At 40.4% G+C, this 278,599-nt stretch overlaps 4 protein-coding genes across 11 annotated transcripts in view; 1 reads left to right on the top strand and 3 right to left on the bottom strand.

Annotated features, from left to right (window-relative positions):
• LOC122562573 (coronin-1C) overlaps positions 1-64,540 on the bottom strand; it is a 177,839-nt gene extending 113,299 nt beyond the window's left edge. The window contains exons 1-2 of one of the 3 annotated variants that reach the window (XM_087999951.1): positions 64,458-64,540; positions 61,726-64,094 (exon numbers count right to left, since the gene is read on the bottom strand). In XM_087999951.1, coding sequence (XP_087856077.1) covers positions 61,726-64,087 — 2,362 coding nt within the window. In that variant the 5' untranslated portion in view covers positions 64,088-64,094; positions 64,458-64,540. Of the gene's footprint in view, positions 1-41,897; positions 42,030-61,725; positions 64,155-64,457 lie in introns of those variants that run through there. The other 2 variants (XM_043715528.2, XM_043715529.2) reach the window with 2 other exon arrangements.
• Positions 64,541-83,698: 19,158 nt separating this feature from the next.
• LOC122562571 (protein phosphatase Slingshot homolog 1-like) lies at positions 83,699-202,269 on the bottom strand. 6 transcript variants are annotated; one of them, XM_087999950.1, is made up of 16 exons: positions 202,114-202,269; positions 167,408-167,448; positions 149,740-149,840; positions 146,712-146,776; positions 145,768-145,889; positions 145,089-145,157; positions 140,809-140,874; positions 131,707-131,901; positions 130,365-130,458; positions 126,209-126,337; positions 100,415-100,461; positions 99,673-99,819; positions 94,594-94,794; positions 88,616-89,324; positions 87,508-87,579; positions 83,699-84,388 (listed from the first exon to the last, which is right to left on the bottom strand). In XM_087999950.1, exons 1-16 carry the CDS (start codon positions 202,174-202,176, stop codon positions 84,314-84,316), a joined length of 2,196 nt encoding a protein of 731 aa, XP_087856076.1. In that variant the 5' UTR covers positions 202,177-202,269; the 3' UTR covers positions 83,699-84,313. The 6 variants fall into 6 exon arrangements, with proteins under 6 accessions (XP_087856076.1, XP_043571457.1, XP_043571458.1 ...); XM_043715522.2 differs by having other exon boundaries at positions 83,699-87,579; positions 202,114-202,268; XM_043715523.2 differs by lacking the exon at positions 140,809-140,874 and having other exon boundaries at positions 83,699-87,579.
• A 111-nt stretch (positions 202,270-202,380) lies between these two features.
• LOC122562572 (D-amino-acid oxidase) lies at positions 202,381-228,424 on the top strand. Its single transcript, XM_043715527.2, has 11 exons — positions 202,381-202,516; positions 206,947-207,164; positions 209,234-209,348; positions 209,887-209,963; positions 211,240-211,305; positions 213,084-213,138; positions 213,278-213,379; positions 214,202-214,284; positions 219,548-219,665; positions 219,787-219,885; positions 225,047-228,424. The coding sequence occupies exons 2-11, from the start codon at positions 206,971-206,973 to the stop codon at positions 225,170-225,172; spliced, it is 1,035 nt and encodes a 344-aa protein (XP_043571462.1). The 5' UTR covers positions 202,381-202,516; positions 206,947-206,970; the 3' UTR covers positions 225,173-228,424.
• A 7,508-nt stretch (positions 228,425-235,932) lies between these two features.
• Positions 235,933-268,504, bottom strand: svopa (SV2 related protein a). The gene is made up of 16 exons (XM_043715256.2): positions 267,994-268,504; positions 259,929-260,089; positions 258,857-258,942; positions 256,611-256,709; positions 256,412-256,483; positions 254,960-255,084; positions 254,802-254,865; positions 253,948-254,073; positions 251,467-251,595; positions 246,791-246,864; positions 245,693-245,769; positions 244,378-244,485; positions 243,518-243,629; positions 238,860-238,941; positions 237,360-237,449; positions 235,933-236,139 (listed from the first exon to the last, which is right to left on the bottom strand). Exons 1-16 carry the CDS (start codon positions 268,026-268,028, stop codon positions 235,948-235,950), a joined length of 1,632 nt encoding a protein of 543 aa, XP_043571191.2. The 5' UTR covers positions 268,029-268,504; the 3' UTR covers positions 235,933-235,947.
• Between the last annotated feature and the right edge of the window lie 10,095 nt (positions 268,505-278,599).

Here is a 278,599-nt window from a genome sequence, read left to right as displayed (position 1 = left end):
GTGTGCGAGAGAGAGAGTGTGCGAGAGAGAGAGTGTGCGAGAGAGAGAGTGTGCGAGAGAGAGAGTGTGCGAGAGAGAGAGTGTGCGAGAGAGTGTGCGAGAGAGAGAGTGTGCGAGAGAGAGAGTGTGCGAGAGAGAGAGTGTGCGAGAGAGAGAGTGTGCGAGAGAGAGAGTGTGCGAGAGAGAGAGTGTGCGAGAGAGAGAGTGTGCGAGAGAGAGAGAGTGCGAGAGAGAGAGAGTGCGAGAGAGAGAGAGTGCGAGAGAGAGAGTGTGCGAGAGAGAGAGTGTGCGAGAGAGAGAGTGTGCGAGAGAGAGAGTGTGCGAGAGAGAGAGAGTGCGAGAGAGAGAGAGTGCGAGAGAGAGAGAGTGCGAGAGAGAGAGAGTGCGAGAGAGAGAGAGTGCGAGAGAGAGAGAGTGCGAGAGAGAGAGAGTGCGAGAGAGAGAGAGTGCGAGAGAGAGAGAGTGCGAGAGAGAGAGAGTGCGAGAGAGAGAGCGCGAGCGCGTGAGAGAGAGCGCGAGCGCGTGAGAGAGAGCGCGAGCGCGTGAGAGAGAGCGCGAGCGCGTGAGAGAGAGCGCGAGCGCGTGAGAGAGAGCGCGTGAGAGAGAGAGCGAGCGCGTGAGAGAGAGCGCGAGCGCGAGAGAGAGAGCGCGAGCGCGTGAGAGAGAGCGCGAGCGCGTGAGAGAGAGCGCGAGCGCGTGAGAGAGAGCGCGAGCGCGTGAGAGAGAGCGCGAGCGCGTGAGAGAGAGCGCGAGCGCGTGAGAGAGAGCGCGAGCGCGTGAGAGAGAGCGCGAGCGCGTGAGAGAGAGCGAGAGCGAGAGCGCGAGCGCGTGAGAGCGAGCGCGTGAGAGCGAGCGCGTGAGAGCGAGCGCGTGAGAGCGAGCGCGTGAGAGCGAGCGCGTGAGAGCGAGCGCGTGAGAGCGAGCGCGTGAGAGCGAGCGCGTGAGAGCGAGCGCGTGAGAGCGAGCGCGTGAGAGCGAGCGCGTGAGAGCGAGCGCGTGAGAGAGAGCGCGTGAGAGAGAGCGCGTGAGAGAGAGCGCGTGAGAGAGAGCGAGAGAGAGAGAGAGAGAGAGAGAGTGAGAGAGAGTGAGAGAGAGTGAGAGAGAGTGAGAGAGAGTGAGAGAGAGAGAGAGAGACACAGACAGACAGAGCGAGACAGAGAGGGAGAGAATGAAGAGAAGTGAGACGACAAGACCCTTGCTTCCCACACAATGTCGGCTCATGTGGGAGCTCGGCTCAGAATCCCGACAGTGTGGAAACAAGCCGTTAGGCTCAAAACGTTCACACCGACCTTCTGACCAGTAACCCATCCAGACCCATTCCCCTACATTTCCCCTGACTAATGCACCTAACTACATACCCCGAATGGTACGGGCAATTTAGCATGGCCAATTCATCTAACCTGCACATCTTTGGACTGTGGGAGGAAACTGCAGCACCCGGAGGAAATCCACATAGACATACAAACAGGCACCCAAGGCTAGAATCAAACCCAGGTCCCTGGTGCTGTAAGGCAGCAGTGCTAACCACTGAGCCAGCCTCAATTCAAGAAGTCAAGTGGTCAGCAGTTCACCAAGAATCAGATAGGACAAGGCAGCTGTTGACAGAGCACGAAGAATTTGGAAATGGCCAATCCACAAGGGAATACCTGAAGAGCTGTGGTTTAATATTGGAGTTGAGAGTTAAATTATGAGGACAGGTTGGATAAATTTGGATTGTATTCTTGAGTTTAGAAGACTATTAAAAGAATTTAAGTCGGTTTAAGGATTTAATGAGAGTGGATAAAATAACGCAATCTGAGGAAATTCTGAATGAGCTAGCTCAACCATAAAGTTTGAGGCAGATTACACGGGCAATCACATCAAGGAGAAGAAAAAAAAACTGGGAGTTCTGTTCCACAAGACTTTGGATACTGCGAAATAAATTTTTCAAGACCAAGTTCAATTGATCTTTTGCGAGGGAAGGTTACCAATAAAATGGATAATAGCCAGATAAAAAGTACACTGAGGTATGGATCAATCATCAACTTGCTTTGACAATGAAATCCTTGAGTTTCCTATGTGACCTCAAGGTGAAGTTTTGTTATTCAAAAATTCTCATTTATGATATTTACATCCTTGGGACATCTCAAAGCACCCATAGCCAATTAATTTAACAAAAGAAAAGATGGCAGTGAATTTTGTAAATGGACCAGCTTGAGGTAAAGTCTTAAACTTGACTGAGTGGACAGTCCAGCAGGAAACAGTAATACAAAAGATGCAGAGAGTATGACTTCATCTATACAATCACTGAGGACCAATTAGTCCATTTATAATTGGCAGAGATCTGCATCGAAATGTAAAGTGCTTTAATGATTAGGAGTGGATTTGAGAATGTTGAAGTCTGGCCTCAGTGATTTGCCTGCAAAAACTGTTTTTTCCAAACTGGAAAAGAATTGATTATGTTTTCTTCCTTCCCTCAAACACCCACATCCTCCAAGAACTATTTTAAGACCGAGAGCTGCAGTGTTGAGCTAAAGCACACAGTGGCTCCTCATTCCAGAGGAAACACATCCTGCAAGGGAATTAAAATGCAGGAACAGTCAACTCGAATGTTTGGGTCCAGCATTTCTTTCTCTCAAAACGTTCAAACATAATATTTCCCGAACATGATAGTAAAATGACTTGCATGATCAAGTGACTGGAGATAAACAGCTTAGTGATATTCTGCAAGTATAGATAAAGGAGAACAAAGTTGTGATATGTATTATGGTTAATATACCTTTAAGAGGCATGTTTATTTTACTAGTGCATCAGAGCATGAGACTTCAGAGTATAAAACTCTCATAACCCATCTTACTTCTGATTACCTGAAACATGACACCCTCCGGTTGTAATAACAGTTTATAACATTAGCTGAGACACCAAGGAATGCACTGTTTGTACACAAGTTAGTTGAGGTGAACAATATGGAAGGCTTGGTCACCTGCTGTAATTTGCTTTTCACTTGATGACTCTGAACCTCATTGTGCTTGCATTTATACACCTTATAAACAGCTTTGTTTGCTGCTCGTGTTGTGCCATCTTGTTGGTCACTGTCATTTTGTCCTAGGGTCTGGCATGATATTTGGAACCAGATTTCCTGCCCATGCATATTTAATGTCCCTTGTTGCTGCATGCTTTTACATATACCAGGAAGAGGTCAGTGTTTTTCTGATTGGGTGCAACAGCTGCATCTATTGCAGAGTTTCTTGATTTGGTGCGCCTTGTTGATTGTAGCAATATGCTAAAAATATGCTTCAGACAATTATGGCTTCATGCCTTTATCTATCTTTAAGTAATGTGTCAGTGATACAGCCCTTTTTAGATGCCAAAAAACCCTTCTTAAAAGCTTCAATAGGTGGAGCCAATGACTTTTAATTTCAAAAATTTATTTTATTCATAAAATATCTTTATATACATAGTGCCACAAGAGAGTTCTGTTCTGTAAAGTGTTTATATACAGAGAACAAACAAATCCAAGGCATTTCTTACTTATTCCACACTATATTTATGTACATTTGAGGCACAGGTAACTGAATAGACCCCATTGTATTTTGGCCAAAAGACCTCACTGGCAGTGGTCTTTCCCCACTGCCTCTTAACAGCAGCTGCCCTATTGCAGTTAGCCTCTCTGACAATTTTGCTTTGGAAAAGTCATACATGCCCTTTGCTGCAGTGTCTTCTGATAGGGACACACGACTCAGGGTTACTGTCTGGCTGACATACATTGGAGTTGAAAATTAGTTGTTAATCCTTGAATTAATTCTTACCCACAGCTTGTCTTCAAAATTCTTTCCAGATCTTGTGATTATGATCACCCATAGGAAGACCACATGCGTTAATTCTGTGAAGCTCTTTGTTGCAAATGACAAAGCAAGATTTTTAGAGCTGTTTTCTCAAGATCATCTATTCCTTGATGTGTAAAGTAGAATTGTTTAACTGTTTACAATTAAGTAAATAGATAACCAATGAGATTCTGCCATCTTAAGATGTTGAACTGTATCATAAGTCCCTAATCTGATTACAACCGGGGAAAGCTTGCTGTGCACTAATTGGATCCTGCATTTCTTAGTGAACAATATGATCACACTTCAAAAGTTGACTGAAAAGTGCTGTACCACGTCTTGAGGTCATGAAGGGAGCAGGCTGCAATTCTGTGGAAACAATATGCCACTGACGTACACTGCAAGTGGTCTAAAACCAAATCGATTACTTAAACCTGGATTGAACTACTAAAGATAAACTACTAAAATCAAAAGTAACCTGTTAATTAGTTTAATTGCATTAAAACACACAGCTTGGATACCCTCCATATCAACAGTCTACTGTATTTGTTACCACTCACTTTCTCCAAGATTTTCCTGTCTCTTTACATTTTCGACAATTATCTCCTTCACTTGGATATCAGCCTTAATTGAGCAATTAGCCTCAACAATTCAACTGTTCACAAGTGACTCAATATTTCTTCAAAATAAACATTTCTGAAATGATGATCTATGGGTGGGTGATGCTCACAGTTGTTGCAAATGTACAAATGCAAGATCCCTCTAATACAATATTGTCTCAAAGTCAAAGCAGAAAGACACCCAGCAGTTTATCATGCTTTAAGTTTAAATAATATCTTTACAATATCTGACACAAAGTCTTATTTCTCTGCCAAATAAAGAGAAGGCGAGCCAGACAGAGGACTAGCACGAGCCAGGCACACAGTACTTGTGACAAAACAATTGGGTGGGGTGAAATAAAGTATACGTGGAACACACCTGAACATATGAACTGTGTAAATGCACCTGGATGATTCAATTGATCACAGCACTCCAATTAGAGAAGCACTGAATAACAGGGATCTTATTATGTAATCATCTCAAAGACAGGCTAAGAAAACTGGACAAAGACGAGGTCGGACATAAATCCACTTAAGCTACCTTTATTTACATGGAAATAGGAACACAGGAGTAGGCCTTTCAGCCCTCCAGGCATATCATGGCTGATCTGAATATCCCTCGTCAGGTCCACCCCCCCCCCCCCACCAACCCAACCTCCACTCCCGGCACCCTCCCCTGCAACCACAAGAAATGCAAAACTTGCGCCCACACCTCCCCCCTTACTTCCCTCCAAGGCCCCAAGGGACACTTCCATCTCCGCCACAAATTCACCTGCACCTCCACACACATCATCTATTGCATCCGCTGCACCCGATGTGGCCTCCTCTATATTGGGGAGACAGGCCGCCTACTTGCGGAACGGTTCAGAGAACACCTCTGGGACATCCGGACCAACCAACCCAACCACCCCGTGGCCCAACACTTCAACTCCCCCTCCCACTCCACCAAGGACATGCAGGTCCTTTGACTCCTCCATCGCCAGACCATGGCAACACGACGGTTGGAAGAAGAGCGCCTCATCTTCTGCCTGGGAACCCTCCAACCACAAGGGATGAACTCGGATTTCTCCAGTTTCCTCATTTCCCCTCCCCCCACCTAGTCTCAGTCAAATCCCTCGAACTCAGCACCGCCTTTCTAACCTGCAATCTTCTTCTTGACCTCTCCACCCCTACCCCAGTCTGACCGATCACCCTCACCTTGACCTCTTTCCACCTATCGCAATTCCAACGCCCCTCCCCCAAGTCCCTCCTCCCTACCTTTTATCTTAGCCTGCTGGACACACTTTCCTCATTCCTGAAGAAGGGCTTATGCCCGAAACGTCGATTCTCCTGTTCCTTGGATGCTGCCTGACCTGCTGCGCTTTTCCAGCAACACATTTTCAGCTCGGATCTGAATATTAACTCAATTTAACTTTGCTCCATATTGTCAGCTGCCTTTAACGCAGGAAACATTTCCCAGTTTTGTGCATTTTTAAGTGGCCAAGCATTTAAATTGTCTGTGGAGTGTTCATTATCATGACTGATCAGATCTGATCTTGTTCCCAAATGTTCTAGCTCAAATCTGGATTGTGTTCCCTTGTTCTGAATTCACCCATCCAAAAAAAATAGAGTATCTCTGTCTATTTCACTGAATCCCTTTCTTAATTTAAAGACCTTAATTAAAATCAACTTTCTCGTCTCAAGGGAATACAAGGCACACAAATACTGAAAGATAATTTCCTCCCTGTTGTAGTCTAGCTTCCCTTGGGATAATGCCCAATACTGCATCTGCCTTTTTTTAAATAGTTGTTTGCTAGTTTTGTGACTTATATACATTAAATCTCATATCACTTTGGTCCTACACAGTTTAGAGCCTCTCTATTACAAAGGTAATCCTGTTTTGTCTCCAATTCAATATGCATAATATTACATTTCAGTATTTTCTGTAGTTTTATCCCCTTATCTAGGTCACTTTGTAATTTTCTCCAAATTGTACAATTACCTACACCTCCAAAGTCTCATTTGCTAACTTAGATTTGCAACTTTATACTTCTTCATCCAAATCATTATGTATACAAATTAGAAGGAGGCTGCTCAGCCCTTCAGATCTGCTCTGCTATTTAAAATGAACATGGCTCATGATAAGTTATCCCTTCACCCCCTCCCCCCCAATAACCTTTCACTCTATTGCTCATCAAGAATCTACTTTCACCTTACAAATATTCAAAGTCTCTCCTTCCCTCACCTTTGGAGGAACAGTGTTCCAAAACTGGAGAAAAAAAATTCTCCTCTTCTGGTTACGAAGTCATAGAGATGCACAGCACAGAAACAGACCCTTCGGTCCAACCCGTCCATGCCGACCGGATATCCCAACCTAATCTAGTCCCCTCATTTGCCAGCACTTGGCCCATATCCCTCTCAACCTTGCCTATTCATATATCCATCCAGATGCCTTTTAAATGTTGCAATTGTACCAGCCTCCACCATTTCCTCTGGCACCTCATTCCATACACGTACCACCCTCTGTGTGAAAAAGTTGCCCCTTGGGTCCCTTGTATACGTTTCCCCTCTCACCTTAAACCTATGCCCTCTAGTTCTGGACTTATCGACCCCAGGGAAAAAACTGTCTATTATATCCTATCCATGCCTCTCATGATTTTATGAACCTCTATAAGGTCACCCCTCAGCCGCTGATGCTCCAGGGAAAAACAGCCCCAGCATATTCAGCCTCTCCCTATAGCTCAAACCCTCCAACCCTGGCAACATCCTTATGAATCTTTTCAGAACCCTTTCAAGTTTCACAACATCTTTCCAATAGGAAGGAGACCAGAATTGCACGCAATATTCCAAAAGTGGCCTAAGCAATGTCCTGTACAGCCGCAACACAACCGCCCAACTCCTGTGCTCAATACACTGACCAATAAAGGGAGGCATACCAAATGCTGCCTTCACTATCCTATCTACTTGTCACTCTGCTTTCAAGAAGCTATGATCCTGCACTCCAAGGTCTCTTTGTTCAGCAACACTCCCTATGACCTTACCATTTAGCGTATAAGTCCTGCTTTCTCAAAATGCAGCACCTCACATTTATCTGAATTAAACTCCATCTGCCACTTCTCAGCCCATTGGTCTATCTGATCAAGATCCTATTTTAATCTGAGGTAACCTTCTTCACTGTCCATTACACCTCCAATTTTGATGTCAAAGTTAGAACTGTGAAGCAGATAAAAAGTTAAGCCCCAGAACATGGTCACACCAGTATCCAGTTGATGTAGCCCTGTTCTCCCACCTCCCAAGCAACTACCAACTCGTGTTAAAATTTTAGGAGAAAGTGAGGTCTGCAGATGCTGGAGATCAGAGCTGAAAATGTGTTGCTGGAAAAGCGCAGCAGGTCAGGCAGCATCCAAGGTGCAGGAGAATCGACGTTTCGGGCATAAGCCCTTCTTCAGGCTTCTGAAGAAGGGCTTATACCCGAAACGTCGATTCTCCTGCTCCGTGTTAATGTTTTACCCCAGCTCTGTCAAACCAAGAGTGCACAATTATTTCACAGTGACCATCATGACTAAACTTACAATCAAAATCAATATAAATGCTCAAAAAGAAATGCTATTCTTCATAATCTCAATTGGATTCTTACTCAATCTAATGTTATTCAATGACAACCTCTCTCCTACAGCTAAAGGTTTGGCTGTAGGCATATGTCAGATCTTTGAAGACCAGCTTGAATTACACATAACAAGGTAAAAGCCTGCCAGGACAATAGTTTGAGTTTGGAGGAAATCGAAAAATGTCCTTTTTTCCAAAGAATTCATTCACAAGATATGGACATCTTCAGCTAGGCCAGCATTCTTTGCCCATCCTTAACTGCACAGATGGCAGCTCAAAGTCAATCATTTTGCTTTTTATAAGGAATCACATATAGAGCCAGACCAGGTAAAGATGTCAGTTTCCTTCCCTAAAGGGCATTTACTGAACCAGACAGGTTTTTCTTTTGACAATGGTTTCATGATCATAAGACTCTCAATTTCATTTTTTTTTGAAAAATTAAATTCAAATTCCACCATATCACATGGTGGGATTTGAACCTGGGTCCCCAGAACACTACCTGGGTCACTGGATTATTAATCTAGCAATAATACCACAGGCTATCCATTGGCTCCATGAGGTTATATACTTTGGCAGGAAGAACAGAGAAGCCAAATAGCATCTAATTGGAGAAAGACTTCCAGAACAGGGGGATTTGGAAGTCCTTGTTCATGAGTCGCAAAGAGCTAGCACCCAGGTTCAAGAGGTAATCGGGAAGGCAAATAGAATATTGGCTTTTCTTTTGAATGGAAATGGAATAGTTAACATTAGGGGAACTTTGCCAAATCTGTACAAGGCACTAGTCAGGCCACAGTTGGAATACTGTAAACATTTTTGAGCCCCCTGTCAAAGGAAAGACATATTGATATTGGAGATAATCGAAAGGTGGTTCACCAGGCTGAAATCCAGTATGGAGGGACCAGCTTGGGAGGTTAAGTGAATTAGGCCTGTATTCATTGGAATATAGAAGAACGAAAGACAACCTTATTGAAATATTAGGTTCTTAAAAGAACTTAAAGTAGGTTCAGAGAGGTTGTTTTCCCTGTGGGAGAGTCTAGGACCACAGGGCATAAGTTCAGAAGAAGGGATCACACATTTAAAGTCAGAGAGGAGGAACTTCTTTAAGATTACAAATCTGTAGAATTCTGTACCTCAGGAGTGCTGTTGAAGTTGGTTCATTAAGTGTATTCAAGGCTGCAATATTTATTCAGCAAAGAAGCCAGAGACAGTGGTAGACGCAAGTACAATTACAACATTTAAAAGACATTTGGACAAGTATATGGATAGGAAAGGTCGAGAGAGACTTGGATCAAATGCAGACAAATGGGAGTGGTTCAGTTTAGGAAATTTGGTCAGCATCGACAGATTGCGCCAAAGGGCCTGTTTCTGTGCTGTATACCTCTATGACTATCATCAGGTATGAAGTGCTTAAGAGAAATGAGTACTTTGATAACCATTGTATATCTTTAAAGACAATGCTACTCTTTGGGCTTTAAAGTAAAAAAATGTTTTTCCAACCCCTTTAATAAACAGATCACAAAGCATGACAATTCATTCAACTTCCCAAGCCATGCCAGAAGATTAACAAATTATTCTGAAACCAGTATCACAGCTCTTTCCAACTCACACCAACCCCATGACAAGGTTAGGGAGCAAAAGCTTGGATAAGAGATTAAATTTGATAGCTCTTTCAAAAAGGCATGATACAAGATTCTACTCCAAATGCTTAGAGCTTGACTGGGAGCCTTGGGAGAAAGAAAAGAACAGCATGCGTGAAAGAAGAAATAGTTTGTGACAAATTTGGAGCTGATAGGATACCCTAGGGTAACCTACAATGATATCCTTCATCGCTGTGTAACACTGCTATTTGCAGATGACTTGCTTTTCCAATCACTCTAAAGGATATGCAGTAACAAAAAATTAAAATAGTGGATACATCTAACAACCTCATTCAGGTGTGGCTTGCATCGGTAAACACCCCAACATTCCAAGCATTCCAAACACACAAATCAGAGAACCTCTACAGTGTGGAAACGTGCCATTATGACTACGCTTAAAAAAAAATTTCAAGTTCTTATAATGAAATCAAATCTTTTCACCTTAGCTGCCTCTTTGGATGACAGCAAGATCATCTTTTAAGATTCATTTTGAATTTTTAACCTAATACTTGTAATTATAAAATTCTAGGGAAGGGGGCAAAAGGAAAGCAAGCTTATTTAATTCAATAAATTTCAAAAAGGTTTAAAAAGAAGCTCCTGGCAACTATGGTATTTCTATAAACCCAACTTAAGATCGATAAGCTTAGTGAATTTCACAAGAAAATAGAGGGCTAACAATTACATAAACCCCAGGGTTGAACCCCAGGGTTCATGGAGATGATTATTTCAGCAGAAACATGTCAAAAAAATCACAGCACACAAATCATTCAGAAAATACCAACCAATACATATCCCATTAAGATGGGCAGAACCAGACCCGAAACAAATCTATATTCGAACATTCAGGAAGGCAAGGATCAATACAGGCTCAAATAACTTATCCCCTGCCCCAAGTCAAATGGATGTATCAATACTCATTAACCCACAAGATTTGGCTGAAAATAACAAATTATTGGAAACCTATTTGAGCAACACCTGCAGGAGAAAAGGCTATTGAGAATTTTTTTTTAATAAGTACTGTATATGCTCCAAGGACATACTCAAAGTGAATATGTGAAATCAGTTCAGAACTCAGGATTTGTTTAATGATTGATGTAATTGGCTGACTAGTGCAGAACTGACAGGGATCTGATTGCTAGGAGAAAGAGAGGATTGCAGATGCTGGAGATAAGTGTGGTGTGAAAAACATATCTGGTCAGGCAGCATCAGAGGAGGAGCATCAACGTTTCGGGCATAAGCCCATCAGGAAATGAGCCTCATTTTCCAGCACCACATTCTTGACAGAGATCTGATTGCAGCAATTTGCTTCAGCCAATCTAACTCACTCATTGTTTCAAGCTTTAATTTTTTTTTGTGCTGGAATCAAACTCAAGAGGTCTTCAATTTGTCCAGCTGACCACTGTAACCCAGAACATAAACCATCCGGATAGGGCATGTGGAATAATGTGAAGAACCTGATAGAAGATCTCCAATCTAAACTAGTCAAAATCTTCTATCACAGGAATGAATATTGTACTGTTGTGCAGTGTTACCAAACTAACTCATTTCTGTTATGTTTTATTTGTGCATCAATGCTGCAGTAGTCCGCCTCACACTCAAACACTGCTTGACGCTTCTCAAGATTTTAGCCCCCATCATGAATAAACAGTTAAATGTGTTTAATAACATTCCTGATGAGCACCTTAGACCCTTGTAACTATTCATGTGCTTTATGCATGCAGGTTGAAACTGTTGAGATTAAAAGTGATGAGTCTTTGTCACAATTCCTTTTTTCAGCAATACTGAAATAGTTCTGTGTCGTCCCATTCCCCATCTTGTGAAATGGCTTTATATAAATGAATGCTTTTCCACCTTGTTAACCCACTTCTCTTGCCTCCAGCATCATTGTTTACTGCAAGTTCTTATCTGATCCGAGTAATGCTCGCTGAATCTTTTGTTTCACAAAACTTAACTCTTTCCCTACCTACTCATACCTTACACACTTTCTCATTTTTCTGCCGAATGACCATCAGCTATCTCAACTACTTCAACCTTCCTGCTTTTTACTCAAAAGAACAGTATTTATTTTTTCCCTTTTGGGTTTATATTCTACTCTTTTTGTTTGTATTTGCTTTCATACCATTTCAACAGAACATTCCAGATTCTACTGCACTGTGTAAAGTAAAATATCACATGTTCTCTTGTTCTTTTGCCAGTTATTTTAAATTTATATCTGCCTTCCAATTGAAACAGTCTTTCTTCATTCCATTAAAAGTTCTTTATAATTTTGAACTAAATCTTTTTTTAACCTTCTCTGCCCTAAGGGGAATGACCTCCGTTCCCTCAGACAGTAATTTATCAAGGTTTTTGCATCATTTCTTTGCCTTTTACTGATTATAAAATTTATAAAACTTAGGATTCCACTTGCTTTTATTTAAAAATAGCAATACTAACCCGTTGTATCACCTATGAATTACTTTTGGAATACCTGGTCTTCTAAACACCCATGTTTTCTTTTAAATAATAACCAAAATTTATCTTCAAGAAATATCATTAGCCAAAGCATGCAAAGATGTCTTGAAAGGTCTGTCCTGGATTTGCTGGGAAGTGACATGACAGCTCAATTATAAACATCTTCCAAACAAGCATCACTTGAGATGATCCATTATTCCCCTTGAAATGCTGAATTTCAACTGCAAGATCTTACTAAAAAACCTCAAAGAATGATGTACAGCTTTAGTGAGCATCAATATGCAATCATCAGCTCCAGTGCCTGATATGTCTCATTGAATGGCTGTAAATTTGTAATCCATTTCAAAACTTTCACCTACAAAGGTCAATAGTGACTAATAGTGTAAAGGTCTAAGATGGAAACAGAGAGAAAGCTGCAGTAAAATGGCAAGGTCTGTGGTCAGATCCAACTATAAGGGTAAAATCCAAGGCATTAATTTCAAGAGAACCTCCAGGCTGATACAAATTCAACTCATTGCCAGCTTTCTAATTCCTTTGAAATATGCAGTATTTGCAAATTTATTCTTCTCTGTAAGGCATGTCAAGACCAGGTTCAACTGTAAGAATTAGGTGAAAGAGGTTTATGTCAAATTTCTACTGCTTCCAGTGCAAGCAATACTTCCACTGTGCCAAGTTCAAGGGTGCTTGGATTCCATTCAGTTTACTCTGCAAGACAATGTCCACTGGCAACACTAGCAACGCTTCCTTGAGCTAATTGTTAAATAAGGCCCCACCCTCCCCAATCTCCAGCCCTCCAACACTCTATTCCCAATTTGGCCTCTTGCACATCCGTGTGAAGATAGGAAAGAGATTTATGTTTTATGAAGAGATTGAACTTCAACTAATGGTATATGGATCTTGGTCTATTTTTGTTAAAGGGTTTAAATTGTGTGTGTGTGGGTTAGATAGGAGAGATAAAACATTGAATGTCATGAGCTGGTTTTGGAGTTAAAATGATCAAGGAGTGAATTTAACTCAGAAAAACATATTGGAAAGGTTCAGTCCACTTTCCTTTGAACTGCCTAGAAACCAGATACAAGTATATAGCTTCTCCTAGTAAGAAGATTGTTCAAAGTATTTAAAGGAATAAGTTACCTCAGGGAAAGTTTTTGTTTTGCTGTGTTTTGAACTCTTTCAACTTGTGTTATAATTAGATAGCTTTGTTTGGTTTATTTTATTTGTACGTAATGTACAATAAATTTCTGTTTTACTATTAAACAGAAACCTGCAGCCTTGTGTGCTTATGCCCATGAAAGACCACCATGTTAAATAAAAATACCTATTAAGCAAAATGTCATTCTGAGGTCTGACTTGTCTAGTAGTAATATCAATGATGATCATAACACTGGACTGTCATCTCTCCACTTCCCACTAGAGATCATTCCCTAAACACCCCAACTTTCTATCTTTCTTCACTGTCAACTTTAGATGTTCCTTGAAACTCTGACCAAGTTTTTCATCATCAATCTTAATAGCTCATACAATTTGATACAAAAGTTTGTTCAATTATACTTGTGATGCTACCCTTAGGGTAGTTTACTACCATTGTTTCCACCCTTAGATTGTGATTAATTGGCTGATCTCACCATGTTCCCTCACTGTGCACCTCTGAAGGTTGATCTCACCACCTCACTGCAAGCACGTTGATCATTAGCCTCTTCAAAACTTCTACTTGTGAAAGTCACACATTTAAAGAAAAGTGCATGCTTTTACTAGGCTTTGTCACCTTGTTGCATTGCGTTTCAGTTTGGTCAAAGTGAACTATCTTTACGGGATTGAAAATCAAAACATCTGGTTATAATCCAACAGGTTCATTTGGAAGCACTAGCTTTCAGAGCGCTGCTCCTTCATCAAAATACTAACATAACTGAAGCAAATTCAAAAAAAGCTCCATGCTCGAGAAAAAACATGTCTTTGTTGCATTGCGCAGAAATAATCTTGATTTCCTCTTTTTGTCACGTACCACTGTATAATCCACTAGAAAGTATTAGCGAGTACAGTTTTGAACTTCTCATATAATAAAAGTCATTGTTCAGAGTCTAAACTCAACTGGAGCAAGAGCCCTTTGGCACAGTTTATTTAAATCCTTAACTGACAAACTTGATGCTACCTGTTGTGAACTAGTCCTCCATTCTAATGCAAGGTGGTTAAGTTGATGGAAGATCCTGCAAAGACTTTTAGATCTGATGTCTGAAATCACTTCTTAAATCAAAGAATGAAATGTGCAGTGATTTGTCAGACAATGTGGTTGCTTAACTTCAAGTTTCTTGCAGACAGTGTCGAAACTGAATGAGCTAAACTTTGAACCACAGGAAAGGACAGGCAATTTAGTACACATGATCAGTCAGTGCTGTGAAAGCATTCAAACTGAAACTGGATCAGCAGTCCTCCCAATTAATAAATAAAAACAGTGTAACACTTCCAAAGTCCAGAGAAAATACGAGATAAAAGTCAAAATGGCTCCACCCAGAAAACTTCTGTGCAAACCTGGGGAAGTTAGCATGAGAATTCAACAGGTGATTTCAGGGATTAGATCAGATGACATTTTCCCAAATGAAGACGCTCAAATCCAACAATCAAACCTGCATCACAGATAGCCACTGGACTGTATACAACTAGCAGTGTCAAAACTACAACCCAGATTTCAATGCACCAGCAGATGATATACAGGCACAGGTGTCATATTTGAGACTTGGAAGTAGACCAGAAAATTAGTATTTATAATACTTAGCTTCAGATTTTTATGCAGTTAAACAGTTATATTGTATTTTCTTAAGGACAGATTTTGTGCTATGTTTAAATTCAAAAAGTAACCTTGTGCTGAAAGATTTGAGACCACTAGTTTACTATGTTAAAGGTGCTGTGTGATTGCATTTTTAAATGTTTATTTACACATGTTGTATTTGACTTTTACCTGGCTATTTTCTCCAACAGCAGATTATCCATTCTCTTCTAATGAAGACCAGAAATCTAGATGTAATTGAATGTGACATGGCTAAATTGATAAATAGACCTTGTGAGCTACAGACTTCAACTAGTGAATAACTAAGCTGTGTGCGCCAGGACAGTGAGAAGGTTTCACCTCATCGGAGATGAATTCCCTCAGAAGTAACTGGGCCTCAGCACCCTGCATTTGAGTAATGGATGCTGGGTAACGGTTACGATTTGTGCCCTGTTCGAGATCTGACAATGATATTCAATGGAGCAGATTAGGCTCCTTTGTAATGCCTTACACAGCAGAATAGCCTGTTAAAACTCAATCAATGCTCACTAATGCTTTTGACAAAGTACTGGACAATGTCTCAGGAAGGAGTCAATACCTGCAGGAAGGGGAGGCAAGACAGAAACATTAATGAGAAATCATAAAACAGTGATCAAAGCTGTCAGTTAGTCCAGGGTCTGATATTATATGCCAGCGGTTTGAAATAGCTAAAGTGCTCTCATTAACCCAAGGTCCCTGGTGCGATATCAAAGCCACTTGGTTAATATGAATTTGACTGCATGAACAACAGTCTTTTTTCCACTGGACAGAAAAAACAGAATATTGCTGTGCAATTACATTATTTTGAGGATGAGATTGTGAATGGGGTCACAGCTTTTAATACAAGAGGAAAAGCTATTAAAAATTAAAAAGGCATATCAAAAGATTAAGCTATATATATTGTAGTTTTTTTAAAAAAAAACACTTCAGAAGCCTATAGTACTGATGTTTAGATTTTCATTTAAGACATTAATTGTTCCACTGCAAAGCCTATTTGCAAGACTAACGCCTCCAAATCTGATATCAACTAACACAGCACAGTTTTGAAAATTTTGGGAGAGGGGTTAGATGGTAAGAAAGACCGGGTCAAATGAAATCTTCTTTCCTGCACACTTGTAGCTTCACAAACTCTGCCAACAATAGTGGGGGAAAAAAGCTACCCTGCAGAATCCCAAGTAAGAGGCTGAAGTTCAAGCAACATAGAAATATACAGCCAACTACTTGAAGCCCCAAATTTAACTCAAAGGCATTTTTTACTTGTATTTTTAATATACATTTCTCATGTTGCAGCTCTAACTTTAGATTAGATTAGATTACTTTACAGTGTGGAAACAGGCCCTTCGGCCCAACAAATCCACACCAACCCGCCGAAGCGAAAACCACCCATACCCTTACATTTACCCTTTACCTAACACTATGGGCAATTTAGCATGGCCAATTCACCTGACCTGCACATCTTTGGACTGTGGGAGGAAACCGGAGCACCCGGAGGAAACCCACGCAGACACGGGGAGAATGTGCAAACTCCACACAGTCAGTCGCCTGAGGCGGGAATTGAACCCGGGTCTCTGGCGCTGCGAGGCAGCAGTGCTAACCACTGTGCCACCGTGCCGCCCACTTCTTCATCAATTGTAGAAAAAGTCAGTTGCATTCAATCCAAATCCACAATTCAACAAAAACCTAGCCCCTGAAAGTGATGGCACAGATATGACCAAATGTTGGACCTGACTTGATATTACAAGTTACCCATTTTATCTGACAACTGGACAGGTGCAACAGCAGGAAGTAGAACTCAACCTTTTAGAAGCAAATGCCATGTTCTAACCATGAATTTCTGGTAACTAATACTACAGTCGGTTCTGCTATAATGCGTAATTCTTCAACACGACTGAAGAATTTACACCATAATTTATAGAATGTGAACTTTTCTTACTTGTATTGACTGTAACGTGATTCCAGCCCAATTAATTTTAATGCGCGACTATTGCACACTTGTCTTATAATGCGAGATCGCATGAGAACAGAACTATCATATTTTCTCAGAATCAACTGTATGTCATCTGGGCCTAACTCCCCCCACAAATTGAAACATGAAATCGCTGTCGAATATATCAAAGCCCTTCATTAACTTGATTTCAGGTCACTCCTCAACCATCTCTTTTCTAGAGAAGACAGCCTCTGTTCAATCATCTTCAGCGGTTTTGATACTGATTACATTAAATAAAGTCTGTGGAGAATTAGCATGCTTTAAACAAGACTGGTGCAATTAAATTCCACGTTCCAGTGTCATAAATATTTGGAATATCTTGATCTCCAAGGAGTGGCCTTGTGACAAGGGAATCAAAAACCAGGGATCATAATCTGAGTATATGGGGTAGGCAATTTCACCCAAAGGTGGTGATCCCATGGAATACTCTACTACAGAATATGGTTGACACCATAACACAATGTCTTCAACTAGACAGATAAAGTTCTTTGGGCTAATAGGGATCAAATGATCTAGCAGGATGAAAGGGCTGAATGGCCTACTGCTGTCCCTATTTTCTAAGGAAACTAATCTAGGGATTCACTGCATAATGTCGCTGGACCATCTAAGCAAGTTAGGATGGAGACTCAGTTCCTTACCTTCTTCACAGGAGAACAATGTCTCCTTCATAACTTCGCCTTGAATGTCAAGTTATTTTGCAATAGAGCTAGTACAGGCAAGCAAGACACTACAACAGTGCTCTCTCCATTTCCCCCACCCCCATCCCTGACAAAACCACAGCCAAACCTAAATATTTGCAGCATTCAAAAATTACAGCAAGGCTTGTCAAGACAGATAAGGCAAATAGAATTTCTTGCTGACAGGTCTTGAAGCACACGGACCCACTTTACAACCAGTCAGATAGCATGAAAAGATTGTTCAATATTTCCCTACATTTGTTCACATAGTTGCCAATACAAGTGAATTCATACCTGCTTCAAACCAAAAACTGAACATTAGAAAAGTTGTAGATTGCATCTAAACTTTTTATGCAATCTTTTGGACCTTGTTTTGCTCTAGGCTTAGAAAACATGAAAACATTGATGAGGAACTTCAATCCATAAATCCTTGTTCAAAATTCACAAAGATTGACTATTAAATCAAGGAGCATTTTACAATCTGATTCTCACCCAACATTTACACAAACATGGCTTCCAGCAATGGCCCATTTACAGCAAACGCCATTAATAATGTTGCCTCCACTCCTTGACAGCTGCTCAGCTTGTAGCTTTAGTAGCTTCAGACTATTACAAATTAATAGACTGCTGTTCACTTGAAAGCACCCAGTATGCTCAACACCTGGAGATGTGACATAAACCATTTTGGACATGGAATGGACAGAGGAAAAATTTACAGTCACAAACCAGGTTTACTTCACAAATATAGCAAAATATATTAAAAAGATGACTTCCTCCACACTCTCTTGAAAGGAATTAGAGATACCAAGATAAAACAAATGACCAAATAACCTGGAATAGTCACTTCCTTGACATAATTTGCTCAAACTATGTTGCTCCAGAAGCAGAATTTGCCAACTTCTGTTAGACCCAATCCATGCCATTTTGTTCAGTGGCAGTTCTGAACAGGGAAGCAAGCAAGGAGAAAGGTTAAGGCATGAGCTTCTATTCAATTGCCTAAATCACCTTGGATATGGTGCATGGTGGGTGGGGCCTCAAACATTTACCCTCTGCAACCCCATTTCAAGGCGTGAAAGTTGGCACAACCTCTGAGAACAGAGAATGCGTGTCCAGCTGTTATAACTTGGTCAATGCTCCATAGCAGTCATTGATGCCTCACAGCTTGCAATACCGAAAGTTCAGATCACTTTCGGGGAGTTCAAATCCAGCCATGGTACGTGAATTTGAATTTAATACTAAAAAAAGTAATGAAAAGTCTCATGGTTACCATGAAACCATCATTAATTGTCAGGGAAAGACCCATCTGGTTTACTTATGTCCTTTAGGGAAGGAAACTGCCATCCTTATCCAGTCTGACCCGTGACTCCCAACATCAGCCACGTGGTTGACTCTTAACTGCCTCCTCAGCAATGAGGCATGGGCAATAAAAGTGCTGGCCCAGCCAACGATGCCCACATCCTGCGAAGAAGTTAAAAAACTTGTCTCAACTGCCACTTTGGGAAACAGTTGTAGACAGAAGACCAGCATGGAAAAATCCATTAGGTAAAAACAATGACTGCAGATGCTGGAAACCAGATTCTGGATTAGTGGTGCTGGAAGAGCACAGCAATTCAAGCAGCATCCGAGGAGCTTCAAAATCGACGTTTCGGGCAAAAGCCCTTCATCAGGAATAAAGGCAGTGAGCCTGAAGCGTGGAGAGATAAGCTAGAGGAGGGTGGGGGTGGGGAGAAAGTAGCATAGAGTACAATGGGTGAGTGGGGGAGGGGATGAAGGTGATAGGTCAGGGAGGAGAGGGTGGAGAGGATAGATGGAAAAGGAGATAGGCAGGTAGGACAAGTCCGGACAAATCATGGGGACAGTGCTGAGCTGGAAGTTTAGAACCATGGTGAGGTGGGGGAAGGGGAAATGAGGAAACTGTTGAAGTCCACATTGATGCCCTGGGTTGAAGTGTTCCGAGGCGGAAGATGAGGCGTTCTTCCTCCAGGCGTCTGGTGGTGAGGGAGCAGCGGTGAAGGAGACCCAGGACCTCCATGTCCTCGGCAGAGTGGGAGGGGGAGTTGAAATGTTGGGCAGTGTGGTTGATTGGTGCGGGTGTCCCAGAGATGTTCCCTAAAGCGCTCTGCTAGAAGGCGCCCAGTCTCCCCAATGTAGAGGAGACCGCATTGGGAGCGACGGATACAATAAATGATATTAGTGCATGTGCAAGTAAAACTTTGATGGATGTGGAAGACTCCTTTAGGGCCTTGGATAGAGGTGAGGGAGGAGGTGTGGGCACAGGTTTTACAGTTCCTGCGGTGGCAGGGGAAATTGCCAGGATGGGAGGGTGGGTTGTAGGGGGGCGTGGACCTGACCAGGTAGTCACGGAGGGAACGGTCTTTGCAGAAGGCGGAAAGGGGTGGGGAGGGAAATATATCCCTGGTGGTGGGGTCTGTTTGGAGGTGGCGGAAATGTCAGCGGATGATTTGGTTTATGCGAAGGTTAGTAGGGTGGAAGGTGAGCACCAGGGGCGTTCTGTCCTTGTTACGGTTGGAGGGGTGAGGTCTGAGGGCGGAGGTGCGGGATGTAGACGAGATGCGTTGGAGGGCATCTTTAACCACGTGGGAAGAGAAATTGCGGTCTCTAAAGGAGGAGGCCATCTGGTGTGTTCTGTGGTGGAACTGGTCCTCCTGGGAGCAGATGCGGCGGAGGCGGAGGAATTGGGAATACGGGATGGCATTTTTGCAAGAGGTAGTGTGGGAAGAGGTGTAATCCAGGTAGCTGTGGGAGTCGGTGGGTTTGTAAAAAAATGTCAGTGTCAAGTCGGTCATCATTAATGGAGATGGAGAGATCCAGGAAGGGGAGGGAGGTGTCAGAGTCGATTTCGAAGCTCCTTGGATGCTGCCTGAACTGCTGTGCTCTTCCAGCACCACTAATCCTGGAAAAATCCATTGTAAATTCACAGTTGTTTGTTTTCAGATACATTTTCATATTGTGAATGTACTAAACATTTTGCATTCACATTTGTAACAGGAATGCTACCAGTATTAAAGTACATTCAAACCTGCATAAACAACTCCCACTTATGTCAAAATCAAGGTGCCACAGGTTCAATTCCTATTCTGAGTTAAATTCTGTAACGGTGATTTATCCACAGAATTCCTCAGTCACGACCAGCTTCCTCAACCACTTCAATTAAAAAGGTGAAAGAATGTGGACATCAGCTGGGGACCAGATCAAGTTGGCTGCAATTCCAATCTGAAGCTCATGGCTGAGGATGAACCAAAGACCAAGTACTTAATGGAATTAACATTATGCTACTCACAAAGCAATTTGCAGTTCAACTTAAAGAAAAGGTGAAAATTGGGAAGAGGAAATAACATCTTCTGTAAAAGCAGGCTGAAAAGATGTCCAGCATTGTTTTGCAAATGAGAGATCTGAAGTTCAGTGAAGTGCTGGTATTTAAGTGGGTCATTAAAACAGATTTTGTTGCGCCATTACCAATGACAAGGTTAGTACAAGCATTAAGGAGTAAACCCTTTCAATTCAGTCTATTTTTATTCATACAAGGGACATGGACATTCCAACAAGGCCTGCATCTATTCTACATTCCCAACTGCTTTTGACAAGATGAACCAGTGCAGTCTGTGGTAAAGTACTCTGACATTGCTGTTAGGTTGGAAACAACGATTTACAGAAGTGATGCATTGAGCATAGGGAGTCACTGTAATTCTGTGACAGATGAACAGGACTCCATGCAGAGAAGTAGATAAGTTGGAATTCGATTTGTGACAGTGGGGTGGGAGTGGGGGCCAAAATGAGGATTCAAGCAAAGAGGGAGGGAGAATAGGGACAAAAGCAGTGAGGTGTTTCAGTGGCAGAGGTGAGTAAACCATACAGGTTCAGAGTCCTCCTTGGGATTGATAAAGGCAGAGATTTCACATGGTCTAGGTGAGCCTCAACAAGTGGCCACAGAGGAATGGAAGCAGTGGCAAGGAAGTTCGGAGCAACAATTAAAACACAATTTTCTCAGTGAGATGATGGAGAACCCCCTCCCACCCAAAGAACTGAATCAACAGGCTGAATTATCTCCTACATCTGCTTCACACAACTCGAATTGCTGTAGGAACCACAGGAGCTTATCTAAAGATAAAAGATTGCATGAAGATTCTGTACCAGATGTGGAGAAAGAGCATGTACAGGAAGCAGACAGAATAAAGAGCTGACCATCTTCAATGCTCATACCAATCAGCCACAAATTAATTATTTTTCAAATCTTTCCACTTGCTCTGAAGCATAGACTCAATGAAAGATCAGATCGCAAAACAAAGCTAAAACTTTAGAAAATCCAATTACCATTCCACTAAAGACCACTAAAACATTGAGTGAAATCCAAAGCAATCTAAAAGCATACCAATCTTGACCAGTTAGCCCAGCGACATAATCATTGTACCACTGCACACGTTATCCTCCCCAGTCCTTCTCTGCTTCAAGATATTTCTACATCCACAGATACCTATGGCACCTTTGCTTCCCTTCCATGTGTAGCCATGCATTTATCAGTATTGAATTTCATCTGTTGTTATTCTGCTCATTTACAAACTTCACACAATACCAAAAATTCTCTTGAAAAGTTTGCATCTCAAACAGAAATACTGCCAGTGCTTTGCCCAGAATAAGTCACAAACTACCAAAGACTGTTGGAAGAAACAGTTGAAATGCTAATGTATCAGAACTTTCTCCATATGTCACTGCATCACATGCTTGGCCAAGAAACAAATTACACCCAAATGACTCATTGGAAACTGCATCATTGGGTATGGAGTGACTGCTCATGAATAAATCTAGCTTAACTTCAATTTCTCCACCTCCTTAAAAAATCTCTCCCAGCCATTTCTCTTTAAAACACTCTCCTTTTCCCAATTCAAGATTCCTCTTCCTCTACCTATACAGCCAGTCTTTCAATCTCCAAACCATTTTGCTATTCTATCCCCTTGTCTCAACAGCTCGGATTATGCTTTTTTTTGTCTTTGACACTTTCACCTGGCATTATGCATCTAAAGCATTCAAAACTCTTTATACCCTTATAAAATGGGCATTGTTGTTTGGGCTAGCATTTAGTGCTTATCCTTCATTGTTCAGGGTGAACTGCCTTCCCTAAAAGGACACTTGCGAACCTAGTGACGTTTGAATGACAATTTACATGGCTGCCACTGGACTAGCTTTGATTTAATTCCAGATGTTAATTGAATTCAAATGGCACCACAGTGGGATTCAAACTCATGTCTAGAACATTAGCCTCGGGTTCCAGATTACTAACCCAGTGACATTAACATGATGCCACCACAGTCTCCAGACAGGAAATACAAAGACAAGTTTTTTAAAAATTCATATGTTGCCACCACAGCTGATACAATCAGCATTTAATACCAATCTTTAATTGGCCGCAGGGATGGAGAACTGCCTTCGTGGAAGTCTGCAACCACAGGGTGCAAGTACAACTTTATAGCTGTTAGGTCCGGATTTCCAAGATTGTCAATGATTAAGGAATGATGATGGATTTCCAAGGCAGGATGATGTCTAACTTAAAGGAACCTGCAGATGTTAGCGTTTCCATGTGTCTGATGCCTTTGGCCTACCAGGATGCAATAATTTCAGGATCGGAAGAGGTTATGAAAAAATGCATTAGCAATGGCTGGAACTTCTAGATGAAACATACTTCAATAGTATGCCAGTAGTGGAGAGAATTAATGGTTAATATTCTAGATGGATCCTCATTAATCCAAGGAAGTCAATAGCATTTTATCATATTCCTAATACATGGATAGTGGAGGGTGTCTGGAAGTTAGGGGTATTACTTGTGACAGAATTCCAACCTTATTCTGATAGAAAATACTATCTGGTGAATGGCAATTCACAGGATATTAATGACAAGGGATTCAGTGATAGTAATGCCAACTTTAAGAAAAAGGAAACCTTTGGTAGGTTTGTGAACACTATTTGCCTTTTAACAGCTCAAGCCCAGATTTTTGTTCAGACATGTTGCATGCAGGCATAGACAACTATATAATCAATTGTGACACAAACAAAACATCATTCAATCATCAGTGAATGGGACCTTAGAATAGAGGGGAGGTTGTTGAAGCAGTTGAAAACGTTTGGGCCTAGAAATCAGAAAAATTGCTCCAATGTCCTACAGCTGAAATGATTGGATTTTGAAGACTACAAATATTGATGCATACAAGTTATTTCCTTTCTTTTTAAACATTTCTCACTGTCTGATTTATACTATGATACACTGACGATAGCATGAGCACATTTCAAAAGTATATTGACATAATGACAATGCAATATACATGACAACCCATTTTGATGCTGTTAAGCAGCCAATGGCTCAGACACTAAAAGAACTGAAATTAAAAAGACAATGAAAGACTGAATGTCTACATTTGTTAATTCAACTCAGTTGTTGGATAGGTTTCGCAATAATTCACGTCACTGATACTCACCACAAAAACAGTAGGAAGGTTTGAACAGATTTTAACGGATATAATTTCAAGACAACACATGCAATCATGAAAGTTAGTGCATTTGAACTACTTACTTACACAGGCATAAAATTGATTTGCAAAACTATTATACAATTCCAATTCATAATTTGCATAAGGTCTATGCTTACAAACAAGTAATTTGAAACTCAAGTTCCGCTTGAGATGTTTTGATCCAAACCACTTCTATTAGTAAATCTGCACAGCCGACAAAAAGAAAACACCATTGTCACTTTTCAATCATGATGAATTATTATTTTATGTTACAAGTGGAATCCAAACCCCTCCTTAATACATGCAATGGCAAAGCAGCCATTTCATGGCATCCCCTGGGGAAGAAAAGGGCAGAAAATGGCAGCACTGTAGCTTAGAATGCTTTTCCTTCTAATGAAAGAAAGGGTAATAGAATACAGTTTCATACCAGTATGATGTCTTAATTGTGTCCTAACAGGAGAGGCTGCTCTCCAGGAGGGAAATCTCGCACTTTCCTACATATGGTGAATCAGATCCGTAACAGCAGGGTCAAAAATCTCAGTGCAGTCTAGAAGTGCACAGATGGAGATGTCAGGTAAGAGAAGGTCTGAGCTCACCTGCAACAATCCCTTTGTGAAACCCCTCCGATTCAGTTGAATACACCCGCCAGCATCTGCTACCAAAGATCAGCAGCAAAGTATCAGAGTGAAGCCACCTCAGCAGAAAGTTGTTGCTTTTAATCAAAGAGATGGGAGAGGATTGATTAGAAAAAATGGGGAGGGAGAGAGGCTAAAATCATTTTCACCAGCAATCCTCCACTGGATTACATCAAACTACATTTCTAGGGTAGCTGCGTAAATATTCACCTAAATCACGGAATGTTGGTTAAAACTACAGGATTTTGCTATACCCAAGCCAAAATAAATCATGGCTTGGAAAACAGTGCACAAAGACATCCAGCTGCAAGCTAGAAGGCAATAAATTGTCACTTTTGAGAAAGGAAAAGGTGAACAGTGAGTATTATCCTGAAGAAATGAGGTGCAATTTAAAAGCAGGGAGAGCAACACAATCTTAATATAAATGTAGCGTTTGCAACTCCACCAAACTGGGAGAAAGTCAAGATTGCAGATGCTGGAGATTAGAGCCAGAGGTGTGGTGCTGGAAATGCACAGCAGGTCAGGCAGCATCCAAGCAGAAGAATCGACATTTCGGGCATAAGCCCTTCATCAGGATTGTGATTCCTAATGAAGGGCTTATGCCGAAACGTCGATTCTCCTGCTCCTGGGATGCTGCCTGACCTGCTGTGTTTTTCCAGCAACATACTCTCAACTCAGACCTCCTCCCATCCCCTAAATCGCTAATTTGATTTTCAGATGCAACACCTGATAACTTAATACTTAAAATTAGGATTCTTCAAGTTACTTTAGAATGGGATTTTAAGATCTTTCTTTGTAGAAGGGATCCAACTTCTTTTAAAAAAATGTAATGCTATTATCTGACCAACAAGGCATAGGATACATGAAAGAAAATTGTATACAACTACACGGCATAGGTTCTTGACAGCAGGATACTAATATTGTGGGAGCAAATTACTGCAGAATTTGTACTGAAAACAAATGTTGAAGACCACAGTGAATCAGATAGTATGCATGGAGAGAGCACAAGCTAAAGTTGAGTCTTGATGTCTCTTCACGTCAAGTCTGATGAAGAATTATATAGACTTGAAATGTTAGCTTGCTGTCTCTCAGTGGATGTTGTGATCCGCTATGATCTCCAGGATTAGTTATTTTCAGTACTATAGTGGTACTGCTGGTTCAGGAATAAGGACACTCACCCTGCACCACAATAGCCCTAAAAGAGATATTTTAAATCAGTATATTCAGGACTTGTTGTCACCCAAGTCTGGAGTAGGTGGTTCCCTAATCAAAAAAATTCTGGTGTAAGGGAAGGCATCTAGCAAAGAAGCAACACTATCACCGTGCCACTAAAGCCTGTAATAAACTTGAGCCATTCCTCCTCCAACCCAACACGTAGCCTCAAGCCCCAAAAGCACACAAATACCAAATTCTCCATGCAGAATTGGGAGGAGGGTTGGCACAGCAATAATAAACCTTAAAATAACTTCCACGAATGTGATTTACATGATGCACAAAATGAAGACACCCAGTTTGCATCCTAGGGGGAAAGACCTGTAATTTTGGAAGGTCAGATCAGAGAAATGCTATGTTTCCAAACCTTTGAATTCAAGAGACCAATGGAATAGAATATGAAAGTGTTTACTCACTCTGGTGAGTTACTTATATTAAAGACCAATGTGAAGAAAACAAGCATCTTTGCCCAAAACTCCACTGTAGCAAATGGAGTTAGAACAATTTCTATCAAAGCTCACAGACCGTTAAGCAAATTCTGCTGTAGAGATATTACTTCACAAGCACAAATCTCTGCCATCCAAATAGATGATAAACAACATACAGAACGCTTGTGCTGTTACACTGACTTGTAGAGTGTTTTTTTGAGAATTAGGAAAATCGTCTGGTATCACAATAGTAGCATGTTTGCTGCTGCTCAAACTATAGCGTCAGCACTTAAGTTCATTTCATATTCATGCAAATATAAACACATGTATGTGCATGGTGGGGGAAAAGGGGGCTTTTGAAAGAACAAAAAAGGCCACAACATATTTCAAATGTTTACTGATTTTAATAATTGCCAAACAAATGACCCCAAAATGTTGAAACCACTAGTCCTGCATCAACATGCTCTTCAGTTCAAAAATAAGGTGAGTATCTCAATACTCACAGGTACACCTTGCTGAAATCCCAAAAAGGTCAATGGCTTTGTGCGTGGAGAATCATGTCTCACAAACTTGATTGAGTTGCTTTGAAGAAGTAACAATGAGGATTGATGAAGGCAGAGTGGTGGACGTGAGCTATATGGACTTCAGTAAGGTATTCAACAAGGTTCTCCATGGATGACTAGTTAGCAAGGTTAGACCTCATGGAATACAGGGAGAACTAGCCATTTGGATATAGAACTGGCTTGAAGGTAGAAGACCTAGGATGGTGGTGGAAGTTTGCTTTTCAGACTAGAGGAAGTTTGCTTTTCTAGTCTCCTTCCTATTGGAAGGATGTTGCGAAACTTGAAAGGGTTCAGAAAAGACTTAAGGATGTTGTCAAGGTCCAAGGATTTGAGCTACAGGGAAAGGCTGATTGGCTGGGACTGTTTTCCCTGAAGTATCAGAGAGGTGACCTTATATAGGTTTATGAAATCATGACAGGCATGGGGTAGGATAAATAGACAAAGACTTTTCCCTGGATGGGGGGTGTCCAGAACAAGAGGGCATAGGTTTAGGGTGAGAGGGGAAAGATATAAAAGAGACCTAAGTGGCAACGTTTTCAATGCAGAGGGTGGTACAACGCTGCCAGAGGAAGTGGTGGAGGTTGGTAAAATTACATTTAAAAAGCATCTGGATGGGTATATGAATAGGAAGGGTTTAGAGGGATACAGGCCAGGTGCTGGCAAATGGGACTCGATTTGGTTGGAATATCTGGTTTGCATGGACGAGTTGGACCGATGAGATTTGCTTCTGTACATCTGCATGATTCTATGACCATCATGTCAGCCTATCTATTGAGGAGAAAGTGAGGACTGCAAATGCTGGAGATCAAAGTTGGAAAAGCACAGTCGGTCAGGCAGCATCCAATGTGCTCTTCATCAAGAATGAAGAGTTCATACTCGAAACATCGTCTCTCCTGCTACTCAGATACTGCCTGACCGGCTGTGCTTTCCAGCATCACACTTACCTATTGAGAAGAAATAAGCAAAAACTAATACCCAGTGTGAAGAAGGAGCCTGTAGCATAACAAATCCTGAATGATGGGACAGCAAAATGTACATATTTAATAAAAAGCAAAAAAAACTGCCAATGCTGTATATTAGAGACAAATTAGAAATTGAGAAAAAGCTCAGCCTGTCTGGCAGCATCCGTGGACAGAAATCAGAATTAACATTTCGGGTCAACTGATTTCTCTCCACAAGCACTGCCAGACCTGCTGAGCTTTTCCAGCATTTGTTTTTGTTACATACACAAATTGAAAAGATTTACACTCATGAATAACTAGTGTAAATTTAGATTAGATTCCCTACAGTATGGAAACAGGCCCTTTGGCCCAATAAGTCTACACCACCCCTGTGAAGAGTTACCCACCCTATATTTATCCCTGACTAATGCACCTAACACTATGGGCAATTTAGCAATTCACCTGACCTGGAAATCTTTGGATTGTGGGAGGAAACCAGAACACCCAGAGGAAACCCATGCAGACACACAGAATGTGCAAACTCCACACAAATAGTCGCCCGAGGTGGGAACTGAACCTAGTCCCTGGCGCTGCGAGGCAGCAGTGCCAACCACTGAGCCACTGTGCCGCCCCATTTAGTTTTTTGCAGGCACCCATGGAGCCTTTAACGCCTAGGTCCAGTGGGGGAAAAAAATATGCTGAAAGCAACATGATCAAAGGCTGTATCAAGGCAGAGGAAAATTGCACTGAAATATTGCATCTCATTAAAATTGCTCAACAGAAGAGTTAACGCAGCTTAGATGTTTAAAGACAAACTAAAACAGTCAAACTTTGCAGGCTGAAATGTCATGTTTCACAAAAAAAATTGTTCAAAGCCATGTGAACATGAAGATGCCACATCACCACAGACTAAGGATATAGAAGCAACAAGACCTAACAATGTTCAAAAAAATCAGCCTCATTCCTGTTCCTCCCTCTTCCTGACCTTTGCTGACTGAAGTTAGTTGGTAATATTCCAGTAGTTTCATCCATTTCCCCTCAAGGAGCAGCTGACTTCAGCAATCCCTTGCTGGTTCAGTCAGAAAGTTTTGCTCCAAAACCATTACAAAATCAACAGCCTTGGCATCCAATCAGCTTATCTATCCATGCACCATGACCTAAATAAAGCTCTTCAAAGTAACAAGGAAAGATAAAGAGCTGCAATAGATATCTCGTGTATTCAAAAGAATAGAGCTTGGTGGGACAGCAAGAGGCTCAATGATTACTTTAACAATTATTGCTGGCATCTAGTTCTTGTTGCTTTTCTATCCCCACCCAAAACATACGCAAGGAAGAAAAATTTCAACCACTCAATGGCATTCGTGGATCTCAGCCACAGCAACCATTTCAAAACTGCAGCGGTTATCCCCAATCCAAACGAATAGCACAGAAAATGACAGAGCCCATCACACTTGTCCCTTGAGAGAGGTTGTCCAGAAGAATATACAATGCCTGTGGCCTCACCAATTAAGACGACAGCTGAGGCACTGAATTGAAAAGCAGACGCAGAATAAAATCTGTCTGACCATTCAGCAATTACTAACACTGGGTGCAGGAAGATTTGGTGCAAATATGCATAATGTTATTTCTGTACACGCAAGACCACAATTTTGCTTGTTAAAAGTATGACCAAGCCAACAAACAAGATGCCTTGATACTTTGCAACTGAAGGTACTAAAAACAAAGTATACATCAGTGTCAGAAGCCATATATTTGTATTGCTTTAAGCAACAGATAAGCTTTTCAATCGCAGAAAAAAAGCATTTTCCTTTTTTTGTTCTGACAAGGGCAGAGCGGGGGCGTTGTCTTTGAAGAGACAGACGATGGAAGCACTATACTTCGTGTCACTTTTGTAATCCAAACCTCAGTAAATGCATCCTCATTCAGGACCTTAGGTTGGAGCTCATATGATTAGTCTCACACCGGGAACTAGCAGCACTGTCGTAGTTAGGGAAGAATGAATGGGGCACATAGAAATAAACTGCTTTTCTTTTTAAATAATGAATCAAAAGGTGAAATATTTCAAGAAGCTACTAGCATTACTAAACATTAGAGTCCATCTTTAAGTACAATCTGACACAAATCTACAGGGTTTAACTACACAGCTCACTCCCAAAAATTACAACCCATTTGCAGGTAAAGGTGGTCCACTGGGCAGTCTTAATTGATCCAATCAAAATTCCTGCATCTTACCACAGCAGCACCCAGTTCTGCTGAAGATTGTACATTCACAATTTGATAGATTGATGATGGTAAACAATTCCTTAAGATCAATTCTAAATTTCTCTCTTATTAGTTTGAAGCCACGTCACCCTGTTCTATAATAAAAGTATTAATTCAGGCTTTTTCTCAATTAAGCAACTTGCAGTTATATAGCACCGTTAAAAGTGAGCATCCCACAGGAGTACAAAGAATAAAATGTGGCACAAAGTGATATTATAAGTGATACAGGCTTGATCAAGGATTTAAGATTCATCCTGAAAAAGGACGAGGAGAAGTTACAGAGGTTTAGGGAAGGAATTCCAGAGCATTGGGCCATGGCAGTTGATGCCACAGCTTTCAACTGTGGGGCAATTAAATATGGAGATACCCAAGAGACCTCGACTATAGTGCAGACGTTTCTTACTCTAATCTATAGTGTATACTTTTTTTCTGTGATCTCTCTCTTTTCCTGGCTCAGAAACGGAAGTATCTCCAGTCTTCCATCATAACAGGCCCAGCACTCGGGGTCAGCTTCATGGACTTCCTCTGCACTGTCTTCAGTTTTGCTGGAGTTTCACTGACTTTAAACTGAACCCTATATATGAGGGGCAGAGTAATCAGTGCATTAGATAGTTTGAGTATCACAATACTGATTGTGCAGCCCTGCTAATGCAGTTTAACCATCTACTGCATTTGTTAATTTATAGTCTGCATTAACTGATCATGTTGAACGCAGATGAGACCTAGGTGTTTTCCAGCTTTATCCATAACCATTCAACACATTTCATGAAATGTGCACTGCCCATTTTTCCTCCCCACACACTGCATTTGTTACTTGTCAGCATTGATGTTCACTTGGTCAGTCTATCTCCTGTAATGCCATTTCCTCCACATGTATAAGGTCATCTCAGAAGCACACAACAGCTTATCCTTAGCATTCAATTGATCGCTTGTCTTCATACTATCCTTCAGGTGTGTGGTCAATTTCCACTAGCATGCAAAATCAATGTGTCAACTCCCTAAGCTCCATAAAGACAATGTTTGGTGAACACGTCAGAGCTTGTTGCACCACATTAACGGAAATACCAAAGCTATTCTGGCAAAGTCAAGAAACAGGGTCAGCAGCAGATGGTGACAGATGTGGAGCATCTTAGCAATTGACAGGTTATGGGGTTTACAACTTTTGATGAAAACAGAATGGTATAACGCAAATGATAGACAAGTGTCAAACAAGCACTTTGCAGTATGAGAAGGTTAAGGAGTGGAATTTCTAATGAATTGAACTGGATGTCTTTTATTATAAAAGATATTCAGGTTCATCAATAATTCACATGGGGCAGGGAGGGCGAAATGATAAAGTGAGAAAAATAGAAGCACAGCATACCCTGCTGAAAACCACCTGCTAGTGAGCTGGGATCCCAACGTGCGGAAGATACAAAACCTTTAAATTAGCGCATCAGCGCACAACACAAAGCAAACAATAGCTTTGGGAGGGCTCTTGTGGCGCATGTGGTCCCTATTTCTGGGCCTGAAATCTGCAATGGAGGTGTTATATCAAACCAAATGACATTAGTGCACAAGCATGCAAATTTGCCCAAGTCTGAAGAACTTTCCAACAGCCAAATTCAGTACAGGATGCAGTCAGAAACTAATGGATAATTTATTTACTACTTCCTGACTGTGCTGGTGAGTCAACTGCAACAAAGTCCACTTTTCTAGCAGGATGATTCACTTCAATTGCAATTATGAAAACTTCAACAAGACAACATAACACCAAAGTCACGAGGAAATGTCTCAGATTTGATATGCAGCTGGTTAGCAGTTCAGACTCCGTGCTAACCCCTCATCATTACCAGTGGAGTATTGAAAAAAGTCAAGTTTTTCTATTGTCAATTGCTACCCAATGCCCCTCTAGAATTTATGGGTGGCACAGTGGTTAGCACTGCTGCCTCACAGCACCAGAGACCTGGGTTCAATTCCCGCCTCAGGCAACTGTCTGTGTGGAGTTTGCACATTCTCCCCGTATCTGTGTGGGTTTCCTCCGGGTGCTCCGGTTTCCTCCCACAGTCCAAAAATGTGCAGGTTAGGTGAACTGGCCATGCTAAATTGCCCGTAGTGTTAGGTGAAGGGGTAAATATAGGGGAATGGGTCTGGGCGGGTTACTCTTCGGAGGGTCAGTGTGGACTTGTTGGGCCGAAGGACCTGTTTCCACACTAAGTAATCTAATCTAATCTAATTCTCTCAAAAATCATTTTGCCAATGTCCAAAATGAAAACAAAGGCAGAGAACAGAACCATATACAACTGAGATCTCTTCACCATGTGGTAAAAAGCCCACTATAATTCAATATCACATAAAAGAGGATATATATGGTGGTCACTACTCAAGGAAAGATATCAACACATTAGCATCTTTAAGAACATAAGATTTTATTTCTCTCAAGTTAATTAGCCATCACACTATTCCAGTTGACTCAATACTTCCTTAGTGAGCAACTACTAACCTCAACTAATTCACAAGCTTAATGACTGCGACTTCACTAGGGCGGGGACTGTGGAAAAACACCGGCTCGTTGCACTGAAATAAAATGAGGACTCTGGAAAAACAAAACTGTCCTCCTGCCTTCTGCAATCAACCTCCACCATAAAGCGAAAAAAACTGAACACACCCTAATCAGACTCCCTGGTAAAAGTTAAAACTACCATAACTGTGGCATGCAATAACAGATGTATATCATTGTTTCAGGAAAAACCATAAGCAAAATAGAAAGCGAAGTTGGAAGAGCTAGCTAGGGCAAACTGGGGGAGACACTCAATACCGGTGTTGTGCCATGAAAAACAATAGGGTAGGCAGCCAGTGAACCTGAGTTACCTGCTACTGGCTAAATAAGGATTTGAGAAGAACTCCCTGCCCATTGTGTATGGCCTGATCTATTGGACAGGTATCTTTGTTTATTGCTTTTGGATATCATGGCTACGAGTCTTCACATTGTTACACCAAACTAAACCAGCAGCCTTTTACACCTACAACTAGCATAAAATGTTAAAGGGTGTGTAGCTGATCAAAGTCTGACAGGAGCAAGCTAATAGGTCTATATAAAATTGGGTGTATTTATAACACAAACATCCAAACACATAAAAGGGTAAGAAGTAGCACAATGAATGTTAAGTCTACATTACCCAGATGTCTCTTTTAGAGATTTCGTTTTAAGTTGATCACACTCATTTCAGTCCAAAATGGTTTACTACATATCTTTAAAGTGACTACTTATTCTGGAGACTGTGGTCATCAGGAACATCCATTCTGCATTTATTCCATGTACAGGGGAACCTCAATTACCTGAACTTGATGGGCAGGCACTATTTTGTTCGGATAATCAATTATTCAGTTAATCGATCAAATGCTTCTCCTCTGGGCCTCAGAGCTTTTAAAGTCTGCTCCCCATTCAGGAGACGAGCAGCAGCGCATGCCCCCGTGCAACACAGCCCCGCTCCCTGTTCCCGTGCAACACGCCACTGCCCCGTGCAACACGCTCCCCCGCCCCGCTTCCGTGCAACATGACCCCCGTGCAACACGCCCCTGCCGCCACCCCCACTCCCCTGCAACCACACCTCTGCCCCCACTCCCGCAACACGCTCCTGCCCCCACCCCCGCAACACGCCCCCATGCAACATGCTCCTGCCCCCACCCCCGCGCAACAAGCTCCCGCCCTCTCGCAACATGCCCCTGCCCCACCCAACACACACCTGCTCCTGTCCCCGCCCCCACACAACACACTCCTGCCACCGCGCAACACGCTCGTGTCCCCGCCACCGCGCAACACGCCCGTGTCCCCGCCACCGCGCAACACGCCCGTGTCCCCGCCACCGCGCAACACGCCCGTGTCCCCGCCACCGCGCAACACGCCCGTGTCCCCGCCACCGCGCAACACGCCCGTGTCCCCGCCACCGCGCAACACGCCCGTGTCCCCGCCACCGCGCAACACGCCCGTGTCCCCGCCACCGCGCAACACGCCCGTGCCCCTGCCCAACGCACCCCTGCCCCCCGCAACACGCCCCTGCCCCCACACCCACTCCCGTGCAAAATCCCCCTGCCCCCCCAACACGCCCCTGCCCCCACCCCGCTCCCGTGCAACACGCCCCTGCCCCCACACCCACTCCCCTGCAACCACACCTCTGCCCCCACTCCCGCAACACGCTCCTGCCCCCACCCCCCGCGCAACAAGCTCCCGCCCTCTCGCAACATGCCCCTGCCCCACCCAACACACACCTGCTCCTGTCCCCGCCCCCACACAACACACTCCTGCCACCGCGCAACACGCTCGTGTCCCCGCCACCGCGCAACACGCCCGTGTCCCCGCCACCGCGCAACACGCCCGTGTCCCCGCCACCGCGCAACACGCCCGTGCCCCTGCCCAACACACCCCTGCCCCCCGCAACACGCCCCTGCCCCCACACCCACTCCCGTGCAAAATCCCCCTGCCCCCCCAACACGCCCCTGCCCCCACCCCGCTCCCATGCAACACGCCCCTGCCCCCACACCCACTCCCGTGCAAAATCCCCCTGCCCCCACCCCGCTCCCATGCAACGCGCCCCTGCCCCCACACCCGCTCCCGTGCAACCCCCCCCCTGCCCCCACACCCGCTCCCTGCTCCCATGCGACACCCTACACTACTTCAAATAATAATGTCGGACCTTTAAGACACCCCAGAGGATAGGTGGGGCCTTGGTTTAATCTGAACGATGTGAAGTATCACATCTCAGTAATCCACTCAAGCAGTAGCGTAGAACATTACAGCATAGTTCAGGCCCTTCGGCCCTCGATGTTGCGCTGACTTGTCATAACAATCTGAAGCCCATCTAACCTACACTATTCCATATGCTTGTCCAATGACGACTTAATGAAGCCTGCATTTAGAGGTCAAATCTTGAACCTGAACCTGAACCTAAAACTGCCTGCCACAAACACTACCACTGAGATGAGCCTATGATATCCAGTATACTGAACATGTTTGTCCACCTTTAATAAGTTGCACTAGCTGGCCCAATTCCCAAATTTTAGCTGGTTTTCCTGCTTCTTGGCCTAATGTTTTTAAACAATTGATTCTTTTTAAGATTTTTTTTAAAAAAAAGACCATCACACTACACTGGTACCTCCACCAATCACTCTTTGGACTCAGGATTGCTGTTTATCACTCCTCCATGATATACCAGTTACTATCCTCCCACCATCTAGACTTCTCCCCGTGAAAACCACTGACTTCACTTTCATTTGAAACCACTTCAACCACCACTTAAAATTTTCATCCTTTCCATCAGTTGCTCATTTTAAAGCAACTGCTCAGATGTTGGACTTCTTATTTAAGGAATGACGCATACGTATTGAAGGCCGTTCCATGGGGGTTATTAGATTTATACCTGAAGTGAATGGGTTGTCTTATTAGAAAAGGTTAGACAAACTTGAATTGTTTCCACTGGAGGTAAGAGAAAGGGGTGCCCTAATTGAAGCATATAAAATCCTGAATGATCTTGATAAGGTGGATGCAGAAATGCAATTTCTTCTTACAACTGTTTTATAATTATGGATCACACTTTTAGGACTGAGATGAAGAGAATTTGAGGACTGAAACACTTTGGAACTCTAAGTTGCCACAGAAGGCAGTGAAGAGCTGAAAATGTGTTGCTGGAAAAGCGCAGCAGGTCAGGCAGCATCAAGGGAACAGGAGAATCGACGTTTCGGGCATAAGCCCTTCTTCAGGAAAGAAGGGCTTATGCCCGAAACGTCGATTCTCCTGTTCCCTGGATGCTGCCTGACCTGCTGCGCTTTTCCAGCAACACATTTTCAGCTCTGATCTCCAGCATTTGCAGACCTCACTTTCTCCTCACAGAAGGCAGTGAATGCAGGGCATTGGAAAGTTAAGACTGAGGTAGGTCTTAACCAAGGAAATAGAAGGTTGTTTCGAGGAGATGGTAATGTGGAATTCAAAACATAAATAGGTCAATATGATTTTACGGAATGGCAGAGGGGGCTGTCAGGGTCCAGTGACCCACTTGTGTCCCTAATCTTATACTTTTATATTTCTTTTACACCAAATATAATTTAAAAATTTTAAATTAAAATAAAAAACAATAAGAATGAGAAGAGCAAATGAGAAGAGTGAAGTATTTATGAGCAATGGGAGAGGCTGAATGTCAATTTTGTATTGGATAATGCATTCTCTGCCCATGTGCTACAAAGCTCCCAAAGAAGCAGTTGCACCACGTGTTTATATCACTGAATCACTTACCCTGAAAGCAATTAAGTCACCAGCAGCAATACTGAAGAAAATGCTTTCAAGTCATGTTATCCCCCAACCAATCCCCCCCCAAACAAAACCACTTCAAGCATGATTCTCGCCCAAAGTGCTTCGGCAACCTACAAACTGAATTAGAGAAACAAGGTAGTAGCTACAGACACCAGTTTCATTGTGTCAGCTGCAGCACAACTAGTAACTGCAGTTGCAGTAAGGGCCTGTAAACATTCAAACTCAGAACAAAGGCCTAATCTTGTCACTTCAATAGGTTTTTCCCCGTTTTGAGTATCTCCGAAAGACTGAGCTCCAAAGCAAATCTAGACTTGCTGAAGGCAAGGCAAATCACTCAGTGCAAATGCAGAATACAAGTTATGCCAAATGTCCATATTTTAAGCCTTGGAAAAGAAATGGGTGGGATCAGTGCCAAAATTTTTAATCTCTCATTTTGGCAGTGCTTTGAATGTTCACTGAAAACAAAATACTTCAGTTAAAGAAAATGCACATTCCCTTCTCCAGCCAGCCTGAGGTAAGATACTCATGGTATTAATGATCCAGTACAACAAAAAAAAAGTTGCTCGGGTGTATAGGAGTTGGGAGGTCACATTGTGGCGATACAGGACATTGTTAGGCCACATTTGGAATATTGCGTGCAATTCTGGTCTCCTTCCTATCAGGAACATGCTATGAAACTTGGAAGGGTTCAGAAAAGAGTTGGAGGATTTCAGCTATAAGGAAAGGCTGAGGCTGTTTTCCCTGGAGCGTAGGAAGCTGAGGGTTGACCTTATAGAGGATTATGAAATCATGAGGGGCATGGATAGGATAAATAGACAAGGTATTTTCCCTGCAGTGGTGAAGAGTCCAAAACTAGAGGTTTAGGGTGAGAAGGGAAAGATACAAAAGGTCCCTAAGGGACAACTTTTTCATGCAGAGAGAGTGCATGTATGGAATGAGCTGCCAGAGGAAGTGGTGAAGACTGGTACAATTACAGCATTTAAAAGGCATCTGGATGGGTATATGAATAGGAAGGGTTGAGAGAGATATGGGCCAAATGAGACTAGATTAGGTTCGGCTATCTGGTCAGCACGGATGAGTTGGACCGAAGGGTTTGTTTCCACGCTGTACATCTCTATGACTGCTTTTCTGAAGATGTCCTTCCAATCAGCAAGTGTGAGCCTGAGCTTCCAGTTGCTTGCCATTTTAATCCTGTCTCCACCCCATTCTGATCTCAGCCTCCTACATACTGTTCCACTTAGAAACTGTTAAATCTCAAACTCATCCAGGTTTGATGAATTGGGAATTGATTGAAAATATTAAAATCCACCTTTCCCTTATACCACCTGCCCAGAGTATTTTCAGCACTTTGTTAATTTTAAATTTTTCCCTTTAGCTCTCTCCTAATCATCAGTTTGCTGCAGTTTTCAGTTTCTACTAAAATTGTATGCCTTTTAGAACTGAATTCCTTTAGGTCAAAGTCAGCAGTGCCTTCAGACATACTCAAATCCCATGCCAGCACTGGCAATTGAGCCTTCAGCTGGCTAAGCTCTGGAATTCCCTCCCTAAAACACTCACCTATTTTAAGACAGTCATTCAAATTTACTCCAACCATGTTTTGGGTCATCTGTCCTAACATCACTATATGATTTAGATTAGATTATGTTCAATATTACTCCTGTGAAGTGGTCTGGGATGTTTCCTACTTTAATTTGCAGTGAAAAGTGTATTTCTTGTTTGACAAAGCCCCTCAAAACTCCATCGCTGAAGTTGCTCTTAGCTCAGTGAAAGCACGTTGGGCTTACAGAGCCGAGAATGGACAACAATAGATCAAGAACAGCAGCTTAACACCACCATCACAAGAACAATTAAGGATAGGCAATAAATGATACCCAGTCAGCTCAGCTGGATGGACAGTTGGTTTGCAACGCAGAGTGATGCTAGAAACACTTCAATTCCCACACCAACTTCACCCCTTGCCTGTGGTGTGGTGACCGAGATTCAACTCTCTTCAATGAGAGAGCAACTGTATGATCTGCTAGGACAATGGCAATGTCACACATTTTACATGTTATATGGCAAAAGTATTATTTCAATACTTGTAAAGTTCTCAGGTCATTCTGAAATAAGGAAATTTGCCATGTCATTGCAAGCTTTCAAGAAAGATGGACTGTCTGTCCATCCTCAATCACATTTCCCCAATTGACTCGAAATTCAATTCACCAAGTAAAACAAAGTTATATCTAAAATTACGTCAGCTTTCTGAGGTTATGGAATTTCACCCTATTATAGAAAGTAAGCAGTTTTTGACTGTACAGCAAAAAAATATGCAACTGTGGGAATTTTAGTTATGCTTTTGAACTCCACTTTTTCCTGACATAACTTCCTTAACAGCTTAGGAAACCACATGTTAAAGCTACAATCAAAGACAACATCAAACTGGTTATACATTGAGCAGCACTGCTTCGAAGCCACTACCCCCTCAAAAATGCAAGGACTGCAAATATTAGAATGCTTTAATTTAAAAAAAATGAATATTGGGAATTAAAGAAAGCAACCATGTAATTGCTATTCCACGTAGTTCAAAACTAAATTTAAATCACACTGCACAGACTACAGCAAGAAACACAAATCAAAACTCAGGAATCAGTTATAATTTATCCTTCGCTGCAGTGAATAAGGATAGTTGTAATGCTTTATTAAATTAAAATACTTAGTCATTTCTGCAGTCTAACAATGAAGCTCATTCTGTCCTATGAGTCAGTGATTTAACTGGTAAATTAAAGCCACTTTTAAAAGGACAACAGAAAAAGACAATTCTTATGCTAATATGCAGCAGTTTTGTCCATGTCAACGTGACTGCAGAGTTCTTTAGGCTTTTCAGTTGAGCTGCTGCTTAGTGAAGAAAGGGGGGCTAATGGAAACACTGGACATTCTTAGCAGCTCAGAATAGTACACTCATTTGGCAATTGCTGAATAATGTACAATTTTAGAAAGGGAAACAACGAAAAATATTCATTTCTATTTTCTAACTTAAAGCTACTTAACTGAGTATTTTATATTTGAGGCTTTAGTTAAGTTGAGTTTCTTTTCTGAAAAAGATTGTCAGGTAAATAAACAGTTAAAAGGGCACCTTCAAATCAAATGAAGTGTCCCAAAGAGCTTTCCAAGAGAGAGAAGGAAGTGGGACATATACAAAGAAAGCGGGTAGCTGAAAGTACAAACAGATTTACAAGCAATTTGTGGCACAGCTAGGTAAAGCAGTAGGTTTCAGGAGAGAATGCAGATGCAGCGAGCAGCACAATGTTATGAGCTCTACATCATTTGGTTTATTAGTGGCAAAGTAGACAAGACAAACAGCATAACCGTACTGTTGGGTTGCAAGGTTAGACAGAATTTCTTAAGTCCAGAAAGGAAGGACATAAAGGACTGAAAATGAAGGCAAGAATTTTCAAATCAACAGTGGTGACTGGGTTTGAAATGCAGAAGAAATTTGGCAAATAAAATGGGACAGTCAGGACCCTACACTGTAGACACTGCAAGAGGTCCAAGGAAGAGGTTTAAAACAAGACCACTGAAGCACCAATAATATTAATATTATTGACCATATAATATTAATTCAGCTTTTGCTGAAGCTCAGTAATTCTAAACCAATTTTTTTTCCTCAACCCCCTCTAACCTACAGCAAATGAAAATAGCTTTATTAATGAGAAAAATTCACATCAATTGGATTTCATAGTATTTAAATAGAGTATTTTTTTAAAAATCAAATCACTTTAATGTATACATACCATGTAATCTAATAAAACTTTTAAACAAGACTACAATCTCACTTTTTAAAAATTCATCAAGGGGATGTGGGAATTGCTCGCTAGGCTAGCACTTATTGCCCACCCCTAATTGCCCAGAGGGCAGTTAAGAGTCAACATCGCTGTGGGTCTGGCATCACATGTTAGCTAGACCAGGTAAGGATGTCAGTTTCCTTCCCTAAAGGGTATTAGTGAATCAGGTGGACTTTTCCTGATAAGTCGATTCATGGTCATCATTAGACTCCTAACTCCAGATTTTTATTGAATTCAAATTCCACCATCTGCCATTGCAGGATTCAAACCCAGGTACCAAGAACATTACCTGGGTCTCTGGAGCAAGAGCCCAGTGATAATACCACCAAACCATCACCCCCCACCTCCTTCAGATGATTTCTGCAAAGGCATATCTCAAGATGTTTGCGGTATCATCTGGGCTCCTGAAAAACTCACTCTATCCCATCACCTTCTATTTATTACAGCCTTAATTCCTGTAAAGTGCTTTGAACTCTAAAGAATATAAGCCCTTTTGGAATTTCTTATTAGCAATTTAGCCAGCCAAAATATCACTTACTCAAATTATCAGGAAAACTGATGGAGAGAAATAAAATCAGACCAGCTATCATACATCCTGAACACTAAACAATCCTATATTTATTTTACAGTATTTTGGAGATAAATTGGTCTGATCTGTTGATCTCAGCATTTAGCACAAAGAGGCTTGAAAACCACAGAAGTTGAAACACAGCACAACAGACCATTTATATAATGTTATTTGCCCTCTTAGAAACTCAAACATATTGGTTGCCAATTTCACAATAGGAATGATGACCAACTACAATCAGAATCTTGCAAGTTAAGAAGCACACCACTGCAGTTACTTAAACTGTTCCGATGTTTCAACTTAGGGCGAAGAACAGCTACTCATCACCATCCTCCAGATTTGTTCCTTTCAATTATACTTAATGTATAGATTTAGGTTAACCAGGTTTTACCGTATAAAAGATTAGCAATCACCCCCTGACAACACAAGCAAACTATGACTATGTTTGGCCATTCCCCAAAGCCATAGATCAATGATACAAAACACACAAAAAGTGAACTTGGGCATTAGCACCGAATATCCATAACTTATCAAAATAAAAACAAACATTTCGTTAAAGACGACTTGCACAAAGTTATGTTTGCCAGAGAAAACCTGTGCTTCTCGACATCAAGTCACAATTCGTTAAAAGAAATATCCAAACTGCATATTAACACCAAACTTAGATAGCTGTGAATGCAGATCTTGTAAAAGTGCTGCCGCCTCAATCTTCAACAGGAAGAAGTCTTAAATTCGTGTTTTAATCACTGCACGCCCTGGTGCCGAACACAACTCGACCGGCCACGCCAAACTGCTAGCATTATTCCCTATCAACGTGCACAACCACTCAGAAACGTCTTGATCATTCATCCACCCATCCTCGCCAAAACAAACACACGCTGCAAACAGCAGGAAGGCTGCAACATGCCCAAGATGGATAACTGAAGGGAAGCCTCAGCTGAGCAGCCCCTGGATGCCACTCATTCATTGTCTCTGCATCGCTCTCCTGGTCCCCTCAGTAACTATGCCAACTACCAGGCGCCAACGACAGACCCAGACAATCATAACTATCACCAGCTCCTCCCTCCACCAGGCCAGAGGGGGGGTATAATTTTAACTCTCTCCTCCCAGTTGTCGCTCTTACTTACCTCGAGTCTTGAGTTTATTTTTTTTTCAGTCCCCAGTACGTTGCTCACTCTGTAACCGGCTTCGAGCGCTCCCTGTCCTCACTCACCGCCACCGGAAGCAACGCCTTGACTGAGCGCGCCTGCGCCGACTCGAGCCCCGCCCTCCCTCCGATTGACAGCCCCGGGGAACCAATCGCGGACTTCCTTCTCATCAGCTTCCGGGTGTCCAAATAAGGAGGTGCTGCATCCCTCCCAGTTGTCTATGCCCGGAAGGGTGCTGCCCACCGCCCCCCTCCAGAACACCCTGCCACCCCCATTACCATCAAACACAAAGTGTGCTTTATAAATAAAATAAAAGGTGCCCAATGAATTTTGTCATTGTTCTTTCATTGAGTACTGTATCAGATTTGCCAGCGAAGTAGCTGTTCCCTAATTGCTCTTGAGAAGGTGGGCGATAAAACCCGAGTCCATGAGGGTGCAAGGAATTCCACAGTACAGCGGGGAAGGGACACTGCAGGATTTTGACCCAGCTTTAAGTGTTCTGAAAGAGAGTCACACCAGACTTGTAACGTTATCACTGATTTTCTCTCTCCATGGATGCAACCAGAGCTGCTGAGTTTCTCCAGCATTCTGTGTGTATTTGCGAACAGTTTCAAGTTAGATTGGTGCTTGGCTTGGAGGGGAACTTACAAGGTGGTGATAGTGAAATACGAACTAACAAGCAGCCAAGCCACCAATCAAAATTGAATAACTGTTACTGCTCCCGGTGCGCTGTATGAACCTACTGCCCTGGCCACATTCGCTAGTTGTGCACTGATCAAAAATAGCCACGTTTTCTGCAGGCCCACCTCAGCTAGAGTGACGACTCCATTTCTGCAGCGAATTAATTTTACCATGGGATGATGGACTGGTGGTCACCGTTCAATAATCAAAATATATAGATGAGACCAGGTGATGCCACTGCCATTTTTTGCAACTTCTGCGTTTCCCTCCCCCCACCAAATCTTCCTCCCGCGGAATAGCCCAGTATTACCAAGGGATGATTCCATAGGTGTCCTCGAGTACTGCCATTACCTAGACCTACAAGTGAAGGATAGATAATGCTGACAGGCTGGTTGCCAGGTTGTATTCCTGCAGGTTTGATCATGTAACATTTTGCCACAGCTTGCAAATTTATTACAATTACGCTGCCTGCCAGTTACATTGAGAGGGATTTGATCAGCTCAGTTGGACATCATTTCTGGTTCCAGGGTTCTTGGATTGATGGTCTTATTCACAAACCTTTCAAAAGTCAGCTCCTATTAAATTGCACCTGGATTACATCATTCAGTTTCACGTACTATTCCTCAGGAAGGAAAGGAATAGTTTTTTAATCTTAAGTGGGGAGCAGAGTGGCTTTACACCAGAACTAAAAGGGGTTAAGTTATTAGGGTAGGTTGTGTGGACTCAGCTCCTGCTCCCTTTAGTAGGGGAATCCGGAATGGGGCCATAAGCTTAATTTTGGAGCTTAGCTGCTCAGAGGTGATACAAAGCATATCTCTCACACAACATCCAGGAAATCTGCCATTGTCTTCCCAAAAATCTATGGAGGTAGGGCTATTTGAAACTTCAACACTGAGACTGATGTTTTTGTTAGACAAAGTTGTTAAGGTTTCAAAACCAAGTGAGGGAGATGCTGTTAAAATACAGACTGATCTAAATGAAATTATGTAAGGCAGTGTCCCTTGTTTTACTCGGCCATTCAGCCCCATGTGCCCCACTTACCATTTAGATCAACTAGGTAAAAACAAGGACTGCAGATGCTGGAAACCAGAATCTAGATTAAAGTGGTGCTGGAAAAGCACAGCAGGTCAGGAAGCATCCGAGGAGCAGGAAAATCAACGTTTTGGGCAACAGCCCTTCATCAGGTATCTTATTCCTGATGAATAGCTTTTGCCTGAAACGTCGATTTTCCTGCTCCTCGGATGCTGCCTGACCTGCTGTGCTTTTCCAGCACCACTCTAATCTAGACTCTGGTTTCCAGCATCTGCAGTCCTTGTTTTTACCTAGTTGATCTAAATGGTAAGTGGGGCACATGGGGCTGAATGGCCGAGTAAAACAAGGGATACTGCCTTACATAATTTCATCTTGAACTGTAGTGGGCAGAAAAAAATTAAAATAACAGAACAAGAACACCAGCAAGACCCATGCAAAACATTTCTTTAAGTCCCTGTACCTACATCTGAAAGTCTAAAGTGAACACTGTATCCCCTACTTATGTTCTGTCCACGAATCACTTTGAACATTGAACATAAACTAAACCTCAAACTTGTGCTTCTTATAGATTCAACTTTCCAATGTTCAGATACACAATAAATTCCAGCAGACTGCCCATTCTGTACATTCTTCTGTCTGACTGAAAAGCCACCTCTTCCAGGGAGCCAATTAAAACATGAACTTGCTGTCATTGGCAAACCCTTTCAACAATCATAATCCACCAACAAAAACATCATTGTCTTTGTGAAGGGGCGGAGAGTGTGTGGGGTTTTTTTCTGCCTTGTTTCTTGTTTTAAAAAGCCTTTTCAGCCAATTGCTGGACAACAGGATATATGTTAAAGGACATTTAGAGGATCAGTGTGCTGTGTGATAGTGCAAACTTGCCTCTCTTTGGAGCGCTGTATGTGCAATAGCCCCTGGGAGATCAATCTTGAAGGGCCATTGACCTAGAACATTGACTGTGTTTCTCACTCAACAGATCTTGCCAGTTGAATTAAGTATTTGCAGCACTTTGTGAGATGAATTCTTGATTCTGGCTGAGGCATGGCAGAGTCAGAAATTCTAACTATTTGAGTGAAGACCATTACAAATAAGCTTAATTCTGACCTCACCTAACAACTATACAAACCTTTCTCATGGCACTGAGCAGAAAAAGGGACTGGTAATCCAGGCTGATCACTCTCTCCCAGAACTAAGTACACAAAACTTACCTAACCACTATGAGACAGGATGAGATCTATTATATCTACAGTTATTATGTTGTTGTAAACAGCCAGGAACTAACTGTATGTGATCTAGTGTGAGCACATTCATGGCAGCACTGGAGTATCAGTTTTTGGGTAACACATTGATGGTCTAAGCAGTGTTCTGTCCAGGCAGGCACAGCACCTATGTACAGACAAAGAACTCACATCTTTCCAAGTCTAAAGTGACTACTTCAAACAACTGGGCACCAAAACACAACCAGAGCACACATTTACACACCAGGATATCACATCTGAAACATGATATACCACTCAATACCATCAGGCATGTATCATCTGGACAAAGCAGGAGAGCTACTTAAGAAGTTGGTTTGCTTTTTTTTTTGAGAGTGTACAGTCCTAAAGTTATAGGCCAAGAAGCAGAGGAGGATTTATTGACAGCAAAACAGTTGAGGTTTTGGAACATCATTGTGTGGGGTCAAATTGAATTTCATAGTTCAAATGAACGTCAACTAGCATTGATGGATTGGACAGTACAATCAGAAAACAATCACCTAGACTTTGCTGCAATGTGGTCTGTGAGCTGGTCTTTGCCCTCAATCTTCACCTCACAAATGTTTACAAAGCAACCTTCTGGAAGTGAGAGTTGTTAACAGCATGGCAAGGACAACAACTACATCAGGGAGGAGAAAGTAAGGACTGCAGATGCTGGAGATCAGAGCTGAAAAATGTGTTGCTGGAAAAGCGCAGCAGGTCAGGCAGCAACCAAGGAGCAGGAGAATTGATGTTTCGGGCATAAGCCCTTCTTCAGGAAGGCTACATCAGGGTCCTTGGTAAATGACAGGACAAATATTCTGTCTCTTTTACTCATTAAATTTAAGGATTAAGACTGAAGCAAAAAAGTCAAAGAAGAAAATAGGTTCAGCTAGAGTCAAATCAAATCCAGACCAAGAATTAAACAGAGAAAAGGGAAGCGTAGATGAAGAAATAAAATAAAATTGGGAAGTGTCAGAAAAACAATTCAGTTTTTCCATTTTGAGAATTTCATTAAAGATAATGAAGAACGAGACTCCACAGTTTAAATTGTTTTCTTCTTGGGAAGGAGAGGTTGATTGACATTGCAGGACTCTAACTTAAAAAGCACCAGTCCTTAACTTTCTTCTACAGGTTTAACTCATAGCTAATGCAGAAATCAGTATTTTCATGAAACCCATAGGGCATGTTGAAGGAGAGCTGCCTGTTTCTGATGAGGCTAACAGAGTGATGCAAATTATCCAGTGACTTGTGGCAATTTGCAATTCAAGGGAGTACCTACTCACAACAAGTTGCTGAAAGATTACTGTTAAACACCCCAATACTCTTGGCAACTATCAGATGTGGTATCTGAACTGGCATGAGCCTCCAGCTTTAAGGCTTGTACCAGTTTTAACGGTTGTACTTTAAATCCATTCAGACTCCAGAAATATAATTTGGGATTTAGCACCTAAATCAATCCACAAGACTGGCATCCACAATTAAATTACTAAATTATTAAAAATATCAATATGGTCAGCACTGTGATAATAGATAGTGACTATTGATATCAACAATAAGGTCAAATAAGTAAACATAGCCACTCAAGAAAGGAATGTTTCGTAATGGCATCAACCGCTGAACAGGCATCGTGCTTAGTAATTCAGTAACAGAGAACAGTTTGAGTTCTAAGACTGAGAGTTTGCTATGTGTGATGCGAGAGGAGTTGAAGAGCAACTTAAATTACATTGTTAGCACCTGATAACAGAAATTGTTGTATCACTATATTTCAAAATGGATTGCATGAGTGGATACACACAAAGTGGTTCGGTTGACAAAGGATACATCATCCAACAGAAAGGCCCAGATTTAAATGCCATTCTGTAAAGAATTAGTTGAAGAGACAAAGGGTTGCTACCCTTGGGCTTAATGCTCTGAGACTTAATAAAGGAAACCAATAATGACTCTCCCTTTTGGATGTGATCCATCTCCACTTTGATAAACAGTGTATTTGTGAGGAGATTAGAATGAGAGCAGGCTCATCATAATTGTGATGGGTCCTGTTTCTCCTGAATGATTTAGAAAGAGACTTTGCAGGAGGGAGAAGCAATGGAGGGTTGCAGATACCCACTGACATTCAAATGATGGAGCACCTGCAGAGCAGAAGCAGAAAAAATGTTTTAAAAAGCATCATACTCACTTGGCTGGTGAGAAAAAGAACCATGCAATATAGCTGAAGCCTTATGGACCAGAACATTTCAATTCAATATCTGTACTAAGTTGATGCCAGATTGGACAGCAATTTGGGAATTACATTTGGCAGAGGGAACTAACCAATATTCCAACATCTGAGCACACTCCACAGGGAACTGCTTGTAAGTGAATATCAACTCAGGTCAGCTGTGACAGCCTTTTTAATGATACTGCTCACTCATAATGATCACTCAGATGATGCAAAGGCAGGCTGATGTCCTTCTGGAGCAATATTCCAACAACAGGAGATCTTCCAGGAGAAGAAACTAGTAACTAGGAATCACAATTTCAAAATTGTCAGCAAGAGAGACAGGAGTATATTGAGGAGAAACTTCTTTTCTCAGAGGGTTGTTAGGATTTGGGATACACTGTCTGGGAGAGTGCTGGAGGCAGACACCATACAAGGTCTCAAAAGAGAGCCAGATACAAGGTTATGGAGATAGGGCTGGGGAATTGCATTAGCTGGATAGCTCTTTCCAGAGGCAGTATAGACATGATGGGCTGAATGTCCATCCTCTGTACTGTAACATTTTATAATTCTAAGAAGGAAGCACTTGACAAACAAAATCTCAATGAAATTGTTTGTGGGCGGCACGGTGGCACAGTGCCTCAGACCCGGGTTCAATTCCCGCCTCAGGCGACTGACTGTGTGGAGTTTGCACGTTCTCCCCGTGTCTGCGTGGGTTTCCTCCGGGTGCTCCGGTTTCCCCCCACAGTCCAAAGATGTGCAGGTCAGGTGAATTGGCCATGCTAAATTGCTCGTAGTGTTAGGTAAGGGGTAAATGTAGGGCTACGGGTGGGTTGCGCTTCGGCGGGGCAGTGTGGACTTGTTGAGCCGAAGGGCCTGTTTCCACACTGTAATGTAATGCAATCTAATCTAATACCTTGTTATGTGAAAGTCAAAATGCTTGATTTTTTAATAAAAAATTGACAAACCATTAGATTAATCTTGTAATTTCTAACGTCAGTTCACAACCTGTATATCTCAAGTTTATCAAAAATGTCTGATCCTTACATGGCATTTCCGAGTAAGGAATGTTGTATCAAATAGCAAGACTGACAGATCAATAACACACTTTTAAACCATACTAATCTGGCTCAAGATTGTTAGGCAGCAGTGACACCAAAAGCATAAAACAAAATTAATGGGTGAGATGTTCCAAAATATTTCACAAGGGAAGAACAGACTTTTAAATAGTTAATTGTTTGGATATTGGTGATGCTAGAAAGTGATAATTATTGCCCATTCTTATTTACCCAGGGGCAACGCAGTAGCTCAGTGATTAGCACTGCTGCCTCACAGCACCAGGGACTCCTGGTTTGATTCCATCCTTGGGTGACTATATGGAGTTTGCACATCTCCCTCTTGTCTGTGTGGGTTTCTTCCCCGGTGCTCTGGTTTCCTCCCACAGTCCAAAAATGTGCAGTTGGGTGCTTTAGCCATGCTAAAAATTGTCCTATGATGTGCAGGTTAGGTGAGTTAAAATCCCATGTAGGGTTACGCAGCTGAGGTGGGGGGGTGTGGGATGCTTTTCAGCGATTCAGTGCAGACTGAATTGCTATTGGCATTAGTCAAATATATGGTATCTCCACTATGATTAAAACCAATGGGTCAAAACTGAATATTACATTTTATGTACAAGAAAATTAATTGCCACACAGAACTATGAAAAATATTTTTTCAGACATATGACAGTATTTGTGAAGAAATCCAGTTGGTCAGATTTAGCATTATTACAGCTGTGCAGGTATTTGGGTTGCAGTAAGTGATGTGATCACAGCGTGTAATGCTTAGTTCATTGACGGTATTAACCTTTCAGAAACAGATTCCAGCGCAAAATAAAACATTTCCAGAGAGGAACGATGAATAAGCCTCTCAGCTGGACATTTTCAGGCAGCTTTGTTTCCAAGAACAGTCATGGTTCACATACTGTGCGACTTGAAAAGCCATTTTGGTCACTAAATATACATCATCAGTAGCACAGCTTTAATCTTATATTTTGGTGAATAAAGTTAGATTTCTCCAATGATCAGATAGTAAATGTAGCATTGCCACAGCTCACTGGGGTAGCATGCTGGAAATCAAGCCTAACTATTCTCAGAGTTATCACAAAAGTTAAAGATTCTTAAAATTACACAGGATTCCCCAATTTACCTGACTTCCTGACCCAAGTACACAGAATGGACCAGACTTCTGCAATTAGGTAAAAACAAGGACTGCAGATGCTGGAAACAAGATTCTAGATTAGAGTGGCGCTGGAAAAGCACAGCAGTTCAGGCAGCATCTGAGGAGCGGGAATTCTCTCCACCCTGCAGGCACTCTGCCTCTATTCCTGATGAAGAGCTTTTGCCCGAAACGTCGATTTTCCTGCTCCTCGGATGCTGCCTGAACTGCTGTGCTTTTCCAGCACCACTCTAATCCAGACTTCTGCAATTACCAAGAATGACTATTTATTGCAAATAAATAGACTTTTAGCTGCAGGTAAACAAATCTGAACCATCGACCATAACTCTGTTAATTAAAATTCTAACCTCTGATCAATGTCCCCTCCACACACACATACAGGCAGACACAAAACAAAATGGATGTGATAGGCAGAGGGAAAGACTAGAAAGATAGTTCAATGATCTCCAAACATGGTTTACTGAGATAATCATTTTTGCTTATTAGAATTCAGCTTCTTGATATCCCTTCTCTAAATACACTTATTTGACTACAGGGGGCACACAGTGACTGATTCACATGTATAAAATTCTCTGACTTATCAATTAAGAGGTTGCACTTTTAAGTTAGAAATGAGGAGGAATTTATTCTCTTAGAGGGTCGGGAATCAGTGGAATTCTTTACCACAGAGGGCTGTCAAGGCTGGGTCGTTAAGAATATTCAAGGCTGAGGTAGTCAGATTTTCAATCAGTAACCAACAGTTATGGGAAAAATGCACAAGAGTTTGGTTAAGGATTATCAAATCAACCATCAACTCTTTGTTTGGCAGAGCAGACTCAATGGATTGAATGGCCTACTTTTGCTCCTATGTGTTATGGTCTTAATTAAAAATCATGGCTTACAGCACCTGGAAAAGGGAAATAAACTGGCTATCTTCAGGCTTGAGATGCTTTTTACTGCAGAACAAAAAATCATTCCTTATCTTCCTGAGGTTCAATAGTTTCTGCCGAAACATTCACACCCCTAAGTTGTTCAGCAATCTGGGAACCAACCGCAAACACAACTGGTAGACAGAAGGCCTACAATTATAACATTTAAAACACATGTGGATAGGCACATGAATAGGAAAGGCTTAAAGGAATCTGGGTCAAATGCAAGAAAATGGGACTAGACCAGTTTAGGGTGCCTGTTCGTTGTGGACAAGTTGGACCGAAGGGCCTGTTTCTGTGCTGTATGACTCTACAACTTCATAAGTGGTGACTAGTCTACAGACCAATCAGCTGCTAGTTGCCAACGATTCATACGTACCTCTTGGCTCCAGCTTGTCTGCAAACTAAGTTTCCAATACCTCCACAAGCATCTGTGTAAATAGCACTTACAATGAGTGCCAGGTTACTTGCTTGTTAAAAAAAAAACATGCAGTAATCCTTGGATTTTAAAACAGATGTTTTTCTCCATTTACTCCACAATCAAAAACTTAGAAAAATAATAAGATATGGTCTTTATAGCACAGAAAATCCCATTCAATGCCTTGTATGTGTGTGAATGTCAGTTAAGAACTGGAAAAGGGCGGGCTTCAATATCCTTAAAGGTGATTTATGCTAAAATGTTTACTTCTTTTGCAAACAAGAGAATAAGGTACAAGACAGTTGTTGATGCTTCAGAATCACACCTAGTCTGAGAGAGTGTCTGTTCAAGAAGGTGCAATTTTAAAAGACTGTTTAAAGTGGCATAGCCTTTTGTAAACCATTTTTTTAAACAGATTCAACAGTGTAAACCCAACTTCTTCTCATAAAGTCATTATATTACTTAATTTATAGTCAAGTAAGTTCTCACCTCCTGACAGTACTCTTTTAAGCTGAAATGCCTTTATGCAGAGCGTTAGCACAAAATGTCATAAACTTACAGTTATGTAAAAGCATCTAATCATGGACTAAATGTGTGGCACCTCATATGTGATAGTGGAATGCACATATTGATTTGGACTTTCTCTTCTCTCCCACTCATACTCAAATTTCTGATTCTTGTTAACAACATAGGCTACAGAGCAAGATTTACAGAAGACTTTCCTCAATTCAACGAAAAATCAATCAAACAATGTCATGCAGTAGTATGAAAGGAAAAACATATTTACATGTTAAGTTTCTCACAGTCAGTGCTAATTATATCAATTTCCTACTAGTGGCAGAGGGCCACAGTGACACAGTCTTCATTATCTCCAGCATGTCCCAAAGCAGATATTTTTATAAGGAAATTATACAGCATGTGGAGGGCATCAATATGAACTGAAACTGCAACCTCACTATTTATACACAACCTCACCAAACCCTTTCCAAATTGAGAAACAAAGTAATGTGCCTAGTCTCTGTAATGGTTAAAAAATGTTGGAAAGGTGACAGGACAATGGAGGAGGAATGAACAGACAGCACTGAGCTTCGAAATGAATAAAGGAACATATATTTTTAAAAATTTCTCAAAGTCTCGAAGTGCTTAATAGCCATTGCTCTTGATAATGAGGGACAACACAACAACCAATTGGTATAGCAAGGCCGTGAAAATCACAGTCAGATAAATGAGCAGACCATAAACACTGATCTTATGAAAAACGGTTGAACAGGTTAGGTCAACACAGAGTGGTGTTTCAAACAATGAGAACCTACATCATTGAAGCATTTAAGATCCTGAGGGGTTTTATTAGGGTAGACTCAGGGAATGTGAATCCTGTTGAAAGACACAGTTTAAGGACAACAGAACTCCCTTAAAATGGAGAAAAGGAGAAATATTTATCTTTCAGTCTGTGGAGTTCTCTTGCTCAGGCAGGGTCACTGAATTTCACAGTCACAGGATTGGTACAGCACAGCAGAATGCCGTTTGACCCATTGTTCCTGCACTGGCGGGTGAATTGATTCAAGACTGAGTTAGATTTTTGATAGACAAGAGAGTCAAAGGTAATGGGGAGGGGTGGAGGGGACTAGCAAATAGGAAAGGGGTGTTCAGATCAGTCATTATCTTATTAAATGATCAAACAGCCTCAAAAAGTTGAATGGCCTACTCCTGCTCCTATATCCTAAATTCCTATAATCTATTTTAGTGATAGTGGTCAAGGTGCCAGGGGAACTCCTCTGCAGTTCCTGAAATATTACCAAGGGATGGGATTCTTTGTGTCTATCTGAGAGGAAAGACAGGACTTCAAGCTAATATCTCGCCTGAAAAATTGCTACCCAAACATTAAGCCTTAAAGCTACGGCCTTCTGTCTTAATTACTTCACTGAGTTGAGGAAAACATTTTTCTATAACTCTATACAATTACAATATTTAAAAGACATTTGGACAGGTATGCAGTAGGAAATGTTTCAAAGAATATGGACCAAATGCTGGCAAATTAAACTAGTTCAGTTTAGGAAACCTGATTGGAATGGATGAGTTGGACTGAATGGTCTGTTTCCATGCCAAATGTCTCTATAACCCGAAGTGCCTATATTAAAAGGAGAATGCACGACATGGAGAGGAATACCATCATTTGGTTTATATCAATAGGACTATATCAGCTGACATGATTAAGCCTCACTCAGCCTCAGTAAGTGAGGCTGACATGATTAAGCCTCACTTACAGACCAGGATGGTATCAGGTCCAGTTTAAGGTCTGTACTGGATTTGTGATCTCTATTGGAAGGATGGCAGGGTGATCCAGTTACTACTCTAGGTTGAGGGTTGGAGACATGAAGCCAGGGTTCTCAGTCCTGGTCAGTATTCAGCAAGTAGTGAGTGAGTAAGTATTCATTACACTTTCTGCATCATACATGTGCTCAAATTCTTCCTTTTCATCAGCCCAAGTACAATTTCCCAAGATCAAGCCCCTGCAGGTTACATAAACAATGGGGCACCTTTGTACACCTGCATCAAATTGAAGTCAAATAGCATTACTTAAAGTCCGACAGCCTGATTAATCACCTGTAAAATAAGGAGATGGACAGCTAATAAACAAGTATTTAAACGAATGGAGTACATTATTGGAAGTTACTGAAATATTTGACCAATATCATTTTGGTATTTTGCTGGGTAATGTTTCAGGAAACACCCAGTACATGTTACAACCTGGTCTTGTAATCTCCACTACATTGAAAATATGTGTTATAACAAGCTTCTGAGTTCTGTCATTTTTATTTGCCTTGCCAATTTTGGTTTGGTGCCACTATACTGTTCGTAGGCAATGGATTCCTTTGACTAAATTGCATTGTTCTTGTTTCCCTGTTATTGAATTCCTCCTGTCTTCACCCCTTCTGATCTCAGTCCTCTCCTCCAGCCCTACAACTCTCCTAGAACTTTGCCCTCTCTGATTCCAGCCTCTTGCAATATCTCAAATTTTAATCACTCCACCACTGACTGCTGACAGTTCAGGAATTCCTTTCTTTACATCGCATTCTCTCTCTCTCTCTCTCTCAATATCTCCTCCTCCTCCTCTATGGCACACCTTAATTCTTACCTCTCTGACGAAGCCTTTGATCATCATTACTGACATCTCCTTATATGGTCAGGCATCAAATTTTGTTTCAGGATGCTTCCATGCAGTACTTTATGGTATTTTACTGAATTTTAAATGCTAGATAAATGCAAATTATTGTTACCGGAGCAGACAGTAGTAAAAATCCCTATTCCCCCACCCCAGTTCCCTGAGGCAATTAAAAATGTCATTATTATCACCACTATCTTCACCAGGACCAGCTAGTGCAGCACACATCAGGAATTTCTCATCTGTATGACTCACTTGCACATTGCGCCATCAAAGGGCCTCAGTCCCATTTGGAATTAATTTTTAAACCAGTTATACACAATCAGAATTGCAATGACACCACCATCTATCTGACAAGGTCAGAGCCAGTACTGTAGATTTTTCAGAATTACAGAATAATTGTGCAGGTTCGTTAAGTTGAGTGAATACCTTCAGTAAGATTTTAATCTCGAGCGGCAAGTAAGTGTGATTTTAACAGTGAACCATGGCCCCCATGGCAAATCATGTACATTCATACAAACTGTACAAAAACGGTCTGCAATCATTGTACATATTCCAGTTCTTGGACAAAGTTATTCGATTTGGCTCACAAGTCCAGTCATTTTTACAGCCTGGTACTTTTCTCCTCTTCAAGCATAGAGTCTGCTTTCACCATTCTTTCAGGCTGGGCATTACATATCATGACAACTTGTTGCGTAATAGGTTTTCCCCCCTCTCTCTTCCAATTTTTTTTAATAACTACAGTACATTGAAATCCTGTTCTCTGAAAGCTACAGTGAGGATGCTTGAATCATGGTCAAGAACTAATCCGTTAGCATTTCTCTAGGCTGTTGCCAGGTATTACTCACCCGGCTCCACAAACACCTTAGGAAAGACCTCAAATTAAGGACTACTGGCTGATCTGTTCAGTCCCTGGGGAAAGTGAGACTGACATGTGCCATGCATTCGCTACTCACTGCCTAATAAAGTTCCATTTGAGGTATTGCAAGAGGTATTGGACAGTTTCTCCTCTGGTTTGCTCAATTAAACAGCCAGCACAATTGTAATAATTATATATCTAACTGCACCATTATAAATATCAACAACTGGCATTAAATCAGAGTGCAAACTGCTATAGTTTTTAAAATATGAATGGCTTGATTTCAGAATCTATATTCTGTAAAATCAAAAGCACAGAGTGAAATAATATACAAAAAAAATCACTCGTATTGCAACAACCCTGTTCTGAAAGCATAGCACCACCTGCAGGTAAATACCAATGAATATGAAATAAAACTCTCCCAGTTCATAATGTTCCTCAAGTTCGGGTAATCTATTGATCCACTTGAATAACATCTATGACCAGAGTGTGGGCAGGCAGCCACGAGTGTTTATATTGTTTATTGTAAATTACAAAATTATAGTAATTGGAAAATGCTTCATTTGAAATCCCAACCATAAATGGGGGACATATTAGAAAAACTGTATCAAAGGTTGATGCTGAAATTTTATAAACCTAAAAATAACGGATGAACAAAACTTTTGCTCACAACAGTATCAACAGGTATTATTGCTCTGAACCAATCTGATTGTTGCACATTCCAGTCTAACTCAATTATGCTCCAATCACTGTCCATATGCACACACTTACCAGTACGTCAGATAATAGTCACAAGAATCTAATATTTCCTCTAATTTGCTCAAGGATTAAGTTAAATACTTGTGTGTATATATAGTAACCTCATTAGCAAAATCCGTTGTGATATCCTGACCCATGTGCTTTATGCTAGCTGGTTGTTTGGGTCATTCTGCTCTGAAGTTCTATGCAGAGACCAATAGACACTGTTGGAAAGAGTGATTCGCAACCATAGTGCTTAAATTGTGTTGGAGCATGCAATGTTCATAATAGCCAGACTCAGAGAATCAAGACATCGACAGAGCAGAATGTTGCAACTTGCAACTCTGAGCATATGTCAACTAAACAGGGTACCAAAAATGAAATGTAGTGAAGACCGTATCAGGCAAAGTGACCACAAACCACAGTAACCAGAGTCTGTATATTAATGAGGTGAAGGTAGCCAAGTTCACAGACCTCAACAGTTCAGTTCTATTTTGATTAAAATAAAGCTAATGCTTTTCTGACCTCCAAAGAGTTATTTCAAAATAGTAAGAATGTTTTAAGTGTCTACAATTTCCTTTCTTTTGCCATTCAATTAGTAGTTTTAATGTAATTTTATATGTTTATTTGGCAGTTTTAACAATAATACAGTTCAGAAACAAGATGTTGAATTTGTCCCTATTAATAACTGGCGATAATCCTTAGTGAGGTGAGAAGGAAGACAATGGAGTGCATTCAGTGTTATACTTACTGAAAGGCCTTGTCCATCCTTTATGACAAGACTGATTAATCCTGCCTCTCAGTTAGACAAGCCCATAGTTCTACACTGTTAAAGATCAATCGACTTGCCTAATTTACTAATGCAACTAGAAGAATCAACCGGGGCTGACACTCAGTGATAAAAAGCCCTGCAAGTCAATGTTTTATCAGGTTAAGTGGTTTTATCTGAATAAACTTTGAAATTTGAACAATGCTCTGTTTGTATATGGAGGACAAGTACTTTCATGGGCTTAGGTCAGTGGGTTGCCCAATGGCAAATAGTGTGCACTCCATATTAGGAAAATAGGTACCCTGTGAGGAATGTTCCTGTAGTAGTGGGGTGACTTGATTTCTGGCTGGACCTCCAATGAGAAACTCACTCTGCATCTTCTGAGGAATACCCACTACATCTTCTACTAACCAGACTCTTCCAAGGCCACTGGTATGGCCTTTGTTCAGAATTAGATTCCCGTGGGTGCACACCCCTCCCACCCAATGGCATCTTAAATACACAATCTCAGAAAAGGGGGAGAGATGAAGAGGAATTTCTTCTTTTAGAGGGTAGTGAATCTGTGGGAGTCTTTACTGCACAGGGCTTTTGACTCTGGGTCATTAGGTATATTAGTGGCTGAGATAAACAGATTTTTAATCAGTAAGGGTATGAAGGGTTATGGGGAAAAGGCAGGAATGTGGGGTTGAGGATTATCAGATTCATCACGATCTCATGCATAATGGAGCAGACTCATTGGGCTGAATGGCCTACTTCTGCTGCTATCATCCTTTTAAGTTGCTATTATCAGACTCCCCAATTGTCAAAGAGTCATAGGGATGAACAGCATGGAAATAGACCCTTCGGTCCAACCCGTCCATACCGACCAAATCTGGTTCAATGCAAGGAAAGGAAAATACATGTTTATGCTGGCCATGGTAATTTGGGCAATTTAACTGTGAGACAGTGCATCCTGTTGTGAACAATAAGAATTATGAGCAAAGTTGTAGCTCAGAATAGAAGGGTCAGTAGCAACGTGAATGGATAATTGGCTGTATGACAGGAAACAGTAATGGTTAATGGATGTTTTTCAGGCTAGGGAGGTTAGCAGTGGATTTCTGTACTGGTCAGTGTTAGGATCCTTGCTTTTCTTGATGTGTATTAATGATCTAGACCTTGGTGTACACAGTACAATTTCAAAATTTGTCAAAGAGCTTTCTTCAAAATGATTACTTTTTTTCAACCTTTCAAGAGGTTGCTCATTTTCTAAACTTCACTGTGGACTGAGACAAAGAGAGTTACACACAGAGTCTCTAACTTGATTTTAACAAAAATGAGCTGCTCAGTTTTTGAAAAATCTTAATATTTGAAAGTACTGCAGCAGATCTCCAATGGCATTGCTCGCTGGATTTTTAGTTGTTTTTGGATGAGAAAATCATGTGAGGATCCTGGTTGATTACATTAAATACTGTCTCTGGAGAGCAAAAAATGCATATCAAATTTAATCTGTTACAGATTAATAATTCAAAACCAAAATGAGCTGCTACTGGTCTGTAAACAATCATCTGTCACATCTTTCCTCTTACGTATTATTGCGAACGCCATGAGGGAATGTAAACCAAAACATCCAAATTTATAACATGGCCCAAATGAAAAAAAAACTTTGTAACTTTAGTACAAATCAGAACTGATACAGATTAAATATGAATTAGCAATCAAATTATACATTAATAAAAGGTCAATTTCACCCGAAGCAACAAACTTTCCTTTCTGTATTACTTGTATGCTAAAGACCGTGACACACAGTTTCTCTATTTTTAAATATAGCTTTTGAAATTTGAGGCTGTGTCCATGTAACTGATTGCATTTTAATGCATGGTAGTTTTTATTTACAAAATCTGAGTACACCCGCCACTGCCTCTCTTTAGCCTAAAGATGCTGAAGTCCATTATAGTGCTCCCAAGTGACAGTCCAACTTTCAGCAGCACCACCTCCAGGCAACAACAATGATTAGACAGAGCTTGGATATTGTGTGATTTTTAACTAGATAGAGCTCGGATGAGACTGGTCGAGAACTTAGTATTGTGACAAAAGAGTTAGATTTTTAAAGAGTGGCAAAGGAGCTGAACTCATCCTATTTAATGTCAGTAATGCAGTCAATAAGTTATATGAAATTCCTCTATCTGTCCTTACGTTTAATATTCCTCATCCTATTACATTTTGAAAACTAATGACACATGAATGCATCAATTTTTAAAATATTATTCCCTTTTAACCCTTAAGTATCATGCAAATAGAAACAAACAGAACCTACTGAACAATTGCTGGCATCTGAACCACCAAAAGTATCAACATTGCTTGAATTTGAAAAAAAAATAGTAACAAATAGTGTTTAAGCAGGTACATAGTGTCTCTACAGTGCAAACCTTCCATCAAAGGCAACTCAGAAAATCATTCCTACAATAGAGTATGTTATGATTATCACCAACTGCAATACAATCCCATTTGTATAAAAAAACCCTTCAATCTTCTGATTGAAAAACGTGGCCCAGTTTGTCCGTTGGGAGTGGAAAGCAGACGTCAGAACTCTCCTCAGTTTTACAGACCAATACTCTATTGGCACACGTGATATTTATGTAAAACATTGTAGGTTGTGGATACATTGTGGTTACAGGTCTTGTTATAAGATCCTGTGCAAATCTCCGACTGCATTTCTACTTAAGTGTAGCCTTTAGATTCATTGCTGTTCAGTAAATGGGGTGTATAGAGCTTTTCAGCAGGGTAAGGATGTCTGCTTATTAGCCCTCTTATCGTGGGCACTCTTAAGAGCACCAACAGTAATTCCACAGACTCCCCCTCAGCCCGTGCTGTTCCCCCTTCTCCAATGAAAAAAATTCACCCAGTTAACTCCTTTAGTATCAGTAATTCCCTGTATACCTAAAGCTTCAAAACAAATTCTAGAAAATCTGCCAAATAGTCCAAGTCAACAATATTTGCATGACTTTTTATAAAACCAAACAGACAGATTCCAGCAGTCCTGAATACTTGAAGGTATCACTAAGGTGCTTGGAATTGCTCAGCCTGACCTGTGCCACCATGTACAAAGTCACAGGATTCCAAACCGATTGCTGAAATTAAAATTCCACCTTGTTCTCACAGAAAAGGAAGTGTGCAGTAGAACCAGGTTCAATCTAGGCATTCAATAGGAATTTGGATTTGTGGAAAGGGAGAACGTGCAGGGCTACAGGTAGAAGGCAAGGGGAATGGAACTTGGTGCATTTCTCAATTGGACAGTCGATTGATAGGTTGAATGGTCTCCTTCGGCACTGCAACAGTTCTGTGATCCAGTAAAATTGGTCAGTTGGATTAGGGCAGGAGATGCTGGGGAACATTTCCTGCAGGGTTAGTGACCTATCCCCTTCACTGTGGCAGTGAACACCCAGCACCAAATTAACTGTGAGCTAAATAATGTCTGGCCTCTGATGCATCTGGTTGGATTCTTCCTTTATGAACCCTTGACTCAATTTTCCTTTTATAACATATTTTAAAAGACCTTTGAAATTTCCTGAATGTTTAATGTTCCTTCATTGTAGTTCCAATAATCCTCCTAGTTGTTACTCCCTCTCTTAACTTTCTCTTAGGGAACTGACTGGATACATGAAAGCCACAGCAGGTTGATCCCTAAACTGACAACAGTGGCAACAGAGTAGAACTTGAGAGTATGAAGTAAGGCAGAAAGATTACAAGAAATGTGAGTAACGTGTTCCAATGTAAAATCTGAATATGAATGTATATGAATAACAACTATGTGAATACATAACACATTGATGCAATTTGTGGCTGAGATTTTAAAGGTTGAACCTTTGTTACCTGAAATGGGCAATAATGAGCTGAACCAATCAATCAATCAACCCTTGCTTGAAAAGGTTTCTCAACATCAATGTCACTTTTTGCTAAAATCATGATTTAATTCAAAGTAGTACTCCATCTGACATATTTCCTCTCACTTTTCTGATGTTAGGGCTGAAGAGCCTGAGTTTTTCTAATATTTCCTGTTAGTAGTCACTCGCATTAGGGAATAATTTTACAAGATTCCTGTGCCCATGTGCAATTTGAATAGTTCATTTCTCGACACAGTACATCAGTAAGTTTTCATTCATTCCATGCTTCCAGAATTTAGTCAGTTATCACACATTCAATTGGGATGTTCCTGATGTGTCAGTACACTCTCTAAAGTTGATCAACAAACCTACTACTTAATCAAAACTCTCTGTCATTCATACCCTACCCTGGTGGGCGGCACAGTGGCACAGTGGTTAGCACTGCAGCCTCACAGTGCCAGAGATCCGGGTTCAATTCCCGCCTCAGGCGACTGTGTGGAGTTTGCACATTCTCCCCGTGACTGCGTGGGTTTCCTCCGGGTGCTCCGGTTTCCTCCCACAATCCAAAAATGTGCAGGTTAGGTGAATTGGCCACGCTAAATTGCCCGTAGTGTTAGGTAAGGGGTAAATGTAGGAGAATGGGTCTGGGCGGGTTACGCTTCAGCAGGTCGGTGTGGACTTGTTGGGCCGAAGGGCCTGTTTCCACACTGTAGGTAATCTAATCTAATCTTAACATCCTGTGTATTCACACATGCACTCCACAATTTTTAAATTTACTATTTAAAAATACTTCACTCAATGGGCCTCTTCTGCTGTAGAATGTTCTGGGAAGAGGGGGGCTGACATAAAACATCCCATTCTTCCTGCCCCAATCCCTAATGAAGCACCCCACTACCCACATCCCCGCACCCCAACTTCACTGCCCCTGCCACCAACAAACCCCAATCCCCACGGGAAAGAATAAAAACGTTGGACAAAAACAGAAGTGGTCACATGATGGGAGTCCCTTCCTCAATCAAATAGGTTTCAATTAACATTTGAAGAATGTGGCCCATTGTTGACACTACGTCTCTCACATCCTCCCCTCCAGATCACCACAATCACCCACTGGCCATTGTGCTCTCTCTCTTCTGCCACACTCTTGACTTTTTTTAAATTTTTAGAATACATTCAGTCAGAGTCATGGAGATGTACAGCACGGAAACAGACCCTTCGGTCAAACTCATCCATGCCTATCAAACTCATCCATGCCCTCTGAACCTTTCCTATTCATATACCCATCCACATGCCTTTTAAATGTTGCAATTGGACCAACCTTCACCACTTCCTCTGGCAGCTCATTCCATACATGCACAACTCTGTGTGAAAAGGTTGCCCCTTAGGTCCCTTTTATATCTTTTCCCCCTCACCTTAAACCAATGCTCTAAAGCTTTGGACTCCCTACCCTGGAGAAAAGAACTTGGGCATTCACCCTTTCCATGCTCCTCATGATTTTAAGTCAGTCTGTAAGGACACCCCTGCCTTGAATTCCGACTGTGCAAAGGTGTGGCTGGGCCAATGCAGCATTGTTCTAAACCACTTCTCAGGCCCTAAGTGGATTAGCTCTCCCACTGTTGGTATCCATACAGACTGTCAACATATCAACATCATGGCAAAGGACTCCCATGCTGATCCTTTGGTACAAAGCATCAATTGTCTACGCAATTTTTAGAAGAAAATTTTACCACGTTTCTTCGGGACATCTGGCATCTTCTCCTTTTTCCTGTCTTTTCTCTCAAATGCCTTTTTGATATTGGAGACATTAATGACCTCCTCAGACTCTCTCTCGTCCAAATGTTCTGCCATCTTGGATATCTGCTTTGCTGGTTCCTCAAAGTTTGCAGATGTCACATTATGTTCTGACAACATGTGCGTTACAGAGGCATCAATGGAGGTTTGAGTCTCAAGGGCTGACCCTGTGCCTCCAGATAAGATGCTATGCACCCTTCCTTGCCCACCCATCACTGCGCAGTAGTCAGTAGCTCTTTTGCCTGGTTCAGATGCACTGATGGGTCCCTGCTCCAGGTTTTGACCGAACTCCACCTCACTGCTACCTTTTTGGGAAGATGATTCGGCAACATCAACTTGATAATGCCCATTTCCTGGTCTGCTTGTTGGAGTTTTGTACTGTCCACCGTCTTTTGAACTTTCATTAACTTCCCAAACCTGCTCCTTTTGTGAAGTTCCATTAGCTGTGCTAGTTTGGTCACCGTGAACAAAACTATGTTTCTGGATTTGAGTCATGTGATCAAATTGAGAGTCTTCAGTCTTATAAGAGTCAATGTCCTTCACATCAAGTTTCTTTTCCTGCACACTTTGTACCAATTCATTGGATTTACTAAGTCGGTCTGCTTGCTGAGACAGATTGTCCTGTTCACTGCTCTCAGTATTACAAGGTGGACACAGCTCTTTGATATTTATATTAAAGTTAATTTCTCCACTACAGAGAGTTTGGGTTTTATTTACTTTCTGTCTAGCCAGTCCAAAATGGTTCAATTCAGATTTATCTGTATTCTCCAGAAGTTGAGGAGAAGAAGCATCTCTTCCATCCTGATCAATTTTGCTGCAGTTCTCATGCTTTGCAGCTTGCTCCCGATTATTGCTCTCTCCACAATCGATGAGACAAAATGCATTGGGTTGAACTTTGGTATTAAATAAGTCTGCCTCTGTGAATGGTGCACTTTGGTTTAACCAACTGCCACCCAGTTTGGTCTCCTCAACTGGGCTGAAGTTCCAACTAGCACAAGTATTCAAAGTTTGATTGGACTGACTGACTTGTTCACTGACCAAAGCATGATTGGAACCTTTATCGTTTATTTGTATCTCCTCCCCAGTGATGGAAGGGCTGAACCTCCTCTCAGCATCACCTTCTAGTGCAACATCTCCATGGTCTTCAGGGGACATCACTTTCTTCAGCAGAAATTTATCCATTTGTAGAGTTTGGTTACATTCGTCATCTTCTGGATTTAGATTACCGTAATCAGTTGAACCACATTGATCCCCGTGTGGGAACAAGTTGTTCACACTTGCATCTCCAGAAGATGATGCAGGCAGATCTGATGAGCTGCTTGCTTCACTGAGTTGGCTCAGTTGTTGATCTGGTTTACTTATGTATAGCTCAGTCTGAGAGAGGAAACGCTTCAAGCTTCGCTCACTCCCACATATCTTGACTTCAGTGACATTATGATCACCCAGACTTTCTCCTGTGGTTTGCTGACACAAATCAGCTATTGTGTTTTCAGTTTCTTCACCTTTGATACTTTGTTTTTCTGCTTCCTTCTCGCTGTGCCTCTCTGCTGAGAGGATCTGATTAAAGGCCATCTCAAATCGACTTCCCACTAATTCACCTACTGATCCTACAGTGTCTTGTTGTTCAAATACAAGAAGGCTTGGAGTAATCTCACCTTCCTGGGTGTACTGTCCTCCAGGTGATCCTGTGTTTTGGATCTTGATAGTTTTTTCCTGTAGCTGTACCTCATTCAGTGGTTTTTCCTGAAACATTTGCTCACTGGGTTCTGGAACTGCTTCTGTGACTTTCTCAAACTCCTTGTTGCTCACCTTTTCTGATCCACCTTCATCCTGCTGAACAGCCAGTGGGTGATTTCTCGGCCATCCGCTTTCCTGCTGTTGCCAAGTCGGCTGACTTTCCACAACTGCTTTGCATGTTGGAACAATGCACCCATTTTCCATTCTCCGTTTATTTTTAGTTTCAGCTTCCATTCCGTCACAAATAGCAAAAGCTTCCTCTACAGCACTATCATTTTCTGTACCCCTCTCAATGTTTACTGTTGGAGAATCTAGTTTCTGAGCAGAATTATCCTCATCCATTCTCTCTGTATGAGGCTGCCCCTCAGCCTCGTTTTCCTGATGCTTCACTCTATGTTCAGGGAGTGAAGTGCCTGTGACACCGAGCTGTGCAGTACAGTACAAAGAAGCAACAGACTCCACTTTGTTCAAGTTCACTTCAATATTTGTACCTCTGGCTGGGTTATCGTCTAGCTTTTCCTGGGTTTCTTCAATGTCTTCAAGGCTTTTCATTTGTTCCATTTTAACACTTGATTAATGAGAGAAAATATCATATGAGTTATTCCACAAAGCAGAGCTTGTTTAACAGACAACCAACCTCCACTGAATGTGCACCAGCTACTGTCCTTTTAAAGCCATGTAGTTGGATACTTTGCCATAAGGGCTCATCCCTTTCCTACTAGGGTGATGTAATGAACTAGATTAAGCAGAAATTTAAACAAGGGACAGCTGATTGGCTGAATTTAACAGACTTGAGTAACGCAGCATAATTTATGCCAAGAAAATCCACTGCAGCAACAACAATTAAACCAGAAATAAAGTCCACTCATGAGATATACACACTTCACTGTGACCCAGGTTTGTTTACTATTCTTTGGTCATTAATTCCTACCTTTTTTCACAACTGCAGGTAAACTAAAAGCTGGTTTTGTCCAGAATTCGCACATAGAGCAGCTGAGCTGAAAGCTCTGGAAAACTGAAAGGCTGTGGCACAATCGCTTATCTTAATCCCTGACCTCTGGTTTACATACCAACACACATAAAGGTTTGCATTGTAGCCCCTGCATCTGCTCATTGGTTAAAGCTGTGGCCTTTGAAGAGATAAGATTTAAATTATTGACATTGGGTCTTTGCTATGCAACGGAGTAATATCATGTTGGTTTGACAAACACAGTGCTCTAGCTTTCAAGTCCAGTCAGACCCCATTGTGTCCCATCTCGCTTTCCCCATTGCCCAGCAAACCTTCTCCCACAAAACATCATTCAGAATTAAGCCTTGACAGATTCATTTGACGACACATTCAAAAAATCTGATTGCCTCTGTAAGTAATTATGCTGCACAAACATAGGAATCAGGAGTAGGAATAGGCCATTCAATCCTTTTGGGCTGGTCCACCATTTACTTAGGTAATGGCCGCATAGATAGCAAACAATGTGGCCTACACTTTGGCAGATAAATAGTCCAGGTATTAAGAACATGTGTCTCCTCTCCTCCAACATCTTGATAGTAGGCATTCTGACAGATCTGATGATTCACAAAGTGGTTCATCATGCATACCTTACAGCACACATCTGTAGAATATTTCATCTAAGTGCCCTGCAGCAACCTCACCCTGAGGGAACTGGCACCTGGGCCATTCTTAATTCACTGCCTGCAAGCCATCTGTGGCTCTTAAATCACCAAGATAGACAAGCAGGAGGCTGGCAGAACAGAGTATACCAGGCAGCATGAGGAGGTGGAGAAATCATGTTTCAGGTGTAACCCTTCTTCAGTTATACCCGAAACAGTGACTTCTCCACCTCCTCCTCATGCTGCCTGGCTTGCTGTGTTCTTCCAGCCACCTGATTGTCTATCTTGGATTCCAGTTTCTGGATCAGTGGTGCTGGAAGAGCACAGCAATTCAGGCAGCATCCGAGGACAGGCAAAATCGACGTTTCGGGCAAAAGCCCTTCATCAGGAATAAAGGCAGAGAGCCTGAAGCGTGGAGAGATAAGCTAGAGGAGGGTGGGGGTGGGGAGAGAGTGGCATAGAGTACAATAGGTCAGTGGGGAAGGAGATGAAGGTGATAGGTCAGGAGGAGAGGGTGGAGTGGATAGGTGGAAAAGGAGCTGGGCAGGTCGGACAAGTCCGGACAGGTCAGGGGATCGAGTTGCTGGAGGTTAGAAGCTAGGATGAGGTGGGGGAAGGGGAAATGAGGAAACTGTTGAAATCCATATTGATGCCCTGGGGTTGAAGTGTTCCGAGGCGGAAGATGAGGCGTTCTTCCTCCAGGCGTCTGGTGGTGAGGGAGCGGCGGTGGAGGAGACCCAGGACCTCCATATCCTCGGCAGAGTGGAAGGGGGAGTTGAAATGTTGAGCCACTGGGCGATTTGGTTGATTGGTGCGGGTGTCTCGGAGATGTTCCCTAAAGCGCTCTGCTAGGAGGCGCCCAGTCTCCCCAATGTAGAGGAGACCGCATCGGGAGCAACGGATACAATAGATGATATTAGTGGATGTGCAGGTAAAACTTTGATGGATGTGGAAAGCTCCTTTGGGGCCTTGGATAGAGGTGAGGGAGGAGGTGTGGGCGCAGGTTTTACAGTTCCTGCGGTGGCAGGGGAAAGTGCCAGGATGGGAGGGTGAGTCATAGGGGGGCGTGGACCTGACCAGGTAGTCACGGAGGGAACGGTCTTTGCGGAAGGCGGAGAGGGAAATATATCCCTGGTGGTGGGGTCTGTTTGGAGGTGGCGGAAATGTCGGCGGATGATTTGGTTTATTCCAGCGTCTACAGTTTTTTTGCCTCTACCTAAATCACCATTTCAGGTCCTCCCTCTGCACTGCCTTTCACAGTTCACAGAGGGCCCCTAACTCAGCTGGTGTTCAGTGAGAGAGATTGGAACATTGTTTCTTCATCTTCAGTGTTGTCCACTTGAACATCATAATCCCTCATTAGTTCTTGACACATTAGTAGTTCTTGGTTACTTAAAAGGAGAAAAAAAAAGGGTAGTTTTGTGGTCAGGGAAGGCATAGGTAGAGAAGCAAAAGCAATAGAAACAAAACCTTTAACGTTTGTACATCAGAAGACATTGTAGGATGAGAGGAGTTAGGATGTCAGAAGCTAGATTAGGTAGGATTACGTATTCATTTTAATTGATTTCAGCCCTGCTGCTGACCAGGGCCTCAATCACAGTTCATTTTGCTATTAAACGCGTTTTGTCAATGCCAGTTCACTGTAATGCAATTGACAAATTGGGGGTGCTGTTTCTAAAGTGTGAAATTTAAAAATGTGCGTTGACTGTAACGCAACTGTAACACACCAACTCTTTAAATGCTGTTTCTAAAGTGCAGTTTTTCTAACACGGAGGGTTATAGAAAAAGATTATGGAAGAACTGACTGTATAGTCATTTCAACTATGGCCAGGACCATTTCTTGTATGGGGGAGAAGGCATTGCAGTCATACCTGGCTTTTAGAGTTAGGTGGAGCTCCTTGTGATTTAAGCCAACTTGTCCTGCAAGAGCGAAACGTGTACCAGCGAGCATGGCGCAATCTGTTTTGTTGATGTGCCTGCCATAGCTGACGAGCTGGCAGTGTGTGCAAACAGGAAATTGGTACTGTTCATGTCAAGCCACCTATTCATGTGCGAAGATCAAGTGAGACTATGAACACGAGGCACAAATCATGTTTGAATGAGACTGTTGATGGAGGAGTAGAAAGGGATGGTGATTGGAGCAGTGTGTGAGGTTTGTGGTTCATTTATAAAACATGACATTTGAAGATGCAATTACAGACCTTGATCACTCATGTGAAGACATTAGACTTCTTCCTACATGGAGCCCACCTCTTCAGAGCAAGATTGCTTGCATTGACAGTGGTGGATCTCTGGTGCCAATGCCTTTACAGTGTCTGTCTGGAGTTTCTCTTTCTCCCTGTGTTTAGAGAACATAATTCCTCCTGTCCACCAGAGTGGCATCAGAGAACTTTGAAACTTGCTCTCTGCCCTAGTGGGTTTATAGAGACAGGAGGAACAATATTATGGAGGAATTTTAAAACAGGGATGAGGATTTTAAAATTGAGGTGGTGTCAGATGAGCAGCCTGTGAAGATCCTGAGCATTGAATGGTGGTGAGTCAAATTTTGAGAAAGTTAGAGTCCAAGCATCAGAGTTTTGGTTGATCACAAATTGAAACCAGCAAGGGTAGCAGTGAAATAATCAACATTAGAGGTAACAAAGATATGGAAGAGGATTTCAGCAGCAGATGAGCCAAGGCAGGTTCAGAGTTGAACAATGCAAAGATGATGGAAGTCTCATATTATTTGATTATAGTTCATAATTTCCATTTATTGAATGGAAAAAAGATTTTCACTAACAATGCTCCAATGGGCAGTTAATGGATTAAACACCACAATGACTAGACCTTTAATTTGAATTAGCCTTTACTGTTATATGCATTCGAATGAGTGGTGAAAAGTTTGTAATGTTGTCACTGGAGCTATCTTAGGTAGAGGATACCTAGGTACAGAATACTTAAATACGTCTCAAGCCTGTAACACATTCATAAACAAAGTTCAGCATAAGAAAAAAGATTAGTTTCCTTTTTAAAAAACACTCGAACTTCAGTCTGTTCACCAAGTCCTTGCCAGCTGTCAGACCTCCTGGACGAAGTCTCTTGAATACACTGGGCTTCAAACCTCAAGGCCTTGCTTCCAGGACTCTCCACTCCCATGCCGGTCTGGCCCAGGACTTGCCTCCAACACTCCCCGTCCCTGTACTGGCCTGGTCTGGGACTCACCAACCCTACGTGGCCTGGTCTGGGGCATGCTTCCGGGAATACCTCTGCAGCCCACAATTTCTGTTTCCTCCATTTCGCCTCCAGTAAGTTAAAGTTAAAAGTTTGAAAAAAAGAGCATCTTACTCTGCTGCCATCTTGAACATGTTTGTGTGTTTGGGAAGAACATTGTACAAAATACTACACCTAGAAATCTGAATTAAGACATAATTGCATTTATTTCTGCTGCAACGTTTAAGGGAGTATTTCCTGCACAGATATAGTGTCTCGTGCTAGCTGTCTTTATTAAAAGTTGGCTTGACACCAACCAACAGGAAAGTAAAAGTTAATCATTTTATATTTGTACAGTCCTTAACCAGTTGCACATTCTGGAATCCAGTCTAACCATCAAGACCAACTGCCCCCTCTATAAAACATCCTTTTGAGAATTTGAAAAAGAAAAATAATCAGGAAATTTTCTCGAATGAACTCAGAAACAATAAAGAACTGTTTTATATTTGTGTAAAAAAATCAACAAGTTACTCTAAATAAAGTATTTAAGAAAAATATTCATTACCTTATATAGCCTTCAAAACAATGTTCCTGAGAGTAAGAGTCCATTAGGCACAAACTAAATTATCCATCTTGTATCCGAACTCACTGTACTAAACCTTAATCTGTTAAGGGTTAAAATTGCATTCAAAAATTTTAATTGACCAAATTATTTTGTTTATAGTCATAGTCTTATTTATTATGGATTGCAGTGTATAAATTGGTGTTGTGTGGGGTTGGGTTTACCCCTTCTGTCGAGGCAGCCATTTGTCTTTCAACACTGCTGGATGCCTATTTCAACCCAATCAGATTGTGTGCAAGACATGAAGGGGCAGACAGTTCCTGTTTAAATTTTCTGTAATTAAGAAATTGGCAAAAATTCCATTCTGCTGCCAACTGGAAAGGCATCAGGATTATTTGCATAAACAGCAGCAAACACTGTATGGGTAGTGTGCATGTGTAGAGAAAGTAAAGGCTGCAGATGCTGGAGATCAGAGTCAAAAAATGTGGTGCTGAAAAAGCACATCCGGTCAGGCAGCATCTGAGGAGAAGATGAGTCGACATTTCGAGCATAAGCTCTTCATCAGGAATGTGTGTGTGTTTGTGTGTAGTGGGGTGGCGCGTAGCCAAGGAGGCTGAGAGATAAATGAGAGGGGGCTAAGGGTTAGCTAGCTGGGAATGCTATAGGCAGGTAAAGGTGGGGAATGATGGTGATAGGTCAGAGCGGAGGGTGGAGTGGATAGGTGGGAAGGAAGATGGATGGATAGGACAGTTCAAGAGGGCAGTGCCGAGTTGGAGGGTTCGATCTGTGATAAAGTGGGGGGGGGGGGGGGGGGGGGGGGAAGGGAGGTGGGGAAACTGGTGATATCGGCATTGATGCTGTGTGGTTTGAGGATCCCAAGGTGGAAGATGAGGTGTTCTTCCTACAGGCGTTGGAGGCGGCCCAGGACTTGCATATCCTTGGCAGAATGGGAGGGGGAGTTGAAGTATTGGGCCACAAGGTGATGGGGCTGTTTAGTGCATGTGTCTCAGAAACGTTCTCTGAAATATTCGGCAAGTTGGCGTCCTGTCTTCCCAATGTAGAGGAGACCACATCGAGAGCAACGGACACAATAGATGACACAGTAGTGTGGAAGTGCAGGAAAATCTCTGTCAGATGTGAAAGGATCCTTTGGGGCTTGCATGGAGGTGAGATGGGGAGGTGTGGACGCAGGTTTTACACCTTTTGTGGTGGCAAAGTAAAGTGCTGGGTTGGTGGGGGGCCCTGGACAATGAAGGAGTCACGGAGGGAATGGTCTCTGTGGAACACGGACAGGGGTGGAGAGAGAAATATATCTCTGGTGGTGGAGTTTGTTTGAAGGTTGCGGAAATGACGGAGGATGATGCTCGGGCTGCCATTTCCACCACCTTCAGACAGACCCCACCACCAGAGATATATTTCCCACCCCACCCCTGTGTTCTGCAGAGACCATTCCCTCTGCAACTTCCTTATTAGGTCCACACCCCCCACAACCTATGTTCCACTCCCTGCACTTTCCCTTGCCACCGCAAGTGGTCTAAAACCTGCACTCACACCTCTCTTCTCACCTCCATCCAAAGCCCCAAAGGACCCTTCCATATCAGACAGAGATTTTCCTGCAGCTGCACAGCCAAATTCTAGCCCTCTGACACCTGGAGGAAGAACGCCTCATCTTCAGCCTTGGGATCCTCTAACCCCATGGGATCAATGTCGATTTCACCAGTTTCATCATCTCCCCTCTCCCCACCTTATCCCAGATCCAACCCTCCAACTCAGCACTGCCCTCTTGAACTGTCCTACCTGTCCATCTTCCTTCCCAACTATCTGCTCCACGCTCTCACCATCAGTCCCCACCTTCATCTACCTATTGCATTCCCAGCTAGCTTCCCCCAGCCCAACCCCCTCCCATTTATCTCTCAGCCCCCTTGGCTTTCCGCACCCCCTCCCCGCCCCCACATTCCTGATGAAGAGCTGATGGTCGAGACATTGACTCTCCCGCTCCTTGGATGCTGCCTGACCAGCTGTGCTTTTCCAACACCACACTTTTTGCCAGTGTGCATAATGTGCCCTTCCAGTCAGCAGCTGAACAGTGAACAATGCAGGCAATATAAAGTCAGGCAAACTGAATTCAAATCCTGTGATTTAAACTCCCCCCTCGGCAAGAATTGTTAATACTAATTGTTCTGTCTCTATCATTGGAGGCCAGTTAGCACAAGTGATTAAACCTGGTATTATCACAAGCTGGTTGCACAGGAAGAGGCAGGTCTCAATGATATTTCCTGTCCGAGTCAGAACTTCCAGGTTTAAACCCCACCCCAGGACTTAATGGTCACGGTAGGTGTATTCATAACACAGCCAAAGAAGCTGAGTATCAACTTGTAAATTCTTCCAACATTTCACCAATTGCAGACAGTAACACCATAAGACATAGGAGCAGAAATTAAGCCATTCAGTCCAACGAGTCTACTCCGTCTTTCAATTATGGCTCATAAGTTTCTCAACCCCATTCTCCCAATAACCTTTACAATCAACCCTTTACAAACAAGAACCTATTTATCTCTGTCTTAAATATACTCAATGACCTAGACTCTACAGCTTTTTGTAACAGTGAATTCCATAGATCGAAAGAGCAAGAGGGATTCTGATCAACCATATGGTGGGGAAAAAAATTGGTGCTTCTACCATCACTATCCATAGCTCCAAACTACAAAATGCAGGTAAAATGCACCACAATGACTTGCAATTCCTGACAGAATATAACACACTGCCATCAAGTGTGGGAGAAGAGCTTCTCACTGCTACTTCTAAGCTCCAATGTTGTTTTTTGCTCTCTGCAAAGACTGTACAAATGATTTAGAACATTTGATGTACTTATGGATGATTTTATGAAAAGTATATTTTTGAAATTAAAAAATATCTTTGTGTACAAGCAATAGTGCAATTCAAATCCTGACACATTTGCTACAGTGTTGAAATATTTATTCCTTCCCCAATGCCAGTCAAATGATCTTACATGGAAATAATTCAGAAGGAAACTTGCATAGCCTCCAGCTACAAGCCAATGTAAACTACATATGCAAATATTTCTGTATGACTCACTCTGATAGGCTCAAATCAGAGAATGTTAACTCCTAGATTAATAACTGTTGGTTCCACGTTCCTTTGATGGCAGAACAACAGGTAATTTGCCTGCTGTTTTATCCATGTCTGACTGCACACAATTTCATTACATTACACTTTTACATTCATTCATATAGCTTTTCTCTCCTATTCCCCCTTTGTGAAGAATCCTGAGTGTTAACACTCTGCAGCAAGTAATCCACTGAAAGGTTACTGCACTCTGAAGTTTCCATGGCAGCAGCAGTTTAAACAAATACAACACAATCAGGAAACAACTGAAAAAAAAATACTGCACTGGTAAAGTGTTTGTTGAGTGATGCTGACATTAGCTCAACTGACTGAAATCAGACATTGTTTTTCCATTTGTGTTTGGTTTGCAAGATCTATGGAATAATTTTGATTAAACTTGTATAAATTAGGATCGGTTCCTTTCACAAGAGGAGCAAGTGGGTTCATGCATTGTTCCTGTAACAGCAATGCAAATTTATGTACTTCAACAGATACACGGTAGCCCACGAAATTCCATACGGGTCCAGAATTTCTGTCTCCTGATAAAACCTAATTTCTAGTCCAGAAGATTGGGAGATGATCAAACACTGAGTATAATACAGCTATCAATTTTTTTCATTTTACATACTAAAAGAATCACAGCATACGGGGAAAGTGAAGTTAAAGTAGATCAATGTGATCATATTAAATGGCAGAGCAAGTTCAAAGAGATGAAAGATCTAATTCTGCACCTATTTAGTCGTAGAGATGTACAGCACAAAAACAGACCGTTTGGTCCAACTTGTCCATGCTGACCAGATATCCTAACTAATCTAGTCCCATTTGCTAGCACTTGGCCCATATCCCTCCAAACCCTTTGTATTCAAATACCCATCCAGATGCCTTTTAAAAGTTGTAATTGTACCAGCCTCTGGCAGCTCATTCCATAGACGCACCACCTTTTGCGTGAAAAAGTTGCCCCTTAGGTCATTTTTATATCTTGCCCTCTCACCCTAAACTTATGCCCTCTCATTCTGGATTCCCCCTCCCCAGGGAAAATATTTACCCTGTCCATGCTCCTCATGATTTGATAAACCTCTATAACGTCACCCCACAGCCTCCGACACTCTAGGGAAAACAGCCCCAGCGTATTCAGCCTCTCACTTTAGCTCAAACTGTCCAATCCTGGCAACATCCTTCTAAATCTTTTCTAACGCTCTTTTTCTTTTTAATTCTAATGTTCTTTTTTAGTAATCTTTTTGCTGGTCAGAAACGTTACCTGCCTTCTTAAAGAAAAATTGAACCACCATGCTTAGTGTTATCTGTTTTCATTTCAGATGTCCGGCACTTGCAGAGCACTGATATTGAGGAACAGAAGTCTTCCCAATTCCTTGCTCTCTTCATCAAAAAATATCAAGCCATTCCAACAAATTATACATAGCAATGACAGGTAGCTGCAGCTTCTTGTGTTCTATCCTACCAATTGTAATTACTGTCGGCATTGGAAGCTGAGTTTGGAATTGTCTTCCAAGTGAGTAGAGAAGACTGGGTCATTGAATAGGAGTTAAACATATTTTGATTAATGAAGTAATCAATGGTTATGGAGACAGGAAGGAAATGGAGGTGAAGCTACATCATTCATCAATCTATCAAGTGGCAGAGATGATTGAAGTAATCAAATATCTTCGTCTTCCTTCAATTTCTTACATTATGCCCAATCCAACCAGCCACCAGGTCAATTCAAAGAGGTGGTCATAGTAAACCAAATGGCATAACTTCCTTTCAGTTGTGGTGTATACCCAGTGACAGCATAGCCTCAGCTCATTCCTTCCCACAAAACTCAAAAAAATGTTAGCATTTACTTGAAACGACACACTATTAGCATGATATTGCTCAAACAGGGAGGGAGGAAGAAGGAAGGCGGGCATAGCCCAGTTAGCCTAATTTCTGCCAATGGGAAAATGCTGGTGAGCATTATTAAGGAAGAAACAACAGGACATTTAGAATAGCTTAACACAATCAAACAGCTAACATGGTTATGTGAAAGGGAAATTTGAGTTCTTCAGGACATAACAGGTTGATGAAAGGGAAATGGGTAGATGTAGTGCATTTAGATTTTCAAAAGGCATTCAACAAAATGCCACATAAAAGGCCTATTACACAATAATTGCTCGCGTATTGATAGTAATGGATTAACATAGATTGAGAATTAGTTAACACAAAGAAGATAGAAAATCAGGAGCAATGGTGTTTTCAAGATGCAATTATGGAGCTGCAATTATTTACTATTTGTATGAATGGCTTGGTGGATAGGGACGTAGTCTGGTGTACCTTGTGGAAACTACCCAATTTTCATTGCATTGATTTACAAAACATTGGACCATTGTCTCTACCAGGTTCAAACAGAGGACATAAGTTGAGTACACAGTCTTGTAACATTACAGGTATTTCTATATTATAGTGCCCATAGGGGTACAAATGACAAAGTATCAAATTCTATTTGTCACAAAATGTTTATATGAGTCTTTTTTAGAGTCACTTAAAGGCTGAATTGCATGGCTATGCAAGTGAGAAGACCTTTATCTTATACTCTAGCTGATTGCCTATATTATCACATGATGAATAAAGACCAAGAGAAGTATCCACGTCAAGAAGCATTAGTGAAGGAAGAGGGGTAAGTGATAAGGAGAGCAATGAATGGAAGTAAAATGTAGTAACTCATTTCTGGTGGTATTCCTGACCAATAAGGAAGACAATAGCCTTATAGGTAAGAAAGTGGAATTAAGGACACAATCAGATCAGTAACAGTTGTATTAAATGGTAAAGCAGGCTTGAGGTGCAAATGAACTACCTCTGCTCCTAATTCATACGTTCATCTAAGATGAGTGGGGTAAGGAACAAAACGAAAGTAAGTGGAAGGCAGGGTGGGAAAGAGGAAAGCAAAAAAAAAGGACAGCACAAGAGTTAGGGGAAGGAGCAAGTTAAAGATGGAGAGGCTAAGTATGAGGAATAGAGGAATGAAAAGAAGGAGGGATTACATTGGAGAAGTAGATAAGGGGAAGAAAGTGAAAAGCATGCATGGAGAGAGAAAGGGATGGATGATGGTGGAAAGCATAAGTAGGAACAAGAAGAGGGTTGATAGAAAGAGAGAAATGGAATGAAGGAGAGAATAAAAGGTGAGGAAGCAGCAATTAGGGGAGGTAATGGCCCAGCAGTATTATCTATTCATCCAGAAACACAAATACTGTTCTGGGGACCCAGGTTTGAATTTCGTCATGGAAGATAGTTTAATTTAAGTTAAATAAAAATCTGGAAATAAGAGTTTGATGATGACCATGAATCCACTGTTGATGGTCAGGAAAAACCCATCTGGTTCACTAATATCTTTTAGGGAAGGAAATTGCCATCCATACCTGGTCTAGCCTACATGTGACTCCAGACACAGTAACGTGGTTGACTCTCAACAGCCTCTAGGCAATTAGAGATGTGCACTAAACGTTGGCTTAGCCAGTGATGCCCTCATCCAGTGAATTAATTTTTAAAAAAGGAAGATATAGAGGAAAGCAAGTAGGAGGGAAGAGAAAGTGAAGAGAAAGATGATGATGGAGAAGACGAGGTGGTTGGAGAGAAGACACTTGGAGAATGGAAGAGTGCAAATGGATCTGTGATAGGGGCAGGGAGAGCAAGACCTAGTAGGTTGCACTGATGATTTGAGCTGGGAGTGGAAAAGTAAAGTCAGCGAGTCAGAGCTATACAACATGGAAACAGACCTCACAGCCTACGCCAACCGGGTTTCCTAAACTGAAGTAGTCTTATTAGCTGTATTTAGCCCATATCCTCTAAACCTTTCTTATCTATGTACCTGTCTCAATGTCTCTAAATGTTGTAATTGTACTCACCTCTACCACTTCCTCTAGCAGCTCATACCATATACATACCACCCTGTGTGTGAAAAAGTTGCCCCTCAGATCGCTTTTAATTCTTTCCTCTTTCACCTTAAACCTATGCCCTCTAGTTTTGGACTCCCCTACTCTGGTGATAAAACCTGAACTATCCACCTTATCTCTGCCCCTCATAGTTTTATAAACCTCTATAAAGGTCACCTCTCAGTCTCTGACATTCCAGGAAGAAAATTGTCTCAGCCTGTCAGAAATTGCCATGACAGCAATTTGATGATTTACTACCAATGACTTCATGATCCAATAGCCCAATACATATCCTTTGCAGTTATGATGACATAATGTAAGTCTGAAAATCACAGTCATGATACCATAAATAAGTGAAATATAGGTAAATGTTGACATGACATTTGCCCAATGGAGACTGAATAACAATAAACAATCCACTTGAAATTAGATCCATTTCTTCAAATAAGAGTACTGAATGAGCAAAAAGGCTACATTCCAAACTTTTTAAGCATCAATTGAAAATAGAATACTTCTTCACAGATCAACATAGATGCCTAACCAAAAGCAATCAAATACTAATTCTTCAATGAAGCATGAATGATCAAGTTCTCAGCGTCTTATACAGCCTTATAAAGGAATGATGTGGATGTGCTGGTGTTTGACTGGGTTGGACATGTATGCTCAAACAGTCAGGAAATGTGTGAACGCCAGAGTAATCAGGCACATGCAAAAGGTAGTGGAAAACGCTTGATCAAAACGTAATGCCATCCATGCTCTCAAGAATAATCACAGTATTGTCATCAAATCAGCAGACAAAGGAGGAGCTGTTGTCATGCAGAATAGTTTGGACAACTGCAAGGAAGTGTATCGACAACTAAACAACCAGGAACACTACAGGCAACTACCTGCCAATCCGACCAAAGAACACATCCGTGAACTCAACAAACTGACCAAGAACTTTTTCCAGTCCTTCAGAATACCATACGCACTCTCATCCTGTGTACTTCTCACATAGCGGATTTCTACTGCCTTCCAAAAGATACACAAAGTCAACACACCTGGACATTAAGTCTTATCAGGCAATGGGACTCTGTGTGAGAACCTTTCTGGCTATGTTGAGAACATCTTGAAACCCTTTACACAGGGAACCCCCGGCTTCTGTTGGTGACACTACTATTTTCTTACAGAACCTCAACACCCACGGACAGTCAAACCAGGAACATTCTTCGCCACAATGGACATTTCAGCACTCTACACCAGCATCTCCATGACGACTGCATCGCTGCAACAGCCTCAGTACTTAATACCAACAACTGCCAATCTCCAAGCACCATCCTACAACTCATCCGCCTCATCCTCGACCACAACGTCTTCACCTTTGACAACCAGTTCTTCATCCAGATTCACGGAACAGCCATGCGGACCCAATATGCCAACATTTTCATGTGCAAGTTCAAACAAGACTTCTTTGCTGTACAGTACACCAGATGCATTGACAACATTTTCTTCCTTTGGACTCATGGTGAAGAATCACTGAAACAGCTACATAGTGATAGCAATAGGTTTCATCCCACAAGACTTACCATGGACTATTCGTTGGAATCAGTCTCATTCTTGGACACATGCAGCTCCATCAAAGATGGATATCTCACTCTTCCACGAACCTACGGATAACTTTACAATGCTGCACTTCTCTAGCTTCCACCCTAAACATATTAAAACAGCCATCACATACGGACAAACCACATGTATACATAGGGTCTGTTCAGATGAGGATAAATATCATAGACACCTGAAAGTGCTGAAGGCCATCCTCATAAGAATGGGATACGATGCTCAACTCATCAATCACCAGTTCTGATATGCCATAGCGAAAATCCATAAGGACCTCCTCAGAAGACAGACGCGGGACATAACTGATAGGATACCCATCGTCCTCCAGTACTTCCAAGGAGCATGGAGACTATGCCATGATCTCTGCAACACGTCACCAATGGCAGTATGCACCTCACCAAGATCTTTTCTATGCCTTCACTTTCTGCCTTTAAACAACAGCCAAACCTTAAACAGACCATTGTTCGCAGCAAACTACCCAGCCTTCAGGACAACATCAACCTCAACCCTGTCAGAACAGCCTCTGCAAGACATGTCAGAGCATCAACATGGATACTACCATTACATGTGGGGACACCAAACACCACATGCAGGTACTCATGTGACTTGGTCAATGTTGTCTATCTCATATGCTGTAGGCAAGGATGCCCCAAGAAATGGTATATTGGCAAAACCATATAGACGCTTCAACAACAGATGAATGGACACTGCACAAAATTGCCAGACAAGAATGCTCACTCCCATTGGGGGAACACTTCTGCAGTCAAGGACATTCAGCCTTTGATCTTCAGCCAAGTGTTCTCCAATGACGACTTTGGGGTCCACAACAATAAAGTTGCCGAGCATAAGCGGATAGCCACATATGGCACCCAAGAAGTCAGCCTGAACTGGGATCTTGGGTTCATGTCGCACTACATGTGACCCCACCACACTGTACGGACACACACACATACACAGAACCTCTCATACACACACACTTTCAGATGCACAGATTCCCTCACACTCGCCCCTCTGCTCTCACAAGGACATACGCACGCATGCACTAATACATCTGTGGGGTGAATTTGCATTTGCAGATGCATTCTATTTTGTTCAAAAAGCACACAATTTGTAGACAGTCAATGTGGCATTTTATAAACTCCTACTTTGGAAATAAAAGAACAGACAGACTCCAAACAAGACCTCTTGCCTAACCTACACTGCCTGACAGATGTCACCTCCTTTACATTGATAACACCTTAAATTGTCTCAGGGTAGTGACTTGAAAGAAATTCTGGGATTTGCATATTAATCAATCAAAACTTGTACCTGATGCAAGATTTAAGAGTTACTTTAGGTGTGTTCGCATGAGTGGTATGACCCTTTGATCTTTTCCTTATAAATTATGTGTCTAAGGTCGCCCTCTCACATTAACACCTGATGAAGGAGCAATGGTCCAAAAGCCAGTGTTTTCAAATAAACCCGTTGGACTATAACCTGGTGTCATGTGATTTTTGACCTTAAAGGAATGGATATGAAATTCACAGGCCTCTTTACAACAGTGAGGACTGGATCCTTAAGATTTTAAGTGCTCAAGTCTGCAGAGAGATTTCACTTAATTTTAATTACTTTTGAAATGTTGTCTTTTCCTTAGGGATGACATTTTGAATCTAGATCAGGGTAAATAACTAAAGCCAGCTTTTCTCATGGGTTATGTCTTGTGAATCTTGTGAGACTGCAAACTTTGTTAAATCTTTATCTAATAGAAACAATATTAAGTCGTTTTATTATCGAGTTATAATGTACCATAAATAGACTATACCCAAAGGAAGTAATTTTTACAGTTCACTGAAGTCATCATAGTCATTATTCAAACATCAAGACCTCTAATACCAGAAAACAAATAGTGCCAGAGATGAAAAAAAATGGAAACTCCTTAAAAATCTATTTTACTCAAAACAGTTAGATTAAAATCAATAAATTGTGAATATTGAATAAAACATTGGCAGGGCCAATTAAACAAACAAAATAAACAAGTAGTTGATCCTATGAGACAAGAGTGATGCGCCAGAGCTCTCAGCACTTTTCCAGCTCGTACTGATAGAATTCTGTTTGTAACTTGTGTTGATTTTAAGTGCAATCTCTTTTACATTCTGAGCAGATGTTGTTACAATAGTTTATGGAGAATGCACATCACCTAATATTGTGATTCATTTCTAGAAATTCTGTGTATGTCTTTCTGCATCAGAGATTGGACAAAGGGATGTATGCATGTGGGGAAGGGGGAAAGAAAGTAGCTGCTATTTAAAATGCAATTTTTTTCCTCAGTACTCCAGCATCTAAGTTCACTACAGTTTATGTGGTGATCCATAATTAGTGCCCCGCTCTTCACTACATCCCAGATTTACCTAGCCAATGAACAGGTGCCACATTCTCAAATCCAGCATTTTATATGAATATGGTATGCCTTTATTGTTGATCATCTGAATCGGGTTTTCCAACATTTTCTTTGTAAAACTTTAGCAGATTTGTTTCTTAATCTCTTTCTTGCATCCACAATCTTCTTATCAGTTGCGCAGAAGTGCAACAATATTCAAGCACAGTTTTGTTTTTATCAATAATGATAAAATTGTGCTCTGTAGAATAACCTCTTGGTGTTATAAAGGATTCGTACATATGTGGACAAATAAAGCTATTGTACACACATTTCTATAGAATTCATGGTTGTAGGCTTTCATAGGTAGAAGATAATTAAAAAATATAAGTTGCAGGTACCAAAATATTTAAGTCACCTGAGATGCAACGATCATGAACAAGGGACGTCTGCTATATATATTTCATTTCAACTTAAACAGATTTTGATCTTTTGATCAGATTTAGATCTTAAGAATAATGACCTTATGAATAATGTTGTTTCAGTTAAGTATCCTATTCATACTTGTGATAAAATATATGCTATCCTTTCTCCAATCTCCTATGCAATGCTCAATTACCCAGTATTGCAACATTTTACAAGAATAGTTCCGTTTTGCAGCAATGAACAATGAGTTCTGCTGGTAGGAATTGTAGAGATTGACAACACCCCAACCGCACCTTCCCTACTGAATTCAGGGAGAAAAAGATGCTAAAGATTGCTGCACCTCATTATAGATTGACAAAGACAACAGTGGAAATGATATTCCTGCATCTGCAAGAAGTTCTTCCTCACTTTGGTCAGCTGATCTCTACAAGTCCTAGGAGCAACCAGCTGTCAATGTCTTCAACACCTTCTCTCCCCAGTAAACTTTCCAATTGTCAGCAGCTTCTGAATTGAAAATCACATATATTTCAAGCTCATACTTACAATAGGTTATACTCGTCCACCATGGCATCAAAAAAAATAACTGTATGACCTTGGTCCACATGTTCAAGTCAATTGTGCCATAATATCATTTTAATTCTTAAAGAAAAGAACTGAAGTGATGTAACCACACATGGTGCAATAAGCTGATCCAGCAGTTCTGGCTCAAGTCTAAAATTTTTATGGCAAAGTTGCAACAGCAAATATAACCTTTAGCAAAAAAGACCTTTAACACACAGAATAATGGGGCTGTTCTTTAAAACCAATGATTTCATTTTTGAATATTTCCTTTCCTGACCTACACTGTGGAGAATGCTCAGAAATGATCTGCCACAGAGAGTCCAACACCTACTGCCAAAAAACATTGTCAGGTTTGCAGCCTTGATCTCTTACCATCCTGTTAGAACTTCTGAAGGTCCAGTCAGAGACTTCTTTGGATGCATCCAAACTGAACAAAATTGTTTGAAGATCATTAGACGGTTGCCATCTTTGTCGAGTGTTTGAGATGGAAAAACCCAGATAGTAAAAAATGACTATGAATTTACCCTACCATAGGCCGAAGTGTAGATTTAAGGTAGACTTTCCATAAATGTGTGAATCTGGGCATCACTGATGCCAACTTGACTCAGTTGTGAAAACAATGGATATTTGACTTCATCATAATGCTGACACACCTGTACAATTATAAGGGAGTATTGCATTGTTGATGTGCTGTTCTTCACTGTAGTGCTAATACTGAGGAGCAAGTGAAAATGTTAAAAGATTTTTTTTGTCCAACTCAACAAGCAGTGAAGACCCCTTATATCCTAATCAATGCTTAAATCACTAATTGAAACAAATTAACTGGGTATTCATCTGGCTGCTGCTATAAAGGCAGTAGGAGTATACTTAAGAGGGAAATCAGGAGGGCAAAAAGAGGACATGAGATAGCTTTGGCAAATAGGCTTAAGGAGAATCCAAAGGGTTCTTACGAATATATTAAGGACAAAAGGGTAACTAGGGAGAGAATAGGTGGCCTTTGTGTGGAGCCGCATAAAACGGGAGAGATACTAAACAAGTATTTTACATCAGTATTTACTGTGGAAAGGATATGGAAGACATAGAATGTAGGGAAATAGATGATGACATCTTGCAAAATGTCCAGATTACAGAGGAGGAAGTGCTGGATGTCTTGAAACGCATAAAGGTGGATATATCCCCAGGACCTTATCAGGTGTACCCTAGAACTCTGTGGGAAGCTAGAGAGGTGATTGCTGGACCTCTTGCTGAGATATTTGTATCATCGATAGTCACAGGTGAGGTGCCGGAAGACTGGAGGTTGACTAATGTGGTGTCACTGTTTAAGAAGGGTGGTAAGGACAAGCCAGGGAACTAAAGACCTCTGTGGTGGGCAGGTTGTTGGAGGGAATCCTGAGGGACAGGATGCACATGTATTTGGAAAGGCAAGGACTGATTAGGGATAGTCAACATGGCTTTGTGCGTGGGAAATCATGTCTCACAAACTTGATTGAGTTTTTTAAAGTAGTAACAAAGAGGATTAATGAGGGCAGAGCTGTAGATGTGATCTATATGGACTTCAGTAAGGCATTCGACAAGGTTCCCCATGGGAGACTGATTAGCAAAGTTAGATCTCATGGAATACAGGTAGAACTAGCCATTTGGATACAGAACTGGCTCAAAGGTAGAAGACAGAGGGTGGTGGTGGAGGGTTGTTTTTCAGACTGGAGGCCTGTGACCAGTGGAGTGCCACAAGGATCGGTGCTGGGTCCTCTACTTTTTGTCATTTACATAAATGATTTGGATGGGAGCATAAGAGGTACAGTTAGTAAGTTTGCAAATGATACCAAAATTGGAGGTGTAGTGGACAGCGAAGAGGGTTACCTCAGATTACAATAGGATATTGACCAGATGGGCCAACGGGCTGAGAAGTGGCAGATGGAGTTTAATTCAGATAAATGCAAGGTGCTGCATTTTGGGAAAGCAAATCTTAGCAGGACTTTTACACTTAAATGGTAAGGTCCTAAGAAGTGTTGCTGAACAAAGAGATCTTGGCGTGCAGGTTCATAGTTCCTTGAAAGTGGAGTCACAGGTAGATAGAAGACATTTGGTACATTTTTTTTATTGGTCAGTGTATTGAGTACAGGAGTTGGGAGGTCATGTTGCGGCTGTACAGGACACTGGTTAGGTCACTGTTGGAATATTGCGTGCAATTCTGGTCTCCTTCCTATCAGAAAGATGTTGTGAAACTTGAAAGGGTTCAGAAAAGATTTACAAGGATTTTGCCAGGGTTGGAGGATTTGAGCTATAAGGAGAGGCTGAACAGGCTGAGGCTGTTTTCCCTGGAGCATCGGAGGCTGAGGGGTGACCTTACAGAGGTTTACAAAATTATGAGGGGCATGGGATAGGATAAATAGACAAAGTCTTTTCCCTGGGGTCAGGAGTCCAGAACTAGAGGGCATAAGTTTATGGTGAGAGGGGAAAGATATAAAAGAGACCTAAGGGGCAACGTTTTCACTCAGAGGGTGGTACATGTATGAAATGAGCTGCCAGAGGCAGTGGTGGAGGCTGGTACAATTGCAACATTTAAAAGGATTTGGATGGGTATATGAATAGGAGGGTTTGGAGGGATATGATTGAGACTAGATTGGGTTGGGATATCTGGTTGGCATGGACAGGTTGGACCGAAAGGTCTGTTTCCATGTTGTACATCTCTATGACTCTATGATCACTACAGTTCAAAATATTTATTGTGGTGAGCTCTTGAGATGTTTGAGGGACTTGATTATTTTCTTTCACTAGGAACCTGCAACAAATGAAAAGGTTAGCATTTAATTAACCTGCAGGAAATCTAGTCCAGATATAGGGCATAATGAGAAAAAGTCCATTTATTTTCAACATACACTTGCACAGTTCATGTTAACAAATGTAAAAAAAGTGCAATATGCATACAACTAACATGCAAGGCTAACAGTAAAATGTTACTTCCTTTTTAAATCACAAAATTGGACCTCCCTTGAAAAGAAAACTATACTATAAACCGAATATTTTTGTATGTGAATTTTGAACAGTTTGTTGGAGACATTATTCAACAATATTCCACATTTGTCTCTGGACACATCTGTAATATCATGCTCTTTCTTCTCTCAATAAGCATTACACATACAGTATTCACAATATGAAAGGCACTGAAGTACATCTTTACAAATGAAATATAAATATTTTTAAGTACTGTTTTCATTAAAAATAAATTATAGCATAGCTTCTAATGAAGAACTTAAAACATTCCTCACAATAACCTGTCCATGATAACTTAGTACATATATGAACTTATAAGAAAACAGTCAAGTTTCGCATGTGCAAGACAGTTAACTATTATATGCATGGACTAGAATGCCAATTTATGTCATCACATGACAATGAAAATTATGACTGAAAGTTAGAATCACATTCAAAGAGTTTCACATATTCTAAATGTCTCACTTTTAACCAGAAATGTGAATTGGTAGTACTTTCATCTTTTTAATTCCCCAAATTGTTTTTCTTAGATGAGAAAAGTTCTAGAAAGAAAGGAATTAAAAGAAAACAGGAATTCAAGTCACAGAAAAAAAAAAATTGGACAGAACATGTACTTAAGCGTATGAGGGCATTGGATATTTCCATTGTTTTGGTTAGATTAATGGGCAAATCAACTCTACAAAGGCAAAATTAAAACATTCTAAGGTTGAATACACAAGAGTTACAATGGAAGCTCTAACTGGAAATATTTAACAATTATATTTTTATTATCGCTACTGAATTGATTAAAAATCATGTTAATAGCCCTCCTTTTAATGGAAAAGTTGCTTGAAGGCTATATTACCTAAAGTACTTGTCACAGATTCTGGTCTTAAAGTAAGAAAGAAAAAACTCAAATGCCTCCTTGAATTCAATAGCTTAGGGACTGGCTTGCAAACAATAACAGCATTGCCCATACAAGTACTGCAGATAGCTATAGATGCTGCTGTCATACGCTGATAGTTTTTATATATAGGTTGGATTAATGTAGCTTATTTTCTTAGATCAAAGTCAGTAAACATGAATAGATCTGAAAAATAGATCTTTCTTAACTTTGTTTTTAAATAAAAAGAGCTAATCACAAATTGCACAATTGTCACGATTTGAAGTGTGTATTTGAAAGTATACTGTCTTCATTACTTTAGCTTAAGGCAAGTATGGAAGAAAATATTTAGAGTAGGTCCAAAAAAAGAAGCATATCTCAATTTCTCATTGTTTGGACAGAAGGAATCATTGCCAAGCTTATAGCATGAGTTCCATTTTGACCTCTACATCAATGGAACTTGCAAGTAACAGCATAATGATGATTTATTGTCCCCCAAGGATAAAGAACATTTATTTTAAAAAAAGGTGCAAAAAATGTAAGATTTGGAGACAAGACACTGCAGCTATGAAACTGCTTCTTAATACATGTGATTTTCTAGTTCAGATTTCTGTTGGTTTGGAGAATGTAACAAATCATAGATTTTTGGGGTCTAGGCTTCAAGTAACATTCTAATTTCATGACCATCTTCCAAAATTCAATAGGTCTAACTGAACTTGTACTTTGAATTGACTTATTTAAAAACATCTTGGTCTGTTCAATGTTACAAAGTGTGAAATTTAATTTCAAAAGTGAAAATACAACTTCAAAAATTCTAGATTCAGTCTAAAAAGAACAAAATATTCAGCCTATTACTATACTTTCCAAAGTGGTTGTTTTTGAATAATTTTCTGAGCTGTTAGAGATCAGATAACAGATGAGAATTTTTGGTTTAAAGTTCTTGTGTTTAAAAGGAAGATTGGAATGTATTCTTTTTGCCAAGTCATCACATGTGTTATAGAGTAAGTTGTTAGTTCTCTTTCTTTCACATGCCTTTCCGGGCTTCCAGATAGGATGAATTCATACATTCTGTTCCTTAGAAGCCAAAGGACAAAGTTCATTGGCACTCCGAATATGGAATTGGCTTAGTCCAGATGAAGGAACAGAAGTAAAGTCTTCAAATTGCTGTGTAACCTCTGGATCGCTAATACTGTATTTTGTAGGAGAAAACATCTGGCAAGAGTGTTCAACTTGATTAGTGCGCTGAATATAAGGCAGAGTTTTATGTTCCAATATAGAACTGGAAGTCTCAATTGATTTTAGTGGCTCCATGATTGAAGTTTGTTCTGGTTGCATACCCATTTCCTCACAACGACTGCTTTTCCACTTCATTTTTTCAACAATATTAGGCAACAATAAACTCTCGTCCAATTTAATGTTACTTGAACCTATAAAAGTTTCAGCTTCTTTCTCCTTGGATGACAGATCCTCATTAGGCATGGTCAGGCTTGCAAGTTTGGCAATAGAATGAGATCGCTTCATTTCTGAACAAATGGTCAGTCCTGCCTGACGCATCCTGGCTTCGATTTCCTGTCTCCGTAGTTCAACCAAACCAGGTTGTCCTTGAATACTGTGAAGGCTATCACTGCTGGAGCTACGAGTCAAGCTTGAAGTTAAAGGAGACGGTATCAGTGTTGCACAGATTTGCTGCAAGCGATCCTTAGTGAGATATCCTGATCGATTTCTATTATTTATATAAGGTGTGGATGTTTTCTGGCATAAGCCATTCATAAAATTAAACTCATAATAGCTAGGCTCAGACAACACACTGTTCTCCATATCTTCGTAAGACTGTGTAAGATCCTGAATGTCTACCGTGGGCTCATGCACAGTCAAATCCAAGGAATCGCTGTCTGCAAATATGTTTTTCCTTTTTTCAAAGTTTTGGCTATTTGGAGATGTTAAAAACATTAGCCTTTCCAATTCTTTGGTGTGTTTTCTAACCAAGCCAGCCTTCTGTAGCTGAAGGATAGATTCTTGATGCTGCATCAAGTAACTTTGGATTTTTGATTTTTCCATCTCTTTCTTTGGCTTAGCACTCATTTTTTCATTACTGCTGCTAGGAAAAACTACTAACTTATCTTTAATTGGTTGCCTACTAGATGGCAGAGAATGCGTACCATGAGACTGTTCCATAATTTCTGCCATATTATCCCATTCATTTCCTAAAGTTGCAGCATTACGTGTTAACTGACTTAAATTCTCTTCTGACTGATGCATTTTGAATTCTGGAAGCTGCAGCACTTGTTCATCGGCTTTAGAACCTAAAGGGACAAACCTAGTATTTGAATTGATTAAAGTTTTTTGATATTCATGGCTGCCCATACATGGGCTTACTACTGGCAACTGTTTCAAGTCTTGGCGTCTATCAGACAATGAAGTCACTGCATCAAGAACCAATACTTCAGTATGGAAATTACTGGTCACATTTTTGCAATTGTGATAAGCCACCATGGTTTTTCGATGCTGTTCTTCACAGTTTGTTCTTAAACCTACATCTGTTTCTGCAGTTTCATGCAAAAGTATTGTATCAGTTGTGTAAATGGCATCAATTTTATTAACAGGTTTTTCTGTCATTTCTGTTTCATTGGGAACCGAATAGAAAGCTTCAGTCATTTGAACATCTGAAGCTCCACTTGATAAATATCCCAAACCACTAGACTTAGTTCCTTGGCTTTCTTTATTGCAGGTACTACATATCTGTACCTGATACAAGTTTTTAGAACGATCCATAAATCGCTCACACATAATGTTACTTACTGAGTCTGAGCAGTCCAAAGCAAATTTATTAATAGGTTTGATACTGTTGGAGGTTTCAGTCGTAGTTAGATCCTGGAATAAATGTGAAACATTGAATAGTTTAAAATGAAAATCACAGGTGAAAGGCAGCATGTTTAACAAAACTCAGGTTACATGAACACATTTAAAACAGCAGGTACAAAAATTATAGTGAAGTAGGTTCAATCCAAAATAAGTTTTTTTTGTTTAAAAAAGCAGCCTGCTGAAGACACGAGGCTGAATTTTCCCACTTTCTGTTAAAATATTCTGCCAAGTAAGATTCATACAGCCTGGACTTTTATGGCTTGCAGCAATTTTTCTCAACACAATGTTTCACTCTTCACCTCATTAATTATATAACTTGGCTTAATGGCTACATTCTCAATGAATCACAAGGCAGGAGAGGTGGAAGTGTTCACCACTGCCAGGACCTTTTTGCACTCATCCTTTGGTGTCATATTTAAAGGCCAGCTGTACTCCACTACAGGAACTGCCTGACAATTATCTTGAACACATGGCTCAGATAATGCCTGCTCTGTTTGAGAGACAGGCACCTGGAGGTGCTGGTGGATGGGGTGGAGAGGAGGACTGTCGATTTTTCTGCCACCTTACCCAGCTAGCCTGTTTTGCGATAGTGGTCTCAGGAACAGCCAGCAGGGCAGAAAGATATTAATGAACTTCTCCACTCTGTAAGGGTAAGTGCAACCACTTACGTGAACACTGCTAACTCACATTCACAGGGTTACTATTTACTTTAACTTTGCCACTGCATTCACAACCTGAAAACACCCGTGAAACCCTGACAACATCCTGACTTGGAACTACATTGTCTTCTTTCAGTCACTCGGTCAAAATCCTAGAATCTCTTTCCTAGCAGCACAATGGTGACTCTACACCACATGGACTGCAGCAGTTCAAGAAGGTAACTCACCAACACCTTCTCAAGAACAATTAGGGTTGCGCAATAAATGTTGGCTTAGCAAGCGATCCTGTGAATAAACAAATAAAACACCAACCGGAAAGATTGCATTGAGGAAATGAGAGGTTGGAGTGTACTAACATTGTCATTTTATTTTATTTTTATACTTACTTCATCCTCTTTCAAATAATTTCTTGTGGTGTTGTTGTTATTATTCACGTTGTCTTTACTGAGTTGACTTTCAACACTTGATGTTGAATCTGGCTCTAGCATACCCTTTAGATTTGCAATGGCCTCTGCATCATTTTCTGTATTAGGTCCATTTACCATGAAGTGGTCACCTTGATCATGCATATCCAAATTCATTGTGTTTTCATTTTCCTCTTCTGGCTCCTCCACTGCTGTTGAGATTTTGAGTGTATTTCCTTGTTGGCCGAGCAGTCTGCTTTTATTGTCATAACTATCCTGAAGCTGAGATGATGCAAGCATCCTGGTATCATGGGCACTATCTTCCGTGCACCTGAAATCTTCATTATCAATCTGAATTTCATTCTTTTCTACATTGTCAACTTGAACTGACAATTGTTCTAGCTCTTTCTGCTGCCTGTTGTAGGCACTGTCTGTAACAGGCTCTGACAAACACCTGAAGTAGTAATTGAAATTAACTGGCTCAATTTCATCCTTATTAGTCACTGCTACATTCAGAGATGTTTCAGCATCATTATATTTCTGTTCCTCACATGTATGCTGAATTACTGCTTTACATCTGTTCAAGTCGTGCGGAGTAGATGCTTTACTGCTCTGCAACATTGGATCCCTCACAGTCTCTTGTAAGCCACTCTCAGAGTTGCGCCTCCACAAGATATTATGTCGGTGTTTACTGTTTTAAAAACAAAGAGAGAAGGTTTTACCCACAGGATCAAGAATAGTAAAATATTGCTAAGTGATCTAATGAAAGCAAAAGAAAGATCTTGCATTTCTGCAGTACCTTTCATAACTCAAGTTGTTCCAAAGAACTTTTGAAATTAGGAAACACGGTAGCCACTTCACATGCAACAAAGTTTCACATACGTCATTGAGATAATGATCAGATAATAAGTATTAGTGATGTAGGCTAAGAGATAAATAATGGCTCCAAAACTGATCTTGTCCTTCTTTAAAGTGCTATTGGATCTTTCATATTCAACTCATCCAAAAGGTAGAAACTCCAACAGTGCAACACTCCCTCAATGTCATAACCTGGACAACTTGTTCAAATGGTTGAGCTAAGACTTGAATCCACAAACCTCCATCTCAGAAGCAAGAGTCTGTCACAAAGGAAAAAACATGGAAGATCATTGCCACACAGGTTTCATGTTGCCAGGATAGGAGAAAATCTTGTATATTTTAAATAACACTGACTCACATGCTGGAGAGACCCAAAAATTTAAAAATAAGGCCAACGCACAAAATACAAAAGCAAAATACTTTCAGATGCTTGAAATCTGAAATAAAAATGAAAAATGCCAAACAAACACAGGTAGTCTGAGAGCATTTATAGAGAAAAAGAGTTAGTGTTTGGAGTCCAGTATGACTAAAGAAAATGTCCAGTACTTCCTGTTTTTATTCTAAACCCCTTGTGTTACACTGCAAGGTTCTCAATGTTTTAAAAATCAACTAATGGAAAAGTTCTAAAAACAATAAATGGTATTTTGATAAGGAGAAAGATTTAATGATAACTGTTCTTTTATTACTGAGCTCTGTATTCAAATTCAGCCCACATTGATGGGATGAAAGAATTTGGGTAAATTCAGTTTGGTCAGTTCCATCATAATTCCTAGTGGGAATGAGTTTACAGCATAGGTTTTCATGACATGGCAATGCTTAATGTTTGTTACTTGTTGGATGATGTGGTTATGTAAATACTGGACCCATGGAATAAGAGGTGCTCTTCTGAATTTGGGGCTGAGGCAGAATGTTGGAGCAAAGTAGAAGTAACTTTGATCTGCATCATAAATCTGATGCCCAAAATAACAATGGCATGGAATATCAAGGAAAGATGGCTGAATTCTCATTGCTGAAAATGATCATAGCTTGTTCCACATGCAAAAAAAGTGTCCGATGTTGACCAAGACAGAAAATGTTCCAATCCCCAGCAATAACATGGGGTGAAATTGCTCTGTCCATTTTAAAATGAAATCCAGATGCACTGACAATTAAGTACAAATATTAAAACAAAATAGTGTAACGTTCTTTTTAAGAATCATAGGTATCCAGAAAGCCTTCTTCCATTATTTTTTTAAATAACAAGCTTTATTATTCACTTACTCGTGGCTAACAAGATAGTAGATTGGTCTTTTATTCTTCAGCAATTTCTTTGTTTGTATGCACTGCAGAGAAAAACAATGCATTTTTGCAACTTTATAACTGAACTCTAGACTGTAGCTGCATCTGGCCAGCTCAAAACTACTTAGACATCACCACAATTATCCAGATGTTATTCTTCAAAACTAACCAATGCTAATTCAACATTTCTGTCAAGGAAGGAAAAAAACAAAAATCTATTAATAGTCCACCCTACATTAGAAGTTTTTTTGCAGATAGTTATTGACTGAACTGTCTTTGCTTAATCCTGTTATGGACCAGGCCAGGCCCCCTCAAAACATTTCAAGAAAGTAGCCCAGACCTTAACTTTGCTAGTTGTTTTAAGCAGGTGCAACGCAGATATTCCAGGAGGGATAATGTTGGTCAAATCACCTGGTTTTACACAACAGAATTTATTTACAAGATTACTGAATGAAACACAAACAAAAGAGAACAGGATACACAACTATCCGAAAAACAAACAGCTCATACCAACTTAATGTTGCTGTTCCAAATACTTGCAACAATTCCCCCTAAACACCCCTGGGCACAAAAGGTAAAATCAAACAGTCTTACAGGAGAGATGTCAGAGAGAGAGGGAGATAGCAGAGAGAGAGAGAGAGAGAGAGAGATTAAAGCTTTTTCCTCAGGCAGTATCTATTAGCTATAATCAAACTGGCCCTAAAGCCCTTCAAACTTTGACTTTTCAGAGTCAGTATCTTCTAAGAGCTCTCTGAAAAAAAGCCAAGGACAACATAACCTTGTTAAAGGAACAGCATTGTCACAACTCATTCAAAAATCTTTAGGCTGAGCATCATCAACTTCATGTAACCTGCTATTTCATTTCCAAAGAATCGCAAGTCTAGTTTAATTTAATAATACTGGAAATCTGTAATTGAAAAAAATTCTGGCTACATCTATGGAGAGAGAAACACAAATATTCCTTCAGAACCATCTGCCAGACCTACTGCGATTTCCAATGTTTTCTGTTTTATTAAGATTAAGTAGAATAGATTTTTTGATGTTGACAGTTTGAATCCACTGAGGAACAAATGCAGTAAGACCACTGTGATGAAGGTGCAATTTTATTAAAATCTACTGATGGTTTATAGATATTGCTAGCTAGGCCAGCATTCTTGCCTAATTTTAATTGCCCTGGAGAAGACGGTGGTGGTTTGCTGTCATGAGCAACTACAGTCTTGGTGCTGTTAGGAAATTCACAAGGCTGTTAAGAAGGGACTTCCAGAATTGTGACCTACTGACAATTAAGGAACTGCAATATTATTCCAAGTGAAGATGGCATGGGACTTGGAAGGGTACGCGGAGTTGGTGGCAATCCAATTTATCTGCTGCCCTTGCCCTTCTGGGTGGTACAGATCATAGGTTTGGAAACTGCTGTTGAATGAAGCTAAGTTAATTGCTGCAATGCATTTTAGAGATAGCACATTGCTGCACCGGTGATGAAGGGGAGTAAAGCTGAAGATAGTTGGGGGGGGGGGGGGCAAGCAAGTAGACTGATTTGCCTTGGATGGTGTTAAGCTTCTCAAGTCTGTTGGAGCTGCATCCCTCCAGGCAAGTGGAGATTATTCCATTACACTCCTGACTTGCGCCTTGTCAGTAGTAAAGTAGCAATGGGGACAAAGGAGGTAAGCTACTTACCGTGGAATTCTTAGCCTTTGACCTGCTCTTGTAGCCATTTATATGGCTGGTCCAGTTTAGTTCCTGGTCAATCGCAACTACCAGAATTTTGATGACAGGGATTCAGCAACAGCAATGCTATTGAACATCAAGATGTTTAGATTCTCTGGCACTTTTGTGGTGCAAATATTATTTTGCTTCTTATCAGCACAAACATGGATGATGCCCAGGTCTTGCTGCAAGTGAACATGAACCGAGGAGTCACAAATGGTGCTGAACATTGTGCAATTATCAGCAAACATACCCATTTCTGATCTTCTTATGGAGGACAATCACTCTCGGTTCACTTCTGGAATTCAGCTTTCACTTGGACCATGGCTGTAATTAAATCAGGAGATGAGAAGCCTTGATGGAAGCAAAATTGTGTGCCAGTGAACAAGCCATTCCTTTGCAAGTACCACTTGACAGTCCTGCCAAAGACACTTTCCAATACTTTGCTGATAATCAAGAGCAGACTAATACATCAGCAATTGGCTGTGTTGGATTTGTGCTGCTTTATGTGGTCAGAGTAAAACTGGGCAATTTTTCAAGTTGTCAGGTAGATGCCAATGTTGCAGCTGCAGTGAAACAGTTTAGCTGGGAATTGGTTGGCTTGGAGCACATCTTTTGTACTAGTTAGGGCTCACAGCAGTGTCTTTAGCCATTTCTTAATATTATGCAGAGTGAAACAAATTGGCTGAAGATTGGCATCTGTTATTTTGCTGATCTTAGGAGATGGCTCAGCCACTTTTCATTTCTGTTTGAATACAGAAACAAACACTTGAGCATTGTCTTTTGCACTGGTATGCTGGATTACCCCATTGTTGAGGAAGTGGATATTTATGGAGTCTCCACCTCCTGTTATTTGTTTAGTTATCCACTTTCATTCACAACTGGCAGGATGGCAAACCTCAGATCTGTCTCTCCATATGCAATATCACAGGAGATCCATCAGCATTGACTTTGTGGGTGTACCTAAACAAAATAGTCTACAGCAGTTCAAGAAGGCATTCACTGCATTCTCAAGGACATCTAGCGATGGGCAATACATGCAGGCCCAAACAGTGTTATACCACTTTCCATGAATGAATAAATTAAAGTATAGCTTTGATTTTATTGATGAAGATAATTTTTTTCTAACTAACAAGTTAGTTGCGTCTTTTTTGATGTGAACATATTTGAACAATGGATGCTGATAAATGCAAGGAAACCAGTTAGAAGTTACTGAACCCACAAGGGATTTGCATGCAAAGTTGAAATTATGTCACTGCTGGATAAATAGGAGTTGACTGAATATTCTTTGGTAAGGCTTAAAAATGGCCCAGTCTTCAGAATATTAGTGTAGACTCTGTCTCTCAACTATTAACTATTCAAAAATTGTTGATGGGAATCCAGGGTTGCTTCCTTTTATCACATTTCAAAGGCTACAGGCAACATAACAGTGAGGATTAGGCAAAATAAAGCTTAACAAAACTGAGATGGAAAATGCAGTGGATCAAAATACGATGAACAATGTGTTGGGACTTCTATCAAAATTGGGCCATCATGGGATTCCTGCAAGAAAAAATCTCATTTGATGAATTCCAGCAGCTAATTTAAGATTCTTACTGTAAACGTTTACTAACAATACATATGTATCCAGCATTATTATATTTCAATAAATACAATTATACCATTTACAACTATAAGTGGTCAAATATCATCTTTAACAAAAAAATTACTTCAGATGCTACATGGGTACCTGAGCAAATATTTAAATTTTAAGACTTAGCAACGAAGATAAAAAAACAAAGATTGAGACAAGTTAATCTAAATTCCATAACCTTTTTTCAGGCTTCTGATCTCATGAATATTCCTGGGTTTACTGCAGGAACATAAAGCTCTGCTCAGTTAAAAGTCATTGAACATTGCATAAATTAACCAGCCCTCCAAGTACTCTAAATAAAGCAGTGAACTTTGATACCTGGAATTCAGATATACTAAGATTATTCCTGCAATCATAATGTTCCTCCACACTGATAAATTATTTTGGATTTATTTGCCTTTCATCTCAATCTTTGTGTAGGGCAACAGGGCAGTTCAGAATTCACTTCTGACTGCGGTGAAACACCTTAAGACTTAATATTTACCTAGCATCTAATATGCCTTCATATTCTGCCAACTGCCTCATGAACCCTGCATTTGGTTGTGCAACACTCCGTTTCTCCTTCACATATTTGTAGGCTTCCTCGAGTGACCATCTATATTCTTTCATTGCATATGCGATGACTGTTGATGCAGACCGGCTAATGCCCATTTTGCAATGTACCAGACACTTGGAATGATCTTTCCTGTTTGTGGAGAAAGATTAGAAAGCTAAAACAGTCATAAAATTACTATTTCTGAAAAGCTACAGAAATCTTAAAATGGAAGCCATTGTACAGAAACCGTCAAATAGAAAAATACCAAATGAAGCATTAAATGATCACTAATTTATTCTGAAGGCTGGTTCCAATAAGAATTCAGTTCATGATTATCTTGCTTAAATCTTTAGGCTATTACTCCACATTCAAAGAGAAAAATTAACATTAGAATATAAAGATATCCAAAACTAGAAAATTCCACTCAAAGACCACTTTAGATGTGCTTCTGAAGTTTTCCAATTTACTCAGGTAGTACAAATCCAGAGTTAAAACCTCCTAAAAGAGAAGCCAAGGAAATTTGTTCCTGACTTTAAAGGCAAGTACAAACTGGATATTTGCATTCGTCCTTAATGGCTGCATTTCACAAAATGTCAAGTAAACTGAGCCACAGTATTCTCTAAACAAAAATAAAAACCAAAGAACTGAGGATGCTGGAAATCAGAAACAAAAATAGAATTGTTGGAAAAACACATCAGGTCTGGCAGCATCTGTGGAGAGAAAGCAGAGTTAATGTCTCAGGTCCAGTGACCATTCTTCAGAACATGTTTTTTCTAGCAATTTCTGTTTTTGTCACAGTCTTCTCTCTTAGGTAGGCTGTATCTATACGACTGTATTAGAGTCAAAGAGTGGTACAGCATGAAAACAGGCCCTTCAGCTCAACTCGATGTCGACCAGATATCCTAAATGAATCTAATCCCATTTGCCAGCATTTAACCCATATCCTTCTAAACCCTTCCTGTTCATATATCCATCCAGATGCCTTTTCAATGTTGTAATTGTACCAATACCTCTAGCAACTCATTCCAAACATGCATCACTGTCTGCCTGAAAAAGTTGACTTTAGGTGCCTTTTAAATGTTTCCCCTCTCACCTTAAACCTACGTTCTCTAGTTTTGGACTCCCCTCCCTGGGAAAAAAGACCTTTGCTATTGTAATGAAGATGTGGGTGTAATTTAAGAGAGTTAAAAGCACCAAGTGTACTCAAAAAAGGTAACAATGTAACACTGAGTCGAACAACTCGATTAGGTTGGGCTTGGAGACAAACAAATTCGAATTCGGCCAATCAGTTCAAATTCTACCCAAAACATAATTCAAACTGGATTGGAGTTTGATGAGTATATTGACAATCTTGAGGGCCAATGACACAATCCGATGCTCTGGAGTATAAGACCAGGGAAAAGTGAACAGTTCAGAGGAGAACTGCCACGACCTAGCATGTAAACAGACTGCCTGTAAAATAGCTCTCTTATAAAAGGCACCTTTTCGATCAATAACCTGTAAAGCAGAAACTCCTAACCTGAAAAAAAGACACAGGAAGATCTGAAGACAAGAACCGAAGCTGTCTGGTTTTGAGATAAGAAGTGTTGTTTTATAAATCTTAATTGGGTGCTTTATCAGACTAGTATTATAAAAGGGAAGGTAAAATTATAAATAGTGGTTTGATAATTATTCTCTGTTATACTTTAAGAAATAAAGTTGTTAATTTTTACTTTAAATACTTCTTGGCCACTCGATTTTTACAGATTACTGCACAGGATAAATCTTTTGTGTTGCTGGTTTTAAATTTAGCAGGAGAGTTTACCCTGTGTTGGAACACCATTCACCATATTCATTCCCCTCACAATTTTATAAGCTTTTATATGGTCATCCCTCAGCCTCTGACGCTCCAAGAAAAATAAGCCCAGCCTATTCGGCCTCTCCCTGTAACTCAACACTCTAAACCTGGCAACATTCCTATGAATCTTTTTTGAATTTTTTCAAGTTTAATAACATCTTTCAAATAGCAGAGAGTCAAGAATTGAATGTAGTATGCCAAAAGTGGCCTAACAAATGTCCTATACAACAGCAACATAACAACCCAACTCCGATACTCAATGCGTTGACCAATAAAGGCAAAGGTACCAAATGTGTCTTCACCATCCTGTCTACCTGTGACTCGACTTTCAAGGAACTATGAACCTGTACCGCAAGGTCTCTTTGTTCACCGACATTCACCAGGGCGCTACCATTAAGTGCATACATCCCGTCCTGATTTGCCTTACCAAAATGGAACAAATCACATTTATCTAAATTAAACTCCATCTGCCAATCCGCCACCCATCTGATCAAGGTCTCATTGTACTTTGAGGTAACCTTCTTCACTGTCCACTACATCAGCAATTTTGGTGTCATCTGCAGACTTACTAACCATACCTCCTATATTCACATCCAAATCATTTATATAAATGACAAAAAGTAGTGGACACAGCACCAATCCTTGCGGCACACTGTCGGTCACGGGCCTCCAGTCCAAAAAGCAACCCTTCACTATCAGCTTCTGTCTCCTACCTTCAAGCAAGTTTGTAACCAAATGGCTAGTTCTCCCTGTATTCCATGTGATCTAATCTTGTTAACCAGGCATGTGGAACCTTGGCAGACTCTTTACTGCAGTCCATATAGACATCTATTGCTCTGCCTTCAATCTTCTTCGTCACCGCTTCAAAGAAATTCAGTCAAGTTAGTGAGACGATTTCCCATTTACAAAGCCATGCTGACTATCCCTAATCAGTCCCTGCCTTTCCAAATACATTCAAATCCTGTTCCTCAGAATCCTCTCCAACAAATGACCCACTACTGTCAGGCTCAAAGGTCTATAGTTACCCGGTTTTTCCTTACCACCTTTCTTAAAAAGTAGCACCATGTTAGCCAATGTCCAGTCTTCTGGCTATTGAGGATATAAATATCTCACCATTGGGCCCAGCAATCACTTCCCTATCTTCCAACAAAGTTCTGGGATACACCTGATCAGGTGCTGGGGGTTTATCCACCTTTATGCACCTCCTTCTCTGTAATATGGGGTCTTTTCAAGACATCACTATTTATTTTTCCAAGTTCTCTAACTTGCACATCCTTTCCACAGTAAATACTGATGCAAAATACTCAATTAGTATCTCAGCCATCCCCTGAGGTTCCACACACAGATGGCCTTGTTGATTTTTAAGAAGCCCTACTCTCTCCCTTGTTATCTTTTGTCCTTAATGTATTTGTAGAATCGCTTTGGATTCTCCTTAACTCTGTTTGCCAAAGCTATCTCATGTCCCCTTTTCGCCCTCCTCAATATACTCTTACTGCCATTATATTCATCGATCCCCACTGTCTATATCTGGATTTTGCTCCTTGTTTTTAAACCAGGGCCTCAATTTCTCTCATCATCCAGCATTCCTGACACCTCCCAGGCTTGCCCTCCACAATAACAGGAAGATAATGTCTCTGGACTTTCTTTATATAATTTTTAAAAGTCTCCCACTTTCTAGTCATTCTTTTTCCTGCAAACAGTCTCTCGCAAACAACTTTTGAAAAGTTCTAGCCTAATGCCGTCAAAATTAGCCTTAGTCTAATTTAGAACTTTAACTTTTTGATAACCGTTTTAAAACTAATAACATTAAGAGCACCAGTCCCCAAAGTGCTTCCACTAACACCTCACTTATTCGCCCTACCTTATTTCCCAAGAGAAGGTAAGGCTTTTCTCTTTCTCTAGTAGGTACATGCACATACTAAATAAGAACATTTTCTTGTATACACTTATATTTTCCTCTCCATCCAAGTCCTTAACACTATGGCAGTCCCAGTCTATGTCTATGTTTTAAAATCCTCTACCATTACAACCTTATTTTTACAGAAACTGAGATCTCCTTACAAATTTACCTCAACTTCTCGCTGACAACTGGGGGAGCCTATAGTACAGTCCCAATAAGGTGATCATCCTTTTCTGATTTTTCAGTCCGACCCAAATAACTTCACTGGAATATTCTCCCTAAGTTCCACTGTAATTTTATCAAAAATGCCACTTCCCCATCTCTATTGCCCCCACTTTCTATCCTTCGCATAGCATCTATACCTTGGAACATTAATCTGCCAGTCCTGCCCTTCACTGAGCCATGTTTTTGCCTTAGTTACAATTTGTCCAGCAAGTCTGATAACAGAGACAAATCTTGTTAACCTAAACATGCTTCCAATTGAAAAAATTGTTTTAGTTCAACTGGACAAGGTAATTTCTTTGTTTAGACTAACCTTATGATGATTCTGGGCAGCAACTGGTGAATTGGGCTGAACAAGGCTGAACTTTGCCCATTCCTTGGTCTGTCCAATTTCTGTTCTCTGTCTCTGGGCTTCATCTCCACCTGATGTTTACTTCTCCCCACTCCCTACCCCCAGCACATTTACCAATTTTTTCCTAGCTACAATCTGTTCTGAGAAGGGTCACTAAACCAGAAATGTTTACTCTGCTTTCTCTCCATAGGTGCTGCAGACTTGCTGAGTTTTCCCAGCAATTTCTGTCTTTGTTTCCAACATCGATATCTTTGCCTGTCTTTAAGCCAAGTTTTCAATATAATCTGTGACGGTCTAACGCTTACCGTTTCTAATCTCTTCCTTTTTATATATCCACAGATGGTCATACTACTTTTATGTCTCATGCTAGTTGACTCATATATTGCATTCTCCCCAATTTCTTGGCCATCGTTTACTGATTTCTTAAATCCTTCAAATCTTCAAGTTCATTATAATTTGAACAACAGGCTCTTAATCTAATATTGTCCTAAAGTTCTCTTTCAAATCATGCTTGAACCAATTTTCTTGAGGCTTTAATTACTTAAGAGAATGTTTATTTAGTTTGCTACACTATTTATTGCACTAAATCACTTAGTGCACACATCTGCAACTCAAGTTAATTTTATATTTTGCCCTGGGGAATCAGCTAAAGCATTCAAACAATCATTTTGCAAACATGGGAAACTTGTTTACAGCGTAGAACATTCTTGTACACACTTGGCTTTTGTTATGAAGTTATATGCATCATTCCAATATGCCAATAGGTCCGTAGCATCCTCATCAAACACCCGTATATTGTGATAGCAGAACAATCCTGGGAAGAAGTTATCTACTTCTCTGGTTACATTTAAGATGTACCCAACACTGTAAGAGACCAGAAAAACTGTTGAGAAATTTCATGTCAATCCTTTTACTAAGAAGTCTTCATGAAGTAAGCCACTAGAATTTATGTACTTTGTAAACACAGCATGAAAATAAACAGGGTTGCAACCAACCAATCTGTTCAGAAATATTGATCATGTTTACCTATTTCCACATTGGAAAAATTGAAGGCCAGCACACACCATGCAGTTCTTTAAAAGCTACAATCTTTTGTACCATATGGACCAATTTAGCAAATCTCAACTATGGGCAGCTGCTGGAAATCCTGCAATTGATGTCAAGCACAAAAACTAAAAGGGAAGGAAAACAAAATCTAGAGTTCCCACTGGCAACCCTAACGTTAAAAATCTGTTTCACTCAGTTTCTGATCTTGCAGATCAGGAATACAATTTGAACAAATCTGAATGTCACGACCTCCCAAATTGGTAAGAGATGTAGATACACAGGAGTTATGCTAATGATTCCCTTTTGCCTTGCAATAACAGTTGACTAAAGGACACATGGTTTTCTGAGTTTACAGTAGTTATTAGATACATGAAATATTAAAAACATACTATAAGAATTGCTTTGCCCTTACCCTGTGCTTTGAAGTTCTTCCAAGTTCGAAGCATTCCACTCTGAACCCTAAAATGGCAATGATTATAATCACACTCTGATATACAAGTATTAATTTTAAGATTAAAAAAGCAGCCTTTAAATGTTATACATTGGGCACAGCATTGTGAAACTTTCCATCCAAGCCAGTCACCATCCTGACTTGGAAATTCATCAGTCCCTTAAGTGCTGCAGGATCAAAATCTGGGCACTCCCTCGTGAACAGCATAGTGGGTTTATCGATAGCATTTGACCGTAGCAGTATAAGAAGGTAGCTCACCACCATCTTCTCAAGGGCAATTAGAGGCAAGCAATAAATGCCAGCCCAGCCAGTGATGCCCATGTCTCATGAGTGAATTTTTAAAAATTCACTGTGCCAGTCACATAGTAACAGGGCAGTTGCAATTAAAAATACCAAAAGACTCATGGTTCTATATGATGCACCTGGCACTCAGGAAGTATTCATACATAATATTTTACAGTACACCCATCAGATTTATTTCCCATTTATAAAAGAAAAACAGGTGAAAATGAGGACTGCAGATGCTGGAGATAGAGAGTGTGATGCTGGGAAAGTGCAGCAAATCAGACAGCATCTGAAGAGCAGGAGAATTGATGTTTCGGGAAAAGTCCTTCATCAGGATTGAGAAAGTGAGCCGAGAAGGTGGTGAGATATCACCGATGACATGAACCCGTGGATCTCACAGTCATCACCTCTGCCCTGCGACACCCTAGGTGAGTGTCACTTCCATAAATGACGTAACCCCCGGTCCGTCTACCACCACGCCCACTTCAGTTACAGTCTCCTCCTCCACTCCCAGCTCCAGCCCTATACCAGGTCCTAGCTCCCAGCCCTGCCGAGTTTTCACCATCCCTCCAGACCTCCCCCTCACTGAGAACGAATGATCAGTCCTCAGCAAAGGCCGTATCTTCATCCCCTCCACTCCCAGATTGTGACATCGAACACTTCTTCGCCGCCTCCGGGTTTACTCACTCCATCAAGACTCCCGGCCACCTTCCAAGGACCCCCTTCGCCCACCTCCAACACACCCCATCGACCTGGACACCCTGTGCCGGTCTGTTACACTCCCTTGATCTATTTCAAACTGCTGCCACGACATTGACCGCCTCAATCTGTCCATCTCCTCACCCAATCCAACCTTTTACTCTCAGAACGTGCAGCCCTCCACTCCAACCCCAACCTCACCATCAAACCAGTGGACAAGGGGGTAGCAGTGGTCTTTTGACTTAGTGACCTCTACATCACTGAAGCGAGGCGCCAACTCGAAGACACCACCTCCTACCGCACCCACGACCATGACCTCAACCCCATTACCAAACCATCATCTTCCAGACCGTACATCACCTCAGGGGTTCTCCCATCCACAGCTTCCAACCTCATAGTTCAGGCACCCTGCACTGCCTGGTTCTATCTCCTACCCAAGATCCACAAGCCTGACTACCTCGGCCAACTCTTCGCTCGGCCTGCTCCTCTCCTACCAAACTTATCTCCATATAACTCGATACCGTCCTACTCCAACCGCCAGTCCAGGAACTCCCCACATACATTCGGGATAACATCCACACCCTCCACTCCTCCAAGACTTTTGTTTCCCTGGCCCCCAATGCCTCATCTTCACCATGGACATCCAGTCCCTGTATACCTCCATCCACCATGACCAGGGCCCCCAAGCCCTCAGTTTCTTCCTCTCCCGATGTCCCCACCAGTACCCTTCCAGTGACACTCTCATTTGTTTGGATGAACAGGTCTTCACTCTCAATTTCTCCTTTGAATCTTCCCGCTTCCTCCAGACGGAAGAGGTAGCCAATGGGACCCAGCTATGCCTGTCTCTTTTACGGCTACGTGGAACAGTCCATCTTCCATAGTTACATCGGCACCATTCCCCACCTTTTCCTCCGTTATATTGATGACTGCATTGGCGCCACCTCAGGTTGAACAGTTCATCAACTTTGCGAGGTGAAAGTGAGGACTGCAGATGCTGGAGAGCAGAGTCAAGATTAGACTGATGCTTGAAAAGCACAGGTCAGGCAGCATCTAAGGAGCAGGAAAATCGACATTTCGGGCAAAAGACCTTCATCAACTTCACTAAAATATTCCACCCAGACCTTAAATTTTACTGGACCATCTCGTACACCTCCCTCCCCTTCCAGGACCTCTCCATCTCCATCAACAGTGACCGACTCAACACTGACACCTTCTATAAATCCACCAACTCCCACAGCCACCTGGACTACACCTCCTCCTAATCTGCCTCCTGTAAAAATGTTATCCCTTATTCTCAATTTCTCTGCCTCAGCCACATCTGCTCCCAGGAGGACCAGTTCCACCACAGAACACAGCAGATGCCCTCCTTCTTTAAACACTGCAATTTCCCCTCCCATGTGATTGATAATGCCCTCCAGCGCATCTCATCCATTTCCCGCACCTCCAGCATCGAACCCCACCCCTCCAACCACAACAAAGACAGAACGCCCCTGGTCATCACCTTCCACCCCACCAACCTCTGTATACCTCCCATCATCCTCCACCATTTCCACCACCTACAAACAGACCCCACCACCAGAGATATATTTCCCTCCCCATCGCTATCCACTTTCTGTAAAGACCGTTCCCTCCATGACTCCCTCATCAGGTCCACGCAACCCATGTTGCAATTGTACCAGCCTCCACCACATCCTCTGGCAGCTCATTCCAGAATTGCAAAGCACTGTAGAAGGCCACTGGATCTTGGAAAGAGCTAAATATTAGTTCTACTCCCTGCTCTTTCTTGATAGCTCAGCAAATGTCTACTTTTAATGTCTGCAGCTGGGAGAACATCGACTGTCCAGCATCTGCAGTCCCGAGTCAAAAATGTAGTGCTGAGAAAGCAAGCAGGTCAGACAGCATCCAAGGAGCACGTGAGCCAATGTTTCGGGCATAAGCTCTTCATCATTCCAGATAAAGGGCTTCTGCCCAAAACATCGACTCTCGTGCTCCTCAAATGCTGCCCGACCTGTGTCTTTCCAGCGTCACACTCGGACTCAATGTCTGCATCCAGTTCCCATTTTAAAGTGATACTGAATCTGCCACCATGCACTCCTCCAGGTAGCAAATTCCATAGTGTTAAGTAAAGCTTTTACACCTGGAGGTTTAAATTGGTTCTGTATAACCTTAAAATGTGGTTTTTAAATGACCACTCATTTTTCCTATTAACAAACTTGTAACAATCTAAAACCTGCACCAATCAATCCCACTGCCCCGTGGCCAAACACTTCAAATCCCCCTCGCAATCTGCCAAGGACATGCATGTCCTGTGCCTCCCCCATTGCCACTCCTTAACCACCCAAATCCTCATCTTACGCCTTGGGACCCTCCAATCCCATGGCATTAAATGTAGATTTCATCAGTTTTCTCATTTTCCCTCCCCCCACCTTATCCTAGATCCAACCTTCCAATTCGGCACCACCCTCATGACCATCTTCCTTCTGACCTATCTGCTCCACCCTCCCCTCTGACCTATCACCATTACCCCACCTCCGTCTACCTATTGCACTCTCAGCTAACTTCCCTCCAGCCCCAGCCCCCCTCCCCGGCTCACAGTCTCATTTCTGATGAAGGCTTTTGCCCGAAACATCGACTCTCCTGCTTCTTGGATGCTGCCTGACCTGCTATGCTTTTCCAGCACCACACTCGCGACAAATAAGAAAAGCACTTTGGCATGGGTTATATTCAGTACTTAATTATTTATCATGCTTGCATCCAACTGCAACTGAACTGACTTAAAATGCTGTTATAAGACTGTTATTTATGTTAGTTAAGAAACGTTTATGGGTTGCAGATCAACCAAAATGAACCAGGGCAGATTTAACATTATAGTTAAAATAGTTAAAGGAAATAATTAAAGTGATTTCGTTTGGTAGGCTCAGCAAGGAGAGGGGATATAAAATAAATGTGATATTCTAAAAGAGGTTCAGGAGCAGAAGGATATAGGATTTATATATGCAAATCAGTGAAAGGGTTAGGCAGATTGAAAAGACAGCTAAGAAACCCAACTGATCTTGGGCTCTATAATTCTGGGTGGAGGTTACAAAAACTAAAAACTTACAACTGGAAGATATAGACATTGATAGACAATTGGCTTGCTAGCAGGAAACAGAGCAAGAATAACTATGTCTTTAATTTGGAAGCAAGGTGCAACAAATGGAATATTGCAGGGATTTCAAGTTTTTACCAGTTATCTTAAAATGGACAGAAGGGACACAAAAAGTAGGTTGGAAAGTAAGTTGTGAAGAAGGCAGAAGATTGTGGCAGCGGAGTAGCAGCGTTTGGGTCCTGAGCTCAGGGATCATCAGCTTCCATCTGCCTTCCTTTATTTTTCCCTCTTGTACTCTTTTTTTTCCCCCTTTTTCAGCGGCAGCAGTCCCCCAGAGCATTGGCAGCAGCGGTGGCAGTCCCCTTTCTGGACTGTTGGCAAGGGTAGGAGCAGTTTCTTCACAGGGGGTTAGCAGCAGCAGGTTGCTTGATGCAATGGCAGTCCCAAGAGTTGCGTGGACACATGGTGGCAACAAGGGAGGCAAAATGGCGCCAAAGAATGGTGACACTGTTCCAGCTGTAGCGGTGTTGTTTTTGGCCAGGGCTGGGCCCAACCTGACGGGCAGAGGCAGTGGTGTTCCAGCTGTGATAGTGTGCAGGGACTTGGGGCACCCAAGTGTTTGCAGTGAGAGCGATGGACTTTGTGGCTTTGTTTTCCTGGCACTGAGAACCTGTGGCAGAGGCGGGGGAATGATCCGGTCATTTCCTTTTCTTTGGCTGGTTTTATTTCTGCTTCTGTTGTAAATCCTGTCTTTTGTATACTAAGATGGAGACTTAGTACACTTTTCACCATACTCCTGTATTCCTGTTCTTGAGTACACGTGATATGTAAAATCTAAATCTAAGAAGACAATATAAGGATATAGGCAAGTAAAGGTAGTGGGCAAAGATCAGGCAAATGAAGTAAGTTTAGGAAAATGTCCATTTTAGCAGGAAGAGTAAAAAACATAATCTAAATGGTGTGAGATTGCACAGCTCTATGATGCAAAGGGATCTGGGTGTCCAAGGACATCAATCGCAAAAGGTTAGAATGCATGAACAACAAGCAATTAAGAACATATGGTGGGACATACTGAGTTTTCCCTGCAATTTCAGTTTTTATTTTCTGATTTCCAGCATCTACACTTCTTTGGTTATTTTGTTATGCAATTAGGAAAGTTAATAGATGTTACAATTATTGCAAGATTAACTAAATCCAGAAGATAGCACGGCTATGTTTCAGTTCTGTGGGGCACTGCTCAGAGGAATACGAGGAGTAATACGTACAATATTGGTCTCATTATTCAGGGAAGGATGTAAGTATGTTGGCAGCAGTTCAGAAAAGGTTGACTAGATTATTACTGGGAATTGGTGAGTTGTCGTACGAAGAAAGGTTAACAGGCTAGGCTGGTATCCACTGGAGATGAAATTTAAGAGGTGACTTGACTGAAACATAAAATCCTCAGGGGTCTTGGTGGGGTGCATGTGGAAAGGATATTTTCTCGAGATAATTTATAACTAGGAGTCACTTTTATGAAGAAGAGTTTTCCAAATTAAGATAGATGAGGACATTTTTCTTTCTCACAGTGGATCTTCCTAAAAAAGCCAGTGAAGGTGGAGTCTTTGAATTTTATCAGAAGCAGAGGTAGCTAGATTCTAGATAAGGGGGTGGAATTGCAGGAATTGCTTTGCAGAGACCAACAGTGTAAGAACCTGAATGGTCTCCGTCTGAACAACTATTTTATGATATTTCTCATTTTACTTCCCTTTAAGAACTTCAGATTAGAGGACCATTTTCACAAATGAGTGTTACTTGCAAAGTTCAATATTTGCTGATTAGGAACTGCGGGAATGCAAATCAGTCCTAACCTTAGCTCCTATTTAACTTTCTTTCGATACTATACTTTGGCAGGCACCTAAGCACAGACAAAGGAAATCCAACACCAGATCAGTTATGCCAGCTCAGTCTCTAACAAACTACAGCAGATACTATTGACAACAAAAGTATTTGGGTACAGAGCAATTCAAGTCACCATGCTTCTGTACCTGAGATTTGAAGTGTGTGGTTAGATATAAAATTCCAACCACTTAGCAACTCAAGAGCACAAGAGAAATTCTATCAGCAATGCCTTCACCATATCTTCCAGATTTAGCGTGAAGACCCTCAAACAAACCAGACTGGCAGTTGTGAAGCCAGCTCAACAATATGAAGAAGAATTAACTTCAATGATTGGACACTATGTCTGGGCAGCAGAAAACTCTCTCTCCTGCCTGGTCCTATTGAGTGTCCTCAACTCTCAAATGGTCAATATCCCAAGAAAGGACAAAGACACACTAAAGCTCTCCTTGAAGCACAGAGCAATGACACTGATGGCTGATAGAAGTTTTCTACCAATCACTTACAATGATGACAACTTGTCCATTAAACTGGATCATGTTTTGAGTCACAATAGCTTAAGGATGAAACAGCAGAGAAGGAAAGAAAAGGAAGAATATTCTGGACTCCAGTTTTTAAAAAAAAAAATCATTCATGGGATGTGGTTGTCACTGGCCAGGCCAGCATTTATTACCCACCTCTAATTGTCCACAGAGCAGTTTAGTGACAATCACATTGCTGTAGGTCTGTAGGCCAGACTAGGTAAGATCATAAGACATAGGAGCAGAAATTAGGACATTCAGCCTATTGAGTCTGCAGCGCCATACCTGATAAGTTTCACCAGACCATTCTCCTGCTTTCTCCCTGTAACCCTTGATCCCCTTGATACTCAAGAATCTATCTACCTCTGTCTTAAATATACACAATCATCTGGCCTCCACAGCCTTCTGTGGCAATGATTTCCATTGATTCATCACTCTGACTGAAGTAGTTTCTCTTCATCTCTGTTCCACAAGATCTTCCTTTTACTCTATGGCTGTGCCCTCGGGTCTTTGTCTCTCCTACCAATGAAAACATCTTCCCAATATCTACTCTCTCCAGGCCATTCAGTATTTTGTTATGTTTCAATTAGATCCCTCCTCACTCTTCTAAACTCCATTGAGTATAAACCCAGAGTCCTCAAACATTTCTCATATGTTAAGCTTTTCATTCCTCCAACCATTCTCATGAACCTTCTCTGAACTCACTCCAGGGCCAGTACATCCTTCCTGTGATTTGGGGTACAAAGCAACACACTGTACTCCAAATGTGGTCTGACCAGGGCCTTATAGAGCCTCAGAAGAACATCCTTGCTTTTATATTCAAGTCTCCTCAAAATAAATGCCATCATTTGCCTTCCTAACTACTGACTCAACCTGAGAGTTTACCTTGAGAGAATCCTAGGCTGGAACGCCCAAGTCTCTTTGCATTTCAAACTTCTGAATATTCTCCCATTTAGAAAATACTCCATGCCTCTATTCTTCCTACCAAAGTGCATGACCTCACACTTTCTCACTTTGTACTCCATCTGCCACTTCTTTGCCCACTCTCCTAACCTGTCCAAATCCTTCTGCAGCCTCCCTGCATCCTCAATGCTACCTGTCACTCTACCTATCTTTGTATTGTCTTTAAACCTAGCCAAAATGCCCTCAGTTCCTTCATCTAGATCATTAATGTACAACATGAAAAGCAGTAATCCTAACACGGAGCCTTGTGGAACACCACTTGTCACCGGCTGCCTTCCTGAGAAGGACCTTTTTATCACCACTCTTCACTTTCTGCCAGACAGCCAAGCTTTTATCTATGCTAGCACCTTGCCTCTGTCATCACTGGCCCGTATCATACTCTGTAGTTTCCTGTGCAGCACCTTCTTGAAGTCCAGGTAAATAACATACATTGACTCATCTTGGTCAAAACTGCTTGTTACTTCCTCAAAGAATTCTGGCAGATTTGTCAGGCATGACCTGCCCTTGGTGAAACCATGCTGACTTTGCCCTATTTTACCATACACTTCCAAATACTCAAAATCTCATCCTTCACAATGGATTCCAGGATCTTACACTCAACTGAGGTTAGGCTTATCAGTCTGTAATTTTCCATCTTTTACCTTACTCCCTTTTTAAACAGGAGTGTCACGTTAGCGATTTTCCAGTCCTCTGGGACCCTCCCTAATTCTAGTAATTACTGAAAGATCGCAACTAACGCCTTCACGATCTCCCTTAGAACTCTGGGGTGTAGCCCATCTGGTCCAGGTGATCTATCCACTTTCAGGCCATTCAGTTTTTTTAGCACCTTCCCCTTGGTGATGACCACCATAATCAGCTCTGCCACTTCAACCGCGAATTTTTTGGATATTAGTTGTGTCTTCCACCGTGAAGACTGATGCGAAGTAATTATTCAGTTCCTCTGCCATTTCCTTGTTCCCCACTACTATCTCTCCAGTGTCATTTTCCAGCAGCCCAATGTCCACTTTTGCCCTTCTAAAGAAACTCTTGCAATCTTCCTTTATATTACCCTCATTTAGCTTACTCTCATTTAATTTTTTTCCTCCTTATTTCTTTTTTTGTTGCCCTCTATTGGTCTTTGCAAGTTTCCCACTGCCCTTAACAAACCTTCCAAACCTACAACCACTTCCATCTGGAAGGACAAGTGCACCAAACATATGGAAACACATCTACATTTGAGTTCCCCTCCAAGCCACTCACCATTTTGACTTGGAAATATATTGTCGTTCCTTCATTGTCGCTGGGTCAAAATCCTGGAATTCTCTCCCTAAGGGCATGATGGGTCAACCTACAGTTTGTGGATTTCAGCAGTTCAAGAAAGCAGCTCACTATCACCTTCAAGGGCAGTTAGTGACAGGCAATAAAATGGTAGCCAGCCAGCAATGCCCATCCCAAAAGTGAATTTTTTAAAAATCCACTATCTCATGCAACTTCCTGCACCAAGTACCTAAAGATTTGTGGGTCAAGAATCTCAGTCAGATTAAGACCTTTGACACCAGCTCAACATCCCAGGTAGAAGTCATTCTGAAATGAAAGGACTTCCAATGAAGAACATCAAAACATTAGAACCACAAGTGAGTATTTCCTCATTTGAATTTTTCCTTGTATAAAGCCACTATCACAACTGATCAAAACAAGAACACACCCATTACATCACTTTATACCTAGACACACAAATGGTGTTACTATAAATAAACTAGTTCAAAAGTGCAAGCGTTTTAAATTGCTGAACTTTGAGCTACTCCTTACGTTAATTATTCCCCCCACTGCCAAGTTCAGCTGTAGACAATGTTAGCAGGCTACTTTAAAAGATAAGACATTGGGTTTAAAAGGTAGCTCTCTTTTTTCTCCGCTCTATACTTCTAGGCAATTAACTAACCAAATGTAGTATTAATCTGGATGGAGATGAGGAAATAGGTCACTGGTAGGGGCTGTCTACAGACTTCTCAACAGTTACCAGCATGTAGGATGAAGTTTACAAAAGGAAAAATTGAGTGCTTGTGACAAAGGCATAACAACAAGCATGGGTAATTTCCTTTGACATACAAACTGGAAAAATCAGATTGGTAATATAACTTGGATGAGGCTATCATAAATGCTTGAGAGAATTTCTTATAGTTGCACATCTGGAAACCAACCAGAAAGCAAGTAATATTGGACTCAGCATTGTGTAGTGTGACAGGATTAATAAATGACCTCAAAATCAGGCAGGTACCGTTAAGTAGCAGCAATCATACAATGATTAATTTTACATCCAGTCTGAAAATAAAAAAGAAAGTAAGTCAGGGTAACTAAGTAGGCATGATGAAGGGCTCCTGCCTGAAACATCGATTTTCCTGCTCCTCGGATGCTGCCTGACCTGCTGTGCTTTTCCAGCACCATTCTAATCTTGTCTCTGATCTCCAGCATCTGCAGTCCTCACTTTCACCTGAGTAGGCATGAAAGCTGAGCTGGTTGAAGTGAACGAAGATATCAAGCTAGAGGATAGATCCACACAGAAACAATGGCAGATATTTAAGGGGGTATTTCAAAATACTTAGAAAAATGTAATTATTCCATATATCTGGCAGGCATTGAAGAAAAATTACAAAGACAGGATTCGCCATCTGTTGTTAACTAAAAAGTTAAGGAAAACATCAAACTTAGAAAAAATCATAATTGCCCAAAGATGAATGACAGGTCACATGATTTGACAAAGAAGAACAGCAAAGAATAGCTACAACATTAATGAGGGGAAGAAATCAGAGTACGATTTCCAGCCAGAAATTGAAAACGGGATAGCGTGAGTTTCTACAGTAATTTAGAAAAAATAAAAATACTAATTAAGTGTGTGTAAAATTACAATCACCAGGGAAATGGAACTGATAAAACTGATCGAGTTGTGGACTGACAAGTCTCTGGCTCTTGATGGATTTCATCCTCAGATTTTACAGAAGGTTGTTTATGGGTTTGCCAATGCCTTGGCATTAATTTTGCAAACTAATGCTCCTAAACTATAAACTTAAGTTTACGTAGAAACTTTCCAGTTTCTCGTTCTTGAACTATTGGAACAATTTTATAATTCTTCTCAGAGTCTGATGACTTACACTTTTCACAAATCTGATAGGCTAACCTCATAGGAACTTAAAAAGATTTCTATCCGAAGCTCTGCTGGCTTGGAAATTCATAAACAAGATAAAAAAAAAAGACTTGCAGTGGCTGTACTGAACATTGTTAGGAGAGAAAGCAAACTTGCTTCTGAACTCAAATGTAGCAAGTGGAATGTAGGCCACATAGATGTCATTGAGTACGAGATTCTGGACTGGGGCTATTAACTTGGGCCAATCAGGGAACCCTGGCTGACAGACACAAATAGGAGAGCCAAAGAATCTCCTCATTCTTGGGCATGGCTCTGAGCAAGTAGTCAGAGTCCTAGTACTTTGCACATGTAAATAATGGGTAACTTGGTGACTGGACACTGGCCTCCTTGGAGTTATTTCATCAATTCTTGATTTTTCTCAACTGAATTCTCAGTTCTCTGCTGTGAATTCAAAACAAAACTGATGACTTAGTATGTCTGTCAGAAACAGAAGTATACAGATCTTAGACCATTAACATTCCAGGGGTTTTCTGAAGCCTTTTCTTTCAGTTTCATGCTGTCTTAAAATTAGTATAGAACATAGATAGAACATAGAAAGGTACAGCACAGTACAGGCCCCGTTGGCCCATGATGTTGTGCCGAGGTTTAATCCTAATGTAAAATATAATAACTTAACCTACGCACCCCTCAACTCACTGCTATCCATGTGGTATATTCAGGTCATTGTTCCAAAATTGCTTTTTGACCTTATCTGTCATCTTGCTCAGATGAGTAATTTTCATGTTTGACAGTTTTATGGTGAAGTGTTCCTAACTTGCAGGCCATAATTTGTTAATTTTAAGCTTTTCTACATACTGCAAATTTCTAAATGTCCAAATTAATTAAAACATTTATTAGTAACACCTAAATTTAGTCCTGCAGCATTCAGCTGATTATACAAAACTTTTAAAAATAATTTCTGAATATACATCAGAGTTTTGACAGCATAGAGTCATTGGAATTACTGGGACGTCAAGCCTCCAGCTGAATCAAAGACATACGAAATTAAGCACATCCCATAAGTTAATTAACACAAAGGGCACAACAGTTATTTATGGCAGCTGTCAGCTCACAGAAGCATTCAATCTACTAAGTACACATAATTTACTTGCAAGACACAGCCATAATTATGCTTCGGATACACAACAAAATGTTTAACATAAATTGATTTTACAGAACACTGAAGAACTACTTAGACAAAAACAGACTATTGCTGTTGAGACAAACTACAGCTTTTAGTTGGCAGCTATTGCAGGTACACCTTCCATGGCATTTCAAAGTAATCCATTAATGGAGCATTGCATGACTGATTAAACATGGCCCATAGGACTTTCAGGTTTGGGGCATTGGGGCATTTCTAGAGGACAGTTGTCATGTCTGCAGGATTAAATTGGGCCACTTTCCCACTACGTATATTTTGCCAGAAGTTACCAGTGACTTCCTTAATGGGGACTGCAGTCCCTGAATGCAACCTCCACAGAAACATCCTCCTCAAGCCTGATAGGGCCTGCCCTATTTGCCCTGGTGACCCCAAACTAACTTACCGGTTCAGAGTGTTGCCCATGTTGCTGCTCCAGACGAAGTGCATTCCCAACAGTGTCCACCTTTCTTGGAGGTGCTGCTACAGCTTCTGAACTGCCAACCTTGTGAATAGTTGACAGTTCTTAAGGGCAGGATCTTTCCCTTCAAAGAACAAGCGCCACTATATCAGGCAACTAATTGCCTAGTGGCCACAGAAATTAAGTCAGGTCTCTCTCTCTCTCTCTCAAAAAAAAGCAAGGTTGCTTCCAGTTTTCTTATCTGCCACTGGGGCCAGCACCAACACTTGTGTTAAATTATATGCATGAGCTTTCAACAATGAAGTCACTCCATAGACAGAAGCATATAAGAGAAAGTTACCAGCTGGAAATTGTGAGGAGACTTTATTCTTGATTAAAAGTGGAAGTTATTATTTGCTAAAGGTAGATGTTTTTGACTTCTGTATTGGAGATTCTAACACTGTTTCAAATATTTTAAGAAATATTTTCACCTCTGTTTTTAGGCACCAAATTATAGGGGAATCAATATGTGTTTTATAAGATCAAAAGAGGGTATCACACTTAAATCTAATCTCACCCTCATCCAACATTCATTTATGCAGACTTTCCAGCAAGATCACTGGATGATGATCAGGAATAGAAACATTGTCTGAAAACATAACCAGTCACCCCATCTAGTCCAGCCACATGCTTGACAAAATCAGCAAGTCGTACCCTTAGGCCATAAGAAATAGGAACTGGGCTGTTCAACCCCTCATGCCTGATCCACCATGTCTCCAAAACCTTTGATTCCCCTACTGATCAAGAATCTTTGCATCTAATACACAAAAGGACTCTGCCCCCACAGCTCTCCATTGCAAGGATTTCCAAAGACACTCAAACTTCAGAGACGAAAATTCTCCTCATCTCAGTCTTAAACTGACATCCCTTTATCATGAGACTATGCCTTCTGATCCTGACCCTCCCATGAGGGGAAACATCTGCTCATAATTTACCCTGTCAAGCCCCTTAAGAGTTCTATATGTTTCAGTAAAATCACCTCTCATTCTTCTAAACACCAGAGACTGGCATCCCAACCTGTTTAGCCTTTCCTGATAAGACAATTCCTCCATACCAAGCATCATCCTAATGAACCTTCTCTGAACTGCTTCCAATGAAATGTATTCTTTCCATAAACCAGGGGGCCAAAATTGCTCATAATACTCCAAATAAGGTCTCACCAGCACCTTGTACAGTTGCAGTACAATTTTCCTACTTTCATACTTCAATCCTTTTGAAATAAGGACCAACATTTTATTAGCCTTCCTAGTTACCTGTTACAGCTTTCTGTACTTCATGTACAGGCTCCCTGCTCTCCTAATACCGTTCAACTACTCCATCTTTTTCACCCTTCTTAAATCATCTCAAAAATTGTCAGCCACTGTCCCACCAGCCCCAATCAAGCTTCCTCCAAAAAAATGTCCATTCATTTCTCAGATTCACACAGTGACTCTACAGCCTTGTTGACTTCATCGCTATTTCAGCCCTCCTTACCTACTCTCCTTCCATTTGTATTCTCTACTGCACTCTTGACTACTGTTACAAAGTTTGTGATTCCCCTCACTCTTCTTTAGCACTTTCAGTCCCATACTCTAGTTCTCCATTCTTAAACCCCACTGCTTTCTGTAAGGTCTACAAAATCAGTTACATGCTTTACCACTTTCCTACAAGTAGATTCTTAATGCCATTGTACTGTGAACATTTTAAATTTGGACTCATTTTTGTTATGACTAAAGTTTGAGCAAAAAGGACAATGATTTTTGTTTATATAGCAACTTATCAGATGTTCCAAATGTAAGGAAATGTTTTACACATAATGAAGAATGGTGACTGGTAAGTGGCAAATACTACTGTCATTTTGAATGTTAGATTTGTAAAGTGAAGCTCCATTTCTGTTTCTCATACTGTTAGAAAACATAACTGAAAAATTATCTTTTTGAAACAACTACAGGGGTTAGTACATTTCAATGAAATTACAAGCATTGCCTGTATTGTTTTAATGAGTTTCCTGCATACTGAGAGAAATATTTTTACATCGATTCAAACCATTTATTGGAGGCAGAGCTGCTCAAATGTTTGCACAAAATACTGGATGTAGTTTGAAACAAAGCAGTTTTTCAGGTTTGGCAGGGCTGTCATAAATTTTGCTTAATTTTGAATTACAAAGAACAGGAGAGCACAATACAGGCCCTTCGGCCCTCGATGTTTTGCTGGCCTTTTATCCTACTCTAAGATCAGACTAACCTACATACCCTTCATTGTACTAACTTCCATGTGCCTATCCAAATGTTGCTTAAATGTCCCTAATGTATCTGACTCTACTACCACTGCTGGTAGCGTATTCACGCACCCACCACTCTACCTACCTCTAACATCTCCCCTAAAACTTGAATTACCTTAAAATCATGCCCCCTCGTGGTAGACATTTCCACCCTGGGAAAAAGTTTCTGTCCATCCACTCTATCTATGCCTCTCAACATCTTGTACACTTGTATCAAGTCACCTCTCATCGTTCTTCGCTCCAATGAGAAAAGCCCTAGCTCCCTCAACCTTGCCTTTCCTATTCCTTTGAAAACAAGGGATAGGAAAGGCAAGATTCGTGAACTATGGATGACAGGAGAAATCGTGCAACTAGCCAAGAGGAAAAGAGAAGTGTACTTAAAGTCCAGGCAACTAAGAACAGAATGGGCCTTGGAGAAATATTGGGAGAGTAGGACCATTTTTAAACGAGGAATTAAGTGGGCTAAAAGGGGTCATGAAATAGTTTTGGCGAGCAGAATTAGGGAGAATCCCAAGACCTTTTATTCTTATATAAGGAGGTAACCAGAGAAAGGGGTTGGTCCATTAAAGGATAAGGAAGGAAGGTTGTGTCAAACCTGAGAAAATGGGTGAGTTTCTCAATGATTACTTTGCATCAGTGGTCACTGAGGAATGGGAAATGATGAATGCTGAGATTAGAGATAGAAGTTTATTTACTCTGTATTATGTTGACATAAGGAGGAAAGGTGTTTTGGGTAGCCTAAAGGATATTAAGGTGAACAAATCCCCAGGACCGGATGGGATCTATCCCAGGTTGCTGAGGGAGGCGAGAGAGGAAACAGCTGGGGTCCTGACAGTTACCTTTGTAGCAACCTTAAACACAAGTGAGGTGCCAGATGACTGGAGGGTTGCTCATGTTGCCCCCCACCCCCTTACAAGAAGGGTAGTAGGAATATTCCAGGTAACTACAGACTAGTGAGCCTGACATCAGTGGTGGGAAAGTTGCTGGAGAAGATACTAAGGGATAAAATCTATTTATATCTGGAAAAGAATGGGTTTATTAATGATAGGCAACATGGTTTGTGCGGGGTAGATCGTGCCTTACCAATTTATTAGAGTTCTTTGAGGAAGTGACCAAGTTGATAGATGAAGGGTGGGCTGTAGATGTCATATACATGGACTTTAGTAAGGCGTTTGATAAGGTTCCCATGATAAACTAATGGAGAAATTGAAGTCACATGGTGTGCAGTGTGTTCTAGCTAGGTGGATAAAGAACTAGTTGAGCAACAGGAGACAAAGAGTAGGAGTTGAAGGGGGTTTCTTGAAATGGAGAAAGGTGACCAGTAATGTTCCACAGGGATCAGTGCTGGGGCCACTGCTTTTTTGTAATATACATAAATGATCTGGAAGAGGGCATTGTTGGTCTGATCAATAAGTTTGCAGATGACAACGATTGGTGGAGTAGCAGAAAGCACAGGGGACTGTCAAAGACTACAGGAGAATATAGATTGGAGAGTTGGACAGGGAAGTGACAGATGGAATTCAATCCAGGCAAATGTGAAGTGATGCATTTTGGGAAATCTAATTCTAGAGCAAACCACACTGTAAATGGAAGGGCCTTGAGAAAAATTGATAAGCAGAGAGATTTGGGAGATCAGGTCCATTGTATCCTGAAGGTGGATAGAGTGGTCAAGGCAGCATACGGTATGGTTGCCTTCATTGGACAGGGTATTGAGTAGAAGAGCTGGCAGGTCATATTAAAATTGTACAAGACTTTGGTTCGGTTGCATTTAGAATACTGTGTACAGTTCTACTCGCCACATTACCAAAAGGATGTGGACGCTTTGGAGAATGAGCAAAGAAGGTTTATGAGGATGTTGCCTGGTATGGAAGGTGTTAGCTATGAAGAGAAGTTGAGTAGGTTCAGATTGCTTTCATTAGAAAAAAGGAGATGGAGGGGGACCTGATTCAGATCTACAAAATCATGAAGGGTACAGAGAGGGTAAATAGAGATCAGCTTTTTTCCCAGGGTGAGGGATTCAATAACGAGAGCTCACGCGTTTAAGGTGAGAGGTGAAAAGTTCAAGGGGGATATATGCGGCAAGTACTTTACTCAGAGGGTGGTAGGTACCTGGAACGTGTTGCCAGCAGAGGTAGTAGTGGCAGGCACAATAGATTCATTTAAGGTGCGTCTGAATAGATGCATGAGTGGGTGGGGAACAGAGGGATACAGATGCTTAGGAATTGGCGACAGGTTTAGACAGTGGATTTGCATCGGCTTAGGCTTGGAGGGCCGAATGGCGTGTTCCTGGGCTGTAAATGTTCTTTGTTCTTTCTTCATAAGGCATGCCCTCCAGGCCAGGCAGCATCCTGGTAAATCTCCTCTGCACCATCTCTAAAGCTTCCACATCTTTCCTATAATGACATGACCAGAACTGAACCCAATATTCCAAGTATGGTCTAACCAGGACTCTACAGAGCTGCAGCAAAACCTCTCAGCTCTTGGACTCAATCCCCCTGCTAATGAAAGCCAACACACCATATGCCTTCTTAACAACCCTAACAGCTTGGGTGACAACTTTGAGGGATCTATGGACATGGACCCCAAGATCCCTCTATTCCTCCACAATGCCAAGAATCCTGCCTTTAATCCTGTATTCTGCATTGAAATTCGACCTTTCAAAAAGAATCACTTTACACTTTTGCAGTTTGAACTCCATCTGCCACTTCTCAGCCCAGTTTTGTATACTGTCGATGTCCTGTTGTAACCTAAAACAGTCCTTCACACTATCCACAATTCCATCAACCTTTGTGTCATCGGCAAACTTACTAACTCACCTTTCCACTCCCTCATCCAAGTCATTTATAAAAATCAAAGAGCAGAGGTCCCAGAACACTTCCCTGCAGAACACCACTGGTCACCAAACTCCAGGTTGAATATTGCCCATCTCCCACCACGTGGACAGGCCAATTCTATAACCCATGCCTCCTTACTTTCTGAATGAGCTGACTATGGGAACCTCATCAAACGCCTTGATAAATCCATGTACACTACATCCACTGTTCTACCTTCAGAAATCTATTAGATTAATTAAAATTGGCACATTTCCACACACAAAGTTTTACATTATAAATTTTTCATACTCTATTTATTCATTCATGAGATGTAGATGTCACCAACTCGGGCAGAATTTATTGTCAACTCATAATTGGTCTTGAGAAGGCAGTGGTAAGTTTTCTTCTTGAATGAGTGCAGTCCATATGGTGTAGGCACATGCACAATGTAACTGGGAAGAGAGTTCTAGGGTCTTGACTCAGTGACAGTGAACGAATAGTGGTACAGTCCCAAGTCCGATGTGTGTGGCTGGGACAAGAACTTGCAATCCTTGATATTCTCACAATTCTACATGTTAGAGTCTCGATTTATGAAGGTACTGATCAGGGACTCAACTAGTTTGTCAGCACAAGTTTTTAGTAGCATTGCCGGAACATTTTGATCTGTGGTCTTTGCAGTATATTGTGCTTTCAGCCTCCTTTGATATCATATAGAGTGAATTAAATTGGCTTAAGAGTGGAATCTATGATGCTGGGGATTTCAGGAGGCTGAGATTGATAGTCTATTTGGTATTTCTGGCTGAAAATGCAGGCAACTTCAATTTAGAATTTTGCAGTGGCATGTTTGGCTCTCATCATTGAGGATGGGTATATTTTGGAGTCTCCTCTTCAAGGAGTTTTTAAATTATCCAACACCATTTAGAATTGATTGTGGCAAGTCTGCAGAACTATTGTTTGTGGAATTGCTTGGCTCAAGTGCATGCTGTTTACACTGCCAGATATGCATTGCAGCTTCCCCAGGTTGACACCTCAGTTGATGAATGCCTGGTGCTGCTCCTGGCATGCTCTCCTGCACAATTCAGTGAAACTAGGTTGATTCCCTGGCTTGGTAAAAATGTTAGAGTGCAGCATATGCTGGGTCATGAGTTTACAGATTTTGACTGAATAAAATTCTGCTATTAGCCCTTAGCACCTCATGTAGACCCACAGTGTATCCTTAATGTAACAATGTGATTTTGTCTCCAAAAAGACTGTGCAGTGGTGACTTCTACTTATTCTGTTAAGTAGAAGTGTACATAAAATAAGTAGAAAAATGTACTTTATCTCATCCTCACTAATCTGACTTATCACTTTCTTCAGTATCGGCTGCAGGCCATTCTAGCATCTAAGTCCTTTCGGACTCTGTCCGATAGCCAGTAGTGGGGTTACTCGGCCAGTCTTGGTAAGAGACATAGAAGTCTTCTACCTGGTGTACATTCTGTGCCTTTACCACCTTCAGTGCTTCCTCCAAATGGTGTTCAACCTGGAGGAGAACGGATTCATCAGCCTTGCCCAGATTTGACCTGGTATCATGAGACATCATGAGATTCAGAGTGAATGTTGAGGATTCCCAGAGCAACTCCATCCCAATTGTATATCAATGTGCCGCCATGTCTGACGGAACATGTCATGGGATGATGATAGTCGTGTCTGGGACATGGTCTGTAAAGTATATTTCTGTGAGAATAACGGTCAGGCTACTGTTTGACAAGTCTGTGGGGCAGCTCTCCCAATTTTAGCACCAGCCCCTTGATGTTAGTCAGGATGACTTTTTAAGGTCAACATGATTGTGTGCTGTTGTCATTTCCAGTGTTTTGGTCAATGCAGGTGGTCTGACTGGTTTGATTCCTTTTACCAACTTGTAATATGATGTTTATATTTATAATGGCAACTGCACAATGCCACCTCTAGCAGAAGAATGCTGGGTCAGTATACTAAGTTTACACGTGCAGTTTCATTATAGGTAGGAATTTTCAAGTCCACAACTGCTGCTGAAATAGTCTGTTTGGCATTCCATTCACAGTGGGAGTTCTATGCATACAACCAATTGTTTCCCACTCACCAATACAACTTCACCTGAAGATTACATTTGTTCAAAAGCCCTGTTATGCAATGCCATGGAGGACTGAATAATGTTTCAGTAGAGCAAATCAAAATTTGCTTCCAACCCACTTCAAGCACGTACCATCACATAGTTGATATTTATTTCACTTGGGACATGTCACTTGATATCTTTCAGAAAACACATTATTTAAAGATTATTTAATAATTGCAATAATTTTCATAGAACACAGGAAGATTAATTTTTCTTTTGAATTGCTTTTGTTTAATTCTTTGAAGGGGATGTTGGTGTCACTGGCAAGTCCAGCAGTTATTGCTCATTTCTAAACATCAGAGATAAACAGCACAGAAACAGATCCTTCGGTCCACCTCATCCATGCCGACCAGCTATCCTAAATAAATCTAGTCCCATTTGCCAGCATTTAGCCCGTATCCCTCTAAACCCTCCCTATTCAATATACCCATTCAGATGTCTTCTAAATGTTGTAATTGTACCAGCCCCCACTTCTTCTGGCAGCTCGTTCCATATACACACCACCCTCTGCATGAAAAAGTTGCCTCTAAATCTTTCCCCTCTCACCTTAAACCTATGCCCTCTAGTTTTGTACTCTCCCACCCTGGGGAAAAGACCTTGGCTATTTACCCTAACCATGCCCCTCAGGATTTTATTAATCTCTACAAGGTTACCCCTCAGCCTCTGATGCTCCAGGGAAAATACCAGTAGCATCCATTAGTCTTACAAGACCATGGACCTAAGCCTAGGAAGTCTTGCTTCAATCTTTATTGGTAGAGCAGTGTTGTTGTGGCCTTAGAGGCCCACATGGGAGTGGCAGTCTCAGCTGCAGTGACTGCACTTGAAGGTGCAGTCCTCTGGCGTTGTCTCGGTGCTGCTTTTTTGGCAGTTGCACTTCAGCAGCAAGCTTCAGCTTCACTTCTCTTTTTAGTCCTCTGTGTAATTCCAGCCTCCAGCGAGAGTAATCGCTTGCAATGTCCTCCCACCTCTTGACATTCATGTTCAGTGACTTCATGAAGCAGAGTGAAGAGGCTGGGTATCTGGGAGCGGGCCAGGACCTCCTGATTGGTGATTCGGTCAGTCCACTTGATGTTCAGGATGTGTCTCAGGCTGTGAAGGTGGAAGGCATTGAGACGTCGCATTTGTTTGGGTATCGAGGCTCCAGGTCTCACTGCTATAAAGCAGTGTGCTGAGGACAAAAATCCTGTAGACTGTAACCTTGGTGTCCGCCATTAGTGTTCTGTTCTCCCAGAATCTCTTTTTCAGCCTGACAAGTGTTAAGACTGCTCGTCTGATCCAACTGTTGATCTCAGAGTCTATGGAGAAACTGTTCGTGATGGTGGAGCCAAGGTATGTAAACTCATGGATTTCCTCCAGCTCGTAGTTGTTGATAGTAATGTCAGGGGGGTGCTCAATACCTTCACTTAACACTTTGGTCTTCTTCAGGCTGATGGTCAAGCTGAAGTCCTGGCAGGCTTTTGAGAAGCTGTCCATGCAATTGCTCTTCTGAATGTGTTGCCTGTACCACGTCATCTGCAAACAACATGTCCCTGATGAGTACTTCACAAACCTTGGTTTTCACCCTCAGCAGGGACAGACTGAACAGTCTCCCGTTCAATCTGATGTGCAGGTGGACACCATCAGTTTATGTTCCAAAGGTGTGCTTCAGGATGACTGCAAAGATGCTGAACAGGGTGGGGGCAACCTCACAGCACTTCTTCACACTGCTGCGAAGGCCTCTGAAGAAGAGCCATCAAACTAAATGACTGAACTATTCGGAGGAGTCTCGGACCGACACTCGGGATATACCCTTTTGGCAATTTTCCGCAATCTGTTCAGGGCCATGTGGGCGAAAACGTTCCCAATGATGCTCAGTAAAGAGATTCCCCTGTAGTTGTTACATTCACTTCTGTTCCCTTTGTTCTGTATAGGATGACAATGTTGCAGTCTTTCTCATGTCTTGCGGCACTACTCCCTCTTTCCAGTACTGGCACAGTAGTTCGTGCAGTTGGTTTAGCAAGATGCCCTTTACGCACTTGACGGCCTCTGGTGGAATGCCATCCAACCCTGGTGCCTTCCCATTAGACAGGCTGTCAATTGCTTTACTCAGCTCTTCGGCAATCGGAATGCATCCAGTTCCTCCATAACAGGCAGGCATTCCATGGTGTCTAGCACGCTGTCTGAGATGCTATTTTCTCTGGAGTAGAGTTCAGAGTAATGTTCCACCCATCTCTCCACCTGCTTGCCTTTGTCTTTGATCGTCTTGCCTGTTATGGTTTTCACTGGTGCTATCTTGCTATGGGTTGGATTGATGGTTTTCTTGATCTCCCGTACACTCCACTGATGTTGCCTGTGTCAAATGATGACTGAATGCTTTCGCATAGTTGTAGCCAGTATCTGGCTGTTTCTGGGCTTTGCCTCTTGCTGTCCTCAGCCCTTGCAGTGTTGCCTGGGTGGGGTGGCGTTTGTGCTTGAATGGTGCAACACACTTTGCCTCAATGACAGCGGTGAGCTTACTTGAGCTCGCTTCAAACCAGTCCTGTGTCTTGTCCTGTTTTGTTCTCGAAAATAGGCAGTCTATTCAGCCTCTTTCTACAGCTCAAAACATCCAACACTGGCAGCATCCCCCAGCAGGGAGACTAGAATTGGTCTAACCAATGTCCTGTACAGCCGCAACATGACCTCCCAACTTCTATACTCATGCACTGACCAATAAAGGCAAGCATACCAAATGCCATCTTCACTATCCTATCCACCTGCAATTCAAGAATCAAGTCTTTCAGAAAATAGTGGTAAGTTGTTTTCTTGAGGTGTTCCATGTTAAGAAGGGAGTTCCATGAAAGTGACTCACTGAATGGGAGTAAAGAAATGTAAATTCAAGTTATGAAGTGTGTGGGAAGTGAGGGAATTTGAAAGTGATGGTGTGCCCATGCAACTGCTGCCCATGTCATCCTACATGGCAGGAGCTAAGGGTTTAGAAGCAAAGCAGTCTTGATAAATTGCATAATGTATCTAATGATACACAAGGCTGCCAATGTGTCAGTAATGGTGGGAGCGAAAATTTAAGGTGGTGGATGGGTCAAGCTGCATTGTCCTGGATTATGTTGAGTTTCTTGAGTTAAGCTGCACCCATTCAAGCAAGTGGACAGTACTCTATCACATCCATGATTTGTGTCTTGTCGATGATGGAGCATCTACGGGAGGCCAGAAAGGGAGTTACTTGCTGCAGAATTCACAGTCTCACCCAGTTCCCTTTTAGAAAGGTGGAAAGACAGGTTTCCCAGGCTGTTTTAATTTGAATAACTCTTCAACTTATATAGCTCTCGGAATTGTCTAACTGGTAAGAAACAGAAACTAAGTGCAGGAGTAGGCCTTCGGCCCTTCAAGCCTGCACCACTATTCAATATGATCATGGCTGATCATGCAACTTCAGTATCCCATTTCCACTTTCTCTCCATCCCTTTGATGCCCTTTGCCACAAGCATCACGATCAGCTCCCTCTTGAAACTATCTAACAAACGAGCACCAATAGCTTCCTGTGGGAGAGAATGTTACAGGTTCACAACTGAGTGAAGAAATTCCTCCTCATCTCAGTCCTGAATGGCTTACCCCTCATTCTTAAACCGTGACCCCTTGTTCTGGACCTCTCCAACATTAGGAACATTTCTCCAACATTAGGAACATTCCTCCCACATCTAACCTGTCCAGTCCCATCAGGATTTTATAGGTTTCTATGAGATACCCCCAATTCTTCTAAATTCCAGTGAGTACAAGTCCAGTTGATTCAGTCTTTCCTCATATGTCAGTCCTGCAATCCCAGGAGTTAGTCTGGTGAACCTTCACTAGACTCCCTCAAAAGCACGAATATCCTTCCTTGAATTAGGAGACTAAAACTGCCCACAATACTCAAGATGTGGCTTCATCAAAGTCCTGTATAATTGTAGCAAGACAACTTTACTCTGATATTCAAATCCTCTGGCTCTGAAGGCCAGTATGCCACTAAATTTCCTCACCACCTGCTGCACCTGCATGTCAACCTTCAGCGACTGTTTCACAGTGACATGCAGGTCTCATTACACCTAACCTCTTCCTATACTGCCACCATTCACATAAAAACATGCCTTCGTGTTTTTGTGAACAAGGTCCATAACTCAAATTTATTCATTTTATATTGCATTTGCCAAACATTTGCCCACTCAGTCAATCTGTCCAGGTCTTCCTGCAGCCTCTTCGCATTCACTGCCACCCAGCTTAGAGTCATCTGCAAATGGAGACATTGCACTCAATTTCTTCAACCAAATCGTTAACGTTAGGGTACGGAGTATGAATGAGTTCTGACCAAGATGTAAACAAAACTGTTATGTTGTACATTTAATTGAAATCAAGGGCTGAATTTAACATGGGTGAAGAGGCATGTTTCAGTGCATGAATGGTCACAGTTTGTTATTTTTAAATAAGGAAATCCAATTTTGTTTCACATCACTGAACTCATGCCACTTTCCTCTGGCCTTTTTACAGGTCAGTATTGCTCAGTCAACCTATGCAGCCAACATTAAGTGACAGTTGAAAATCAGATTTATTTCTCCACACTTTATCTGGCAGTGCAGAGTTGAGGAAATACATGAAAAGTACACCAGATTTGAGGTATATGAAGAAAACAGAAAGCCTGACAAGGAATCTGGAACATTCTTGAAGGTAAATGCTTGAAAATATTTTCACAACTTCATTGGTCACTATTAGGTGCTGTATTATAAAATAAGTTTTTAATTCAGTCACTCATTATAGGGATTTTTATTCTAAATTCGATCAAACATTGACCCCTCCCTTCTGTATTTGTTCATAACCATTACAGCATTTTGCAATGCGCAAAGTGTCAGAATGCAGTGAAGATTATAACAAAACGTCCTGTCAGCTTACTCTGTCATTTGTTTCTACTGTAATTGAAATGGCTTTGACTGACGTGGCTCGACACTTAAAAAAAATTCTATATGTCTGCTCCCTTACTGATTGATTGACTCAGACAGACACTCTGTTTTGAAAATGAAACTTGCACCTGCTGTTCGTTCCTTCTAGAGAATATTCTATTTGAACAGCTGTGGCCATTAACAATGCTTAGTTGAGTTTCATGTGGTCATAAATTTTGTCACAGTAGGTGCTGTGTTCGTCAGAGAATGAATGGCAGCTTCATCAAGATATTTTAACAGACTGTCCATTTGAGTGCTTTCTGATTTGGTTGACATAAAGCTAACAGGATTACAAGAATCATTTTTTTTTGTAGAGAACCTGTGCCCGAAACGTCGAATCTCCTGTTCCCTGGATGCTGCCTGACCTGCTGTGCTGTTCCAGCAATAAAGTTTCAACTCATTTTTTTTTGTGTTGTCCCAGTCAAAGTGGTGTCCTTCTTTATCTGTATGTATAGAAACAAGTGATAGTGGACCATGTCTTTTGGTGGCCACTTGGTGTTCACGTATCCTGGTGGCAAGTTTCCAGATAGTTTATCCAATGTAGTGTTTTTTTTTTACAGTTCTTGCATGGTTTCTTGTAAATTACGTTAGTTTTGCTGGTAGTATCTAATGGATCCTTTAGGTTTATTAGTCACTGCTTAAGTGTGTTGCTGGGTTTGTGGGCTACCATGATGCCAATCGGCCTGAATAGTCTGGAAGTCATTTCTGATATGTCTTTGATGTAAGGTAAAGTGGCTATAGCTTTTGGTTGCGTTGTGTCTATTTGTTTGAGTTTGCCTCTGAGGAATTGGCGTTTTTTGTTTATTAGGTACCCATTTTCCTTGACAACATTGTACAGATTTTTTTCCTGTTTTTTTCATTATTTCAATGAGCTACATACATCACACTGCAACACCCAAGAACTATAAAAAGCAGAAGAAAAGTATCTACACAATGTTTTCAACAAAATCGGGTACACAATGAGATCACCCACCTTAAGAAACCAAGACCTATAAATAAAGAGGCGGGACATACCACCAGCACTTCACTGGAGACTCTCACTGATGATGTTACCCAGCATGGTGATGAAACTTCTGAAAACAAACCTTCAAGCTCAGCGAGCTAACTTACACACTTATCATCAACCTGAACTACAAAGTTTTTCAAAAATCACTTCAAAAATGATGTGTAAAGTCATATATGAGTCAGATGTGCTGTTTGTAAGCCACAAATGTTTGCAGGTAGATTGAAAGGCCTATTTTGCTCTTATATCTTATAATCAAGATGCAAAAAAAAAAATCAGCTGTTCTATTCAAGTTGCAGCAAACATAAACTCTAAAGCAACAGTTTCCACTTTGTACAAATACTCTTGTGAAAATAAACAACATTCCATTTTCTGGAATTTAGAAATGCCACAGAATAGCGAGACAAATATATTACCAGATAAAGATGATCAAATATTAGGGTAGCTTTATCCATTTGACCTAAAATGATCAGCATTTCATTGTCAATAAATCCTTTATACTCTTTCAAAGTGCAGTTCATCTGTTGTTCCAACTCATTTCGAATCTATAAACAAAAGAAAATCTTCAGTAACAAGTATAGAATGCAATAACTACTTACTAAAACCTGTGCAAGTTTCCTTGGCTTTGTTTTTTCTTGTAAATTAATGGAACAAACACTTCTTAGGATTTGACTCTACGGACGGTATCAGCTCTCTTAATGGCAGAAGACAGAGTGATGGTGGAGGACTGTATTTCAGTCTGAAGGACTGTGACTGGCAGTGTTCTGTGGAGGTTGATATTGGGTCCACTTTAGTTTGTCATTTATATAAATGATTTAGATGAGAATATAGAAGGCATGGTTAGTAAGTCTGTGGATGACACCAAAATTGGTGGTACAGTGGACAGCGAAGAAGGTTACCTAAAATTACAAAGAAATCAGTTGGGTCAATGGGCTGAAGAACAGGAGATGGAGTTTAATTTTGATAAATGTGAGGAGTTGAATTTTGGTTAAAAGAAACAAGGTAGGACTTATACAATTAAAAGTAGTGCCTTGGATAGTTTTGTAGAACAGAGAGACCTAGGGGTTCAGATACAAATTTCTTTGAAATTTGCATCACATATAGATAAGGTGATTAAGAAGGCGTTTAGCATGTTTGCCTTCATTGCTCAGACCTTTGAGTACAGGAGTTGGGACGTTATGTTGAGTTGTACAGGACTTTGGTGAGGTCTCTTCTGGAGAAATGTGTATGGTTCTGGTTGCTCTGTTATAGGAAAGATATTATTAAGCTGGAGGGGGCTCAGAAGAGATGTTGCTGGGAATAGAGGGTTTGAGTTATAAGGAGAGGCTGGATGGGCTGGGACTTCTTTCACTGGAGTGTGGGAGTTTGAGGGGTGACCTTATAGAGGCTTATAAAATCATGAGGGATTTGGGTGAAGGAAAAGACATGTGCCATTTACTAAGGGTGGGGGATTTCAAGATTAGCAGACATATTTTTAAGGTGAGAGAAGAAAGATTTAAAAAAGACATGGGGGCAAGTTTTATCACACAGAGAGTACTTCGTGTGTGGAATAAACCTCCAGAGGCAGAAGTGGATGAAGGTACAGTTACAATATTCAAGAAACATTTAGATAAATAAATGAATAAGAAATGCTTGGAGTGGTACAGGTCAAGCGCAGGCAGACGAGACTAGTTTAGTCGTTACAGACTGGTTAGATGGAAGGGTCTGTTTCCATAAAGAACAACTCTATGACTAGTTATAGGCTCAGAGTCATAGACATGGACAGCAGGGAAACAGGCCCTTTGGTCCAACTCGTCCATGCCAAGCAGATATCCTAACTAATCTAGTCCCATTTGCCAGCACCGGCCCATATCCCTCTAAACCCTTCCTATTCATATCCCCATCCAGATGCCTGTTAAACGCTGCAATTGTACCAGCTTTCACCACTTCCTCTAGCAGCTCATTCCATACATGCAGAACCATCTGCATGAAAAGGTTTTCCCTTATATCTTACCCCTCTCACCCTAAACCTATGTCCTCTATTTCTGGACGTCCCCACTCCAGGGAAAAGACTTTCTATTTATCCTTTTCATGCTCCTCATCATTTTATAAACCTCTTTAAAGCCAACCCTCAGCCTCTGACGCTCCAGGGAAAACAGCCCCAGCCCAATCAGCTTCTCCCTATAGCTCAAATCCTCCAACCTTGGCAAGATCCTTGTGAATCTTTTCTGAACGCTTTCAAGTTTCACAACTGCATGCAATATTCCAACAGTGGCCTAACCAGTGTCCTGTACAGCCGCAACATGACCCCCCAACTTCTATACTTAATACTCTGAGCAATAAAGGAAAGCATACCAAATGCCTTCTTCACTATCCTATCTACCTATGACTCCACTTAAGGAATTATGAACCTGCACTCCAAGGTCTCTTTGTTCAGCAACACTCCCTAGGACCTTACCATAAAGTTTGTAAGTCCTGCTCTGATTTGCTTTTCCAAAATACAGCACCTTGCATTTATCTAAATTAAACTCCATCTGCCACTCCTCAGCCCATTGGCCCGTTTGATCAAGATCCTGTTGTAATCTCAGGTAACCTTGTTCGCTGCCCACTACACCTCCAATTTTGGTGTCATCTGCAAACTTACTAACTATTCTTACTATATTCACATCCAAATCATTTATATAAATGATGAAACATAGTGGACCCAGCACCGATCCTTGTGGTACTCCACTGGTCACAGGTTTCCATTCTGAAAAACAACCCTCCACCAGTACCCTCTGTCTTCTACCTTTGAGCCAGTTCTCAATCCAAATAGCTAGTTCTCCTATATTCCACAAGATCTAACCTTGCTAACCAGTCTCCCACAGGGAACCTTGTCGAATGCCTTACCGAAGTCCAAAAGGTCACACCCACCACTCTGCCCTCATCAATCCTCTTTGTTACTTCTTCAAAAAAAACTCAATCAAGTTCGTGAGACATGATTTCCCACACACAAAGCCATGCTGACTATCCCTAATCAGTCCTTGCCTTTCCAAGTATACGTAAATCCTGTCGCTCAGGGTTCCCTCCAACAACTTGCCCACCACCGACATCAGGCTCACCAGTCTATTGTTCCATGGCTTTTCCTTACCACCTTTCTTAAATAGTGCTAGCAAACGGTTTCATAATTGAAGCATATGTTGTCTTTGCCAGATGACCAAGTGTGTACTCTGTGGGTTCTCTGGCCCTGACTGTTGTTTAGGGTGCTGAAGTAAAATGCAGTTTTCAACTGCTGCTCTCACAAAAATCAACTAACACCACACAATCCAGGACTTAGACCTGTATATTTATCTCTATGTTGTACAGTGGACAATATCTGGCTCTGAATGAATTACATGCTGATTTTTAAGCCAGTAAATTATGTATTCACTGTTCCAATTTTCAGATTACTCTTCATTGAAAGCCTAGAAACTTACAGCATAAAAGATGCAGTCCATTGCATCTGCATCAATTCTTTGCTGGCTCAATTCCAAGCTAGTCACTTGGCTCAGTTCTCTCCTCAAAATTTCTATCTTCCTCTTTTTCAAATGTTTATCTACTCTTCTCTTGAAAGGTCCAAGCATATCTACGTCAATGACATTTGGGAAGCATTCCATGATTGAACAAATCTACATTAAAACATTCCCTAACCTCAGAAATCACTCTGTTTCATTTTTAAATTTAATTTTCCAAGTCACTGACCTACTGCCCAGAGAAATTAGTTTTTAAAAAATATTTCACCAGAAAACCTAACAATTGAAAACCCACTGTTAAGTCACTTTTTAGTGTTGCGCACTTTAGTGTAAGCAGTGACAGAATCGCATGTCTACCATCATGATCGTAATTTTTTAATCTTTGTATCTTTTTGGAACATTTACAGTGTACATTTCCTCTGCTTTCAATGTCAATTTTGCAAAGGGTCTTCCAAAGCTAAGCATTGCCTTACAGAAATGTAAAAACATTCTAGAACCTCAAAAATGATTTTTGATTGCTTTTTCTATCTGCACTTTCAAGCAAATCACCTGCCTGTTCTCTGCCTAGACGGACAAGCAGGTATCCAATTCAAACATCTTTTTGATTGGGATGCAGAGCTGGACAAAACAAATGAGGAGCATTTTCCTATTTTCCTTTTGTGACTAGATCCACATATTCCAGATATTCTGTTTTTCTTAGTTTAGTTAACCAACAATTCTACAACAGGTCAAAAAAAAAAACAAATATTTGAGGTCTTATTGAAAAGACAAAAATACCAGCAAAAGCAGGACAATCATCCAAGCACGACAGATTCAAGTTAAACTTTGTTTTGCCATGAATTAACCATTATCTGTATTAAAATACAGGTTAAGCATATTTTGATTGATAGAAAAAAATCATACACCTTTGATTTGATTAACATGGATTAACAGAGATCAGTATCAATTAAGATGCAAGCACAAAATAACTGGTTCAAGGAGTAGCTAAATAAGAATGACTTCCTACATCATTGATGTAAATCAATGATAAAATTTCCATGTTACTCTCAAGTAACTTTTCTACAACTTGAAGCATATTCATCTGGCTCAATTGCAAACTTACATCTTTAGATGTGACATTTTCCAAGTCTTTGCTCATCATTATATATCTTAGTTTATTTTTTATTAATCGTTCAGTTAGTTCATTCTCTGTTGGTCTGTAAAAAAAACACACAAATATGTTTTTCTCAAAGTTAATCACCTTACCTGCATACCAAAATCCAAAAGAGCTAACCAAAAAACAGGTTAAAAAATGACATCAGAATCACATCGGTATACATGAGTCAATCACATTGCAATTTGTGTGAAATTAGTATTTTTGAAGTTTAGAAACAATTAGTAGAGTACTTGGAGTTCACATAGTGCTCTTATTTCTATTTTTTTATGCAAGAACTATGCTGAATATTAAAGAGTTTTTATAAATCTGGAAATAGATGTGATTCTCTCCACAGTTAAAGTTTCTGAGGCTCAAGTTGCATATCTGATTTCTACACTGGAAGTTGGTTTGCACAAGGAAATTGGCAAGAAAAACAAAAATCCCTTGAAGCTTTCCTTTTTAAGATGAGGGGAGCAGGGGCTATGATGGATCTTGTGGGGCGTTACAGAATAGTATATTTTCCTACTCTTCCTTCTTTTATGACAGATGTAACGCTACTTGATTAGGTGCAGGGTAGTTGAAATTCACAGCACAGCTCTCTTGGGACTGGCGCAAACGCAGAAACAAATATTCAGACACCAACTACCTTTGTAGTTTTACAAACTCAGAATAGTACTTAAATGTTGAATATCATGAACGCAGAGAGAGAAGAATTTCAACTCCAGTGCAAGGCAAAGGAGAATAAAAAACTCATGGTTCTAGCCGTCATTTCTTTTTTAAACACAAAGCATTCAAAATCACTACTAGCCTGATGGTATTTTATATATTTCAAAATATAGGCTCATGAGAAAAAGGAATAGATCATCTCTCTTTGTTTAATGCATTATCTTATTCTCAGTAAGAAATTAGTTAGAATTTAATTTGAATAGCACATTAAATGCTTTCCAAAAATCTCAATCACATTAAGCAAAGGTCAGCACACATGACACTGAAAATTGCAGGGGATTCTCTATGCTCCTTGTTGAAACTGCTTCAAAAGCAATGCAAGGGAGAAAAGAAGTGTAAAAACTGAACAAGGGCCAAGAAACAGAACAGAACAACATGTTAAATAAATATAATGTAAATATAGCAATCAACAATCTTCAGTATTTTGCTTTTCATATACCTATCATTGCTCCGCATGGCTTTGTCAAAAATGACTCTTGCTAAAAAAAAAGTCTGATCTGGAGAAGTATGCTGATCTCAAAGTAATCCACAAAGAAATTCTGTTGGAAAGAAAACTTTTCAAAAGTTTGCAATCTTTACTCACTTATCGACAAACATTGGCGGTGAGTCTGCTCGCATGGACTGCAAGTCTTGCATTGCATTCCATTCATTAATACAACTTTGATCCGAGTTAATGCAACTCTCGTAGTAACTGGTCCAAGTCAAAGCAATTCCTGACGGATAGTAATTGTACCTACGCGCTATCTCACAGGATTTGTGGAGAATTTGTAGTGCTGACCTACAAAACACAAATAATGGATTTCTTTTAAACATCTCATCTTTATTCATATGTTGTGATAAGTAATGAGCTAATAGGGTAAGGGAAGGAAATTAATATCAACAGAGGCAATAATTGACCTTTGGTTGTTCTGGCAATTGTGAGATTGCATTGAAATGAATTCATCTCTCATCACAGTCTTTTGATTCATTTGTGGGATGAGAGTATCACCGGCTGGCCAACATTTATTGCCAATTCCTAGTTGCCCTTGAGAAGGAGATGGTGAGCTGCCTTTTTGAACTGCTGCAGTTTACCTTTTGTGGGTTGACCCACATTGCCATTAGGGAGGGAATTCCATGATTTTGACCCTGTGGCAGTGAAGGAATGGCAAATATTTCCAAGTCAGGATGGTGAGTGGCTTGGAGAGGAACTTCAACATGGTGGTGCTACCATGTGTCTGCTGCCCTTCTCCTTCAAAATGGAAACCGCTGTGAGTTTGAAAGCTGCTGTCCGAGATCTTAGGTGAATTTATGCAGTGCATCTTGTAGATAGCACACACTGCTGCGACTGAGGATTGGTGGTGGGGGGAATGGATGCTTGTGGATATTGTGTCAATCAAGCAGGCTGCTTTGTCTTGGATGGTGTCAAGCTTCTGGACTTTGTTGGAGCTGCACCCATCCAGGCAAGTGGGGAGTATTTTAATTACATTCATGACTTGTGCCTGTTTGATGATGGACAGGCTTTGGGGAGTTAGGAGATGAATTACTCACGACAATATTTCTAGCCTCTAACCTGCTCTTGTAGCTACTGTGTTTATGTGGCAAGTCCATTTGGCTCTGGTCAATGTAAGCCCAAGAATGCTGATAGTAGTGTTACTGTCACTGAATCCCCCACTGAGTGCCAAGAGACACAGATGAGATTTTCTCTTACTGGTAATCATCATAGCTTGGCTTTTGTGTGGCACCAATGTTATTTGCCACTTGTCATCCCAAGCCTGGATCTTGTCCAAATCTCGTTGTTTTTGAAGATGGACTGAGAGTATCTGAGAGTTATCAAATGCTGCTGAACATTGTGCAATCATTAGCAAACATCCCTACTGCTAACCTTATGATGGAGGAAAGATTATTGATAAAGCAACTGAAGATGGTTGGGCCTAAGAGACTACATTGAGGAACCTGCAGAGGTGACCTGTAGTGAAGATTACTGACCTCCAAATACTACAACCACCTTCCTATAATGACCATAAGACATAGGAGTGGAAGCAAGGCCATTTGGCCCATCGGGTCCACTCCGCCATTCAATCATGGCTGATGGGCATTTCAACTCCACTTACCTGCATTCTCCCCGTAGCCCTTAATTCCTGGTGACATCAAGAATTTATCAATCTCTGCCTTGAAGACATTTAGCATCCCGGCCTCCACTGCACTCCGCGGCAATGAATTCCACAGGCCCACCACTCTCTGGCTGAAGAAATGTCTCCGCATTTCTGTTCTGAATTTACCCCCTCTAATTCTAAGGCTGTGTCCACGGGTCCTAGTCTCCTCGCCTAAAGGAAACAATGTGTCAGGTATGGTTCCAACCAGTATAGAGTTTTCCCTCTTATAACCATTGATTCCAGTTTTGCTAAGACTCCTTGATGCCACACTTGGTAGAATGCAGCGTTGCTGTCAAGAGCCCTCGCCTCTGGAATTTAGCTCCTTTGTCCATGCTTGAACCAAGGCTGTAATGAGGTCAGGAGCTGAGTTGCCCTGGCAGAACCCAAACTGGGCGTCACTGAGCAGGTTATTACTGCACGGGTGCTGCTTGATAGCACTGTTGATGACACCTTCCATCACCTTAGTAATGGAGTGAAAGTAGACAGGCAAGGTGGTAACTAGCTAGGTTGGATTTGTCCTTTTTTTTAATGTACAGGACATACTGGGCAATTCTTCACGTTGTTGGGTAGTTGCAATTCTACTGGAACAGTTTGGCTACTGTAGCAGCACATTCTGGAGCACAAGTCTTCAGTACTATTGCCAGAATGTTGTCATTGCCCGTAGCCTTTGCAGTACCCAGTGTCTCAAAATGTTTTTTACTATCACATGGAGTGCATCAAATTGGCTGAAGACTGATATCTGAAATGCTGGGGACCACTGGAGGAGGCAGAAATGGATCATCCACTTGCCACTTCTGGCTGAAGATTGTTGCCAATGTTTCAGTCATATCTTTTGCACTGATGTGCTGAGCTCTTTCATCATAGAGGATGGAATATTTATGGAGTCTCCTCCTCCTCCAGTGACGTGTTTAATCATCCACTACTACTCAAGACTGAATGTGGCAGGACTGCAGAGCTTAGATCTGATCCATTGGTTGTGGAATCGCTTAGCTCTATCACCTGCTATTTAGCGTGCAAGTTGTCTTATTTGATAGCTTTACCAAGTGACACCTTATTTTCAGATGTCATGGTGCTGCTCCTGCCATGCTCTCCTGCACTCTATTGAACCAGAGTTGATCCCCTGGCTTGATAGTAATGATTGAGTGGAGGATATGCTGGACCATAAGGTTACAAATTGTGCAGGAGTACAATTCTGCTGCTGTTGATGGCCAACAATGCCTCTTGGATACCCATTCTTGAGTTGCTACATCTGGTTAAGTCTGTCCCATTTAGCACGGTGATAGTGCCACACTACACAGTTGAGGTTATTCTCAATGTGAAGAAAGAACTTTGTCTCCAAAAGGACTGTTCAGTGATCACATTTACTGATAATTACTGGGGAAGGTGTATCTGCAGCCAGCAGATTGGTAAGGATGAGGTCAAGTATGTTTTCCTCTATTGCTGGTTCCCTCACCACTTGCTATAGACTAAGTCTGGAAGCTATGTCCTATAGGACCCTACCAGCTCAAATCAGTAGTATTACTCCTGAGCCACTCTAGATGGCGGACATCAAAATCCCCCATCTAGAATACCTATTGTGCCTTGGCTATCGTCAGTGCATCCTCCAAGTGTTGTTCAACATGGAGGAGTATCTATTCATCAGTCAAGGGAAGATGGTATGTGGTAATCAGCAGGAGGTTTCCTTGCCCATGTTTTACCTGAAACCAGAGTCTTCATGGGGCCTCGAGTCAAATGCTACAAACCCCCAGGGCAACTTCTTCTCAACTGTATACCATTGTGCCGCCAGTTCTGCTGGGTCTGTCCAGCCAGTGCAACAGGAGATATCCAGGGATGGTGAAGCAGTGTTTGAATCATACCTCACAGGCAATGTCCCAGTTAGTATGACCATCTCAGGCAGTTACTTGGACTAGTCTTTGAGACAGCTCTCCCTATTTAGGCACTAGCTCCCACATATTAGAAAGGAGGACTTCAAAGGGTCAATAGGGCTGCTTCTGTCTTTGTCTTTTCCAGTGCATCGGTTGATGCCAGGTGATCCGTCTGGTTTCATTTCTTTCAGACTTAGCAGCATTTAGTGCAACTGAAAGACTTGCTAGGCCATTGTGGAGGGCAGTTAAGAGTCAACAACATTGCTATGGGTCTGGAGTCACATGTAAGCCTGACCGGGTGAGAATGGTTTATTTTCTTCCCTCGAACAGAAGTGAATCAGATTGGGTTTTCTGACAATCAATGATGGTTTAATGGTCATCAGTAAATCCTTAATTGCAGATTTTTAGCAAATTCAAACTGCACCACCTGCCTTGGTGGGATCAACCCAGGACCCCAGAACATTAGTTGAGTTTCTAGATTAATAGTCTGGTGATAATATCACTAGGTCATTGCCTCTCTATCATTCCAGCCTATTAATTCAATAACAGTGAAAGAACTTCACAGAGGCCAGTGTTCCATTGCCAAGTCATCCTATATTTACACATGGAGAGTCCTTGACACTGATCCAGCTCCCTCACAGCCAGCTGTCACAGTGAATAGGATGCCTGACACTCCTGGTAGTTTTTTTTTTATTTTTCTTTTTTTTTCTTTTTTATATTTTTTTTTCTTTTTTTTTATTAACCCCCACACTACCACCTAAGTGCGGTAGTGCTTATTTTATCCCCAGCACCCATGGTGTGTATGTGCAGGTGGGAGACACGGTGAAAGACACAAAGTGCACGAATCTTTATTCAAATTCCACCATCAGGAAGATAGGAAAACACCCGGGTGGCCAGTGACAAACACTGCCCTTCACATCAAGGGACAGTGCTGTGTGATCAAAACAGTGAAGGGAAGGGTAGGGACTAAATCAAAATAGAATTGGAGGGAGAAATGATGCACTCCACTCCCTGCGGCGCCCACCTCTCCCTGAACAACTCCAGGGTGTTGGTCGACACCGCGTGCTCCTTCTCCAAGGACACCCGGGCTCTAACGTAACCGCGGAAGAGGGGCAGGCAGTCGGCCCTAACGACCCCCTCCACGGCCCGCTGCCTGGACCTGTTGATGGCCAGTTTGGCCAGGCCCAGGAGCAGACCCATGAGGAGGTCTTCAGACCTGCCCTCCCTCCTGACACTCCTGTTCGTATCAGTCAGCCAGTGGTCCCTGATTGGGGCAATCAGGGAACTCATATTGTATGATGTCTACATGGCTGACCACATCATGACCACTGCAGGCCTCCCCTTCAGAGTCCAAGGACATAGGCTGGTTCTTTTTTTTTTGTGACTCCTCTTGGGGCATTTTAGTAACTTTGCCTCTGATACGGGTGGCATGTAATGCACGGAAGCTCGGCTTTTGCACCTAGAACATTTCAGAAGAAATTCATTCTCTTCTTCAGATGGCAAAGGCATCAAGGCAGTGGAATCTGATGTGTCCATCTCAGATTCAGAGGGATATTCAATGCTTGATGGAGAGGGAGAACTCACAGGTTCCGGAATGGTTAGAAATGCACCAAACACGTTTTGCTCCCACACCATATGTGAGTTTGCAGCTTTCATATGGTCAACATGCTTGTTCAGGATTGTTTCACCTACCCGATCTTTATATGTCACCAGACCCAACTTTGCAGCAATCATGCAGGTCCATTCTTGTAGTCCCTCTACCAAAATTTGTCCCCTGAAGTAAACTGTCTCTCTCGCTGAGTCGAGTCTTGTTGGCATTCGCGGTTCTGATGCTGTTTCACCCTCCACCCTGGTCTTGGAAGATCAGATTTAACCTGGTGTGAAGTGTTCGCATTAACAACTCCGCTGGAGCTGTCTCAATAGTTGCAAGAGGGATGGTGCTATAATAAGTTAGGAACCCAGACAGTGTAATATCTGGTGATGCTGTAAGGCTGTTTCTTTAAGACTGCCTTCAAAGTTTGTACTGCTGTGTTAGACTATTGAATGATGCATGGTATAGAGCTGTCCTTCTATGTCGAATTGAGGAAATACTCAAATTCCCTGCTAGTAAACAATGGCCCGTTACCTGTGACCAACACTTCCAGGAGTCCATGCATTGCAAAAGATGCATCCAGTTTTCCTATCATCAACCCCATGTTTTATGAATGAACTCCAAGCACATCCAGCCACTTTGAGTTGGCGTCTACATTGACAAACAGCATTAAGCCTTTGAAAGGACCTGAACAGTCGACATATAACTGAATCCAGGGTTTACCCAGCCATTCCCATGAATGCGAGGGAGCTGCTAGCATTAATGTTGTCCTTGTTGGCACGCTGGACACTGCCCCACAAGTGTGACTATGTCAGTATCCAATCCTGGCCATCAGACATAACTTCTTGCCAACATCTTCAGTTTGGAAACCTCTGAATAACCCTTGAAGAGTTCAGCCAGCTAGCAAAGGCGGTGACCTTTGCTAGGGACAACCATTGTCGCTCCCCATAATAATATGCTGTCCTCTACTGTGATCTGGTCTCTCCGGGTCCAAATAAAGTTTAAATTTGGGTCGTGACGGCCCTTTGGATTGCCCCATTACCACCTGTGATTTTAGACTTGCCAGGACCAAATTTTTCTACTTCCAAAGTCTGATATTGTGAGTTGTGACTGGAAGTGTATCCAGAAAATTTAAGATCATTATGGACTCTTCCAGTGGTGATACCACCGATAGTGTATCTACCAGAGACAGCTCTGCATTTGCTACTTGGCCTCCTGGATGGTGTTCCAACTTGCATTTAAGATTAGAGCCCAACACTGAACTTGGCCTGATGCTATGGGCAGCACTGCCTTGTCCTCTTTAAGTAGACCTAACAGGAGTTTGTGGTCCATTATTCTGACACCAAATACAACTGCCAAAACTTCCTTTTCTATCTGGGCGTATTTATGCTCTGCATTAGCCGAAGTCTTGGATGCATTTACAATTGGGCATTCCTCTTCATTGAGCCATCTATGAGCAAATACTACCCCGATGCCATATGGGGAGGCACTGTTTGTCAATACCAGACTTCACTTGGGATCATAGTGTGCCAACACCTTAGAGGTTAATAGCGATTTCTTCACTTCCCTGAAAGCTATTGCTTGGCTATGCAAATGTTTCCAAAGCTGATCCTTTTTTAAGAGTTGATGCAAAGGTGCCGGGTTGTAGGCCACATGATGTATGGACTTCTGTAATAATTCACCGACCCAAGGGAAAACCTAAGCTCCAGAACAGACGTGGGAGCCAGGTCTTTGATCACCCTCATTTTATCTTCCACCAAGTGTAACCCAGTATCGTTGACTCTATAGCCTAAGTAGATCATTGGGTTTCCAGGAACACAATATTTTTCCCTTTCAAGGCGTATGCCTGTCTAGGAGAAAAATCTATGTCCATATTCTCTAAATCCTCCTTATTGATTTTCCCTGTTCTTAGCACATCATCTGGACAAATGGCGACCTGGGATAGACCTTGTAAAATGTTCTCCATCATCTGCTGAGAAATTGCATAGGCTGACGAAATCTCAAATGACAGTCTCATACATTGGTACAAGCCGTTATGGGTATTAATTGTAGCACACTTCTGGGAAACCTCATATAACCACAAGTCAAGCATGCATGGCTCATGTCCAGCTTTGTGAAGGACAGTCCTCCCTGCCAGCTTTGTGTAAAAATCCTTTATGCAAGGGATGGTGTATTTATCCAACTATGAAAAGCGGTTTACCATTTATTTAAAATTCCCACAAAGTTGAACTGACCTGTTGGGCTTCACAAATCGCTTCAACTGGTGCTGCCCATTCCGCAAACTGGATTGTGTTGATGATTCCTTTGCTTTCTAGCCTCCTGATTTCTGCCTCTCCTTTTGCCCATAGGCAAATAGTACTCGGCAGGCCTTGCTGCTTCCTGGTCAACATGAAAGGTGGCCTTGGCCCCTTTGATAGACCCTAGACCTCATTAAAAAACATTCAGGTATTTAATTAGGACTTCACTGAGACAGCCATTTTCTAACTGAAAAATGTTGAGCCAATCTAAGTGAATCTTTCTCAACCAATTTCTCATCCATCAAGATTAGGCTCAAGCCTTTTACTACAGTGGTACTTCTATAAGAGACTAGAATTGAAGTTATACCTTTAATGTCTGAAGGTTCCCCAGTATAGGTTCTCGGTTTAGCTGAGGTCTTGGGCAAACTTTATGGATGGAGTCCAGCACGAGTTTTTGTTCAAGTCTGGTTCCGTGATCAGTGAAACAGCCCATGCCAGTATTAACCTCCATTAGAACCAGGTGACCATTTAATCAGACATTTTGATTGGTTCGGATTTGGATGTAGCTAAGCAATTCAACTGTTCCAAACCAGATGTAGCTTGACTTTCCAGGGTGTGCACCCTCCTGGTTACTGACCTATGAGTTCTCTACTCAACATAGTTCGAGAGAAACTCTAATCTTTAGATTAGATTACATTACAGTGTGGAAACAGGCCCTTCGGCCCAACAAGTCCACACCGACCCGCCGAAGTGCAACCCACCCATACCCCTACATTTATCCCTTACCTAACACTATGGGCAATTTAGTATGGCCAATTCACCTGACCTGCACATCTTTGGACTGTGGGAGAAAACCGGAGCACCCGGAGGAAACCCACGCAGACACGGGGAGAATGTGCCTGAGGCGGGAATTGAACCCGGGTCTCTAGCGCTGTGAGGCAGCAGTGCTAACCACTGGGCCACCGTGACGCCCACAAATGATATAAGAGTGTACACTACTATCTGACCTAGTATAAACCAGAACGATAGGGCGTTGTAATCTAATTTAAATATTAAGCTGCAAAGAATCTGCAAAGATCGACATGTTTATGGTATCAGTATATATTGTACCGTAATGAGAAATATTTTGACAATTCACAGGCTGAGTCTGCTTTCACATGTTTCGTTCACCCATAACTACTAAACTCCACATCTTCTAATTCAAACTCCTTCCAAATTTCACTTCTTTATTTTAATAATCTTCAATTATGTCTCATCTTCCATTTACGCAGCTAAAGTATTCTCAGTACCTATCTTCATTCCAGACAATTATCTGTCAGTTAACAGTGCTGCAATTTTCAGTTCAAGTATACAGGCACTTTCACCAGCTACTTCTTCCAATTATTCAAAAGGTTCTTAAAAACCCATTGCTGAACGATGAATTTTGTTCCCCTCAATGTGTCCTTTCTGCAGCATGATGGCTTCTTATCTCATGAAAATTGCTTAGACATTGTTCTATATTAGGCTCACTATATAAAGAGAATTTCTTACTAGTTTTTGGTTCATCTCATCTTCTCATCCTCCTACCCAAAGTCCATGCTAGTTTTTAGAAGTCAGTTTGATCCAGCATCCAGTTACCACATTAGCAAGTTACTTAATAGATTTGGCCACTTGAATAATATATTTCCCAGTATCATTTTTCGTAACCTCCAAATAATATCAGTACATGGCAACATGAGTTTCTATTCCATTTACCAAACTAATAATTACTGCGACATCAAAATGGATATTTTTAACAAACTCCATACATTGAAAAATAAACCAAAGTTCAAATTTTATCAATGAGTAAGACAGCACTATGAAACGAAATATATTACTTACCACATGGCTTGTACAGAAACTGGCTTGAAGATATGAATACGATCCACTGTACTCACACTGAATCCACTGAAGCAAAACAGAATAGCTATATAACACTATAACAATACAAAATTACTTAAAACACCAGAAGGACAGTATTCTTAAAAGTATAAGATGATTGTTCAGAGGTACAAAACATCAGTATAGTTTACAAAAGGCATTTTATTGAAGCTTTGCATCTTAAACTCAGGAACACATACAAATCTAATTGGAAAACAACATACATATTCAAGGAGAGGAGAGTGCTGATTTCATCAGCAAATGAACTCAATGTTTAGGCATCGCCATGGAGAATGCACCAGTTAATGATGACTAACATTTAACAACCAAGTACTTTTAACTTTTAAATTAGGTAGGTGACTGTTTGGCTAATTTCTCAGGGCAATGCTTTGCCCAGGGAATGGCTGTCACCTTGTTTGTTGAGCTGAAACAGTGGGTGTAAGGTACATACCCTTTTTGTCTGCAAAGAAGAGGGTCCTATGCATTAACATAGTAGCTTCCAGCATACACAAGCACTCCTAACTGTGAGCATGATTGACAATCCTGAATTGGCTATCAGCACAATTCTGTGCACATAAAGTATTATTTTAGAAAATGCTGTCCAATCCATAGAATCACACCGAATGTTAGAACCTGTGCTGTCAATTTTTCTTAAGTGTGGGCTGATTGGGTAAGATCAGTACCTTGCCTGTTGCGAACATTCAAAAGGGAGACAGGTCATTTGAAGGGTTGACAGTACTTTGTTATGACTGCCCACATACCTAGCTTCACACTAGCACTGAAAATCATACACCACATGACTCATTTGGGTGGTAGGTAGAATGCTTTTTTGGTTTGACAGCAGCATCTGGTTTGTGGCGACACATCTCCTGTTGCTACTGCATATTAGCAGTATTAAACAGCTAGCTTCACCCACTGCTCAAACCTTTGAGATAATGCATCTTTCTGGACTCTTTTCAGGACCTAAAGTGATAGTCTGAGGCCCTTTCATGATGTACAATGAGAAATTATTTGATCAGGGTATACATATTCTTGCACAACTGTTTTGATGTGCTCTATATCAAACTTGCACTGTGAACAAATAGTTCAGGCCTATTTATGAGCCTGCTAATAAGGCCAATTTTATAACGGGTGGCACTATAGAAATCCCAATATGTACAATGAACAAAGATATGTTTGTGACAGATAGTAGTAGGGAATCCCTACTAATTTCTCAACTAGGATATCAAGGATAGGGAGTCAACTAAAAATGTACAAGAAAATTCTCACAAGCAGCCAGATTCAGATACAGCAAAGGTATCATCTACGCTTCAGAAAATACATTTCTCAAGGAATCCAACAAAGATATTTGCGAGAGATGGGCCTAGCAGAGACTGCAAGTCAATACCATTTATTAATGCACACAGGATATTTTTATTGAACTCAACATTGTGAGTTGCAGATTGTTTTTTGAAGTACAACGAATACTGATTCACACAATGCTGGTCTGTCATCACTATTTCAGTGCTGCAGATGTCTTTAGCTTTCTTGAGTAATACTTGGTGAACAGGCTAACAAAGTAAAATGAGCACATAGATGCTGCATTGCTATCAACCTATGTCTTGTTTGGCCTTGAAAGCCTTCACAAATGTGAAGGAATTCTTCACTGGGTATGTAGAAAATCTGCTTAACTATATGGTCTGTTAAATGTTGTGCACAACCAGTCATAGCTAAGTTCCAGCCTTAAGGGAACATCATTTTGTCTGTGGTGGACAGCTCACACATATGTGAACGCAGTGACCGACAAGGACGATCTCTATCATAGCTTCAACAAATCATGTCATTTTTTTCAGCAATGTTCTTAAAAATGTAATTTCAGATTTCAATATTGTGAACAAACGTATTTCTAAAAGAATTCACCATTGTAAGTGTTATTTGTAGATTTAGAGAAAAATCTCCTTTTCCAGCAGTTCTGAGAAGGCATGTAGAGGGCTTAAATTGATTAACCAAGGGTACCATTTGATGAGCATGCCTGTTAACCAACAGTTTTATAATATTTGCTCTGCGTCAAACAAGATAGCAGCTTTCAAGAATATATGGAAACAGTACAGATGGATATGTGATTTATCTTGCAGTAGATCCTCAAAAATTTACCATCCCCTTTGAATTCAGAAGATGATGTTAAACTCAAGGATTATCTAATTTTTTAATATCAAAAATTGAAATGTAACAGATAATCACCAGTTTCATTAACAAGGAATGTGGATCAGTGCCAATTAGTACTGCAAGTCACTGAAGAAGACCAAATAAAGACTAGATATATTGTCACAAATGACAGAGGCACTTTATATTGCTTTAGTTCATAGACCCTAGTGATCCTTGGTTGGCACACTTTTCAGGTGAAGATGCATTTGGAATAAATGACCCTGGTGATCCTTACTGATTGTCTCAAAGTTATCACATTAAAAGGAGGTGGATAACCAACTGAAATGGGGAAACAGTCCCACCTGGAGAAAGTGGAGATGTGATGAAGCAGGCCTGGGAAACCTGTTAGAAAACAGGCGGTATCTGTTCTGTCTGAAAAGAAGCATTTCTTTTAACCATAACATTCTGATTTCTCTTGGAAAGCACACGCAAACCAATTCTTGAAGCACTTACATCTTATTTCAAAAAGATGCTATATTTGCCTTCCATCTACTTCTTCCATAGAATGCTGAACACTGAAGACAGTCAGCAAATCTACCCAGCAACCAATATGTATGAGGAAGTATTGAGAAAACCTTATTTGGATGTCATTTGTGGTTAGACAGATAGTATGCTGCAAGATGTGCACTTGCAGTGCTAATGCATACAATGCTGTGGGCAAAGTGCTGAAAAAAGATTAGAATAGCTGGATGCTGGTTTCTGACTGGTGCAGACGCAATAGGCCAAAGGGCCTTTTTCTGTGCTATCGATCTCTATAATCCAAGATTATATGACTCAGACAGACCCTATGGAAAGGAACTGGAGATTAGATGATGAAATGGCAGAGGGCATTCCCACATTCACCATACTACTAGTGGAATGGCACCAAAAAAGCTTAGACCCTAGCTTCTATTTCAAAATTTAAATAAAATGGGAATTACACAATGGATCTGAAAGAGAAAGACAGATAATGTCTTCAAACAGGGCACTCAATTCAGAAATGAATTTCTGCTTTGTTGAAAGGTATGTGTAAATAAGCATTAAAAGCAAATGTGCTTTAAGCACCTATGTATATTTTGCTGCACTTCGTGGAGGCCCAACATATAATTCATCCAATACTTCTTCCCTTATGCTTTACTTCTACAAGCACATCACTATCTCTGGATTCTTCTAAAGATTGAATTTTGATTATCTATTTCACGTACAAGCTTCCTTTGGTGAAGTTTATAGACATGGAAGCAGTTTTGGAAACAGTATGAAGGTTAGAATATCAAACTACTTGTTAAAATGCTTAGGGACATGTCTACAATGTAGATCAAATACTGAAAGGGAAGTCTATGTTGCATGCAGGACATGCTATTGTAATTTAACAGCCCTGAATTCAATCAATCACAGCGTGCAAACATAATGCTCTAACCCAACATTTTTGCTCCTACACTTCAACCAGAAATTATTTTATGAAGTCTTACTAAGATTTTCATAGTATTGATTTGGCCATTTCAGCAATGTGTTTTTTTTCAAATCAGCAAATCGTTTCTCGAGACATTGAGCAGTTTACTTAAAATGCAGTTTATATTACAATCTCTATTGACAACATTCCAAATTATGTATGACAGAAGTACATGCTATAACGGAACAATTAACTTTACAAAATATCAATCAAAAATATCTAGTCAAAGGCTTGAGACTAAGAAGGATCCTTCTAACAAGGACTTTAAAAATGTTCAGCAGACCATATTTTTGAATGGATTGAAAAGTTTGAATAGCTTTTGCAAAGTTAGATGATTGCAGCAATTCACAGCTTCTATGCCAAATTTCAATAAAGCATTACAATTAAAAGAAACTGGAGGTTTCAGTGTCGGAAAACAAGTTTTATCAGTACCCTTAAATCTCTTTAAAAACTGCAAGAGATCCTGTATAATTTGCATTGTTAGTTAAAACTAGTTAGTTAAACATTAACAAATTCCTTGCATTTAAATGCAAAAAAGACAATAAGGTACTAGAGCATGAAACTATTAAATTTCAGCCTTTCCTAGTTTTTTCTTGGTTAACAAAGCAGAAGGAATCGAGTTCCTTACCCATCTCCATCCAAATGAATCTTTGTATCACTCCAGAGAGGAAGGGTCAATCCTATGGTACATGTATTACTGAAAGAATATAACGTCACTGTTAAAATCTGATGGTTAATTTAGTAAAAAAATCATGTATTGGTCTTATGAATATTTGCATCAAAAATGTTGACAGAAATAGTTCAGGATAAAGGTTCACAATTACCTTACAAACTAATCTTATTTGTCTAACAGGAGGTCCAAGGTGTCTATCCTGATGCTTTGTTTAGCTTAGTTGGAGCAAATTATTCTGCATGGTGTTGTGGTTTGGCAAGTTACTCTGCTTTGAATACTCATCCATTCTCCCTTAAAAAGTGCAATAGCCTCCAACTCTCCAACAATACCTCATGAATAATTTTTACCTGTATCTCCCTCTCAAGGACAGTTGCAAATTATGAGCCGAAATCAGAGAATCTCTAGTCGAAATAAAATATATTTTCCCTACTCATTCTGTTTCGAGGAAAATAGTCCCAGCAACCTATTTACCTCAGAACTTGTATTTCTCATCCTTGGTATAATCTAACTAAAATATCAAACTTTTTTTAAGTACAAAATGTGTTTTATAAATGCAAAAGGCACTCAGAACTCAACTTTCGACTCCTCCATCTCCTTCCTTCCCTTCTACATCAACACATAATGCACTACATACCTTTCTTTGCTTGCAAAGTCAATTCCTAGAAGGACATTCTCCTCTGTATCCTGATTGCCATTCGTATACACAACTACCATGTATCGGACTCGATGAGCAGACATGCTTTCAAGGCGCACTGCCTGTGGGAATAAACCAGTTCCAAAGAGTTTCAGCAAGAGATCATGGCTTTCTGATTAATACAGCTTTGATTCTATTGTCAGCTAGCTTTGTTTACTCACTGCTCTTAGCATGGCAATGAATTAAGAAGCTTTGTCTGTAAATTGTATTAATCAGCAAGTGAAGATAATGTAGCTAGTTTAATCCAAATATAGTAATGCAACAACTATGAAAAGTACACTTAGGTGACCTGATATCATCACTCCATCTTTGCCGTAGTGAAACTGGCATTGAAAGAGCCGCAGCCAATACATACAAGGTTCTTGCTTCCGTGCAGATGAGAGCACAGTCTACAGGGAGGATGAGAGAGGCTTAGCATGTCATTCAAATGGGAGGACAGCACAATTAGGGGAAGAGATACTTACCTCTACAGCAAAGACAGATTCCTAAAGGGTACAGAAGATACCGATATAAAATGAAACTTGTTTTTACCAGAAGGAAATTAATGTCTGGAATTCTGTATCCCAGAAGTTTGTCAAGGCTAGATCGCTGAAAGTATTTAAAGAGGAGGTAGGTAAATATTTGAACTATCAGGAAGTTGAGGGCTGTGAGGAGTTGCCATGAAAGAAGAGTTGAGTCCTGGGACAGATCAGTCATGGTTTTATAGAATGGCAGGCCAGACTTGAGGGGTCAAATGGCTTACCCTTTCCCCTATTTATGACACTCTTGCATAGTACTAGCATTGATTTCAATAGCTAGGATTGAATACCTTTAAGTATGTTTCCACACACCAGTCACCCAACTGACCAAAGGAAATGTTAGGGCAATATCTCTTTATCCCTTACCAACTTTATCCTGTCTTCAGGGCGGAGGTGATTAATCATCACTTGAAGATGGAGTTGGAGATCTCCTGCAGTAAGTCAGTAAAAAAAATCTTATGTAAAACTCACAAAGATTTTTATTTCTTTTAAATCAGAAATCATTTTATTGAACACAAGCATAAAATGTAACTGACTTTTCCCCATTACTGGTCAAAAGCCACCCAGGTGAAAAGTAATCTCATCAAATGTTGATAATATTGCGATTGGCATATGTTAAGAATTTGAACTTGGAATTTTGAGACAATAGTGTTTTTAACTACATTCTATTGAGGGAGTGGAAATGAACAATTGCATTCGGAGATGGATTCTTTTAATTGATATCAACACAGATTAGAGTCAAAAAGTGTGGAGCTGGAAAAGCATCCAAGGATGCTGCCTGACTGGCTGTGCTTTTCCATCGCCACACTTTTTGACTCTGATCTCTAGCATCTGCAGTCCTCAGTTTCTCCTAATCAACACATATTATTCAAGAATAAATAGCTTTAAGAATAACCTTGGAACAATAGTTATGAATGTACATTATATATAGATAATGCATGCACCTACAATTCTCTAAAAATTTGTGTAAGTACTTGGAAGAAATTTTGCTCTCCTTCCTCCTTCCCAGATTCCACTTTTGTCTCATCAGTCAGGCTGGTCTCGTTTATAACTGTCTACAATACATTTGTACCCAGGAAGGAGGAGATAATTGCATAACCAATAACTTCCATTACACTGCATGAATAAACATTGCAAAGCATCAGTCTTGACTCAAATGTCAATTCCCTGTAAACAGCAATTAGCATAAGTGATGTCATGTTTATCTTTCTGCTACATTAACTCAATTTTATCTCCATTTTTCAAAAGACTTTCCTCAAACAAAAGATTTATTTTAAAATAACAACATGATGTTCTTAAGACTTACAGATACACATTACTCTCTTTTCAATCACTTTGCTCATGTGAAAAGGAAAATATCAAACTTTTATTATAATTCATGTCATCAAATTAAAATTTGACATTTAGTCATGCTCAGATGATCAGGAAGGGGCATGGATAGGATAAATAGACAAAGTATTTTTCCATGAGTCGGGGAGTCCAGAACTAGAGGGCATAGGTTTAGGGTGAGAGGGGAAAGATATAAAAGAGACCTAAGGGGCAACTTTTTCACACAGAGGGTGGTACGTGTATGGAATGAGCTGCCAGAGGAAGTGATGGACGGTGGTACAATTCAACATTTAAAAGGCATTTGGATGGGTATATGAATAGGATATGAATAGGAAAGGTCTGGAGGGATATGGGTTAGGGGTTTCCGTGCTGTACATCTCTATGACTCTATATTATGTACAAGATTACTCATTTTCTGTTTCACAGGAAATGTGAATAGAAATATATAATGAGAAACTCAGAACTGGTTAAAAATCTTAGAATTCTGCTTTCATTACTTGGAATTGTAAATTACCAATTGCTCTCACTATCATTCTCAACAGGATGACCATTTTAGCATTCCAACAGCTCCAAAAGAACCAGGGCAATGTTTTAAATATTAGCAGCAGGCTCTCAGTAACAGATACTAGAAAGCAAAATAATGCGATGAAAGGGATGACTTTACCATTTGGTTTTATACAAGTTTGAATGTTTCGATTACTGATTATTTTACCAGAAACTTAATTGGAGAAGCCTTAAATATTGTGGCTAAAGAGCAGGCAAGGCATTCTGCAGAAAGTAACTCACATTGATTCATAGACAGAATTTAAATATTAGGAATTTGAAGCCATTGCCTTTGGCCATCATCACCTATTCCAAAATACACCTATTTTGGAATAGGTGCTTCTTATAGATAGTACATACTGCTGCGACAGAGTGTCACTGGCAGAGGGAATGGATGCTTGCAGATGTCATACCAAACAAGCAGCTACTATGCCTTGCACCACCAATAGCGAGTCATAGATTCTTACAGCATGGAAACAGACCTTTCAATCCAACATGTCCATGCCAACCAAGTTTCCCAAATTAAACTAGTCCCACTTGCTGCATTTGTCTCATATCCCTCTAAACCTTTTCTATTCATGTACCTGTCAAAATGTCTTTTAAGTATTGTAATTGTAACTGTACCTGCCATTTCCATGGGCAGTTCATTCCACATACAAACTAATTCTGTGTGAAAAAGTTGTCCCTCATGACCTTTCTAAATCTTTTTCCTCTCACTTTAAGAATATGACGCTAGTTTTGAAATCACCCAGTCTATTCCCCTCAATATCTTATAAACCTTTACAAAGTCACCCCTCAACCTCCTACACTCCACTGAAAAATGTTTCAGCCTATCCAACCTCCCCTTATAACTCAGAGCTTCCAGTCTTGACAACATCCTGGTAAATCTTTTCTGAACCCTCTCCAATTTAATATCCTTCCTATAGCAGGGTGGTCATAACTATATACAGTACTCCAAAAGTGGCCTCACCAACATCCTGTACAACCTCAACATGATGTCCCAACACTTATACTCAAATATTGTTGGAGCTGCATTCTTCCAGAGGTATGGACAGTAGTCCATTATACTCCTGACTTGTGGCTTACGAATGGTTGACATACTCTGAGGAGTCAGGAGATGAATTACTCACTTAAGTATTCCTAGCCTCTGACCGGTTCTTGTAGCCACTGTATTCATATGGCCAGTCCAGCCGAGTTTCTCGTCAATAGTAACCACCAGGATGTTGCTAGTGGAGGATTCAGTGATGGTGACATCATTGAATGCCAAGGGGGAATGGTCAGATTGTTTCTTATTGGAGATATTCATCACCTGGCATTTGTGCAGTGCATGTGTTGCTTACCACTTGGCCTATTGTCCATGTCCATTTCCTGAAACGTTAAGACAATTTTTAAGCCTTGAAATAGGGTCAAAGTGGGATACAATTCTGGATTCCTACCCCAAATCTATCACGTAGAAGTGCTAGTGTCGGACTGGGGTGGACAAAGTCAGAAATCATAAGACTCCAGGTTATAGTCTGCTTACCTGCATATTTGTGGTGATGGTAACATCGTGGGACCTGTGAGCTGTTTCCCTGTTGTAGAAAAAGTGCTGCACCCTTAACAGTGAAGAAACTGTCACTGAGACTGTGTTTGGGAAAGAAAGAATACAAAGATCAGAGAGATTACTGAGAGCTACAGTTACATGTGAATTAATATATTTTAAATTTTTATTGTCATCTTTCTGCCCAGCTTTTTTAACTATATTGATTAGCTTATAATTACAATTTAAGTGATGTTAAGTACTAGTTGAAGTACAGTATTATTAAAGTACCAGATGTTCTTCATTCGGAATAATGCATGATTTGGATCTTAATCAATTTTTCAAAAGGTGGTTAAAACCTTTTCCTCTAGTAGTTAACCTAAAGAAAGCAAGCTTGTTTTAACATGGCACTCCAACAACCCACTTATCAATATTCACAGATCTCTTGCAACATTGCTGATGAATAATCCTCACCTTGAAGCCCATTTTGCCATAATTATTGCAATCAGTCTACATATAGTAGCAGAATGGCTATTTCCTTAATAGAGCAAATCTACTGAACAAACATGTTTCAAAACCGGTAAAGCTTATATCACAAACAGAGCAAACATTGATGACAAGTAATAGTGGTTTCACAAATCTGCTGAAAACTCACGTGAATGATTTGCTTTTGTTTCTCAAAACTTTTCCTCACTTTTTAAACAATACAGTTTTTGAAGTACTCACATGATTTGTAGGCTTTTATTTCCCACCACCTGTCTCAAGGTTTTCAAATTACGTGACAATAAACAACCCCTTTTTCTCCATTTATTCTCCCCACAGCAGATTTGAAGTTCATGCTAAGGCTGTTACTTGCGTAGGTCTGTAACCAGGCAACTTCTTTCTGTTGTAGCTTTCCAATGACCAAGACCTTAAAAACTTGGTCATTCAAAATATAGGCCTGAATTCTCCTCGTCACAGTGCCCAAACCTAAACGGCTTTCAAAGCTACTTTTCCAACAAGTGATAAAGAGAGTGGAAAACTTAGTATAGTTAGGGTTGTCATAACTATCCCAGCAATCCATTGTGCCATTAAGTCATTATTATATATTGTGTTTCATTTAGTTACTTCATTTATCGATATCCTTCTGAAATCATTTTGTTGTCCTCACAACTTGCTTTCTTATCTTTCTATCTCTAGTAAATTGGGTTACAATACAGTTGGGAAATAGTTAATGCTACAGGTGGCATCTCTCGAGTTACATTTGCCAAAATAGAATTTATCCATTATTCCAACTTCAAGATAGTTGATAATCATTTAAAATAATCCCTAATTATATCTAAATCGCTAGTGGAGGTTGGATAATTACATAATTCTAAGCGCAAAGTAGATTTTTGATTTAAGGGAGTCCAGGGTTACGTTGGGGGAAGAGTAGGAAAGTATAAATAAGGCCACAATCAGATCAGCCATGATCTTAATGAATGATGGAGCAGACTTGAGAAGCCAAATGGACAATACCTGCTCCTTTTTATATATTATGACTTTTTAGCCTTTAGTTCCATTGGTTTTCCTAGTATTTTTTCTTCTAATGATAATTGTTTAAGTTCCTTGCTCCCTCGATTCTCTACTTTTGTTTAGTCATTCATGGGACTGGCATTATTAGGTACTGCTGTGGTTCTGTTCGCCGAGCTGGAAGTTTTTGTTGCAAACGTTTCGTCCCCTGTCTAGGTGACATCCTCAGTGCTTGGGAGCCTCCTGTGAAGCGCTTCTGTGGTGTTTCTTCCAGCATTTATAGTGGCCTGTCCCTGCCGCTTCCGGTTGTCAGTTTCAGCTGTCTGCTGTAGTGGCCGGTATATTGCACAAAACACTATATAGGACAAACAGGAAGACAGCTAACGATCCGCATCCATGAACACCAACTAGCCACGAAACGACATGACCAGCTATCCCTAGTAGCCACACACGCAGACGACAAGCAACATGAATTCGACTGGGACAACACTACCATTATAGGGCAAGCCAAATAAAGAACAGCCAGGGAATTCCTAGAAGCATGGCATTCATTCACAAACTCCATCAACAAACATATCAAACTGGACCCAATATACCGGCCACTACAGCGGACAGCTGAAACTGACAACCGGAAGCGGTAGGGACAGGCCACTATAAATGCCGGAGGAAACACCACAGAAGCGCTTCACAGGAGGCTCCCAAGCACTGAGGATGTCACCTAGACAGGGGACGAAACGTTTGCAACAAAAACTTCCAGCTCGGCGAACAGAACCACAGCAACGAGCACCCGAGCTACAAATCTTCTCACAAACATTGAATTATTAGGTACTTTTAGTGTCTCCTACCATGAAAACAAATACAAGTTATTATTCAAAATTTCTGTCATTTCCCTTGTTCCTATTCTTTTAAATGAGAAGTAAAGTCCCCTCAACACTATCCCCATCAAAACACTCAGGGTAGGGACAGCACGAGGTTAAATACAAGTTAAAAAAGAAGAGTAAAGCTTACTCTAATCTTTTTGACAGAAAGTGAATGGAAAGTAAATTTTACTTGACACCATCTCCTACCAACACTCTTAGGACAGGAACAGCACAGAGTTGCACATGGAGTAAAGCTGCCTCTACTCCTCAAACTAAAAGTAAAGTGGGAGCAAAGATCCCTCAACTTTACTGAAATGAAAGATCCCCATCAAACACTCCCAAGACACCAAGGGTTTAAATATAGAAGTTAATTTCCTTGTGACAACATAAGCTGCAGAACTTTAATAATAAATTGGAAGAATCAGCAATAATCTTTTTCTGGAATAAACTGTTTCCCAAGATGAAAGGGACAAGGAAAAACTGCCATAAAGGAAATAAAACCAACATGCTGATTAACCATTCCTAGGAAGAAACATAAACAAGTGGTCTCCTGAGAAAGAGGAGGTAACACTTCTTGATTACTTGCTGCCCCCCCCCCGTCCCCAATAAACACTCCCATGATAGGGGTTTAAAAAAAGGGTTAAAATACACAAATGAAGCTTCCTCGATTCTTTCAGGGAGTCCAAAATAATAGTGAAGCAGCCCCTGCAGGGGTACAGTATCGATATGAAACGTAAACAAAAAAGTCAAAAAGAAACTTACAAAACTAAACAGAAACTTACCAAGGCGAAATGACGTCATTCTAGCCCAATGATACACTCCAGTACCCGCAGAGTTCACCAGTCTCAAAGTGCTACAATTGTTCCCGTGAGCACCACAAGCTCCCTCTTCATAAAGGTCCAAGAACATTGTAACCATGAAAGAGGGGGAGACAATCAGAAATGACGAGCCCCTCTGCAGCCATCTATGTAGACCTGTTGACGGCCACTTTGGTCAGGCCTGGGAACACATTCACAAGAAGGCCCCTTGACTGATCCACCCCTCTCAGCACACAGGGTGTCTGTAGATCAGCAGCATGAGGCGTAAGTGCAACCAAAACATTGCCTTGTTCCTCCCTAATTCCACAGTCATGTATTATAAGGACCGATATCTATTTGAGCCACTCTCCTTCCTGTTATGTACTTTCAGAGGCTCTCACTGTCTTTTTTTAATATTCCTTGCAAGTTTATTCTTAAACTATTTTATTGCCCTTTACTTTCTGAAGCCATCCTTTACTGGTTTCAAACATTTTCCCAAACCTCTGGCCTATTTCTTCATAATCTTCATAACATTGCATACTTTTCTTTTAATTTGATACCAATTTTAACTTCCTCAGTCACCAATGAATGGTAACTTCTGTTCACTGAGTCATACAGAATGGAAACAGGCCCTTCGACTTGTCCATGCCAACCAAGTTTCCTAAACTGATCTAATTGGTGTTTGCAGAAAGTGAAGCCTGCAGATGCTGGAGATCAGAGTCGAAAGTGTGCTGCTGGGAAAGCACAGCAGGTCAGGTAGCATCCGTGGAGCAGGAGAATCAATGTCTCAGGCATATGGCCTTCTTCAGGAATGAGGCTTGTGGGCTGGAGCTGAAAGATAAATGGGTTGGGGGGTGTTGGGGTTGGGGTTTGGGGGTGAGGGGGAGGGGTGGAGAAGACAGCTGAGAAAGCAATAGGTGGATGAAGGTGAGGGAGAAAGTGATAGGTCTGGAGGGCAGTGCCGAGTTGGAGGCTGGAAATGTGAAAATGTGGGGGGAGTGGAAGTGAGGAAGCTGTTGAAATCCACATTTATCCTGTGTGGTTTCAGTGTCCCAAGGTGGAATATAAGGTGTTCTTCCTTCAGGCAACATTGGCAGTGGAGGAGGTCCACAAGCTACTTATGGAGCGTAAGGGGGAGTTAAATGATCAGCCACGGGGTGGTGGGGTTGGTAGGTTCAGGTGTCCCAGAGGCATTCTCATAAAACGATCCGCAAGGCGGGGTCCTGAATCCCCGATGGTAGAAGAAACCACACAGGGTGCAACGAATTCAGTAGATGAGATTGATGGTGATAAGATAGATTTCTGACGGAGTGGGGTGTGGACTGGGGGAGATCGGACGAGGGAATCGCAGAGGGAATGGTCTCTCTGGAATACTGATATGGGTATGGAGGGAAATATATCTGGTGGTGGAGTCTGTTTGGAGGTGGTGGAAGTGGCGGAGGATGATGCAATGTATGCGGTGGTTGGTGGGGTGGAAGGTGAAGACTAGGGGGGTTCTGTCCTTGTTGCTTTGGGAGGGGTGGGGTTCAAGGGCAGTGGTGGGTGAAGTAGAGGAGATGCACTGGAGGGCATCGTCAACCACTTGGGAAGGGAAGTTGTGAAAATGGAAGGAGGAGGCCATCTGGGACTTTGAGATGGAATGGTCATCCTGGGTACAGATGCGGCTGAGGCAGAGGAATTGGGAATAAGGGATGGCATTTTTATAGGAGGCAGGGTAGGTGGAGGTGTAGTCCAGGTAGCTCTGGGAGTTGGTGGGCTTGCAGTAGATGTCTGTGGTTAGTCGGTCGCTGGAGAAGGTGATGGAGAGGTCCAGGAAGGAGAGAGAGGTCTCTGGGATGGTCCAGGTGATTGCAAGGTCAGGGTGGAAGGTGTTGGTAAAGTTGATAAACTGTTTAACCTCCTCGTGGGAGTACAAGATGGCATCAATGCAATCATCGATGTAGCGGAGGAAGAGATGGGGGGTGGTGCCAGTGTAACTGCAGAAGATGGACTGTTCCACGTACCAGATAAACAGGCAGACATAGCTGGGTCCCATGCGGGTGCCCATGGCTACCTCTTTGGTTTGGAGGAAGTGATAGGATTGGAAGGAGAAGCTGGATCAGTAGTGCTGGAAGAGCACAGCAATTCAGGCAGCATCCGAGGAGCTTCGCTGTTGAGGGTGAGGACCAGTTCAGCCAGGCGGATGAGGGCGTCAGTGGAAGGGTACTGGTTGGGATAGTGCGAGAGGAAGAGACGGAGGGCTCAGAGGCTTTCGTCGTGGCGGATCGATGTGTACAGGGACTGGTTGTCCATGGTGAAGATGAGGCGCTGAGGGCTGGGGAAACAAAAATCTTGGAGGAGGTGGAGGGTGTGGGTGGTGTCACAAATGTAGGTGGGGGGGTTCCTGGACTAAGGGGTCAGGACGGTGTCGAGGTAGGTAGACCTGAGTTCAGTGGGACAGGAGTAGGCTTACACAATGGGTCAACCAGGGCAGTCAGGTTTGTGAATCTTCGGTAGGAGGTAGAATCTGGCAGTGTGGGCTTCACGGACAATGAGGTTGGAGGCTGTGGGTGGGAGATTCCCAGAGATGAGATGAGATTGTGGATGGTCTGGGAGGTGATGGTTTGGTGATGGGAGATGGGGTCGTGATAACGAGGGCAGTAGTAGGAGGTGTCTGCAAGTTGGCGCCTGGCATCAATGGTGTAGAGGTTGGTGCGCCACACTACTACTGAGCTCCCCTCAGTCTGCAGGTTTGATGGTGAGGCTGGAGTTGCAGCGGAAGGAGTGGGGGGCAGCGCATTTGGTCTATATCCCAATCATCGATGTAGCGGAGGAAGAGATGGGGGGTGGTGCCAGTGTAACTGCAGAAGATGGACTGTTCCACGTACCAGATAAACAGGCAGACATAGCCTTTCCTATCCATGTCCAAATGAGCTTTATATTTTGTAACTGTACCTGCTTCTACGACTTCTTCTGGCAGCTTGTTCCATATATGCCCCAACCTCAGTGTGTTAAATCTTTACCCTCTCACCTTAAACTTATGCCCTCTCGTTTTTGGATTCCCCTCTCCTGGAAAAAGACCTAGGCTATTTGCCTTAACTACACCTCTCATGATTTTATAAAATTCTGTCACACTAGCCCTCAGTGTTCTATACTCCAAGGAAAAAGGTCCCAGTCTATTCAGCCTGTCCTTATAACTCAAGCCTACCAGCCTCGGTAGCCATCCTTGTAAATTTTTTTTTGCAACCTTTCCAGTTTAATAACATTTAATAAGTTAGTCAGTTCTCACTGAGAAATAAAGACAACAGCAGACAGTTGGAGGTGAGAATAGTGGAAGTACAGGGTAGAATGGATTAGTGCTAGGACAGGGCTAGCTGGAGTATCTCGTTAAAAATCACAACACCAGGTTATAGTCCAACAGGTTTAATTGGAAGCATACTAGCTTTCAGAGCGTTGCTCCTTCATACACTATCACCTGATGAAGGAGCGACGTTCCAAAAGCTAGTGTGCTTCCAATTAAACCTTTTGGACTATAATCTGGTGTTGTGAGATTTTTATCTTTGTAAACCCCAGTCCAACACCGGCATCTCCAAATCATGGAGTATCTTACGTGAGTACCTTGCCTCATTCGGCCTTTCTATCCAACCCAAAATGTAAACTTAGGCTGGAAGTTAGGAAGTCCATCAATGGGAACACCCGTCTGTGGTTTCTGTCTGAAACACGGGGCAATTGTACCAATTGTTCCCTAGCTAATCACATAATAAGTTTATAAGCTATTCGGGATCTCAATAGCAGAAATTGCATTTCTAAGAACAAGCACTGAGAAAAGTGAGAAAAGGTTATTGCTTTCTTTCTCATATCTTAAACATACCTTAGACCAGGATGTAATGCAGAGGTGATACTAACTGATATCAGAAGTCCGGAATACCATGATATGACACAATGCTCTTTAAACAGAAAGTAGCACCAGCTAATTACAATACCATTGTTTTCAGGTCAAAAACCGTACAACAAAATACATCTCCATTTTCTCCAGACTTTAGTTCTCACAGCTTTTGGCATTGATTGTAAATGAAGATACATGTCATAGATTTACAATTTGTTCACAACACCTTCTTTAAACATTGCATAATTGTTTTACATAATAATAAAACAGTTGTGTAAAAATATTTCATCAGTAATACAAAAATCTATAATCCCATAGGAATACCATTTCTAGTAATCAATCTGTTGAGCACAATGTTTCAATATCCCTACATGAGACAGAGCCAAATCAGGATGTGGAGCCGTTGGTAGGATATGACTCAGCAGCTTGCATCCTGTCAGAACAAGAGTTTTTAAGTGCAGTCATGAAAAGCCTGGATTAATACAGTTATCTTTCAAGTCTGTTAAATAGAACCCTGACCCACTACCACTTTCTCAAATAAAAATAAAAGCCAATGGCTTCCTCATTGCTGAAGGTTAAGGATTTCTGTTAAATCTTCAGTTTCCATAATAAATGCTATTACGAGAATGAAGTTATTTCTTGCTTCTTATGAACAATTCCATGAGACAAGATCAGTTGAAGGAAGCAGCGTCCATCAAATTTTCAGACCCAATGTCAACGCAGAGCTCTGATGCATTTTTTTAAAATTGGGAATACTAGTACTCAAGAAGCCCACCTCCAGAATTTTAAGCTAATGCACAGCTGCTTTGTGAACTTAATTCTTGGGGGTCACCAGGCAAGAGGATAAAGAAATACCCAAGCCAGTAGATTTCAGGGTATTGCAATGGATGCTAAAAGTAATTTCAGGCTAATACCTTAGTCGCAAATATATCAAAATTTATTGCAGTTCAGTTTATTTTTTGTGATGCCCTTCTAAACTATGAACTGCTTTTTATTATTTCAACGAAATTAAACCCTATGTAAGATGGCACAATTGAGATCACCATAATTTAATGCCAAAATTAGAGGGTTATCAGATAAATCTTAAGAAATTTTACAAACATACAAATTAGCACATGACAGCCACTTGGCTTCTCGTGTTTGCTCAGCCATTCAAGAAGATTATGATTGAAACCTGAAATTAACATTATTACGTTTCCATGGCATTTTTAGAAAGAGACTTCCAAGGGAATTTCAAGAGGAGGGGACATATTTTTAAGATGAAAGGAGGAAGGTTTAAAGAAAAGACATGAGGGGCACTTTTCGTGAACTTTCAGAGGAAGTGGTGGAGGTGGGGACAGTTATAATGTTCAAAAGATATTTAGATAAGTACATAAACAAGGCATGTTTGGAGGGATATGGGCCAAGTGCAGGCAGGTGGGGCGAGTTTAGTTTTGGATTATGGTCAGTATGAATTGGATGAACCAAAGGGTTGGTTTCTATGCTGTACAACTATGACTTTCAACTCTCTTAAAAAAATATTTTCTCCTAAACTATTTAAATTAGCGACACCTTATTAGTAATCAGTGACCTTTAGTTCTAAATTCTTACAAAAATCCTTTCCACGTGCAGACCTCTCAGGATCTTACATTGGTCATTTCCTTGTCTTTAAAACTCAGCTGATCAGAGCCTAGACTGTTCAACCTTTCTTCATAAGGCAACCCATGTAAATCTCTTCTGAACTACTTCCAATGCATTTATATTCTTCCATAAATATGGAAACCAATACCACAATTCTCCAGTTTTGGTCTCACCAATGAGTTTGGATTCCCAGCAGCTTCAGCATTAACATGCTGGACCCAGTCAGACTCATGGTTGCTGCAGCAGAGGCGAGTTTGGGTTCCCCAAGGCGTCTGCATCCAGCGCAGACTCATGGAGGTGATGACAGAGGCACATTTGGGTCCAGCACGAAATTTGGCAGCAATGGTAGTGGCTGTATCAGTGAGGTAGGCCCAGAGCGGATTCTTGGCAGTAGTGGCAGAGTTGAGATTGGGCCAGTGCAGGATCTGGCGGCATCAATGGGGGATGCATTGGCAAGATCCAGTGAGGACTCATGGTGGCAGTAGCATTGGTAGAGATGGGATGGTGCTGGAGACTGGCAACTCTTATTCCAGTGGTATGGCAAGACAACTCATGGCTGAGCGCTTAACAAGGAGGACTAACACTGAACTTTCTTTTTCAGCCCTAATATTCTATGTTTTGGCTTATTTTTCTATTTTAAGATGGCGCTGGAGAGTGATGACACTATGTAACACTTTTCAGTACATTTTGTAACAAAATACTCACAGCAATAAATAAATCAACTCAAATCAATGCCCTAAACAGCTCAAACCTCATGTCCCTACTTCTGTACTCAATTACCTCCCAAGAAACAACAATTTAATAGCCTTGCTAGTTCCTCGCCGAACCTGTATACTAACATTTTGCATATCACACAAAGATGAACAAATCCCTCTGCACCTCTGCAGAGAATTAGAAAGGGTGGACAGTGAAAGTCTTTTTCCTAGGATGATGACATCTACTTGTACAAAGGGGTATAGATGCAAATTGAGGGGTGATAGATTTAAGACAGGTGTCAGAGGCAGGTTCTTTACTCAGAGGGTAGTAAGGGCATGGAATGCCTGCTTGCCAATGTAGTTAACTTAGCCACATTAGAGCCATTTAAACAGTCCTTGGAGAAGCATATGGATGATGATGGGATAGTGTAGTGTGATGGGCTTAGATTAGTTCACAGGTTGGCGCAACATCGAGGGCCAAGGGCCTGTTCTGCACTGTATTATTCTATGTTGTGTACTTAGATTTCCAAAAGGCACTTGGTAAGGTGTCGCACCCTTGACGAATCCATGTTGACTATTTCCAATCAAATTGTTGTTTGCTAGATGATTATACATCCTCTTATAATCCCAATTTCCCAAACTTTTCCTATAACAGATGCAAGACTCACTGGTCTATAATTACCTGGATCATCTCTACTTCCCTTCTTGAATAAGGGCACAACATTTGCAATCCTCCTGTCCTCTGGTACTAAACCTGTAGATGATGACTCAGATCAAGGCCAAACTCTCCAACATCTCCTCCCTCGCTTCCAAGAGAATCCTCGGATAAATCCCATCCAGCCCAGGGGATTTGTCTACTTTGCTTCTAAAATTGATAACACCTCCTCCTCACTAATCTCAATCCTTTCAAGTCTAATATCCCACATCTCAGTCTTCTCCTCTACAATATTCTCCTTTTCCTGAGTGAAAACAGATGAGAAATATTCGTTTAGCACCCCTTCGATCTTCACAGGGTCCACACACAACTTCCCACTTCTGTCTTTGACAGGCCCTATTCCTACCCTACTCATCCTTTTATTCCTCACATACGTGTAGAAAGCTTTAGGGTTCTCCTTTATTCTGCCTGCTAAAGACTGCTCATGTCCTCTCCTTGCTCTTCTTAGCTCTCTCTTTAAATCCTTCCTAGCTATTCTGTAACTCTTCATCGCCTCATTTGAACCATCTCGTCTCAACGTCACATAATCTTCCCTTTTCCGCTTATCAAGAGATATAATTTCTTTGGTAAACCACGGTTCCCTTATCTTACCACTTCCTCTCTGCCTGACAGGGACATACCTATCATAGACACGCAATATCGGTTCCTTAAACCAGCTCCACGTTTCGACTGTCCCCATCCTCTGCATTTTGCTACCCCATTCTATGCATCCTAAGTCTCGCTTTAACATATTAAAATTTCCCTTCTCCCATCTATAAATTTTCCCCTGTGGCATGCATCTTTCCCCTTCCATCACTAAACTAAACATAACTGAATTATGGTCACTCTCTCCAACGTGCTCACCTATCACTAAATCAAACACCTGGCCTGGTTCATTACGAAGTACCAGATCCAGTGTGGCCTCCCTTCTTGTCGGTCCTTCGACATACTTTGTCAGGAAACTCTCCTATTCACACTGGACAAAATCCGATCCATCCGACGTACCAGAGTTATAGCATTTCCTGACATATAGTCTATGTTGGGGGAGTTAAAGTCTCCCATAACGACCACCCTGTTCCTTTCACTCCTGCCGAATCGATTTGCCAATCCTCTCCTCCACATCCCTGGCACTTTGTGGAGGCCTATAAAAAACTCCCAGCAGTGTGACCTCTCCTCTTCTGTTTCTAACCTCAGCCACCTCAGTAGACGAGTCCTCGTCAAAGCTCTTACAGCCACCGTTGTACTGTCCTTGACTAACAAAGCCACACCTCCCCTCAACATCCAGATTCCCCATTGTCCACACAATATTATTCATTCAAAGAATTCAAATAAATAGACGGAGAATTATTTCCATTTCACAAAACCAGGTTGACTCTGCCTAATTACCTCAAAACTTTTTAAAATGTTCTCCTAAAATGTCTTTAAAAATACATTCAAAAGTTTCCCTTTGATTGATGTTAAGCTATTGTACTTTCCTGCTTTCTGTTCCTCTTCCCTCTTGAAGAAAGATGTAACATTTGCTATTTTCCAATCTCATAGGATCTTCCCCAAAGCTTGACAATGCAAAATATCTGATCAATTCATCTGCTATCTCCTTATTTTCCATTATTAATTCCCAGACTCACTTTCTGTTGGACCAATGCTCACTTCATGAACTCTTTCCTTTTGAAAATATCTACAGAAACACTTAGTTCAAGGACAAACTGTCATTTACAACTGATCAAAACCCTGCTGCTGTTCATGTTTTTTTCTCCCCCCCAAGACACTTGGTGTTAGTGTGTTCCACAAAGGTTAAAAATTTCTGTATCTTCAAAAACGTCTTTCTGTAACCAATAAGTGACTATAGTTTCAGTTTTCCTTTGAATTGTAAAGGGTAAATGAATAATACAAACACTCATTCTCCAATTTGGATTTCCAAATAAAGTATGTATAGCCCTTCTAAAAATAGGCTTTTTTAAAAAAATGTTTGATACTATCTTTAGCTTCTTTTAGTTACCTATGGATGGTAACAGCCTAATTTACAAATTAACTTTATTCCCCCATGTTGTCATAGTTGCCCTTAACTAAGTTTCAAATACTCAGCTTGACTCAACTGCTATTGTGAATACATGCATCAGATACATCATTATATTGCCATTCACCCTGCTACTTCCATTTTCTAGTCTTCCTTTTAAAATTGAGTTGATAAAGGAAAATTTTGCTGTGAAATAGAAATAGGTCTCCTGCAGCACGATCTAACTGCTGCATAAACATGGTGGTTCAAACCCTAAATGTGATTCTATGAACTCCACTCCCTTTCCAATGAAGCCAACAACAACACCCAGAAGTTATAAATTGCATTATTAAACGTGGAAATAAACAAGTATTGTCATTAGGCACGTGATCTCAAAAGTTGTTCACTGTAATCTGTGCATTTGCTGGTAAAATAAATCAAAAACAGGAGGTGAAAATATTTTTGCACATTAGAAGTTACAGATTTTGTTTTTTAAGTGAACCTACGTAAGAGGTACATTCTGTACATGTGGCATTTTAAAAACAAAATTAGTGCACATGACTGGAATGATGTTACCACAGCCACAAATGCCAGCAATTTCCATTGGACAAACAGATTTGCTGTACATCTTTCCCCACCTAGTGGTTAACAAAAGAAATGCATTACAAATTCTACACAATTTTAGTGATTTATGGGACTTAAAACCATCAATATAAATGGAATTTCAGGAAGACATTTGAAATTGTCCCACATAATGGGTTTCAACTTTATGTAGTAACTTATGAGTACGGAGAAATACATCAAAATAGCCTTGCAACCTGTTAATTGGTAGACAAGAATGAGTAGTACTGCATGAGCAAATATCAAGTGAGCAGGCCCTGTTAAGGATATATATTAGTTGTCGTATTAATTTAGAATATCATTGACTCAACATATGTCTACATATTGGGCTTTATAGAGAAAACACTTCAAAGCACAGCAGACTGGATATGCAAGCCCTCCTGTAGCACAGTAGTAGCGTACCTACTCCAGAACCTGGGCCTCCCAGTTTAAGTCCCACCAGGGCTTCCTGATTGGACCATATTAACAGCCCCAATCAGGGATCTCCTATGAGGTCCACCTGGCTGACCTAATTAAAATTACTAGTGACTACATGTGTTGTTGTTTCACAAAAGCAGATTGTATATATTTAAATAGTTTAAAACCTTTTTATTCTTTGCCTGAGCAAATTATGTTCGCAATAAACTAATTATGTAGTTTTTTTTAGATTACGTAGTGTGTGGAAACAGGCCCTTCGGCCCAACAAGTCCACACCGACCCTCCGAAGAGCAACCGACCCAGACTCATTCCCCTACATTTACCCCTTCACCTAACAATGGGCAATTTAGCATGGCCAATTCACCTAACCTGCACATTCTTGTGCATAGTTGTTGTGCAAGGAATGTGGCTGACTTATTTTTAATACAGTTATCATAAGGGACTTTAACTTCCCCAACATTGACTGGAAACGCTATAACTCTAATATGTCAGACGGATCAATTTTTGTCCATGGTGTTTAAGAGGGTTTCCTGGCACAGTATGTCGAAATGCTGACAAGAAACCACACTGGATCTGGGGCTTGGTAATGAACCAGACAAGGTGTTTGATTTAGTAGCAGGTGAGCACTTTGGAATCAGTGACCATAATTTGGTTGTGTTTCGTTTAACGACGGAAAGAGGTAGATACAGGGGAACCTCGATTATCCGAATGTGATAGGCGGGCACTATTTCATTCAGATAATCAATTATTCAGTTAATCAATTAATTGCCTTTCCTTTGGGGCTTGGAGTTTTTAAAGTCGGCTCCCCATTCAGGAGACTGCAGCAGCACAGCGCGCACAAGGCCCCACCCCATCGCCCCCAACCCCATCCAACGCCGAACCCGCCCCCAACCCCGTCCAATGCCAAACCTGCCCCCAACCCCCTGCACTAAGCCGTCCAACACCGCCCCCAAGCCCCCACCCTCTTCCAACACCAATCCCCCACCCCCAACCCCGTCCAACACCCCACCCGCTCCGGTACAACATCGCTTCTGCCCCCAAACCCGACCTCCCCCGTCCCCAACCCCATGCATTGCCGCACCCCACCCCCCACCCCCCAACCTCATACACATCCACACCCTCTCCAGGGCAGCTGGACTGGACATCAACAAGCTGCCTTTGTGGGGTATGTCTCCAAATAGCGCAAACACAGCCACAGCCACAGCCACACACAACTTTTTGACAGGTTCCACCTTTGCCCTGTAAAGGACAATGTTAGAGAGATTATGTGGGGAAGGGGGGTTTCGGGTACACCCCTGTGTAGAAATCCAGGGAAAGTATGGGGAGAGACGGCGGGCAGACAGACAGACAGACAGTCATTTGGAGACGGTGCCTGTTTAATCACTGTAAACAAAAGACGTGATCACTGTTGGAAACACGTCTTTAATGAAGTGTTTCCATTGGGACTTCGAGATCTCCTTCGGATAATCGGTATTCAGATAATTGAGGTTCCTCTGTACATGTCACAGGACAATTATAATGCGATTACGCAAGATTTAGGATGCATAGAATGGGGTAGCAAAATGCAGGGCATGGGGACAAATAGAAATGTGGAGCTGGTTTGAGGAACCGATATTGCGTGTCTCTGATAGGTATGTCCCTGTCAGGCAGAGAGGAAGTGGTAAGGTAAGGAAACCGTGGTTTACCAAAGAAATTGCAGCTCTTGCTAAGCGAAAGGAGGAGGCTTATGTGATGTTGAGACAAGATAGTTCAAATGAGGCGATGGAGAGTTACAGAATAGCTAGGAAGGATTTAAAGAGAGAGCTAAGAAGAGCAAGGAGAGGACATGAGCAGTCTTTAGCAGGCAGAATAAAGGAGAACCCTAAAGCTTTCTACACGTATGTGAGGAATAAAAGGATGAGTAGGGTAGGAATAGGGCCTGTCAAAGACAGAAGTGGGAAGTTGTGTGTGGACCCTGTGAAGATCGGAGGGGTGCTAAACGAATATTTCTCATCTGTTTTCACTCAGGAAAAGGAGAATATTGTAGAGGAGAAGACTGAGAGGTGGGATATTAGACTTGAAAGGATTGGAGGTGTTATCAATTTTAGAAGCAAAGTAGACAAGTCCCCTGGGCTGGATGGGATTTATCCGAGGATTCTCTCGGAAGCTAGGGAGGAAATGTTGGAGAGTTTGGCCTTGATCTGAGTCATCGTTGTCTACAGGTTTAGTACCAGAAGACTGGAGGACTGCAAATGTTGTGCCCTTATTCAAGAAGGGCAGTAGAGATGACCCAGGCTTTGTGCTATAGACCAGTGAGGTTTGCGTCTGTTGCAGGAAAAGTTTGGGAAAGGATTATAAGAGACAGGATGTATAATCAGCTAGCAAGCAAAAATTCGATTGCAGGTTGTCAACATGGTTTCGTCAAGGGCAGGTCATGTCTCACAAACCTCACTGAATTTTTTTGAGAAGGTGACCAAGCATGTGGATGAGGTTAGGACAGCTGAAGTGGTATACATGGTCTTCAGTAAACCCTTTGATGAGGTTCCACATGGCAGGCTGTTGGAGAAAATACGGAGTCTTGGGATTGAAGGTGATTTAGCAGTTTGGACTAGGAACTAGCTTTCTGTAAGAAGGCAACGAGTGGTGGTTGATGGAAAATATTCAGCCTGCAGTGCATTTACTACTTAAGGCAGAATACTGGGTGAATGGAAAGATTCTTGGTAGTGTGGATATGCAGAGGGATCTTGGAGAGGGATTGAGTTCTAGAGCCATAATGTCATGCTGCAACTGTACAAAATGCTATTGCGACCTCACTTGGAATATAGTGTACAGTTCTGGTCACCCCATTACAGGAAAGGTGTGGAAGCATTGGAAAGAAGCAGAGGAGATTTTAGGATGTTGCCTGGTCTGGAGTGAAGGTCTTATGAGGAAAGGTTGAGAGACGGGTCTGTTCTCAGTAAAAAGAAGGTGGCTAAAATGGGATTTGATAGAGACATATAAGATGATCAGAGGATTAGATAGGGTAGACAGTGAAAGTATTGTTCCTCGGATAATGATGTCAGCTTGTACGAGTGGGCATAGCTACAAATTGAGGGGTGATAGATTTAAGACAGATGTTAGAGGCAGGTTCTTTACTCAGAGTGGTAACATCGTGGAATGTCCTGCCTGACAATGTAGTTAACTCAGCCAAATTAGGGTCATTTAAACAATACTTGGATAAGCACATGGATGATGATGGGATAGTGTAGGGGGAAATGAGCTTAGATTAGTTCACAGGACCAAAGTGCCTGTTTTGCGCTGTATTGTTCTATGTACTATACTAAACAATACAATACAGTCAGATGTATTTAATTTGCAAATTCACTTCCCTTTTTAAATTCAAATTTTACTGTGACTATTAGAGGAGTGGGACAAGGAAAATAATCAGTTCTCTTCTCCCACTTCAAACCATAACACCACTTAACCAGAAGACTGCTACAAAGTAGGTGCCTTTGATGTTTTTTCATCAACTGTCATGATTTATAAAGCTGACAATCAAGACTTTCCAACTTTGTCAAGATGTTGACTGCTGTCAAGGATTGTCATTGTTCTTAAATCTAATACCTACTTCCTCCTTTATTTCTCTCTTGCTCTCCTTCTCTCAATTTTAACAGTCACCAACGAGTGTTCTAGTTTCTCCCTCTTAGGCGCCCAAAGATTTTTATAAATAATTTGGAGAAAGGAGTTGCACCCAAAAGGTTCATAATAGACAATACCAAATTGGGAGCAATGGCAATGAAGAATGTCAGATTAAGGAAGCGCAAAAGCTTTTGACAAATGAGCAAACAAATGAAGCCATTTAATGAAAGGAATGAAATCTGCCAATATTTTGGAAGCGCGTGTTAAACTGAAACACTGAACTGGATAAATTCAATCTTTAAAATTATAAATGGCTGGATAAATTATAGCTTAGAGGAGAAAGTGAGGAGTGCAGATGCTGGAGATCAGAGCTGGAAATGTGTTGCTGGAAAAGCGCAGCAGGTCAGGCAGCATCCAGGGAACAGGAGAATCGACGTTTCGGGCATAAGCCCTTCTTCAGGAATTATAGCTTAAGCTATCTAGGAAATATAAATTGAAACTATGCATCCTAATTTAGTTCAGTCATTTGCAGTCAATTCTCCTTAAAATTGTATTTAACATTTCAAAAAAACTTTTAAGCCCCAAAATTTGTGTATTAACAGAATTTGAAAGAAACAAATGTGCAGACAATGGAAACTGTAGGACACATAAATTAAGACAGTTATGGACAGAGATACTACTTTATGGTCAAAGAATAACACTAGTCTATTTAATAAATCAAATGCTTACAGATATTTTGGAGATTGAAACCCCAGTTTCATGTTTCGTTACTTAGAATCAATTATTTAAAATAACTGAACTCCTGCATTTATTACTCAGGACTTTACATTTCATTTACAGTTGGTATTAAAATATTTTTTAAAAATTTGATCACAGGTAATAGATTGAAGATATAAATGGTTGAAAATAAAATTTCAAGATAAACCTTTTGGAACCAGCTTTTCAGTGTTTGAGTGAAAAGTAAACACCACAAAGATCAACATACAGGAAATAAGTTATACAGTGCAGATCTAACAATTACCTCTGTTGTTGTAATCTACGATCATCATCACTTCCACCCTCCTGTTAAAAAAAAAGAAAAAAGTAACCAAGTTTCAAATTTCAACTTTGGTGATACAACAAAATGATTAAACTTGAACATAGGCAAGTCCATAGTTTTGTGGGGCAATAAGAAGTTAGTATTTGCTTAATGAAGAAGCCTACTCTGAAGACTGAGTTTGTGGAAATCCATTAGTCCTTCAATAAATACACAGAAGTCAAGTATATCAAAGCACTTCCGATTTTCCAAATTTACAGACCTCTTCCTGTAAAAATATTGACTCTACAACATAGTGAGTGTTTTTCCATTTCCTCTGATCTCCAAATGAGCTAAAAAACAGTAGCTTAATTTAATGGATACTTTTGTGCTATAAAATTAGAAAGTTCACCTGAAGCAGCACAAAATCATTTCACATTAGTGGCTTACAGACAGGCATATTCCAATCTGGATTTATATTGTGTGTCTCAGAGATAAAAACCATCAGAGCATCAAATTGAATTCTGCAAAATTAAAATCCCCATGAACAAAAGAGTTTAGAACCAATGAGAAAAAAGTATCCTTTGATCAGGACATGGTATTTTACATTCTCTCATATGGATTACGGAAATTTGATGCAGGTTTTCTGAATAAAGGTTAGAAAAATCCATTTTTTAAAAAAAAAGTCATTAATGACGCTGAGGAAATATTGCAAAGAGCTTGACATTACGATTTACCTATCTAATCATGTAGGGCAACTTCTTTATTTTGGAAGTCAAACTGGTTTACACACATGGGAAACTGATGAAAACAGAACCCAAAGAACTGCAGTTGCTGGAAATCAGAAACAAAAATAGAAGCAATTGTTGCAAGAACTCAACAGGTCTGGCAGCATCTGTAGAGAGAAAGCAGAGGTAATATTTCGGGTCCAGTGACCCTTCAGAAATAGGAAACTTCAGAACTGGGAAATTGATGACTGATTTTTTCCAACATGCCACTTCACTTTTCCCATGAGTCCGCATCCTTTCAGATACTCTCTTCAGAGACTCATTTCCTAATGTCCCTGTAGCCTTTTACATCCTTTGAAATTAAAAAATCATGGCAAATTATTCAAGTCAGTAAAAATTACAAACCGGTGAGAAATAACCTGTTGTTTTTCTGAGAGCCCACTTGCATTGCTGGTTTCAACCAGATTCATACCTTTTATATGGAAAAGGCAAATCAAATGTAAAATGGCTTCAGACCTTAGAATTCCTGAAATTGTCTTAAAATTACTATTTGAGAGTGATAGTGCTATAGGCATCAAGATGCTGAAAACTAAACTATCAGGGCTGGAAACCTTACTGACATGAACCTAGTGATGAAAAATTATTTCAAAGAAAATTTACAATTAATCCACTATCGTAGTGGTGATGCAACTGAACTCGTCTTCAAGACAGCTAGAGTTTAGATCAGAGTGGTGCTGGAAAAGAACAGCAGGCCAGGCAGCATCCGAGGAGCAGGAAAATCGAAGTTTTGGGCAAAAGCCCTTCATCAGGAATAGAAGCAGGGAGGGGGCTGGGGAAAATGTAGCAAGAGTACAATAGGTGAATAGGGGTGGGGATGGAGGTGATAGGTCAGAGGGAGTGGAAAGGTAGGAAGGGAGATTGGCAGGTAGGACAGGTCATGCGGATGGTGCTGAGCTGGGGTAAGGTGGGGGAGGGGAAATGAGGAAACTGGCGGTCGACATTGATACCCTGGGGTTGAAATGTTCTGAGGCAGAAGATGAGGCATTCTTCTTTAAGGCGTCGGGTGGTAAGGGAGTGGCGGTGGAGGCGGCCCAGGACCTGCTACCTTCCCCCACCCTCCTCTCTGACCTGCCACCTCCATCCCCACCCCCATTGACCTATTGTACTCTTTGCTACCTTCTCCCCAGCCATGCCCCCTCTCCCCCATTTATCTCTCCATCCTGGAGGCTCCCTGCTTCTATTCCTGATGAAGGGCTTTTGCCTGAAACGTCGATTTTCCTGCTCCTCGGATGCTGTCTGGCCTGCTGTTCTTTTCTAGCACCACTCTGGTTTTCAGCATCTGCAGTCCTCACTTTTACCTTCAAGACAGCTCGGCTAATGCTCTGGAAAGAGTTAAAAATCACACACCACCAGGATATAGTCCAACAGGTTTAACTGGAAGCACTAGCTTTCGGAGCGTCGCTCCTTCATCAGGTGGTTGTGGAGGACACAATTATAAAACACACAATTTATAGCAAAAGTTTATAATGTGATGTAATTGAAATTATACATTGAAAAATATCTTGATTGTTTGTTGAGTCTTTCATCTGTCAGAATACCAAGAGAGTTTCACTTCTTTCATATGTAAATCACAAAACTTAAAGTTACATTGTCGGGTTAACTGTAACAATTGGTGTCAGCCAGATACTATGATGAAGGTGTTAGCTTTCTGTGTTCCCTGTCTGTGTCATAGTTTAGACGGATTCTAAACTAAAAAGTGAGTTAACAGTCTTACATGAATTCATGCAGTTTTTGAGCAAAGTACAATGTAACTCTGCAAGTAGAAATTCACCCCATACAAACGTATGTGTGTGCATATGGGTTTGTGTGTGTCTGGGGTGGGGGGTTGTGAGTGTGAGAGAGAGCAAGAGAGAAAGAGCGATGTGTGTATGTGTATGTATGTGAGTGTAGAATGTCTAAATCCATGAGAGGGTGCATTTGTGAGCGTGGGAGTGAGTGTGTCTGTAGGAGTGTGTTTGTGTGTGTGTGTGTGTGTGTGTGTCTGGAGTGGGGTTTGTGAGTGTCTGTGAGAGCAAAAGTGTATCTGTGTGTGTGTGAGAGTGTAAAGTGGTCTAAGTCTGTGAGAGGATGCGTATGAGCGTCTGGGAGTGTGTGTGTCTGTAGGAATATGTGCACGTCTGTGTATATGTGTGTCTGTGTATTGTGTGTGTAGGAGTGCATGTGCGTTCGCGCGTCTATAGGAGTGTCTGTGCGTATAGTGCAATGTAGTGTGACATGAACTCAAGGTCCCAGTTGAGGCTCTCCCTATGAGTACGGAACTTAGCTATCAGCCTCTGCTCAGCCACCTTTCGCTGCTGCCTGTCCCGAAGTCCGTCATGGAGGATGGTCACCCGAAGGTCCGAGGTCGAATGTCCTGGACCATTGAAGTGTTCCCCAACCGGGAGGGAACGCTCCTGTCTGTTGATTGTTATGCGGTTCCCATTCATCCGGTGCCATAGCTTTTGCTCTGGAAAGATGGATTTAAGTCCACTCCTCCCATGATGGAATTTAAATTAAATTCATAAAAATAAGGAACTAAAAGCTAATCTCAGAAATAATGACAATTAAATTGTCATAAATTGTTGGAAAAATCCATCTAGTTCACTAATTGTCCTTTCAGGAAAGAAATCTGTCAGTCATTCTTACCTCATCTGGACTAAATCTGACTCCAGATACACAGTAATGGGGTTGACTCTGAATTGGTCTACTAAGTCACTGAGTTCCAAAGCAATTAGGTAGAGGCAAGAAATGCCCACCCTGCCAGTGACACTCTTATCTCATGAAAGAATAAGAATGCGTTTTAAGCTAACCTCAAGTCAAAAGATAACCCATTTTATCTAAAACAGTGATGATCAAGATACAGAATTGAATTTAAGGCGATTAGGAAAGCCTGAAGTAGAGAAGTGGGTGAAGTTGGGTGCACATTACCAAGGTAAAGGTCAACTTCGCGAAGGTAAGTAAGGAGGATTCTAATTTGTGAATCTAAGAACCATCAGACTACATTTGACAAGACGTTCTTGCAATTTGTCTGTGTAGATGGGGTTATGGTTTGCATAAGAGGTTGTGATATGCATGGAGTTGTACTAAATTATGCCTTTGAGTTTTTCCTGCTTGTGTTTTCAGGAAATGTTCGACAAAAAACTTTACAGAAATCTACATTTGTATATTTTAATATATATTACAAAACTAAATATTACAATTAGGTATTCTTTAAATTAGGCACCTAAGTAGCCAATATTAGTGCATAAAATGTTTAAAGTTCAAAAGACAAGAGACACAAATATTCCAAGGAAGTGGTAAGCACAAAGGCGTTAGTTTATTCATTGAAGACAATGAATCTAATCTTACTTGGCTAATGCCCCAACCTTTAATCATGAGCCTAAAAAGCTTAAATTTTGGAGTAGTCCAACTTTGGGTGCAGATTTGGTAGCTCAACAAGAATTTGTGAGAACACCAAAACTCTGATCACTACAATCCTTTCCCAAAATTGCCATGGGGTAGATGATCCAACCAGCATTTTTGATAAACGGAACTTGTATTTTGTCTGTATTCCAGAAATAAAAGCTTGTTTTGAACAAACAAAAATCTGATTGTTAGGTAGTTCTATTGCACATCCTTGGTGTTACTGTTCACTGCATTTCAAGGGCAAATGCACACTACATTTGTCTGACCAGCCTAGTGATAACTGGAGTCATTAACACAATATTCAAAACTTAGTCACATTAAGACATTAATTGTTTAACAAGATGGAACCACTATTTTCAGCTGGTAATTTACTTAGCTCCAAATTTCAGTAACAAAAGTAGCCAAATCTTGTATATATGCTTATATGATTAAAAAGCTGCAACATTCGAATCTGCACACTGGTATGAATTTCAAAGAATTTCAGAGACAGCTATCAGGACACAGTCGATTCTATTGCTTGTCCCAATCTTTTATTTTATCCATTACATGAAAGTACGCATAAATGATTTAGCCACAAGTTATTATTAGCACTGAAGATCACAAAGGATAAGTCTTAAAATGATAGTACTTACTTCAAATGATACTTTCTTACTTCAAATAGGAAACAATACAATACTAATCATGACAAAAAAAGCTTTTACTCAAGATAGTTTGGAATACAAGGAAACGCATCCTTGCATAATACTGAAAATTAAAATGCAATTTGTAAGCTAAATACTGTAAGAGCAAGAGCTGCTTTGTGCTACTACAGTCATGTCAAGTAGTATTAGCAAAACTACTTGTTAACTTGCTTAAGGATCCAGTAGGCAAGATTAGTCCCGGGTGATAATGCATATTAATTGATTCACCTCGCTGATTTGGAAACAGAAAAACTGTGGTGGTTATACTAATAACAAAGCTTGATTAAAAAAGAAAAGATAAAATATCTGCAGACGCTGGAATCCAAAATAGACAGGCAGGAAGCTGGAAGAAGGGTTACAGCTGAAACACCAACTTCTCCACCTCCTGATGCCATCTGATTTGCTGTGTTCTTCCAGTCTCCTGCCTGTCTATTTTGGTTAAAAAAAATAAAGCAGGTATGTATTGATAGAGAATGTGAGAGAAGCAAATTTGCACATTATGGAAACTGTAGGAAACTAATTTTTTTTCTCCAAAAATAGTAATTGAGTGAGAAACTTAGCAGGTGTGGAAGCATCTGTAGAGAGAAAGTACAGTTAATGTTTCAAGTAGAGAAGTGGGTGAAGTTGGGTGCGCATTACCAAGGTAAAGGTCAACTTTGCTAATGTAAATAAGGAAGATTCTAATTTATGATTCTAAGAACAGTCAGACTGCATTTGACAAGATATTCTTGCAATTTGTCTGTGTCGATGTGATTGCGTGGACTTGTTTGCTGAGCTGGTGGGTTTTCTGCAAACATTTCATTGTTTTGCTAGGTGACATCATTAGTTTGCATATAGGGTTGTGATATGCATGGAGTTATACTAAATTATGCCTTTGAGCACTGAAGTCCAGCTGTCCTTCTTCAGAACTTTAGTTTCTCCAGCAATATCTGTTTTTGTTTCATATTTCCAGCAAGTGCAGTTCTTTGTTTTAAGATTTTTTTTAAAGTGGACTGATTTCCTAATAATATGCAGCAAGGCAAACAAAACTAAATTAAAATACACAGCTTGCCTTGCCTAAAATGCTTATCAGTAAGTAACTGTGCTTGTTAACAAGATCTGCACAAAGCTAAGTAGAAAATTTGGAATCGCTGAAACCTGACCAGAAAACAGACCTATGTTTTGTATGATGAGCAGGGAATCATGAACAGCATATTTCTATTGCTTATAAGGTGCAAACCCAAAGGGCAAAGGCAACTAGAAAGCTGTATATATTAGCAAAGTAGTTGAAAATAAATGAGAAAATGCAACGTCTTAGGTTTATGTAGAACTAATGAGTAACATACCAAGTGGGGAAAGAAGATAAGACAGGCAATTCTAACAGTTAAAAGCCCCTCTACATCATCCAGAATGAGTTAAGTACTTCATATTTGGAAAATAACAACAATGATTATTTGAATAGCTAGTTGGCAGAAAGAGATGCTGAAATTACAGAGCTTTGATTTATTTGCAAAGGAAGATATTTGTTTTTAAAAAGAAACTAAAAATGTTCAGTTTCACATGGAATGGGAAAATGAATGTTTGCTCACAACTATAAAATATATAAGCGTTTGCTTTATATATCATCAAAGTACATCGCAAAGTAAAAAGGACAATTTGGAATAGCCACACAATTAGCACAGTATATTCAAGATATTTCCTTGAACAGCATGTTTTGGACAAATAATGTTGATGCATTGAAAGCTGTTTTTGAAAGCACAACACAGTCACTTTTTTCTCTACCAGCAGAAGGTAAGGCCTTCGCTGAAGCATCATGCCATGTTTGCCACCTTGTGGCAAAACACAAACCATTCACAGATGGCAAAGTATTTAAAGAAACAAAGACTAAAGTGTTCTTGAGAAGATTTGTAGCTCAGGTTGTGGATGAAGCGTGGACTTGTTTGCTGAGCTGGTGGGTTTTCTGCAAACATTTCATTGTTTTGCTAGGTGACATCATTAGTGCATCTTTGATAAGGTGGTCTGTCCCACCTGGTATTTATATCTATTTGTTGGTACTTACAGTTCTGTATCCGATTGGTTTATATTCGGGGTCCAATTCAATGAGTCAATTGATTAAGTTCCAGATGGAGTGTCAGGCTTCAAGAAATTATCTAACATGTCTGTTTTGCCTGGCTAGGATGGTTACATCATCCCAGTTGAATTTGTGTCCTACGACGTTATCTGTGTGGTTGAAAATGAATGCGTGCTGGCCCTATCTGGCAGTAGCAAGCTGATGTATGTACACTTGTATGGTCGGTTTTCTTCCTGTTTGATCCATGTAGTATTTTCCACAATCTTTGCAGGGTATCTTGTAGATAGTGTCTGCCCTGTTGGAAGCAGGGATCAGGTCTTTAACGTTTTGGAGGAGTTGGTGGAAGGTGTTTACTGGTTTGTGGGCCACTAAGATTCCCATGGGTCTGAGTAGTTGAGTACCTCTGATACATCTTAAATGTATGGTAAGGTAGCTATCTGGTTGTGTATAGTGTTTTCTGGGTTTGTCCTGTAAGCACCGGAGGATAGGGCTGTTAGAACATTACAGCACAGTACAGGCCCTTCAGCCCTCGATGTTGCACCGACCTATGAAACCAATCTGAAGCCCATCTAACCTACACAATTCCATTTTCGTCCATATGACTATCCAATTACCATTTAAATGCCCTTGAAGTTGGCAAGTCTACAACTACTGGAAGCACTGCATTCCATGCCCCTACTATTCTGAGTAAAGAAACTACTTCTGACAACTGTCCTATATCTATCACCCCTCGATTTAAAGCTATGCGCCCTTGTGCTAGCCATCACCTTCCGAGGAAAGAGGCTCTCACTGTCCACCGTATCTAACCCTCTGACTATCAATTAAGTCACCTCTCAACTTTCCCTCTTATGAAAACAGCCTCAAGTCCCTCAGCCTTTCCTCGTAAGAGCTTCCCTCCATATCAGGCAACATCCTAGTAAATATCCTCTGCACCCTTTCCAAAACTTCCACATCCTTCCTATAAAGCGGTGAGTAGAACTGTACGCAATACTCCAACTGTGGCTGCATCACTGTTTTGTACAGCTTCAGTATGACTTCATGGTTCTGAAACTCAATCCCTCTACTAATAAAAGCTAACACACCATATGCCTCCTTAAGAATCCTATCAACTCGGATGGCAACTTTCAGAAATGTACATGGACACAGAGGTCTCTGCTCATCTACAATACCAAGAATCCGACCATTACCCCAGTACTCCGCATTCCTGTTGCTCCTTCCAAAGTGAATCACCTCACACTTTTCTGCATTAAACTCCATTCGCCACCTCTCAGCCCAGCTCTGAAGCTTATCCATGTCCCTCTGTAACCTTCAACATCCTTCAGCACTATCCACAACTCTACTGATCTTCATGTCATCTGCAAATTTACTAACCCAACCTTCTATACCCTCATCCAGGTTGTTTTTAAAAAGGGCAAAGAGCAGTGGACCCAAAATTAGATACTTGTGGTACACCACCAGTAACTGAACTCTAGGAGGAACATTTCCCAGCAACCACCACCTTTCACATCACCAATTTCTAATCCAAACTGCTGAATCACCCTCAATCTCATGCCTCTGTATTTCGTGCAATATCCTACCATGGAGAACCTTATCAAATGCCTTACTGAAATCTATATACACCACATCAACAGCTTTACCCTCATCCACCTGTTTGGTCATCCTCTCAAAGAACTCAATAAGGTTTGTGAGGCATGACCTACCTTTCACAAAACCGTGTTGACTATCCCTAATCAACTTTTTCCTTTCTAGATAATTATAAATGCTATCTCTTATAACCTTTTCCAACACTTTACCCACAACCAAAGTAAGGCTCACTGGTCTATAATTACCATGGTTGTCTCTACTCCCCTTCTTGAACAAGGGAACAACATTTGCTATCCCTCAGTCTTCTGGCACTATTCCTGGAGACAATGATGACATAAAGATCAATGTTAAAGGATCGGCAATCTCCTCCCTGGCTTCCCAGAGAATCCTAGGATAAGTCCCATCCTCCCCAGGGGACTTATCTATTTTTGCACTTTCCAGAATTGCTAACACCTCCTCCTTGTGAACCTCAATCCTATCTAGTCTAGTACCCTGTATATCTATTCTCCTCGACAACATTGTCTTTTTCAAGAGTGAATACTGATGAAAAATATTCATTTAGCACTTCCCATATCTCCTCTGACTCCACACAACTTCCCACTGCTGCCCTTGATTGGGCCTAATCTTTCTCAAGACATTCTCCAATTCCTGATATACCTATAGAAAGCTTTAGGATTTTCCTTCATCCCATCTGCCAATAACTTCTCATGTCCCCTCCTGGCTCTTCTTCACTCTTTAGGTCTTTCCTGGCTAACCTGTAACTCTCAAGCACCCTGAGTCTTCACATCTCATTCTTCTTCCTCTTGACAAGAAATTCAACTTCCTTAGTAAACCATAGCTCCCATTCTTGACAAGTTCCTCCCTGCTTGACAGGTACATATTTATCAAGGACCTGCAGTAGCTGTTCCTTGAATAAGCACCACATTTCAATTGTGCCCATCTCCAGTAGTTTCCTTCCCCATCCTATGTATCCTAAATCTTACCTAATTGCATCGTAGTTGCCTTTCCCCCAGCTATAACTCTTGCCCTGCAGTATATATCTATCCTTCTCCATTGCTAAAGTAAACACACCCGAACTGTGGTCACTATCACCAAAGTGCTCACCTACCTTCAAATCTATTACCTGGTCAGGTTCATTACCCAGTACCAAATCTAATGTGACCTCGCCCCTTGTTGGCCTGACTAACTAGTGTGTCAGGAAACCTTCCTGCACACATTGGTCAAAAACTGACCCAACTAAAGTGCTTGAATTATAGTATTCCCAGTCAACTGTTGGGGTACCCATTTCGTTTACGCAACTGGTAGAAACCCAGCACCACACCAATGATATCCTCACTGGGATAAAGTTCACTGAAGAAGAGGATAACAACAGCAGACTCCCCTTCCTGGACATATTAGTGGAATACATACCTTTATTGGTGAATTCCAGACCAGAGTGTACAGGAAGAACACCCAGATTGACCAGATAGTGAACTATAACAGCAACCACCCCAACACTCACAAGTGGAGCTGCATTAAGGCATTATTTAAACATGCAAGCACACACTGTAGCAGCCCAGAGCTCCAGAATTGATAGATTAGATATTGATTAGATACCCCGACAGTGGAAACAGGCCCTTCAGCCCAACAAGTTCACACCGACCCTCCGAAGAGTAACCCACCCAGACCCATTTCCCTCTGACTAATGCACATAACACTATGGGCAATTTAGCATGGCCAATTCACCCGACCTGCACATCTTGGGAAAGAAACCAGAGCAACCGGAGGAAACCCATGCAGACACCAGGAGAATGTGCAAACTCCACACAGACAGTCGCCCAAGGCTGGAATCGTACCTGGGTCCCTGGCACTGCAAGGCAGCAGTGCTAACCAGAAGGTGGAACAGAAACGCCTACTCAAAGGATTTAAATGAACCAGGTACCCAACAGCACCATTCTCTAGTACTTACGGAACAAATCTAAAGAAGAAAACACTACACAACCAGACACGATAGCGACCATACATCAAAGACATATCAGAGATAACTACCCAACTACTCAGACCGCTGGGAATCTTAGTGGCCCACAAACTAGTAAACATCTTCCACCAGCTCCTCAAAAACGTTACAGACGCGATGCCGACATCCAAAAAAACACATGCTAACTACAAGATGCCCTGCAAAGACTGTGGAAAACACTACATAGGTCAAACAGGAAGAAAACTGAACATACAACTGCACAAACATCAGCTCGCTACTGCCAGACATGACTAACACTCACGTTTCCAACCAGACAATGAAGGATACAAATTCAACTGAGACTTTTGCCTAGCACAGGCAAAACAGAGACATGTCAGAGAATTTCTTGAAGTTTGGCACTCCAACCAGAACTTTGAGTTGGACCCTGTATACAAACCATTCAGATACAAAACCGGAAATACCAACAAACCAGGTGGGACAGATCACCAACACCTAATCAAAGACGCACTGATGACGTCACATTGGGAGGCAACGAAACATTTGCAGAAAAACACAACGGCTCGGCGAGTAAATCCACAACTTCAATGACTGTAGCCTCTGACTCTTTATTCAAAGATTTAAACCAAAGAAGAAATCAGAGCATGTTACTTGGTACTTCTACAGCATCAAGACAAGATTAATCTTTAGCCAAGGAGGTCTTTCAGGACCATGAATGCTGCTCACTGCAGTTCAACGGATCTATATGATCAATACTTTCTGAGGGATCTTCTCACCCTTTTGACGCTGAGAGAGAAAAGGGGTGAAGATATCCACAAGTTCAAAACACGTGCAACTCAAGCAATTGGCATTCATCACAACAGATGGTGCACAAGCCATACCAGGCATAAATTTGTCGCATTTTGAAGAAATGATCCTGATTTTCTCTTTTTTTTGTCAATTACTACTACATAATCACCAGCAAGTAAAAGTTATGGACTTTTCTCATGAAATGGAAGCTAAGATTGTAAACCCTGTTCAAGCAAGTGCCCTTTTGCATCTCGTTTAAATTCTTGCACAACAAACTTTATGCTGACAATGGTGAACTAATCCTCCATGCTAATGTGAGGTGATTAAGACAAGGGAAGATTCTGAAAAGGTATTGATATCTAATGACAAAAAACATCACTTCTTTAAAAATCAAAGATTGAAGTATGCAATGAGCTATCAGGAAGTATGTGGATTCTCGACTTTGGATTCATTATGACATAAATGTTAAAATTGAATGTGACGAACTTGAACTGCAGAGAAAGGACAGACATCACATTTACGAACAGTCCTTCAATAAATTTAAATTGAAACTGGATCTGTGGTTCGCCCAATTAAAAAAAAAACATTTTACACTTCCTGAATTTGGAGAAAATACTAGAAACTAAATCAAACATAAAAAATGGTTCCATTCAAATACCTAAGTGCAACAGAGGAACTTAGCAGAGGAATTCAATGGGCAACTTCAGGCTTAGATGTAATAGAACAAATTGCCAATCTTGCCTTAAATCCATTCCTTCAAGTAGACATTAATTCGTTAGCTATCAAATTCTATCAAGTGTTTGAGTTATAAAGCAGTGGAGTGGATATGGAGATAATTTGTATACAAAATTATATGGAGCTGAAAGTCAGATTGTGAGTCAATAAAGATTATCAAGTCCAAACTGCATCCGTCACACTGATAGACATTTTATGATTAGTATCTCGAACTGTTACCTCTCTCCCCTGACTTTAAGGCAATGGTCAATAATGTTTAGTCACAGGTGATTAGAAGAAAAGAATTAATAATTATATATACTTGGTTTTAGATTTATGTAGCATTAAAAATAAACTGTTTATTCTATATTGTCTTAAGTGTAGATCCTGGGTGAAACTTAAATTCCAACAATGATCTTGTGCTTCAAAAGGGTGAAGACTCAAGCTCTAGAAGAAATAAAAGAAAAATAACTTATAGACAGTGGTCTAGAAAGGAAAAACATATGCTGTAGAACTGTGGGGAAAAAGCAGGCCGGTGGGATTAACTGGTAGCTTTTTTGGAGCAACAGCATAATTGTACAGGGCTAAAAGGCTTCTTTCTATGCTGTACAATTTAAAGTATTAAACTGTAATAAAACTTCCACATCATTATAAGCATATAAAACTGTAAAAACATTGAACTCAGATTTCTCCAGTTTCCTCATTTCCCCTCCCCCCACCTTGTCTCAGTCAAATTCCTCGAACTCAGCACCGCCTTCCTAACCTGCAATCTTCTTCCTGACTTCTCCGCCCCCACCTCATTCCGGCCTATCACCCTCACCTTGACCTCCTTCCACCTATTGCATTTCCAACGCCCCTCCCCCAAGTCCCTCCTCCCTACCTTTTATCTTAGCCTGCTGGACACACTTTCCCCATTCCTGAAGAAGGGCTTATGCCCGAAACGTCGATTCTCCTGTTCCTTGGATGCTGCCTGACCTGCTGCGCTTTTCCAGCAACACATTTTCAGCTCTGATCTCCAGCACCTGCAGTCCTCACTTTCTCCTGTAAAAACACCCATGCCCAGATGAGATGCTGTTGCAGGCAAGGGCGGAGATAATAGGGGCCTTGACAATTTTCAAGTATCTTCTGGGCACAGGAGAGGTGCTAGCACAGGGACCAGGTTTTGGTTCTGCTCTCGGGCAGTTGTCTGTGTGGAGTCTGCGCGGGTTTCCTTCCACGATACGGGGATGTGCCAGTCAAACATAGGTCAGAGTTTAAAATCAGTAGTAGGCAACATTTTGGATAAAATTCAAAGGCACAGAATTAAGCTCCATTTGGAGTTACAAGGATTAATCAAGGATAGCCAGCATCTCTTTACCACAGGAAGATCAGAATTAAAGACCCCTGGAAAACAGTAACCTTAACATGACAGAATTTAGCATTCAGTTTAAGGGGGCAGAACATGGGTTGAAAACAACTGTGCTATGCTTAAACAAGGGTAACTACAAAGAAATGTGGGCAGAACTAGCTAAAGTGGACAGAGAAAGGAATTTAGTAGCACAGACAGTTGAAGAACAATGTCAGACATTTTTTAAAAAAATACTTCATGGCTCACACCATAGATATATCCAGTGAGGAAGGAGATAACTTACCTGGTTAACCATGGTTGGCTTAAGATTTTCATCAAATCGAAAGAAAACATATACAATGTGGCAAAGATTAGTGGCAGGCCACAGGATGAGGAAGGGTTTGGAAAGTTTAGAACAAAAAACAATAATGAAGATTTTGGTAATATGTTGATTTTGTGCCTAATTTGAGTAGAATGCACTGTATCCACTATAGAGGCTATACCCTAAATCAACTTGTTACAAAAACAAAAGGTGGCAAGGTCAACAGAATGCCAGGCAGCCTTTGAAATGCTGAAAACAATTTTGACAAATTAACCTGCATTAACTGCACCTAACTTTAGCAAACTGTTTAAACTAGCAGCAGACACTGGCATTTGGGGACTGAAGCAGTTCTCTTATAGGATGAGAAGGCTGGAATGGAGAAACCAATGGGTTATTTTTCCAAGAACTTGAATCAACATCAGAAAAGATATTTCCCTATAGAAAGGGAGGCATTTGTGGCGTTGGCAGCTCTTCGACACTTTGAAATTTGAGGCTTTGGTTTTTATGAATCATTGTCCGTGAACTTTTAAATTCTGAAATTGTTCTGTTAGAGTTCATTATTGCAACCTTTCAATATAGAAATTGTACAAATTTTTCAGGATTAAAAAACATTATTGCTGATGCTTTATCCGGACTGTAAACTATTGAAACTTAAAGAAAGTAACCAAGGAAGCTGCATAGCGATTAAAAGTTCAGAGGGAGGAATAATTCAGAGGCTGTGAGCTTTGTGTCTCGTTTGTTATTATGTTACTTACTTTGTCATGAAATGAATTATTGATCCAGTCAGGGAGGCCTGCCTGACAGAAAACAGGAGTGGGTCAACTGCTACCCCTCTTCCGCGGTTATGTTAGAGCCCGGGTGTCTCTGGAGAAGAAGCACGTGGTGTCCACCAACACCCTTGAGTTATTCATGGAGAGGTGGACGCCACAGGGAGTGGAGTGTATTATTTACCCGTCCAATTCTATTTTGATTTAATCCCTGCCCTCCCCTTCACTGTTTGATCATGCAGCATTGCCCTTTGATGTGAAGGGCGCTGCTTGTCACTGGCCACTTGGGTGTTTCTTCCTGGTGGTGGAAATTGAATAAAGATTCGTGCACCTTGTGTCTTTCACTGTGTCTCACACCTGCACACACACAACATGGGTGCGAGGGGAAAAATAAACACTACCGCAGTTGGGCGGTAGTGTGGGGGTAATGGAAAAAAAAACAGGAGAGACCGAGTTTCTGTTCAGTCTGAGAGCTGGCTCTGAAGGAGCTGGATCAGTGTCAAGGACTCTCCATGTGTAAGTAAAAGGTGACTTGGTGACAGGCTACCAGCCTCTGTGGAGTTATTTCAGTTCCTATGATATTATGATGTATAATCTGCAGAGGAAAATCTTCCTCAACAGCTACTTTGGAAATAATTGTAACAGCAGTTACTGCTTTGTCTCAGAGCCTTTGATATGCCATGTTAAGAAGGAGATTGGGGTGAACGTCTACAGGAGGAAGAGAAACCACTTCTTGCAGAGGGTTATTTTCTTAACAGAAAACCAACAAGTCCACAACCAATGAAAATCAAAAAGAGAGAGAGAGAGCAAAGCACAGTAGCACTGTTCAAAAGCTTTTCTCAAAACGCACTGTCCGCTTTAAAATCCTTAACAGAACTGGTTTCCCCATTTTTTTTGCCTCTGTCTTATCTCTCTCTAATCTGTGATCAACTGACTAATCTGCCCTTGATAGACCACCTTGGTGCTAAAATGTCTGTACTATACTTAGGGCAATAATTAAACTGCAAATATCTTTCTAGACCAGTTCACCTAAACAAATAGCAATTCACTTATATTCTCCTCCTTTCCAAAACAAGCTGTCGCACAAAGTTTAAAGTTCAATTCTCAACTTCAACTCTCGGTTCCAATGCAAAAAATAAAGATTAACAGCCCCAATCAAGGAACTCAGTGTATGAAGTAGACCTAGCTGACCTCATTACAATCACTGCAGAAACATTCTAATCTTGTTTCAGTTTTATGAAAGACTGACACATCGTAATAGGGTGGAAGTAGCTAATTAGAGTCATAGAGATGTAACAGACCCTTCGGTCCAACTCATCCATGCCGACCAGATATCCCAACCCAATCTAGTCCCACCTGCCAGCACCCGGCCCATATCCCTCCAAACCCTTCCTATTCATATGCCCATCAAAATACCTCTTAAATGTTGCAATTGTACTAGCCTCCACCACTAGCTCTGGCAGCTCATTCCATGCATGTAGGTACGCACTCCGCTGTCCAGCAATACATGAATTCAAACTGCAAAGGCAGTAACTGTGCAGGTTCACTGCTCTGTCAGTTTCTTTCTCTCTCTCCTGCACTGACCTCACCATGTGCTTCCTTCTTCTCCCTTTTAAAACTGCTGTTGTTTTGACTTTTTTTTTAAAAAGTTCCAAAAAAATGCAACAGCATATAAAACAGTAATTGCTGCTCCTGGAATTCGAGGAAATCGCCTCCAGCACCTGAAATACCTCAAAAAAAAGGAGCAGCTGTTACAGCCAGAAACTTTCCCCGTCCTCCATCTTAGATTATCCAGAATCCTGCTTTAAAAAAGCAATGAGTCAGCAATTAAATATTTTGCGATATTTATGTTAATTGATTTTAATTTGGTTGAAACCTTAACGGACAAGCCTTTTTGATGTTATTTGTAAAATGGGACAATCTACATATAATCATAGGTCAGAATTTTCATGGACTTGCTCCCTACAGCTTGGGTTAGTTTGTAATTTGCAAGATTGGGTGGGAAAGTTCCATTTTGGGATCCGCTGATGGAGGCTGAGGGGTGACCTTTGTAGAGGCATTTAAACTCATAAGGGACATAGATAGGGTGAATAGACAGTCTTTTTTTTCCTGTGGGGAGGAGGTATCTAAGATTAGAGGGTATAACTAGAGGGTAAATCTTTCTCCATGACCCTTGATATAATTAGGGTCATAGGGAAAGATTTAAAAAGGATTTGAGAGGAGGGTAACATTTTCATGCAGAGAGTGATGCATGTATAGAATGAGCTGCTAGAGGAAGTGATGGAATTTGGTACAATTATAACATTTAAAATGATTTGTATATGAATAGGAAGGGTTTAGAGGGATAAGGTCCAAATGCTAGAAAATGGGACCAGATTTTATTGAGAATATCTGGTCTGCGTGAACGACCTGGACCAAAAGGTCTGATGCTGTGCTGTATGATTCCATGACTCTAACTGCAGCTCTTACTATCATGCACTGGCAAACATCTGACATCAGACACTTAAATCTGAGACATTTATAACAATCTGTACAGAAAAGATGGTAACCTGTTACATGCTGTAAGTGATTGCAGCATTGGACTGTACAATTAAAGGACATTCCATTTTAAACCTCCTGAGGTTCCAGTATTCTCTGCCCAATAATTATATTCCTATAGTAATTAGCGAACATTTGTGACTGACTAAAAGACTCAACGGGGCTCTTTCAAATGAGCTTATCTGATCTCTTGCTTAAGGAATGCTTCAAAGTACAAGAGCAATAAATGTGTCAAGGAGGTTCTTTAAACCCATATAATGAACTAATCATTTAAATACTGAAAATAATTTTCTCTTTTCATTTGTAAGTAAAAAGTACTTCCTGACAGATCCAAACCCTCAAGCACATTACATTTTCCCATAAAATCTATTTTTACCTAACATATTACTGCTTGGTCCATGTAATTTTGAGTGAAAATTAAGTTTATTGCAAAAAAATGCACATTTGATAGTAACTTAGAAAATATTCAAAGGTGCTTCGTGGAGGTACATTCAGATGAACATTATTGTCAATGTGATGACAGATGTCCACATATTTGGTCTTGAAGCAGAATTTAAATAGGACCTTAAAAACAATAAACTGATTTATACAGGAAAATCAAGAATGTGAGCCTTTAGCCTCCTCTGCCATTGGATATGGGAAACATGGATGAGAGAAGCACCAGTCAGAGGAATGAAAAGTTTGTCAGGGGATTATATAAGTTTACACAGGTTGGAAAGGATAGGCCCCCTGTGAAGGTATTAAAGAAATGTATGAAAATGTTACATATAAGTTACTGTGAGATCAAGAGCCATTATAGGCCAGTAACGCCAGGAGCAACTTTTCAGCAGAATTTGTTGCAGAGTAGGATAAAGGGAACAAAGCTTTTGATTAACTGCCACTTACAGAAATAGAGAATGAGTAGCCATAAAAGTTTGGGAGTTGACAAATCTGGATTACAAAGTTAAAAATCACACAACACCAGGTTATAGTCCAACAGGTTTAATTGGAAGCACTAGCTTTCGGAGCATCGCTCCTTCATCACCAAGCCGAATCTGACAAAGACATCAAAGTGTAACACAAGTTAATGCAGACAGTGTTACTGAGGTGTAAGTAGGAAGTCCTTGCGATGGAAAGGGTGCTTGATTGGAAGTTCAGTTAGACATTAAACAGGATGTTAAGACTGCAAACAGTCTGGATTGACCCAAGGCAGCAGTTTGGGACAGGGATGGAATTCAGAATATCAAATATCCTCTGAAATTCCATGAGATCATGACTGAACCTCAATAACTTTGCTGCCTTTTCACCATATCCTCGATTCCTTTAATGATTACAAATCTAACCATCTCAGCTATGAATATCCTTCAAGTTCCAATCTTGGGAAAGAAGTTCACAGATTCACTATCCTCAGAAGAAATTTGTCCTCATTTCTGTTCTAACTAGTGAACCCTTACTCTGAGATTATGTCCTCAACTTCTACACTCACCAAAAAGTAGAAACAACATCTCCATTTCTATGTTGTCAAGTCAATCTTGTACAAAACATTAAGGTCAGCTCTCATTCTTTTAAACCCCAACGAATATAGACCCAACTTACTCAAACTCTCCTCATATGAATATCCCTCAATAACTACAAATAAACCAAGTGAACATTCTCTGTACTGCCTCCAATGTCAGTATAGTATATGGTGACCAAAGCTTCTCACAATATTCCAGGTTTAGGCCAAATAGTGCCTTATAGAGTTTTAGAATGACTCCATTCCCTGTAAAATAAAGGCCACAAAAGGCCGACGTTCATTTGCTCTCCTGATTAACTGTTGAATGTGTATGCTAGTTCTTTTGTGATTTATGCACAAGGACCTCCAAATCTCTCTGTGCTATAAACAGTCTTTCTCCACATAAATAAGTTAAATCCACTATTATTTCTACCAATACACAACCTCACATTCTCCCACATTATATTCTATTCGTCAAGATTTGCCCATTCACTTAATCAAAGTATACCTTGCTGCAGACTGTGCCATCCTCACCACTTGCCTTTCCATATATTTTTATGTTATCTGAAAACTTGTCTATATTTCTTTCACTTCCTTCATCCAAGATACTAACATACAATTGTAAATAAATACAGCCCTGTGGCACTCCACTAGTAACAAGTTGCTTTCCTGAAAAAGGTTTTAAAACTTTCCCAACCTTCTGGCTTGCCACTAATCTTTGGTCATAGGAATAGATGTAGACCATTCAACCCATTGAGCCTGTTCCATCATTTAATGAGATCATGGCTGATCTATGGTCTGACTCCATTTACCTGCTTTTGGCCCACATCCCGTTGTCATGTTGCACCTTATTTTGTTTCAATTTGATGTGGTCCTTAACTTAGTTCACAATGGTCGGCTTATCCGCTTCAAAAGACTTTTTCTTTCTCACTGGGATATATCTTTGATGTGAGCCACGAACTATTTTCTGAAATGTCTCCCATTGTTCCTGAACACCGTCTTTGCTGCCAAACCATATGCCCAGTCCATTTAGAGCCATAGCGATGTACAGCACACTTCAGTCCAAACCGTTCATGCCGACCAGATATCCCAACCAATCTAGTCCCACCTGCCAGCACCCAGCCCATATCCTTCCAAACCCTTCCTATTCATATACCCATCCAGATGCCTTTTAAATGTTACAATCGTACTGGCCTGAATAGGAAAGGTTTGGAGGAATATGGTTGGGGTGCTGGCAGGTGGGACTAGATTGGTTGGGATATCTGGTCGGCATGGACAAGTTGGACCGAAAGGTCTGTTTCCGTGCTGAACATCTCCATGACTCTATGGTCAGCATGACGAGTTGGACCAAAGGATCTATTTCCATCCTGTATACCTCATAGATCAGCCCATGATCTCATTATATGGCAGAACAGGCTCATCGGGCTGAATGGCCTACACCTATTTCTATGACCAAAGATTAGTGGCAAGCCAGAAGGTTGGGAAAGTTTTAAAATCTTTTTCAGGAAGGCAACTTGTTGCTAGTGGAGTGCCACATGGCTGTATTTATTTACAATATGCATGTTAATATCTTGGATGAAGCAAGTGAATGAAATATAGATAGGTTTCAGATAACAAAAATATATGGAAAGGGAAGTGGTGAGGATGGCACAGTCTGCAGCAGGGTATACTCTGATTAAATGAATAAGCAAATCTTGACAAATAGAATATAATGTGGGAGAATGAGGTTGTATGTTTTGGCAGAAATAATAGAGAATTTAAGTATTATTTATGTGGAGAAATTAATCTCGTCTCATTTGCTAGCATTTGGCCCATATCCCTTTAAACCCTTCCTATTCAATATACCCATCCAGATGCCTTTTAAGTGTTGTAATTGTACCAGCCTCTACCACTTCTTCTGGCAGCTCATTTCATAAACGTACCACCCTTGGTGTGAAAAAGTTGCAGTTTAGGTCCCTATTAAATCTTTCCCCTCTCACCTTAAATCTGTGCCCTCCAGTTTTGGAGTCCCCTACTGTGGGAAAAAATACCTTGTCTATTTACCATGTCCATGCCCCTCATAATTTTATAAATCTTGACAAAGATCACCCCTCAGCATCCAACGCTCCAAGGAGAATAGCCCCAGTCTATTCAGCCTTTCCTTAGATCTCAAATCCTCCAAACCTGGCAACATCCTTGTTTTCCGAACCCTTTCAAGTTTCACAACAACCTTCCTCAAGCAAGGAGACCAGAATTGTATGCAGTATTCCTATAGTGGCCTAACCAAAGTCCTGTACAGCCGCAACACGAACTCCCAACTCCTATATTCAATGCACTGACCAATATAAGCAAGCATACCAAACGTGTTCTTCGTTATCTTCTTTACGTGTGACTCCACTTTCAATCAACTATGAACTTGCACTTCAAGGTCTCTTTGTTCAGCAACATTCTCCTGGACCTTACCTTTAAGTATTTAAGTCCTGCCCTGGTCTGCCTTTCCAAAATGCAGCACCTTGCATTTATCTAAATTAAACTCCATCTGCCACTCCTCAGCCCATTGGCCCATCTGATCAAGATCCTGTTGAACTCTGAGGTAACCGTCTTCGCTGTCGACTACACGTCCTATGTTCACAGCCAAATCATTTTTATATAAATGATGAAAAGGAGTGGACCCAGTACTGATCCTTGTGGCACACCGCTAGTCACAGTTTTCCAGTCTGAAAAGCAATCCTCCACCACCACCCTCTGTCTCCTACCTTCCAGCCAGTTCTGTATCCAAGTAGTTAGTTCTTCCTTTATTCCATGTGATCTAACCTTACCAGCCAGTCTACTATGAGGAACCTTGTTGAATGCCTTACTGAAGTCCATACAGATCACTTCAGCTAGATTGGCACTCATTGCTTTCTAATTACCTTATTGATGTTTAGTACATTTGCTTCCAACACAGGTTTCTCTCTTTGAAACTGGATGCTAAGTTCTAATAATATGGTCAGTTTTCTACAGGATCTTTACTCTGCCTCATTATATACTACCAGCTCCAAAATAACCCGATTCCTGGTTGGATCCACAACATACTGTTCAAGGAAACTATCCCAATACTGTCTGTTTGGGTGCCAATAGACTATTTTCTTTTTGTAAAGTCAAATATCCCCAAAAATTATAGTTCCCATATGTAGAGTTTACAATGAGTACCAAAGTGATGGTTTCAGTTTTACCAGTGTTCAACTGAAATAAATTAGGTATCAGATTATCAGTACAACAATAACTGATTGGAGAGGCTCAGAGAGAGAGAGATATGGTCAGCATGAAAAATTGCCTTATTCCTGTGAATGATTTTGCTAAGGGGCAACATTTGGATGAGAAAGAGGGATGCAAAAAGATCCTTGGAAGACATTCACAGTAACAGTATGGAGCAGGAAGAGAAACCATCATAAAAACTGCTATGGCAGCAATAACCAAGGCAGTACAATCCCATTGAGCTAGGCAATGAAGAAAAGAAATTGCCAATTGCCAATTCTATCTCTGCTTGACATCCACTTTCTAATCTTTGGGATAAAGATTGAGACAGTGTATTGACATTTTTTCTCCAAGCACAATAAAGAGTTTTAGTTCAGTGTCTGACCTGCTGTCCACAGTGATTAATGGACCAAAAACCAAAAGTGTTTTAACCTAACACTGAAGCAGATAGATCATGTAGTGTCTTTTATATTCTATCCAATTAGCAGGGTTTATTTGAACAGGAATTTCCAGTTTGGAATGCCAATATGGGCAAATGGAACGTTAATATTTCCAAGAATCAGACGAAATGTTATGACTAGTTTTGACAATTAAACATGACTATGGAATTAAGTATGAAACCAAGGCATCATTAACTGAATAAAGCTAAAATATTACAGGTGCTGGAAATCTGAAACAAACAAAGAGACCATGAAATAAACACCATGCATCTGCTACCATTGTCCTTCTAGATGGAAGTGATTGTGGGTTTGGAAGTTGCTGTCTAAGCACCTTCAGTCAGTTTTGGCTGCTCATCTTGCAGCTGGTACACAATGTCAGTGGTGGAGGTCATGATTTGGAGATACCGGTGTAGGGCTGGGGTGTACAAAGTTAAAAATACACAACACCAGGTTATAGTCCAACAGATTGGCTTTCAATTAAACCTGTTGGACTATAACCTGGTGTTGTGTGATTTTTAACTCAGTGGTGGAGGAGGTGGATACTTGTGGATGTCATACCAACTGAGTTGCTTTGTCTTGGATGGTGTCAAGCTTCTGGAGTATTGTTGGAGCTGCACCCATCCAGGCAAGAGGGAAGTATTCCATCACACTCCTGACTTGTGCCTTGTACAGGGTGAACAGGTTTGGGAAGTCACTTGCTGTTTATGCTGTTTGGCATACAAATAGTCCTTCTTCATAATTTCACCAGGTTGATACCTCATTTTTAAGCATGTCTAGTACTGCCCCTAACATACCCTCCTGCATGCTTCATTGAACAGAGTTAATCCCCTGGCTGATGGTATTGGTTGAGTGGGGGATATGCCAGGTCATGAGGTTCCAGATTGCACTGGAGTACGATTCTGCTGATGGCCCACAGTGCCACATGAATATTCATAAATTATAGATCTGTTCGAAGCCTGTTCCATTTTGTAGGGTGATAGTGCCATATAAAACAATAGTGATATTATCAAAAGAAAGACAGAACTTTATCTTCAGAGGGACTGCGTTTACTTACACTGTCGAGAACAGATGCATTTGAAGCTGGTAAATTGGTGAATACATTTTTTCCTCCCTAAGTACATCTCCCACCTGTCTCCTTCAGTGGTCCCCAGCTTTTCAGATAACAGTCTTCAGCCAATTCAATTCACTCCACGTACTATCAAATGGTTGCAGATACTACGTATTGCAAAGGCCATGGGTCCTGACAATATTCTGGCAATGGTACTGAAGACTTGTGCTCTAGAACTTGCCATTCCAAGCTGTTCCAGTGCAGTTACAACACTGACTTGGGAATGACAACTGACAAGTAACATTCACATCACACAAATGCCAGGCAATGACCATCACCAATAAGAAACTCTCACCAGCCCCCCTTGACATTCAAATGGTGTTACAATCACTATCAACATCCCACATTGACCAAAACCTCAACTGGACTCACCACATAAACACAGTGGCTACAACAGCAGGTCAGAGGATACTGCAGCAAGTAAGTCACCTCCTGACTCTCCAAAGCCTGTCCACCATCTACAAGGCACAAGTCAGGAGTGTGATGGAATACTCCCCACTTGCCTAGACAGATATAGCTCCAACAAAAAGAAGAAACTTGACACCATCCAGGACAAAGTAGCCCATTTGATTAGTACCACATTCACAAAGTATCCACTCTCTCCACCACTGGCACTCAGTAGCAGTGTGCACGGCAGAAATTCACCCAAGATTGCGGATTTTGAGAAGATATGTAGGTCAGGTTGTAAGCTTGCTCACTGAGCTGAAAGGTTTGTTTGCAAACGTTTTGTCACCATGCTAGGTAACATCATCAGTGAACCTCTGGTGATGTGCTGTTGTTATGTCCCGCTTTCTGTGTGTGTCTTGGTCTCATAAGGTGGGTGATATCACATTGGAACGAACAGTTAATGGAGAATTTCAGACCAGCATCTACAGGAGAGCAACACACACAGAGCAGATACTTAACTACAGAAGCAATCATTCCAACATCCACAAATGGAGCTGCATCAGGACATTTAAGTGGGCCACAACACACTGCAGCACCCAGCAGAAGTAAAATACCTATACAACGTATTCAAGAAGAACGGGTAGCCAATAAACACAATCCACCGATTCCTATACAACACACCCATCTTAAGAGACCAAGACACATAAATTGAAAGCGAGACATAACACCAGTGCTTTACTGGAGGCTCACTAATGATGTTGCATAGCATGGTGATGAAATGTCTGAAAACAAACCTTCTAGCTCAGCGAGCAAACTTACAACCTGATTCACCCAAGATCCTCAGACAACATATTCCAAACCCACAACCACTTCCACCTAGAAGGACAAGGACAGGAGATACATAGGAACAATGTCAGCTGCAAGTTCACCTCCAAGCTACTCATGATCCTGATATGGAAATGTATCACCGTACTTCAATGTTGCTTGGATAAAATGCTGAATTTTCTTCCCTAATGGCGTTGTGGGTCAACCTACAGCAGATAGACTGCAGCAATTCAAGCTCACCACCACCTTCTCAAGGTCAACTAGGGACAGGCAATAAATGCCGGCCAACCAATGACACTCATGCCCCATTAGAGAATAAAAAATAATTAGGGAGAAACTCAGCAGATTTGACATAGTCTGATTCGAGTTCAATATGTCTCTTCTTGAGAACTAAAAGGTAATGGAAATTCTTTTTGTGTGTACTTTGGATGGAGGCAGAAGCCCAGAACAAGACCTAGTGCAACAACTGTTGGTGGAACAACAGAGAGAATGAGAGAGTTGCAAAATAGATCTAAATTAACTAAAATAAGATGAGTGATGTGCTTTGAAATTCTCAGCAGTGCCACTTTGCATAATGGCGCAGAAGCTAAAGGTAAAAATACAGTCATCATAGTCCCATCAGACCACAAAACTGCTCTCTGATTAGCAGGGGACTGGTGATTGTTTAAACGAAGGTCACCATGTCTCAGGTGAGGGGCAAAGTTAAGAAGTAGAATGCTTCATGGTAACCCCAGCCAGCATGAGAACTGATCCTCCTCTGTTGGTGTTTCTCTATATTGCACACAAGCAGGACCAAACATTCACTATTAGAAAAAATTGTACATGTGCAGTAAAGGCTGAGATAGGTAGATTCTTGATCAGTAAGGAAATCAAGCATAATGGGAAAAGGTCAAGAAAATGGACACGTGGAATATTGAATCAGCCATGACCGTATTGATTGGTGAAGCAGGTTCAAGGGGCTGAATAGCCTATTCCTTGTTCCTATTTCTTACGGTTTTATGGCTGTTGAACTGATTAGATTAGATTAGATTACTTACAGTGTGGAAACAGGCCCTTCGGCCCAACAAGTCCACACCGACCCGCCGAAGCGCAACCCACCCATTCCCCTACATTTACCCCTTTACCTAACACTACGGGCAATTTAGCATGGCCAATTCACCTGACCTGCACATCTTTGTGACTGTGGGAGGAAACCGGAGCACCCGGAGGAAACCCACGCAGACACGGGGAGAACGTGCAAACTCCACACAGTCAGTCGCCTGAGTCGGGAATTGAACCCGGGTCTCTGGCACTGTGAGGCAGCAGTGCTAACCACTGTGCCACCCTGCCTGCCTGGAAACATTTGCATGTTAGCACGAATTTTAAAATCATATTCTTGGATTATTTTTAAGACTTGTATACCATTTATCTCAGTCTTAGATTCTATTGTATTAAATAAATTTTAAGAGGCTAGTTACTTCGTGGGTGAGCTTATGGCAAAATCAAAGACCCATACCGTTGCTGAAACCTTAATCACGCCTACCTGTAAATGTGTGATGTGGGGAGCTAATGTTGCAAAAAGAATCAACAAAATTCCACTCTCTGAAAATCGTTTCAACAACAAATCGTATTGAGGTGGTGCTGCAGGACAAGTTAGCTACTAGTGGTAAGTTTGCTTTGCAGATTGACAAGTTCACTGATATAAGTAGACACTGCCATTAGCTGGCCAATAGTTCAGAACATTGATGGGAACTCCATTCAGGATAATGTTTTTATTCTGTAATGAGCTACCAAGTCATGCAACTGGTAAAGAAATATTTCAGATAACAGGCACCCACTTGAGGGAAAAACTAACTAACCTGGGCTACAAGCTGAAGCATTTGCACTGATGGAGCAGCTTCTATGACAGGGAAAATCAAAGGATTTGACAGTAAAGTAAAAGAGGAAAATATTGACATCCAGATCATCCACTGCATCCTCCATACTGAAACTCTTGCAACCAAAACAATGCAACAATAGAGTTAGCTGCAGTGTTACAGCACACATGAAAACTATGAATTACATAAAATCATGGTCATCAAACTCATATTTACTCATTATTGTATGTGCAGAAATGGAGGCCAAGCAGTGTTTACTTTTACACATCAAGGTGCAATGGTTATTGTGGGGGAAGATTCTCCCCGGTGTTCAAGAACTCCAAGGAGAAAAGGACATGCACTTCATTAATGCATGAACTGTCTTGTAAAGAGTTACTATCTGATGATTATGGTGTGCAAATCTGGCATATCTTACAGACATTTTTAGCCATCTGAATGAACTGACTTCTAAAAGGCTGGGGCAAAATGAGACAATCCTGGCCATGGCAGATAAACTCCAAGGTTCTAGATCGAAGATGTTGTGAAACTTGAAAGGGTTCAGAAATGATTTACAAGGATGTTGCCAGGGTTGAAGGACTTGAGCTATAGGGAGAGGCTGAACAGGCTAGGGCTGTTTTCCCTGGAGTGGAGGCTGAGGGGTGACCTTATAGAGGTTTACAAAGTTATGAGGGGTATGGATAGGTAAATGGCCAAAGTTTTTTCCCTGGGGTCTGGGAGTCCAGAACTAGAGGGCATAGGTTTAGGGTGAGAGGGGAAAGATACGAAAGAGACCTATGGGGCAACTTTTTCACACAGAGGGTGGTACGTGTATGGAATGAACTGCCAGACGAAGTGGTGGAGGCTGGTACAATTGCAACATTTAAGAGGCATTTGAATGGGTATATGAATAGGAAGGTTTTGGAGGGGTATGAGCCAGGTGCTGGCAGGTGGGACTAGATTGGGTTGGGATATCTGGTCTGTGTGGACAGTTTGGACCGAAGCTGTACATCTCTATGACTCTAAATCTGAGCCTTTGGCAGAGACAGTAGCAATGGGTTGATGTTTCTACAAGCATCATCAGCGGCAGATGCAGCTGTCAAGATACACAGCCTCACATTTAAATATCTCAAAGTACTGTAATAAAAGTTCGAATTCTACTTCCACTCAAACATGAAAGACTATGACTGAATACATGATCTATCTAATTCAGTGTCTTCTGATTCATTTCAAAATTTAATGTTAAAAACAAAGTGGAATTATACAGATCTATGGGTGGATCGCATAATTAAACTTAAGTTGAGAGAGATGTCTTTGTGTGTGCTTTGGCTTATTGTAATATATGTGATGATCTCTGATCATATTATTGCTATACTACTGCCACTTGCAACAACATACCTGCGATCCAGCATTTTCAATACTAGCATACATGAAAAACTACAGGAGGGTATGCTTGTCAGTGCAGTGTTTGCTTCGACTGATAGGGGATCGGGAAATGGGAATGACAACTAAATTGTTTCTTATTAGAGGTTTCATCAAGGGGATGTCATGCCTGACCAATCTATTAGAATTATTTGGGGAGGTAATGAGCAAATTTGACAAAAAGGAGCCGGTGGATGTGCTTCCTTTAGAACTTATATGAGGAGGAATTTCTTCTGCCAGAGGCTGGAAAATCTGTGGCAATCATTGCTCAAAAGATCAAGTCATTGAATGCATTTCAGACAGAGATAGATGGTTCTTTAATAGTATGGGTATCAAAAGTTACGTGGAGAAGGCAGCTGAATGAGGTGGAGAAACATAGGTTATGTAGTACTCAGTGCCTCCAACTGTTTCTTGATGTCACATTAAGTGAATTGAACTGGCTGAAGACCCTCAGTGATGCTGGGAATGTCTGGAATGAACCAAGATGGATCACCCACTTGGCACTTCTGGCCAAAGATGGTTGCAAATGCTTCAGCTTATCTCATGCTAACGTTCCTATTCTGGACTTGCTGCCATGTTCCAATGAAGCACAATTCAAGTTTGCATATCAACACCTCATTTTCTGCTTAGACACTTTACAGCCGCATGATTTCAATACTAAATTCAAATGTCTTTTAAAGACTAATTGTATTGTGCTTGTAATCCATTTCTCTCATCCTCTCCCCACCTTATATCCCTAGCTGAAAGTGTCTTGTCTTGCTTTTGCCTGGTTTAATTTGATCTTAGTATAAATAACTTATTCCCACACTTCCACACCTCAATTTACATCTCTTTTCTTCTTCTTTGTCATTAACCCCAACATTGTATGATCTAAAGAAGGAATTGGATAAAACACTTCGGATTAAAAGGCATCAAAAGATAGGACGATAAAGCAGGAACAGTCTATTGAGTTGGATAATCAGTCATGATCAGGATGAACGGTAGAGAAGGTTTGAAGGGCTGAATGGTCTACTCTAGCTTCTATTTTCTGTGTTAGCAACTCTTTTGTCTTTTGCACTGGCCCTCTGCCTCTGTCAAAAGTTGAAAAAATAACATTTCCAATAATTTTCAATTCTGAAGAGTCGTCATACTGGACTTAACAAGTTAACTGTTTCTCCTTCAACAGATAAGTGCCAGGTATGCTGATCTTCTCCAGCATTCTGTGTCTGTTTCATAACAAACTTAAGTTACACAGCATTCATCAATAAGGGTTATTTCAGAGACAGAATATTAATTGAGCAATACACTTGTTATAAAACACTCCCTGAAAAATAGTCATGACAGGGTACAGTGTGTGCAACTATTGATCATTGACACTGAACTCATGATGCAGTCAATGGCCCATTCATTTCGAAAATTATATACAGGCACAGAATGTTAAAAACATTCAAGCACATCAACCTACACAGCATTTTCACTGCAACCCTTAAAGTGGAAAGGTAGCCTGAGAATAAAGTGAACACAAGTAGATTTCTCAAAGGCAGACATATAACTAATAACTTGCAAATATTTTTATGATATTGCACTATTAGGCAATCCCTTGCCAGTTATCTCCTGGCTGATCAAAGGTTTGAGAGCCAAACAAATTACCAATGCTGCAATATGGAGGCATACAGAACTAACACTGCAGGCTAATGCCACCAGCACCACCAGTCTAGTCCTGCTGAGTACATTGTGTATTTGTTGTGTTTTTTAAAACTTTAGATTCTAGCTTTCACAGCATTTGCTTTTGCACAGGATATTATCCCCTTTATTCCCCAATGCAAATAATTAAGGAGCCAAATACAATCAAATTGAGGTCAAAAATTGTATAAAAGAGTCTTATCTATTTGATAAAAAAGTTCATATCTAAACCTCTTCTCCAGCTTTTCACTATGTTACAAAATGTGAATCAGGCAAAGAAGTTGTTACAATAATTGCTAAAGCAACAGTGCACCCATTAAAAGGATGGAACAATGTCACTATTCATGCCTCAAATAACTAAAACACATGGAATATTTTGCAGCTATTCCTAATGCATCATAAACTCAATTACAAAGTGCAGGCACAAAGTCCACTCACTTAAACTTAAAACCAAACCAAATATGTAAACTATTTTAGCAAACATTGCAACAGGCTTGATTTATCTTTTAACTATAGTGGAAGAATGCATAAGTGGCTTATATAATTTGTTCTTAATCTGGCTGCTTAGATTTGTTTAAAATAAGATTTAATCTCCATTTGATTTAATGGCTCCCAGAATAAACACTTAATTACAAGACTCTGCACTACAAATAACTGACATTTATTTTATCCTGTAGTTTACAAATTGTATACAGTGTATTGGCTATTTGACTTAAATATTTTTTCAACTTAGGTTACCTACATGGAATTTCAAATGTCCTATGGGAGGCCATATTGCGAAACCTAATAAATGTATCCAAAAATATTGGCTATAAAAGTCAGTTTCATTCATTGTGCAATTGCAAACCACAACAAATGAGATTTGAGTAATGCTCTGTGATGTGATTTTGTTTTAAAACAGATCCTCAAATTCAAAGGCAAATAGTTTGTGAATAGAGAGAGGTATTCATGCTCGAGTTTGAGATTACTTTCTTTTTTCATAACACAAATGCTATGTTTTTCTAACAACATTGGAATAGGAACTGTAAAGATAGAAATGTCTCAGGATGATTATTTCAAGGTAATTGGGAGTTTTTTTTCCTCTTTCTGATGCAATGAAATCAGGGAGATTGTGCAATGTGATAATTAACAAAGAACCAAAAAGCCATCAGGAATCAAAAATAAGAATCAATTAGGAAAAAAGGAATTTCACCTGTCACAATGTACTGAGATACCTCACTCAACAAAAATATTTTCATCCATAACAGGAAGATGTTGATGTAACAAAGCATGCCTCCTAGACTTTCTAGCCCTTCTAAATACCCCAATACCTAATTATTACAAAATGTTTTACTCGATGCACAATAGGTTCTCTAAATTCTGGATATAGAACACAAGCAAGGAATAGCAAATTCACATGTGGACGACCTACAAAGAGCCAGGTAGCACAAGAAAAACGTGAAAATTATATAAAATATGGTCATGATCCTACATTGCTGCAGTGAGTACAGCACATGTCTTGATTATAGGCTTGTATGGCAGGTTAGATGGACATTATACTGAATAGTTTATAACTTAAACATTTCTAACAGTCTGCTTACACAACTTGTTCATGACAAATTGATCATTTTTAAGCAACAGTTTACCAAACCATCGAGCCCAAATAACCTGCTGGGACATTAGTGTGATTCTCCATAGCACACGGAAACATGATCTCTGAAGGGATATTCCTCAGAGTCAACAATGAATCACACTTATCTGAAGTAAGCCACAGAAAAGGAAGTTGTTGCTCTTCCTAGCTTGTGCACCTAATATGCGCACAGAATGAAGAAAGTGCCCATAAGTGACTACAAGGCAGTTATAAAAATTCAGATATTGTCATAATTGCCATCAGCAACAAGGACACATTCCAACGGTGAAATGATTTTGAGTATGTGAAGGGTTTCTTTTGTTTAAAAAAAATTCACGGACTGCATAAAAATAATGAGACATATTTTTAACTACTGATGTATAATAGGTGACCATCAGGTTGTTCTTGATGCCATCTATCTGCTGTAACTGTGAGGTCTAATTTTAATATGCCAAAGATTATCCAATGCAGCTTGCCAAATTGCAAAAGCAAGAACCACAGAATGATGGTGGAATGTGAATAAAAATTTATTTGAGCATAAACAGAGGTGGTGTTGCTGGACATCTTAAAATGCATAAAGGTGGATAACTCCCTAGGATCTGACGAGGTGTACACTAGAACCATTTTGGAAGCTAGTGAAGTGATTATTGGGCCCCTTGCTGAGACATTGTATCAATAGCCATTGATGAGTTGCCTGAAGACTGGAGATTGGCTAACTATTTAAGGAAAAGCCAGGGAACTATAAACCGGTGAGCCTGACATCAGTAGTGGGCAAGTTGTTGGCAAGAATCCGGAGAGACAGGATTTACATGTATTTAGATAAGCAAGGTCTGATTAGGAATAGTCAATATGGCTTTGTGCACGGAAAATCATGTCTCACTAACTTGATTGAATTTTCTGAAGAAGTAACGAAGAGTATTGATGAGGGCAGAATGGTTGACATGATCTATGTGGACTTCAGTAAGGCATTCCACAAGGTTCTGAATGGTAGACTGGTTAGCAACGTTAGATCATGGAATACAGGAAGACCTACACAACTAGTTCAAAGGTAGAAAACAGAGGGTGGTGTTGATGCAGGGTTGCTTTTCAGTCTGAAGGCCTATTACCAGAAGGTGTGTCACAAGGATCTGTGCTGGGTACATTGTTTTTTGTTATTTATACAAATGATTTGGATGTGAACATAGGAGATTTGTTTAATAAGTTTGCAGATGACACCAAAATTTGAGGTGTAATGGACAGCAAAGAAGGTTACCTCAGAGTTCAATGGCATCTTGATCAGATGGGTTCAAATGGGCCAAGGAGTGGCAGATGGAGTTTAATTTAAGGTGATGCATTTTGGAAAGGCAAATCAGGACAGGACTTATACACTTAATGATTAGGTCCTGGGGAATGTTGCTAAACAAAGAGACCTTGGAGTACAGGTTCATAATTTCTTGAAAGTGGAGTCCTGGGTCGACAGGATAGTTTGGTATGTTTGCCTTTATTGGTCAGGGCATTAAGTACAGGACTTGGAAGGTCATGTTGCAGTTGTACAGGACATTGGTTAGCCATTGTTGGAATATTGCATGCAATTTTAGCTTCCCTGCTGCAGGAAGGATGTTAGAGTCATAGAGATGTACAGCATGGAAACAGACCCTTCGGTCCAACCTGTCCACACAGACCAGATATCCCAACTCAATCTAGTCCCACCTGCCAGCACCCGGTCCATATCCCTCCAAACCCTTCCTATTCATATACCCATCCAAATGCCTCTTACATGTTGCAATTGTACCAGCCTCCACCACTTCCTCTGGCAGCTCATTCCATACACATACTACCCTCTGCATGAAAAAGTTGTCCCTTAGGTCTCTTTTATATCTTCCCCCTCTCACACTAAACTTATGCCCTCTAATTCTGTACTCCCCGATCCCAGTGAAGAGACTTTGTCTATTTATCCTATCCATGCCCCTCATAATTTTGTGAATCCCTATAAAGTCACCCCTCAGCCTCCGATGCTCCAGGGAAAACAGCCCCAGCCTGTTCAGCCTCTCCCTATAGCTCAAATCCTCCAACCCTGGCAATATCCTTGTAAATCTTGTTTGAACCCTTTCAAGTTTCACAACATCTTTCTGATAGGAAGGAGATCAGAACTGCATGCAATATTCCAACAGTGGCCTAACCAATGTCGTGTACAGCTGCAGCATGACCTCCCAACTCCTGTACTCAATACTCTGACCAATAAAGTTGTGAAACTTGAAAGGGTTCAGAAAAGATTTACAAGGATGTTACCCAGTTTTGAGGGTTTCAGCTATTGGGAGAGGCTGAAAAGGCTGGGGCTATTTTCTTCGGAGCGTCAGAGGTTTATAAAATCATGAGGGGTGTGGATAAGGGAAATAGCCAACATTTTTTTTTCCCCCCATAGTAGGGGAGTCCAAACCTAGGGGGCATAGGTTTAAGGTGAGAGGGAAAAAATGTAAAAGGGGCCTGAGGGTGCACAGGGTGGTGTGTGTATAGAATGAGCTGCCAAGGGAAGTGACCGAGGTTAGTACAATTAAACATTTAAAAGGAAGCTGGATGAGGATATGAATAGGAAGAGGTTAGAGGGATATGGGCCAAATGAGACTAGATTAATTTAGGATATCTGATTGGCATGGATAAATTGGACTGAAGGGTATGTTTCCATTCTACACAGCTCTATGACTCTATGATTATAAATGGCTACCTACAATCCTATTGAGGATTCTTACACAATGTTCAATAGCAAATTAAAAGGGCAGAACAGCAATAACAGGTGATATACCTTACTTGTGTATGTCTTAAAACTGCAAACAGAATGTAATGTCCATTATACAATATTTGAATATTTCAATTTGCTTCTAACCTGAAGCAGGTGTGTATTCACATGAACCTCCATTGGACCCTATCCAAGAGACTAGCAGCTTGAGGATCAGTGTCATGAAGGTGGTAAGTGGTTCATAATCATTTTTCACAGAATGTATGCCAGGTAGATGATGGCAGTTAGAACTGATCTTGCTGTTTCAGAGAGTAACTCAGGATGTATAACAAAAATCAGTCAACTCTTGTATTGATGATACCCACATCAAATTAAATGCCCACCAGAATCACTCCAAATTTATTGAAAATTTAACAGGATAAGATTTATATTATCTAAAATTTATATGGTACAACTTACACCAATTCCATTGCAACCCTAAATCTGGCAATGAAAATATTTATTCCAAAAGAAGCACCAATGTCTATCACATTACTACAACTGATACTATACAGTAATAGAACTAGCTATTTACCAGGCTTCTAAATTCTCCATAATACAACAAAATCTCGTCGATAAACCTAATAATCCTGCTAAGAAATCAGCCTTGATAAAACATTTGAAAAAACATAAAAACAAAGGAATTCAAATCAAACAAAGCACACTGCCGCCGTTTATAGGAAGATTAGCATCATATATTGCGATGAATATAGATCCAGAGCAATTGTGCGTGCGTTTTGATAATCTTAAACTTCCTAATAGACCTCAATCTATTTGTCGTGTTTTCCTTCCTCAGTACCAACTTTAACACCATTATTGCTAAACAAAAACCGCGGGCACAATCCTAATAACAATAAATAATATTGTGAAAATAAAGATATAAAGGAAAGTAACCTCCCTCTGATTGCGCACAAGTTTGATTCTAATTTAACACTTTTCAAAACAACACTTGCAATATAAAATATTTCTGTTTCGGGTATAACGATCATGCCCGCATGCGGCCTGGTACATTCCCAGATTCCTAGCTAGTCCAATCGGCCCGAGGAAGCCATTAGCCCAGAAGATGCTGGCAACCATAGCGGACTCACCGAGACACTGGGACTGGAGGAGGCGCTCGGGGTAGGAGAGCGTTGCACCGTAACCAAGGCCATCAGGAAAGGCGAGCAAAGGTAGTTCCCCGGCAGGTGAAATGCTGGAGGCTGAGGCCCGGGGAGGCGGGGCTGACTGATTACCCGGACCGTTAGAAACGTTCGTGCGGCTCGCGCGAAGTGCTGAGGGGATGTGGATGCGCGAAAGCGAGGCGCGCGCCCACCCAGAGACAGGAAAGGGAGCGAGTGCTAAGGGAGCCCGCCCGCCTGTGCACCCATGGGAAGAGCGCGCACCCTCTCGCCAACGAGAAAAGCGCATGGGCCCCCGGGAAGAAAGTGAGATGGTCGGCTACGAGGTTGAGGGAGAGTGGTCTGGGAATCAAATACCTCCTGTCCTTTGGAGGTGATCTTGTTTTCGCTTCTTGTGAGCCTGTTTGTCTATAATCAGTATGTCTTCCCAAAACAAAAGACAGAGAAATCTTGCCGAACAGGGTATGGCCCAGGGAAGAGCGGATTATGGCGAAGATGTGGGTCTGAACTTTCTAAAGGAGTAGCTAGTTAACGTTGGGAGACAGACCAAATCGCCTTTTTATGTTCACATCATTGTGGGTTCTTTATGCATAAATTCGGTGTTGATTGTTTTAGAATCTTGTCTCGTACGAACTGAAATTTATGCAAATATTAGGATTAGGAGCACGAGTCTCTGTTCTGACACTCAGTAAGATCATGGCCAACCTGCTAACTCTTCATTCTTACCTACTCGCCACTAACGTGCCAACCGATCCTTATCAAGAATCTAATTACCTCTGCTTAAAAATATTCAAGGACTCTGTTTTCACAGGTTTCAAACACTGTTAACTCCCTTTAGGAAAACTAAGTCCTCCTCTTGTTAAATGGACAGTCCTTTATTTTTGAGCATTGACACTTTGTGCTGCACACTCACTTCATATGATGTGTTGAATTTGTCACCTCTGTCAAACTGAGCAGAATATCGAGAATGGTTGGTTAAATGTGGATTGGCCTGAAGTCCCTTGAAGCCCTTAACAAAAATTTTTTTTTCAGTTTTGTGGTTGAGAAGCATCAAACAGACAGAAACAAAGTCTCCAGGAAGAAGTCATGATTTGGAGATGCCAGTGTTGGACTGGGGTGTACAAAGTTAAAAATCACACAATGCAAGGTTATAGTCCAACAAGTTTAATTGGAAGCACTCCAGCTTTCGGAGTGTCGCTCCTTCATCATGAGTCTTTCATATAAATTCATGTAAAACTCCGTTATCTCACTTTTTAGATTAGAATCAATCTAAACATCATTGCACAGACAGAGAACACGGGGCTAACACCTTCAACATATTATCTAGCTAACACCAATTGTTACAGTTAATCTGAGAAGTAACTTTTTTTAAAAAAGTTTTGTGATTTACATGTGAAAAAAGTGAAACTATCGTAGTATTTGAACAGATGAAAGACTCAACAGACAATCAAGGTATTTTTCAATGTATAATTTCAGTTACATCACACTGAACTTTTGCTATAAATTGTGTGTTTTACAATTGTGTCCTCCACAACCACCTGATGAAGGTGCTCTGAAAGCTAGTGTGCTTCCAATCAAACCTGTTGGACTATAACCTGGTGTTGTATGATTTTTTTAATCCAGGAAGGAGGTGTAACTGGAATAACGTTGCGTTAACACAGCAGTGTGACGGTATGCTCTGTTGAGTTCCCTAGTTTTACATTGTGCATTCTTTACTACAACATGCTTTCACCATCTGGCAAGCTGTCAGATATTTAACAAACATGTACAAAAGATCTTGGAAAAACCAGCCAGTCAGTTTCAACCAGGATTTCTGTTCCAAACAGATTCATTGTTTCACAGTGATAAGATACTTGGCCATGCCCTGAAATCCTTATACATTACATTCAGGATCTCAGCTGTGTCACTGGTAGGAGGTCCTTCTCTATGGAGAGAAAAGACAATGTGAGTTGTTTCTCTTTGCAGCTAATTACACAGTGACATGCAAGCCAGTAATTTCAGGAACCCAAGCAGAGAGAGGACAGTCAAATTTAGCTCTTCGTTCTGAAGAAGTCATACCAGACTTGATACATTAACTCTTGTTTCACTCTCCACAGATGTTGTCAGACTTGCTGAGTTTATCCAGCAATTTCTGTTTTAATTTCTTGAGAAACTCAGCAGGTCTGGCAGCATCTGCAGAGAGAAATGTGAAATTAACATTTTGAGTCCAGTGACCCTTTATCATGGAGTTAGGATCCTTTAGTTTCTTGTGATCATTTGTCAGGCTCTCTGGATTTTAAGTGCTGCTGGACTTGCCACGTTGTGTTTTCAACCCTTGAACAAAACAGTTTGCTAGGCAAATTAAGAGGACAGGGTCTTGGGATCCTTTGTCAGGGTCATTGGACTTGAAATATCAATTCTGTTTTTCTCTCTACAGATCCTGCCAGAGTAATTTCTGTTTTTCTTTCTGGAGAAACTCAGCAAATGTGACAGCATCTGTGTAGACAGAGGGTGGCTGTGGAGGGTTGTTTTTCAGACTGGAGGCCTGTGACCAGTGGAGTGCCACAAGGATCGGTGCTGGGTCCTCTACTTTTTGTCATTTACATAAATGATTTGGATGAGAGCAGTTAGTAAGTTTGCAGATGACACCAAAATTGGAGGTGTAATGGATAACGAAGAGGGTTACCTCAGATTACAACAGGATCTTGACCAGATGGGCCAATGAGCTGAGAAGTGGCAGATGGAGTTTAATTCAGACAAATGCAAGGTGCTGCATTTTGGGAAAGCAAATCTTAGCAGGACTTATACACTTAATGGTAAGGTCCTAGGGAGTGTTGCTGAACAAAGAGACCTTGGAGTGCAGGTTCATAGCTCCTTGAAAGTGGGGTCGCAGGTAGATAGGATAGTTAAAAAGGTGTTTGGTATGCTTTCCTTTATTGGTCAGTGTATTGAGTACAGGAGTTGGGAGGTCATGTTGCAGCTGTACACGACATTGGTTAGGCCACTGTTGGAATATTGCGTGCAGTTCTGGTCTCCTTCCTATCAGAAAGATGTTGTGAAACTTGAAAGGGTTCAAACTAGATGTACAAGGATATTGCCAGGGTTGGAGGATTTGAGCTATAGGGAGAGGCTGAACAGGCTGGGGCTGTTTTCCCTGGAGCATCGGAGGCTGAGGGGTGACTTTATAGGGATTCACAAAATTATGAGGGGCATGGATAGGATAAATAGACAAAGTCTCTTCACTGGGATCGGGGAGTACAGAACTAGAGGGCATAAGTTTAGGGTGAGAGGGGGAAGATATAAAAGAGACCTAAGGGACAATTTTTTCATGCAGAGGGTAGTATGTGTATGGAATGAGCTGCCAGAGGAAGTGGTGGAGGCTGGTACAATTGCAACATTTAAGAGGCATTTGGATGGGTTTATGAATAGGAAGGGTTTGGAGGGATATGGGCCGGGTGCTGGCAGGTGGGACTAGATTGGGTTGGGATATCTGGTCGGCATGGACGGTTGGACCGAAGGGTCTGTTTCAATGCTGTACATCTGACTCTGAGTTAACATTTTGGGTGGAGTAACCCTTCTTTAGAGTTTCTCCAGCACTCTGTTAGCTCACAGTAGTTTGTTTTTCAATACACAACATAATTCTAGTAATTAACCTGTTTATAATATAGTATGGATATCTAGCTTGAATTTATATAGTACATTTCATGCAGACTTTGATATAGCTATAATATAAAGAATGTTCCAAAGTACTTTACAGCAAATAAAGTACTTTTGTAGAAAATACAGCAGCTATTTTACACACATCAAGGTTCCACAAGCAGCAGTGATAATGACCAGATATGTATCTGTGATGTTGGTGGAGAGATGAGTATGAGTAGAGATGTAGACAGAATAATCTATTAATCCTGATGCCCAAACTAATGCTCTGGGGGCAGGGGTTCAATCCCAAAACTAGTCTCAGTAATAGTGAACTAGAAACTCCCATTAATTGTTATAAAGACTCATTTATTCACTGATGTCCGTTAATGTATTTTAATCTGCCATAGTTTGGCCTACATGTGATTCCAAACATCCAGCCATATGTATTCTGAAGGGTCACTGGACTCAAAACGTTATCTGCCTTCTTTCCCCAGATGTTGCCAGATCTGTTAAGTTTCTCCATCGATTTCTGTTGTTGTTACATAATAATGTGATTGGCTTTTAACTGCACTCTGAAATGACCTAGCAAGCTGCTTAGTTCAAGAGGTAAAAATACAAAGTGCTGGAGAAACTCAGCAAGTCTGACAGCATCTGTAGCGAGAAAAACAGAGTTAACGTTTCAAATCCATTGAGCCTGACAAAGGATCACAAGAACCTGAAGAGACCTCCGTTACAAAGGGTCACTGGACTATGCTGCCAGACCTGCTGAATTTTTCTAGTACTTTAAGATTTACAGCTTTGTTTTTATTTTAGTTTAAGCAGTGATTGGAGATGGGCAACAAATGCTGACCTTGCCCATGACAACAATATCTCTTGGATAAAAAAAGCTATACTGTTTTTCAAAATTACGCCATGGGATCTTACTTGAGAGAATAGTGTGAGCCTCATTTATGATTCTGTACCAATGCCTCACTACTGCACTGAAATGACAATCAATAATCTAATCTAAAAGTATGTTATGCCAGAGACTGTTATTGGCCTTGCAAACAAGTTGGTTAATAATTCATATAATGATTACTGTATTGGAGAAGGAAAGGTCAAAAGCTATTTTCTGAACACGAGAGACTAAAATCAGACCTCAGCTGGAACACTTTATTTGATCTGTCTGTATTTATTTTATTTCAGACATTAGATGATCGACACAAGAAAATGCAAGTTGCGGTGATCGGTGCTGGTGTGATTGGTTTGTCAACAGCTCAATGCATCTTTGAACGTTTTCACTCTGTAGTCAAACCATTGAATATTGTGGTTTACGCAGATCAGTTTACACCACATACTACAAGCGATGGAGCTGCAGGATTATGGCAACCATATGTGCTCGATCGAGAAAACCCAGAGGAAATGTAAGAGAAAGCAGTAGGAAATCAGAAATTGAAATGCATTCCATTACATGACAATTAAAAATGATGCAGCAGTTTTATTTTATGTTTTAGTACTTACTAGTTTTCCTATATTTTTACTTTTTTCTTTATCTAAAGATTTCGGCTGTTGTGAGGATTTAATTGCATTGGTGTCAGAAGCTTTCTGGTTGAATATTATTAATGAGTGATTATAATCATTGGCTTATTATTTTGAGCCTTGCAACCAGGTATAATTCTGTCCTCCCCATTTCTTACCGAGGTTTCTGGCTAGTGAGCAGGAGCAGCAATCCAAGCAGTTTTTTTTTCTGTAAGCTCAGATTCACCAAGCTCAAGTGTAAAACTGTAACTACTGCCTAGCTCAGACTGACAAACCAAACCTTAATCACTCATTAGTTAGCGAGGTGGAAAGCCCCATTGTTTTGGCTTGTTGTTACTTTGAAAGAAGTAGAAGTTTTTTTAGAAAAGAAAACTTAAACTAAATATTCTTTGCAGAAAGGTCTAGACTGAGTCCAAAAGTACCATAATGTGAGATTTATTGTAGTACATAAATGAGTTTCAGTAAGCTACATAATATTTTGTTATGCTATAACTGTGCTTCTAACTGACCTGCCTTTATTTAGTGAGTTTATAGGCTTTGTGGTCTCTCCTGTGTGTGCACAGACAAGCCAAGAAAATCTGAAGAAGAAAAAGTATAAACTCATGTTGTCACACTACATGGTTAAGTGAATTGCTGCATATTGTGATATTGCAGTGTTCCACTTTGAGCTTTGAAGTCCTTTAAAGAAAGTTAGTACAGATAAACAACCCTTTATCCGAAATCCGAAAAGCTCCAAAGTCCAAAGGTTTTTTTGTGAATGTTTTTTCTCATTACCAAGGTTGTTTGGCTTGCAAATAGTTAACCCAAGTTGACACTCACTCGATGCGTGTCACTCAAATGCGACGTGGTGGTAGTGGAGGGGGGGAAATGTGACCCAGCACTAGCAGGCCTCAATTCTGTCTCAAGGCCCGTTTTACTCGGGGAATCTGCTCCTCCGGTAAGATTTTTTTCAAATTTCACCATCAAACTGTCACTTATTCAGAATTTTTCGAATTTCAGAATTCCGAAAACCAGCTGGTCCCAACCAAACATTTCGGATATGGAATTGTGCACCTGTAGCAGTTTACACTTATACTCAATAACTGCAGTAGAATAGAACTGATAGTGAACTATAGCCCCACCGGTGTATTTGAAGTCAGGGATGGGGGAATGTAAATCAAATGGGTTGCCAACCTGGTGTCTGCCTGTCTTTCAGCTTATCGAGGCCTTTAAGTGGACAATTAACTGCCACCAAGGGCCTTTTTTGATCCACACTAAAATATTTCAGTCTGTGGGGGGATGAAGACAGATGGAAGGTGACCAACTGGGAGTTTTCACTGCACAGATTAATGACAGGCAGGAAGGAAAACATTATTTTTGGCAGTTTGCTTAACCTGTACCCCCCCGTCCTCCTCTCCCAAAATGGTGCACTGCCTTTGTCCCCTCATCCATCATGCGTGATTCTTTCCACCCTCTCCTCAGTGAGTCTCCCAGCCATGCCTGGAAACTTCTGGAATTGCATTATCTTCCTGGGAACTGCTTGTGGGCCTAGTGATGACTATTCTCTTCTGGTTCTCCTGAGGCAAAACCAATCAGATTGATGGGGTGCTAAGATGGAACTTCCTTTCCCTGATGAGTGAAAGTCTCACACTTCCCTTATTAAGGTTCTTGTACAGTGTTATTGTTATGGGTCAGCTCCACTTCATCTTAGCACAGTGGCAATGGGTTTTTAGCTTAGGAAAGGGAGAGGTTAGGGTGCTGTGAAATCCACCCCTTGATCTTGGCGCTATTGTATAAATGTAGCTGTGGTCCCTATGGTAATTTGAATAATATGCTGTAATAGTAATTTAATATTTACTTCATTTTTTTTCTCTTTTACTCTATTGAAATGTTCTACAGTTGGTAAACATTTACTTACGACATTGCTTGAGTGTAACCATGGATTGTGTCATATTTCCTTTTGTTGTAACTGCAGCAAATGGAACAAGGAAACATTTGAATACCTTCTGAAGTTTGTGAATTCACCTGATGCCAATGAGATGGGCTTGTTTTTGCAGTCTGGATACAACATCTTCAAAGAACCACTGCCGGTAACTATTTATTCCAAATATGAACATGTTTAATTAAAACAATTGTCTTCCCACTGTGCTCTTTGCAGCCTTGTAATTGTATTTCTGTTATGTATCATGAAGGATTAGTGAACATAATCTTTGTGGATATGTGTTCTTTCTATTTCTTGAGATTTAACTTCTCAATTTTAATGGTGGTAGCACTGCTGCCTCACAGCACCAAGGACACACTCAGTACACAGCAACCTGCTCTTTCTAACTATGAGTATTGATCTAAGCTCATACAGGAAACGTATTGGCTCCGTCTTAATATCATTTTACACCTACATCATTCTAAATGTCAGTGAACCTGTCTCAATGACCACTAATCTCAGAAAGCTAGGTAAATGGAAACATAGCCTAATGGAATATAGTTTTGTTTATCAATACTCACACTATCTGTTATCAATTGAGATTATGGTAAGGAAACAAATATTAATTTGTGTGATTGTAACATTTCAGGACTTGAGGAAAATTAATCTTACATTCTTTATTCATTTTTCTTCACTTTTCTTCACAGGACCCATCCTGGAAAGATGCTGTTTTGGGGTTTAGACATTTGACAGAAGAAGAACTTAAATTGTTTCCTGGATTTAGGTATTTATTTTCCCTAAAACCATCCTAAAATGTTTTTGCAGATAGTGATATTAGTGTGTTCCTGGAATGCAGAAGTTGAATCTAAAGTTACTTCTGCTCCTATGTCTTATGGTCTTATCTCTAATTTATCCATGGACATTGGTTTGAACTCCAGGTGGACAATCTTTTAGTGCAGCTGATCAGCAATGAAAGTTAAAACTATTAATCCAAGTTAGCAATACTCATTTTCAATTTTGTACTGTGTAGGATTATCAATGACCCTTTTTCCAAACACCTACCTGCTGACCATGCTGATAGTGCTAAACTCCTATTCATGTAGATTGGTCATTATCATAGTTGGAACAGGTGATGCAGCAGCTACTCCTTTAAGGAACAGTAATTTGCAGCCACTGTGCCTGAGTTCCCATTCAATTCAATGTTTTTAAGGCATATGTTTTCAGAGGAGAAATTAATTTGTATTTTGGGCCCTTTCTTATCTGAACAGACCAGAGTAATCAGCTACGTGCAAAATTGTGCTCCCTCTTCATTAAACGTTAAACTATCAGTACTTTTTGGCTTTAGTACTTTTGAAACTAGGACTTATTTATTATAAGACAAAATACAAAGCTTAATAATTAATCCTCCTGCTATATCCTGTTAGTAGTCATAGGTAAAGAAGTGTTCTCCTAGATACTGCTCTAAACCACCTACCATTCATCAACTTAAATGCAACTTTTTCCTGGATGCAATAAGTTCTAAAACAAAAAGGTCATAGGACTTGAAGCATAAACTCTGTCTTAGAGTAAATGGTCCAAAAACATTAGCCAAAGAGCTAAGATTTAAGTAGAATATTCAGCAAGAGGGAAGTAGTCTCTATGCAGAGAGTTTTAGAAATTGAATTTCAGCAGTCAGGACCAGAACAGCGGTGAGTGGTGGAAATTGGGCATGTACATGACACCAGCTGTAAAGGCACTGAAATCTCCAAGAGCTTTAGGGCAGGAAGAGATTACATGAAGAGGAATGAAGACATGGAGGGATTTGAATGTGGCATTCTTCCTAAAATTATACATGTCATTTTAAACATGTGAGTTTAGTGTCTCACTACAAAATAAAATACAGTGAAACAAGTTGAGGAACCATGTCCTCTGTTTCCTACATGTAATGAAATTGCAAAAGTTTCATAAATCATGGGTCTACAGTTTCATATACTGAATAAATCTTGCCCACCACTGGGTTTTGGACCGACCCTAAAACCAGCAAATCAGCTTCTCACTTCGGGATGTTCTCTGTTTTGCAGCTATGGGTGGTTTAACACTGCACTAATGTTGGAGGGAAAGAGCTACTTACCATGGTTGATGGAGAGGTAAGAAATAATCCTTTTTATCCATATTATTTCTGCTCATATTTAACCAGCTTTCAATTCATGCTTGAGGATCTCAGTTATTTTGAGGACAACGGTACATGCCGCAAAATAAAATTAAGCCTTCATTTAAGGTTTTATCTAATGGAGAATTCTTCTATCCCGTTTCTGAATTGGGAGCCACTGCCGTAAAGGCCCAAGATTAACTGTCTATAAGCCTCACATTAGTGGTAGGGAAATTATTGGAAACGATTCTCAGGAACAAGATCTATATGCAATTAGACATTAACAATAGACAACATGGTATTTTATGAGGAATGTCATGCCTCATAAATTTGATTGTGTTTTTTGAGCAGGTGACGAAGATAATTGAGGGATAAGTGCTTGATGTTGTCTGCATGAACTTCAGTAAAGCTTTGACAAGGCCCCTCATGGCAGACTGGCACAAAAGGTGAAGTCACATGGTATCGGGGCGTGCTGGAAAGATGGATACAGAACTGGCTTGGTCATAGGAGACAGAGAGTAGAGGTGGAAGGATGCTTTTTGGGATGAAGGGTCCAGACTACTGGTGTTCCACAGGGACCAGTGCTGGGACCTCTGCTGTCTATATAAATTATTTAGAGGAAAATGTGGCTGGTCTACTTAGTTTGTGGACAATACAAAGATTGGTGAAGTTGTGGATAATGAGGAGGATTATCAGAGGATACAGCAGGATGTAGATCAGTTGGAGACATGGGCAGAAAAGTGGCAGATGGAGTTAAATCCACACAAATGTGAGGTGATGCATTTTGGAAAATCAAGTACAGGTGGAAATTATACAGTGAATGGCAGAACCTTTAGGAGTATTGATATGCAGAGGGATCTGGGTGTACAGGTCCACAAATCACTGAAGGGGGTGGTACAGGTAGATAAAGTAATTTTTTTTAAAAAAGACCTGTGGCATGCTTGCCTTCACTGGAAGAGGCATTGAATATGAGGATAGGCAAGTTATACTGCAGCTTTTTAGAACTTCAGTTAGGGCACACTTGGAATATTGCACGCAGTTCTGGTGACCACACTACCTGAAGGATACGGATGCTTTGTAGAGAATGCAGAAACAGTTTACGAGGATATTGCCTTGTATGGGGGCTTTTGGCTATGAAGAAAGTTTGGGTAGACTGGGTTTGTTTTCATGGGAAGGCAGGAGGTGACTTGATAGAAGATTATAAGATTGTGAATGGCATGGATAGAGTGGGAAAGTATGAGTCTTTTTTCTAGGCTGGAGGAGTCAATTACTAGGGGACACTGGTTCAAGGTGGGTGGGTGGGGGAGTTTAAAAGAGATGTGTGAGGCAAGTTTTTCACACAAAGTATGATGAGTGCCTGGAATGTGCTGCCAGAGGAGGTAGTGGAAGCAGACACAAAAGCAGCATTCAAGAAACACCTGGACAAATACATGAATATGAAGGAAATAGGGGGATATAGATACTATACGTGAAAATAGTTTTACTATGGAAGGGCAAAGTTTGTTGGCGCTGGCTTGCAGGGCTGAAGGGCCTGTTCCTGTGCTGTTTTGTTCTTTGTTCAGTGACTGTAGTGCCTTCAACAGTGATTTCTCATGAGTCCTATTGCAGCTAGAAAGCATTGAATAACAAAGAAAATATGAGATGGTTACTTTTTAGTAGAGATAGCGTAAAGTTTATTCCTGTACTGTAGATATTCTATAAATACATAGAAATACAATTTGAAGTGATGGTAGGGATTCCAGTGACAAACTTCACAGGCATTTTTTGTTTATTTAAGGTTAAAAGAACACGGAGTCCGGTTTGTCCAAAAGAAAATACATTCCTTCCAGGAGGTATTCTTGATTGATTGGTTTTATGACATATAATCTCTGAGATACATTTCTATGCATCATTATGCTGCTTGTATATCTATGTTTTGGGATATTAGTGTATTCTTACACATACATGTATAAAACAAAGTATCTTTGGTAGTTATCTCCAGATTTTGATGTGGTAGTGAATTGTACGGGCATTCGAGCACAAGAGCTGCAGCCAGACCCAGAACTGATACCTGCTCGAGGACAGATCATAAAGGTGAGTGAGTTTACTTTACGTCTTATAATCACTGGGGGAATCAGAAGAATAAGTGATCATTCTTCTTTTCCCATTTCATTAATTCTTCACAACAAATACCAAGTGAGTGCCAAAAGAGCACTTTTTTCACTTAGAGACAAAAAAACTGCAGATGCTGGATTCCAAGGTTGCCAAGCAGGAGGCTAGAAGAACACAGCAAGCCAGGCAGCATCAGGACAAAGCATCTGCAGTTGTTTTGTCTTTAATCAAGTTTGTACCACTGTGAAGTCTTTTCAAAAGCTTTCACGAAGACATTTCTCAATATGTATCTGTAACTAGAATGCTGAGTTTCCATGAATTCTTTGGTGTCTAACACCCTTGCACTTAATACACTATGTGTGATAGTTGTGTTAATGTGCAAGTTAGCACTAACAGAATATATATCAGACTGTCTTTACCGAAAGCAATGGGAGTGCCAAATCTGTATTGGCATAAATGCTGATCTGAAACCACCTGGTGCATGGGAAACCGTGCTAGCAAAATATTCCTTTTGCAGTTTAATTTACTTGAATTCACCCACTACAGTTGGGTTAATTGGAATTTTATTCCACAGAAATACCATTTTAAAACTGAGTAAAAATGTATCCTGCATTAACACTGCTGAAAATATCTGAATATTAGATTGCTATTTTCATGTATAGTAGTAATAATTTGGCAAATAATTTACCATAGTCCTAGTATTGCTCCCAATATATTTAAAATACAGTTATACAATATTTTTCACTTGTTTCAGGTTAGCTAATATTTTAGTCATTTAATCTCACATCTATTTAAAATCTTCAGGTTTATGCACCATGGATAAAGCACTTCATTATTTCACATGATCAGAGGGCTGGAATTTATTCCAAACCATATATTATACCAGGGTAAGTATAAACAAACCATTTAAAGGACTGATAGCTACAATGGTAACTATTATGAACCTTAATAAGGGAGCAGTTTGTCTGAATGAAAAAAATAAATAAATGTTCTGATAGTCGGTCCTCTTGAATTTTTCCTTGCTTTTTTTCCTTTGGACAACATGATTATTGATTTTGATTATTTCTGACCTTCTTCCCCTCTCGGCTCTACTTCTTCTCCTACATTTATTTTTCAACATTTTATTTGAATATATAGCTAAAAATGGGCTGTGACAGAGAGCTTTATAAGCTAGTTATTCTTGGATCTATAAAGATGCTAATCCAGAAAGAATTTTGTTCACAGAATAAAGTAATGACAAAGCAGTCTTCCTTCAATTCCGGATAAGCCCTTCTTAATTTTTTGATCTATCCTTCCCTGTACTGATGTTGATGGATGCAATCAAGCTATGAAATATGAAAACAGCAACTTTCAACCTTTAACTTTTTTCCCTGCTGAAAAGTATCAATACTCTTTATATTGTATCTTTTCGTAGTTCATGTGTAACCTTCAGAAAAGCTGGGGTACTTGATGAACAAAGACTCAGGATTTGTTGCTTCCCAAATAATGAACTGTCTATCAACTAAACTTTTGTGACGAGGATTAGAGTTAAATAGTTAACTGGAGCAAGGTCTCAGTCTGTGAAGTGATCAATTTGAGAGACAGCATCAAAGTGTGATGTCACAATGAAACAGGTAAATGATTGCTGGGTGAGTGTTTTTTTTCTTCTAAAAACAAGGGTTATTTATTAGTATTTGTAAGGTCCTGTTAAGTGTTGATAAAGTTTCTATCCATGATAAAATCTGTTGACTCGAGAAGGGATCTTAACTATAAATGATGATTAAAGATGGCAAGGCAAGGAATGAACAGTTTCGGCCTATATTCTGTGAAATTAAAAGAATGAGGGGAGATCAAATTGAGGATTTCAAGATGATAAAAGGTGTGGTAAAATAGATGTGGAGAGGATGCTTCCTCTTGTGGGGCATCCTAAGATCAGAGGTCATCATCTTAGGGTAAAGGATAGCAAATTTAAAACAGAGTTGAGAAACTGCTTCTTCCAAAGGGTTGTGCATCTGTGGAATTTGCTACCCCAAAGTATGGTGGATGCTGGGACAGTGAGTAAATTTAAAAAGGAGTTAGACAGACTTTTAATTGATAATGGGTTGAAGGGATGTGAAGAGAAGGCAGTAAAATGGGGTTGAGGAGCATATCAGCCATGATCGAATAGTGGAGCAGGTTCAATGGGCTGAATGGCCTAATTCTGCTACAATATCTTATGAACTTATAATGTGCTGTGATTTCAGGATATGGAGCTACTGGATGCCTGTGTGATCCAGGGCAAATGCATCAGCAGTAAATATTTGCAACTTGAGGTTCGGTTTTATGGATTTTAAAAGGTTGAAATGAAGAAAACATATTTTCATTTTATACTTTTGTAGATTTGGCAACCAGATTTTGTCAGTCAATGATAATACTTAGTAAGATTAGAAAACAATTGTGGATAGCATAATGGAAAGAGGCCACATTTGAATGAATGACAAAATTTCTCATTGATAAAGAGGATAATTTGGTAATTATGAATTTAGAGATATGGTGCAAATTTGAGCATAATGGGTTAGATTTTCTGAGAAGTGACAATCACATGCAGATTGTCACTTCACTTCTTTTTTGGGGCTATTTTCCCTGGAGGGTCAGAGGCTGAGGGTGACCTTGTAGAAATTTATATAATTGTGAGAGGCATAGATAGATTGAATAGCCAAGGTCTTTTCCCCAGGGTAGGGAAGTCTAAAACTAGAGGGCATAGATTTAAGGTGAGAGGGGAAAGATTTAAAAGGGACCTAAAGGACAACTTTTTCATGCAGAAGGTGGCGCATGTATGAAATGAATTGCCTGAGTAAGTGGTGGAGGCTGGTATAATTACAATATTTAAAAGGTATCTGGATAGATATATGAATTGGAAGGGTTTAGAGGGATATGGGCCAATGACTGGCAAATGGGACTAGATTAATTTGGGATAACTGGTCTGCACGTATGAGTTGGTTTGAAGGGTCTGTTTTCATGCTGTACAGCTCTATAACTCTATGAACAACAGAGCTTCACATTCCGGACAAGAGATGCCAATTTATGGTTCCTTCAGAAATGCTGAACTGTACTTCCATTCTAAAGCTCACTCGTAACAGAAGGAATATCAGAAGGCAATCAATGCCCCCTTTTTTCATAGCTTCTGTGAAAGGATAAGTACATAAGTTGGTGTGAGCTTAAGGTGATGAGGTAGGGTGTTAGGTAGGTAAAGTGACAGGTCAGGCAAGTTGCCAGGGCAAAAGGTGGCAAGGGACCAGGTAAGTCGTTATGTGTTTAAGGTAGGCTGGCATGAGTGGGAGATATCAGGTTGGAGGCAGATGGTGGGGAAGAGAAAGGTTATTGTAGAGATGATAATAATTGTACAGTATGGGAAACAGGTTGGGCATACTTTTAAAAGTTGCTGCGTATGGATTATGAATATGCATTTTCTAAAGAACTTGTAAAGGAACCAGGTACCTTTCGACGATAAGTTGCAAGCTATGAGGATCAAACCTTTGCATTTGGCAATTTGTCTGATTAGAGACACCAATTAGTAGACAAATGAATAAAAGCTGCCAAAGAGCAAAAATTGCAAAGCAGGGAGAACTTTTTGTCTGTGACAGACGTGGCACATAGCAAACAGGACATAGAGGAATAGGTATATCATTACAGACATGTAAGTTTAAAGCAAGGATAGCGTCATGATATTTTGAAGGTAAGTTGGGGCACCAAGATAGAAGAATAGATTGACCTAAATTTCACCCAACAATTTTTAAAGTTTTCTTGGTTTTATGGAAAACAGATGTTTAGATATGGGGTCAATTGACATTAAAGCTGCATTTCTGCAGAGAGGTCAGCTTAAAAGGGAAGAGTTCTTCACCTTTCTAAAGAGGAATCCTATGCAAAACGGACATTAAGTTAAGTGAATTCATACATGACCTAAATGCTATCTATAGAGTCTGGTAGACTCTATAGACTCCCCAGTAAGGACTGTCTTATTAAAATCCAGTTGTCTTCAGTTGAAACTAGACCCTATCATGATTTACTGGCACCATGAAGGGCAGCTTTCAGGAACCTTTATAATGGATGTTCAATTTTTTATTTTGTCTGCTTTTTGTCATTTATGTAAATGATTTGGATGTGAATGTAGGAGGTATGTTTAGTCGGTTTGCAGATGACACCATAATAGGTGGTGTGATGGACAGTAATGGACCTATATCTCAGAGTACAATGGGACCTTGATCAGGTGGGCTGAGGAATGGCAGATGGAGTTTAATTTAGATAAATGTGAGCTGTTGCATTTTGGTAAGGCAAACTAGGACAGGACTTACACCAGTAAATGGTGGGTCCCTGGGATGTTTTGGTGAACAAAGAGACCTAGGGTTACAGGTGCATAATTTCTTAAAAGTGGAGTCACACGTAGACAGGGTGTTGAAGAAGGTGTTTGGCAAGCTTGCCTTCCTCGGTCATAACATTGAGTGTAGGAGTCCGGATGTCATGTTGTGGTTTTACAGGACATTAGTGAGGCCACTTTTGCATTTCTGCAGATAATTTGTTTGCCCTTCTATAGGATGAATGTTGTTAAGCTTGAAAGGATTTACAAGGATGTTACTAGGACTGGAGGGCTTGAGCTACCAGGAAAAGCTGAGTGAACTGGGTGTTTTTCCCTGGAGCGTCAGACACTGAGGTGTGACCTTATAGAGGTGTATCAAATCATGAAGAGCCATGATCTTTTCCCCAGAGTAGGGGAGTCCAAAATTAGAGGTCATAGTTTGAAAGTGAGAGGGGAAAGATTTAAAAGGGACCTGAGGGGTAAAGTTTTGAGCAGAGGGAGTTGCATGTCTGGAACGAGCTGTCAGAGGAAATGTTGGAGGTGAGTACGATAAGAACATTTTAAAAGGCATCGATATGTATATGCGAATAGGAAGGATTTAGATGGATATGGTCCAAATGCTGGCAAATAGGACTAGGTCGGATTGGGATGTCTGGTTGATGCAGATGAGTTGGACCAAAAGGTCTGTTTTCATGCTCTATACTCTATGGTGTGAGAGCATTGAATTTGTAAACTTTGTCATAAAAGGGCTGAAAACAGAATTCAAAATTTAAAGTCAGACTTCAATGGCTTTTAAGTACACGGACTGGCTATCAGGCAGAATGATCAAGTGTCGCTCAGCATCAGCAATCTTATTTAGAAAATGTTAGCCCCATTGCAGTTAGTCAAAGTAGTGCCTCAAAAAGATGCAGCGGCTTTCACAACTGAACTGTCATAATTGCAAAGACTAATTGGGAGCTGAAATAGTTCAACATCCAAACAAGGCAAGATGACAGTTTATTTTTAGTTAAGTATAGTAATGAAAACCTCATGCAAATGATATTATTCAAGTGAATGAAAGTTTTCTTAAAAAAAATTAAGTTGCAGCATTGTATATTGAAATTTCCATAATTGAAAGATGCCAGGAATATGAAATCTTATTTATCTTACTGATGCAACCTCTCTGATGGGTTCTCCAATACAGGAGGGTTTATATTTTCCCTTTTAGAAAAGTGACGAAAATTTGAGAAGCGAAAAAGATCAAAAGAGTTCTGAGAAGTACCTAGCAGCAGAAACTCTTGTTGAGATGGTCAATGTGGTACTTTTCTTATCAATAATATTAGAAGAAACTCTTAAAAAGGGATTCAGCAGCAAAACCCATGGATTGGCATTAACCAAAATGCATGAATTTAAAAAGACTGCACATTGAGATTGTAGCTATTTGTTTTCAGAAGAAAGGAGCAAGCTCCAAAAATATTAGAAATACTAGAAAAAGGATGTTTGGAACTGTAATGGGCACTAAATAAAGCAAACAGTAATATAATCTCTCTGCATTTTACTTCAAAAAGATTTGAAAATCTGTAATTATCAAGTAGGATCCAGCAAGGATGCAGAGACTAATTGAAACAAGAGAACAGGTGATAATTTGGTGAGCACTTGATGAGAAAAGTTGTATATGGGCAACCAGATATTCAGTGTTCTTGGAGTTCTGTGATTTGTAAAGTGGAATAAAACATTTACTAGAAAGTATATACTCGACGGTAACCAATATTTTAACCATTGCCATTTCACAAGGTTGAGTGCCATCTTCAACTCGAAAATTGCCTTGCAGTCAGTTTTGCTGTTTTTTTAAATTTTAGAAGCAAATTAGTAACTGTGGGAGGAATCTTCCAACTTGGGAATTGGAATGAGGAGAATGATCCCAAAGACCACAACATAGTGTGGGAAGGTGGATGCAAACTTGTACCTAGTCTGAAGGTTGGTTCTAAACATTTTATTCCACTATATTGGAAATCAGAATTCATGTGGAGAATAATAAAAATGTGGAAGCCATCTATATGAATGCCTGTCAATTCATTAAGGAAATAATTTTTTTCAGAATGCCAAGATTGTCGAAGACTGGACTGGACTTCGACCTACCCGCAACAGGATTCGAATAGAGCGACAAGTCTTTAATACAGGGCCAAAGAAATTTGAGGTATGACACCAAAACAGAAAGAATAAATTTTAAGAGTGATGGCCCAAACATGGATAAGAGATTTAAACTCTGGAGGTGGGGCAAGAATATCTGCTCTTGGCTTAAATTTGACCATGTGTGGCATCAAGGAGTCCTAGCAGAATTTGAATCAGTGAGACTATGTGCTAGTTGGCATTATGTCAAGCACAAAGGAAGATTTTGCTGGTTGCCAGAGGTAAATTATCTTATCCCAGAACATCACTGCAGCAGTTTCTCTGAGTAGTGTACTAGGCCTAACCCCCCCCCCCCCCCCCCCCATCACAAGGGCAGAATTAAGGATGTTTGCTGATACTTGCACCATGTTCAGTACCATTCATTATTCCTGAAGAAGTCCATGTCCATATGGGCAAGACTTGCAGAACATGCAGGCTTGGGCTGATAAGATGGAAGTAACATTTGCTATTGGTAGGAAATGACTGTTTCCAACTAGAGAGAACCTAACCAACTCCTGCCTTTCAATGGCTTTACCATGGCTAAATACTCCACTATCAACATCTTGGGGTGACCATTAACCAAATTGGACCAACCATATAAATTTGGTGCCTACAAGATAATGTTAAAAATTATGAATTCTGCATGGACTAACTTATTTCTTGTCACTCTAAGTCACAAGCCAGGAATGTGATGGAATTGTCTTCCTTTATCCAGCTGGCTGCAATTCCAGTTACACTCAAGAAGCTTGAGACCAGAGATGAAGTAGTCTGCTTGTTTGCCACTCATCCATTACCTTCAACATTCATCCTCTTTACTGTTTAACAGATTGAAATCCATGGGTTGAATTAGGCAGCAAAAGAATTTGAGATTGTTTTAAATTTTATTGTATTGACCACAAACACCAGTATCTGACTCTTCCTCCTGGATCCTTTATCCAGAAGCCACAGCTGACGCCACTCCCGCCCCCTTGCATTTGGGAGAAACCAATGTAAAAGGTCACTCAACTGGCAATAACAAGTACTGCTTAACAGTGACAGTGTTACAAGAACTAAAATTCAAAAATGAGAAAGGGGAAAAACAAAGGAAGTGAGGTAAACTTATTCAAAATGTCATTGGAGAAGCAAATTATTCACTCCAGCCCTTGGTGCCTATCTATCTGAGAAACCTAGCTCTGTGGGCAGTGGCTTAGTGGTTAGCACTACTGCCTCACAACACCAGAGACCCGGGTTCAATTCCCACCTTGGGCAAGTGTCTGTGTGGAGTTTGCACGTTCTCCCTGTGTCTGTGTGAGTTTCCTCTGGGTGCTCTGGTTTCCTCCCACTGTCCAAAGATGTGCTGGTCAGGTGAATTGGCCATGCTCAATTTTCCTTAGTGTTAGGTGCATTAGTCAGGGTGGGTTGCTCTTCGGAGGGTCGGTGTGGACTTGTTGAACCGAAGGGCCTGTTGCCACATTGTAGGGAATCTAATCTATTTCGCCTTTTTTTTTGTTTTACAAAATTACCAAAACACTGAATTAACACACAATAAATGCTGACCACCAGGGGCAGTGTATCCATAGAAATCTACCACTAAATTTACAAATCACTTCGTGAACAAATTGCAAGTGTAACAATAAGAAAAGAGGACAAATGAAAACAGCATAGATGAGAGAAATTGTATACCATAACCCCTGTGGTGCCTCCCTGACTCAAGAAAACTAGCTGACCTTTCTTTTACATTTACCAAATCATCTGATCACTAAACGCTACTCACCATGGGGCCTGTGATAATAACAAAAAAAATTAGAAAGAGGTGAAACCTAGCTCTCTGTTTATATAACATAATAAATGCAAATAAACCCATGATAAACAACCGCAAACACATACACACTTCCCGAAGCACCAAAAGCAATTCAAAGACAATGAATTACTTATGAGTTATAGTTTTGTTTGCAAACATGACATTTTATTTGCTTATGGCAAGGTGTCACAAAATGCCAAGAGATCACTGATCAATTAATTGGTTTTAAATGGTGTTGACCAAAATGTCTGCTTTCTTCAAACAGTGTCAAGCAAGTTTTTTCTTTAATCTGAATAAGGCAAGTGTGGATTTAGCTGTCTGTTATATACAGAGCTTTATATTAAATTCCATTGATGCAATGGGACTCAATATCATTATTCCATTGATCTGATATCAGCTGTCTTACCCCAGCACCCAAGGAATTTCTACACTATTATCTGCAAGTAAGCTTCTCTGAAAAGACCGCATACCCTCAGACCTACACTGAAGTATTAGCCTAGATTACATGTTCAAATCTTGTAATGGAGTTTGTGCTGCAGTCATCTGATTTATGGGCAACAGTGGTACAAGCTGATCATTATAAGGAGAAATGTGACACAGCCATCGATCCCACTAAATTAACTTGAAACTTTCCCTAATTATTGTAGGTTAGGTGCAATGCTACTTAATTCTGATGACAGTGGAGTGGGAATTTCATCATTCCATTGCAAATTCACCCTGATCAATACTCTTAAAGCTTGAAAAGTAAGTACGCAAGTCAAAGTTGGATTCAGAAGTAGGCAGGAGCAAAAAAGGACTTGCTGGTCTTTGTATGAGTGTTATCTCAACTCAATTTTGCAGAGATGTGTTTGGGGACCAGATGGTTACTCTGCAAAGTGCTGAGCAGACTTAGTAAGATTACAATTTGCAATTTACATTGGGTGGAACCCAATTTAGGTGGAGACAGTTTTTCAGCAGCATGCCAGGAGACCAATGCTCCAGAAAATCCTAAAAAAAATCTCTGCCTTCTGAGTCAGGGAGAAGCCTTGAAGAAAGGTTCCCATCTACCCAGCACTGCTCAACCCACAGTGATCACCCTGCTGCTAAATCTATATTTTCATCTAAAGCTACAAAGTGTTGGAGATGTTGCCTCCATGTTGAAGGGGTCCCTCTCTTACTACTATTGTAGCCAACTGCTCCTTTCAAGCTGGTAGCCTCTAAATACCCCTCCAGCTTTGTGAGCTCACCCACCATCCTTAATTAGATTGAGAACCTGGTCTTTGGTCATTAATTCACTGCCAGAAGCAAAATTAAAAGTGACTGTTTCCAGGTCCTGAAACTGTCCCCGGGAGAACAATCTCAATCTCGGTTTCCTGATCTTAGAACCACGGTATAAAAGGCAATGCAAAGATTCAAGTGAATTTGCTTTCCTTTGGAAATGAAGAACACTTTTAGAGGTTGTACATGTTATGCATCAGGCCAGACCCCCTCAAAATATTTTAAGAAGCTAGCCTAGACCCTAATTTTTTATTTTAAAGGTAGGTGTGCGGTGGACATTCCAGGAGTGATGCAGCTGGTCAACCCACTTGGTTTTAAGCAAAACAGAATTTAGAATAACTTAACTAGTTGAAAACTCAACTAACTTAATATAACAACTTAACTGAGCAACTGTTCCAATTCCTGCAACATCCCATAAACACATTCCTTGGCAATAGGTAAATTCAGATATCAGTTTTTACAGGATGAGGAAAACACTTCCAAAGAGACATCAGAGAAAAAGCCAGTCAGGAACCATCTGCTGAAGCTTGGAACCTTTCTCCACTGCAGCAGCTTCTTACTGTTACAGCTAAACCAAACTAGAAAAATCCTGAAGTGGGAAAACTGGCCACTCCCCTCTCGTTGTTAAATTAGGCTCTTGCCCAGACATTTTGACACCTCTGCCTTTACGACCTCTCTTGAATAAAATTGAGGACAAAGTAACCTTGTTAAATTAACAGCATCGTCATAAGATTTTGAATTTTAAAATCATTCTGCAATTCTTGTAATTGGAATAAAGAATATCAGTCAGTGTTTCTGTGATGAAAGATTTGTGCTTAAAGATCTGGTGTCCTTATCAGTTAATAGGGATGTTAGCTTTTGGCTGAGAGACTCCCCTGCAGGCTCCTGACAAGAAAGAACATTTGTAATTTTTCCAACAGGCTGGTTGAAGAAACTAAGTTAATAAAGTTTTAGAAGGATGTGTGAGGGATATGGAACACTTAAATAATATTCCGTACCCACGCTGGGTGATTGTTAGAAACAGGAGAATTTCAGCCCATTCAGCCTGTTGACCATTCAATATGATCATGGCTAATTTGATCATGGCTCCCAACTCGACCTTCCTGTCCATCTCCTGATTGAAGTGTCCCTTGTTTTATTTCATCAGATTTGATCGTCCTGCAAGCTATTCAGAAAGAGGTCTTTAGTTTAAATTACATACGTAAATGACTGGCCATTTCAGCAGTGTTCACCATGATAAAATATAACATCACCATCTTCTGGTAAAATTAGATTACTTCATGAACAAATACTTGCCAGAATTTCCACAAAACAAAATAAAATAGTATATAAAGTTAATTATCATGTACTTGTATTATGGGCTTGAATTAGGCACAGTGGCATATTTGGTAGTGCAGACTCCCATACCTGATTTTTCATGGCAGTTGAAGCCACTGCTAAACTGGTGTTTTAGACTCTGTCTGAAATGGATGCAGGCTCATTTTCATATTGAAATGAGATTCCTGCACTCTTTGTAGACATGGACTCCTCAGTTCATCTGTTTTAGTCAGAGCTTGCAGTGGGTAAAATAATTTTTTTTTTGCAGAGGTGAATGCTCCTTCTGATTCCAGACAATTGCAATCCATCCACTAGTCTTAGAACATTATCTCTGAGCCTTCGTGTGATCCATAATTCTTAAGGCATAGACAAGGAAACTGTGGCGGTGATGCCCGCAACTGCTTTGAGTTATTTTGGTTGTGCCTCAAGATGATTTTCTTTTGGTGTACATTGCTGAAATAGCACTCTGAATAGGCACCTGCAACTTAAATTATTTTGACCAGGTTTTGCCAAAGAGGAACACTGAAGAATATAGCAGCATGCATTTCATAAATTCAAAAGTAGTGGAAGTCAGAAGTGGGACCATCATAACCTGAAAAAAAGGAACCACAATTAAACTTTAAAACGGAAGGGAGACTACATCAGAATTTTAACCTATGTCACCTAAATGTATGGTCAAATATATGTATGCATCTTCTGTTGTTTTGTTAATTTCCAGCTTGCCATTCTTTTTATTTTCAGTATCTAATTTGTTGATCTCCAATCATATATTTTTGATTTGATGCATAGAAGGGCCAGAATCTTCCAGTTTAATCATGGTCTCTTGATCTTGTAGGTGATTCACAACTATGGTCATGGGGGTTATGGTCTGACTATTCATTGGGGCTGTGCCATGGAAGTAGCAAGCATCTTTGGAAGGATCCTTCAAGAGAAGAAACCAAGCTGGAGATCCCGGTTGTAATGATTCAAAGCCACACTTACCTGTCTGCCTTGCTGTCACTTCTGCTTTTTCAAATGATGATGATAAATGGCCCCAAAACAAGTAGAAACTTCTCCTCGTTAATCCAGATTTTCATGAATTGGAAAGCCTCCCAAGATATTTGAAAATGACAGACTGATTCTGCCCCCATTCTTGGCACTTCCAAATTTCACTGGCACAGGATATTGTTGTGGGTAGTGAACCCATACCCTGCATTTTATTTTTTTCTTAATTATTCACTCATGCAACGTGGGCGTCACTAGCTGGCCAGTAGTAATTGCCTGTCCCTACCTGTCCTTGAATGGAGTGACTTGCTAGGCCATTTCAGGGGGGAGTTGAGAGTCAAACACATTGCTGTGGGAGAGGAGTCACATGTACGCCATACCAGGTGATGATAGTGGACTTCCTTCCCTGAAGGACATTAGTGAGTCAGATGGGTTTTTCAATAATTAGCAATGGTTTCACAGTTATCAGTAGATCCTTAATTCCAGCTATCTGTTTCCCTATTGAATTCAATTCCACCATCTGCTGTGATGCAATTTAAACCCAGGTCCCTGGAACATTAGCTGAGTTTCTGCATTAATAATCTAAAGATAAAACCACTAGGCCATTGCACCCCTGTATGAGGATAGGCATCTCCTAGCACATGCAATTTTCATGGAATTGGGCCAGGTTCTGGAGGAGGTGTCAAGAGCAATAGACTGGATTCAGGAATCTTTTCAAAAGGTTTTACCTGTGCTACTTCTATGCCTTCCATTCTCCTCCATTAGTGCCATCTCATGTTGCCACACAACTTCCTGGCCCCTTACTGCCTCAGTGCCTATTCCTGTTCTACCCAACCCCTTCATGCAAACCCACCATCTTTCTCTGCTCGTTTACCAAATATGCACTGTGGGCAGAACCAGTGAACCATATAGTAACAATGTCAAGTGTAAGACTACTCAGAAAAAACCCCATTCACAGTTGTTTAAGAAAAAGAAACCCCTGTTCACAAAACCATTTAAAAGGTTCAATGAGACAGATTTTTAAAGTATAAAATGGAAAGGCTTTAGCACTTAATACCCCCAAATGTTATGAAAATAAACTTTAAATCATTAACATAGTGCTTCCCAAGCTTTCTCCCACTGTGACCCCATTTCAGCACTTGAAAATTATTGCTAAATGTACACATAATTCATGCCAGATACTCGCTGGTGAACTTTGGAAATTTGTAGTAGGGAATCACTGTGTTAATCGTTTTGTGGCCCAGTGCAGTGGTACAAATTCACATTAATGTGATTTTGTTCCTTACTTTTTTAAACGCTGATTTTTTTTTCTTTCCAGTCTACATTTCAGACATGACAGGTGATCCAGAGCACTGCTCTTTTTAAACTGTCCGGATATCCCAATTTGTCTTGGTCTGACATGATAAATTGTCCAGACAAATGACAGGAGAAAAAATTAGTATCCTAATTCTTTAATCATGTTAATCAATTTCTTTTAAAGAGAAAAATCTGCAGCTTACACATGAGCATTAATCATAAGCTGAATTATCTCACCAGCTGCAGAACTTTTTACATTTAAATTGTTCTACTGTGAGTTTTATTTGCAGTGTTTCATAGTATCAAGCTATTTTTGTCTGCTTTTTGTCATTAAGAGAAATGATTTGGATGTGAATACAGGAGGTGTGGTTAGTAAATTTGCAGATGACGCCAAAATTGGTGGTCTAGTGAACAATGAAGGTTACCTCAGAGTAGAACAGGATCTTGATCAGTTGGGCCGAGGAGTGACAGATGGAGTTTAATTTATCTAAATGTGAGGTGTTGCATTTTGGTAAGGCAAATCCAGGGTAGGACTTATACAATCAATGGTAAGGTTCTGGGGAGTGTTGCCAGACAAAGAGACCTTGGGATGCAGGTTTATAGTTCCTTGAAGCTGGAGTCGTAGGTTGACAGGATAGTGAAAGTATACTTGCCTTTATTGGTCAGTATATTGAATATAGGAGTTAAAAATCACACAACACCAGGTTATAGTCCAACAGGTTTAATATAGGAGTTGTGGCTGTACAAGACATTGGTGGCCATTTTTGGAATGCTGCATTAAATTCTCATCTCTCGGCTATAGGAAAAATGTTGTGAAACTTGCAAGGATTCAGAAAAGATTTACAAGGCTATTGCAAGAGGTGGAGGATTTGAGCTATAGCGAGAGGCTGAATACGCTGGAGCGTCAGAGGCTGAGTGGTAACTTTTTCGAGATTTATAAAATCATGAGGGGCATAGATAGGGTGAATAGCCAAGATCCTTTTCCTAGAGTAGGGGTGTCCAAAACTAGAGGGCATGGGTTTAAGGTGAGAGGGGAAAGATATAAAGAGACAACACTTTCACATAGAGGTGGTGTGTCTATTGAATGAGCTACCAGAGGAGATAGTGGAGGCTGGCACAATTACAACATTTAAAAGGCATCTGGCTGGAAACATGAATAGGAGGGGTTTCAAGAGATTTGGGCCAAATTCTGGCAAATGGGATGAGATTAATTTACAAAATCTGGTCGACAAGGACAAGCTGGACCAAAGGGTCTTTCTCTGCAGTACAACTCTTATGGTTCTGTGGCTTTAAGTTTTTTAATTGAATCTTACCAAGTAGAAATAAAATGTTTTTATAATGGGATCTGCAATAATTGAAAATAATCCATCCAGTCAATAATTACTTAAATGTTGAAAACACCTTGAATGTATTTAGTGAACTAAATACAAATAATAAGACAAATTTAGGTTTAGAAATTACTGACTTCAAAAAAAACTTCATGAAAATACAGCTCAAAAATATATTCATACTGCACTTTTGATTTTTCACAAAGCATTATTGTAATTGTTATATTAAATCTAAAAAGTACACAACCTTCATACTATCAGAACGTGAAAGAATGAAGAGTGAGGCCAGTGGCTCGTTGATGTTATGTTATTATATCATCACATTAGCAACATGGAATGAATTGACAAGAGTTCTTTTGACAAAAGTAACTAATCTGTTAAACATAATTGACTCCGCCAAACAGAATAGTGTAATATAATATTGTTCTTTGCAACAAAATTGTTGTGAGTTGATATCATTAATATACTAATGTGGAATAATGAATTTATTCACTTAAATTGCTCACCTATAGAAATTTTAAAATTCTTTACAAAAGATCTCAATAAATTGTAAATGAAATACAAAAAGATTCTTTATTTAATAAAATTATCTTTTCATATTGCAATGCAAACATTAATATCATTAAGTACATTTTTGTTCTGTTGTTTATGATGTAGCTTATTTACATCCAATCAAAAAAAGGGTTTACCAGTGACAGGCTGTCATGCAAGCACTGCATATATTTTGTAAACAGTAAACTGTTCCAGTTCAATGCTTGGAGAACAAGTAAAATACATTCGAACACAAGACAGTAGTCACCTGATTTACACAATCGATCTGTAGTTGCACGTTGACTATCAAAGCACAGTATTAATTTATTAAAACGCTATGAAGTTCACATTGAACTTACATTGAACACATTCTTACAGTTGTAATAAGAAGAGCTCACAGGAAAGCCAGATTATTTGAGACTGGTATTCACAAACACAATTTGAAACAAGCACAAAGTGATACCTGCAACACAGCCTAATCTTAACCCCAATGCCCAGAGAGACCCAAACCTCCATAATAAGGCAATGGAGTTTAGGAAATTCTGTTGCTTCCTGCTTATTAGTATGCAGAAAGGAAATCACCAAAGACATAGCCATGACCATAACTAAGCCTCAAGACTGCCCCCCTTTCCCAGAATATACTTGGCAAAAGTATATTTGAACATAATGAAATTCGCAAATAAATGAAAATTTCATAGAATGTGCCTATTTTCACTGGGCTTTCATAGATTTGTCTAAAAGCTTTGGCCATAATTGTACAATGGTATTAGTAACAGAACTAACACCAATGTGTAATTTCATTCTGTCTACTATAACTAATATTACTCACTTTCAGTGTAGTGAACTTTGAGGTTGTTAACATGGTTACAAATAGAATATGCAGTATCAATGCTATTAAATGTCCTTAGCATTACATAAATAAAAATAATTCTTTGGAGTGACTAATAGATTGAAGCCTAATCGAGGAGCATGTTCCAATTGTTAGTGCAAGTTACAGGTATCATCTAGTTGACCGATTCAGATGGTTGATATATTAAGTAATTTAACTAAGAGTAAATTAAAAGCAGTGTAGCAATCAAGCATTTGGGGTGGTTTATGACAGGTAAGTAACTTAACCAAGAGTGAGTTATAGGCTAAACATTCATTGGAGATTTGAGAGCTGACCTGAATCACACAAAGTCGAGCAGTTTATAACTACCACTTAAATATTAAGAGTTTTTAATATAGTTTAAACAAGTAGACCTCTTGTGGTGTTGCTCATAAGTAATCAAGGATCTGATGTTATCACTGTACTGCTTCAGAATCAATAACAATTATCAGCCTATTGCATGATACAGTCAATTCGCTGCAATAGTCTAACCAATGTTGGGAAAGACAAATCTTATATTTAAAAAATGTTTGTTACATGTTAAATAGTACTATACAAAATTTATTTAATCTGATTATTTTCTGGCATTGTTTTGTAGATTTTACTCCTTATGCAGATTATTTATATTCCTCCTTTTATTTGTATTTATTTGTATGATTAGAAGAGACTTTTTGGTTTGTTCCTTACATTTCCACTTCTAGTTAAAACTATTACTGACATTACATTGTCATGAAAAGCTTTTTGTTCATTGTTGGATCTCCTCTAAGTTAAAGCTGAACAGATAATTGCTTATCTGCCAAGCCCAGCTAATTGACCATCTCCAGCCAGCTGGATCTAAGGTCAGTACTAGAGCATAAACCAAATGTTTAACCACTCCATGGGCTTGGTACACTGATCAGTTCCCTCAGAAACTCAAAAGAATTATCACAAAAATTTGGTTTTGTTAGTATTTTTGCTTAGTATTGTCACCTATAATAGGCTGAAAAATGAAATATTAGTTTTGAAAGTTGTTTCCACCATTGTGCATTACAATTGTTCAGAATTTTTCTGCTTAGTTATCATGCCAAACCTAGTTATTTTAGTGTCACAGGAATTGAGTGAAGATAGATGTTATTCCCTCACAAGCAGATTATGACTGTAAGTTGAAAATTCAAATACCATTGCCCTAGTCTAATGATCATTTCAACATTCAGAAGGCACCAGTTTCAGCTCAAATCTGCACTCTTGCTGTAAATTTATCCCCTTTTTAGACATTACCTCAGATTGAACCAATATTTACAACCTTAGCATGCTTTTTAGTCCTACACTATACTTCTGACCCCATATCCTTTCTACTAGAAGAACCATCTACTATCACCTCTGTAGCAGTATATATTCTCCAGCTTGCTTACTGGCTGTATAAGCTTTTAAGGCCCGTGCCTGGCAATGACTAGCAAATGGAAGTAAATGCTGCAATTGTCGTGCCAACACGAATCTCAGATCACTGGAGCATCTACAGAGATGCGAGCCACACTACTTAGAGGGAATGTTGCATTGCAACATTTTCTCTCTGCCTTTGCCTCAGATCATCTGCTGCTGGAACTTAGATCAATGTCCTTGTCACCTCTAAATCCAACCACATGAATGTTGTCCTAGCTTTTCATCCTCTGTAAATTATAGCTCATCCAAATTACTGCAGCCCATATTCCATCTCCAGCACATTTATTACTGTTGTTCTTCCTGAGCAATGTTGATTCAGTCTTTTTAATATTTCCAGTTTAGACTTCATTGCCTCGTTTTAAAAATCCTTGATCACTTCTTTATAACTCAAACCTCTTTTATCCCTACAACTCTATCAGTACTTACCAATTCTGTGACTCTGACACACAAGCTTCAAATGATATTTATAGCTCAGAAGGGCAGACTTTAATTGTAGAAATTTCTTGGAAGCATTAGTAACATTAAATCATTAACTCTGTGTTTCTTTTAATTTTTAATTTTTTCAATAAGCTTTTGTATTTTCAAGCTATATGTATTCACCTGAATTAGAAAAGGAAATAGTAGTGAAAATAGTGAGAAAATTATTTAAGAATTGTAGTCAATGACTGAATCATAAATATTAATTTGACAAAATATTGAGACACTTGATGTTGTTTGCTCCTCTGTTCATTTCTCATTCTTCTTTGATTATTCTTGGTAAATTTGATACATTTTGTTTAATCACTTTGATAGTTGGTAGTTTAACAAGTTGTTAGTTGGATCAGGTTTTATTTTTGACCTGTAAAATTGTGATGGTCATACACTTGTGACTTGTGAAGTTTCTGAGCCCAGCCTTATAGGCCACGATAGAGAAATTGTTAAAATTAGTAACATTGTTCATTTAAGTCTACTCTGCCCTATGAGCAGCATATTTCAAAGAATTACTGCAGTGTGGAAGCAGGCCATTTGGCCCATCGAATCCACAGCGTCCTCCGAAAAGTATTCCACCCAGACCGTGCTCCACCATCCCCGTAACGCTGCATTTCCCATGGAAATCCACATAGCCCGTATGTCCATGAATATTATGGGCAATTTAGCATGGCCAATCTACCTAGCCTAGACATTGTTGAACTGCAAGAGCACCCAGAAGCAATCCATGCAAACACAAGGAGAATATCCAAACTCCACACAAACAGTCATCCAAGGGTGGATTTGAACCTGGGACCCTGGTGCTGTGAGGCAGCAGTGCAAACCACTGAGCCCCCATGCTACTGATTTTGCTTCATAATCACATTCAAGAGAAAGTGACAATATGTGGAAATTAGGCATAATTAATCAAAATTATTGGGCTAGACTTTAGCCACATAGTTGAAGTTTTAACTTCCAGTCTGAATGAGTGCCCAGAATGAGAAGAAGTGACACATGACCAATGAGAAAGGGCTGTCTACATTTTGATAAGACGTGTTCTGAGAAAGGTTCACTGCATCCGACATGTTAACTCTCATTTCTCTCCACAGAAACTGCCAGACCTGCTGAGCTTTTCCAGCAATTTCTGTTTTTGGTTTTGATAAGCTCTGTTACCTGCAGCATATCTCTAAACATTCATTCGTGATTTGCAGTGCCAAAAAGGGGAAGATTTTGGAAGTGACTCAGACATGTGTCAGTACAGGTTGAAGAGTAGATCCCCTGTTGCCTTCTATAGTGGCAAAGAAATATCAATTTTGCGGGAAGAGGGACAAGATATTCAATTCTCTATACTATCTGTGAGTGATCTAAAGCAGCTGCACATGTTTCAGCACTTAGCTTTAATGATTAGCTTCTCAGCATAGTGATCACAAAGAAGCAACCACTGAGTGGTCATGTTGTGGCTGTACAGTAACATTGATTAAGCCGCTTTTGGAATACTGTGTGCAATTCTGGTCTTGCTGTAGGAAGGATGTTGTGAAACTTGAAAGGATTCAGAAAAGATTTACAAGGATGTTGCCAGGGTTGGAGGGTTTGAGAGGCTGAATAGGCTGGGGCTATTTTCCCTGGAGCATTGGAGGCTGAGGGGTGACCTTATAGAGGTTTATAAAATCATGAGGGGCATGGATAGGGTGAATAGCCAAGGTCTTTTCTTTAGTGTAAAATCAAGAGGGGCATGGATACGGTGAATTAGCCAAGGTCCTTTCCCCAGAGTAGAGGAGTCCAAAACTAGGGGCCATAGGTTTAAGAGGGGAAAGATTTAAAATGCACCTAAGGGCAACCTTTTCACACAGAGGGTGGTGCATGTATGGAATGAGCTGCCAGAGGAAGTGGTGGAGGCGAGTACAATTACAACATTTAAAAGGCATCTGGATAGGTATATGAATAGGAGGGATTTAAAGGGATATGAGCCAAATGCTGGCAAATGTGACTACATTAATTTTGCATAGCTGCTCAGTAGGAATGAGTTAGATCAAAAGGTCTGTTTCCATGCTGCACATCTCTCTGACTCTCTCTGAATGAGGGCAAAATAAAAATGGAAAGAACTGCAGATGCTGTGAATCAAAGAAATTGCTGGAAAAGCTCAGTAGGTCTAGCAATATATGTGAAGAGAAATCAGAGTTAACGTTTTGGGTCCTGTGACCCGTCCTCAAAACTAGGAGAGGGTCACCGGACCCGAAACGTTAACTCTGATTTCTCTTCACTGAATGTGGGCTCATGGCTATTACAATGGTTCATCTACTTGTTGTGAGCCTGCCTTAGTTGGCAGCAATTTTGAGTTTGTTCAAGCCATACTGCAGAAGTTGAGCATAAAATCCACATCGAAATGCCAACAGAACATTACGGCAGTTCCAAGCCAACAAATTGAGGATTAAACCAAGATTTCCTCGATTTGTTGGGTCAACATTAAAGATACTCCATCAGAATTTTCCCAAAGGTTTTCCAGCTGGCTATTTCCAGTATCTCTGGCACAGCAGCTAAAATTGTCATTTCTGCTGTTTCTTCAAGAATTTCTATGCTCATCCATTGACATTACAGAAGCAGATTAGGAGAAAAATGTGCTGGAAAACACAGCAAGCCAGGCAGCATCCGAGGAGCAGGCAAATCGACGTTTCGGGCATAAGCCCTTCTTCAGGAATCAGGCTTATGCCTGAAACGTCGATTCTCCTGCTCCTCAGATGCTGCCTGGCCTGCTGTGTTTTTCCAACACCACATTTTTCAACTCTGGTATTCCAGCATCTGCAGTCCTTACTTCCTCCCAGATTAGGAAAATCCTGTGTTTTGTTTCTTGAACAAGAACAGGAAGTTCTCAAGGTGTCCTGGTCAACATTTATACCTGAAACACCTCTGTCATAAACAGAATCGTTCATCCAGACAACAATCATTACATTTTAATCACTCCCCAAGTGCTTTAGGATATTTCTAAGGCATTTAACTCCTGAATGAATGCAGATTTTGATTTCTGTTCACATCGACAACTTATCTTGCTCAAAAGTGAGAATGAATTGCGTGTCTAAAATCATGAGCCATTTGATCTCAAAATTGGCATATTAATTAAATGTGATTTTAATGGAGCTAATCCAATGCCATTTGGAGTATTATATTAACATTTCCATGCATGATATTTCCTCCTGTCATTAAACTTTCATAATTTAAAAAGATTCTCAAATGTTTTGATTTGCTCATTTCTCAGTCTTGCTTCATGACCCAGTGAATGAGTTAGATTAAGGTTTTAAGAGGGACTCACCCAACCTCATTCCTTAGTCCTAGTAAATATTTATATGATAATCACAGGTTATATATTGCATTCATTCATGCAAATAAGATTAATTAATGTAATGCCTTTGTGTTGTGATACTCAGAGAATGAAAGTGATATTGGTTCAAGCAGAATTACAAACGAATGAAAGAAGCAATTGAGAAAACTCAAAGATTACAGGCATGTTATTTAGCCAAACATGTTGGGCAATATACATCACATTTATCTAGTACAATTACATATAAAGCCGAAAAGGCTGTACTTGTAACACCTGTGAAATTTGCTGTCAGAAATGCTGCAAGTTAAAAATTCAAACATTTCTAACTTATTAAAAATGTGTTGGAATTTTATCTTGGCATCAGTAAGTTTGAATAAGAGCACCTTTATGACATCAGGAATTGGCTTTTAGCATAGCAAAGAATAGTCAATTACAATATTAGTATAGCAACAGTGAAGGTCCTTTTACAATTTTACTGATTTACTGAAAAGTAATAATCAAGTCTAGTATTTGCAATAAGAAATGACTGTGACCACTTAGAACAGGATGTTGCCTATTAGGAAATGGTACCTTATAAAACATTGTTTTTCAGCAAGAGATTCATATTTAAGACATCACCTACTTAGCAATATACCTAATGCAAGACCAGCTCATTGAAGTTTAGTGGATTACCATGGTTGTGGTACATACATGTTAACATAAATACATTTTCTGTTGAAAATATTTACTTTCACAGTATGTAACTGTGTTCTACGAAGAGATGCAACCTCAAACACATTTTTTATTGTTTTAAGTTACAAGTTTATTAAGCAATCCTATTACATGGTACAGTATTACAGACAAACTTCATTAATACAAACTAATTCTCTATTGCAAAGATTACCATGACTTCCTATTTTACCTGCCCTGTAGAAAGTATTTCTTGTTAGTTTGATGTTCTGTGCAATGTTAAAAGCAAGTCCATGTGCATCACTTTGTTCTCATTTGAACAACGTGCCATCAGTGCCTATTTTCTACTTTGGTGTAAAAAGTTATGAATAATTGAAAATAAGCCTGCGTGGCTGCTATAGGAGATTGTTTAGATCAGCCTATTGAGGTTTAGTGGATTCCATGACAGTTTTCAATTAATTTATTCATATACATTGTATTTCCTATTGTAAATATTTGCATTATCAATGAATAGGGTTGATTCACAGTAAGGGAAAGGAATATTCCATAGCAGTTTGTAGTAACAAAACTTGTCTGTAATTTGTCTGGTTAAGGTATAAAAGGCAGGGCTGTCCCCTTACATTCTACTTTAAATCCTACCTTTATTTTCCAATCGTTATGGGTGTCCTTCAGTTTGACATCATAAAACTGCTGGGGCACGGGGAGGTGGTGGCTTCCCATAGTTTATGTATGAGCCTGCAGAATACTATATTTGTTTCCCACCTTAATACACTCACCTTTTTTTTTAACCAGCAGAATGAGTGTATATTAGTAATGATCTTGATGCTGTCTGCTTCCTGCCAGGCCATTTTTGGTCTGGTTGCTGTTGCGATAAACCCGTTCTAGGTGCTCTTGGTTGAGCTGCTTGAGCAATGTGTCCTGCCCACCATTTCCTGGCCCCACTCTTGCTGACTGGACTCTTGCAGGCCTCGGCCCATCGTCTCAATTGGTAGGAAACAGGAAGCAAGGGCTGCCAATAGACAGCATCCACTGTACACGGAAAGTGTCAGGTAGATTGAGGATTCTAACATAACCTGGTTGGAAAAACATGTTCTGTAAACTAAAACATCTTCCTTCATTATTAAAAATGTTGCTAATAATTTACAAAATACTCTGTACAGTGCTTTATTTTGCTTGAACCTTATTATTATTGAATGGTATCAGTAGCTGAAAGCTCAAACTGCTTCTAAGCTTTTGCCAAGGCACTGAGGTCAGCCACTAAGATAAACATATGGGCTTTTGTGAGGGATAATACTGTCTAAATGTCTTCACTGTCTGGAAGCCTGCAAACTCACCAAGTATGATAGCATGGCTGAGAAAAGGAAACGGGTGGAAATTTCTACATTTCACTGCTGACTGGCATAGGGCATTATCTCAACTTTGCATCTTTGCCACCATGGCAAGGCAGTCATCTGTAAAACTCTGGAGCAATAGACACTTTATTTACTGCATTTCATTCCCATTCCCCTTCCTCCTAGAGATAATGGTGGAAGCAGCGAGTTTGAATTTTTTTTAAGACCAAAGTACATAGATACTTGATAAGCAAGAGGGTGAAAGGTTATTGGGGGTGGGTGGGAATGTGGAATAATCTGATCAACCATGATCTCATCTTATGGTAAAGTAAGTTCAAAGGGCAAGTGACCTACTCCTGCTACTTATTGATTAGTATATTGGGTGACTCATTGTGAAGCATAATTCCAGTAGCGAAAGCAATGCACCACTCAACTTTGTAAGTAGTCATTTTCATGTTTGAACATGGGTAGTAAGAAGATACTTTGCAAATTACAGCAGAGCATGATTTTGTCCTTGCCAGGCATCTATGTAATTACTTTCTAACAACAGTTGCTGAGTAGTGTTCAGGAGCGAGCACTTTAAAAGATTGTATCCCATTTGGGAACAGTGATTGCCCGCCCCAGTGTCAAGTTTGTTAGCAGGAGCACAAGTTACTCTTGGCAACAGAGAAGTGGTCAGGTTTCACCAGGTTAGCTCTTGTGGCAGCTTGTCCCTCCACTGCTGGTAAAATGCCAGCAGCAGCTATAGGAGACCCATAATTGACCAATTATGTGGCCTAATTGGCCTTTAGACAGGAGGGACTCTGCCACTAGTGAAGTGCTACAGTGGAGGAAAGGGAAAGGGAATACAAACCTTTCTTCTCCTAGCTTATACTGGACTCTGTAAGTTCAGAGTTCAGAGGGCCAGCAGAATCCTGTCCACTGAGAACATTGTGGATAGAATGAATTTGATGAAGGATTACCTGTGCAATAAAAGGAGTGATGAGAGCCCCCACTCGTGCCATCCCACTACACGTTCCTAATCCTAATGCGCGGGTGGCAGTTGGGTAAACCTGATAGAAATAAAAATAGTGAGATCATAAAGTGAAGGATGACAATTGAAGCTGGTCTAAACCATTTTCTATTACTATTTTACTGCTCACTGTCTCTATAAAAGGAAGTCAAAGCAAGGATCACATCCAGAGGAGGAGAGAGTACGAAATGGTGGAGCCAAAAATATGTTGGAAGTGAAATTTTATTAAGAACAGAGATTTCAAGGTGGAAGAAACTGGGTAGAATTTCCAGAAACCAGCAGAAGGGTGATTGAATCTGCAGCCACTATTGGTAGGGTATAAGAAATGAAGAACAAAGTGAGAATGTTAGAAAAGGAAACGTTCATTTGGGGAATTAACCCCAGAGAAGATCATTAAAGTACAATGGAATGAGAGACAATAAAGGGAATTGGAAATAAGAACAGGGATTTTGTAGAGAACTCACCAGGGAATTGGGAACCAGTGTAGCATGGAGAAAATAGGTGGTGTGAATCAGGGTTCAGTGTGAGTGCAAACCCAAGTTGCAATGTCTTGATTGAGTTGGCTAGAGAGAGGTGTGAGTTTTGGAGGCAGGACACAGTTGCAAGATTGTAAAACAGCAAGACCTGTAGGTGCTAATGTACTGGAATTTCGGTACTGAAGGTGATATGAAGGTAGTGAATGATACAGTGATAAAACAGCAGGCAATGTAGTGTGAATTTGGGGGAGAAAGCTGAACCTAGTACTTGCAAAGAATTTGATACCAACATTACAAATTTCATGCACGTTTAGCCCAAGATTCTTGACACCTTGCAGTTCATTGCTATTCTCTTAAATGCACCACTCCCTCTTGACACATGCATATTGTTTGAGGGAGTCTGAATTTAACTCTTGGTTTCAGAATCTTTATTCTACTTTAATTACCACCCTCAGATGAAAATAGTTTTAAAAAATCAGTCAACGTAATAGTATAAATTCCAGTCAGTGAACTGTACTCAACTCTCCCAATTTCATCATATCGTGAGCCTTTCTTTATACATCATCAGAATGTGGGCATCACTGGCAAAGCCACATATATTGTCCATCCCTGGTAATCTTGAGAAGAGGATAGTGAGCTTTCTTAAATCGCAGTGGTGGTTTCAGAGAACTGAGTATGTTGCTTATCCACACGAAAGGGCAGTTACAGAATCAATCATTTTGGGTTCTGAAGTTAAACACAATTCTCCAATTTACTTCTATAAAAGGACACTAATCAACCAGTTGGATTGACAGTATGACAGTCCAACAGTTTCACATTTGCTTTTATCGAATAATTTAAAAACTGGTTTGTGAACTGCCATTGTGATTTTCTGGATTACCAGTCAAATAACATAACCATTACACGGTTGTTCTCAGTAGGAAGTGAATACCTTAGCTCCACAATACTTGCATATAACAGCATATTGATCTTACCTCAGGAGTATAAACATATGCAGCCTGAAAACCACCTGAAATGAAAGCTCTTGCAATAAAGAGGAATACAGTGAGGGCCAACCTGCAGAAAAGAAACAGACAAATGGTAATCCCCATTAGATAAAGAGAGAAGCAAACAGAGTACTGGAGAAACTGAGCAGGTCTGGCAGCATCGAGAGAAACAGAGAGAGAGAGTTAACATTTTGAGTCAGATTTGACACTTCTTCAGAACTGAGATAAATAATTCTGATAATATGAAAGGAATTGGAAGCAACACACAAGCATAAGGTCATCTATGTATGGAACTACAGGAGCTGGATGAGATACTAAACAAATATTTTGCATCAGTTTTTACAGTGGAGAAAGAAATAGAGGCAAGGTACTTGGGGAATTAAATATTGATGTCTTGAAAACAGTCCATATTACAGAAGAGGAGGTGTTGGAGATCTTAAAAAACATAAAGATGGACTGATTAGATGTATCCCAGGACATTGTAGGAAATTAGGGATGAAATTGTGCAGCCCCTAGCAGAGGTATATGTATCAGCTTCAGCCACAGGTGAGGTGCTAGAGGACTGGAGGGTGGCAAATATGTTCCTTTACTTAAGAAAGGTTAAAAGGGTGGCACAGTGGCTCAGTGGTTAGCACTGCTGCCTCACAGCACCAGGGTCCCAGGTTTGATTCCAGCCTTGGGAGACTGTGTGGAGTTTGCACATTCTCCTCCTGTCTGCGTGGGTTTCCTCCGGGTACTCCGGTTTCCTTCCACAGTCCAAAGATGTGCAGGTCAGGTAAATTGGCCATGCTAAATTGCCCATGGTGTTAGGTACATTAGTCAGAGCGAAATGGGTCTGGGTGAGTTACTCTTCGGAGGGTCGGTGTGGACTGGTTGGGCCGAAGGGCCTGTTTCCACACTATAAGGAATCGAATCTAAAAAAAGAAGTCTGGAAAATGTAGACCAGTGAGTCTGACATTAGTGGTGGGTAAGTTGTTGGTGGGGATTCTGAGAGATAGGATTTACATGTATTTAGAGAGGCAAAGATTGATTAAGGATGGTTTTGTACTAAACTTGATTTGAGTTTTTTCAGGACCTAACCAAAAAGATTGATGGTAAACGTTGTCTACATGGACTTTAGAAAAGCTTTTGACAAGGTTTCAGATGCAAACTAATTAGTAAAGTTAGATTAGACAGGATTCATGGAGAACTTACCAAATCAATACAAAATTGGCTTGACGGTAGAAGACAGAGGGTGGTGTGGAGGGTTGTTTATCGGACTAAAGGCTTGTGAACAGCGTTGTTCCACAGGGATCAGTGCTGGGTCCACTCTTGTTTGTCATTTATATAAATGATTTGGATGAGAATTTAAGAGTAATGCTTAGTAAGTTTGTGGATGACACCAAAATTTGTCAGGTAGTCGACAAGGAAGAAGGTTATCTAAGATTACAAAGGGATCTTGATGAATTGGGCCAATGGGCTGAGGAGCGGCAGATGAAATTCAATTTGGATAAATGTGAGGTATTGCATTTTGGTAAAACAAACAAGGGCAAGACATATACAGTTAATGGTAGGGCCCTGGGTAGTGTTGTCGAACAGAGAGACCAAGGGGTTCAGTTACATAGTTTTTTGAAAGTCACAGGTAGACAAGCATATAGCACACTTGCCTTCTTTGCTCAGACTATTGAGTTTAAAACTTGGGACATCATATTGAGATTGTACAGGACAGTGGTAAGGCAACTTTTGGAGAATTGTGTACAGTTCTGGTTGCCCAGCTGTAGAAAGGATAGTATTAACTTGGAGAGGGTTCAGAAAATATTTACTAGGATGTTGTGGGGATGGAGGGTTTGAATAATAAGGAGAGGCTGGGACATTTTTCCACCGGAGTGTATCAAGTCATGAGGGACATGGATAAAGTGGATAGCAAAGGTATTTTCCATAGAGTAGGGGAATTCAAAACTAGGGGGCATATTTTAAAGGTGAGAGGAGAGGAATTTAAAAGAGGCCTGAGGCGCAACGTTTTCATACAGACGGTGGTTCATGGGTGGAATGAACTGCCAGAAATGCTAAATGCAGATTCAGTTACAACATTTAAAAGACATTTCAATAGGTGTATGAATAGGAAAGGTTTGGAGGGACGTGGGACTATATTAGTTCAGGAAACTTGGTCAGCATGGATGAGTTGGACCAAAGAGTCTGTTTCTGTGCTCTAAGACTCTATGACTCTGTGACTCATTTGTCTTTCATTCTGACTAAAATGTTTTTTGCAGCCAATGTGATATCTCTCATCATCTCTCAATCAACCAGCAATGATTCAGAGGATGAGTGGTCTCTAGTGCAGGTCAGTGTTAGAAATATTTGTACCTGGATACTGGGTGGCCTAAGGTGTAACCAATTAGTATTGTCGGAAGTACTGGTTTTGTACACTGAGGTTTTGCCCTTGATAAATTTTCATGTAAATTTACTTTTCCTTAATAAGCCAAGAAATAGAGTCATAGAGATGTACAGCATGGAAACAGACCCTTCAGTCCAACCCATCCATGCTGACCAGATATCCCAATCCAATCTAGTCCCACCTGCCAGCCCCCGGCCCATATTCCTCCAAACCCTTCCTATTCATATACCTATCCAAATGTTGCAATTGTACCAGCCTCCACCACTTCCTCTGGCAGCTCATTCCATACACGTACCACCCTCTGCGTGAAAATGTTGCCCCTTAGGTCTCTTTTATATCTTTCCCCTCTCATCCTAAACCTATACCCTCTTCTTCTGGACTCCCCAACCCCAGGGAAGACTTTGTCTATTTATCCTATCCATGCCCCTCATAATTTTGTAAACCTCTATAAGGTCATCCCTCAGCCTCCAACGCTCCAGGGAAAACAGCCCCAGCCTGTTCAGCCTCCAACCCTGGCAACATCCTTGTAAATCTTTTCTGAACCCTTTCAAGTTTCACAACATCTTTCCGATAGAAAGGAGACCAGAATTGCAGGCAATATTCCAACAGTGGCCTAACCAATGTCCTGTACAGCCTCAACATCACCTCTGACCAATAAAGGAAAGCATACCAAACGCCTTCTCCGTTATCCTTTCTACCTGCGACTACACTTTCAAGGAGCTATGAACCTGCACTCCAAGGTCTCTTTGTTCAGCAATACTCCCTAGGAACTTACCATTAAGTGTATAAATCCTGCTAAAATTTGCTTTCCCAAAATGCAGCACCTCGCATTTATCTGAATTAAACTCCATCTGCCACTTCTCAGCCCATTGGTCCATCTGGTCCAGATCCTGTTGTAATCTGTGGTAACCCCCTTTGCTGTCCAATTTTGGTGTCTACACCTCCAATTTTGGTGTCATCTGCAAACTTACTAACTGTACCTCTTATGCTCACATCCAAATCATTTATGTAAATGACAAAAAGTAGAGGGCCCAGCACCGATCCTTGTGGCACTCCACTGGTCACAGGCCTCCAGTCTGAAAAACAACCCTCCACCACCACCCTCTGTCTTCGACCTTTAAGCCAGTTCTGTATCCAAATGGCTAGTTCTCCCTATATTCCATTAGATCTCACCTTGCTAATAAGTCTCCCATGGGGAACCTTGTCGAACACCTTACTGAAGTCCATATAGATCACATCTACAAATGTGAGAAATGCTCATACTTAAAAGTCAGCAAAGGAGCAGTACATTGATGCTTCTCCCCAGACTTAGGTTGTGTCTGCAAAGGATATTTTAAATTACCTTGCACTATTAACCTTTGTCAAAGATGGTTGGAGTAATTTAAGGATTTTGTGCAAACAGCATATTAACATAATATTAAAATAGTTCACACACATTGTTGCTCAGGGCTGTAGTCACAGATTTGGTTTACAAATTTTCATGTTTACCTTGCAGTGTGAACACCACAGTCTGTCATTGTAATGGAAGAAATGTACTGAAATTGCATGTGACGTGGTAAAAATATTAAACTTTTTTCTGATACTAAAATGTATAATTTTGTAATAATATCTATATTCTTATATATTTATTTACTCAAGTTTCTTTATTCCCTTTCAAAACCTTTTAATCTGTGCTAATTCTATTACAAAATTTTCCTTTCCTTTCTATTAATTTTTTGATTACAAAAGCTATTACCAACCAAAACGCATTTCAGTGTTTTTATATACAATTATTTCGGGTTTTTTTCCCATTGTCAAGTCACGAGTGATCAACCCTGCAATTTGAGGCCATTTACCATTTCCAGAAACTGACACTTATTCTGGCTCCAACATCAGTCCCTCTGAGCAATAGCAAGAATGGAATTAAAAACAGTATTCCAACTCTCTGGGAACACTTCAAGAAAAAGTAACTTCATATTTTTTTTCTCACCATTTAAGACTTGCATTACAACTAAATGATTGGTGCTCAGGCTTCCGTCTGATAAACTTCAAAATCTAAATTTATAGGTACAAAACAATCTTTAGAAAAACCATTTCCTAACCTTGGAAAAGAGTCAACTAGTTTCTAACAGGCCATAAGGTTGGAATATTCAGAGCAGCACTCATGATCATAATGACAGATTGCCTGTTAAATGGCGTAGGACCATTATCTTGGTAGAACGGTTTAGCACGTGCTTTATTATTTACTCTTGTTGATAATACAAAGGAAGGTAAAAAGAAATGAGAAACTTACCTCCCAACACATGCGAACAACAGCAGAGAAAAAAATGAAAAGATAAGGAAAGACACTGCCATTGTCTTCTTACGTCCAATCCGGTCAATAATCCATAATGTTACTAAGACACCTGCAGAAAGATTAATGTGACCACATGAATGTTGAACCCAGATGTTGTGACATGGAGGTTAACTTAAATGGCACAAACTATTCCCCCCTGCATGATCTTAAAAAATTATCGCCAATTACTTTGTCTCGTCACCGTAAAATCAATAGACTCTACAACCATGGGACATCCCAGCAGAGTTTACACATGTCTTTTGTTTTAATATTCATTCAGAGAATATGAGGATCATTGCATTTATTGTCCAGCCCTAGTTGCTTTTGCGAAAAGGGTGGTGAGTTATCTTCTTGAACTACTGCACTCTTGGTGCAAACACACACACAGTGCCATCAAAAGGAAATTCCAGGATTTTGACCCAGCAACACCGAGGCAACAGCTATATATTTCCAAGTCAAGATAATGTGTGACTTGGAGGGGAATTTGCAAGTAGTAGTTCTCCCATTTATCTGATGCCCTAGTTCTTCTAAATAGTAGTGGTCATAGGTTAGGAAGGTGCTGTCTAAGGAGCCTTGTTGAGTTACTGCAGTGCATCTTGCAGATGATGTACCCTGCTGCCATGTGCATCAGTGGTGGAGGGAATTGAAGGTAGTGTTTGAGGTGCCAATCAAGCGAACTGCTTTGTTGTGGATAATGTCAAGCTCATACTTACATTAGACTCGTCTCCTAATTTTCTTCTACCTTCCAATACCCACTGACAAGTCATTCAGTACTCCCCAGCATGAACGTAGAAATAGAACATCTCTAAAGTTCTCACCTGGAAACTCTGACAATGTGGTCCAGAGAAGGTCTGTGTAATCAGTGGCATTCAAGTATTTACATTCCAGGGAACACCTTCCCTCAGGTTTCTTGCCACTTGTTGACACTAAAAAAAGAAGGAAAAGTACATTCATTTACTTATGCCAAATGAATATTATTCACACACAAATTATTTCTCTTGCCAACTTTCTCTCCTTTATCACCTGAAGAGATTCACATGAAATATGTTCTTGATTTTACTCTACATAGCCATGAATTTTCTGACAGTCATCATCCTCCACAACTTGTAATCTAACAACAGCAGAAATGTGTAATTGAATAATTGGTGACTTGGTTTCTTTCCAGTATAAAGTTTAATGTAGTGTTATGATTGAAAATGCAGGAAACCCTCAGACAAGAAGTAACGGTTAGGTGATACCATGACTGAGCTTAAAGGCTGGTCAATGGAAGGAGCAAAGTAAGGATTTCCACAAGGAGGTCCTGAGCAAACAAACTCAGAATGGGAAATGCTGCAACAAGTCTTGATCAACACATAAGTGACACAGGGAAGGAAGAATTCATTTGAAGCTGCATGAAAATTTCTAAGGAGCAATGGCAATAAAAAACGGCAAAAAGACAACAGAGAAAAAGACTGGGTGCAAGAGCTGACAAAAGCATTACGTAGCAGATTATAAGCTATGATTTGTCCATATAAAACTTAGCTAAAAGATTAAAATTAGATTATAAATTGAAGTGCAGTTATATTCAAGATTACTTTTAAAGCTATGATGTGGATGTGCCAGTGTTGGACTACGGTGGACGAAGTTAGAAGTCACGCAACATCAGGTATAGTCCAACAGGTTTATTTCAAATCACACACTTTCGGAGCACAGCTCCTTCATCAGGTGAAGTAACCTGTGGCATGTGACTTCTGACTTTTAAAACTGTTCTTGGCTACAGCACCCTTTCAAACGAATCACAGAAGTAATACTGCCTATTTACTTTCTGCATGGACTCCTGGCTCAAATATGCAATATTAATACTTTTACTGAGATTGCCACACAACATATTAATGGAGCACATAAGAATGAGTGAGCAGCAGATACAGATAAGGATTCACTCTATAGTGTATTCTGTTTGGGGGAATTAGTTCATTTCCACATTATTGAAGTTAAACTTATTCTAATAACATTATTTAGCCAGTGTACTTATTTTAGTATTTATCCACTTAATTTATTAGTCATTAGAGCAGATTTCAGAACTACGGTCAACATGGTGAGATTTGTCCACCACTACCCCATAACAACACTAGAATAATTGGGAGATGTACTTACTGCTACACACATCACCTGCCTGGAAAAGCTCTGTGGTTAATAGAACCAGTCCATAATAGGAGAAAGCATTGGAAAACCTAAAAGCAGAAACAGAGGTAAGTATTATTATTCACAATCACTGAGCAATGTAACCTTCTGTTCTTCATGTCTCTTCAGGGATGTCCTCCAGAATAGAATTAGCTAAAATAATTCTAGGTAAAAAGATTAAAAGATGTTTATAAACTGATAGATTCTTTCCGACTTTCAATTTCTGTTATAAGCATAACATTCACATCTTTGTGTATTTTTAATCAGCTTGCTAAAATGTTCTCTACTTCCCAATATCCCTTGAAAACTTAGCAATTGTATTATTAACAATACAGGGAATGCATTGAGGGGCTATCAAGGGAAAACAATTAATATTTTCCAAATCCAAAATGTCGACTGATACAAAAAGCCAAAAATTGTCAAAGTGAGCACATGATATATGTCACGGAGGAAAACCAGCAAACTGAGAAATTCTACTCAAGATTGAAGAGTATGAGAGATGGGTGCTCTGTGTTATTTTCCAAATTTTGGCATAGGCAAGAAGACTAAACTGATCTATTCTGATTATACATACTCCTACTTAAATGGACACATTTCTGATAAGAGCTAGCTGCAGAGTAGGATAAGAGAGTGAACATTTATTTTTTATTGACGATACATTTTATGGATTAGTTGACTCACCAGTTGCAATTTGCAATAAAACAGCTATTGTGGATACAAAAGCAATGGATGGAAAGATGGTGTGATTACCCCAGGATCAAGGGAACTGAGTTAGTCGATATCAAAACTGAACAATCATGGTCACATTCACTGCATAATGAAATAATACTGAGCTCCTTACTGTATTATTTATGCTCAGTCTTCACTAGTGCAAATGCGGAGGGATAAACTGGTGTTAGAATATTTGTTTATCTTCTGTAAAGGTTTCACAGTTAAAAAAAAACTCTTGGTTTAATCACTGGATGATTTGAATAATAATTAATTGGTTGTTAAAAGATAGTTAGGACAAATCAATTTGCTAAAAACAGTCAAATTGGTTAATTTGACTGTTGACTTAAACAACAGACTTACCAAATGAACCATAAGAGGACAGTGGTTATTCGAAACTGTGGTGTGAAGAGGTCCCATATACGACCACGGTCCTCCTGTCTCAAACAAGCATTTACCAAGTTTAGTTCAGTGAGGGATGCCAAACAGTTCAATTTACTTCACAATCAACCAGCAACTATTATCAACATTTGGATGCAATGGAAGCTGTTAATTCCTGAAATAATATACTGTTTTTAAAGTTTAGATATTTTCTCAAATACTGCAGGTACTGGAAATCTAAACTAAAAACCAGAAAAACAATGGAAACACCGCATCAGGTCTGCCACTGCATCAGCAATGTCTGATAGAGAAAGGGCCGAAGTCTAAGGTCAATGATCGAGGGATTGATAATGGAACTGCGCATTATTAACAATATGCATATTTAATCTTTTTAGTAACAATTTACAGAGCAGCACCATAGAACCTGAACAAGAGTCACCAGATTTGAAATGTTGACTCTGCTTTCTCTCCACAGATGATGCCAGAGTTTCTCCAGCAATTTCTGTTTTTGTTTCAGATCTCTAGCATCTGAAGTTTTTTTAAATTTTAGTGTTTAACTCACTGCCACATCTCTTCCAGATATGCTGTCCTTGAAGAAGTTCTGCTCCTCCCTCCAACAGGATTGTCATTCTATCTTTCTTCTTGTTTTCCATTGTTACTTTCATTTTCTCTCCTAGTGTTTGACAGAGTCTTTGCCAAACCTCACTTCCACAGCCACATCACATTACTCAGTGTCTGCCTCCAGCTCATACTCACCCTACATGGATTCCAACTGAAGTTTTATTCTTCATGTTTCAAATCTACCCAGGATCACAAGTATCTCCATGATGTACAAAGCTGCCTAAACAGCTATGCTCACTGCCCCTGAGATCCACAGTCAGTGCTATGCACCATCGTATACACATTCTTGACATCTCCATCAGCATCACCTCACTCTGTCCCAGAGCTGTCCTGCCCCCACTTTCACTTTATTCTCCGAATTTCTTGGTGTTCTAACAAGAAACTTTTTCTCTTCCTTTCAAGCATTAAGGAATGCAGGCTGGAACAACTCAGAGATACTCACACCCCTCTGGAACCTTCCTCCCCTCCCCTCCCTCTCACTCCACCCTTTCCCTTGATCACTTGTCAGGTATTTACTATCATTTCTGACCTTCCACTCTCTAATGCTGAATGTTCCGTACTCAACAAAGGTCTTAGTTTTATTCCTTTGCAGCCCCATCTCAATGAATTTCAGGAGCGACATGATGTTGAACTCTTCTTCCATCAACCTTGCCTCCGTAACCATTTTTTTTGAAGGAGTCCTCTACCCATCTTACAGTCCTCTTCACCCATTTCCAATACTCTCTCTTCACCTGGACCCCTCCCTTCTGGCCTTTTACTTGCACTTGAACTGTTCATTGAGAACTGTTGACATGATATTGGTCACTTTAATTTTTCTTTCCCACTTACTCATTCAAACTTATCTCCATCTGAACTGACTGTCAGATCTGAACATGCTCTCAGATCCAATCCTGATTTTCTCTACAAGCCTGGCAACAAGGCTGGTGCTGTTGTTATCTGGTACACTGACCTCTCTATTGTGGAAGCTGAGCACTAGCTCTCGGATACCTTCTTCTATCTCCCCCCGGACCATGAGCCTACCATCAAGTATCAGGCCATTGTGTCCATGACTGTCACTAATCACATCTCATCTGGGGATCTCCCTCCATCTCATAATTCCCCAGCTCATAGTCTCCCAACCCTTACAGCCTGCCTCTACTTTCTCCCCAAAGTCCACTAACAGGACTGCCTGGGAAGACCCATGTTTCTGTGTGTTCTTATCCCACGATCTTATTTCTTCGTAGAAACAATGTCTGATAAACAGTCATCAGATTCAAAATGTTAACTCTGCTTTCTTCCCACAGATGCTATCAGACCTGTCTTTGTTATAGAGCCTGTTATTTGCCAGTACTGTCCACAAGAACTGAAGGCCAAATGGCTGTTCACCACACGTGACTTGGATAGTGAGTTTTGACAAGCTAGTTGGCTACAAAGAACATCATAGCAAAGTTCAATTCTGACCTTACCTGACATCTATGTGAGTGCATTTTCCAGCAGGAGTCACTGGATTAGCGACCAGGAGAAGAAACACTGATTGACATCTCTTCTTCTTTGTCTGTGGACAAGGAGGTCAACGATGCTACTAACAAACACCAGCCAATCCATCAGGATTCATTGACAGAATCATCCTGATCTGTAATGGTTGGTCTCACTCTAGGCAGTTTTACTAATTCCTATTGTTTTTCTCCATTCCTTATTTCTCTTTCTTTCTTCCTCACCACAAGCCAAGTACAGCCAGCCATCCCAACGAAGTTCCAGGCTAAGATGGCAGGCTGGCAAATTATAAATTGGCTGCCTTTTCTGGTTCCAAACTGATTTCCGCATAGTGCACACAGTGTTGCAGGTTAATTCATTCTTGGTATTTTCATTCATTCATTCACCTTGTCACCTAGAGAAGTAAGTACTCTATAATGACCAAGCTATGAAACACAACAGGCAAGAAACTGAAGAGTAATGCAGCACATTAGAAAGGATGTTTTCAAATCTTTTCAGCATTCTGACATTGGTAACAGAAGCAAAGCAATATGTCAGGTCAGAAGAACATATACAGGTTATTCACCCAACACCATGAAATTTCAATGTAATGATAAATACTCACTCTGTCTTTGTCACAAACACATACACAGAGATCACTGGAGGGTAACATTACTATGATCAGCCACTATAATTTTCTTTAGCTAATTGATGTGTGTCATACCCAGTAAAGATAACATATTCCTGGCTTCCAAGATACATTCTGTATGAAATTTGAGCTTATCGTAATTGTAACAGTATTGTGACTTTAAAAAGTGTCTTTTGTCATTCTTTTTTAAAAAGAGGTTTTGAGACACAGGTGCTGAGTTGTCTCCTCCAAGCCAATAAACAGGTCGTGAGGCTCTGGATTTTTTTTCATGTTGGAACAATAGAAGCAGTATGAATGAGTGGAGTGAGGCTCCCACAGAACCAGAGTTTTAGTTTAGCTTTCAGTATTTGTTGGGTTTTTGAAATTGGCTGTAGAAGCTGTTATACATCACTCTCAGCCACAGCAAAAAGCTAGAATTCTCTCTCTGTGCCAGAGTTTTCTCTTGGTGTTCTTTGCTCCTGAACTGGAGAAACGCTGCATGTGAGACAATCTATTTTACTGAATTTGCCTTTGCCAAGGGTGTTTTCAAGAGATGTTACTATATTGGAACAGTTGCTGTTTAATACTTAAACAATCTATTATTTTGTTAAGTTTTCAAGTTAGACCAGTTTTTCTTTCGTTTGTTTGTATTTTAATTGGGTTTAAGAATAAAGTGTGCTTTGCTTTAAGCCAAGTAGCATGACCAATCAAATTACTTCTAGACCACAGCACTTTACACTTGCTTTTAAAGAAGATAACAGTTTGAGTCTAGACTATCTCCTTGACATATTTGAAGGGGGTTTGGTCTGCTCCATAAATTGACATTAAAAAAGAGACAACGTGCTGCAAAAGTGGCTACCAAGAGTCAGGTGGCGGCTTGATATTTCTGCAACGGCAAAGAAATACCTCAGCTCTCAGGGGAATTCTTAGAGCATAAATGATCATGGGTGGAATAACCTCACTTGGAAAAAACTTTCAAAATACAAAAATACATGCCAAGTTTTATCACCTATTGACTACAAAATCGGTCCCTTCAACCCCCACCAACAGATAAGTCTCTGTCAACCCAAAACCAAACAAATGAAGTGCAGAGAAACAAATTTACCACCAAGTGTCAACAGCCACCATTTGTCCTCTACTGTATAGCAATGGATTCTGATTTTGAAGTTTTTGTCTGGCCCATATAAGCATTGACCATGTGGCCACATGACCAAAATTGATCCTCAGATAACAGATCAGAGACAGGTCATTGTGGAAACCAGCAAGACAGAAGGGACCATTCCTGCAGCACTAAGAATAGAACCTGTCTGAACAAATAGTTAATTCAGACATCACCTGGGAAAGATTAATTTTAACAGAAACTCTAGAATGTCATTATCAGGAAACCCAGAGACTTTCAATTTCTTTTCATTCAAAGAGCCGTAGAGGAGAATCTATCAAAGCCTAGAATATTTGCATGTTGAAGGACTAATTTTATACAAATGATTTGCTCTGAGTATGTGTTTGTGACAAAGACAGAGTGAGTATTTATTATTGCACTGAAATTTCATGGTGTTGGGTGAATAACCCGTAACTGTTCTTCTGACCTGAAATATTGCTTTGTTTCCATTACCAAAGCAGAATGCCGAAAAGATTTGAAAACATCCTTTCTAAAATACACCTCCTGTTGCACGTAACTAAGATGTGTGAGGCAAGGAAAAAGGGTTAACATCTCCTTCCCATCATGATACACGGAAGAAATTACGAACAAAGGCTTTGGAAACAGATTAAATGGGTTGAAAAGCAATAGGGTACAGATCTGAAGGACGAATGAATTTAAAAAAGTAATGAGAAGGTAGGCAGATTGGGTTGAGATCTAAAGGAATATTCGAGTTTAATATATAATCTGTTATTACAAAAGACACGTTCTATATTAGCCAAAGTAATATTTTAATAAAAACTAACTGCTATCCCTTACCTGTCTGGCAACTATCAATTTTCCGAGTGGCATTGGTGCTCCATTTTCTGTAGCAATGCGTTTTAATGTGGCAATGGCTTTTTCTTGATTCCCAGACAATACATCATAACGTGCACTTTCTGGAAGCCACTAGAAAAGAGAAATAGAACCATCTCATAGAATTAACTTTTGCACGTAACAATGATGGGGTAAAGGTTGGTTAAGCCTTCCCAGTTTTCTGATCAGGTGATGTTATAAATTTAACCTGCAATCTAGTTCCCCAATATTATAGAAATCTAGTTGATTAAATCCTTTCTTGATAACTTCTCTGCGCAGAATTCCAATAAATCCAGATATTTTCCATTATGTTCCATTTTAAAACAATAGGTTTTGTAAAGAAGCTATGATACAGATACTGGGGCCACTTGAGAGTTCCCAGAGGTCTGGCGAGTAGTTAATTTTGTTCCTTTGTTCAAGAAGGAAAATAGGAACAATCCAGGAAATTATAGACCAGTAAGTCTCACATACGTGGTTGGGAAGCTGCTGGAGAGGATTCTTAGGGATAGGATTTACACATATTTGGAAAAACATGGCCTAATTAGGGACTGTCAGCATGGCTTTGTATGGGGCAGATCATGTCTAACTAACTTGATTAATTTTTTTGAGAAGGTGACAAGGATGATTGATGAAGGTAGAGCAGTGGATATTGTTTACATGGATTTTAGTAAGGCTTTCAACAAGGTCCCTCATGGTAAGCTCATCCAGAAGATTAAGGTGCATGGGACCTACGGTGACTTAGCCATTTGAATTCGGAATTAGTTTACCCATAGAAGGCAGAGCATGGTTATGGAAGTGTGTTTTTCTGGCTGGAGATCCATGAGTAGTGGTGTTCTGCACGGCTCTGTACTGGGACTACTGCTGTTTGTGATATATACAAATGACTTGCATGAAAATGTAAATGGGTGGGTTAGTAAATTTGTAGACAACACAAAATTGGGGAAGTTGTGCATAGTGTAGAAGATTGTCAAAAGATACTGTGGAATGTAAATCAGTTACAGATATAGGCAGAGGAATAGCAGATGGAGTTTAATCCGTTAAGTGTGAGATGCTGCACTTTGGGAGATGAATTGTTAAGAGAAAGAATACAGTTAATGGTAGGACCCTGAACAGCATTGATGTACAGAGGAAACTTGGGGTACAAGTCCATAGCTCCCTGAAAGTGGCCACACAAGTTGTTAGAGTGATAAAGAAGGCGTATGGCATGCTAGCCTTTCTTGGTTGGGGCATTGAGTACAGTGTCAGGAACTGGTCTTGCAGCTTTATAAAATTTTGGTAAGGCTGCACTTAGAGTATTGCATTCAAATATGTTCACCACATTACAGGAATGATGTGGAGGAGGCTTTGGAAAGAGTGCAAAGGTTTACCAGGATGAGGTTTACCAGGATGCTGTCTGGATTAGAGGGTATGAGCTTTAAGGAGAGGCTGGGCAAACTAGGATTGTTTTGTCTGGAGTGGCAGAGGCCGAGAGGAGACCTGATAAAAGTTTGTAAAATTATGAGAAGCATAGGCAGGGTTGATAGTCAAAATCTCTTTCCCAGAGTTGAAATGTCTAATACTAGTGGCGCACATTTAAGTTAAGAGAGGGAAAGTTCAATGAGATGTGAGAAGCAAGTGGTTTACACAGAGAGTGTTAGAAGTCTGCTTGGGGTGGTGGAGGCAGATGCAATAAGGACATTTAAAGGGCTTTTAGATGAACACATGAATAACCAAGGAAGGGAGGGATATGGACCATGTGCAGGCAGAAGGGTTTAGCTTAAGTTGATGTCATGTTCGGCACAACATCATGGGCTGAAGGGCCTGTTTCTGCGGTAAACTGTTCTATATTCTGTGTTCTATGCGTTATGGTGTATATCTGGATTTATTGGAATTCTGCGCAGAGAAGTTATCAAGAAAGGATTTAATCTATAATGTCCAGTGATTTAATCTGCTGTGTGAGCATTTCCTTTATCAATAATTCAGTTCAGATTACTGAACTGAGAATTTTTGACACTTGTTCAATGAGGTAACGGAAGGTTGATGAGGGTTTAAATTTGGTCTCCTCTAGTTACCCCGTGATCTACTGCTGCGGCCATTACGTCCCCTCATTGTGTGTGGTGGAAGTAATTCTCCCACTATATTTTTCTCTTGTCACTCCAGCCTTTATTTTCTATCCTCAAAGTCTGCCATCATTAATCAAAATATAGGCAAAGGACCTGCCACTAGGTTCGTGTAACATATATCCTCCATCACTATCCTTAGATTTTCTCTGCTTTACATGAGTCTACTCCACATGCTCCTAACAGCAGCTTTAAATTCCAGCATCATTATGTGAAGACTCATAATATCCTGAATTTTACACATTATGTTACACTGAATGTAATGGCATTTTCTAACCCCTTGTATCAGGTTCATACATTTCCAACATTTTCTATTTAAACTTTTATTTTCAGAGAAGGTACCTACAAAACACAAGATGGCAAAAATCATAAGAGGCACTGCAGAAAGAATGAGTAACCAGCGCCAGCCCAGCGTAGGCATCACCACCACTGCCAGCAACACCTCGAATACTGTCCCAAAGGCCCAGAACACCTGAAAGTGAAGACAGCTTCAGTTGAGCATAAATAGCAGATATTGAGAAAACCAAGAGACTCAAATAATCGTTGATAGACTGAATTTTAAAATCCTTTGAAGTCCTTAGATATCTTTGTCCTGTGTTACTTTGGAGTCCAGAGATGGCATGGAGTTGTGGGGTGGTGGCTGTGGTAATGTTCACTGGAATATATACTGGAGTGTACTTGGAATACACCCCTAGAGATGCACTGGAATATATATTGGAGGCACACTGGAATGGTATAGGAAATTATTAAAAAGGCACATTTTCTTCATGCTCCTCATGGAATAATTGTTTAGCTTCAGCCAATTGAAGGGGGAGCTTTAACTTACGTTTTACCTATGGAAGGATTGGATAAAGGGATCTTTATTTATTCTCCAATACACACAAAACTTTGGAAAGCTTGAAAGAGCTGTATAAATGAAATTATATCTTTACCTAACCCTTGTGATACTTGAGTTTGGAGAGATTGATGGATAGAGGATAGAACATTGCCCTGCATCTTAATTTTGCTGACCATACAGCACTAGCCACTGAGGCCCTATATTAAATTGAATTTTCCCAGCCAGGACCCTCAGTTTGATCAACCACACTTCTCTAATCAAGGACGATTAAACTGTTTAATCAATTAAGAAAAACTCAATATCCCTCACACAGGTAATTGATAACAATATACATTTTATAACAGTGATCATGTCCCACTCACCTCTATTAGTAAGATACACTTTGCTCTTGACTTCATTGGAAGAAATTCTGCATAGAGTGTTACCCTGCATGAGCAACAAAGACCAAAAATAATTATTTATTCATTCATTTAGTATGAAGAAGTTCAAGTAATCATAAATATTAAAGTGATGCACTCACGATTGTGGAACACCTCCAATCCCAAAACCCACCAAGCCTCTAAGTACAAGGATCCAGCTGTAGATTGGTGAAAAGGCACTCAGTACTCCATAGTACAATGTCCAGAGTACACTAACTTTCAGACCCTGGATTTAACACATAGAAATATAAATAGTAAATACTAGACTCTAGCAGTGACCAGAGAATTTGGCATAACACTGGCAATGAATGGGGTGGCACAGGGATCAGTTCTGGGGCCACAATTATTTACTATATACATATCGATGACTTGAACGACGAAAGTGAATGCACTATAACCAAGTCTGAAGATGATACAAAAATTACAGAGGGATGTAGACAGGTTAAGTAAATAGGTATAGACTTGACAGATGTAATGTAATGTGGGAAAATATGAGATTATGCACTTTTGGCAGGAGCAGTAGAAGAGCTGAATAATATTTAAATGAAGAGAGACTGCAGAAAGCTACAGAACAGAGGGTTATGGAAGTCCTCATGCATGAATCACAAAAAGCTAACAACCAAATACAGCAGGTATTAGGGAAAACAAATGAAGTGTTTGTCTTTATTTCAAAGGTAATTGAGTATTGAAATAGGGAGGTTTGGCTAAAACTCTAGCCAAACAAGAGTTGGAATATAGTGAGCAGTTTTGTTCCCTTATCTAAGGAAAAACATATTGCCCTTGAAGGCAGTCCACAGAAGATTCACTACATTGATTCCAGGTATGAAAGGATTTTCTTATGAGATGAAGTTTAGAAGGTTGGACTTTAAAAGAATGAGAGGAGAATTTATTGAAACATATAAAATTCTCAGGGGGCTCAGAGTAAATGTGGTGAGGTTGTTTCACTTCATGGAACAGTCCAGAACCTGAGGGCATGATTTCAGAGAAAGTGGTCACACAATTAAGATAGACTTGAAGAGAAATTTCTCCTCTCAGAGTGAATCTGTGGAATTGTTTTAACACAGAGAGCAGATGAGACTGGGTTATTAAGTATACTCAAGACTAAGATAGACAGATGTTTGATCAGTAAGGAGATCATAGGTAATGGGGAAATGGGGAAAAAGCAGGAAGGAGGAGTTGAGGATCTTCAGATCAGCTATGATCTTGTTAAATTGTGGAGTTGATTCAGTAGGTTGAATGGCTTAGTTTCACTCTTATATCTTATATCAAGATGATATTGTGAAGTTGCATATTATCCTAAGCTCTCTGAATTAATGAAAATGTAGTCATGCACTAAATTACTATCTGATGAACCTTGCTGAAAGATGGATATTGATGGATGCCAGATAGAGGTAGGATCGGACTTTGATCTTGCATTCCTAATTTGCAAACAGATTCTCACGACATAAGTGCAGGTATGAGGAATAGTCATTCAATTGAGATACCAGAGTAGGAGTCAACACTTTCAGAACTTAAGAGAAGAAAACTAAAAACCAGGTGCAATTGATACTCACTGTCTTTCTACCATACCGGTCTGATATATTTCCCCACAGCGATGAGCTGGACATCATTCCTATGAACACTACCTACAGCAGAATAGAATGAGGAAGAAGAATAACTGTGAGAGAAAAAGTTTAAAATGAAACTTTCTTAGTATGTGTTCAGTGACTAATGAGTGTGAAAACTCGTTGAAATGCAATGATGTAATCATACCGAGGATATGAGGGCAACCTGCCAACTCTGCAATCTCCACTCACAGTGTAGCTGAGGTGCAAGAATGCTGAGGATCATCATCTCCATGGCATCGGCCATCTACAAAAAAAAAATCCAGTTAGATAATGAACATAGACTTAGCAACAGGGGCATTGGCACCTGTACTGGGGTAGAGGGAGCTGTTCCAATGCGATAGGCTTCTCTTGAACTGTACTAGGACCAATGTCCTGATGAATCAAATATTTCAGGCTATAGAAAAGATTTAAACTAATCAGGGTGGGGTTAAGGAGGGGGCTTACAAGCAAAGGATAAGGGGGCATTGCAGAGCGATCATTTTGAAAATGATAACTAATGTGGAACAAGAAAGGGCACAGTGTAAAAGCATTAAAGAAACATCACAAATAACGTCAAAGGTGAAGAATGGGTCAGGATAGCTTCATGAATGTGAAATCATGTCTTTAAAATGTTGGAGGCAGAGGGGTGACCTTATAGAGGTTTATAAAATCTTGAGGGACATGAATAGGGCAAATAGACAAGGTCTTTTCCATGGGGTGGGTGAGTTTTAAGTAGAATGGGAAAAGATTTAAAAGGGATCACAGAGGGTGGTGCATGTGTGGAATGAGTTGCCAGAAGAAGTTGTGGAGGCCGATTCAATTACAACATTTAAAAGGTATCTGGATGGATATGTGAATAGGAAGGGTTTGGAGGGATATGGGCCAGATGCTGGCAAATCAGATGAGATTTATTTAGAATATCTGATCAGCGTGAATGAGTTGGACCAAAGGGTCTGTTTCATCCTATTTATCTCTAAGACTGTATGACTAAATATTATAATTCTTTAACGAGGTAACAAGCAGGATATATAAAGGGAAACCAGTAAATGTAATGTATTGGATTTTCAAAAAGGATTCAATAAGGTGCTACACATATGCTACTCAATAAGATAAAGCCAATGGCATTGGTGGTAATAGAATGAATAGAGGATTGGCTTAATCAATAGTAGACATAGAGTTGAGATAAAGAGGGATCATTGCTTGGGTTCCAATTAGTTACAATATATTAATGACTTGGACAATGAAAGTGTATGTACTAGAGCCAGGTTTTCAAAATAGGTGGGCAGGCAAGTGGTGAGGATGACATAAAAAGTCTACAGAGGTATACCGACAGATTAACAATGGGCAAAAAACCTTCACGTATGAAATATGATGTGAGAAAATATAAGGTTTTGTACTCTGGCTGGAACAATAGAAGAGCTGATTATTCTTTAAATAGAGAAAGGGTACAGAAAGCTGCAGAACAGTGAGATTTGGGGCTTCTTGTGTATGAATCACAAAAATTGACCTTCCAAGCTCAGCAGGGAAATGGACTGATGGCCTTTATTTCAAAGTGAATCGAGTTTAAACATAGAGAGGTCTTGATAAAACTCTACAACGCACTAGTCAAACCATGCCTGGAATATTTGTTCTCCTTAGATAAAACGGTATTGGAGGCAGTCCAGAGAAGGTTCACTCAACTGATTCAAGATATAGAGGGATTTTCTTATGTGGAGAGGTTGAATAGGTCTGTATTGTACTCATTGGAGTTTACAGGAATAAGTGCAGGCTTTACTGAAACATATAAGATTCTCAGGGAGAGTAAGGGTTACTCATCTAACGTAAAATGAGAAAGAATTACTTCTCAGAGGGTAATGCATCTGAAAAGGACTCTTGAGGCCAAGCCATTAAGTATATTCAAGGCTAAGGTAGCCAGATTATTAATCAGGAATGGAATGTCGGGTTATAAGGATAAAACAATGAAGTCGAGGATTATCTGATCAGCCATGATCTCCTTGTGTGGCAAAACGAATTCAATGGGTCGAGTGGCCAATTTCTGCTTCTAGATATTATGATCTTATTCTCTAACCTTATATCTTATAGTCTTGGTTAATTGCCTTCCTAGATCAGATATTCTGATAGTTCAAACTGCTTTGGAATAATTTGTTCATCTCTGTCCTTAACCACAATCCCATTTTTCAACCGTCTTCATCTTGAATGGCTTTTAAAGGTGCTAGCTGACATATTATCATTTAGTTTAATTAATTCAAGTCTTAAGACTCTTTAATTTTGTATAACCTTCAGAATTTGTCTTATTTCCAATGTCTCCATCATCATTTTGCAACGATTACCAGCATTCTCTAATTTTTAACTTTTAATGGACTAAATAACTGAGACAATAGGAAAAGAATTGGTGAGTGAATGTGACCTTACCCATGCCAGTCCAGTAAGGATTGAGAGTTTCCATTGAAACTTCCCAAATCCAATGGCCTCCACAGCATCCTCCACCATGAATACATCTAAAAAAAAGGAAGGTTGAAAACTGAACAACTGTTTTCAAATCACTCGACTCCCTATACATATTTTAATTTTAAGTATCCCTTTATCTCGTCTTCCTTGGGATAGTTAATTTTATTCCTACCAGTCTATATAATCCAGAAGTGCTGTCTTTGTTGGGATATGGTACCATTACTTGGTATATCAATCAGTCATGGTTCAGGCAGAAATAACCTTCTCTTTCAGTCAGAAGACTGATTCAAGACTGATTCTAAAGATTGGAACACAACAGTCTTGACTGACTTTCCATTGAAGTACTGCACTGTTGGATGGAATGTGTGGCCTCTCAAGTGGATTGTGAAAGATTTCATGGCATTATTTCAAAGAAGAGAGGAATGTTCTCTTTTGCATTCCAGTGGATATTTATTCCTCTATCATTATTACTATACTGTTTGTGGGGAGTGACTTACTGTGTTAGCAGTATGACTACATTGAAATGTAATGCATTGACTGTAAAGTTTTTAGCTTGTAGTGGATGTTGCTATATAATAGGAGGGTATTTTTTTCCTGTACCTCATCAAAATTTCATCCTTCATGTTTGAGCCTAAATATCTGCCCTGGCTTCTACCGTGAAATGGATCACAGCCAAGCCCATAATTGTTTTGAACAGTACCTATATATTTCCTAAATAGTGATTAGGAATAAGCACTCCAGTTGCTTTTAGTCATCCTTTTCAATTGAGTGGAGATAATTTGTGGATGACATCTATATTGACTGAGGTCAGCCAAATTAATACAGGTTGGAAATTGCAGCCATGAATCTTTTGTGAGGATGGTCTGTTGCAGACAATTCCATTATCATCGGCACCAACTAACTTTAATGTAGTATTCAAGCAATACATTATGAAATGTTGTTTGTCATTATATGTGATGTTAAACATAATTCCATTCTATGTATTAGACACATTTTAAGACAATATAAGCCTTTTATAATACAATATATACTCTACCATCTGTAGGGTTTGCAAAATCTTTGGGGACAGTGCCTGCATCGTCTAGTTCAACTGGTTCTAGCTCAGACCGCACTCCTTCTATCTCAATCTCATGCTCTCCAGAACAGGTGTCATCTTCTGACCTTGTACTTTCACCGGTGCGACGGAACTTCACCACACTGAAAAGAAGTAAGCAATCAAAAGAATCAACTTCCTTAAAGTCTGACTTGTCTCCTAAAAAGGGAATATATTCAACAGTACATCTTATTAAGAATTTTCACAGATCTCAACATCAGTGCCTGGAAAAGGGAGTCTCACCACTATGAACTCTACCCAGAGGGAGTCTCACCAGTGAGTCCATTTTTAAATGGACCGTATCACTATTAAAGCCTGCTATTAAACCATGAATCGCTCAATCTCTTGAAATACAGACAGTATATTGTCACCATGATTATTATTGCTGAGGGATTTGTCCAAGCCTAATCACTCAAAAAAAATCAATTAGTTTTGTTTAAATACTTTTGCTTAAATTATATCTGTTGATCAGGGAATTGACCAGGGCAATTTATTCAGCATGATGAACCATGAAGCTCATTCAACATGTAGCTCAAAAAACAGAGTCACTGAAGCTGAGTGGATAAATAGCTACCAATGAAAATTTATCTCTCTGAGACAGTGAAATTGAAGTTGGATCAAAATCGAACTTGGCACAATTCAATGAGGCTGGTGTCAGGACCACAGGAATTTGGTCTGCTGGTTTCAGTGGTTTTTACTAGAGAGCTCCATATGCCAGTTTACGTCTCAAAGGCAGGTCAATAACCCTGGCTTTCAAAAAAATTGGACAATCCAGGGTAAGAGTGACACTAGTCAGTCTGGCACTAGAAATAAACAAAATTGAAATACTGAGATTGTCCTAGGCTAATGGGGCGGCATGGTGGCTCAGTGGTTAGCACTGCTACCTCACAGCACCAGGGTCCCAGATTATATTCCAGCCTTGGGGTCACTGTCTGTGTGGAGTTTGCACATTCTCCCCGTGTCTGTGTGGGTTTCCTTTGGGTGCTCCGGTTTCCTCCTACAGTCCAAAGATGTGCAGGTCAGGTGAATTGGCCATTCTAAATTGTCCATAGTGTTAGGTGCATCAGTCAGAGGGAAATGGGTCTGGGTGGGTTACTCTTAGGAGGATGGGTGTGGACTTGTTGGGCCGAAGGGCCTGTTTCCACACTGTAGAGAATCTAATCTAACCTAATGATAGTTTTACTCACCACACTGTCATGATTGGGAAACCTTTCACATGGAGTAAGTACGAACCTTCTAGCATTCAAATTTTGAGGAGTTGAAGATTAATCGCCAAGATTGTTCCAATCAACCCAAGAGTAAATATGGAAATAGTATAATCATGGTAATGTTATTTAACTAGTAATCCAGAGGCTGGGACTAATGCTCCAAACACACAAATTCAAATGGGAGACTAACCATGACTGAGGTTTGACTATTGCTATAATGCTTCAATGCATCATATACCAAGGTGAAACTATAACTTACTTTACTAGTATTGAGAAATACAGACCAAACAGAATATCATTGTGTTGTGCCAAATTTTACTAAAACTTGCTTTAGAGCTAACTTAATTCTTACTACTTGAAAAACAATACATGCTTTTAATTTTTTGCATTTCATTTTGTTTCTTTGTTTAAGACACAAATATTTAATTAATCAATTCATCACTTTTCACTTCCAAAATATTATACAAGTTATTTTTCTTCTTTCTTCCCCTATCAACCTTCCACCTCTAGCCAAAGTTGTTGTTGATGCCTCAGTGCATCAGGCAGATGTTTACATCTATAAAGTCTCCAGTGATCAGCATTTAAACTGATCATTTTATCATCCTCTGATCCTAGACTAATTTGAGTCAAAATCATTGAAGGTCAGTACCACTGCTGACATCCTGTGGCCCAGGGTACAAACATCAGACCTCCGCAAAATCAGCTTATTCAAACTACATAAAATATTAAAATACTTTTTTTTAAAAAATCTTTTTCTGCCGCTCATACCTCACAGTTCTTTGCAAATGTATTTGACTGGGCTGTCACAACCACTGTTCATAGCACTGCTGAGGGCAAGGATCAAAAAGTAATTTTTGCATTCAGTGTTGACATGGGACAAAGTATAAGAAATATTGTGTATTGCACACTTTGCACATACACATCTTACCATGATTAATCGACACTCTTCATTAGAAATAGTCCATCCTTTAATTCGCTTAACTATAACTTCACATCATCATTCAAGTGAACGCATTCTATTATCTCAATAACACCGAAGACCTTTCTACAATGGAGTACCAAACTACACTGAGGCTGTAGACTTAACCATTGATTTGTGCAGTTATATTTACCTTTCTACTTTGCGCTATTAGTTACAAAATGCAAAATGCCATTTCCCTGATTATATCTACCTGCTATCCCACTTACAAAGAATGATATATTTGAATTACTTGTTTTCCTACTTCTGCCATACCCTTCCATGTCTTTCAAATTAAGTGCAATTCATTATGCAGTTTAAGCCTACAATCTTCTGGCCCAGAGATGAGAGTGTTCACAACTGAGCTAATTTGATACAATAAATATTTCCAGTAGAATGAGACTGATTCGCAAGTCGTTGAAGGTCACCTCATTATAGAAGGTAATTTATTACTTTACGTCTCTTATAAACATATCCATTTATTATATTCCATTAAGCAGTCATAAAAATTTTCATCTAAAAGGCATGCTGGTTGTTTTATTGCTAAAGGAAAACAGTTGAAATTGTATGTTACTATTTTTCATCATGGTGCTGTGTTGCTAAATCTGTATAATATATTAGAAATCTCACACTTATTCCCTATTAATATCAGTTTTGCTTCCAATAGTAATATCAATTTAAATATGACATTACAAGAATTGTTGATGGATGGATTTTAACAAAGAACTGAATTATATTTGAACACCTCAGCATCTTCTACTCTCATTTGCAAAGGCTTGGTGGTTTGCTGTGTATGTTCAATCAGGCAGATCAATTAGGTTTTGTTTGGTTCCATAAGTTAAGACCAAATAATCTATAAATAAATTAGGAATTTTAATGTCTGATACATACATTTATTTACCCACATTTCTCATTGCACAGTCAAGTGATTTCAGTTGTGAATATGTAAATATAAAGCAAGAAAAGTTCCATCACAAAGAATTCCAGTTCTTTTAGTTGCAAATACACTGCAAGATATTATGGATAAGATAAGTTATGCCTTTTAGCGTGATCACAGAAGTTGCAAATCCCCATTCGGTAAAACACAGTTTTGTTGAAGATTTTAACACTACTCCAATTCCTGGTTGAATTATTTTAATATCAATCACAAAATCATGGTAGCGCACAAGGAGGAAATGCCGTTTGGTAAGTTACATAAAGCTTCCTCACTTTCTGCCTATTCTTTTTATTACAATTGAGGATCCTACTGTAATTTATTTTTTCAAATCAATCAAAATGCTATAAATAAAAAATGCAGCAAGGCCAAACTTGGTTTATGTCACGATGCTCAAAAGCATAATGGAGTCTTGGTGTGATACACTGGCAAATATTATTCAGAATGCCTCACTGCAACCTGAGGTAGTTTCAGTGATCACTTTATTCATAGGAGGAATAAAGTGAAACCTGGGAACTATAAACTCATGAATATAATCCCTGTGAAGAGGAGGTTAATGACGATATCTAAAGAGATACATATAGCTGTTATATAAACATTCAACAAAGATTCAGAAAAGAGGTTTTTAATCAATTTATAGAGTCTGACTGGAATGGTGAATCAAGAGAACCTAATAATTGTCAGTTGGTTGGATTTTTAAAAGTATTTTTTACAAAACACTAGACTCCAGTTGGGTAATGAAATGCATAAAAATAGGTTAAGTGACAATAAACAAAGTGTGGTTTTATATGGAGTGCCTTCTCACAGTGCAGTAGTTACATATTTGGATAAAATCAAAAGTTGTGAAGTCTGGAACTCAAGAGGGAGATATGATTTGTAGGTCCTGGTCTTGGACTGGGGTGTACAAAGTTAAAAATCACACAACACCAGGTTATAGTCCAACAGGTTTATTTGGAAGCACTAGCTTTCGGAGCACTGCTCCTTCAACAGCTGGTTGTGGAGTAAATAGATTGTGACTGGATTGGGATAAATGGGGAAACACATCAAACAATGTACTTTAACGTAGGCAAGTATATAGTTGTGTATACATGGTCACATAAAAAAAAAGAATATAATATGAGAGGATATAGGTTTTAAGCAAATGACTGAGAGAGGTTTGGAATGCATTCACCATTTACTCAGATTTTAGGTTCAGCTTGCTTAAAGTCAAGGAAAACTAACCCTTTGTATTGCCCAGACAATTTACTATTAAACTAATCCATAACACTGAGGTTATAAAACAAGAATTTACATTTATGTGCTGCTTTTAAGATAGTGAATTGATTTGTGTTTATGCAGTGCTTATAAGATACTGAGTTGATTCACAGCATTTCTTTTTTCAGAAGACTGCATTTTGAACATTCTGTCAAGATTTGGGTTTCATGCTTCAGTGAAAGACACAGACAGTGACTTTGGAGAATCCAGTGTTGATTTCTAAAGGAAAATCATGTTTAACTACTGGAGATGTTTGAAGAAGTAACAGAAAGGGCCTTAGAGGTTAATGTTGGTGTGATGAATATGGAGTTTCAAAAGGTATTTAATACTGAGCTACACAACAGATATGTAAGAAAAGTTATAACTCATGAAATAAAAGAGTTAGTAGTCAGGAAGATACAGAGTAATATGAAACAGGGTAGTGGTCAATAGATATTTTCTGACTATAGGATGGTGTAAGCTGGAATCAGCCAAGTGCTGGTATTGGGACCCTTGTATCTCCTTTTCTTTTAATATATCATGGTGTGCAGAGGACAATTTCAAAGTACGTGGATGACGCAAAACCTGGAAGCATTGTAAAGTGGGAGGAGGACTTCAAAAGGACATAAATCAGTTTGTGAAATGGGCAGGTAAGTGGCAGCTGAAGTGTAATGCAGAGAATTGGGAGGTGGTGCGTTTTGGTATGAGGATAGACAACTTAAAAAGGGGATGCAATACTTACGGGGGTGTAGGAGGAGAGGTTATGCTATATACATGCATAGAAGTGGCCTTTGAAATAGTAGATGTCTTAGACAACTTTAAAAATATTATAGATTCTGGAACAATTCCAATGGATTAGAGGATAGTTAATGCTACCTCACTTTTTAAAAACCAGAGATAGAGAAGAAACTTGAAATTATAGATCGATCAGTTTGACATCAGTAATGGGGAAAGTGCTAGACTCCATTCTCAAAATTTATTAGCAGAGTAATTGAAATATAGTGTCAGGATCAGACAGATTCAACATAGATCTACAAAAGTGAAATCATGACACTTGACAAATCAACTAGATTTTTTCAATATGTAATTAGTAGAGTTGATAAGGGGGAGTCAGTGAATGTAGTTTACTTGGATGTTTGGATGGCTTTTGAAAAGGTCTCACACAATTTAAGATTAAACTATGTGGGATTGGGGAGGTTGTGTACTGACATGCATAGAGAATTGGTTGGCAGACAGTGAATGAAAAGTAGGAATAAACGTGTCTTTTTCCAAGTGGCAGGCATCAGTGCTTTAACACTTGCTATTGACAATGGTTCTCTAATTGACAATGTCTATTAATGATTGAGATGAGGGAACAAAACGTAATATCTGCAAGTTTGCAGATGACACAAAGTGGGTTTGGACACTAAGCTGTGAGGAGGATACACAGATGTACACTACTTGGACACATTGAGTGAGTGGGCAAATGTATGGCTGATGAAGTATAGATGGGTAAATGTGAGGCTGGATAGAATAGAAAGGAAGAAATATTTTCTGCTCGTCAAAAGATTGAAAATGAGAGAACATAAATTTAAATTGATTTGCTAACTTACCTAATATGACCTGAGAAGAAAAGGTGGTTCAGAGCCAGAATACATTGCCTAGAAGTGTGGTAGAGGCAAGTCAATGAGGCATTCAAGTGGCATTAGATGATTATTTGAATAGAAATAATATACAAGGATTTGGAGAAAAGGCAGACAAATGGAACCAAGTCATAATGCTCATTAGAGAACCATTGCAGACATGGTAGGCTGCATGGCATCTTTCAGCACCGTAGCAATTTTGTGAGTCTGTGAAGATACAGAGAAAATTGATAAAAATAGTCCTCATTGTGAGATAATTGAGAATGAGAACAAACAATGTTTTGATTTTAACTCAATGGAAGAACCTTAAAATTAATTGTGAAATTTATCTGAGAAATTACAAAAAGTAAGTGTAAATTATTTCTGCATAATAATTGGGGGTCATGGAAATCTATGTGGGCTATCTGATCTTTTACAATAGTTGTAAAACTCTCAAAATTGATGCAGGTTTTTGTTTTAGGAGGTGATTGTGTATTGCAAACAGGTCAAAAAGACAGGAAAAAATATTTAAAGGCCTGATAGCCTTTTTTTATCCTTGATGAATAAACATACCAGGCTATACTTAACTCACAAGAGTGTTAATAATTACAGGCATATAACAGGATTGAGCATGTGATGGAATAAATGAAAATTACTAGGAATTCACTGAACATTCACTTGTGTAGTGGCAATGTATTGGATTGGCTTAAAAATGAATTGGGTTGGAGTCAAAGTAGTTTATATCAATGTTAAACAACATTAGGTCATAGTTCAGAGTTACAATACCCTGTAATGACATTTCCATTAATAATTATGATGTTTAAAAGCAATATATATTAACCACTTGAAAACTGGAATGTTTTTATTATTGTTTTTAAATAGCATTGTTTTTTAGTTTCATTTCCAAATGAGTACTAGCCTTTACTTAACAATATGAACATGGAATCGATGCTTCACTTCCAGTCTGTTACACGCTGCTAGGATACGTTTTTAATTATTTGATTTTGAAAAATATTAACTTATGCAAATTATCAAAATCAATGTATAGCTTAAAAGGCAAACACAAAATCTTGGCATTGGTCCAGTTTCATAACCCACTCCCTATGCAATGAGAATACGGCAAGGTAGCTGGCCAATACCATATTCATGGTCTACATAGACCACACTACACCCAATCACAGCGTTTACCATTTTAGGGGAAAACATTGAACATTCATCTGACACTAGTTTTAAAGATTGTCACCACAAAATTCACGTTTAACTCGAATTTTAAGAAAAATATTTTGAATTATATATTGAAGCTATTACCGAGTCTCAATTTACGAGTGCTTGTTAGTGAAATATACCGTTTGTGTCAATGTTTAAATAATTAACTTTCAAATCAGTTCGACGTTCAAAGAGTCAAGGCTTGTTTCGATTTGAACCACAGCAACTATTATTAATTCAAGAACTAACCTCAAGCCTTGAAGTTGCCCCTAACCTTATCACAATGTAAACATCGGAATTAATTCCGCTGGCGCTTTGTAATTAGACTACCCGTGTGAAAATATTTAAGTATAGACTGAACTCACACAGCAAGTGCCAATAAATAGAATTTTTATGCAAAGTAGGAAATAGCACTTGACAATTCAAACCAATTTTGGACATTATATTTTGTGTGAACGGACGCCGTCCATATTCCTATTTTTCAAAGTTAATGAGGTTTATAATGATAGACAATATTTCAAACATGGCAAACGTCAAACCATTTATGTTTTCAATTTCCTGACTTCTTAGAAATTACATTCAGATTTTAATGTTTTTTGTTTCTTGTGAACGTATTCACTCCCAACAATAAAAATTGCAGACATTTCAATATAATTAAAGATAAAATTCATTGTGTGACCTAAACCTTTGTTTAATTTTGGTTCATTTTACTTAGGTCCCGGTGGTGATGTAGCCGATGAGTGGGATTTGAATGAGGGTTTGGCGTTTCAGGCTGGCTGGGGGATGCATAGGCCTAGCGCCCGTGTCCCTAGACACGGAGTTATTCATGGGTATCCACTTGCGTGGCTTGGCAATCGTTTCTACTTACGGTAGATGCCGTAGCTGAAAGAGGTCTTCGTCCATGGTGGATCGGTGCAGATGCCGGATGTCCCGGTCTCATCGCTCAGTGCGTGGTAGCGAAGAGAATCACCGTTTACATTCTCACTGGAAACTGGAGACTGGCAACGAAGTACTGCCGAGTCCACGCCAGTTCCAGGTCGAACAGAGACACCACAGCGCCGGATAGCGGCTGTATTCAACAGCACAGTGCCACAATTCAGCCAAGGAATTCAGCACCGCAGCGCCGGACAGCGACAGGGATGAGGAGAGAATCCCTGCAATAATCATTGTGTTCAGCACCGATGGGGTGGACAGCGCCAGAGCGGATCAGTTGGGCTCTCATACCTCGCCCGTCAGAACTCAGCGTTTAGAATCTATGCGCCGACAGCGTGGATATCCAGCGCCATATGCAGAACTAATTAGCGCAATAACACAACACGAATATTGTTGAAATCAAATTCATGTTTACAGCAGTAAAAACAATGGGCTCCAGCAATAACATGAAGCTGAAAAATGTGTTGCTGGAAAAGCGCAGCAGGTCAGGCAGCATCCAAGGAACAGGAGAATCGACGTTTCGGGCACCTTCTTATGCCCGAAACGTCGATTCTCCTGTTCCCTGGATGCTGCCTGACCTGCTGCGCTTTTCCAGCAACACATTTTTCAGCTCTGATCTCCAGCATCTGCAGTCCTCACTTTCTTCCAGCAATAACATGTACAACACTAACTCCAGTAATCTAGAGAAAAAAGATAGAAGAGGGCTAGAGGAGAAACACAAGTCAGACAGCATTTGTGGAGTTACTGTATCGAGTCCAACATGAATCTTCAACTGAAATATTAACAATGGGTAAAATCTTGTAAAGAGCTGAACAATGTGAAACATAGTGAGAAATATGGGAGAGTCGAGTCAAAAATCAGGGGAGGCCTTTCTCAACATTAGAAGCAATCCATTGCAATCTCAATCTGAGTTCCAGGTGTCGAGATCCTCACTAGGGAGCAGCGAGATGGATATTAAGGGGAATTATCATTTGTTAGCATCCTTATGAACAATGAATTGATGTTCACTTCATTAATACTCAGGTTCTAGTAACCACTCACCAAAAGGAAACTAACATGAACAATTCCTGACTTGAAAGTCAGAGCGGGTACTTAGCAACCTCAGCTCTCTGCTTGCACCTCCCACCTACCATTTTAAACATCCAGCAATGATGTTTCTGGACATGCCCCAGGTCACCAGTTGCACACATCCTATTGTGCCAATGGCAGTAGGGAAAAGTGGGCTGGTGCAGGCTCATGTAGATGGGCTAGATAAATATCAGTGTAGGTGTAAAGCCAATAGGTTTGATGAGAGAATTACCAGGAAGGGCCTTAAAAACATGTAACAAAGGAGCCTAGTAATTACAAGGAGCAGTCAATATCACCTTCCATCATCCTTGAAACTACAGGTGCACACTGGAAAGAAAATGACTGCAATGATATCTGGAGTGAGCAAGTTAAGTGCTTTGACCTGTGAGGGAGAGGCTGCAAATATCAGATATACTAGGCTTTCAACAACACTGGGCACAGATTCACTGAAGTGGACTCACACCTGCAACCTCCAAATCTCTGGTGACCCTTATGCATTGCTTTATTGTGTCCTCCCAGGTGCAAGCATTACAGATGTTTTCATGCGATGCTAACATCTTTGGCCACTGATGTTACCACACCAATGTTCATGCACTTAGAGAAATGGTGCCCCGTTCCTGGAGTTCTTTACAACTGAGAAGTCCATGTTGCCCACATTCGGTGCAGCACTTTCTCAAGTCATGCTTGATTCCTTTGACCATCAAACAATTGAATTGATGCCTGACCTCACAGTGCACAAGTTACAGTAAGGGCTACACAGATTCATGAGCAAACAGATTCAGGGCATTCTGAGCACATTTCTACAAATAGCAGGCTTTATTTGTAGTGAGATGTACCAGTGTCCACAATATTGCCTCACAAGATTTTCTTTTTTCTTTTTCCCCAGTAATGTCTAAACCCAGTTGCATGATTTGCAACTGTGGTGCAGGAAGCATACCCTACAATGGAACCGACTGTACTTGGAGGCTTGCTGGGCAACCCTGGGGTTATTTGTGTCCAGAGAGCTCAGACATGTTGAATGTGACCTTTACATAGCCAAGTATACCCTCCTTGGCTTGGACTCCCACATGTATGTTGGGTCTCGGGCAGGTTGAAGGTAAAGGGCCCTGTCACTTCTGGAGTCATCTGAAAGGTGATGTCAGGAGAGCCTGAGTGTGGTTCCTCCTCCATCTTGGTGAAAACTGACACTATCTTGTCTCTTTGTTAGTGGGACACGGGTATGAGGTCAAAGTCCTCAATCATTGGTCATTGATGTTGAGGTCCAATGGTTAGAACAATAAAGTGGAGGTCAGTGTGCATAGCCAACAGACCCTGAAACTGCTGAATGTGATTTTCCATGGCACTTCATGCTCATTGAAGCAGCCAGATGATCACATGCCTGAGGGACCTTGGTTCCCATGGTGTAATTGCAGACCTACAACCTCTGAACTATGAGGGCTATTGGCTCCCACATATCTCCTATGTGCCTATGGCATGGAGAGTTTCTCTGTCAGACAGTTGTAGAGTCATGGCAGTGATGTTCTCAAACATCTCTAATCGAGCTGATGTTCCAGATGAGATATCCAAGCTAGTAGGGAGTGCAGGAGGCAGCCTTACTGATGCTTCCACTGACTCTAACCTCTCCTCCTCAGAAGAGCTGAAGGCCTTTGTTATGGAGTGACCTGCTTGACCACTGAGACAGTGGATATCCCACTCTAAGCTGTAAGATACAAAAGAGAGAAGGCGTTACTGCCTAGTGTCATATATGGTGTGCAATGAATGACACTGACAGTGAAGTTAGTGCAAGACTTGCATCAGAATGAAGAAAGTTTGGAAGAACCCACAGAGCAAGGGCCAAGATCTTTGTTTTTGATGGTATGAAGTGCTTAATGTCAAGCATCTGTGCAGGCCTTACTGTCCAACTGTGACCGTTTTTTCCTTGAATGAGAGGAAGTGTATGGTTGAGTGAGATGAAAGTGGGTGACATAGCTGGTGTGTGTGGGAGAGAGATGGTGAGGTCTACTGAGCGAGTGAGTAGGGCATGTAGGGTGAGGAGTATGGAAGATAGCATAGGTGGGGAGAGTGAGTGAGGGAAGATGTAGCCTGCAACAGTGAAAGTAGCAGAGAATGAGACTTGGTAGGAGTTGGATGCAGTTGAAGCTTTAGAGCGATTTTAAGGGGGCAGAGAGAAGATTACAATGGCTGAGCCGAGAAGGTCATCGAAAGTTTTGCAGCATTGTTGTGCATTCCATGTAGAGATCACACTAATTCTAGTGGCAACCTCTAGAATTCTAGATTGGCAAGATCTGTTGGCATGGCCTCCACTGTTGGGTGAAGAAAGAAACACCACTCATCTAAACGACCCCATCAACCAGGACACCAGATCCCCACCCACAAGGGATTATTTGTGTCTAGAGGGCCCAGACATGTTGAATGTGACCTTTACATAGCCAAGTCTTGAGCTCCCACATGTATGTTGGGTCTTGGGCAGGTTGAAGGTAAAGGGCCCTGTCACTTCTGGAGTCATTTGAAAGGTGATGCCTGGAGGGCCTGAGTGTGGTTCCTCCCCCATCTTGGCAATAACTGACACTACCTTGTCTCTTTGTTAGTGGAACACTGGTATGGGGTCAAAGTCCTCAATCCAATTTTTCCATGTCCACTATGTCTGGGCAAAAGTTAATGAACTGCAGAAGGAAGCTTTTGAATACTAATGCTTGTCTGGATGCACAATAGCATTTTGAGATGGAATAGATGACATCTATTCCAGGATATCCAGTGAGAAGTGGATTCTTCCAGCTATAGCAAACAGGGGAATTGGTCAAGAGGGGTGTCATTGCAGCAGAGTAATTCATGAAATATATTTGAGTCAATACAGAGAGAAATCTCACTAGACCTCACAGAGAGAAACCTTAGAATTATACAATCATACATTACAGAAGAGATTCTTCAGCCCTTACAGTCTGTATTATCAAAAATACACTAAATCAACATTAGTCTGTCTTTCCAGCATTAGGTCCAAGGCCATCTGTGAAACTCAACAAAATCAACACTTATTGAAAATTCAGCCCTCTATTCCTCTATCTAAAGTTGTTGACAGACTCACTGAATTTTTCCTGGTTTTTATTCCTGATCTTCAGCATCCAAAGCATTTTGCTTTTGTTTGGTAAGTTTTGATTCACTTTAGCTAACCCATACTTACAGCAATGTCTGAAGTGTCAGATAGGGTCTAGATTGAGATTCACAGCAAGAATAATAACTACATAAATTTTCAGATTAAAAGTGAAGGGGAAATAGTTGGATCAAAATATCATCTTATCACCTTTGAAAAAAAACATTTATGGATTATGAGCATTGTTAGCCAAGCTGGAATTTATTGTCCATCCTTAGTTGTCCTGTGGACCTGCTGAGAGGTCACCTTCCTGAGGGTGATGAAAGTGCTCTCACAGTGGTGTTGATTCAGGAATTCCAGAATATTGATCTGGCAATGATGAAGGAACAACAACATACCTTCAAGTTCAAATGGTGTGTGACTTGGAGGAGAAATTTGAAGTGGAGGTAATCCCATGCACTTGATGCCTTTATGGATGATGGAGGTTGTGTTTGTAAGTTGGTAGTTTGTTGAAGGGCATGTTGCAAATAGTACACATGGCAGTGCTGTTTTACTGAGGTTGGATATTTAGATTAATGAATGAGGTGGTGATTAAATGGGCTGTTTTGTCCTTGACAGTATCACTCTCACTCCAGGGCCCCAAACAGTCCTTCCAGGTGAAACGAGGTTCACCTGCCTCTCCTCCAACCTAGTTTACTGTATCCAGTGCTTCCGGTACAGTCTTCTCTACATTGGTGAATCCAAGCATAAAATAAGGACATGTTTTGCAGGCATCTCGGCCAGGCCTGTAAGGGCAAGCCTGACCTCCCAGTTACCAGCCATTTCAATGTCCCTTTCCACTTCCACTCCGACATGTCATCCTCGGCCTCCTCCATTGTCACAGTGAATCCGAACACAAATTAGAAGAAGATGTCCTCATCTTATGCCTGGACAGCCTACAGCCCAGAGGACTCAACATTGAGTTCTCCAATTTCAAATGATCTTCCCAACCATCCCCCAACTCCCTTTCCAGCCCCGCCTCTTCCCATCCATCCTTTCAACTGGCCCTTTCTTCCAGCTACCAACCGGATTCATTCCTCCTATTGACCTAGCAGATCATATTTACCACCTGTATTCACCTATCACTACCTCACCATGCTGCCCCTCTCCCCACCCATAACACTTCCTCCTCCTCTTTATCTGCAACTCCTCCTACCCCCACCTCCAATCCTGAAGAAGGGTTATACCCAAAACATCTCCACCTCCTGATACTGCCTGGCTTGCTGTGCTCTTCCAGCCTCCTGCTTGTCTACATTGGGTTCCAGTATCTTCATTTTTTTTTTACGTTAGCCTTACCTGGTTTGGACTACATTTGACTTCAGACCCACAGCAATGTGGTTGACTCTTAACTATCCTCTGGGCAATTAGAGATGGGAAACAAATGCTGCCTGGTGAGCAATACCCTCATCATGTGAATAAATAAAAAAGAAGTCCTGGTTGCAAATACTGTGATTCATTCTTGCATATGAATAGTTATAGAGTCAGAGTTTTGTTTACAGCGCACAAAGTGGCCTTTGGGCAATCATGTCCACACCAATCATCAAACATCTATGTATTCTAATGCCATTTACCAACACTTGGTTCCTAGCCTTATAAGTTATGGCTTTCCAATTCATCTAAATAATTCTTAAATGTTGTTAAGGTTCCTGCTTCAACCACCCTGTTCAAAAGCATATCGATCTTAGCTTTAAAAACATTTACTGAAGTAGCGTCGACTACTTCACTGGGCAGGGAATTCCACAGATTTACAACCCTCTAAGTGAATAAGTTCCTTCTCAATTCAGTCCTAAACCTGCTCCCTCTTGAGGCTATGCTCTCTTGTCCTATTTTCACCTGTCAGTGGAATCATCCTCTCCACTTCTATCTCATCTATTCCCTTCATAATTTTATATGTTTCTATAAGATTCCTCCTCATTCTTCTAAATTCCAATGAATATAATCCCAGTCTCCTCAGTCTCTCCTCATAAGCCAACCCCTTAAACTCCGGAATCAACCTAGTGAACCTCCTCTCCACCCCCTCCAGGGCCAGGACATCCTTTCTCAAGTATGGAGACCAAAACTACACACAGTACTCCAGGTGTGGCCTCACCAGCTCCCTGTTCATCTGCAACATAATCTCCCTGCTTTTAAAATCAATCCCTTTAGCAATGAAGGACAAAATTCAATTTGCCTTCCTAATTATTTGTTGTACCTGCAGACCAATCCTCTGTGATCCATGCACAAGGACACCCAGGTCCCTCTGCATAGCAGCATACTGCAACTTTTTATCACATGGTCCCCAACTCTAAATCATTTATATAAATTGTGAATAATTGCAGTCCCATACTGATCCCGGAGGCACACCATTAGTTACTGATTGCAAAACAGAAGAGCACTTATTTATCACCACCCTTTGCATCCTGTTAGTTATTAACCCTCTATCCATGCTAAGACTTTACTCATAACACCATGCATCTTTATCTTATGCAGCAGCCTCTTGTGCAGCACCTTGTTGAAGGTCTTTTGGAAATCTAGGGAGACCACATCCACTGGATCCCCATTGTCTAGCTTGCTCATAACGTCTTCATAGAATTCCGAAATAGTTGTGAAGCATGACTTGCCCTTCATGAACCCATGCTGCTTCTGCCCAATGGGACAATTTCTATCTAGATGCCTTGCTCTTTCTTCCTTGATAATAGACTCAAGCATCTTCCCCACTACAGAGCTTAAGCTAACCGGTCTATAATTCCCCATTTTCTTTTACCAATCTTTTTAAACAGTGGTGTCATGTTTGCTGTTTTCCAATCTGCTGGGACCGACCCAGAGTCCAGCAAATTCTGGAAAATTACCACAAATGCACTTGCTATTTCTCCCGCCAATGCTTTTAGTACACTGGAATGCATTCTATCTGGACCAGGAGACTTGTCTATTCTTAGCTCCATTAGCTTGCCCAACACTACCTCTTCCATAATAATGATTATTTCCAGGTCCTCAATTACCTTTGTCTCTTTGTCAATTTCTGGTATGTTATTAGTGTCCTCCACTGTGAAGACTGACACAAAATACCTGTTCAATGCCTGGGCCATTTCATCATATCCCATAATTAAATGCCCCTTCTCAGCCTCTAAAGGATCAACGTTTATATTAGCCACTCTTTTTCATTTTATATATTTATAGAAACTTTTGCTATCTGTCTTTATAGTCTGTGCTAGTTTTTTTTCTCGTTCTATTTTGTAGTTTTTTTTGTGGCTTTCTGTTTACCTTTAAAGTTTTCCCAGTCTTCTAGTTTCCTGCTGTTCTTGGTCACTTTGTATGCCTTCTCTTTCAATTTGATAGCCTCACTTATTTCCTGAGACACTCATGGTAGATTACCCTTTTCTTACAGTCCTTCCTTTTCACTCGAATTTATTTTTGCTGAGCGCTTTGAAAAATTGGTTTAAAAGTCCTCAAATGCTCATCAACTGTCCCATCATAAAATCTTTGTTTCCAGTCTACTTTAGCCAAGTCCGCCCTCATTCTATTTTAGTCTCCCTTGTATTGGACCCTGGTATTGGATTTTACCTTCACACTCTCCATCTGCATTCTAAATTCAACCATATTGTGATCGTTCCTTCCAAGAGGATCCCTAACTATGAGGTCATTAATTATCCCTGTCTCATTAGACAGGACCAGATCTGGAATAGCCTGTTCCCTCGTCGGTTCCATTACATACTGTTCAAGAAAACTATCGCGGATATACTCACACTCAACGGACTCCTCCTCTAGACTACCCTGACTGAGCTGGTTTGATTAATCGACATGCAAATTAAAATCCCCCACGATTATTGCCATACTATTTTTACAGGCATTAGTTATTTCTTTGTTCATTGCCAACCCCAATGTGATGTTTTTATTTGGTGGTCAATAGACTACGCCTATCAGTGACTTTTTCATCTTAGAATTTCTAATTTCCACCCAAATGGATTCAACCTTGTTCTCCATAGAACCTATATCATCTTCCAGCACCACCCTGATGTCGTCCTTGAATATCAGAGCTACATCACCTCCCTTGCCTTCCTATCTGTCCTTCTGGATAGTCTGATCCCCCTGGATATTTAACTCCCAGTTGTGACTATCCTGTAACCATGTCTCTGTAATGGCTACTAAATCATATTCATTCGCGATGATTTGTGCCATTAACTCATTGACCGTGTTACAAATGCTTCGAGCATTCAGGTAAAGTGCCCTTAGGCTAGTTTTCTTACCGTCATGATTTCCAACATCTCTCATAATATCACCTGAGTTATCTTTCCTTTTTACTTCTTTCATAGTCTGCCTTGTACTTAAACACCCCTGCACACATGCTAACCTGCTGCTTATCTTTTTATTTACCATCATACTTCCTGTTGTTCTACCTTTCCCTTCCCCGACTCACTAGTTTGAAATCCTAGCGACCATCCTATATATCCTTTTTGCCGGAACACTGGTTCCAAATTGGTTGAGGTGGAGACCGTCCCATCGGTACAGATCCCACCCAATTCAAAACTGATGCCAATGCCCCATGAAATGGAACCCCCTCCTTCCCACACCACTCTCTTAGCCATGTGTTTACTTCCCCAATTTTCTTATCCCTAAGTCAATTTGCACATGGCTCGGGAAGTAATCCAGAGATCCGGAAAAGGAGGGAGAATGGCAAAAAAAATTTCAAAAGCAAGTCTGTGATATGGTGAAGTGATAAAAAGGGTTTCGTGGTGCAAGGACAAAGGAAATGGTAATGGCACAAGTAAAGAAACAAAAGATGTAACTAGAGGAGTTGTGAATGGCAGGATCCTGACTGACAACTATCTCAACGAAAGGAAATAAAAGAGAAACAATAAAGCATGGCATCAAATGGAACAACATTTAGGCAGAAGTTATGATCTACACCTGGTGAACTCAGCATTGAGTCCAGGAAGCTGTGATGTGGCCAGTTGAAAAAGTGAAGTTCTGCTCCTTGAGCTTAAAGTGAGCTTTGTAGAATACTGCAATAAGGATAGAAACATCAGAGTGGGAGCAAGACGGAGAATTGAAAAGGTAGGCACTGGAAGCGTGGTTCCATGCTTCTGAACTGATCAGAGGTGTTCCAGATTGATTGTCATATAACACCTTTATATAACAAAATGTCATTGGGAAATCAATGGTTCTAAAACAGTATGGGATATCTAGAAGCTAGAATAGGTTCTACAAATTCAGGTGTTACATCTTTTATCTTCAGTAAATCTAGAGCAACATCATCATGTGAATAGCATCATCTGCAAGTTCCCTTTTAAATCACGTACTATCCTTGGAAGTATATTACTGTTGCTTCATCATTCCTCAGCAATATTCCATGAAAAACAAATCACTGTGAGAGCACCAGAACTATAGGGACAGACATCAGCAGTTCAAAAGTAAATCCCATTATCATCTTTTCAAGACAACTGGAGCTCAGCAATAAATGCAGCTTTTCCAAGAACAAATGTGAAAATAATTGCTATCTTTTTCACACGCATATATACACAGTCACACACAGACATCTAATAATATAATGAGACAAAAAAGGAAAATGGACATGTACTTGTAGAACACTTGAATATCAAGCTATATTTCTATGTAGATTAAGCAAATGCACTGCATTTGGAAAGCAATCAATTTAACAATGTCGCTAATTTAAACATTTGTTTCAAGTAGATTTTCAAAAGAAAAAGGGTTTCTGTGATTGTACTCTGATGTTATCTCAGTTTCAGTTTAAACTCCTTTGACATCCCTGTCAAGCCAGAGTTTTGCTAAGCATGCCGACCAGAGATATAAACTCTTATGCTATTACTAATTAAACCCTTTCCAACCTTGCCTATATCTTTTTAAAAACATCTTTTTCTTTCAGTAATACATTTACCTTACTATAACTTTTTTGCTTTGTTGATTAGTATACTACCAATTAATGTGAAGAATTATTGAATAATCTAGACTGATTGCCATTTTCACAAAGTTTTAGTTCACTTCTCTGTAGAAATCAAAGACATTCAGCCAATGCATCATTCTTATACATATTATAATGACTTATTAAAGACAACAGCCAGAATTGTAGGATTGATACCAATGTGGCAAGAGGTGAAGGTGAACAGATGAGGAATTAAGACTATTACAAATATGTACCATGGATTAAGCCGTAGGGAAGCAACAGATTCAATAGATGGCGACAGTGTCTTGCAGAGCAGCAGAATTCATGTAAATTTGATTCACATGGAGTATATAATGATAGTTTACTTTCATTGTATATGGTTTTACATTAGCAAAGAAACTCCAATTTTAACTTTAACCTTTGACTATGAACAGTAAAGACTCAGTCAAGAAAGAAAAATATAGAAAA

Source organism: Chiloscyllium plagiosum, unplaced genomic scaffold (assembly GCF_037043375.1).
Source record: "Chiloscyllium plagiosum isolate Xiang-an unplaced genomic scaffold, Cpla_swu_hap1 HiC_scaffold_24, whole genome shotgun sequence".
NCBI classification, from domain to species: Eukaryota; Metazoa; Chordata; class Chondrichthyes; order Orectolobiformes; family Hemiscylliidae; genus Chiloscyllium; species Chiloscyllium plagiosum.
Note: the sequence above shows the minus strand (reverse complement) of the source record. Positions and strands in the feature narration are given on the sequence as shown.

What these genes read in the sequence shown, in the direction of transcription:
- svopa (XM_043715256.2), bottom strand. Translation starts at nt 268,028, where the DNA reads ATGGACGAAGACCTCTTTCAGCTACGGCATCTACC. An exon ending in TCCTTACTGGACTGGCATGG is followed by an intron (nt 256,710 to 258,856) that starts GTAAGGTCACAT and finishes TTTTTTTTGTAG; the next exon opens with ATGGCCGATGCCATGGAGAT. An exon ending in CACATTGTCAGAGTTTCCAG is followed by an intron (nt 243,630 to 244,377) that starts GTGAGAACTTTA and finishes ATCTTTCTGCAG; the next exon opens with GTGTCTTAGTAACATTATGG.
- LOC122562571 (XM_043715522.2), bottom strand. Translation starts at nt 202,176, where the DNA reads ATGGCCTTGGTTACGGTGCAACGCTCTCCTACCCCGAGCGCCTCCTCC. An exon ending in CCGCCAATGTTTGTCGATAA is followed by an intron (nt 130,459 to 131,706) that starts GTGAGTAAAGAT and finishes TTTTTTTTACAG; the next exon opens with ACCAACAGAGAATGAACTAA. An exon ending in AAAATGTCACATCTAAAGAT is followed by an intron (nt 126,338 to 130,364) that starts GTAAGTTTGCAA and finishes TTTTGTTTATAG; the next exon opens with ATTCGAAATGAGTTGGAACA.
- LOC122562572 (XM_043715527.2), top strand. Translation starts at nt 206,971, where the DNA reads ATGCAAGTTGCGGTGATCGGTGCTGGTGTGATTGGTTTGTCAACAGCT. An exon ending in AAATACATTCCTTCCAGGAG is followed by an intron (nt 213,139 to 213,277) that starts GTATTCTTGATT and finishes TATCTTTGGTAG; the next exon opens with TTATCTCCAGATTTTGATGT. An exon ending in AACTTGTACCTAGTCTGAAG is followed by an intron (nt 219,666 to 219,786) that starts GTTGGTTCTAAA and finishes AATTTTTTTCAG; the next exon opens with AATGCCAAGATTGTCGAAGA.